The sequence below is a fragment of the Astyanax mexicanus genome, chromosome 1, assembly GCF_023375975.1.
Source record: "Astyanax mexicanus isolate ESR-SI-001 chromosome 1, AstMex3_surface, whole genome shotgun sequence".
Taxonomy (NCBI): domain Eukaryota; kingdom Metazoa; phylum Chordata; class Actinopteri; order Characiformes; family Acestrorhamphidae; genus Astyanax; species Astyanax mexicanus.
The window spans coordinates 63,974,871-64,262,981 of record NC_064408.1 but is presented as its reverse complement, the minus strand read 5'-3'; the positions used below and the strand labels follow the sequence as shown (position 1 = coordinate 64,262,981).

Genomic DNA, 288,111 nt, shown 5'->3' with positions numbered 1-288,111 from the left:
CACAGACTCTGTAATAAAACAAATAATGAAATATACCACTTTAAATAATACATTTTCCTGATTATTTTTATGTAAACACTTGACTTATTATCTTTATCTATCTTTGACAATGTTGTGTAAACTAAGATTTTTCAAATTGATGTTTCATTTCATGATGTCTCTTAATATTAAACTCCTTAACTACGGCAACTTTTAGACACTTTTGCCCTTTTTCTGCGCTACAACTGCGCACTCTCTCCGCTTTTAGACTCTTTGGCCTGTTTTTCTGCGCTAGAAATGCGCACACTCTAAGCTTTTAGACTCTTTGGCCCGTTTTTCTGCGCTAGAAATGCGCACCCTCTCCGCTTTTAGACTCTTTGGCCCGTTTTTCTGCGCTAGAAATGTGCACCCTCTCCGCTTTTAGACTCTTTGGCCCATTTTTCTGCGCTACAAATGCGCACCCTCTCCGCTTTTAGACTCTTTGGCCCGTTTTTCTGCGCTACAAATGCGCACCCTCTCCGCTTTTAGACTCTTTGGCCCGTTTTTCTGCGCTAGAAATGCGCACCCTCTCCGCTTTTAGACTCTTTGGCCCGTTTTTCTGCGCTAGAAATGCACACCCTCTCTGCTTTTAGACTCTTTGGCCCGTTTTTCTGCGCTAGAAATGCACACCCTCTCTGCTTTTAGACTCTTTGGCCAGTTTTTCTGCGCTAGAAATGCGCACCCGCTCCGCTTTTACACTTTCTGACACCTAGTGTTCAAACTTTGAATCTCACATTATAAAAATCTGCTTAACAGCGGGCCAACTTTCATTCTATTTCTAAACTACCTCGCGGGCCGCTCCAAAAAAGGAAATGGGCCGCAAATGGCCCGCGGGCCGTAGTTTGGACACCCCTGTTCTATGTGGAACACATCTTTATAATATATGAGCTTTACATTTTGAACTGAATTACTGAAATAAAGTAATGTTCACTGATATTCTCATTTTTTTTGGATGCACAGATATGTTTATAGCTATTACCCAAAATCCGCGGACCTTCAGTTTTTCATGATATGAAGACTTGAAGACTTATATTTATGCTAAACTGTCTTTGGAAAACCCAAACTGCTATTCTGTGGTTCATAAACTGTTCCCAAGCTCTTTACCCATTCTCTTACAATAACACTGGAGTGTTATGTACCATATCACCACATTCATTCAGTATAATGTCTCAGATCTTATCCTCCACCTAATTTTATTGTGGATTGTTCTTAGACATATTGCTGCCCATCTGTGTCTCAGTGTTGAGCAGTTGGATGCCTGAAGCTTTGTTGCATCAGTGTATTCATTCAAATAAAGCATCCATCTGTGTATAAATGCTGGATTTATATTCTCCCTGCACCCAGTTGGTCATGTATGATACAGCCATATTTCCTGCATCATGGTTATTGGACCAAATCCAAGACAGGACATCTGCTCATAATGGGGCAAATATAAAGATGGGTTTTTGCCCATAGACACACTTTAATGCATGCATTTGCTTGGACAGTCCTCATGAACTCTAAGATAACAGAAAAAGAAGAGTTTTAGCAAAACAAAACAATCCTACCAAAACTTGTTGTGAACCTAGGCAGGCTTCTTGTATCTGAAGCTATGTATGTATCAGCCCGTCATCAAATTGTAGCTGTAATTGTGCATTAGGTAATAATTGTGACAATATGTGAATAACATGACACAGAAGTGTCGCTGAATAACATTAACTTAATTGGCCGACTTACTCTACTCACATGATACCCATCAGACAATGAGCTGTCAGCACTTGTGTTGAATGGACTTCTTTTTTTTTTTTTTTTGTTAAAACAGTCAACTTCACTGCTTTTTCAGCCTAGTCTTCAAACAACCAAACCACCAGTTGCTTTTTGTTTGTGCTGTCATTGCCAACTGGTAAATGAATCACGTGTATCGTTTGTATATCTAATGGGATGGACTACTGACAGACAGGTCTTCTGTTGGTGCATATGGATCATCTTTGTCAACTCATGAACTGTTTGTTTTCCATCTTTCTACAGCCACAGTCCTGAGATGCAGGTAGGGGAGACCAGGCACAGCTGTAACTTTTTATGATTTTTCCAGTTAATCAAAAAACATTTACACTAAATTTGCCAATTTGCTACTTTAAAAACGTCAATGTGTCAACTACCCAAACAATGTGTTTAAATTGTTTTATAAAATATGTACAGGCTGCAAAAGTGATTTAAATACAGTCACTCCACTTTTACAACCATCCCAGTGTTCATGGATGGTTGTAACACATGCCTGAGATGGTTATAACATCAAATCAAATGCCCAAAAGGTTCTCATTATTGTGACTTTCCCTCTTTTTTTTAAATATGTTACCTTACTTATTTCACACTTCATTAAAAACAAGAGAAAGCCATCAGATTATTATGCAAGGACATTTTAATGGGTAGAAATACACATTCTCCAAAATTATTTAAACATGAACTCAAGTTAACTTTCCCATGATGGGTGACTCGGTAATCTACTAGTCGACTAGTCCACTCGGTAGTCCAATTTCTTATGTAGGTATATGTAGGCCTAACACATAAGCTTATCATGCACTGTTTCATTTATCTAACACTGTCCTCACTCTTTGTTTTTTTTTTAATTATGAAGAAGAATTGACATGTGATTGTGCAGCACAGTCAGAAGAAATAAACTCCTGGGAAGATGTTGAGATGCAGTAGAAGTAATCAATGAGCTCTTAAAGCTAAGGAGTGATATTTGGTGTTCAAGCAATGTAACTGAACAGTGAGCATTCTATTAACCAATACATTTCCATACAAATGTATTGATTTATGTTGATGATGATGATGATCTTTGATTTTAAAATATAAGTGAAAATCACTAAGTACTTGGTACTCTCTGGACTACTTTACCCAGAACGCACTTAACCATGACAACACACACTCATACAATGACATGACTCTGCACACGGCACTTCCAGGAAGTCAATCGCCACTATTCTAATCACCTGTTCTACTCATTATAAAAGACTGTTCAACATCCACACTCAGTGCTGAGTATTGTTTTGGTTCATCCTGCTTTACAAAACTTTTTTCCTTGTTCTTATTGGTTATCGTTTTTTGGCCTTTTTTCAGTGTACCTCGACTCGGCCGTTTTGCCTGTTCTTCATTGCTGATTGCCTGAGTCTTGACCCTGGACTGTTTCTCACATTTGATATGTTATTCCTTGTTGGCTCCTGTTTACCGTTATTGACCCTGCATATCCTGACTGCTCTTTTTATCACCCCTTATTGTAATAAAGTCTTTTATACGTATCTGCATTTGTCTGAGTACTGTCATTACTATTTTAAGCTTCGGAAACAGTGATTCTAATAACACTTGTTTGGATTTCTAGACATTTGATTTCAAGAGAGTATCCAAAAAAAAAACATCTGATAAAAAAAGTTACCTCAATTTTTACCTCAAAAATATATATATTTTTGGTGATAACTTTCTCTGATAGATTCAAATGTGGCTCATTTTTTGTGAGAAGGAATACAGTCTATCTGAGCATGTGCACAGTGAGTACAATCACTGTAGCTTGTTTTTAATTGGAGGAATTCAAGGTTTTAAAACTGTTCCAAGTTATAACTGCTCCAATGATGCATGCAATGTACAAACTGTAACACATTACCAGACATAATATTATACTGCAGTTAGTTCCAGCCCTGCAATGTGATTGGCTGAGAGGTGTTCTATGAGTGCCATTATCAGCCGGTAATACATATAGGTACAGGTATACATACAGGTAACCTAGCAACGATGCAGCTCTTACCAGCAAAACAGCGCAGCACATATGTTTTCTAACCAAACAAATCGTATTTTCTCATCCTCTTTAACACAAAATCTTTTAATAAACAGTGATAATGGAACTTTGGTATAATCACAATAATAAACTCAAGGTTTGTGCTATAATGTGTCACATTGGCAGCCTGCAGTTAAAATTACATGCTATAACACTCCCTCTCGTGTATTACTGCTTAATTATATAATACTATGAATTTGAAACAGCAGAACAAAACCATGGGTCCATGGGTTGTTACTAATAGCTTTGCACAGACTGTTAGTGATAGTGCAGGCAGCACTGATCTATGGTCAGAATCATGTATTAGAGTACATGCATCTCAGAAATGTGGCTTAGAAAAGTTGACAACAAACAAAGATGATCCATATGTACCAGCAGAAGACCTGTCTGTCAGTAGTCCATCCCATTAGATATACACACTGTACACGTGATTCATTTATCAGTTGTCAACGACTGCACACACAAAAAGCAACTGGTGGTTACAATTAGATGATGTAACACTGATGTAACATTCTTTATGAGGTGACAAAAACAATTAGAACAGCCCAATTAAATGCACCCTTCTTCCTCTGAGCCCAAGCCCAGCAAGATCCCATCGCGCACCAGTAGTGTTTGTTTTGAGCTCGGCCTTGAGCAGGCCTTGTGCGGGCCTTGTGCTTTCCCTGGCTTTTGTACGCGGTGAGTGGTATCCTCTGGCAAAAGAAACGGTTGCTGAAAAGTCCCATCTCTGCTGCTCCATATCCGGTCCTTCTGAGACTCCCAGCTCAGTTAAAGCTCATTGTTTGCTCATCCATCTGATAACACCAGAAGGATTTCCCACTATTGAAAGCGGCTGAAAACACACAGTGAGTAAGCAGCACCTGAGCATTCTGCCTAACTCAACAACCAGCTGAGAGAGGCAGAATTCAGCAGCACCAGCACCTCATGCTTTGTTGTGTAGGAAACCTCTGCATAAAGAGCTGGGTAATTTAATTTCATTTTATGTATTTATTCAATTCATTTTTGGTAGACTGAATGACTGCTTTACAGCTAGTGTTTTCTATCATCAAAAATCTGCTTTAAAAAAAAGATTTTCAAAACTGAAAACAAAAAAAGTTAATTTATCTAAGAACCTTTTTCCCGGAAAGGGCAGGAACCCGGACATATGCAAATTTAAAACAAAGAAACACAGGTTCACAAACACTCTTTAAAAAAGACATGGTTTTACTTCCTCTTATGCCTGGCCCTACAGTCATACATCAAAAACACATGAAAGGCACACTTTAACCACCATATAACAGAGTTCCTCTTCTTACACTGAGGCTCATGACTAACAGGTCAGACCTGACTGAGCTACTGTACAAGACATGGTTACGTGAATGACTTTTAAATCCTTTGAAGTGCAGATTTGTTATTTAGTAAACTATGCGGTTGTAGTTAAAAGCTAAAATGTTAGTTATGTAATCATTAGTAATCGTCACAAGAACTGAAAAAGATATGTCCACATGCAGACACATTCAATGCTGCCGACACTGTGAACATATCCGTTCTTTTCTGGTGTCTTGTAGCAAAATTACATTATCCCATCTCCCAAGGTAAAACTAATCTTATATGAATAGGGTTATACTTTTGCATGAATGCTCTGTTCTAAAAATAAAAATGACTGTGCTGTTTATGGACTAATCTTCGATCATAATGTTTCCTGGCATTTTCAGCCAACTGTTAACAAACTGCAAAAAATAATTATTGCGACTATTATTAAATCATGATTTTTCCATTTTTCATGATTCTTTGTTTTTTTTTTCACTGACATGTAAACAATGGCTTTGTAGGAAGCTATGACTGCAGAAGAAAGCTTTTATTATTATATTAATTCAGATTTCTTTGTAGTGATGACAGAACCCACGTTTTGCTTATTTTATTTGCTATTCCAAGACAGTAAATCTAATGTTTTCCTCTACGATGATAAAAGTAATACTGAAAAGAGTAAAATAGGTGTAGAAATTAGTGATATTTTGCATTATAGCACATTGTGTGTACAGTGGCATTTTTGTCATACTATCAGACAAATATAACCTGAGTAAACATAAAAAGGACTTTTTTTAAATGAAAAAGGGAAAACACCTAAATCTACATCTAAACCAATCCAGCCCATTGTGAAAAAGATATTATAAAATTGATCAAAAACCTATGTCAAAACAACTGTAACAGAAATGTCTTAGATGTCAGGCAGTCAGGCAGTGAAAATAAAGATATATTTAAATTATGCTCACTATTGCTCACTATTAATAACTTTTTTATAAGACAATGTTTTAATGGCACTGATCGATTCGTATGTCTGATTTTTATCAACACCTCTGGTATTCAGTGGACCGCTGAAACATTCACTACAGCAGTAAGCTGTGGAACTGTCTGATCCATGCTGAAGAGTAACTCCAGCAGAGGGCTAAGGAACTTCAGTCCTAATGCAGGAAAATATAGGCAGCAAATTTCAGAATGATGTGGAAACAGTGTTTAAACTAATATTTGCTGGTCCTTGTTGTTAAAACCTGGGCTAAGCATGGCAGACGCTCTTGAAAAAGCTGGTTGATTAGCCAGCCATACGTCTAGTCTGGTCATGCTAATCATGCCAGCTGATCATCAAGCTTTTCAAGATCAAGATCTATTTTTTTATTACTATTTTTTTAGCTGCCCAATGTTTAGTGGCAGTTAATTTTATATCAGAAACTGCAGGTCTACAGTAAATCAGTGTTAATCTAGCTGACTTAAATTAGACATAGCGCATGGCTTTTAGCTGCGATTAGTTTCATAACTCACAATATTTATATGCGTGTCCCTAAACCTGTTTTGCTTCTTATCTGTAAAATCTCTTTAACACACAGCCTTAAGTGTCGTACTGCATTAAGCTGTACTTTTATTATTCTCAACCTATATTATGCATGTCAGTTCCTCTTGAGTTAAAACACACACACACACACACACTAAATTATTCTTCTAGAAATTTGTTAGGAATGACTGGAAGTCAGCCGATTCTGCTGGCTACAATAGTTTCATTTGTAGTTGTACTGCTGATGCAGGCTGCAGGCTGGAAAAGGTGCAGGAGCACAAATGTTACTTGTGTACTCCCCAGCAAGTGACACTGTACTGGGGGGCAGTTTAACTGCATGTGATGGCCTGCAAAGCATGACCGCCTCAACACTAGCCCTCACAGTTCTGAGTCTGTGTGCGTGTGTGTACTTAAGTGTGTTTAGGTCACCCCTTGTGAAAATAAAGATATACTTAAATTATGCTAAAATAGGTCTGTACTTAAGTTATGTTATTTTGGAACCATTAATTTGTCCTTAATTACTACTTGTTTGTAATTAAAATGATAGAGCTTTTTACTAAATTTGTACTGAGAATATCAGATAATATTTTTTTAACACTATTTAATAAAATGTAAGTATATTCGTGTGAGCTGTCCAAATAAACATTAAAAACATATTAAAAGTGTGAATAAATTCTGGATTTAACATCACATTCATTTTTAAGGAGTGTACATAAACTGGTTCAAACCAAAGCAAGATATTTAATTTTATACAACAATTATTTCAAACATCACAATCTGAAGTGTTCTAACCATGGTGATATGTGTGATAATAGCACGGAATTCTCACACTAAATCTGTATCACTTCGCAGACGTGTTGCAGAGTAACGGCATATACACACAAAGACATTTTAGTATCATTACCTCAAGCAGCACCAGCAGTAGCATTAGCTTAGCACAGGCTAGCACCCAGCCAAGCCACACTTACCCACAGCCCGCAGCGTTGGCTTGTCTATTGTGGAAAAAAGGGAAGTCACCTTGGCCACAGTCTGACAGCCGAACCAGTAACCAGCCAGGCTAGGCTAAGCTAAGCTAAGCTAATGCTAAGCTAAAGCAAGCTACATTAACCGAACCACAGTCCTGCAGCACAGCTAGCCTGCCAGCTAGCTAACCAACAACACCCAGCAAACTATGGAGGACCAAATTTGGCAAAATTAAAAATAAATAAATAAATAAAAACATAAGTAAAAGTAAAAGAAATATGATGATACATCGGGAAATAAACGAATATAGAAATAAATACATTGGGAAATAAATAAATGCAGAAATAAATAGCTATGTAAATTATGGAAGCCCATTCCCGCCACCTAAAAAATAAAAATACTCCAGCAATTTTTTTATTATTATTATTAAGTAAATTGCTATCTCAATATTTTGAGATACTAAGTCAATATTTTGAGATACTATCTCAATATTTTGATATATTAAGTCAATATTTTGAGATACTAAGTCAATATTTTGAGATACTATCTCAATATTTTGAGATACTAAGTCAATATTTTGAGATACTATCTCAATATTTTGAGATACTAATCAATATTTTGAGATACCTTAAATGCTGGCTGAATATACATGCGGCCACCTGTAGATAATGACCTGGGAATTAGGCCAAAAGTGAGAGCAATAACGTTTTAATTCATATTTAATTTTATTTACATTATATTTCACTCAGAGTTAAACTCTGTCCCTCGCATTGTGTTCTCCCCTTTATTCAGAGCGTTTTCACAGCACTTTGCTTACATGCTGTTTTTTACTGTTAAAATGCGACATCTACAGGCGGCCGCATGAATGTTCAGCCAGCATTTAAGGTGGAACGGAAATCTGAATAAGACACTGGCGAATAAGAAGCTAACTTCAGCCTCGTCCAAGATCCGGAGGCTTATTTTGATATTGTGTGATTCCTCTAAAAGTTCCAATATTTCATGATTTGTGAATCCACGTCTGAAGTAGTCCTCAATGATGGTATCCATTTTGCATCTTTGTCTCACCTGCTTCTGTCTCTGTACAGCCTACTAGTATCTCAAAATATTGAGATAGTATCTCAAAATATTGACTTAGTATCTCAAAATATTGACTTAGTATCTCAAAATATTGACTTAGTATCTCAAAATATTGAGATAGTATCTCAAAATATTGAGATAGTATCTCAAAATATTGACTTAGTATCTCAAAATATTGACTTAGTATCTCAAAATATTGAGATAGCAGTTTACTTAATAATAATAAAAAAACATTTTGCTGGATTATTTATTTTTTTTAGGTGGTGGGAATGGGCTTCCATAGTAAATAAATAAACAGATGAATCAAAAGAAAAATTAAACAATGTTTATAAAGAAACCCATAAATAAGAAATTATTAAGATATTTATTTATATGTATATGTATTTATTTTTCATATTAATTATAATTATTATTAACTGGTTTAATCATCATATTAGTTTTACTGGGTGATTTACTTACGTTTTTATTTATTTATTTATTTTTCAATTTTGTTTTTGTCCTCCATACCAAACAGGCAAAAGTGCTCGCAAATGCATAGCTTTCACATGAAGACGACTCTGCAGAGCAGGAGAGGAGAGTTAAGCAAGCATTTGCTGTTAAATTTATTTTACCTACACACAGCTAAAGAAAACTTTTACAGTATAGTTTTAACACATTAAATTAAGTTCATCAGCACTGTTTTATTATGTATGAGCAACACAAAAAATTATGTTTTTTTCTAGCAAATTTTCCTGAAGTACAGTTTCTTTGCAGAAATATAGGCTCCTAGAACTCATTCAGTAAAAGTATAGTTTTATTATTTTAAAAAAGCAGTTTTATTTTTGTTATTCTTAGTAAATATTTTTAATAGATCGTCACCAGTACAAACTTAGAACAGTCAAAAATCTATATATTTTTTAAGTATACTGAAATACAGATTACTAAGTAGGAAAAAAATAATATATAAAAAGAAAAAGCATACTTAAATTATTTCGCATACAGTTCAAGTACACTCTTTTTTACATAGAGTGTACATTGCGCTTTTTAACAAGGGCAGAGAGACTGAGACGGTAGATGATACAGTGGTGGTTGAGGCAAAGTAGATGCAGTGTGTGTGTGTGTGTGTGTGTGTCCACATGGTGGTGGTCTCCCTTAATGAGTGTGTCACCTTCCCGTGGTTTCTGTGGCTTTGCTGACAGTTTGACCTCCGAAGTTGTGTACAGAGCAGAGGAGGGGAAAGAGAACAGCCGTGAAGCAAGATGGAATGATGAGATTAAGAAAGAAGAGGTGGAGGAGTGCACACCAATTGGGAGAGTTTCACAAGAACATCGCAAGCTATTCTAGCTTTGCATAAGCTGCATGAACTGTGTTTATGTAACAGTCCGATCTTTTCCACTTAATTGTGTTCATACAAGTCTTAACACTGACCTGCTTCCAGTTAAAACACAGATAACAACATGCCAGCCAGCACGGCATGACCGTCTTACGCATTTGATGCATTATAAACGCTCCACCCCATACCGCAGAGATGTGCTGAAATAATTTAACTGTATGGAATGAGTTATTGCAGGACATCTTTAGGAACCTCCACAATGCATGTGGAACTTTTGCAGATGCATGTAGACCAGTGATGGAGTGCCGCCTATAGAAGGAAATGCTGATTGATTAAGCGTATACTTATCTACATATCTACACACACCCATCTACTTACACATACTGACCATTTTGCATGGCTATGTGTGAATTTATTTAAATGGTGGGGAAACAGACATCAGGAGAACTAAACTTAGTGGGTCAGTTTCCTAGACAGCTTAATCCCTGTCCCCTGCATCTATTAAATATAGGATAGAGACTAGACAGAGGCCCCATCCACAGCAAGTCTGCGCATGTCAGCTTTTTTATTAGCTTAGCCTATTCAGATGAGCCTAAAACATGAACAGTGCCTGGATTGATTCTGTTCTCTCTGCAATATGTGGATTAATAACACTCCCTCATTATCTAACACAGCAGAGGCACCAAAATGCGCTGCATGCAGTTTTTTCTGATCCTCCTGTTCAGAGATACAAACCTTACCGTGAACAGAGATTCTGGACCAGGCCTGGACAAACAAGCATCAGGTGGGACAATTTAGAGAATGAAGTACTAGTTGCTAAGGAATGGTGAGAAAACTTCTGAATGTCTAGAGAATTACTGTTCATTTCGCCATTTTTTTTTTCAAGGAGAGAGTGTATGGTGAGTAATTTTGGGCATAAGTTTTCATTTTTGGCGAGTTTTCTGAAATCAATTTAGGGTTAAAATTATACATAGAGGGTCAGAAATATACCTTACATATTTTTCACACTATAAGGCGCACCAAATTATAAGGTTTACTATGCAACACTAGCAAGGAACAGTGTTCTAATTTAGCATGTCTTGCTGCTGGGTGCTGGTAGGTATAACTAAATTAAGTAAAGCTATATTAATTGTACGTCCTTATGAGCGTTATTTTATTTTCAAAAGTATAGATAATAAGTAAAAGGTGTCTGTGCATATCGTCACTGTCCAATGAAAAACACTTATCTCTGAAACAGCAACTTTACAGGAGAGAAAAAAAAATTGTAAACTTTCACTGGAAGTCAATGTAAAAAGAGTTTATTTCAGGTCATTTTGAAGAGTTTCTATTGAGCCGTTCATTAAAAAAAATTGAAACAGTGTAAGGGACAGTTTGTCTGTTCAAATTATGTAGTAAACTAAAAATCAAAGAGAAGGAGATAAGTGTTTTTCATTGGACAGAGACGATATAAAGAAACAAGGTGAGACGGCAGGGCACAGCAGGTAGTGCAGCAGATGCAAGTGAGACAATGGGATGAGGTATTTGAGTCTATGTGTAACTGAGGACCAACAGGCAGATCTGTTTAGCAGTCTGACTGCCTGGGGGAAGAAAGTGTTTACTACGAGTCCGGTGAACTTGCTCTGAGCCTGAATGCTCTGTAGCCAGTGTCCAGATGAATGCAGTGTGAAATGTGTGTGTGAAAGGTAAGAGAGATCCTTCCTGACGCTGCAGGCACTTCTTATACAGTTCATCGCTCAGTGTGGATATTTTTGATTTCAGGAAAAAATAGATAGCTCCTGTATATCTAAAAGCACAGTGCTTTCCTGTCAGAGATGGAACAGTTTCCATACTAGACAGTGAAGCTTGAGGCCTGAATGCTGGTCAGAATGTTGATTCTGTAGAAGCAGTAGAGGATGGGTGAGCGTATGCATACCTGTTCTCATCAGCCTTTTCAGGAAGTGCTGCTGATAAGCCTTCTGTACACAGGCAATTTGCTAGTGTTAAATCAATACTGATAACGTTAAATTGGCACTATGAATGTCAAAATATTATACAGTGCTAATTTAACATGGGCAAGTCTACCGTGGACATGAAAACCCACACAAATGATGTAAGTGGGCCTTTGGACCATCAGTACAACCCAAAAAAATGCAGTTGTGGTCAAAAGTTTACATGGATTTGAACTGTTCCTTTTCTGAAGAATTTTGGGCGTATGTTTTTATTTGTGGGGAGTTTTCTGAAATCAATCCAGGGTTAATGTTATACATAGAGGATATATAAAAAAAAAAACCCTCAACAGAAACATACCTAAACACACTAACTCTTAATATATAATAATATTTTTTAACTCACAAAGGTCTCTTAACTCTTAACATGTTAGTAATCATGACTGGCTTTCACTGCTAGTTTTCTGTGCACATATAAAAAGGGTTTGACAGATGCATGGATCATAAGGGGCTCAAAGAGCCATCAAAGAGCCCGCACCTTCGCCATGAAATCTCGTTCCAGGTCTTCTGGTTTCTTCCATCCCCTTTCTTCACCATTGTTCTTCATGTTCCAAGAGATCTGCCTCTGCTCTGCTTACCATGTGGTTACCAGGTCATGGGTTGATGGGATAAACAGTCCTTCTTCATGTGCAAGACATGGCCTAGCCAAGTCCAGCGCCTTGTTTTGACATGATATTTTAGGATGATATGGTTCAAACCTGATCGTTCCCAGACCTAGTGGTTGGTGACCTTCTGCTCCATGATGAATATGATGAATCCTCCTTAGGCAGGTACCCTCAAACACTCTCAACCTGCTTTTTGCATTTTATTATGTGTTCAATTTTGCTTATATTATATAAGTTTCTGCTGCATGCAGCAAAACAGACCAGATATTAGAGCACTAGATCTTCGGTTTTATTTTGGTATGAAGAGGTGGACTTCACACTCTACTGAGTTTCTCGAATGCTTGTGCTACCTGCCCTATTCTGGAGAAAGCCTCCTTCTCGATGTTACTGTGTGCAGAGATGTAGCTGCCCAGGTACTTAAAGTCTTTAACTACTTCCAGTTGTTTTCCTCCTACAGTGACTGGTTGTTTGTACTTGGTTTTTCTTCATCAGCTTAAGCTATATCCGGACTGGATTCGCTTTATAAGGGGGTCCTGGGATAATGTTCTCTTTTATGGGGGTCCTCTGTGATTTTATTCCCGTCCGGAACGACCATGTATGTGTTTTTTCTCAGACATCCTCTGAGAAAATTACAGGCTGAATTACTGAACTTCGTGGTCCTCTGGTATTTTAAGTTCCGTCCAGATGCACATCTTTGAGTTTCGTCACCTCGTCTTTAATAAAAAAGCTATTTGTCCACTGCCACACACCGTAATTACACATTAGGCGTGCATTTCCATGGAGATCCACATAAACACAACAGCAAGTGGAAATGGAGAAGCTCAATTCCTTACATGACAACGAAATAGGATGTGACCGAGAAAGCCAAAAAAACTCACTGGTCCTCCTGTTTTTTCAGTTGCAGTCCAAATGCAAGAGTTTTATCACTGAGTAGAAGTGTAAAATATTTTTCACAGACGTCTCCCTAAGAAACTGATCCCATCCGGATAGGAATTTAATCTTGGCAGAAATGATCCTCAGGCTGACCGTGTGCGAGCTGTTCTGTCCTCTCTGTTTGTCTTCTCCTGGATGTCTTTATGTCTTTACGTTTGACAGTACAGAGATATTATCGGTGAGACACTTTGACAGGTCTGTTGGAAGAACTAAATTAACACCCTTAGCTGAGAGGAAATTGGTTCAGATGGTCAGAAACAACTCAGGAACCACTAAAACATATGGCTGCTGTTCACTGGAAGCTGCTAGAACAAGTGTCACTGTCTACACTACAGTCACATCACCATGCCATTGTACAAGAAAAAAATCTCTTACTCTAACTATTAACACCTTCAAACTTAATTAAAGTGTGCAGTTAATCGCATGACTAAAAAAAAAAACAGTGGTAATGTAAATTTCAGACAGAGGTGTGTGCACTTTTGCACTTGTGTTTATGTGGCTTTATAACAAAGCGGGTAACATTTCAACTGCCATGTTTTGCAACAGATAGTGATGCTTTTAAGCAACAGTTGATGAAATGGTTAGGAATACCTGGTGCCTGAGACATCAGTTTTCAACTATTCATGGTAGACAGGGTAAATTTAGAAGTAAGAGAAATAAGGAGAATAACGGAATAACGGAAAAAAGCATGTTTAAAAGAGTTACTACAAATTAAAGTCATATTCATGTGACATTGCTTACTCTGGTCCTTATTACCATCATTGTATCATAATATAACTTATTATGTTTCTCTATAATGAACTACATCACATCAGACAATTTATATAATTTCGTTTACATGATCTAGATTTAATTATGCAGATATTTGCAAACAGAATTGATGGAAATTCCATATCAGCACATTTTTAAGGCCTTTCTAAGTAGTCAGACTCCAGACCGCCGTCGCCAGATTGATTGGAGACTGAAGGATCAGTGGTAGCAAACAAAACAGAAAAGAGACGTGGACTAAATCATGCTGTAAAACATATGATAGACTAATTGATTTATTTATTTTTTATTTTATCGTCATTCTGACGTCTCTGAAACTCTACTAATGATGCTCATGCTCTGAATGAGCTGTGAATACAGTGCAGTTGTGCTCAGCTGCGGGTGCATGGTTGCCGGCCAGTCTGGAGAATGACTGCAGCAGAACTAGCCTGCGGTGAACACAGTGGGTCACCATGTGATGTGGAGTTATTAGGGGCCACTATTGTCCTCCGGAGCCTCGAGCTGTTTTTCGAGAACATTTAACAGTGATGGGAACTTGGGCTGTGTGTGTGTGTGTGTGTGTGTGTGTGTGTGTGTCTGTTTGAAAGAGTACTGTGGTGGTAGTGTCAGTGTAAGTGAGTGGTTTTTGGTGAGAGAGAGAGAGAGAATGATTGACATCTGTGTGTGCCAACATGTGTGCGTTTTTGTGTGTTTCAAACTGGTGAGTGGTAATGGGGCTTCTACTACCACCACTTCCGGCCTTCTCCCAGCTGCTAAGGAAATGTATTAGAATGTGTTCAGGGTGCAGTGTGTGTGTGTGTTCCTGTCGTGTGTGTAGATGGTTGTGGGGTGGTTGCGGGTGTCATGGGGTGCACCACAAGGTCAGTGTAGGTTGGCATTACATATCACATCTCTCTCTCTCTTTCTCTCTCTCTCTCTCTCTCTCTCTATCTCTCTCTCTGGGCAGTGCAGAGATGTGTGTGCTGAAACCACAGAGGAGAGGTATGGAGGATAGAGGGATGAGAGGGAGGAGGAGTGGGGAAACAAGTGCTTCGTTTATCTCAAACAACCTGCACTTCCTCTGGCACTGCCACAGGACTTTTGCAAGAACAGAAACACATACACACAAATACACATGTCCACATGCGCATTCATGACAAACATACACACACAGATACACACACAGATACACACACAGATACACACACTCAACAAAACACGTGCTTTAACATAGTGTGCTGTAACACTGCAGGACCAGGTGAACAGCTTTGACTTGCAAAGAATGCCTCTAGAATGTTTTCACATTCTCCAAGTGGTTTTATTTCACATGCTGAAGTTCAGCTCTCCTCATTATCAGTGGCCTGTTCCAGTATATACAGCACATTTCCCTCAAAACATGTTTTCTATATTTAAAGGTGCCAAAGAACACACATACCAAAAATCTTACGTTGTTCTTTCATGGGTCAACTTCAATATTGCGTATTCGTAGCGCACTTGTTCAAGGTTCATACAAATCACTGTGTAACAATAGATTTTTCAAGATTTACTCTGACTGAACACATTATTACATATATTTAAACTTTTAATATGTGTGAAAATCCCCTGTCCTCCCTGTCAACTCTATTAATGCCCCTTTAAGAAAATAAACTTTAACATAACTAACATCACAACCTTCATACTGTTTTAGTTTCAAGGGACTGATCCAATAATCTAATAATATTAATCTAGTAATATTTGTCATATTGTCTACTTACTAAGCTGAGGCTAAGCTTATTTACTCTGTCATGGTAAAATATCAAAATAATTAAAATATTTGTAGGAAATGTATTATCAAAATGTAGTTAACACAATACAGCTCTCGTTTAAGAGGGTAACATAATACATAATACAGCACGCTCCCTGTTGTTTCTGAGTACTTACTGAGTAAATACTGTGTACTTAGATAGTAAGAACAGAAAAAATCAGGCGAGGTGTGTATTTATTAACCATTAATATAAAACCTTGTGGTTTCTGTGTATTAATGAATATATTTTCTTTACAATCTCAGCATTCCTGATTGTGTTATTTAAAATATATAAATATTATTGTACTTTACATTACAAACCATACATTTTCTTTCTACTCCACCCTGACTGTTTTAGCTGTTCCACCCTTAACAGATTTAAAAGCATAGATTAAATTATCTTAAATCTTCTTTTTCAAACGCATAAAATTATTAGAATAATAATTCCCTGGAGTGTGACTGGAATGAAGCCGTTATAACTGCCATGAACAAAGGGCAACATGATTCTATATTATTTTATATGAAAATTTCACCACAGGTTTAGGTAAATTGCAGGTTTTCTTGTGCTTTATTTGTACCTATTTTTAAGTATGAGTAGGACCACATTAGTATTTGGTATATAGTAATTTTTAAAGAACAGTTACACCATAAGTGTTGGGAAAGTACAAGGTAAGTTTCAGAAAGTTACCTAGTTGTTACAGTCTTGTTCCTGGTCGTTCTTTATTTACAGTTAAAGTGCCTGTAGGACCCGGTTAGAAGTTACAGCGTCAGTAAAGGGAACTTACCCTCTTAAACTAAAACTCTAAAATGTATTTTTGAAACAGAACAAGGTCATCATGAACAATTGAATGTCCACAGCTCTAGGACAACAACTCAATTTTCATTGAGTTTAAATCATAATTACCCACCTAGTCTTGCAGATTGGATGATATGAAGGTGGAAAAATGCATGAGAGAAAATAAAATGTAAAAATCTAAAATTATTAAGCTGGGAAAATATGATTTCTTTGTACCATGAAGTCTTGATATGATGAATAGTCCAAAAAGTAAACAAAAAAAAACAGGTATTTGTTTTTTTTATTTGAGGGCCAGAAAGCACAGTATTCATATAATAACCTTTATTTATAAAAAAATCAAAGTGTGCAAAGCATGCAGAACCTAAAAAAACACAGCGTAGTTCTCTTGTTACTCATTGTGTCCAGAGTGTGATGTGCTGTTAGCAACCTAAAGACACTGTAGCTGATGGGATTGTAGTCTTGGCACCACCTGTGCCCCCAGCTTTGGCTTTCTTAACTCTTACTGGAAAATGATAAGGATGTACTTTCCCTTCTGATGTGTGTTTAGTTTGATTTTTGTAATCAGCTCAGATTGTGCAATTTGTTTTCAGCGGAGCCTTTGGAGAAAAGAGATGCTAAAATTTTGCATTGCTGACATTAGCTTTAAACTTAGCACAGATCCTCTGAGTCAAAGGCCAAATTTATACTGGCCTTCTGTGAAAGCTGGTACAAAAAAGCCACAGTTATAAAGTATAACAACATGCATTCACATAGGTAGCATAACTATGTCTGGAGGTGATCTTCTGAATTCTAGGATCAACATCTGTCAGGTGGGGTGTGGGAAGGACGAGGAGGCGGACGCAAACGCAAACTATACACAAATTTACTAACGTAAACAAACACAAAATAAACATAAACTTAACAAAGAAACCAGAACTGAGTATACACATGAAAAACACAAGGACCACTAACAGACGTAAAAACGTACAGGGATCGGCACTAAAGAAGGGAACACGGACTATAAATAGAGGAGCACACACGGGAAACAGGAAACACCTGGGACTAAGGGGCGGAGCTACAAATGAACACAGGTAAGTGGAAAACTACTGAGACAGGAGACACAGAGGAGCACAGGTCACGTGGGGATATAACACAGACATGAGACAGGGCCAGAAAAGGTAAATAAACACAGAAACACTGAAGTTACTGTTGTATTTTACCTTTTGACAGCTTTAACAACAGCTTTCACTCGTGAGACGAGTATACAGTACAATATTTGGACACACCTCTTTTCATTCAATGTGTTTTATTTCTTTTCATGATTTTTTACACTGCAAATTTAATATTGAAGACATTAAAGCTATACAGGAAGAAAAATAAAACATACTAATACAAATAATAAAAAACATTTAACAATATTTATATTTTTGATTCTTCTAAGTACGACATTTATCTTTGAGGACAGATCTGCACACTCTTGGTATTTTAATCTCAGTGTCTTCATGAGGGAGAGTCACCTAAAATAGTTTTCTCAGCGAACTGAAGGAGTTTCTGGAGGTGCTGAACAATAGTTGCTGCTTTTCCTTCATGCTGTGAAGCTTCAGCTCATCCTAAATCACCCTAAATCACCATATCAGTTGGATTAAGGTCAGGGGATTGTGCAGGACAAACACTTTTTTACTATATAATAAAAAAAAACATTGAAAGAGAAGGTGTGTCCAAACTTTGACTAGTACTTTATGTACATTTTGTTGGTGTATTACAGTTTTATATTCATACAAAACCTTTAAACAGATAGGAGAGATATTAGGGTTAACTTTAATTAATACAGACACTGCCTGACAAATAGGCCATTTCAACTTTTGAACTCACACACAAGCACACACACAGACACAGAAAAAAATAACTGATTTGAATCTCAAACAAAGCTTTTCTTAAATTCCTCAACATATCTATTACAAGCTCATATTACATCTGATCTGTGCTTGTTGATGTTAATCTAGAAGAATTTATAATGGGTTAAACAAAGAAATATTAATGTTTAGAATGTATAAAGCAAATATTCCCTTGTTAGGATGATGCCAAACTACCCAGGTTTAAAAAAATAGTACTGTCTGAGAAACATGAATGCATGTCAGATACTGTATGTTTACTTGACCTGTATGTTAAAAAACATAAGTACCTTTTAGCTCAAAATACTGGGAGTTTTGGGATCAATAAACATTTTTATACATACAATACCATCATAATTTACTAATACTAATACATAATAATATACAAGGAATTACTTTGTATACAATATATACTGTAATACCTTATGCAATGTGAGTATACATATTGCATTTTGGACATCGCAAGATTTTATCCCCACTTTTAAATGGATCGATTATGTATATTAGTCTTATTTTAACTTAATTCTCAAAAAGGCCAGAGAATTAAGCTTTTTGGACATTTCTAAAATATCTACAATCAGAATGCGTAATATTATAAGTTTTAAGCTTTTGAACAGTAGTGTTGTTTTATTCATCCAAATCCAGTGTAGCATCCCAGATTGTAAGTGGTTCCACTTCAACAGCTTATAAAAACTATTTCAGATTTGACTCTCTCTGAGACCACTTGCCTGGCAAACAATGCCAACACTGAAGTCTGGAAACAGAAATAAATTGGCTTCATGACTTTTTGCATTCTATGATCTTAATTCCACATATCACCACTCGAGTTTGTCACTGTATTGTTTCTATATTTGCTATATAACCTGAAGGTATGTGACACAGTTTATCCCCATACACATACTTGATTTTGGCATTCTGACTATTTTTCTACATGTCTGGCAAAGCTGAGGCCCACTTCTGCCTAGCATGAACAAGCTCCTCTTTCTCTCTCTCTCTGTCTCACTGTCCATCTGTAGATGTAAGGAGGTCCAGATGGGACAAATGATCTGAATGCTACAATCGCTTCATTGCACTAGTTATGTCCATAGAACTGAACAAAAAGATATTATTGCATTCTGTTTTTGAACTGTGTCTGTTATTTAAAAAGAATTCAATTATTCAGATTTAATTTGGTATATCTTTCTGTTATTATAAAAACAGTACACTATGAGTCAGTTTCCTGTAATGGGGGTTAAGTCTAGTTGTAGAATATGTTTTCCTTTCAATTGAAAATCTCCATTTAACATGCTGTGTAGTCAACAAAGAGATACAAATATCCAAACACTTATTCTAATAAATGCATACTTTAGAGTACTAAAACAGGCATTAAAATATATTAAAACTATTATTAAAAATACTATCAACAGAATGGGGTATTCCAAAGTAGCAGGACATACAGGGGTTAGACAATGAAACTGAAACACCTGTTTTTAGACCACAATAATTTATTTTGGCGACGGACAGTTCTGATGGAAACAGGAGAGTTGAGGTGCACGTTGAATTCTGTCGTGATTTGTTCAGCCGTGGTTTTATGTTTTTTGGATACAATCCGGGTTATCACCTAAACATCCCTTTCAGTCCGCTTCCTTTTGCATCCACAGTTAATCCTGTTGGATGTGGTTGGTCCTTCTTGTTGGTATGCTGACATTACCCTGGATACTGTGGATCTTGATACATCACAAAGACTTGCTGACTTGGTCACAGATGCACCAACAAGTTGTCCTCTTTTGAACTCTGGTATGTCACCCATAATGTTGTGTGCATTGCAATATTTTGAGCAAAACTGTGCTCTTACTCTGCTAATTGAACCTTCACACTCTGCTCTTACTGGTGCAATAATGTGCAATTAATGAACATTGGCCACCAGGCTGCTCCAATTTAGCCATGAAACCTCCCACACTAAAATGACAGACGTTTCAGTTTCATTGTCCAACCCCTGTAAGTCACATTACCTGATGCTGAAAGACGAAGTTTTGGATGTGAATAGCAAAGGGTGTTGTCTGTGTTCTCTTGCAGTCGCAGGTATGTCCCATGTGGAATGGGATTTTTGGAATTCTTCACCTCCCTGAACCACCTTTACCTTTAGTGGGCCACCGACCCGTTCGTAATTCTGGCTTGGGGCACTTTCCACATCCATGTCAACACATTCTTCACACATGGGTTATAAGGTTACATCTAAGTGAAGTTCATTCAGGCTAAAAAGGCTGTTTTAAAAAAAATGATATTAATATAGAGCTCTGGAAAAAATTAAGAGACTTCATTTTTTGAATCAGTGTCTCTGATTTTGCTATTTATATGTAAAATGAACATTATTTTTTTATTCTATAAACTACAGACAGCATTTCTCCCAAATTCCAAATAAAAATATTGTCATTTAGAGCATTTATTTGCAGAAAATACAGACCTAGAATAATGCAAAGAAAACAAGTTTTTTATGAAGTTTTAAGAGTTCAGAAATCAATATTTGGTGGAATAACCCTGTTTTTTAATCACAGTTTTTATGCATCTTGGCATGTTCTCCTCCACCAGTCTTACACACTGCTTTTGAACTTTATGCCACTCCTGGTGCAAAAATTCAAGCAGCTCAGTTTGGTTGGTTGGTTTTCCTCTTGCTTATATTTCAGAGGTTTTCAATTTGGAAACATCTAAGAAACTCATTATTTTTAAGTGGTCTTTTTTTTTTTTTTTTCAGAGCTGTATTTATATTTCAGTTAAAAGGTCCTTTAGTGTTAGAAGTGGGTGTGTAGTCATATACTTAATTGCACAGATCAGCAATCTCAATAAAACCACCTGTCTTACATTAAATCTGTTGAAGCCTAGACTTCACAAGACCTCTTAAGGCATTCTGGGATATCTGGCATCCAGACGTTAGCAGCAGATCCTTTAAGTCCTGTAGGATTTGAAGTGGGGCCTTGTGGATCATGAGCCTTGGGTACTCATGACCTGGTTGCCAGTTCACTTTTGGTAGCTACTGAACTCTACATACCAGAAACACCTCATATGACCTGTTGTTTAGAAGATGCTTTGATACAGTTATCAAGCCATCACAATCTGGTTTGTGACAAAGTCACTGAGGTCATTATGCTTGTGCTTTTTCCCTGCTTCCAACACGCCAACAACAAAAACGGACACTTGCTACTTAATTTATTTACAAGTCTACTTCCAAATAAATTGTGTGAAATATAAATAAAAGCAGACCCATATACATCATTATTTTATTCACAATAGAACACATCAGATGTTGAAGGTGAGATATTTTAATATTTTATGAAAAATATTAACTCATTTAGAACCTGATGGTGGCAACACATCTTAAAAAGGCAACAAAAGACTAGAAAAGTGATTAATAAAAAAACAATATATAAGAAAAGTGAGTTTTTTAAAAAGCACATTCTCTCAGAAACAAAAATGGACAAAGGTTATCCAGATTCCCTGAGTCTTTTGACAATGTGATGTTCTTTAAATAATATTTTATTTAAATTGGTGTTATATATTGGGGTTGTGACTGTTGGTGTTGTGTATCTTACAGCTTGGGAGATGCAGCTGTAACCAGATAATCAGTGTCATTTAAGCCATCTGTCAATGGTTTTAATGTAATGTCTAATTGCTGTACATCCACATAACCACAGGTCACAAGTGATAAAAGCTCTGTGAGAGCCTTATAGTACGTCTAGACACTCCTAGAATTCCTAAAGCTTTAGGTAAAGCTATAAAGGGACTGTAAAAATACGCATGTCATAAATGCTCTGTCAACAGTTACTGTAACCTTTACAAAATATCTCATGCATGACCGAGAATAGACTGTCTGGAAAAAAAAAAAACTCCCGTTCATCACTGCCAGAAGACTGTAAATGGAGTTAGAACATGCCACTAAAGCTGAATGAAGTACAGAATATTAAAGCAGTACAGCCATGTAGCCGTCACATGAAAGTTTAACGGAGAGCGGTCAAACACTGGACACCCCAGCGGAGGAAACCAACAATGACAAACAAAAATGATACCTGAAACCCTGCCCTTTGTGACCCTCCACTCATGTTGCTGCATCTTTAATGAGGAGACAGCCAATAGTTCCGCGCTCGGAATGTTCCGAGGACAAACTCACGTCCATTACTCCAGCACTCCACTGCTGACCTTATACAGACCATTCATGCTTTTGTTTTGAATGGTGAATAATTCAGCTTTGAAGAGACGGTGAATAGTGAAAGAAGGTCAATACAGTGTGGAGTAGAGAGTGAAATAAATTATAATGTGGTGAGTGACGTTTATGAGTGTCAAAAATAGAGCATTGAGTGGTGAGGCCTGTGGCTGGGTGATAATGCCAATGAGGTAAGCCTCTAGAGCTTTCCGCTGCTGGGGTGCAAGTTCAAGATGAGTAGTAGTGTCTGGACACTAATCTGAGTCTAATCTGAGTATGAATTATAGGTGAGCCAGTCTATACAAGCCCAAATCCAGTATGGAGTCTCTAGAGTACAAGGCCAAGTCAAGTATTGAGTCTCTAGAATACAAACTCCAGTCCAGTCTTGAGTCTATTGAGTACAAGGCCAAATCAAGTATTAACTCTCTAGAGCACAAGACCAAGTCTAGTCTTGAGTCTATTGAGTACAAGGCCAAGTCAAGTATTGAGTCTCCAGAGTACAAGCTCAGGTCCAGTATTAAATATTTAGAATACAAACCCAAGTCCAGTATTGAGTCTCTAGAATACAAACCCAAATCTAGTCTTGAGTCTACTGAGTACACATCAAGTATTGACTCTCTAGAGAACAACACCAGTATTGAGTCTCTAGAGCAAAGCCCAAGTCCAGTATTAAGTCTCTAGAGTGCAAACTCAAGTCCAGTATTGAGTATCTAGAGCAAAGCCCAAGTCCAGTATTAAGTCTCTAGAGTGCAAACTCAAGTCCAGTATTGAGTATCTAGAGCACAAGCCCAAGTCCAGTATTGAATTTCTAGAATACAAGCTCAAGTCCAGTATTGAATTTCTAGAATACAAGCCCAAGTCCATTTGGAATTTCTAGAATACAAAACCAAGTCCAGTCTTGAGTCTCTTGAGTACAAGGTCAAATCAATTATTGGGTCTCTAGAATACAAACCCAAGTCCAGTCTTGAGTCTATTGAGTACAAGGCCAAATCAAGTATTGAGTCTCTAGAATACAAACCCAAGTCTAGTCTTGAGTCTACTGAGTACAAGGTCAAATCAATTATTGGGTCTCTAGAATACAACACCAAGTCCAGTCTTAGTCTCTAAAGCACAAGCACAAGTCAAGTATTGAGTCTCTAGAGCACAAGCCCAAGTCCAGTCTTGAGTCTCTAGAGTACAAACTCAAGTCCATTCTTGAGTCTCTAGAGTACAAGCCCAAGTCCAGTATTGAGTCTCTAGAATACAAACCCAAGTCTAGTCTTGAGTCTACTGAGTACAAGGTCAAATCAATTATTGGGTCTCTAGAATACAAACCCAAGTCCAGTCTTAGTCTCTAAAGCACAAGCACAAGTCAAGTATTGAGTCTCTAAAGCACAAGCCCAAGTCCAGTCTTGAGTCTCTTGAGTACAAGCCCAAGTCAAGTATTGAGTCTCTAGAGCACAAGTCCAAGTCCAGTATTGAGTCTCTAGAGCACAAGTCCAAATCCAGTATTGAGTCTCTAGAATACAAACCCAAGTCCAGTCTTGAGTCTACTGAGTACAAGGCCAAATCAAGTATTGACTCTCTAGAGAACAACACCAAGTCCAGTCTTAGTCTCTAAAGCACAAGCACAAGTCAAGTATTGAGTCTCTAGAGCACAAGGCCAAGTCAAGTATTGAGTCTCTAGAGTATAAACTCAAGTCCAGTCTTGAGTCTCTAGAGTACAAGCCCAAGTCCAGTATTGAGTCTCTAGAATACAAACCCAAGTCTAGTCTTGAGTCTACTGAGTACAAGGCCACATCAAGTATTGACTCTCTAGAGCACAAGCCCAAGTCCAGTCTTAGTCTCTAAAGCACAAGCCCAAGTCCAGTCTTGAGTCTCTAGAGCACAAGTCCAAGTCCAGTATTGAGTCTCTAGAGCACAAGCCCAAGTCCAGTCTTGAGTCTCTTGAGTATAAGGCCAAGTCAAATATTGAGTCTCTTGAGTACAAATCCAAGTCCAGTCTTGAGTCTCTTGAGTACAAGACCAAATCAAGTATTGAGTCTCTAGAATACAAACCCAAATTCGAAACCTTCAAAATCAAGGGTAATAAAAAGTGATTATTCAGTTTTGTTTAATTAACTGTCTCTTCTGCCTAGGAAAGACTTTCTACTAGATTTTAGAGCAAAACAGTGAGGATTTTATTGCATTCAGCAAGAGTGTTAGTAAAGTCAGGGTGTTATATGATCGCCACTCCACCTCATACCCAACTTCACCAGTTCCTCCCAAAACTATTGGATGGAGCACCATCATTCCAGTAAAGACAGTTCCACTGTTCCACAGATCAATAGTGTGGGCTTCTTAAACCTTCTTAAAAGATAGTTACAACAGTTCATGTTTATCTGCTCTAGAGGGTCGTATTCTATTGGAAGTTCATCTCTGTAAGGACTAGACAAGCTGTAGGTGTGCATTACATACATATGTGACAGCAATGGGTGTGACCTAAAGTTACTGAATGCATTAATTTGAAGAGATGCTCACAAACATTAGGACTTGTAAGTAAATAGAAAGTTTCTATCTCAACACGTATTTGAGATTTTACTTGGGTCCTCACTTGGGTATTTTATGCTCTGGAGAAATAGAGAACAGTGTGCAGTTCATTTATTACTTTTTCATGTGCTGCTGTTTAGGATTATTATTAGTTATGAGCTCAAGTTTAGCTCAACTACAGATCCAGTTTATTTTGCTGTATCAGTTTATCGGTACTTTGTGATTAGTGCTAAACCCCTAACATTTGATGTGTTTGTAGAGCTGATTTATGCTGTGGCTGTTTGATGCTAAGTGTTTAATGTTTCTGTGCTGGATGGGATCTGAGGACACTGAGCCAGATTCATAAAATGCACAAAATTTACCGTGACATGAAGAACAAATAGCCCTGCATCACATTCATAAACGAGGATTACCAGCTGTTTTACCAGAGCTTTTACAGTGCTCTTTGTTTATTTGGATGGATCACAAGCTATTTACAAGCCACACCGAGGAATAAATCATTTTAAATGGCTGAAGCAACAGTGGCAAAGAAAAACTCCCTCAGGGCTGAAGGAAGAAACTAATTTAAGGAACCAAGAATCAGAGGAAAGTTATTATTCTCTGCTTTACTTTGCTTATAAATTGTTAATAAAAAAACTAAATACAGCAACATAGGTCTATTGTGTTCATGTACTTGTAGTAGTAATGGTAAGAAATAATTAAAGCGATCATGCTGATAAATGGTGATCAAGTATTCATAATAAGAAGAATAATAAAAATAAAATTAGTAACAGAAGCAATCGATGTAATTTAGAAAAATGCATGTTGGAGTCCATGTAAAGTACAATGTACACTCATCAGCCACTTTATTAGGTACACCTTACTAGTATCGGCAGGGCCGCTGCTAAGGTTTTGGAGGCCCTAAGCATAACTGGTCAGGGAGGCCCCCTATTTGTTTATTTTATTTTAAGTTTTTAACTTACACAAATATTGCACTGGACAAGTTTTTGTATAGAATGGCCACATACACTTTAAAAATGGTTAAACATGCGCAAGATTTAGCGCCTCCATGCATTTTTTGATTATTTATTTGACTGGAAAATGTCACATCTGGCAACAACCAACAGAGCAAACCGAGCCGTGCCATTTCAGGCAATAGGGGTGGGGGCATTATATTATGCACAAAAATAATAACGTGCCGCTTTTAAGTAGTGGAGTAGGTGCCCCATGCAATGTTTAAAGACAAAAAAGATGAGCGTATCATAAATAATTCACATTGGGTTTTAAATTTAATAATGACATAATTTCAACACATTTCATTCTCAGTCAATTTGGCTCCCTGCAACTGCAAAATGGTTGAGGCCTAACGCTGGCTGCGTTGTCTGCGTATGCAGAGCGGCGGCCCTGAGTATCGGGTTGGACCAACCTTTGCCTTGAGAACTGCCTTAATCCTTTGCGGCATAGATTCAACAAGCTACTGGAAACATTCCTCAGAGTATCTGGTCCATATTGGCACGGTAGCATCACGCAGTTGCTGCAGATTTATCTGCTGCACATCCATGATGAGAATCTCCCATTCCACCACATTCCAAAGCTGCTCTATTGGATTGAGGATGTTTAAGAAACCAGTCTGAGATGATTCTCGCTATATGACATGGAGCATTATCCTGCTGGAAGTAGCATCAGAAGATGGTACACTGTGATCATAAAAGGATGAACATGGTCAGCAACAATACTCAGATGTGGTGTTCAGGCTGTGGTGTTGACCCGATGCTCAGTTGGTACTTGTGTGCATTTTAGCCTCAGTTTCAGGTGAGTAGGTCTGGTGAGAAAATTGAACTTTTCTATAAGTATTTTAAATTGTTTAATGTCAAATTTCAGTCCTGATATTAAAAACCTGTTTTTAATGATTTGATCACATTTGGGTTTCACTGGATCACATTAAAATCCAGGCGTAAACCCACCCATGACTCATTGTGATCAGATTACAATCATTGATTGCTCAAATCACATGTGGAGTTTGACCACACTGAATACCAGGGAAAACATTTAGGCACATAGGTACATTAAAAACTCTAATATGAGTAATAATTAATGTATGTATTGGCTTCTGTCTCTCTTCTGCACTTCTATATCCCTTGCTCTCTTTCTATCTCTGTATGTGCATGTGTGTGTTTTTGTGTGTGAATGCTTATTTACCAGTAGATGATGGTATCGGTACTACAGAGTGAGTTCCCTTATCATGTAAATAGTTCTTCACATTATCTAAAAGAGCTGTTACAGGAAAGTATGATCCATCTATTGTTCTACGGTTCCTCTAAACTGTTTACGTTTCACACCACCTTGATAAGAAATTCCTATTTACAGGAAGTAAAACACGTATGTATACACAACACAAGTATGTGTTGATTATTTTTTTTACACAGGAAAGTGAAATTGGATCTATTCTAGCTGCACATTTTAGTGTAAAATGACACATTTTAGTGTAAAATTATGTGTAAAATTACATATTTTAGTGTAGAGTATGAATATGATTGCAAGAAACATTCCTAACTGAAGTCTACAATCATCCATCTCTACTTTGCACTGAACTTATTGGACTTTAACACTGTAAAATATTTTGTTCAATTCATAAGTAGAGACTTTTCTGAAGTTTCTGGAATTGGGTGTTTCTGCACATTATCTTTTGCATTCTCGCTTCTACTTCTACCCTAGCATTACAACGGACAGAATTTTCACCAGTGACCTTGTTTCTATGTGTGACATAATTTTGGGTGTCATAACCCTTAGGTTAGAGCCCATGCTGTAAGTGGATGTGTGTTTATATATTTGCTTTTTGAAGCCCCTTTAACACTTGTGGACCACATTCTTGCTTTTATTATGTTAAAGACACAAACAAGAACAAGGTGAACACTTGCCAAATTGACAAAACTTTTATTTACTTTTGTAAAGTTAGGTTTTTAAGGCTCTATTGTAAGAGAGCAGTAAGCTTTTCTAGCCATTGGTAACTGTGATTTCAGCAAATGCCACGTAATCACTTGACCGGTTGGTTCTGAGACAGCTTCTTTCCCCAAGCCATCAGGCTGTTAAACAACCAGTAGGACAGTGTCTTCCCAACCAATCAAAGACCACCTCACCTGTCTAAAGATACCATCCTCACAGTTACACTGCACCTACTAACTGTCCTATACTCACATGTAAATAGCAATGTAACATCTAGATATTCAGATTTATATATTATATCTGTATATTCAACAGTTCAGTATTGTATGTTCATAATGTAAGTTAATGGGTATAGTCTAAGTTTGGTGTATATATTTTAAATTTTAAATTTTACTTTATGGTAGTATGTTAGTATATATTTTTGTCTTTCTGCATAAAAAGTGGGATCATGCACCCAAGTTTTTCAGTCACCTGTAATTGTACTTATGTGATGTTAAAATTAACCTAATTTGATTTGATTTTGATTTGAACTCCAAAAATTGCAAGCTCGAAGCTGCGACCCCAAAAGCCCTTTCAGATTGGAAATTCAGGAAGGGAAACCCAGTATTCTAAGCTCCAGACAGTTCAACAAACTAGGAAGAAACCAGTCCAAAACACTATGGGACTTAGAATTCTGTGAGCTGCTCCTTCATTATTTGTGGATAGTGAGCTCTCCATACATTGACAGGCATCAGCACATGGACTGTCTTCCAAGTAGACAGAACGTAAACATTCATCTCATTAAATCCTGCTGCTGTCTCATTGCTGCAGGTCAAAGTCTTCACACACAGGCACATCGCTGTTGACTTCAGGCCATCAATCTAACCTCATTCCAGCACAAGTCTTCTGGAAATTATTGTAGGCAAATCTGATTTCTCTAGGATTGCCTATGAATAATATTAAATAAATAGATAAAGTAGCTGAAGCCAAAGATGGTCAGCAGTGATTTGACACTGGCACTGCAATTTATTCCAAAGCTAGGATTAATCAGGGAACAGACTCTATAATGTCAATTTGGTTACGTTCTGAATAAAACCTCTATCTTCTATAGTGTTTCAGGTGTTTTAGACAGATCTAAAAACAAAAACAAAAAATCAGCCTTTTAGGACAGTTTAACCAAGTATCATCGGTTTAAATCCTGGATCCTAAATCTGAAATAGCATGCTTTTCACACATCACTCCTAGTGTGATGTAGGTCACAGGCGTCAGAGTGTCAGAGCTGAAGTTTCAGGCACATTGGTAGCACATTGATGCTGCATTGGGGGCAGATTGAAAAGACTTGACGTGTGTCTGAGGAGGCATTTTCTTAGGTCGGGCCATTATTAGTAATAAATTGACCTTCCAAACTGTGGAAATAATCGGTTAACGTTAATTTAATTATATTAAAAAATGCCATTAAATGCTGTCCAAAATGTATCCGTAGGCAAAAAATCTTTATCTTATAATACAATTATAATAATAATAAAATCGTATAATATCTTATAATAAAATTATTTATTCCCATTCATTTTATTTAAGAACATACTTCTATTTAAGTAATTATAACAAGATATTTATCTTAAAGTAAGATTTGTGATGTTTTTAGATTCCTTCCAGTTACTGTTCTAGGATAAATGCCATTCTGAACACAAAGCTCCCTCAGTAGTAGCTGATACTGTTTTAATTGTTTTTAAACTTATGTAATAACTAAATTACTGATGATGTTTTTAATATAATTTAATTTATATGAAATGCTAATTCAGGTTATAACCCAGCCAACATACTCATGTGGGTTTCAGATGTGTGGAATGTGCACTGTAAAAGGTTTCTTGTATAATTTACAGTAAGTTAACAGCAAAAAAAATATGGTAAAGGATTTTAAAATTACAGTAATTCACTATGAATAAAATATATGCATTTACTGTAAAATACACATTCACTGTAATTTACTATAAACAAGTTGTTGCCATTAATAAATACATTATAAAACTGTAATTTTACCAAGGAACCAAGGAAAGCTGGGTAAGACTCCACACTGATGGTGAGACAGGGTTGGGGGGCCATGCCCATTATGCAAATAAATTATGTCAGACAGCGGTCAATTGTAAAGATGTAATTTTTATGTAACAAACGGACTTTTTAATGTGTCCTAGTTGTTCAATTAAAGCAAAATTTACTCAAAAATAATATGGGATGAACTCTAACCCTAACCAAAACAAAGTGAACGCAAAGTGTTACTTAAAATTTATTCAGTAGATTCTCTATCTATTGCTTTTTACAATCTATAATTGGTTCAAATATAGTTTTTGGGGCAGATTTGTGTTTTGCCTGCATGTAGTGTGAATTCTTGGGAAACTTCAATCTAACCACCTGTTTTTTTTTTATATTACAGTTAAATATACAGGTGGCAGCTGTTTTTATTGAGCATCCCAAGATGCAATTATATACTGAACATATATATTACTTGTTACTATACAGTAAGTGAAGGAGAAGTAAGAGCAGAGCATGACTGCTCTGCTGAGTGAGACACTGTTTTCACATTATATATGTTAAACAAATATCATTTGTAGATTGAATGCAATCTCTAAAAACAATGTATGTACTTTAGTTTTAAAGTTGCATTTGTAAAAAAATATATAAGGCACCTTTCCAATTTACAGATTTAGTCTTAGCTGTTAGCTGATAGGTGTTGTTGTGACTTGAAGTTCAGGCTTGACATTTATATTTAGTGTACACTTCCTGAAGGCCTAATGATGTAATGCAATACTACATTTCAGTTCTTACTTGTTGTAGGATGTGGTGTAAGTTTCTGCATTAATAAAGAATTAGTTTACTGTTCTCTAACTGGACTATATATGGCTTTCAGCATACAAAATCAACACCAATGAGTTTTCCTTCAGAGTGGAAAGCAAATGACAGGACTTAATTATGTCTTTGTATTTTTTTCAGGCCAGTGTCATTATTTTTAAATTATTCTGTTGAATAATTATTTTTTTTATATTTTAATGTATTATCTTTATCAGTTTCAGTCACCACTCTGGGTTTGTTTAACAGAAGGGAACAAGCAGTTTTGTGAACGTGTGTACTACTCGTGACCGGATGAATGTGAGATCAAATGACAAAACAAGCTGTAAATCACAGACATGTATGTCTTTCTGTTTTTTGGTGAGCACAAAGTAAGTCAGTCTCCTCAGAGGCAGATATATGAGGCAGTTATATGCCCCACTACACCTGTGATGGCGAGGATGAGTAGTTCTGTCAGAGACTCTCTGTCACGGTTATGTCCCAGCCTGCCTTCAGTTTCCAGGGCGTTTGGAATGCAGCTTGTGTCTTTGTCAGGTCTTGTTTGATTCGTGGTTCTTTGTCTGTTTTCTCATAGTTGTCTTTTTAAATCCAATAGAATAGGGAAGAGTATTTTTAGTTTAGTGGATATTTTTAGTTTAGTTATGTTCTAAAGTGTTGCTATCATGCAGAATACATGTTTTCAGTTTTGCATGAAAGATTTTTGCAAAGTAAAGCTGTTTTCTTTGTATTCTTTGTCAAATTTCATAATGAAAGGACCTGTAGCAGTGCTCCAAAATGCCAATATTGAAATACAATTTTTTTTACACTGAATTACATCCAATGGTAAACTTAACTATAAACTGGCAACTCCTTGTTTTTTTGTCCAACAGTGACAAAATTCTCCCATCACTCCCAGTTCAAATAATAAAATACCAAAAAATAGCCATTCACTTAAATAAGAAAAACCTTAATAAGAACAGAGGTAACCTGTGGCAACACTAGGACTTTTATTTAACCTTCTGTTATGTTCCGGATCAATTTTAACCATTTTAACGTTTGGAGATCTAGGAAAAATAGTTAAAAGTATTTTTTTCTGTATGACACTTCTTCAGATTTGCCTTAATTAGTGCAATCAACATAAAATATGAAAATGGTTCATCTCACATATTTCCAACCACCCCCTACAGCAAAAACAAAAACTAAAACAAAATCGCAATGTTATGTTTCAATGTTATGTAAAACTATTGTTTTATAAGTTGATCTTTTAAAAGTAATAAAGTAAAGAAACATTACAAAAAGTTTGAACATATATTTTTTTATGAAAACTGAGATTTTCCTAATTGAACCACTACCTGTTAGAGGTAAGGAACACCACTGCACTAAATATTAATAGAATAATTAGAAATTTAGTTAGTAAACAAAATATTTACACTGCTTGCAAGGATTTTTGGGGGGTTTCGGACATCTTTTGGACCATTGCTGTTCCTGACAAATTAACATAATTGGAGGGTTAAGTTTGTCTTTTGTGATTTTCATATAAATATAAGAAAGAAATGTGGAACTGGTACTCCAGAACCAAGATTTAGAAGCACTGAGGTCTAAGCATACGCTAAGCTTAACAAACATTCATTTAATATTGCGTATCATTCCTAAAATTCTCTGGAACAGAGTTTAGCAGCTACATAAGAAAGGGATCTTCTTAGTAGGAGTTTGCAGTAAAGCCTTGTTGAATGAAGTGGTCTGGAGAGTGTTTGAAAAGATCAGTGAAATATGCTGGACCGACGCCATTTTTATCCTGTGAGCTCATGTGCTGCCTTATCTTAATTAGAGCCTATTGAGACAAATAACAGGACAGCCTGTGATAAAACACAGTCTAATGTACTGTACTGTATTACTAGTTATAAAGCATCAGTCTCTGCATGCATGTCTGTTGAATTTGAATGTTGTTAATCTAAAGACATATTATTCACTATACCACAGTTAGTTCCTACCCTGGAAGCCATTCTGTGAGTGACATTATCAGCCGGTAAAGGCACTGTAACTTAAGCTCTCATACAGAAAACATACAGGTAACCTAGCAACAATGCAGCACTTACAAACCAAACAGCGCAGCTACAAACAGAGCAGCAATTGAACTATTTTAACCCGCAGAGTTTTTATAACCAAACAGATCATATTTTGTCATCCTTATTAACTCTTAAAAATCTTTTTAAAAACGTGATAATGGAACTGTGGTATAATTGCAATAATACACTCAAGGTTTGTGCTTTAACATGTAACACTGGCACTGCTGCGCTGATCTACAGTACTTGGCCACAGCCTAGCAGTGTTAATATTACACATTAAAGCACGAACCGCGAGTGTATTATTGCTTAAGTAACTAGGAGAAGTGATTGTGCCTTTACTAGGTAACTGATATGTAATGTAAGGTATGTGGATATGTAATGATGAAGTATGAAGTATAAAGTATGAAGCCACATACAGGCCCTTCAAATTTAAGCCAGTAGCCACTTTGACCAGTAACTATGGACAAAATGGCCAAAAATATAACAGAAACATGTTTATACTGTGTGTAGATTGTATTTAACATTAACAAGTACATTGAAGAGTTGCTGTGACATAGAAAACGTTTCTTTACATTTTATATTCAGTTTAAACACCAGTACTGGAACTATGATGTGACCCAATTTGCTGTTATGGATACTGACATCACTAAACTTATATCACAATATTAGCACCTTTCTGCCACTCAAGGTCTTTGCAGTAACAATTTGCAGTAACACTTACAATTACATTCTACAAACAATCAACACACACCAGCAAGAAGCGGCAGCCAATCACACACAGCGTACTCTCAACCGGAACGACCGTCCACCTGGAGGACTGCATGGGGCACTGAGGGGTTTACCCAGCACAGAGTGCCAATCCATATCTGGGCACACAGTCACATACACATTCACACAGCAGGGTAATTTCTATGATATCCTCTTTTCTGGGCAATTTAGTATATCTGATTTGTTTGTTTTTTTGGACTGTGGAAGGAAAGGAGTCCCCAGAGGAAACCCATGCAGATTACATGTATCTCCTGTTTTACATGGTTAAAGATGTTTGATAAAGTAGAGCTGTTCTTTAGTCTGTGTCAAATTTCATAATGAATGGACCTATAGTAATGCTCAAAATTGGCAATATCAAAATACAGTACTTTTCCTCTGAATTCCATTCATTTCCAATGGTAAACTTAACAACTGTAAAGTTGCAACTCCTTGTTTTTTGTCCAACAGAGAATATTCTCCCATCTACATTCACATGCATAGGTTCACAACTTAACACTAATAAAACCATAAAAATTCCCACACAGACAACACGGAGAGAACACGGTGAATGTGGTAAACACACTAAGACACCATGATGCCTGCTTAACAAACAAAATACAGTAAAAAAAATAGCTTTTATAATGCCAGGTAGACCACAATGGCCAACACACCATCAGATAATGAAGAGCTAAATCTGTTTTTTTTAATGCAATTAATGTAATGTAATTAAATTCGACCCAAACTGAAGAACTGGAGAAGAATGCCAAAATCTTAGATTCAAAATCTCACTCAGCAACAGGTTAAAAATCATAGGAAGGAAATAAAATGGTTCTGTCTTTCTTTCTTTCTCTCTCTCTCTCTCTCTCTCTCTCTCTCTCTCTGAAACTGTGGTTGGGTGTGGCATTTTTTTCATGAGTCTGATTAGTTGTCAAATGACAGCATAAATGCATGTCTGCATACCTGTGTCACATCAATTAAGGCAGAACTTGCAGCAGGAAGCTTTAGCTTATTTGTAGACTTAGGAATGGACTGTAATGATCCTCCTCAGGCATAACCAGCACTACCACCACCACACCACCCCCCCTCCCTCCCCTTCTCCCACTGGCAGCTAACGCTTCATTTCTAAGGAATAAACACAAGGACCTTTTCATTTGCTTTCTGTTCAGTCAACAGGATCTTACCATTCTGACAACATCTGTGGAGATCCTAAGATCAGGTAGTTTTGTTACCTTTCACCCAGTTTCCAATAATGAAGGATCGCTATATCTTCACTTTGGCCACCCCATGTATTGGGACTGCGTTTTAGGCAATAGCACACAGCAAAAGCAACCTTTGTCTTTTATTTTCTCTTATTTTTCAGCTGCTGCACTGACCCACATAATCCTCCTTTCTTTGGCGTTTTCTCAAATCCTTGTGATCAGCGTCTTTATTTGTGTTAGCCCAAGGGCATGTACCCTTCCTCTCCTTCCAATAAATAGGCATGTTTGGGTAGAGGGCTGTGGGTAAGAGAAAGATATCTTATTAAAATAGGATTTTGCAGAGGTCAGGAATGGTTTCCGGAATTCTGCCGGGCATCTGGAAGAAACACAAACACAAATGCGGCCCTGTTTCTTTTGAGTGACTTCAGACATCCGAAACCTCTCATTCAAGTTTGTCAACAACTGTTAATAAGATTCCTTTTCTTTCTTTTAATGATAGAAACCAGCAAGTAAGAGTTCAGGCCGTTTACCTCAAAACCTCAGATCCATGATTCTGCCAATGAAATGCATTCTCACATTACAGAGAAACCGCAAGGGTTTTTTCTAATATTAGACACAGAACAACACTTATATCTAATAACATTACATTTCACAGCAGATTATACACATCCGTATCCTGCCAAGGTGTTGGAAGTATGAGGCATGTTCCAACAGAGGCTCGGGTTAGCTAATATAGTGTACACAACCACACACACAAAAAAAACTTGATATTTTTTTTTCCTCATGTTTTTGTTCACTCCCTTGCCATTTAAACCCACAGCCCAGAGGTAACTTTGGTGATAAGCATCTAGAGGGCTAATGTTAAAGAGAAAACATAAATATAGCAATCACATCTAGCAAATGCTTGTTTCAACTGTCAACACAGTCAACATAATTTGGTATTTTGATGGATGCTTAATTTAATTGAGGACAAATGCTTATACTTGAGTATATTTGTAAGATGTTTTTTTTAGAAGATGTACATTTACATTTCATTTGCTTACCTTACAATTTATTAAGTAGCTAACTAACTCATTTTTAGCAGGCTGAGGATTCTCCATGAGATGACTTTCTAAGTACTGCATATATGCATATATGTAGCTTTTAGCACTTATATGTTATATCAATGACATAATGTATCATTGTTTAACTCAGACATGATGCACTGTTTTCAGAGAACAGAGTGGTCATTGGTTGACTCTGCAGAAATAGACTAATATTAGAGGTAAATTAATAATTTGGCAAATAATCAAATCCAGCCAGTTTGCTACAGAGCATGTTTGATATCTGATGTGTCATCCTTAATTTACAACATCAGTTGCTAAGGAAATTTGCTAATAAACACTGAACTTGTTGTTTTAAAATATATCAGAAAGTTTTAAACCATTTTAAACAAATTTATCCTATTTTAACATTTAAAATAAAATCGGAATGGCTACTCAAAAGGTCTGCTCTACTTTCAGCCCCATATAGTTTAGTTGTGTTTGTATTTATGGAGATGAGGCTAGTTACCGTATATTGTCCACTACTATGAATAAAACAAAATCAAACCAAGAAATTTGATCAAATGTAAAATAAAACAATAGCGCTAAATATTCTGCGCTACTGCTTTTAATATTCACATTTAGGCAAATCTGTAGCATTGGCCATAATAAAGATAGATAAAGACGTTTCAACTGTGAGTCTTTTTCTTTTCACAAGTTCTGATGATTGGTATATTCAACCTACTCTAGGTTTGTGCAGGCACAATTTAATTCATGTCAATGGTAGCATGACAAATACATTTCCGATCTAATTTAAAATTTTCACATTTTGTCATTTGTAGCAAAACTTTGGAATACAAATATTTTTTTATTATTTAGATTATGGACATCACTGTTTGTTTTCCATGTAAATTAAGTCAACATTCACATCAATGTTCACATTAGGAATTTCCCAGAAGACCTTAGTTCTCTCTAAAGACTGTAAAATACTTTTAAAAACAAATAAAAAATAGCGTGTGAAGTTTGGAGGATCATGAATACATATATCTATTACAAAACCTTTGGTTCTGCCTGTTCTGTCTCTGCTACAACAAGACACACATGTTTCTTATTGAACAAAAGTCAAAGATGGAGGATATTAAGCATAAAATTGAGGTGCACTGGGGCCTAATTTAAGGCAAGAATGCATTAGCTAAACTCAGGAACTGTTTCCCCTCTAACAATAACTCACATTTGATGTGAAAGAACTTAGCATGGAATCCAAAAAAAAAAAAAGTCACATTTGCAGCCTAATCTGTAGCTGCCATATCTTGCCAGATGTTTATTACCACAGATCATAATTTTGTAATAAGAAAAAAAAAAAAAGAAAAGCCATCCTTTCGCAATGTGTTTAATATCCGCTAATGAGCTGGTGTTGAAGGACAAGCCAACAAGCTTCAGTTTTTTTTTTAAGCTAATTGTTTTAGGAACCACTGTATGTGGTAATTAACTTTAAAAAAAATAGTAAAATCTGGTACTAAATGCACTCGCCTAAATGTTCCAGTAACATCTTCAGTAAAATGCAATTTTTTTTATTTAACATGATAATTCAACAAAGAAGAATTAACAAAAGAAATAATGTATCTTCACAACCATATAAGTGTTATACTTTACTTTAAAACAGTGTCCCACCTAATATATTCAACAAAAGCACTTCATTAAACAACCTTGGAACCACCCAGGTGCTAGTTTAGTCTCTAGTCTTCCTATGTGTATATTTCAGGCCCGTGCACCTGATCCAGAATTCAGAATTTAGAAGCTTGACTCATCTTCAATCTTCCAGTGGTTAGCCTTCGTTGGTTTCCTGTAGCAGTCCACATCCAATACAAAACCCTGATTTTGCCTGATTTTGATTATATATATATATATATATATATTTTTTTTTTTTTCACCATCTTTTTTTTCTTTAGTAACAAAGTATTATTGGTGATCAAAAACAAGATTTAAAGAGAAATTGGAACATTCAGTCATCAAATAAATTGATATCAAAAGTTAGAACAATGAAAATGTCAGCCAGCATAAAATAAAATGGGAAATGAATGCCGATTATTCTTGACCCGTGTTGCAATGTATTTTGATTTTTCATTGGAATGAAGAGGCAAATGTGTTTAAGGTTTTATGGCCAATCTCATTTACCAAACTCCTGTTAATATACTATGCATTTTTTAACACTCCTAAAAGCACAAAAACACACATGCACACCAACGCTCCTTGAAATACAGCTCTCTCAACATCACCACTGGGACAATGAAAGGAAAGTCACAGGCACTCTTCAGATTTGATGGATGATTTTGGTTTCATTCACACTGATAAACAGTATGAAATGTAAAACACACACACGCTCAAACACACACACACACAACACACAAACATCCTGCTGTGCATCCTGTCAGCATACAGTAACACGTAGATGCTTCAAACTCATACACAAAGTGACTATGTGATCTATTACCATATCTCTGCTTCATCCTGTAGACAGCATACCAACATCCTGTTCCTCCAGGCTACATCTGCACAAGGACAGGGAAATCAACCTTCCTTCCTCCACAGTCTATGCGAAAGTTCTCCCTATATACACTGAAGCGTGCCACACACACAAAAACACAACCACGTGCACACACACTCACGCCGAGGTGTGTGCTGGCACTGGCTGCCTCCTTTACACGTCTCATCTTACAGCTGCATGATAATATTGCAAAAACAACCACTGCTTTGTTTCTGAAGCGCTGCTTTATGTGTCAGTCAAGTCTAATCCGTGCCGTGTTAAGCCTATTTATAGCAAATTATAACTGTAGACACAAGCTTTAACAAAGAACTGCCTTTTCCTAATTCGTCGGCATGTAATTTAATCAGAAAGCTTTTCTGCCTGTTTGAACTTGCAATGATGGACAACCTCCAAATCAGATCTGGTGTTTTATGGATGTAAATTTACAGTCAAAGCTCTCTTTTGTTTTCATTCATTAAATAAATGAAGAATATGTTTTGACGTTAATGCATTGCGGTAAGTCACTGCACTGCGCTCTAATTTATAGTCACTGTTATGGCATCACATCAATGTCAAAAGTTGAAGCGGCGCAAAAATACCAGGTGAAAAAAAAAATTACCAGCGTGTTTTAACATTTTAAGTGTGTGAACTTAACTGTGTTAACTTATCGCGATCACAAATGTGAAACTAGTGAGCAAAAAAAGGGAATCGTGCTCTCGAGCTTCATTTTTCTCCTCTCGGGTGTTTTTTTCTCTAATTCACAGTTCTCCTTGTGCGCTGTGTGAATTACCTGCTTAAGTGAGTTTTTTGCTTGTGAGTGTTGAAAGACGTGGTTTTGACAGCTTGGGGATGGAGTCAGGGTCGCCTCCCTCAATAGCGAATGCTATTGGCCGATATCTCCAGGGTTTGTGACGGACTGCCTACTACAAACAGCCGGAGGAGGGCAGAGAAATAAGAATAGCAGGAGAGTTAGCTTACCCGGGTTCAGAGCCTGGAGTGACAAACTCTCCAGAGGCTAGTTGCATGGCGCTGAACCGGGGAAATAGTGCTGTAAAGCAGATTGCAAAATTTTGTTGATATTGGAAACATTTGAAAACGCATTGTTCTTTTTTTCAGCGACATATATATCGCAATAATAAACAATGCAGGACCCATGACAGAACCAGCCCCGCCCCCACCCGCGCACTGTATCACAACAGAGATCTAGACAAACCGAGAGCTGAGTCAGCACTTTAGAGTCACTCAAAAACCGAGGAAAACAGCAAATAAGAGCGTTGTTCTGGTATTAAAATTGTGATTCCGGCTGTAACTGGAAATATCTGCGCAAAATATTGCAACATGATGTGTTTGATTTAATTGCCTTAAGTGACATTGCACGTCCTGCGATGTGACTATTGCACACGCGCACATCACGATGATGATTCTTATACAATATATCATGCATCTCTGTTTAGCGTTCACATGATTCCTGTTTTTTTTTACCCCCGAGTTTCACATTTGCACTCGCAAGAAGTAAATTTACACACGCAAAATGTTAAAACACGCAGATTCATTTTTTTTCACCTGGTATTTTTGCGCCCCCAGCTTTTGACATTGATGTGACGCCATACACTGTCACACAAAACATCTTATAGCTAGAAATTAAACATCATTTTAATAGAAGTCTTTCATTTTAATAGAAATCTTTTTTAATACATTAAATTCAGTTTTAAAATAAACAAATAATGTAGCTTTTATAAAAATTGCTTTTCGCTCTCAAGGTCATTGCTTTTGTCTTTGTAGGTTTCTCTGGTTTAGACGTTTGTGTCCATAAAAAAGTTGCTCAAACTGAAACATGTCTGGCAAACATGGAAAGCAAAAATTGAAAGTCTTGAAAAGTCCTGAAAATCTTTTAACTTCATTGAAACTGAAAAAAGGTGTCCTCTGCATCTGCATCATAAGCTTTTGAGGTGCGTGTGTGTGTGTGTGCTTTAAGGCCATTGTCTGGAATTAGGTTTGTTTGTGTTTCCTGTCTGCGGGTGTTTTTCTCTTGTCCAGCTGTGTGTGAGAGGAGAGACTGACGCTGGAGATTTACACTGAGAGAGCTGATAACCTGAACACTACAGCTTCCTCTACAGCTGGACCTCACCGCTGGCCTCAAGCACTCACACACACACACTCACACACACACACACACACAATGAAGGAGACTTGGGTGCTTTGTGTTTCGTGAGTTTCCAGGAGAGTGCATGCAGGTGTGTGCTATTATTTTGTATGAGACGTTATAATTTTAAAATGTGTATAACCCACAAACATACATATATGTATGACATGTCTTATAATAAATGTGTTACATTTACTATTCTATTACTATTCATTTTATGCAATGTCTGCTTAATAACATTAGTTTTGTCTGGGTTATTAATAACACTTTAATTAATTAAAATGACTGATCCTAAATATTAAATCATTTAGTAATATTGGTATTCTGTAGAAATATATTTACACAGATGGAAGATATTGTTTGAGAAGATATTATTGATTCCATTGATTCTATGATTTTGAGTAAATCTGAACAAATAAAGACCAGATACAGGAGAAACTCTTAATACTCTTTATTACAGAGGAAACAATGAATTAGTAGTCTGAATACTTTTGTCCACACATTTGAAACACTACATTTAGGAGTTTTATTGAGTCATTTTTACATCTTACTGCTTTGCTTTGTTCTGCATTTGTTTTCTGAATGCACAATTTAGTTTCCAATTTGAGATCTGTGGGTGGGTTTTAAACACTTTCCAAATCAAAAAGCAAAACTGGAATCTGATTGCTTTTGGAATTTATTTTATTTTACTACAGTGTGTCGTGGACCATTTTGGATGTACTAAATGGAGCGTGATCATCTGACCATGTGATGCCATCTGGGTACTAAACTCTTCTGTCTTGTGGTTCGTTCATTGCCATCTGAATGAGACAGGATTATTATTGGGAAGATGTGTAAAATGTTTATAGTCTGATAAACTGATAGACTGCGAATAGGGCTTAAAAGTCAACTGATTAACATATAATTAAAACCTAAATACTGACTGTATAAATGAATCCTGGCCTGAACTGAACTCATGAATAAGCCTATTCAAAACTCTGAAACTCCTCAAATCATGATATAATGACTGAGCATCTTCTCAATGCTGTTTTTCAACATGATCAGCCTTAACCACAAAAGATCTGTTGTGCTCATGGTCTTGTAGCGATCAGCGGCTTGTTGATCCCTGTGTGTGTGTGTGTGTGTGTGTGTGTATAAGTGTGCGTGTGTGCATTTAAGAGGAACATTATGGCTATATTTCAATGGACATTAACATGTTTATTTGATTTTCATATTTGGGAGTAGTCAGCAGAGTTTGGAAAGTTGAATTGAGTGGCATGTTGACAGACATAACTAACTCGAAACTCGTGGTCTGTCTTAAAGCACACACTAGTAGTTTTGGGTGCTTGTGTAAGTGTGCATTAAAGTATTTCTCAGAAAGCTTGTGCAAGGTCACAGTACATAAACACACCCAAATATGAAATCAAAGCAGAGTTGGGATAAATACTGTGCCACAATTTAAAACACTGTGATGGTCTCATGTGCGAAGCATGTTTTTATATTAGAAAAAAGACTGCTTATGTCACACCTTTAACACTTTATATCTTGTATTTGTGTTTGTTGCTGTTTTCTTTTTCTGTTTTTTTTTTTGTTTGTTTGTTTCTTACCCCATGTGCTCTGCCCTGTCTCCGCCCTAGCTCTAGCCATTAGTGTTGTCACCTTGGGTCTTGTTTGTAACCCCGGACCCTCGTTACTGGTCCCAGGTGTTCCTCACCCTCCTTGTGAAATAAAGCCCCTTTGTTTCTTTTGTGCATCTTACATGCTGTGGATCGTTTTTGTATTCTTTTGTGTTCTTTGTACCAAGTCAGGTTTGTGTGTTTTTATGCTCAGTCTGGCCTCAGTTCTTTTGTTTCTTATTTTCTAAGTACTGTCAGTACTTTCTTTAGTCTTGTCAGTTTAGTTTGCATAGTCTTGTTTTTTTGTTTTGCGTTTACTCAAGTTTGCTTCTTGTTTTATTTGCTGTGGTATTCAGTCTTATTTCATTAAAAGTTAAAACCTGCATTTACATCAATCCCTTCATCCATTTCTGCATGACAGCTTAAATGCATAAAACTGTAGAAATCAACCAAGGAATTTTTGCAATTAAATTACTTTTTAATTTTTTTCGATTAAATTACCTTCCTCTTCATTAAAGGGCACCATAAAGTTTGGGACATCTTGGGACTCTGAGTGTGTTTTATTGCTTAATTAATGAAGATACAAAGATATGCTTGTTGCACTTTTGGAGTTGGTTGTCATCGATCAAAATTATGACAAGAGCTGTGCCAGTGAAAGTCAAAGAATCTAATATGAAGCTAAAAAATACAAGGAAACGATCAGGAACACTGGTCACTCCAGCTCATTACTGAAGTCACTGTTCATTTGTGCATTTCCACCAGTTCGCCACGTTTCCACCAACAAAAGTAGGTTCTTGAACCAGGAACGTTCGTTCACAAGGGGAACTGAAGAATACTAGGTTCTTCAGCGCGAACCATAACGACATCTGTGGGCGTGTCTGTTTGTACAGGAGCACCTCCCTCAGTTGTTAAAGTATGATGTGACATTTTGATGATTCCAATAAAACTGGTGGAAACGGGCTGGTTTAATGAAAAGCACCACAGTTCTTAAAAGCCTGAACGGAACTGGTTCATGAACTCTAAGCTCTGTGCAGGTTCTACCGGGAAACTTAAAAGCACGTCACTCTTACCTCAGCCAATCACCTGCTTACACCTGTCCTTATAAGACATCCCTCATACCTGTTCTCCTCTGCTAGCAGACGCTGACATACATTTTCTCCCTCCTTCTTCCTAATTGGTCCCTCCGGTTGCACAGGGTTTCTGCAAGGATCCAGATGCTACGAACCTGGGCTTATGACGGGACCTTCGCCAAACACATTATTCTTGCTAATACTAATTCTTATACATTCTTATTCTTCTCTATTGAAATTTCTTATTGCACATTTGTCTCTAGAGACTTCCTGCTAGAACTAGAGTTCTTTTGGTGGAAAAGCATCATTAGTGATACTGTATATCATTTGAAATAAAAAACCCTGGTAGGCTAATGAAGACCTTCACTGTTGACAGAAGAAGAATTCTCACTAATCTTCTGAAAAATCCTCCATTACCTCACCAACACATCATAAACAGCCTTCAGAAAGCAAGAGATGTGTATTTGTCAGAGATGACTATCTACAGAAGACTGAATAGCAATACAGAGGCTTCACTGTTCCAGATGATAAAAGAGATTGGCCAGATTACAGTTTGCAAAAATAGTAGGCTACTTTAAAAAGCCTACAAAAGTCTTGTGAAGAGATAAGCTCAAGATAAACCTGTATCAGAGTGATGACAAGAGACAAACATGGAAATGTAATGGTGGTAATGTGTCATGGCGTGGGCATGTATGGCTGTTACAGGAACTGGTGTACTTACATCTATTGCTGTTGTAACTGCTGACAGTAGCTGCTCAAGTTCCAGTGAATTTCATATTACGGCCTGAAATTTCCTAAGCACACTGCTAAGGCAACACAGGTGTGTTTCTAAGTAAAAATGATACCTTCTTATCAGTCACCTAATTTAAATTCAACTGAGCATGTGTAGAAACAAGCAAGACCTAACAAGGGCAGATAAGATACTCAGCACCTGGTGATGCCCATGACTTATTTTGCATCTCTTACACAACAAGTTACTTAACATGAGTGCTTTAATGCATCTGTCATTGCTCTGTCCCAAATATTATGCAGGAAACTGTATTTAGAGACAAGCTTACAAGCTAATGGATCCACCTGGCAAGCTGCATCTGAGAAAAGATGTTTCAGTAAAGTATGGTGAGCCATTTGAAAAGTTTGCTCCAGTAACCAAACCAAAACACTGCCTTACTGAGCTCCAGAATTTCTGTACTGAAATTGACCCACTAATAATTTTACAAATATTTATTTGTATGTGTATATTTTTTGTTTATTTTTATTTGTTAGTTTGTTCATTTACTGCTTAAAACAGGTGAGCCTGTTTTTTTCTCGGTGACGCTGCTTCCCTGAACTCAGGTTCGGGAACACAAAGTCAGCGGGTAGGTAGTAACCAAGTGCTTCTCAAAGAAAAGAAGGCAGGGAAATCAAGCAGATTAGTTTGAAAGTTAGTTTTATTTATAGTTTTTGCAAAAAACATTTTAAAAATTAATTAAAAATATTCCTGACTCTCAGCAGACTGCATGGCCATAGTCAGAGGCCATAGGTCATAGTCACATTGCCAGCTTGACTCCAAACCGTGTCCCCTCTTAGCATCAGGTGGCCCCTACCTGAGCCAGACTTTTTCACCAATGCTTTCCTTAAAGAGCCACTAAACCATAAACCATATATTTTACAGTAATAGCTGAAATGTGTTCATTTAAAATAATGAAACATATAAGTCTTGCTTAAAATTGATAAAAACGTAAAAAAAAATTATTGTGGTAATATCTGCCACTGCAGCGCCCTCTCAGGTTTAACTGTGCTATAGGAGTAGCTGATGTGTTTGAGTACTTTGGTATGCAGACACATCTCAATATGCAGATCAGTCAATCAACAATCTCACAGCTATCAGAGACACACTGCTGCTGCTCAGCCAATCAGCTCTCCTTCCTGCCCTGCCTTTAAACCCATACATCACCTAGTGCTCCTTCCAAAATACCCCTCCCATTTATTTTTTTTTTTTTGCCTTTTTCAAATTTAAGCTCAGGGGGTTTAGTGCTCCTATACATTAAACGTTAAACCATTTTCCCTTCTACAGGAGGAAGTGGCTAGCTTAGAGACAAACAGGTGAGTAACTAACCAATAAAGACTGTGACGATTTATAGTAACGTATTTAATTAAGGCCTTAAGTAATGAATGACGACAATGAACAATAAATGACTACATTATTTTATCTTTCGGGATTTATCTTGCCCCAGAGACTCCACCTGTCACCCATAGTTGGTACATGTTTAATTGCTAAGTATCACAGGTAAGTATCTCAATTTCATTGGCGATGAAGACTGCAAATTGCAAAGAGTACCAATATACCAAATACATTCTGTAATTCTCATATTTTATATGTACTACAGATAACATCATACATTAATATGATAATACTGATTTATTACACTTTATTTCTTCTTTTTTCCCATTTTCTTCCCAATTTACATGGCCAATGACATAACCCACTCATTATGACTCCCCCTATCACTAGTGATGCCCCAACAGCAGGAGGGTAAAAACTAGCACATGCCTCCTCCGATACACGTGAATCAGCCACCACTTCTATTCTGCTGATGCTCGGAGGAAAGCGCAGTGACTATATCGGTATATCAGCTTACAGATGCATTGTGTTGATCAACATCACCCTTTGGAGTGATGTGGGGAGAGAGCGCCACCCAGAGAGAGCAAGTCCAATTGTAGCCGATGGAAAGCTACATAAACAGGATTCGAACAGGCGATCTCCTGATCATAGATACTGTAGATAGTTAGTAAAACTCTTTAAATATATACTAATCTAACATAACATTTTAACTACCTTATAATGTCCCATAATGTGGCATAATGTTATGCTTGGTTGGTATATTCTTCTTAAAATGCTTGCAGGAACTAAATATTGTCTTTTCAAAGTCTTTCACCAAATACAGACACGTACTTTCTGTTTTCTAAAATAGGTATTCCCTTCCCAAAAGGTGTATTCCCAGCTCTGCGCCCTCCTCAGTTATTTACTCTAAAAGTCACTCTTCTCGACTCTGCGGAAGGAAAAGATTTACTGCAATGATGATCGGAGGGGACAAAAAACATCCTGAGATTTCACAAACACCCCCCAACCACACACACACACACACACGCACACAACCTAATGAGATCATATTTATGAATGGGGACGGCAGCCAGACTTTATCACTAAAAGCAGACTTCACATCCCGTCTAACTCATAACAGTAGAGCGGTGGGACTGATTACCATTTGAGGAGCATAATAGCTCTGACCTAATTGTGGACTCTCCCTAACCACAGCTGCAGACGGAACAGAGCTAAACCACACATGCAGTTCAATTCTCAATTAATTACACGAGCTACACAATTAGCTTGTATCAGATAAGCTGTATCTGGTATTTCAAGTTCAGATCATGCCCTGAGTATATCAAATGTGGGAGGAGACTGTAACTTCTGTTTTGTGCTAGAAGGCCAGACCCCCCACTGATAAGTGGATCTAAGACTAGAGGGAAATAGAGGGGGAAGTCTGAGTGGTGGTGGGGTACAACAAATTTGTCATGGTTTGCTTCAGGCATGTTCTTCTTCCCAAGAAACAATGAATTAGCTCTAACAACAAAGCACCCTCATAGTAGCTGTTGCCAGGTTTTTGCTACAAATAACTTTGTTTAACCTTAATTTTCTGTAGCACCCCTAATAATTTTCATGATTTTTCTTTATAAATCATCGGTTATTTGGATCAGCAATTTCAGTTAAAATATCTTATACAGCAGACAAACACAGTGATATTTGAGAAGTGAAATGAAGTTTATAGGATTTACAGAAAGTGTGCAATAATTAAATTAGGCAGGTGTAAAAATTTGGCCATCCTTGTTGTTTGAGTGATTTTAATACCTTTAGCACTAATTGGAAATGGAATAGGCTAATGAGTCTGCCTGGTGACTCCATTAGTGAAGTTACGTGGTGACTTTGTGATACACAACTTGTGTTTTTTTTTTCTTTTCTTGACCATTAATCAAACATTGTTGTGCTGTATTTCTGTTTTAAACCAATTTGGATAGCTTTTTTCATATAGACTTAGTTGTGTGCTTTATTAGGGTCTGAAAGGAAATATCAGTTGAGTTTTTAAAATCACCCTAAACGCCAACTGAAAAAAATATCATTTTGGAATAACCTTCTCTGAGATTATGTTTGAGAAATAAAGCCCACATCAGTTTGCATCCTGAGAACATATTAGAGTCAAATCAGTCACTTGTTTTCAGCAAGTTGGTTTTATGTAGCACTAAAAAGTATTATGCCAACATTATTAGACCAGGATTTCCTCTGTCTAGCATGCTTTCTCTATTTCTAAGAATTTGTAGGAACACAGAAAAGTGCAGACTGAGTATCCTGTTTAAAATCTTCATCCTCTCATTTGTCTGTAGCATAATTTCTCATCCTCTGCAATGTTTTTGCTTTTTGTGGGCTGGGATTTCGGCCATTATCGAATTATTCCTCGATTCGTGCAGCCCTCTTTTCAGTGTAATCAAACAGCAATCCATCCTCTTCTCCCACATGTCTTTGAATTACATTGTCATGCAATTAAGAGATTTGTTTCCCATCCGAGCCCCCTCTCCTCCCCCCTAAAACATTTTTACTGCACAAAATGAAATTTTGTCAATTAGCACACTATTGAGTCATTACACAAAGCCTGATTCTTGGTATGATTCAGCTCCTTCCATTTCTATTGATCTGTTTGAAGGCTTGTAATGTTGCAGTAACAAAAAGTCAGTAAAGAGAAAGCGGCAGGTGCACTTTGACACCTGTCAACATGCAGAGCGATGAGATGTTAAGCTGTTCTAAGCTATCTTTAATCCCCCTTTTTACACTCAGTGTGATGTACTGACATTTGACCACTTCTGTGCTATTGTAAACATTGGCCTGCTCTTGCTACAGTTTGTTTCCAGGACATTCTGATCAGTGAAATACTGAATACCTGTGTATCATTACTGTAGGGATAAAAAAAACCTGTACTGACAAAAACAAGTTGTTGGGTACTTAAAGGAGAACTCCAGTGTAAAATGGACTTGTAGCTAGCGTTATAGGATGTAAACAGTGGTTTTTAATAAGCTTCTTGTGCACTTTTTAAGTTATTAATGCCTCGTTTTAAATGTCAGGCCTCTCCGGATTCTAGAAAGGAGGTGTAGAGCTACTTTGAGCCTGAATAACGGTGGAAAAGGCGATCTATCGGGGCAAATTATGCCCAGTGCCACCCAGTCTGAAGGGTGTTTGGACAAACTGTTAAAATTTCTGGATCTTAGAACGCTGTGGGAGAACGGAGGTGTGTTGTTCATCAAAGGTATATACTTTTTATCATGTTTTACCACACCAAAAGTCCATTTTACACCAGAGTTCTGCTTTAAGTTAATTTAGTTATCGTTTTGCTTTGAATCAGTTCATTGTAAAGACATGTTTATTTGATTTAAATAAGTTTTGTTCGCACAAAAAGCTTTTCATTTATTGTCTGCTGGTTATTTCAAATAGGTTTAGTACATTTACAGAATTTAGTTTGACAACTTAAACTTAGTAGAGTTCACTTAACATGGTTTGTTTTCTCAACTTACTTAGACTTAATGACAGAAACAGTTATTTTTCATATTATTAACAATCTGCCAACACGCTCACCCTCAGCAACACAGTGTAAAGATAACCTGCTCTTACAGCCTACAACAGTCAGAGGCGTGCAGACATAGACATCAGGTGCTAAAGCATCACCAACTCTGCCCTTTATCAACCAAAGTGCCCTTTTGAAACTTTTTTTTTTTTTTTTTTTTTAAGATTTTACTGAGGCCGGTTTCAAATGATCTTTTGAAAACCTGAGCGATTAAAAACGGGTGAAAACAGAATGCCCTGAAATCAGCTCACACACACCCGACCTCTCTCTTACTCTGTCACGTGACCCCGCGTGGTCACGCGCAAGGCACACTAGATGCGCTGCAGCAGCAGTTCAGTTCAGCGAGTCTTCAGCACAGCACACACGGCAACAGATAGGCTTCTTCTCCCCCGTGTCCCACCAGCCAGGTAACATAAACATCAAGTAAAATCCTACCCTTTGCCCTCTAAGCCCAACGTGAAATCATTTTGTTGTGCAGTAAAATGTCTCATACAGCAAAGGACTTAACAATGACTGTAAATAGTTAATATTGTATATGTATTTTATCAGTTGGTGGTGTGACATTTTTCCATTGAAAACAGAGAATATTACATATAAAAGTCAAATTTCATTCAACATGTGCATGTAATCTGTTTTATAATGAAGTGTTCCACTTGCGCTAAAAAGTGCCCTTTTCCCCCCTGAGCATTTGCCCCCCAAAATGTCTGTGCACGCCACAGTGATATATATATATGATATATAATACAAATACACACCCAAAAGAAGATAAGTTGAGGGGAAAGACAACATACTGAAAGTAAGTATTGTGGCACGTCCGATACACAAACGCACCACACAGCTTTATTTAGGGTGTGTCAGTGTGTCTTTGGTATAATAACAAAGGGAAAAGTACTGTACCCTGCGCAACCATGGAAAAAATAATCAGTGTGTCACTTACCATTCCCTTTAAGACGCAGGTGTGCTCTGACTTTGGCAGATTGGTATTTTAAAGGTGCAGTGCTTCCTGTGTGAAGGTGCTCGAGCAGGTCATTTATAGTGTAAGGCGTGGGAGTACCAAAGGATGTATCTAACAAAAATTTACACTAGAGCAACTGAACTGGACTATCAACTTTTTAATCCATCTTACAAAACAGGAGCAATCCACCCAACACACACAGGGAGAGAGCTGCAATGGCGTCCCCCACACACTCAAAAAACCCACCGTGTCAAAATAAAAGACCCCCAGTATAAAGGATTCTTTAACACACAACACAAAATTACAACTAAACTTGCTGTCTCACAATTGGAACAGCAATGCTGTGTGTGTGTGTGTGTGTGTGTGTGTGTGTGTGTGTGTGTGTGTGTGTGTGTGTAACAAGCTGGGGTGTATACACGTTGACTTTACTCGATCACACTTTACTTCTAGACCACCACGTCCATTAAAATAGATATATTCGTAAGCTCTGACGCTATTTAAATGGCGTAAATGAACGGCATGAAAATAGACTGTCTGCGGGGTGTAAGATAGCAATGAGCATCACAACGCCCCTTGCACAGGATGTAAGATCGGGTCTATGATGTCACGGGCCAAGTAGAAAGATCTATGTTTAAAAAGCCAATATTGATAAAAAAGAAAGCATGAAAAAAATAATATACTAAAGGTAGATCTCTTTTTTTAGCTCAACAAACCTTCCTGCAAGTTTTTTTTTACTGAATTTATTGATTTACTTTTGTATTGGCCCTTCACTTAACATGACAATACTAGTACATCTTACTAAAACACAAAACAGAATGTAAATTTGTAACAACCAAAAAAAAGCTGTAACAGAATAGCAGTATTTTTTGTCATTTTTGACTGTTTCGTCAAGTTTCGGGCGTTTTATAAAAGGTAAAACAACACTGCTTTTAGGACTTGGTCACAGCATTGCAAAAGAAAAAAAAACATCAATAAATAAAGGTTTAAGTGTAAGTTTGAGTATCAGCTGCAGTAGACTATTCAAAAGGTGCGGCACCAACTTGAGCTACAGGTGCTGACTGATCTCACATTAGCAACCAGTTTCTCAAGCACAAATTAAGTCTAGTCTTAGAATAATCACCATTGTCAGTGATGAACTACACATGTATAAAGAATCCCTTTATGTCTAGGCCTAGGGTTTAGCAAGGTGTAGAAATATGCTCATGAAGAACTAAGGAATGATTGTTAAATGGACAGCAAAGGTAAAACTCTGTAAAGCCATGATTTATTACATGCTTCTGGAGCTTAACCTTTTGGAATTATTGCACATCTGTTGAAAACCCAATATAATAACTGATTTATGGGTGCACTCTTTTTCCTTTAGGGTTCTATTTGTAGAAGATTTGTGTCTGTGATTGGTGTAAAGAACCTCTTTAAGGTTTTGGTATTTATTGGTCAAATACAAATATGGAAAACGTTTAAAGTGAATCACAAAGAACAAAGTGGCAGCTGCTGCTCTGAATTCACTATTGAAGATGAAGATGAAGAGAAGGGCTCCTCAGGGTAAAGTCCAGCAGTAGACCCTCTTTTTAGACACTGCCTGAGAGAAGCTCCTCTATACTTTAGTCTTGTCATGTTTCTTTCTGGGTCTGAACTGCTTTTGAACCCTTTTATTAAAGCACTGCAGAGGTTAACGCTGAGACAAATTGCCAGTTTGCTTTGATGCTGACAGATGTTTGTCTTTTACCTAAAATGTAGCAGTTTCAAGAAACAGAATGTATTTTAATTGCTGTGCTCTTTGCAGGGTTTAGTCAATAAATCCTTCTTTAAAACCTAATACAGACATCAACACTCAAAAGCAAAGTGGTTCAAGCCTGTGAATTTCTTCTTCTTTACTTTACAGTTGAAATGCTTATTTGAACTAGACTTACAGGATCTAAGGATCTCTGCTGTGGACTGAAGCACCTCCTTGTGGCCACCTACCTCATTTCAGTTCTCTGTTAGTTTTTCATTAAATGGAGTGTTTGTGTTATTTAGTGTGTTTGCAAAGCTGAAGGATTCATATAGTTTTAAAACTATATCAGCAAAGCCAGAGCAAAATACAAAGGTTTTATTATGAATGACTACAGTTGCCTGCTGTTAAGGAAGGTTAGTTGAATATGATAGGTAGCAACACTAGATCATATATAGGCATTTGATAGCTAATAGTAATTAGGGATTTATTGAGGATTTAAGTGCTTTTAAACATGTTTCAAGTGTAATTGTTGTTTAAAATCTTTTATCTTTATTCTTATAGACAGATTTTTAGTCTAGTCCCTGCTCCCTAAAAAAAAACACTCATTTCCATTTTTGTCGATTTTTCACTTTACTACATAATTTAAACAGACAAAACGGACCAATAGAAACTCTCCAAAATTACCTGAAAGAAACTCTTTTTATATTGACTTCCATTGAAAGTTTACAAGTTTTTTCTTTCTCTTGTAAAGTTGCTGTTTTGGAGATAAGTGTTTTTCATTGGACAGCGACGAGATACACATGAACCTATCGGCCTTAATTCCAGGCATGGGCTAGTGGGGTATAAAACACCACAGCATTGAGCAATTAAGCAACTGTGAAACTGGTAAGATGGTTTTCTGGTAAGATGGAGCTCCATATAGTATTTTATTTTAGGATAAGGTATGGTGGTGATCACCCAGTATCCTGAACTCACTAATGATCAAATCCCTGAATGGAATGAAACTCTCACAGCAATGCTTCTAAATCGAATTTCAAGTTAAAAGCATTTTCTGAACAGTAGAAGACTTGGGCCCAATCAGTTTCACCCCTTGAATCTACCATTTAGCCCTACCCCTTATGCACTACTCCTATGGGTAGGGTGTCCTGATTCTTATTAGGCTGGAGGGGGTGAAGGAGCTTACTTTCTTGTTCCACCTTAAAGGGTGTTTGCAACAGATGGCAGAGGCTGCGGCATTTAGTATAGAATGAAAAATACAGTAAAAGAATAGCTAATAAAAAGTAATTTAATCTCTCCATTACAGAGGAATTAAGGAATTGACAATAATAATGAATTGCTGCACCACCTGCCCCTTTACTAAAAATATACGATGCCCTAAATTTAGCTAGTTAAGCAGCAGCTAGGTTGCTGAGCTTTAGCGCATCACTGCTATACCTATATCTGTATTGGTTGCACGAACGGCTGTCCCAAATCTTTAGAGGAAGGATTTCACCCCTTTCTCTTTGTAAGTAGACAGGTAACACTCGAAAAGATGCGATAGGGTCTTGCTTTCAGAGGAAATAATAAATGAGCAGATGTAAGTCTATTGAGTGTAGGTTGACAATATACTTAAAAACTTTACTGTGAGACATGAATCACAGTTTTTTTTTTTCAGGCTTGCTGGTATGTAGACAGGTATGCTGACTGAGGTTAGTGCACACAGGTATGTCTGTTTGTGTATGTGTGTGTGTGTGTGTGTGTGTGTGTGTGTGAGTGAGTGTGGTTCTAAACATTCCCCTCCATCTCTTTCAATAAGTGCTGTCTGTCATGAATCAACGTCTCTATCTGAGAAAGCACTGCCGGTTACATTAGACTGTCACTGAAGGCAGATTTAGGAATTTGGGGAAGGCAGATTTTGCGGGGTGTTGCTGGTTGATTCACCTCAATCTGCCAGCAGCAAACATCATTCTTTACTGCCTCTAGATGACTGTAGATGTGCAACATTTTCTTTCTGTAAATGTTTGCATTACTGGAGTCATCAGTCTTAGAGTCTTATATATCCAATCAAAACCAATCAAACTCTGGATACTGTGCACTTACACAAAAGTATGGGCACTGATAACCTTCTAATGAGAAGGGTTGGCTATTTTTTTAGAGGTGCATAAATCAGGCATACAGTCATGCAGTATCCATAGACAAACATTAGCCTTAGAATGGCTTGTACTGAATATCTCACTGACAAGAGGCCTGTAAAAGGAGGCCACCAAGAAGTCAATTCATTTAAAGTCTTTCCTGCTAGAGCTGCCCCACCCAACTGTAAACACTTGTATGACAAGTAACTGATATTGGAAATGCCTATGAGCAACAACAGCTCGGTCATATAGAGAAGCATCATGCAAGCATCAAAGGAACGTAACAAATTAAATAGCTTGCATTCAGTTACTACACACCCTAACAAGTTTCAAACTCTGGAAGGAATGTCAGCACAACAATTTATTGGACGCTTCATGGTTTGGGCTTTCTTTACCAAGCAAGGGTGCGTTTCACAACATGTTCTCAAGGCTAAGAACTTTGTAACCTCGTACTCAAGAACACTCAGGCATTTCCCAGAAATCTTCATAAATAACGTGGTTCTTTAATTTGTTAGTAACCTAACAGAATTCTGACCCACTCATAAGTAGTTAAGTACAGTACTTGTTTTTAGAAGCAGTTCCACTTAAAAAAACGACAGGTGTAGCCAAAGTTCCTTTAAAAGTTGCACATAATTGTATATAATGTGATATGCACATGTAATACTTGACTCAAAAAAGTGTCCCAGTCTTGGTTTTGACTCAGACTCAATGTGACCCAGTCTTGGTCTTGACTCGGACTTAATATGTCTCGGTTTTGGTCTTGACTCTGACATGATGTGTTCCAATCTTGGTCTTGACTCAGACTCAATGTGTCCTGATCTTGGTCTTGACTCAGACTCAGTATGTCCCCATCTTGATCTTATCTACGACTCAGTGCGTCTTGGTATTGGTCTTGACTCTGACATTATGTATTCCAATATTGGTCTTAATGTGTCCTAGACTTGGTCTTGACTCGGACTCAATATGTCTAGGTTTTGGTCTTGACTCTGACATGATGTGTTCCAATCTTCAAAGCTGCCCCAAACTCCTGTCCAATCATCTGAGTTCTCTTTTCCCTTCTCTTTTCCTTCTCTTTCAGTCCAGGGCGTGGGTAAATACTAGAAAATGTATTGTTACAAGTGGGTCAGGATTCTTTGAGCATAAGAAGTAAATAACTTACAAAGGTTTTCAGGTGAGGCTGGTAATTTTAAGAATGTTCTTAAGTACAAAGTTACAAAGTTCTAAGGTCTAAGACCGTTTTGGGAAATGCATCTCTAATCTCCATAATTAGCTTACAGGCAGGGAGGCACAGAGAACACCTTGTGCTTACCTCATATAATTGTCTACAATTTAAGGCATAATTAAATAAATAGGTGATGAAGTTTGCCATACATTTATAGAAGTAATATTTCTGTCAACCAAACCTGCAGGAAACTTCCAGCTAAATTTCCAACCAATGTTCCCCTCTGGGCACAGTAAATATTTACAGTCATGTTTAGCTCAGCATTACTACAGTGTTTCATGTTTACGTTCAGGTACTTGAATGTGGAGGTTGTTGTGATTAAATGAAAACATGAAGAACTATCCTCAGGTGTGCAAGATGCAGAGATCACATCACAGTTACTCAGAGCCTGCATAAGAAACCTGGAACGCCTGAGGCGATGTTGTGACCGTTTAACTGACAACCTTCTGAAAAGCCCCACTTCCAGTTGCTAAGCAGGAGGTGTAAACATACAGAGAAACTGCATTCAGGGAAAAAGAGCAGTATGTCAGAATATTATTATGGAGTATGGAGCCATAAATATACATGGGTAACACTGAAAATCATGTTAAAGGACATAAAATATAAAAGTGTAGTGACATGCAAATGTTTAACAGATACTTAAAATAGGGCTTTTGTTTCAATATTTTGATAAAAAGGAAAAACATGAAAGGTTTGGGCAGAGATTACCCCTGGATTCTGGAGTGGAGCTGCACTGTTCTACGGTGTTCTACCAAAAAATTGATACTTATAAGTCCCATTTTCAGTAACAAGTTCTGCACCTTTCGGCTGCAATGACCAAAGGTATGTTAAGCTAAAAAGAATTTCATGAAATTCATGAAAAAAACACCTTTCCAACTTGTGCTGCAGTCATTGGCATAATCAACAATTTAGTAGTGGAAGGTACAATAGATTCAGTTAAATATCATTGCTTCTGTTTAAACAAAATACACAACAGACTATTCAGAATATTTAGAAAGCTGAGTTGAGTAACAGGAACAAAAAACCAAAACATACCTCTTCCTCTGGGTGACCATGCAAAGTGCTATTCTATATATATATATATATATATATATATATATATATATATATATATATATATATATATATATATATATATATATATATAAGCCTGAAAAATATGTGAGTCTGTAAAAATCAAAAATACATTTATTATTTTTATTATTTTTATTTTTACAGACAGAAAATGTATTTGAAAAAAAAATTCTGACAGCACAAATGGTTACCAACGTTGTGTTAGTTGGCGTTGGATGCAGCTTGATGATTTTTGTTTTCTAATAAAAATAGACGTTTTTTTAGCTTTTTATTTTCGAGTCCAGTTCCAGCCATCTAGCCAACCTGCTGTTTTTTTTAGATGGAACTGCGCAAAAGGAAGTTCTTAACCGTAAACAATTTGCAAACACATGAAAAATAGCTAAATGGCAGCTGTGCTAATAGAATGAGGGCACATTCTAGTGATTTTCCATTCCATAGTAAAGTTTATAGTTAAAGAGTGGGGACAGGTAACAAATGCTATTTTTCAGTGTTCTAAGTAGTTTTTAATATATTTTTTTAATTACATATCATAATTTTGCAATTAAGTTAGTATACAGGATACTATGCTTAATAATAAAATGTATTTTAAAGTTATTTTGTGTGCACATTTATACAAGTAATTTCCTGGGGACAGAAATTGCACCCATTCGGTGGAATAGCTCAGGTCCTATTTTATTAAATAAGACTTTTGAGACCTTTTTTCACAGTTGATTTTGTAAAAAGAAAATAATAAAAAAACGTTATATCTATTACATATTAAATATAAAAAAAAACAAAGTGTATTCTTGCTTGTTTGTACAGCTTGTGAAATAACATGTTTTATACAGTGCAGTGACCAGTATTAAACCCAATAAAATTCTAATAGTATGTACCCTAAAAAGTCGATCATAGTCTGGATATAAAGTATTTTCTTAGTGGTTTGATTATTTTCTACACCGTTTATTACATCATATTACTCCACACGTTCATGCGGAAATCGTGTAACTACATGTGGAAGCCTCTAGATGGTGCTGTCCATCACCGAATAACTCCAGATATCAACTCTGCACTCAGTCCCGGGCAGGAAGACATGAACACTGCGATCTATAAAATCATAGTGGCAACACAGTGGAAACGTGATACATAGACAGTCATGTAAAAGTTAGAACATTCCTTGAACATCCTTTTTGAATATTTTCAAACATATGAAAATGTGATCTTTACTTAAACAATATAGATAAATAAACTGAAGTAACTCAATCAATAAAACTGAAGAAATATCTTTAAATGCATTTGCCAAATATAATTAACTGAAATACAATATTCTCAACGGGAGTTATAAGTTAGAACATTCATGTATTATTATTTAAAATGTGTAAACTTAGAATCAGGTGCAGCAGATCTAGGACTGAACCAACTAGGAGAGGATAATAAAGAAGTTCTCTTTAGTTTGGCTTGAAATAAGGAGTGGAAAAAATTACATGTTTTGGTAGGTGAATTTTACATATGATATTTATTGTTTTTTTTTTATATTTCCAACATCTTTAAATATTGTTTAAGCGAAGAATAAAGAATCTTCACTTAAACACTGTTTATCCTGTTTGGTATCTTTTTCCATGTTCTGCAGTAAGAAGAAGTCACTTATTTTATATGGTTTATACCAATTACAGGGAGTTGAGGTGGAATATCCATCCATCATCCATTCAGCAAGAGAAGATGAAAAAGAACCAGTGCTGTGCTGAAATCTGACTCCGCCTCTCATGCATGTGTGTCCTGCAGCAGTATGGACTGTTAAGTTTTGCTAAGTGCGGACCACGCCTTATAGAAGTAGAAAAGGAGGAAGAAAAAAGGGGAGGGAACTCGGGGAAATTTGGGCTGGAGTTCTGAACTGCGTGCTGAAGAAGCGTGCAGTTATATCCCCCCCTTTTTATTTAATGAGAAGTGGAAGAGTAGAAAAAAGGGGGTTGTTGGGGAGGAGGTGGGTTGCGAAGTTTTCGTCACGAGAGGTAGTTAGTTAGGGGAGGTATTTATAGGACGGTTGATTGATACGGGGTGGAGTTAGAACGTAGAGTTCGGGCGTGGTCCTTCTCCCAAACTTTTGTTATTACATAACATCATTTATTGCTACTGTATCTTCTGTAACTGTAAGTTGATCCTTATTAATGAACAGAAATAAATGAAATCAACGTGCAATCTGTTACGCTCATTCTGCTGCCTCGTGCACATGCACATGAAAGGAGGAGGAATTTGGCAGACGACAGAAGCCATCATACTGAGAATATTCTACAACACAAATCAGTGTGAAGAGTAGTGAGACAGCCTGCGTATAGCTGATTACAACATGATGCAGGAACATTTTTTAGTCTGCTCAGTAAACTGCAGTGTGAAACACATGAACCCTGGATTGAACATTTAGGTTTAACAACACCCTTAGATTATCAGTGGTTCTAAAAGTGTCAAATTTAATTTTTCAAAGGTCTCCAAACTTTCTGTTAGTGATCTTGCTAGAATACAATTCTCTGTGCCCACATAAGAAGGGATTGACCAGCACACATTACAATGGGACATTCCAAGTGCAGATCTGAGAAGGATGATCATACATTTATTTAGACCAAAAATAGACATTCCGGGCTATTTACATACAGTCTAACAGGATACACCTGGCCATCCAGGACCAGCTATCAGCCACATGTTCTGTTATTTTTGTTCATATTAAAAATAATTGAGTTTCAACAATCTATTCAAATCAAGTTGCTTAACACAACTAGATGTCTCATTTTGACAACAAAACAAACAACAGTATTTGGTTTTATCCTGTGTTTTGAGAAGCTTAAAAACACTATTTGTGTGCTATGTAGAATGCATGCCCATGTTTATTTAAGAGAAAGAACACGGTGAGACATTCTTTGAGGTAGTCTCAGCTCCTTTGATGTGAAATGGTCTTCAGTGAGGGTCATAAACAGTAGCATAAGTAAATGTAAGCATAGCTTCCTGGCTCAGTGGGTAGCAGAGCCACAGAGCAGCTAGGGGCAGCTAAAGCATTAATAAAATAAACAGCCTGGCAAAATGTTTGCGACATGGGCTCTCTTTAACAATAGCTGCTCAATGCCCTCCGTGGCACACAGAGTGCTTAACCCAGTGGGGAACCCTCAGGGTCTTTTGGGGGAATCATTTCTGGGAATTAAGACATGCTGTAATGCTATATATCTATAAATGAAACGTATTTGCATTCAGAAGACTGATGACAGTTTTTAAAGTGTTATAGTTTTTGGGAAAAATGAAAAAGGTTACAACTTTCTCCCTGTGGTTTATTGGTAAACACAGCAAGTTTGGTTCTTCTATTGGATGGAGCAGAGCAGTTCAGATTGGTTGAAAGCATAATTAGGAACTGACAGAGAAATCAGCCAGTAATGTGGTGATTTTTGTTATTGGTTAAGACCCTGAAAAACATTTGAAAACTTTCAATTTAGAATATGCCTCAATTTAAACAAATGCCTTATGATTATTTTGTGTTACTTATTTTGTTATTTTGCTGTTTTAGGCGCAGTGGCAGCATATCATTCATAATAGTATCTTTGAACCTAAATCTTAGGTATGTAATAGCAAAAGGATAAATCAGAGTATCGCAATATTTTTAAAATCTATCAATTATTAATTCTTTGTTTACATGTCTAGATTCATATCAGAAAGCAGTTAATTTAGTATTGTGCTTAACTCCTCAAAACTAGATAGCGTATTGTACTCTTCAGTCAGATCCCACTGTTCTAGCTGGATAAAAAGTAAACTTTTCTATTATTGTGATTTTGTAAATAAAAGTACATTTTTCATACCTTCACAGTTTTCCTAAAAATTTATTTAAGCAATCTCAATATAATGCCTTCCCTTACAGCATCATATCGTTACATTCTTGCAAATACACAAATATTTTTTAAACCCTTTTTTAATCTCAGAATTATAAAGAAGGTTTTATGTGACTGTGTGTATAAGTCTGATCTTAGAAAATAGCTTAGAAAACAGACAGTGTAATCAGTTTTTATTTTAATGATAGAAATTCATTTTACACTGGATTGTTTTCACAGCTTAGTTTCTTTATATAGACTGAATGGACAAGGAGAGAACCATTAGCATTGTTTTAACAGTAAATCAGACTCTTTTATATAAGTGGAATATTTTTCACCAAGTTATATGAGCCCTTTAATAAAAAGATTTGTTGATTTGGGAATTGGAAGAACAACAAATATTTTCCAGTTAGTGAGGGCATTTTATGAAGATAATGCTTATCTTGGGCTATCTTTTGAATTAAGGATGTTTGGACATATGTTGCCATAAGTGAAATAAAGTGGAAAATAAATAAGTGGACTTAAAGGTTGATTCAGAACTAAACTACATTCATTTACCATCAAAACAATCAAATAATGAGCTCCCATACAGCGCTGCAGCCTTGGCTATTCTGGGTGGCCTTTTTGAGCCCAGCTCTCCTAAGAAAATAGTCAAGGATGGAAGAGCATTGTTTCATTCCAACGCACACACACACACACACACACACACACACACACACACACACACACAAAACAATGAGACACACAAACCACTGGTCTTGCTCTCTCACACCCACTCAAAAACACACACATCCAGAGATAAATTAATTCTGTTTTTGACTGGTTCACACACACACACACACACACGTATCCACAGTGGAAAATAACTTTGAAAGTGCATTGTCTGCTCAGGGTCACTGAGAAACAGATACAGGAAGAGAAAGGTCTCACAACACACACACACATACGCACACTGCATAATTTTCCCCAGCATATATGCGCCAGATGAACAGTGTTTTAAGGCACACACACTCAGACAACCAGTAATAATATTAATTTTGCTGAATGTTTATTTTATAAAACTAGTTACATTTAGGACAAGTTTAGTAAATAACTGACGGACTTTATTAAGTCCTCACTTTATAAACTGTACAATCGAGACACGGCCGTCACAGAGCCCTTTCTGCTGCTTGGAATTGAAAGAGTCTGGCTGAACTTCAGTTTAAGACAATACAAAAGATAAAAACAGAAAAAAACACTACATTCGCTCACTTGATTGTCTCGCACTGCAGTTGCTATTTCCTGTCTGGAAGAAAGTGGGTGTGGTCCTACTCAGGAAGTGGGAGTGGTCTCGCTATAAGGCTAGATTTGTTCTGTGGTCTGTGTAAACAGTGATTACATTTCCAAAGCTTTCTTAAAAGGAATGAAAACTAACACATACAGCTTATCGGCACCAACACAATAAATTACCTGTATTTCTTAAAATGGGGAGGAATGGATCAACGAATAAAGACAAATAAGGCACAATGGTGAACTGGTCTATACTGATGTGGAGCTGATACTGTACTGTATGTGCAATACACAGTGATCTGAGGGTGAAATATGTTACTGTAAGTGTTGATCAGAGGAAGCCTTACAGATTGTAATGCATGTACCTGATTAAATAATATTAAATAAATGCACAGTGCTGCTGACTGACAGTATGAGAAGGGTAGGGCCTGCAAAGGAAATGATCTCAGAGGAAGAACGCAAGATAAGAAATGTTTAGTCACCTCTTGTTGCCGGCACCAGTTTTTGGGTCCGCTCATATAACCTTAAGAAGACATTTCTGAAATCATGGCTATATGCCAACCTATCATAAGCAGAACATTATAGATAACACCCACATAATGCCCCTGCCCTACACTGAGGACAGTGACGCAGTTCATTTTCTAGTTAGAATTGTGTACAAGTATAGTGTACATTTAATCAATACAATTATATGTATCTGTTTACTTCAGAACTGTGTCGGCATCACATATTATTTGATCAATGTGTGAAAATTATCCATATTTTATTGTATTAAATTCAGTGAATTATTTCTTCTCCAAATGAAAAGGCTAAATCTGCTATTCCAGGTCAAATGTCCAAACTTTATGGTCACAATAAAGACAGGCTTGGCTTTAAAGTCCCAGGGTCCCATGTGGTCTCTGTTAGACAGGGGGAGTGCTGTAACGGACCTCGGCGCTGTACTTGTCATCTCTCTTGGGGAGCGGAGGCTTCTTTAGAATGTCCCTCTTCAGGATCATCTCTTCGTTGGCATACACAGGTGCCTCAGCGTCGTCTGAGTGGTAACCTGACTGGTAGCCACTCGTCTGATTGGACGATTCGGAGGCTAGAGATTCCTTACTCTTACATCGCAGGAGAGGGCTGAGGGAAAAGGCCAAAAAAACAAGAATATGATTGATAGCAAAACTCTCTTTTAACCTTGGTAATGTTAACAACTGCAATACCATGTTGCATGAATGGGGCTTATGTTTCCTAAATGTTAGGTCTTTCAATTCAGAATGCTCTGAAACCAAGGGTAATAAGTTGAAGAACAAGCTCACAATGATTATTGATGGTTTAAAGGATTAAAAGCAATAGTTTAGGAAAAAATTACATACACAAACAGCGGTTGGACAATGAAACTGAAACACCTGGTTTTAGACCGCAATAATTTATTGTCTCGACGGACAGTTCTGGTGTAAACAGGAGAGTTGAGGTGCACATTGAATTCTGCCGTGATTTGTTCAGCCGTGGTTTTATGTTTTTTGGATACAATCCGGGTTAGCACCCGAACATCCCTTTCAAACAGCTTCCTCTTGCATCCACAGTTAATCCTGTTGGATGTGGTTTGTCCTTCTTGGTGGTTTGCTGACATTACCCTGGATACCGTGGCTCTTGATGTATCACAAAGACTTGCTGTCTTGGTCACAGATGCGCCAGCAAGACGTGCAGCAACAATTTGTCCTCTTTTGAACTCTGGTATGTCACCCATAATGTTGTGTGCATTTCAATATTTTGAGCAGAACTGTGCTCTTACCCTGCTAATTAAACCTTCACACTCTGCTCTTACTGGTGCAATAATGTGCAATTAATGAACATTGGCCACCAGGCTGCTCCAATTTAGCCATGAAACCTCCCACACTAAAATGACAGACGTTTCAGTTTCATTGTCCAACCCCTGTACTTCCACTTTCCTCACATGTACTAAATCAGTCATGTCTTGTCCGATGCCCAAAGCTTGATTATTTATTTTTTATTCTTAAACTATAGGGCTAATTATGCTAACAAGTAGTGAAAGTCACTAAGCATTGTGCAAACCTCATGTCTAAAGGCGAAATGATGCAACTGCATTGAGTCTATGCTACTACCTATACATACCCCCCACATAGCCGCATACCCTATGCCTATAGCTTATACCAGGGGTTGTCAATTAAGTTTGGCCACAGGCCAGATATTTTCCAAGCCATTATGTGGCGGGCCACAAAAAAATTCTGTTTTGGAAAAGTGTTGAAGTGTTGTGGGATGGAGTGCTACAGAGTAGTAGCTCTCCAGCCCAGAAGGTTGTTGAACCCGATTGCAGAACAGTTGATCTCTCACCTGAATGTTGCTGTTCTGTGAACTTGATGGTTCATCTGCTCACGTGATAAACCCACGCCACAGTCCATCTGACCATCCTGTAGATAAGCAAGGAGTAATTATCATTATTATCATAATTATTAAATGTCATTGAAATCCCTTACATGATTTAAAGCCTTTCACACTGCACAAAATCCAATGGCAAAAACTAGACAAAATATATGCAAATTAAGACAAATATATGTATATTAAGGCAAAAAATCTGCCAATGTGGTAAGCAAAATTCTCTTAGTAAGATTTTTTACAAAAAGCAATGGCAAAGTCTCAAAATGAGTGAAGTAACACCTAAATCAAGCAAAAAAGTCACTGTTTTTAGACACAAGAATCAGAATAACTTGATTGCTGCTTGATTGTGCTTATTTTGAGTTCATATTACTTAAAATAAGGTACAAATTCTAGGACAAAATGATTAAGATAATTATCCCTAAAATAAGCAAAATAATCTAACACTTACAATGCTTAGTAAGACAAAAAGTCTTATCAGAGAAAAAAAAGAAGATTTATTGCCTTAAATTTAGGAAAATCACTTGCTAAGATGTAATAAATAGATTAGTACACTTTACCATCACAGCACTTCGTTCCAGAGGAATGTCCTCAAATATCTGATGACTGCATATCTCCAGCTGCTGACCATATCTGTAATGAGACACAGTTACATTTGAATCTGTAAAAAATCTAGAGAAATCTAGACAAAATTTATAGATTTATAAACGTATCTATAGTACAGTTAGATGACACGTGTATACTACTAACCCCAGTGGTGGAGCATTATCATAGTTGAGCTGGTTCCCTGAGCTGTCAGCTCGAGGTCCTTGTTTATATGATGTCAGTCTGAGATGTCCGATACCTGACTCCGCCTCTCCCACCGTCAGCGGGATGTAATCTTTACCATCCTACAGCACAAAATCACACTTGGAACACATACTGCACACACTATTCTTATTAAACACATAAAGCATCAGGTTAATAAACTCTCCAGCATCTGCACAAAATATGCTGCATGTATGTTATGTATATGTAAGTGCATACATACATTAAATGGACTGTTTGTCAGAATGCCTCTATCTGTATTTTTACATGTAACCTCAGTAACATATTCAGTCATGCATGTTAGTGCTGTATTTTTCGCACTATAAGGCACACTATCACACTATTACAGTAAGCTTAGGTTTAAAATAGCACTTGTAACTGCCGTCCGACAGTGCTACACTGAGGAACCCTGAGTGTTCCGGTAACCCAGAGCAATATTAGCTAGCATCCCATGTAGCTTGTTTTAACATGGTAAACACGCAGTCTGATATACTCATCTCTGAACGGCAAAAGAGCTAGCGCTTAGCACGGTTAGCAGCTAATGCTAATGCCACTTTAGCCCAGGTGCTGGAGACCTAAACTGAAACTCCTGTATAACGAGGTACTTCAGCGTTCATACATAAGGTGCACTGAATTATAAGGCACACTGTCGATTTTTGTGAAGATTAAAGGATTTTAAGTATACCTTATAGTGCGAAAAATAAAATAGGTTTATTAATGTGTTAATGTACAGTCTTTTTGGAGGCAAAAATGTACTAAAAATCTCACAATCAGAGGTACAGACTGTACTAAGTGGAGCAGTGGTGTTAAAATAGAGCAAAACAACATTCAAAAATATAAATGAAAACAGTGCTATTCGATATAACAGACAATTGAAAATGTGTTAAAACTCTCTCACAAACACACACATGCAGAATATCCCACCTGTTGGGCGCTGGCCTGCAGTAGATTACCCAGATGTTCCACTAGCTCTGTGAAAGTGGGTCTGTCTGTGGGCCGATCCAGCCAGCAGTCCAGCATTGTCTGATAGCTGAAACAACATAAGCCCAAGAGCTCAGTTAAAAAACGTAAAATGTTTTTTTTTCAGTGTATAAAGGTTAATTTATAATTTATTCATATATTTCATTGATATATGAACATTTTTAAGAGAACCCGTGTTTCTATGAATGGATTTTTAATGAATAAGCCATGTTCAGGTACACAGAGTAAATCAGCATTACAAACAAGACCAAAGAGTTCTTAAATGTTCTTACAACATATTGCTTTCTAGTGTACCTGCATATATTATACAGATTTATTTAAAATGTTATATATATATATATATATATATTTATATTTTGTACTTGCTCCGGCATTAAAAGGGGTATCAATACAAATCCAGTAAAGGCGTAGTTACATCTCAGGGGTAGCGTAGTCTGGTGGTCTCATCCTAGTGCCCTCCTTCAGCCTCCTGCAGAACGATTCATCAATGTTCACTCCAGGATAAGGAGACGCACCTACACCCAAACACAGATACAATCAAAAACATAAATATGTTACTCATAAGCAGCAAAATTGAGATAAGGAATGTGTGGTGGCTGATGTACTAATACTGAAACTATACTGACATGCCAAATGTCATGGGAAGAGATTGGTATAGTGTCCCTGACTGTCACAATAATTAACACCCACTGCACTGTAAGACTCTCAAACAGAACGGCAACTTAACCCACACTGAGACACTTTAACATGTTACTGTCCTTTTACTCATCCATGCTGCTATAGGAAAAGTGTCTTATTCACTTGCACAATGCTGCTGCTACTTTTTCACTTTCCTACTTACCTTTATATATATATAAATTGCCCTTTTGGGTGGAACTGGAGGTTACAATTTCGTTCCACCTTATGTACCATATGTGATGCAAATGACAAAGTCTCTTCATTATATATATATATATATATATATATATATATATATATATATATATATATATGACACTGTCAAATAATGTTTAATGCATGCACAACTTCAAATGGTGAAATGCCCTATCCATCTGAATCCCATTATCAGACCTTCATTCAAACTCCTGCAATTCACATCTCCCTGCAATCAGCTTCACTCACAAGATAGCACCTCACAACTTATACAGGTGTGGGCCTTACCATGTCACTCCGTTAGGTAACAACTGTTTTATGTGATATGATCACTTGTTATACATTAATAAAAAAAAACTATTTTCTCAGCACAATTGCTATTTTTCTGTTCATTCTTTTTAGGTAACTTGGACTGATTGCAATGCAATTAATAAAATAATAAAAAAGACAGCTCTCTCACCCAGAGAGAATATCTCCCAGAGCAGCACTCCGAAGGACCACACATCACTTTGGGTGGTGTACACACGGTCAAAAATGGTCTCTGGAGCCATCCACTTCAGAGGAAGACGAGCCTGAAATAAAGCAGGGTCAAGTTTTAGTGTTCTAAAATCAGTTCCACCCTAGAAACAAACTAAGTTATTTCTAAAGTGCTGTGAGTGCATGATGTACTTACATCTCCTTTGCGGACGTAGTCTGGATCTTTGTACACGTCTCTAGCCAGGCCAAAGTCACAGATCTTCACAATGTTGTTCTCAGAAAGCAGAATGTTCCTGGCTGCCAGATCACGATGAATACACTGCCAAAGACCAAGCACAGTATTAGTGATCGTCTCAAACACTTTGAATTCTCCTTTTTTGAGATGAAATAACTTAAAATAACTTTTCTTCAGTCTGTTACTCTGTGTTTGAGAATTACCTTTCGTGAGGAAAGGAATTCCATGCCCTTGGCCACCTGGAAGCTGTAGCTGATGAGGTCCTCCATGGTCAGATGATCCCAGTCTGAACTCTCTGTGCAACACAGATTCATTAAAGACTTCGTGTACAGTTCAGGTCACTTTATGTTAATCAATATCTGGTACCTAGTTTTATTCTTTAAAGGGTTTAAGGTTTTTCATTATATTTTAGGGTCTATTAACAAAAAAACTACCTTGCTCATCCTGTGAGGGGGTTAAGAGGCAATCCCCTCTCAGCCCAGAGCACACAGCTGTTCCAGTGCAGATGTCCAGTCGGGTGGTGGTACCCAAACCCAGATCCCCTTCATTCAGATCCTCCTCTAGTCCTGCATTGTCCTGCACCAGCCGTGGCCTGCTCCTCTAAAACAGCACAGGACCAAAGTGTGTGAAACAAATTATGAAAGACCATCAACACATTTTAAGGTTTATTTTCATTTTAAAGGGTTTAGACAAAAAAAATGAAAAATTATTCAGCCACATAGCTCAAACATTGATAGCACACCTGCCAAATTACCAAACATTGCCAGAATCAGTGTGATTCACTGGTGAAAGAGCAAAACCATGTAATATTACAAAATGGGATTCTTTCTGTTTAACCAAGCCCATTGGAAACAAAGACTGAACTTAACAAGTCAAAATATTATAAGCATTAAAAAAAATCTAAATATTAAAGAAAAAAAGTTTAAAGTTAAAATGATTGCCTTAATTTGTTTAATCAACATATAATATAAAAAAATATATGGTTACAAATATAAAAATAAAAATATTTGTAACCACCCCCTGCAAAAACTTCAAATTTTGTTTTGGTTTTTATGTAAAACTATTGTGTTTTATATGTGTTTTTTTTTTCAAAAGTAATAAAGTAAAGTAGTGAAAAGTCGTGAAAGTTTTAACATGTTTTTTTTTTTTTTAATGAGTGAATTATCCCAATTGAATACCATTGCACTAAATATTGATAAAAATAATCAGCAATGGAGTTAGTTATGAAATATTCACACTGCTTGTTAGGATTTTTTTGGGTAATTAAACATGCTCCAGGTCAAACTGACCTGGGAACATCATTGCTGTTAATGACAAAATAAACATAACAGGAGAATTAGAGATGTGTGTGTGTGCTCCTTATTTGCATTGCAGTCTAAAAATGTACAAGGCTTCCCTCATGAAATAATGTTTTTTATTATTATTTTGATATATGGCTCATATTCAAACACACTATTCTATATCAACTGCACACAGGCTACAGGCCTTTACTGTGAATCCCTAAGTGGTATGTACAGGTACTGCAGTGTTTTGGCAGAAGCCCCAGATCTTACATAAGCTTGAGATCAGTCTTAACCACATCAGAGCTACTCAGAGTGTGGTTAAGCATTAAGCTGAGATCAATGGGACCACATCACAGACCAAATGTTCTTCTACAGGCCTGTGAAAAGCTACAATTTGTTAACCTTATAGGGGCTGTACTCGCCACGCTTGCTCTTCAGATAGCTGGAGAGGTTACCGTGCTTACAGTACTCTACTACCACCATCAATGGACCTGAGAGGGGGAGGCAGAAAAAGAGAAAAAAAAAAAAAAATATTAATAGAGATTAATAGAGAATGGCAATAACAGTTTAAAAGGATGGTGTTGTCAAGTAAAATTGCGCATTTTCTGAAGTATAAATGCTGCATACTGATGCTTTATATTAAAAGCCATTTTAATACAATTTTACTATCTAAAAGTTGACCCACCTCCTGGCTTGGTGCAGGCACCGAGCAGGTTGACCACATTGAGATGGTGGCCAATATGGATGAGAATCTTCAGTTCAGACATCAAGGCACGGTACTCACTGGTGGTAGCACCCTCTAAATGAAAAGAAAAATGAGAGAATATGCAAATGTTATGGTATAAATTAAAATACAAATGACTGACATGATCTTAATAATCCAACAAATTTAGAGTTGTACATACAGACATTCTCACATTGTGTAGTTTGTCCATAACAACAAACGGAATGAGTAAAAGTTTAGTTTCATCTATTATTTTATTATATCAGAAATGTTAATGCTGCACATTTTAAGTAGAATATTTTGTATTTTATATTTTAAGTAGAATATATTATATTTTTTATATTTAGGTGAATTGTAGCTTTATGAAAGTAAAATGTTTTCAAAGTGGTTCTCACTCATTTTCTATCACTCATGCAGTCATGCAGTGTTTCTTTACAACATAAAAGAGTGAAAGACAGATCCGTACCCTTAAGCATCTTCACTGCTACTGTAGTGCAGGTGGTAGCTTTCTCAATACCAAACGCTGCCGCCTCCACAACCTGACCAAACGCTCCTCTACCCAGAGGCTCCCCTGCACACAAAGATGTTTCAGGTTTCAGTGTTACATGTTATAAAGGACTAAATGCTGGAAGATCCATAAACTGGGGAATTATTTTCAGTTACTAATATTAATATACTCAAAAATAACGTGATAAATGTTTTAATTTTTAAGAACTCTGCAACATTTCTCTGTGTGATAAATAAAGATTTAATTACATAAAAAAATAAATAATATATAAACAACACAATAATAAATAATTAACATATAAATAACACAATAATAAATAAATTGCATATAAATAACAATAATAAACAATACATAAAACAATAAAAAATATTTTTTTATAACTAATAAAATGCAGATATATATATATGCAGATATAAATAATTTCTGATTTCTGTTTGACTTTCCATGCTCTGCTTTTTTTTTGGAAAATTCTATTTGAATAGTATAAGATAATATAATAGTTATTTAAGTCTATGCTTAAGTCTAAGTCTAAGCTATAGCTACAGTTACGAAGCTGAAACTCACCTAGTTTGAGTCGTTCTCGGGGGAACTCCCACTTGCTGGCGTCATAGGTGAGTCTCTCACAGTGCTCATCCATAGGCATGTCTTCAGAGTCCAGGATGATTGACAGGTAGCCTGTTTTCATTTCTCCATCAGCAGGCTGAGTGAGAAGAGGGAGAGACAAAAGGAAAGATACAAAGAGAAAGAGATTCTTAAGTCAATAAACAGCTGATGTACTAGAATCATAGACATTAAATACAATTTCATGCATTGATATGCCAAAGAGTCATGGGACAGAAGTATGTTTCTTGATCATGAGGAAAGGGAAGAACTTGGAAACACCAACACTTGTATTAGTTGTCTAGTATTAGTTATCTTGTGAGTGAGACTATGCACTGGCCAAAGTAACCATGGCAAGGTGACATGAATTATATTGTATATTACATGAATAGGACATTCCCTGATCCACAGTCTTACAAAAGTACTAGGGATACCTCATAGAAGGACATTACCACCCACATTGGACAGTGAGTGATAATGATTGTGTGTCTGGCTAGAATTGTCAGTGAAAACAGACAACAATCATATCTATTTTCAATGCAGGAGCCCCACACACACATAGCAAAAGTCTTGGGACACAGTTCTAGTTTTGTCCCATGACATCTGACATGTCCAATGTACAATGTGAGAATATAATGAATAGGACTGATACGGAGGGTGTAGATGATTGGATGACTGTGGGCACATTTTCTGTCTTTAGTGAGACGCCCTCAGTCCATAACTAATGAACCAACAGCTAACAAACCCAACACCACCCAGGCTTCACACACACACACACACATAATCTGCAGTTCTGTTGGGGCACAAGGTGGGGGCTACGTGACCCAGAGAGGCAGAATGAGGGTGACGCTTCCAAGAACATACAAAAGACAAAGAGAACGCAGGCCTGAGCAGTCACTTTAGATCAGATCAGTCTGAACAGGGCAAAGAGAGCCTATGTGTGTGTGTGTGTGTGTGTGTGTGTGTGTGTGAGGCAGAGGAGAGGGAAAGAGAAAGAATGTTACCCGTTTCCTGTTGCGTATGACAAAGACAATGAGAAGCCAGAAGAACATGGCAATGACCACAGCACCAATCGGCACAATGAGCTCCACATTCATCTTCTCCTCTGCACCTGATTTACACACAAACCACAACAACACACATATATGAAATGTTTTCACGTTTTCCACATTAAAGCAACAGTCTGTAAATTGTGGGGTGTTTAGAGACCTCTGTGGTGAAAATATGTAATTGCACAGAGAATGCAAAAAAATACTTTTTTTGCCAGCAACCACTCCTCCTCTTCAGAGAACTAATTAAGCTTTACAAATGTTTATACAGAGTTATAGTTTCTGTGGTCACTGTGCATATAATAGAGAGGTAATAATATAAACAAAATAACAGGCAAAAAAGGGGAGAGTGAAAAAAAAACCCTTAGATAACAAAAAAGGGGGAGAGAGAAAAAAGAAGATAAAATAGAGCAAACAAAGAAAGCTATAAAAATAATAGATAAATAAATAAGCATTTGTTTTGTGTGTGGATATAAACAGATAGAAAAACAAAATGTGTAAAGAAAGACAGCAATAAAGGAATATAGATTAGCACCTGCCCAATCTGTGTGTGTAGATAGGAACATTTGGGTACAGTTGCTAGATATATAGGATGGTTACCAGGTTCTGTTCATTCACTTTTTTTTTTCATTTTAAAATGAATATATTATACATTGCAGGGATGGTTGTATAAGAACTCTGAGACCATAAACCTAAAATGTCCCCTCTCAGTTTAGGAATACTACTTCTTAGGGACTGCTGCTTTAATAAAATAAATAACATAAACATAGAAGCTGCTACAAGTAAGTAAACTAAAATACACAACTGCATCCAAATAAGGCTCATATTTAATTAATATGAAAATAATAAGCATATTTCAATTCAGTGCATCACATTAGGGTAGCATACTGACATTTTATCCTACAGAATTAATTCACCCATAATCGAATGATTAATGATAACTGGAGGAGATCTCATGTTTAAAATAAACGATATCCAGCCTTCACCAGTAATAACAACACATTTAGCTTTCAATAAATATTATGCATGTATCAGTAACCCACACAGCAAGATAAATGTGCTTTTAATTTACTCTTACAAATATTTCTACTGGACTGAAATTTGAGGAATGTGCGTCTTTGGGTTGTTTTGGCAAACACAGGCACGGCCTGCCAGGAGGAACCAAGTTTACAGGAAAAACTTGTTGCTGGTGGGGATTTATAGCGGCTGCAGCTCAGTGAGGAATTCAAGTTGTGTGCTGACCTGATATTTTATCTAATCACAATAAGCAGTCACAGTCTCAGCACAGCCAGCCAAAGACAACCTGTGGTAACTGACTCACCCACTCCGAACAGTAGGTGAAAAGTAGGCCTATTATTTCATCTCATCCTGGCCTTGATTATGGTCAGAAAATATCAAGGAGCCAAACACATTACTCTACATTTTGGACTGGATTTTGGGGTTTTTCTACTTTTGATCTCAATATTTTTATGTTCTGGCTCAAATATCTTTTCTAATTTTAGCTGTATTTGAATTCTGTAAATAAACTTTCCGTAACTTTCCGTCATCCCCACAGCCTTGATCTGCTCACAGTCTGTCTATCTGTGTGGAAATTTTGTGCTGAAATGTTTTTTAAAAAAACTTTTCAGTAGGTCTGGTTTGTTTTGTTATCTCTATCTTTTTAAAAAGTGCTTTTCTATTGATTTAAGCTTGCAAATATTTGACATGATTTTATTATTGTAGTCATTCTTTATATTGTGTAATTCTAACACAGTAAAACAATACGACCATCTTACAAGTCATTAATTTAGCTTAATATTGAAATGAAAATTTTGGCAACTTTAAATATATGTATGAATATTCCAAAAAATAAAGATACCAGCTTAATCTGTTGCTTTTACTTTGGTTTGACAGTTTAAAAAATTATTTATTTTTAAGTTTGTAGTGTTTTTATATTAATAATATAAAATTACAGTGCATCACTACAGTTAACAGTAGTGTCTTGATTGTAGCATTTTAAGTAGCATAGGTCATATTTCAAATTTGTCATTCCAGGTGACCGAAAGACAACTACATTTTCATACACAATTAAGGGTCATTCAGATTTGTAACTACTATGCTCAAAAATATTTTAATTTAATTTATTTGTTTATATTTGCTTTTGGCTCAACCCCTGTTAGCTAGGTAGTTGTAGAATGCCTAAGCCATAGTCCTGAAATTGGTGATTTATTGGATTTTTTTATCCATTTATGACGCTTTTAACATACTTTTAGACGTGGTCTAAACAGCAACTGGTCATATAGAATAATATGAAATAAATAGGCTTACATTGGTTTATTTAAAATGTAGCATTTCACATCTAACTACTCTAAATGACTTCATTTACATCATTGATTAAATCCAGTATACCTTCAAATAACAAAGGAATTCTAGCTTTAATATATGAATATTAAGCCTAAAGGGGTTAAATTATGTCATTACAGTTTTACTTGCACTCTCTCGGTCTCTCTCTTTCTGTGTGAGAACAAGTGCCCTTGTTAGCAGGCCTCGTTAGCGAGTCCAACTGGCGCCCGAGAGTCACCTCGGCTGTGACGAAGACAAACGACAGTGATGAGAGACAAGTCACGTACACTCGGCCTGTGCCTCTGTTAGCACCTCCGCTAATCCTGTTTATTTGTGCATCTCCTTGTGCTCTCTCTCTCTCCAGAGAGGGGGTGGGTGCCTCTGTTCCTTCTCACCGCCCTGGGACTGTACTGTTTTTTCTCTCCGTTCCCAGAAGGATGTGCGTTAACACAGCCCCCTTCCTGGCTGACTAAAAAGAAAGCTATTTTTACCACAGGACTTTAATTAAAACAACCCCCTCCACCTACAGACAGGGGGAAGAGTCTCAAAGAGCTGCTCTACACTTCTGAGCATCATTACTTTAAGATCAAGCATCTATTAATCTAGAGAGTAAAGTTATGATGTGAGGTTATGCTGAATGTCCAGCCTACAGAAAACAAGTGTAACTGTTGCTCACACACTCATTCACGCTCAGTCAACTCCTCAGTCAATAGTAGCATTTCCTGTCCGTCATACGATGGCATTTCCTACCACTGTCAGGTGCTGCTTCATATGCAGAAAGTCTAAAAGCAGGAAATGTCTGTTCACCTTCTGAAGAGCAATTATAACAAAGCTTAATGTTTTAACACGTTCTTAGGGTTCTTACTGCTGTGAGAACATGAGGAATTTTCATTGAAAGTTAAGGTTCTGTATTTTCCAGTAAAGTTACCATTTTATGTGATGAGACTCAAAAGCATCACCTTTCAGCATGATCACAATCAGAGAAAACAATGCTAATTTTCATTTATAGGTAACCATTTGTATGGTGTAATTTGAGAAATCACATGACTATAGTCGATATTGGCCATTATGCTTTTCTAATCAAGGATATAGTTAAAACATTGACGGAAATGAAACAGATGTTTTATTTTATTGGTTTAATTTATTCAAAGTATTATGTTTATTCGAACAATTATGTTCCAATTTCAATGTCTTAGAAATTATCCTAATGATTAAAAGTGGAATTGAATTTTTGTGTTATTATGTTTTTTAACATATCAGTGTCATAAAAAGGCAATAATATATTTTATCCCAATCATTTCTGGGACAAAATATCTTTCAAATAAAAATAGTTATCGTAATAGGCCTATATTCATCATTGTGAGCTTAATGCTAAAGTTCATAGTACTCTATTAGTGAGGTAACTGTAAAACTATTGCTAGATACAATTTTAGTTTTCACTGTTTACTTCTGTTTGTGCACTGCTTACTTGGTTACTGTGAAGTTGGTTGAACCTATATTTAGGCTTATTGTTTTTCAACTGGCTATACTAAAAAAACACGTTCTTCCTCCATTAATTTTAAGTAAAGTTTAATCTCTACTGAGATAATAGCTGTGACATCTAAAAGTTAGAGTAAAGCTCTGTACAGAATCTCTGTGAGCGATGTTTTACAACATGTTCCAATACAGGACAAACAATACGGATGTACCTGTTGCCAAAGGGCTCTTCAAAATCCTAGCATCAATTTCCTGGAGACAGTGTTGAAAGGCAGTCCCACACCCACAACAAACACTCCATGTCATGAATCCATGTCATTCAGTCATTTACTGCTTGTATTTGGTTTTGCATGAACAAATATAATGTATTTGCCTGAATCACTATATCTCAGAGAAGGAATATCTGAAAGTCCTCACCCTCCACTGTAAGCTTGGCCTGGGCAAAGTCACAGCCCTGTTTGTTGCAGGCTGTGCATGTGTACAGACCACTGTCCTCTTTCTTCACCCTCTGGATGGTCAAAACACGGTTTGAGTTGGTCAGAATGACTCCTGCCAAAACACAGCAAATGTAGGAAAGTGTTAACAACACACCACAATTCTGGAAACTTAATAACAAATCCCATTGAGCTTCTGCAGCAAGACATTTTGAAAATTGCTGTTTACAGACGCTCTTCATCCAACCTGGCTGAGCTTGAGCTGTTTTGTAAAGAAGAATGAGCAAAAATCTCAGTCTAGATGCACAAAGCTGGTAGAGATATTACCCAAAATACTTGCAGCTGTAATTGCAGTGAAAGGTGGCTCTACGAAGTATTGATATAAGGGGTCTGAAAACCTTTACACATCACACTTTTCAGATTTTTTTTTTATTTTTATTTTTTAAATCTATGCATCATTTTCATTCAACGTCATAATTATGTGCTATTTTGTGTTGTCCCTTAAAATAAAAAATAAAAAAAAATAAAAAAATAAAAAATATATATATATATATTAAAGTTTGTAGTTGTAATGTTACAACTATCTATAGATTAATTAGATTTTCCATAAAGATTTGGCCAAAATAAAACTTTTACCTGATCCCTTAGTGACCGTCTGGTTGTCTTTGGTCCAGATAACGGTGGGGTTTGGAGTTCCTTTGACTTCACACATCAGTATAGCAGAGTCGCTCACATTAACCCGCTGATTTGTTAGGTTGCTCACAATCCATGGCAACTCCAGAGCTAAGAAACAAAGCAGGTGTCAAAACGAGAAACATGGTTAACCAACATCCACCCCACCAAAACAAAAACAGCAAAACCAACAGGGAAATAAGAGTACAACAAATTGTTTTAAACTGAAATGTAATACAGTACATTGAATTGAGGCATATTTTACTGTGATGTACATTGTGGTGACTTCATATCTCCATTCTACTGTCCATTATTTTATATAATGGACAGTAGAATGGAGATATGAAGTCACCACAATGTACATCACAGTAAAATATGCCTCAATTCAATTAAAAAAGTGTGTATGTCCAAATACTATATATATATATATATATCTGTTTTTTTATGGTTTTCCTCTAAATCAAGAGTTGATACTGCTTTTGTTGGAATAACTGTTCCTGTTGTTTCTACAGAGAAGTTGTTCTACTTCTTGGAGGATTGCTTTCTGGATTTTATTGCAACAAGAGTAACAAGATATCAGGGTCATTATATCTTTTTCATTGTCTTGCACACATCCATGTGTACTAACTGATTCTGTCACTTTTTTAATTGTGCAATTTTTTGTCACTCCTGACAGTTACTATTACTCTCCCTGTTCTATTACAAGACTGCTCTACAACCTACCCAAGATTTGTGTAGAATTGAGCAAAAGGCTTCTGGCATTAAGCATGGTGTCCATAGATTCATGTTGTTTTGTTAGATAGAGTCCTATTCTAGCGGCAGTAATTGTCTATGAAGACTAGACAAGATCTGTCTCAGCAAAGGGTGGAACTTAAAGTAGCTGACTACATTCATTAATAGGTGTGTCCACAAACATTTGGACCTATAGTGTAGAGTTATATTCAGTTTCTAAAACATTTTAAACACTTAATAAGTCTTATCACACTTATTCAATTGACCAACGTAACCATCCATCCAGCTATGTGTTAGAATAGCTTAGAAAATAGTTAGAAAAGCCTTTTCAATATTAACATGTACAGTCCAAAATCAGGCATTGATTTCTAAAGGAAATTCCACACTGATTGCTGAATTTAATTCTAGATGAGATGCTGCTCTTCAAAAGCTCTTAGTAACCTTCACCTCTGAGCTTCAGGTAGTGTAGCAGGCAGGTTCTCTCACTGCTGTCAGCGTTCTCCACCCGACAGGCATACAGGCCCTGATCCTTTCGGGAAGCTCTGGGCAGCGACAGGTCCAGAGTGGCGTTGTTCCCATGCAGGGCCATGATGGTGGCGTTGGGCTGTGTGAGAGGGCTCAGGGCAAGAGTGCCGCAGGGTACAGTGGCGGGTAAGCTGTCTGGATTGGACACATTAAGCACCCGGTACCAACTCAAACTGGAGTAGAGCATGCGGTCGACCACACAGCGCAGCAGCACATCCTCCTGCTCTATAGGTTTGCTGGATGGGAACACACAGAGATTGAGGAAACCTGGAAAGGAGAGATAAATGGAGAGATTGATGCATTAATAGTGACAGCATCAATCACTACAAACTGAGTGGAAATACAGTATATAGTAAATTTGGACACACATTCTCATTAATATGTATTGTTTATTTGCATCATTTACTAAATAATTCACACCACAAACTATGAAGGAACAGAAAATAATGCAGATAGAATAATGCAGAGAGAATAATGCAGAAAGTAGGCAAAGTTGGAATCAGAGCAAAAGGTGCTACTTTAAGGAATCTAAAGTATAAAACATATTCTGGTATATTTGTTTCTTCAAAGTTTGAATGTCTTCAATATTAATTTATGTAATAAATCAATGTAGAAAATAATAAAAATAAAGAAAACATTAAATGATAAGGGGTGTGTCTGAAACCAACATAACAAATAAACATAAAAATGTTAAAGATAGGGGCACCGTTTAAAATGTAAATGAATGTAAACAAAAATGATAATAAAACACAGAGCACAAAACACATGTTAAACGTAAGACATTTTACCATTTAATAAAAAAATCTTATTTAGAACTTGATCTCAAATAAGTTGGAACAGAAAAACAAAAGGTTGGAAAAATAAGGGCTACTAATAAAAAACAAATCAATAGTAGCAATTTATGCAAATAACTTTCCACAGCATCCCAACTTTTTTTTGGAATTAAGATTGTATAATCAGTGTTTTACCGTTTACCAATACCATTCATTTTAGATGTATGTGTATAAAATATATATAATATGATGCTGGTACTGTGTGCACTTTACATTAAAAAACTGGCGATCGAAAACATTTCAGAACAGATCCCTAATAAAAAATATTAGAGAAAGTAATACGTCCCAATGTTAATGATTAATGCTACTTAAACAACTAAACTTGTATAAGCCTTCTGTGTTATAATCTACAAATTCCTGCACACAACCGTTCTTATCCTTAATAATCAATTACATAATTAAAACTCTACTAATGAACTACTAATGAGGAACACTGGAAACCAAAATTACTTACGTGTCACTTGAAAAACAATGATTCTTTCCTCCACTCCTACTTTATTGGCAGCAACACACCTGTACAGGGCATGAGCCACAGCCTTCTGGATCTTCAGTGTGCTGATTGTCTGCAAAATTTCGAGATATATATTTTTTTTAAATCACTACATTATATTACATCTTCACATTACAATTGAATCACCATAACATATCAACACATTCCCATATGATCATTCTGTCTTACTACATTACTATTATATCAAATCCATATTTCACCAACACATAACCATCACGCAACCCACTACTACCCTAACACTTTTTCATCTCATTACACTATAATGTTACACTATCACATATTATCATTATATTATCCCCACATCACACAATTACATTATGAATTACAGCATTCATATCTCATCAATGAACCAAAGATCATTCCACTGAAAACGTTTCACACATAGTTTACATATTACAATGAAATATTGAAAATCACATTATCATCTAATTATCATCATCACATACTACCAACATACTACTTTTGCATGACCCCACATGGCATCATCTTATTACATTATCATCACATTATCTTTAAATTACCAATACACTGCACTTTCACAGGTAGACGCATAGAGCTTTAGATGTAGATGGAGTTGATAAGAGTTACCTTGAGTGAGCTGTCAGTGAAAGTGATCAGCTGGCCAATGCGATTCTTTCCTGTGTTGTTGGAAATTTCTCTCCACTTCCCCTCACACACTGCACTCTGGTCTGACCTGGGCCTGTGAAAAGACATACATTGCATAAATAAAGCACACATATTCTTTTAGTGTAGAAGCATATACAGACCTCCAGAATTACTGGCATCTGTTTTGAATATAAAACTAAGATTTATGTATTTTTAGTATAGTCCTGTAGAATGTATTGATGGGAAACAACTTAATTTTTATATATATATATCAGATTTTCTGTTTTCCTCTTAATGCTGTAGCTTCATGCTGTATGTTTTAACAGCAAATTTAATCGTTTAAAATTAAGCACCAATAGATACAGCTCTGGAAAAAATTAAGAGACCACTTCAGTTTCTGAATCAGTTTCTCTGATTTTGTTATTAATAGGTATATGTTTGAGTAAAATGAACATTGTTGTTTATTCTATAAACTATGGACAACATTTCTCCCAAATTCCAAATAAACAAATTGTCATTTAAAGCATTTATTTGCAGAAAATAAGAAATGGCTGAAATAACAAAAAAATGCAGATCTTTCAGACCTAAAATAATGCAAAGAAATAAGGTTTTAGGAGTTTAGAAATCAATGTTCTCCTCCACCAGTCTTACACACTGCTTTTGGATAACTTTATGCCACTCCTGGTGCAAAGATTCAAGCAGTTGGTTTGATGGCTTGTGATCATCCATCTTCCTCTTGATTATATTCCAGAGGTTTTTAATTTAGTGAAATTAAAGAAACTCATTATTTTTAAGTGGTCTCATTTTTTTCCAGAGCTGTACATATATCAACCCGAAACAACATATAGAGACACACCAGAGTCAGACTCTGCATCACCCGTTAGACAGACACAGATTTCAGAAAAACAACAATTTATAAATAAAGTAAACAAGCAGTGACTCTATTTATATCCTTGTTTAAATTTAGAGTCTAAATCCCGCCCACCAACAGCTGGACCTGTTACACAATGCATTTACAGCATAGAGCACAATAGGAAATGTCAACAATCAGTCATTAGGGCTCATCAGGGTCAGCTGGAGGAGATAAGAGAGAGGAAGGAGAAATGACAAACAAACAACAGCAAAAGACTGAAAAAGGAACATCTGAAATAATCCTACATATCTGAACATTTAAGGCAGATCACTATACTGTATAGAACTGCGATCTATTTGAGATTCAGGTCCTGCAGTGGTGCTGCTGCTTGATAAAGGACACAGGGATGCAGCAGGAATAGGAGAATCTGAATGAGTCTCGTTGTTTTCAGAACAACAGGAAGTTGTGATGGGGAGAGAGGAAGCAGGCAAAGGTGAAGTCTGAAGATAAGGCTTGCGTGATGGCTAACCAAAACGGCTTTATCTCAGTCACGACATCGCAGGAGAGGGACTTTTCCTGTCTTGACCTGTCAGTCAAAGTTCTGACTCATTCAAATTTTTGTCATGGCACATCACTGTGAGTTGCGATGGCTGCTCCCTGGTTAGTACAAAGCTTAAGTTGGTTTCTTATTTGCCAGTTGAATTAAACAAGATGTAAGGTAGTGCCACAGTTGTTTTATATTTTGTGTTGAAAATGTTACTGTAAAACACATGCATATAACAGTCAGTCCCACTGAATACAAAGTAACAGGTTACCACTTTTATAAATGGTGATACAAAAAAAAAAATACCACAGGTTGCATGATACTATATAGCAGTGGTGTGCATTAACACCCTTCTAACCCTTCAGAGAAGGGGTGACAATAGGTGCATGTAAATTATTACATAATATTTAATTGGGAAACATATATTAGAGTTATTGTAAATATAAGCATGTATTTCATAAATTAACTAAAACAAAAACAGCAACTAATTCAACAGCACTAGTCTGCGTTTTTTGCTATAGGACGCATATATGACTGACTGAGTTACTAACCAATCAAAACTGCTTTTTAAAATGGCTTCTGCCCCCTTGTGCCTGTGTGCCCCTTCTACTGATTTTGAGATAGGTGTAGTAATGAGCCTATTAGCAAAGTCATAGGACAATCTAATCAATCAGATTCATGATTTTCACTGTGGGGGCGGGGCCATGGCTGTTTAACCCTTTCTCAGCGTTCTGATAAAGGTGCTACACATTGGTTTGTCCTAAAACGGCCATTGTTAATATGTTACTGTAAAACACTACATATAACAGTCAGGTAACAGGTTACCACTTTAGTAAATGGTGAGATAAAAAATCCACAGATTACATGATACTATATAGACTGCAAGTAATGCGCTGTCCAATGAACATCAAAAATCTCAGTTTTTGTTCATTTTTAGTTTATTACATTATTTAAACTGCCAAACTGTCCCTTACACTGTGACAAGAATTCTTGATGAACAAACCAATACAAATACTTAAAAATTACCTGAAATCAAGTCTTTTTACATTGACTTCCATTTAAAGTTTAGAAGGTATTTTCTCTCTACTGTAAAGTTGCTGTTTTGGAGACACCTGTTTTTTTATTAGACAGTGATGATATACTATTTATTCTCTACATTGCTCTGCAGAAGACAGATAAAGCTTTTTAATGATCACACGCTTTAATTCTTTAATCGCGGCTGAACAAGTGTTAAAAAAAATTATCTTGGTGCAGACTGTTACTGTCAAACAGAAATGATGGAAAGAAATTGAGAAATGGTTATGGTACTTCTTTTAATACAGTTAACTCAGTATTTTAATAAGCATTTAAACTTTCATTTCTAATCAAATAATTTACTTCAGTATTTTAAACATGATATGATCAAATTGTTGCAAGTACATATAAAGCTCTGGATTCATTTTCTGAATCAGTTTCTCTGATTTTGCTATTTATAGGTATATGTTTGAGTAAAATAAACATTGCTAGTTTTATTCTATAAACCACAGGCAACATTTCTCCCAAATTCCAAATAAAAATATTGTCATTTAGAGCATTTATTTGCAGAAAATGAGAAATGGCTGAAATAACAAAAAAGATGCAGAGCTTCTAGACCTCAAAGAATGCAAAGAAAACAAGTTCATATTCATAAATCAATATTGTTTCAGAAATCAATATTTAGTGGAATAACCCTGGTTTTTATTCACAGTTTTCATGCATATTGGCATGTTCTCCTCCACCAGTCTAACACACTGTTTTTGGATAACTCATATTTCAGTTTTCCATTTGGTAAAATAAAAGAAACTCATAATTTTTAAGTGGTCTATTATTTTTTCCAGAGCTGTTGTCTCAACCTCTAAAGTGAGAGAATCGTGTTGGAGTAATATTACAAGATTTTACACAAATATGACTCAGGTCATGCAGTGCTTACAGTTCTTGCTAGTGTTCTTGTGCTACAGATTCACAAAAGTGGACGTTAGAGAAGAAGAACTTCAGACTAATTGGAACAATAGAGATGCTATTCTTCTCATTACAAGTCAGAAAAGCATCAAAATCATTTTAAAGCTGTTATTTTGAGGTGAAATTGCTTTAGCCATAGGTTTTTTTAATACTCTTTCACTTCTAATAAGATGTGAATTCTAACTAAAGCAAGTCATGAAAATGAAAACAGACAATAATGTAAGTATTTGCATGACCTAAATTATAAAAAACGAGCAGTTTTTCTCACACCTCCATCACGTCCATGATGTCACCTAGCATGTGTGGAACCGGAGTATTAACCCATGTTGTTTTGAACCACAGCACGGATTTCATTGTGTAAAGTCTGAATCACATCCTCTTATCAGTTAGAGGTTGGAGTTCACTCTCATTGTCTCAAAGTCTGTTTTTCACCAGAACTCTGTGTGCCTTAGCCTAACACTCAGCAGCTTTTAACCTCCAAACAATCACCCTACACTGTGGGACCATCAACAACACACACACGCACACGTGCATGCCTGCACAAGAGAAATGCAAACCAAAACATAAAAAGATATCTGTAACAAGTAATGGATTTACTTATGTGTGTGTAAATAAGGTGCACATCGGAAGTGTTTTAAGTGCAAAAAAATGTTCACATTATTTACAAATATATAAAATATATTACATCAACACAAGCTCTATGTAAAGGAAACGACGGAAACGAAAGACAAAATAGTGCTGATGTCATATATTGCGCAGATGAATTGAGTAAATTCAATGCATTATGAACAATTGTAGCGTGACTCCGTCAGCTAAAATAAACCTGGAGACAATACAAGTCACTGGGTGTAACTAGAAGTTGTGTAAATAATAGAATTTCAGTTACATTGGACATCAATCACCAATGCTGTTCTAAGATTTGTTATATTTGTTTTTGAGAAAAGTCCAAACAAAAGCATTACATCAGATTAATATTGTGTTTATAAACTGCAGAATTATTCACTGTTCACATCATTTGAATAAATGCGAAGAGAAAAAATGCTGGCCAATGACAGACTTTTTCTCATTTTACATAGTTTTACTTCTAACTGCGTAAGTGGTTTTACATTTTTGTTTCGTAAGAGAGGTTGGTGAAAGGCCCATTTTCTCAAATTCCAGAAATCAAATGACATAATATTATGTTGTTCTTGCTTTAACATAGCAGATTATTTAGATGCATTATAACTTCAAAGTTAAAGCTTTACGTCTAAGTACTATTACACATTTATTGTAAGATCTCTAGTTCTAATGAATCACCTCCATATAGAATCAACAGATGCTTACAGTTAGGTTGTAGTGTTTAACTTATTTATTATTAACTCCACTAAAACTACTCTACTTAAGCAATAATACACTTTAGCTATAACGTGTAATATTGGCATGGAAGAATGCCGTAGATCAGCACAGCAGTAGCAATATTACATGTTATAGCTTGAGTGTGTTATTGTGATTATACCGCAGTTTCATTATCGCTGTTTATTGAAATATTTTGAGTTAAAGAGGATGAGAAAATATGATCTGTTTGGTTATAAAAGCTATGCAAGTTAAAATAGCTCCATTACTGCTCTGTTTGTAGCTGCGCTGTTTGGCTTGTAAGCGCTGCATCATTGCTAGGTTACCTGTATGTAGTGGAGTAATACATGAAGAACTTTGGTTACAGTGCATTACCAGCTGATGGCAGCACTCATAGAACCCCTCTCAGCCAATCACATTGCAGGGTCGCAACTAACTGTGGTATAATTAATTTAAAACATTATTTCAAAATGGTGTTGTGACATGCAGACTTACTGAAATCGTGACGGACAGTCCTCGCTGGGCATCCACTGCCACTGGATAGTGACAGGGCTGGAGCCGCCGGACGCAGTGCAGGTGAGGGTGGGGCTGCTGCCAAACATGTGAATGTTACGATCCAACGGCACCTCCTTCTCAAAGATCTTAGGGTGAGCTGCACACAAACACATTTACACAGAATATGAAAGAAGAGAAGAGACGAGACGAGACGAGAAGAGACGAGACGAGACGAGACGAGACGAGAAGAGAAGAGAAGAGAAGAGACGAGAAGAGAAGAGAAGAGAAGAGACGAGAAGAGAAGAGAAGAGAAGCAGAACAGTACCGTTCACCAGTAGCTGAAATGTCTGCTTCTGTGTTTCTTTAGTGATCTTATTGGTCATGACCACGGTGTAATTCCCAGCATCTCTTTCTGTGACCTCAAATATAGTGAGAGAGTCTTTGGCTGGCTTCATCCTGTACTCTTCATTAGAAATGGCAAGGCCATTCTTCAACCTTAAAGAACAAGAAAGAGAAGACACTCTTACAAATTGAAACTATTAAGACTCTCAATAATTGAAATTTAGCTAATTTGCTTTCTAAATTTAAATACATTTGGGTCATGAATCCCATTCGTAAACTCTCGGTACTCACCACTTCACATTAGGTTCTGGATAAGCATCATATTTCACAGGGATCTTTGTTTCCCGCTGGCCTGTGTTTGTGTCCACAACACGAACCCACTGTTCATTCAGTGATATGAAGGGCTTCTCTGCAATGCCAAGTAAAAAAACAGCTTGAACACCCAATATGGACAAAACATCAACTTAACTTTAACTTTTTAAAAAAGCATTTTCTGTAAAAAAAAAAAAAAAAAAAAGAGGCTGCCATTAAAGAGGAGCATGAAATCTGTTAAACAGTAGCCAAAGACATTATTCACATACCGTACACTATAAGAGCTGCCTGAGCAGTTCTGACCATCTGACCACTGGAAGCTGTGCAAATATACTCCCCCATGTTATCATTCGTCACATTCTCCATAATCAGTAAGTTGGACAGTTCCAGAGAGTTCCACAGCTTCTTCTTGTAGGACTTGGTCTCATAATTTGTTGGTGTAGAACGGTTGGTATTTCTCTAATTAGACGGAAAAAAAAGGAAGATCTGAATTAAATTGAGTTACTGAAACTGTATTAAACTAAAATGAACTAAAAACTGACTTATGTAACTGAAATATACTGAACTGTATAGAATTGATGTCACCACTTTAAAATAAGGCTCCCTTATAAATAGTTTATAAAGGGTTTTATTAATGGCTAATAACTAGGTTGTAAAAAGGTTACAACACATCAATAGAAAGGGCACCAGGCAACAGTGGCCTGGATGCTTATCTTACTTTGTCTTTTTCATCAGCCAGCATTAACATATCTAATAAAATAATATAGAAAGTCAGTTTGATAGAATTAAACTACTATTTAATATGTTAGTATACACCAAACTATGATTACTGGATAAATCATGAATCTGGGTAGTTAAATTAATAAAGTCAGTAACATATACGTTAAAGCTGACTGATGAAAAAGACAAAGAATAACAGTATAAACAATTGAGGAATCACTACTTGGCAAATGACAGGCCACTGATATCCTTTTTTATACTTATTTGTTGTAACTGCTTATAGGTGGTTGTAAAGTATTTACAAAGTAATTAATAATCGTTTATAGACTCATTTATAAACCATTTATAACCCCTTTATAAAGGAACCTTTTTTAACTAAAATAAAAAGTTTCAAGTAATATTTAAATTTAATAAAATTAAGATTTTCTTTTCCTTAATATTAACAATATATAACAAATAATACAATCTAGAAGTAATGAATAGGAGACCAAGTGAAATAAATGTGCATTAAATTAGTCTGAAATTATTTTTTGTGCATTTATGGAATCCTTCTAAAGTCCACAATTAGCTGATTAGGATTGTTTGTTCATTATTAACACATTTGTAACGTAATTCAATCAGCTCAGACTGACCCTGTCCTGAGGTAAGGACCACTGGAAGTCAATAGCCACGTTGAGCTCAGTGCGAGCGGTACAGTTGAGCACCAGTCTCTCCCCGACGGCCAGCTTCTCGTGAGCAGGACTCACAGTGAGGTCATAGATCTTATATCCTGAGGAAGAGAAGGGAGGGGTGTATTGTTCTCCTCACAACCGAACAGCCAGTCTCAAACCGTAACTTCTAAACCCAACAGGAATTCTACACTCACAAATTCCCACACATTTTAGAGATTACTCAATGTATCACTGCTCACACACTGAGGGTATGAAAACAGAGCACAGAATGTAGCGTAACACACAAATAGATCAAAATGTTGTACATTGATTGATTGAATTTTTTTTGCTATGGACTGCTTGTGTCAGTGTGCCCATCCTTACCCACAACAGCCACAATGTAGAGTGAAGACTGAAAGGTTTCGTTCTGGATTCGCGTTTGACAGAAGACCACGCCAGCATAGCTGATCACATGACTAGGAAGGATAAAGCCTCTCCTGCTGTCCCAGAGCACATCTTTTCCATCAGTGGCCAGTTCCTTTACTGGATACTTCTGTAAAAGTCATTAACAGTGATTTAGTGCGATCACAGTGGCTATTACATAAGCAGTTCACTATAACTCAGATTATGACATCAATCTTTTAAAAAATCTGAGATAAAGACGCTCTCCTTCTATTGCACTGGCAGTGTGCACTCATTGTGTTAAATGTGATAAAATGTCTTATAGAGAATGTTAAATGCACTATACATAGGGGTGGAATTCATGATATGATGCTATCATATGATTTTTAAAAAACCTGTCACAAAAAACAAGATTCTTTCTGGCTTCCTAAAACACATTTAAAGTGGAAGCCTCATTAGACAATGCTTAATTAATAAGGTGTGTGTGAAGAACCTTTTTAAGATTTTGAGGATTTTTTAAATAATTATTATTAGAATCATTTTTTATTTCTAATTTTATCCCATTTTCATCTCAACCCACCCATTAGGACTGCCTATCAATAGTAAAGCCCCAACACCATGAGGGTCAAGACTAAGACATGCCTCCTCCACCATGCTGATGCAGCATTACCAAGTAGAGGAAAGCACAGCAACTCAGCTTTGCTATGACAGCTAACAGACGCCTGTGTTGACCAACATCACCTTGGGAGTGATGTGAGGAAGGAGCGCCATTTACCCACCCAGAGAGAGCATGGCTAATTGTGCTCTCTCTCAGACTTTGGCTGCTGATGGCAAGCAGTATCTGGGTTTCGACCTAGTGATCCTCATAACCTTTTCAAAGTAAAAAAAAAAAAAACTTTTTTTATTGATGTAGAAAATGCACGGTATGTGATAGGTTTTAAGACTTTTTTGAGATTTTTTTTTTTTTTTGGTTTTGTAAATATGTTGTGTAATAAACAAAAACCTCAACATAAAGTATATATATGTTCTATGAATAAACTATAAAATAAAATATAATAAAATATAGAAGATTTACTTTACATTGTTAAATGTTTAGCATAAAATCAAGCACCCACCAACCATGAAGTCTGCTTTTATAAACACTCGTAAAAGAATGGGTGATTCTTTAAGAGTTTACTGAAGTTCGGCATGATACTATAATAGGATGCCACTGTTACAAGTCAGTTTATTAATTACATTTCTCATAGATGTTCTACTATCAGCTTTGAGAGTAATCAGAAAATTGTCTAGTGCTCTGCTGATTCAATAACTGTTCCAGTCATTTCCACATCTGATGTTAGAGCTGCAAAGGGAAGAAAGGATGTAGGATGCCATAAGAGGTCCTGAAGGTGTAATGAGTTGTTGATCCTTTTTGCCCATATAGTCCTTGGTATATTCTTTAGGGAATGGAAGTGATGCGCTTATATAACCTGTTGTTGAACTCTAATGTATTTCCTGTCCTGACATTTTTTGTTTTCCTACTCTAACAAAACTCAGAAATGTCTTGTTAATCAGCTGATTGTTTGGATCAGATGTGTCTAAAGAAGGGAAAATACAAAAATATGTGAAGATCGTACTCTCTATGAGCAAGTGTGGGAACTATTGTTCTATGGCATTACTCAAAACATACCGTGTACAGAGTGACGTTAAGGTCTTCTACGGAACCAAGGCAGGGGATGACCACCTGTTCACCTTCCCGAAGAAAGACCACGTCATATTCCTGAGCCGAGCGGACAAACGGCACACGATAGTCTGAAAGCATAGAAACAAGTTGTACATTTAGTTAATAAATAACACAGCATTTCTACATTTCAATTTGCCTCAGAATTTAATGTCATTTTCAAAAAAAAGTGTTTTTGAGATTCTTCTTCTTAAAACATTTTAAGGGCAACAGGATGTAGGATCATGGACTGGTACGGCTCTAACAGGAAGCAGAATAAAGAGGTGACATGTGGGGAGGTCACATTGGAGGATCAGACAGGAAGTGTGCTAATGCTAGATAGTTCTCTCTCGCTTTTGCTTATTTTGTATCAGTCCTTAAAGAGTTCAGGCATCCAGAGTTTAGAGCCCTCTTAGAGGCTTAGACACCAAGTTCCTAAATTTAAAATGATATTGAAAGAAAATTCCAATCTAATGGTTTCATAGCAACACTTTAATCATTGTCAAAGGAGGTAAAACACCTTTACAAAAATTAGTACTAAAGAAAAAAAAATCTGAAGATTTTGATCAGATTGATCAGAATATCTGTGTTTAAATCAAACCATCCAAAAGGTTTAGTATTTGAGTGGCATCATTATATTGGGGATGTTTATCTGTGGATTGGGCACTGTGTTAAAATGGGGACAAATAGAGGAAATACTAGGAGATACTGCAAGACAACTTGCTTTAGTCCGCTAAAAAAAAATAGGAGAAAAACTTCTCCTTTTAGCAGGACAATTCCATTCCAAACACAAGACCAATTAACATAGAAGTGATTTAACAGCAAAGAGCAGAATGTTCCACAATGGATGAGCCAAAGTCCAGATCTCAATGCAATCAGAAATCTGTTGACACTATTTAAATGTTTTGATCCACAAACAAATCTACCTAAAGAAATGGTAGCAATTCTCTCACAAGTAAGCAAAATTGGCAGAAACGCACCCCAACAGATTTAAAGATGTTTTAACAGCAACATATTAGTTTACCAAATACTACATATACATATCTACATATACAGCTCTGGAAAAAAACAAGAGACCACTTAAAAATGATGAATTTCTTTGATTTTACCAAATTAAAAATCTCTGGAATATAATCAAGAGGAAGATGGATGATCACAAGCCATCAAACTAAACTGAACTGCTTGAATTTTTGCACCAGGAGTGACATAAAGTTATCCAAAAGCAGTATTATATTGATTTCTGAACTCTTAAAACTTTATGAATATGAACTTGTTTTCTTTGCATTTTTTGAGGTCTGAAAGCTCTGCATCTTTTTTGTTATCTTAGCCATTTCTCATTTTCTGCAAATAGATGCTCTAAATGACAATATTTTTATTTGTAACTTGGGAGACAATTTGTCAGTAGTTTATAGAATAAAACAATAATGTTAGTTTTACTCAAACATAAACCCATAAACAGCAAAATCGGAGAAACTAATTCAGAAACTGAAGTGGTCTCTTAATTTTTTTTCAGAACTGTGTGCTACAAAGAAAAAATATCCTGAATACCCAGAAATCTTCAGGTCTTTCTTTTAAAACATAGAAGACACTGTTAGTTCCCCATTGCAGTTTAAAATGCTCTCAGAGGTAATCTCAGAAATGCTAACTGATCTACTTGCAGAGTACTACTTAATCACCTTATGAAGTTTACAGTAAACTCCTATTTTTTTTTTACAGTAAACTGAAATATTTGCCTGTCTAATAAACTGTTTATTGAGTTACTGGTCAGACAACATGGTCTTTGCATACCTTTTAGAAGATATTTATTCAAGTTATAATGCTCTTTGTTGTTATTAAAGCTGTTTTGTTTGAGTAATATCTCTTGTGATGCTAAGCTATTTCTATCTATGTATTCACACTTAAATCTAGAGTACACAGACTGTACAAATACCAGCAAACACGAACTGTCTAATGGTTGTAGAAACTAAAAATCTCCAAATTAATCAGGGTAAATGACAATGAATCTTCCAGATTCTCACAACAACCAAATACATGTATATCATCCAACATTTACATTTCTGTTTGTTCATCTTTTTCCAGTGTGTTTAAACTGACCGTTACAAGTTTTTACTTTTACATAGCATAACAAACTATACACAATGCATGCTCATGTTTTGCTCCCCAACTTTCCAAACGCTCCTCAACTTTTCAAACATTGGCCCTTAACAGATTTGCTACAATATTTTACAATACATTTTACGTGAGCATCTTTCTGTAGAACTTGATCTTGTATTCTTAAGTTCCAGAGTTCTGTACTAGGCCTACTGTTATTTTCATTGTAAGTGCACACAATGTACGTACAGATGATAACAAATCTCTACAAACAGAAAGACAACAGAGAGAGCAACATATACCTTTTGGTTTTTGTATAAGTTGAAAGCACAAGTTACAGCTGTTTTACACCATGTGATGCTAATAAGGTGTGCTTTTAATAAATGTACTCTTTCAGTCTTTTCCCAGCTACTGATAATGTGGCTAAATGGTTCTTAAACAGCTTTAAACATTTATATATTGCAGAATGCATGACAGATTATGTTTCAGATCAGGTTTGAGACTATTAACTACTGATTTTTTTAATATTTCAGTAAAGTAAAATGTGACTGGTCTCCTGCTAACAAAAAAGTGCAGCAATATCCTTTTCCTTATATCATTTTTATACATTTAAATAACTTTCTTTTTTTCGCTGTTAAAATTGTATCATATTTTTAACTTATTTAATGGTTGGTAATGTTTTAGTATTAACGCTTTTAGGATTACTGGATTTAAAATCAACTACTTTGCTGAACAAATTTTTAATGGATATATAAATAAATTACAAATAAATGTATAAATCAACAGGGATTACTTTAGCAATTTGACATAGCATATAACATATATTGTGTATTGTGTTTTACAAAATTTACTGTCACAATAAATGATTAATTATTTAAGTAACTGTATAATTGTCACGTCTATTACTGACTGTGTAGTCCAAAACCGGGACTCCTCTGTATCCGTCAATGGACAATCTCTGCCTCAGGACTCCAACCCCCAGAATGCACCTGTGTCTGACACGTGTCCGGACTCCACCAATCAGCGCACCTTCTCTCTCTCGTCATCACCGGAATTCTGAGATTGCTTTCAGCTGTTTGTTATTAACTTACTGTATATAAGTCAGTCTATTTTCACTTGTTTTCCGCGAAGTATTGCCACTGTTATCCAGCGACATACCGAGCGTTCTCTATCTTTTTGTATTACCGTGTATGACCCGTTTTTTGTCTCGCCCGTTCTGCTTTGTTTACTCTGTGATCCTCCGGTTTTTTGACTCTGTATTTTGGCTCAGGTTTACTCTTTGTCTAACGTTTCAGCTCTAATGCATTGGTTTATTGTCTCTCTGGTTCTGACCCTCGCCTGTATTACTACTACGCTCTCTGTTTTTGCCCCATTTATTAAAGCCTCATCTAGTTTTTACCGCGTGCGTCTGACTCCGCTCTGTAACGTTACAGAAATTGATGATGACAGTCCTAATTATATGTATTATCATTGAGAAAAACGTACCTTGCACAAAGACGTACACCCCCAGCGAGGTCTTCCTATCCTCCACGGCCAGGTTTCTGTAGGAGCAGCGATACTCTCCTGTCTCATTAGCCATGGCTGCGGTCAGTGTAAGTTTACTACAGAAAAGTCCATCTCCGCTGCAGTCGGATACATTGAGTCTGCTTTCAGACCCAGTGCGGTTATGAGGTGTGTACCACTCCAGGATCTGGCGGCCCCTATAGGACAGGTAGACAATAACACATTTGATATTAGGCTAAAACAGTGGAATATTCTTTACATTACATAATACATTTTAACATTTACTTTCACATTTTAACTACTGTTACATTTATCTTTTTTTGTAGTGTGTTTAGCCTTACCTGCAGGTTATCTCCAGCGTGTCAGAAGCATTGATTTTGAGTGTTTTATTTGAGATGCTTAAGATTGGAGGGTCAGGCACAAACCTGAGCTCCATAGCTGTAAACAGAAGAGATTAACGGTTTTATACATTAAATAAACATGGCATATATTTTTTCATTAGAAGGCATCTTACAACTCCATTATATTGATGTTTTCAGCTCTTCTCAAGTTCCTCAAGTCACCCTGCACTGACAAATAAGGATATGGATAACATATGGATACTATAATACTATTTTATTATTAAATATTAGTTAACATGCTCTGCAATATATGTTTCTAACACTTTTGTGCATATCATCTGTCTGTAAAAAAAGAGCGTAATTAGTAATTAGGTCTGTTTAATCAGATAAAATGCCTAAAATATTTCATAAAATTCACTCGACATATGACAATCGAGGAGAGCATTTGAATAGTATCATCCAGACCTAATTCAATGTTCTAAGCCACAACATTCAGGAATTTATTAGTGTACAGAGTAAACAGTAAATTTGCCAGTCTTGAATCAACACTGATTTTGTTAAACAAACATTGTGAGTGTTGAAATGTAATTAAACACTGGCAAAGTTAATGTGTAGCGCCAATCTGGGTAATAGTTTGAAGGATATTTACTTAATGTGCTTCATGTCATCTTTTCTCATTACCATAGTAACATCATCTTTTAATTTGAACATCCATTGTACCGACATTTCTCATAACACATAGAACAATGTGACACAATCCAGAAGCTTCTCTGCACCAAATTTAAATTTTCTTATTTTGATTCATCTGACCACAGAACAGTTTTCGGGTTTGCCAATTTTAATGAGCTTTGACCCAGAAAAGACAGCAGTGCTTTTGTCAGAGGTCAGTGGCTTCTTCTTTGTATCAAACAGTTTCCACCTGCATTTGTATATTGCATGCTGAACCGTGTTTCTGGAGGTGTTCCTGAGCCCATGCAGTGATTTTCAGAAGAGAATCATGCCAGTTTTAATGCTGTTTTACCTGAGGACCTTAGGATCACCAGCATCCAATACTGATCCCTCTCCCTTGTCCCTTACACACAGATTCTCAGATTTTTCAATTATGATATGTACTGTACATGTTGGGATAATCAGGAATATCTTTAATTTTACATTGTGGAACTTTTTCATTAAAATTGTTTCACAAATTGTTGATGCATCTTTTTGCAGGTTGGTGAACCTCTCCCCATCCTTGCTTCTAAGAGTCTTTAACTCTCTAAAATGCTCTTTTTGTACCCATTCATGGGAGTTAGTCATGAATTGCTCCTATTGCAGCTGTTTTTATTAGGACCAGCTTTTTGTTGCCCTGTCCCAACTTTTTGGAGATGTGTTGCTCCCACACATTTTACGACAATTGGGAACTATACTATTTTCTGTTCTTTTTTACATGTATTTATATCATGAGGAATTCGATTTGGGGTTTGTATATTTTTATATTAATTAAATATACAAAGTATTGTAAGCAGAGCTGAACCCAAAACCTTACTATTTTCAGTACTCTTGCTTTGTATAATTCTCATTAATGCACATTTCTCCTTGTATCAGCAGCATAAATACACCATAAACTATACAGACTATAGCTGATAACAGCAGTAGTGAATCCGACTGCTTGAACTGGCCTGGTTCAGAATTCTGGGCCCATACAACTGAAATATTTCAAAGCACAAGTACTGATCTAAGACCAGCTTCCATCCATGTATTCTTCTAGAGACCTGAAGTCCACCTGATCCAGGACCAGCACTCTTGGAGAATTCTGGAGTGTGCAGTCTAAGCTCTGGGGCTATTTTTCCACTGGAGCAACAGCAGCAGTGCAGAGAACTGACTGTGTCAAAACAGGAAGCTGGGGCAGATGGGCCGGGGCCGGCCTAAATGGCCCCACGCTCCAAGCCCTGAGGTGGGGTTCCTGCTCCAGAGGAACCAGGGCAAGGGACAGCACACACACGCACACAAACATCGGCCCACAGCTACAATGAGCACACCCCACAGGGCCCCACTAATTCAAACATTTGATTTAAGAAGTGCTGAGATCTGATCTCAGAATTGTTGCTCACTGAGGTCATTTCAAACAACAATGCCAGTGTGGGAATGGCACCAGGTTCTGGGCAAAATGGTCACAAGTTTTAAAAAAAAAAAAAAAAGAAAGAAAAAAAGATGAAGGGCAAACGTTTAATATGAGCAGTCTGTCAGAACTAGCATTTGATCTTTATTATTTCTTTGATGACTTGTCATAAGAAATTATGTTTTCTACAATTAAATATTTTTATATTAACCTACAAATGTAATGTTAATGTATATATATATATTTATATATATAATATTTTGTATGTTTTTATACATAATTTTGATGTTCTCAAGCATTTTAAGACACTAGTCTGATACCCCTCCCTTCCTGAGCTGATTACAATTAAGCAGGAAAGAGTGGGTGCGATATATTTAGAGCTACTAAACACTTATTTATTTCTGAAAAAAAAATTGATGCACTAAATGTATTCGAACATAATAAAAAAATTAACATTTAACCAGAGAAAGGATATCGAACAAAATTTAATTAAGGTTTCATTAGTTTTGCCACTTTTCTCACCATAAAATACATAGACTATGTGTTTTTTTCCTTGCTTTTCAAATAAAACTTTATTGTTTGGTAATTATATATATAATTTTTATATATTATATTTATAATTCTATCTATTTAAACACACATCAAACACATATGAGTTTTTTTTTAAACTCTGTTGTTGTTTTTTTATTTATTTATATCTAGATATGTTGTTGCTTTTGTTTTTTTATTTTGTTTAAATCTAGATATTAGTGTTGTTTTTTTTATTAATTTAAATCTAGATATATTTTTTATTTAGATTTTTTACATCTATTCACTTACTGGTTTTGCTGTGTATTTTACTTTGAGTAAAATATTTATAATGAGTGGAACAATTATTAAAAATTACTTTTTGGATCTTTTTATATGGACTTTTACTTAAGAAGGGTTTTTACGTCTTTTCCAATGACAACAACATAAAAGACATAATAAACAAATCCGGGTCACTGCTTCATAATAAAACAATATGCAGTTATATTTATTAGATTTTAGGCTTTTGGTGGGTAAATAAATTATTATTATTATTTTTTAATATAAATCTGTATTGGTCTTACCTGTCACCCAGCTGACTGCAGAAATAATGCCCACCAGAGAGAGAAGTGAAAATGGCTTTGCCATGGTGCGACCACCCTGCCGGACTGTCCCCGCATCAAACCCCTCTTAGAAGTTCCCACAGGACGGCTATTCTCAGCTGCGCATCAGGACCCACAGCTCCACACTCACACACACACTCTCTCACACACACTGCTGTCCACACTCTCTCACACAGTCCTGTAGCGGAACCCGGAGATAATCCACTCAGCGATGCCCCGCGCACTGCAGGAGACCCGCGCGCTCCACACACACACTGAGGGAGCAGCACAGAGCGCGTGAGGAGGGAGATGATGGGGGGAGAGGGAGGGGCCGGTGACCCAGCCTCAGTCTCGAGCCTGGAAACGTGTGATAAACTGGACTGTGGGGAGTTTAGATCAGGTCTAGGAGTCAGGATGCGTCTTATCAAACACTAATTACCCCAGCACCTAAACCTATCAAGCAGTGAGTGATATCAGACCTGAACTGACCTGCACTCATAACAGTGATACTAGTGACTCTCACTACCAATAACAACAGACTCCTGTTCACAAAGCACAAATACACTGCCTGGCTAAAACAAGCAGGTGATCTGGTATTGTTGCAGTTGTTCAGGTCTGGGTTCAGTAACAGTATGTGCTGAAAGAATGAGGTCAGCTGACTACCTGGATATACTGAATATAGACCAGGTTATTCCATCAATGGATTTGTTCTTCCCTGATGACGAGGATATATTCCAAGATTACAATAACAGAATTCATGGGGCTGGAATTGTAGAAGAGTGGTTCAGGGAGCATGAGATCATCATTTTCACACATGGATTGTTCACCACAAGAAAAAGTGCAAAAGAAGCTTAATAAAAAACTCTGTTTACATCCCATAACACTAGCTTCAGCTCCGAGCGCCACCATCACTGAACTAAAAAATTACATAGACATAAATATACATAGACTTCGCATAGCCTGCCTCTTGGCGCCAGATGCTACGCTATGCGGAGCTGAAGCTAGCATTATAGGATGTAAACAGTAGTTTTTTAATAAGCTTCTTGTGCACTTTTTAAGTTATTAATGCATCATTTTAAATGTCAAGGTTCTCTGAATTCTGTCAAGGAGGTGTGGAGCTACTTTGAGGCTGGATAACAGTGGAAAAAGCGATTCATCGGGTCACCCGAGTCACCCAGTCTGAAGGGTGTTTGGACTGTGTATAGCTGGACAGAGCATCGTCTCTCAAAAGTGAAGCCACCACAGGTCGGGCGCCCCCTGCTGTTCGGTTTCAGAAAGCTGTGTAACCCCACCCATCCCCATAGGTTTCAATGGCAAAACAGACAACTTTCAATCACGTTTTTTTCTAATATACTGTATGTAACCCCTCCTACATCCCAGGCCAAAGGGACAGGGCCCCAAGTTCATTAATTAGACCTCTCCTGTAAATTTAGCTACCAACTGTAAATATGTCTTGAAGAAGTAAAAGACCTAGTCACAGGTAATTAAAGATATGTGGCTGCAATGAGTACTCCCAGTGAAGTTTATTGATGCACAAAAACAAAATGTATAAATGGGGATAAATAAAACTATACACACTAATGTGTAATTAGATCTGAAAATACCAATATAGGGAAAGAACTGATGTATTTCTTTTAAACCTTCTATAACCTAAATAACTTCAACTTAGGTAGACAATGCAGTGGACTCAATTAACATATTTAGTAATACTTGTTTAACAAAAAGAGGGGGAAAAAAAAAATACATTTATAAATAAATACAAAGAGCCGGCAGTAAATAAGAAATAAAATAAAAAAAACGTTGCAGGCCTGATACTGTTTCTGAACGGAGATGTTTACTCACAGTCACTCTTGACGAATTGACTCAGATTCATGACTCAGATTCTTGACTCAAATTCTTGACTCAGATTCTTGACTCAGAGCGGGTAGTTGGCCACTCTCCTCTACCTGAACAGGACTGAACTGAAGAATTCCCACGTTGCCGGAGGAACCACAGGTGCTTCCTGGCTGACCTGTGGCGCTATCCGGGGTAAAAGTGCTCCCACGAGGCACCCAGAGGAACCACGAGCGTTATCCTGGTAGCTCGTGGCGCTATCTGAGCGGCGAAAACACGCAGCTCCGCGTGGCTCGTCACTAAAGTTAAATCTCGTTACGGTTAGCCGGCTAGGCTAACTTACAAGCTATAAACAGAGTTAAAACTCATCTAATAGTGTTCAACAGCGAACTCTCTCAAAGAAAAACACTTCAGAAATACATACTCACTTAACTCATGGGTCACTCTGGACCCAAACTTTAACAAAACACCAAAAACGCCATAAAACATCCAGAGCTCCTGTATTTTTTCCCTCGTCCCTCTCTCTCTCCCTCTCTCTCCCTACACACACACACCGCTACTCCATTTCCCCGCCCCTTCAACCAATCAATGGAAAAGGAGGTAAGATTGGCAGGTAGATGACCCAATAAATGGACTCCCTAACCCTCTAAGGTGCTTGGGATGTAAGAACACTTTTCAAAATACTGTATAATTCAACGTAGAAAAAATATATATATTCTTATTACATTAAAAATCTTACACAAACTGCTACAATATTTCAGTACCATTCAACAACACCTATAAAACATTTTTTTTTCAGTAGTTAGATACATAGAAGCATGGAACTAAATATAGAACTGAATTATATTTGGGCTACACCCTCCCCCTTCTAAACGTCTGATGTCCTCATCTGACTTTTAAATTTTACTAGGCAGTTTCATTCGAGAGTCAACCGAACAGAAAAACAGGGGACAACTGAGGGTTCTACTGGGGGCGTGATATATATTCTCATCCCTCGGTGTACAATAACTAGAGGCTGGTCAGATGAACTCCCAAGCTCATCATAGCTCAGACGAATGACAGGTTTAACAGCTCTTTTACCCAAAGAGGGGTCACTGGGCATCATGTCTGGTTCGGTCTCCTGTTCCTCCAACAACTGTTGGTCACTGGTTGAGACCTCCATTGTATCAGAAACATCACAAAATTGCGATTCGGGTGCATTTTCCTCCCCTACAGACATAGGTATGTCTGGCTCCCCAGGGGGTTCTTCCTGTTCTGCAACTTCTGCATCGACAGGCTCACTTGCAAGATCGTGGCTCGGCCCCTCTGGCTGTAAGGATGGACTAGGAAAATGTTCAGAGAACTCAATAGGTCTGACATAAGGCATGTCCTCTTCCAAATCAGACTGCTCATTTTCTGTTTCAAAATGGCTCTCCGTGACTCTCGTTTGCTGCTGGCGACGTGTCCGAGCTTGTTGGTCCCCAAGGCTTGAATGTGAGTCTGCTATATCTGAAACATTTGGTAAACGCATCAGACAGCCAATGGGTAAAAGGTGGTCTCTGTGAAGTGTTCGGGGCACCCCTACTCCTCTCTCAGGTTTGACTCTGTACACAGGTATGTTAGGCATTTTTTCTACCACTGTATAAGGCACAGAATTCCACTTATCTTTCAACTTTTGTTTCCCAGTACTCCCTAAAGCACGGACCAGAACCCTGTCCCCCACCTCTATAGGAAGGTTGTGTACTTTGGCATCATAAGCCTTTTTGTTTTTGTCATGGCTCTTGTTAGAACACTCAACAGCCAGTTGGTATGCTCGACGCAGCTCTTCACGCAGCTTTTTCACGTACATCTCATGCTTGGCTTCCTCTTGCCCTCCCAAAGCAGTGCCAAAGCATACATCTATAGGTAAACGTGCTTCCCTACCAAACATTAAATAATAGGGAGAGTACCCCGTAGCATCATTACGGGTGGAATTATAAGCATGCACCATAAGTGCAACATGTTGACTCCATCTGTGCTTCAATTTTGGATCCAGGGTGCCCAGCATGGACAGCAGTGTGCGGTTGAAACGCTCTGGCTGGGGATCCCCTTGAGGGTGATAGGGAGATGTCCGGGATTTTTTTATACCCAGCAGGTCAAGTAGCTGCTTGATCAGGCGACTTTCAAAGTCACGCCCTTGGTCGGAATGGATACGGGCCGGCAGTCCATAGTGGACAAAGAACTTTTCTAACAGTACTTTGGCTACGGTAGGGGCCTTCTGATCCCGAGTAGGATAAGCCTGTGAGTATCTGGTGAAATGGTCTGTCACTATAAGGACATTAGCAATACCTTTAGAATCTGGCTCAACAGATAAAAAATCTATGCATACCAAATCAAGCGGGCCTTTACTAGAGAGCTGACCTAATGGTGCTGTTCTGCGGGGCAGAGTCTTTTGAGCTACACACCTGCCGCATGTTTTAATGTAGTTAACTATGTCCGATGCCATTCTGGGCCAATAAAACCGGTCTCTGACTAATTCAGTAGTCCTTTCAACTCCTAAATGGCCAAAGTCATCATGTAGAGAGCGTAGAACTGTATCCCTGTAAACTTTGGGAAGTACTAACTGGAAAATGTCATGCCCTCCTCTGTTGGTTCGCCGGTACAGGAGTCTATTTTTTAGCACAAGCTTCTGGAACTCACGTTTGAATAAGGGCATGTCTGGCATGTCACTCTGGAAACCCAGGGGCCACAGACCTCCATCTACAGCATTCCGGACCCTACTGATGACTGCATCAGCCTCTTGTGCTCTCCTCAAGTCCTCTCCACTCAGTTGCTCCAGTGAACTAACACCCAGTCTAGTGGGATAGGCATATAATTCTGGAATAGCATTAGGTGAGGCTCCTAACTGCTCTACATACCTGCTAGGCATGTCAACAGAAACATTCACCTTCTTACAGGAAGCTTTTACTGCGGCTGGGGAGATCCACCCCACATCATCGGTGGCATTTCGAGACAAAAGATCTGCATCAATATTCTCCCGTCCAGGCCTATACTGGATGCCAAAATCATATGTGGAGAGGGCAGCAAGCCATCGTTGCCCAGTGGCATTCAACTTAGCCGTAGTTAAAACATATGTGAGTGGATTGTTGTCAGTTCTCACAGTAAAGTGTACCCCATATAGATAATCATGGAATTTGTCAACTATGGCCCACTTCAGAGCTAGGAACTCAAGCTGATGAACCGGATATTTTTTTTCAGAACAGCTAAGCTTGCGACTGGCAAAAGCTACTGGGCGCAAACCTTCGGGATATTCCTGATTCAGTACAGCACCTAAACCATCCAAGCTTGCATCCACATGGAGAATATAGGGCTTTGTGGGGTCGGCAAAGGCCAGGACAGGGGCATTTGTGAGGGAGTGTAGTATGTTTTGGAAAGCTTCAGTACAGTTTGGAGTCCACCTATTCCCAAATGGCTCTGACTTTCGAAAGTACTCTGATTTGTCCCTACTGGTAGCTCTACCTTTCTGAGTAGGTAAGTAACCTCGGGTGAGGTCAGTCAAAGGGCGGACAATAGACGAATAGTTGGCTATAAAACGTCTATAATACCCGCAAAAACCTAAAAAAGACTGAAGGGACTTAAGGTCTGTTGGCTGTTTCCACTGGGCCACGGCCCGAATCTTTTCAGGGTCAGTAGCTATGCCGGCCTCGGATACAATGTGACCCACATATTTCACTTGAGCCTGGCAAAACTGGCACTTGTCAATGGAAACCTTAAGTCCGTACTCTTCTAAACGATCCAACACTTTGAGCAAGCGCTCCTCATGCTCCTCCAAAGTCCGCCCAAACACAATCAGATCATCCAAATAAACTAGACACTGCAGAAGATTCATGTCTCCTACTGCTCTCTCCATTAGCCTTTGGAATGTAGCAGGGGCTCCAGTGATCCCCTGCGGCATCCTCTCGAACTGGAAGAACCCAAGGGGGCATATGAAGGCTGTTTTCTCTTTGTCTAAATCGGCCATGGCAATCTGATAGTAGCCACTCCTCAAGTCCAGTACTGAAAACCACTTACTGCCTGTTAAGCAATCCAAAGCATCATCAATGCGGGGCACTGTGTATTGATCTGGGATGGTGCGGGCGTTTAAGGTGCGGTAGTCGATACACATCCGTATTTTCCCGTTTCTTTTCCTTGCCACCACAATAGGGGATGCATAGGGGCTACGAGATTCTTTTATAATTCCTGCTGCAAGCAGTTCTTGTAGATGTCGCCGGACCTCATCAATATCAGCAGGAGCAATCCTTCGAGACCTTTCCCGGAAAGGACGGGAATCAGTGAGTCGAATACCGTGCTCCACCCCCTTAGCCAGACCCACATCCCATTCTTCCACAGAGAAGACCGGTGTCCGTTTTGATAGTTTCTGAGTGAGCCTTTCTCTCCATTCTGCCGGGATAGGAGAATTGCCAAAATCAAACAGTGCTGGATCAATTTTATCCTGGAGGGAAAGTTCCGACTTTACTTCTGTGACCACATCAGCCTCATGAATTTGAGCAATAACAGTGCCCTTGGAAATGTTTTTTTTCTTTCAATGACTCATTTTTCAGGAGTACTGAGAAGCGATTAACATCCAAGTCTGAGGGGAGCAAGACGCAAGGAGACAATGCCACTCCAGCAGGAAGTGAATCCGGGCCCTCTATGACTAGGATACCTGGTTTTCTTGGTTGCTTCAACACAGCTTTTCCCACAGCCAGGCAGGTCTTTCCCGGGGGCAGCTTAAGTGGGCCAGGCCCTTCCCACTTTACATTTCCCACACTATCGTCCGTGTCCACCTGACAGACACTTTGCAACACCCTGTCTGGTGAACTGGTGCACACCCTCCATGACTGAGCAGTCTCTGAGACACTCCCATTTGACCCTGTGTTGGGCTTATGGCAGAAAGCCCTGGCGTTGGTACCAATTATTATGGGTACTTGATCAGGGCCTTGTGGATCTGGGCACACTAAAGCCAAAATGGGGGTGGCTTCTCCACCGTCGTCAGGGAACTCTACACTAACTCCGACATAGCCTTTGTAGGGATAACTTGTATCGCTCAAACCCCAAATAGCAAGACTGGAAATAGGCTGAATGGGTACATGGGACAAGTATTGGTTGTACCAATTTTCAAATATGATAGATACAGTGGAGCCACTATCTAGCAGAGCTGTACATGGCTGCCTCCCAATGATTACTCGACTTAAAGAAGGTTTCCCCACTAGACCATCAGGGACACCTTGGACCCCATAGTTGTACACAGCACTCTTCTTTACACTACAGTTTTCTGTTGGCTTGGCCTCCTCTGAAACAGGGGGCCGACTTTCCTCCTTTTTCTTCCTCAGAGAACGGATCAACCGTGTAATGACCCTAGCAGAGTCCTCCGGCTCTTGACAACGAGTAGCCAAATGACCATCCTGACCACATCGAAAACAGAAAAAATCATCAGCATTACTGGTTTCTTTTGACTTGTTTTGACTGAAAGCTTGATTTCGGGTAGAATATGTTCCTTGAGTCTCTCTATTTCTCCAGTTTTGTGCTTTTGCGGGCGGAACATCGACATGTTTCACAGCCATAGAATGAAGCTGATGCTGCAGATCTGAGACTTGCATTTGTAGTGTCCGGACCACTCTGTCAGTACACATTTTTACCTCTTGTTCTTTAGCGTCATTCAGGGTTTCGGAGCAGGCGGGTGTGGTCGCTACACTTTTAGCAGCCAGTTCAGACACTTTGAACTTTAGCTTCTCCAGTTCGGCTTTTAACTTGTGAGTTTCGGTTGCAATTGTCTCAGCTTCACCTGTGGTCCTTACTTGGCGAACAGTGGGTTTGTTAACACTGGGGCTTTGCTTGTGGCGTGTTAATTGCCGATCTTCTTCTCCTCTTATCTCATTTAACAACTGCAAGAACGAGGGAGGCTGGTCTTTTCTCTCTCTCAAACGCAGCTGCAGAAGCATCAAATCGGATTCAACAGCACCGCGTAATAGCTGCTCTATTCTGGCACGGTCGCGAGACTGTGGCTCTAGACCCCCTCTCTGCACAGTTTTAGTCAAATTTCTCTCCATCCTTCTTAAAAAATCTGACAGCCTTTCTCCTGGCACTTGCCGTAAAGCTCTAAAGGCAAAGTACAAATCCTCACCAGACTCTGAAATCCCAAAAGCAGTCTCCAAAGCTTCAATATACGCTTCAGGGTGGGCATTAGGTTCATTGAACCGAACGGCTTGAGCTATCTCCAATGCGGGCCCCTTTAGGCTCTCCACAATTCTTTTACGCTTCTCACGGTCAGAGCAGTCACACTCATCCATCATTAATCGGGCCTGTTCCAGCCAAGTATCCAAATTTTCTTCTCCAGCTGGAGTGGGTATTATCCCAGAAAATGCTCTCAAACGCCGGAAGGCATTGCTTTCATTAATAGGTCTGGTTGTTTTTTCAAAGAACTCACCCATAGCTTTGAAGATGCTTTCAGCTGTTGTAGTTGGCTGTGACTCACAGGTATTCTGCTTTGCCCCTTTTCTACCATGGTTGGGAGAAACTGTGTCAGAAGAACTTCTTGGTTCTTGGGTTGGAGATTCGCCCCCAGAGTGACCGTATAGAGCCCACGGCTCACCCCCTTTAAGGGGAGGGACATCCAAAGGAATAACTTTGGAATTGACCTTCTCACTACATTCACACAATACTGCTAAACGTTGTGTTTGGGAGTCAAACATTCGCCCCCGCACACGTACTCTCCCAAGAGCTTTAATGGTATGCATCGTGTCTTCTATTTCATACACCTCTGCATCCTCTGGTACTTCCTTAATTAATATAGCATGCTCAGGGTCTATGCCCTCCCCCTTGCACCAGTTTCTGAGTAGGGACATGTCTAAGGTGAATTTGTTTCAGTGCTTTATTAGAACTGGCTTTTAATAATATTTTATATGGTATTATCTCTAGTTAGGTTATCTTCACTGGGTGCAACCACATGAGCAATACTTTACATCCGCTCAGTTTAGGCTGCCTAAACTATAACACTGGTATTTGGTTGGCTACAGGAAAGATCCCAGCGGTGCCTCCATTTTATGTAACCCCTCCTACATCCCAGGCCAAAGGGACAGGGCCCCAAGTTCATTAATTAGACCTCTCCTGTAAATTTAGCTACCAACTGTAAATATGTCTTGAAGAAGTAAAAGACCTAGTCACAGGTAATTAAAGATATGTGGCTGCAATGAGTACTCCCAGTGAAGTTTATTGATGCACAAAAACAAAATGTATAAATGGGGATAAATAAAACTATACACACTAATGTGTAATTAGATCTGAAAATACCAATATAGGGAAAGAACTGATGTATTTCTTTTAAACCTTCTATAACCTAAATAACTTCAACTTAGGTAGACAATGCAGTGGACTCAATTAACATATTTAGTAATACTTGTTTAACAAAAAGAGGGGGAAAAAAAAAATACATTTATAAATAAATACAAAGAGCCGGCAGTAAATAAGAAATAAAATAAAAAAAACGTTGCAGGCCTGATACTGTTTCTGAACGGAGATGTTTACTCACAGTCACTCTTGACGAATTGACTCAGATTCATGACTCAGATTCTTGACTCAAATTCTTGACTCAGATTCTTGACTCAGAGCGGGTAGTTGGCCACTCTCCTCTACCTGAACAGGACTGAACTGAAGAATTCCCACGTTGCCGGAGGAACCACAGGTGCTTCCTGGCTGACCTGTGGCGCTATCCGGGGTAAAAGTGCTCCCACGAGGCACCCAGAGGAACCACGAGCGTTATCCTGGTAGCTCGTGGCGCTATCTGAGCGGCGAAAACACGCAGCTCCGCGTGGCTCGTCACTAAAGTTAAATCTCGTTACGGTTAGCCGGCTAGGCTAACTTACAAGCTATAAACAGAGTTAAAACTCATCTAATAGTGTTCAACAGCGAACTCTCTCAAAGAAAAACACTTCAGAAATACATACTCACTTAACTCATGGGTCACTCTGGACCCAAACTTTAACAAAACACCAAAAACGCCATAAAACATCCAGAGCTCCTGTATTTTTTCCCTCGTCCCTCTCTCTCTCCCTCTCTCTCCCTACACACACACACCGCTACTCCATTTCCCCGCCCCTTCAACCAATCAATGGAAAAGGAGGTAAGATTGGCAGGTAGATGACCCAATAAATGGACTCCCTAACCCTCTAAGGTGCTTGGGATGTAAGAACACTTTTCAAAATACTGTATAATTCAACGTAGAAAAAATATATATATTCTTATTACATTAAAAATCTTACACAAACTGCTACAATATTTCAGTACCATTCAACAACACCTATAAAACATTTTTTTTTCAGTAGTTAGATACATAGAAGCATGGAACTAAATATAGAACTGAATTATATTTGGGCTACATGTAATTCTACCTCCATTATTTAAATGTAACAGCTAGTGTAACCTCTGCTTATATTGATAAACTTTAAATCCACACAGAATTCATTTTTTAAAACGTTATTCAGCTCTATTCAAAAAAGGTGTGGTTATTTAAAAAGGGCTGGTTATGGGCGGGACCAATAACAGACCGTCAGCTCCGCTCCGCCCCGCTCTGCAGCCTGTGACCGCGAGGCAGCCCTCAGGGGCGGGGTTATTTAAATGAGTAGGCAGTCTCAACACAGTCTTTCTCCCTCCTCTGGTCTCTACTGCGCAGAATCGGGTATCAGGATCACCAACATGGTGGAAGATTTTGGCTTCATTTTTATTGAATGAATGGGAACAGCGACACGGCGTCCATCTTTTTTTACAGTCTATGGGACAAACTGCTAAAATTTTTGGATCTCGGAACGCTGTGGGAGAATGTAGGTGTGCTATTTATCAAAGATAAGTATTTTTATTATGTTTTACTACAACAAAATGCATTTTACACCAGAGTTCTCCTTTAAGTATAGTGTATGATGGAGCCTATATTATTTATATTCTATATTATATATTATATCATGTAGTTGGAGGTTCCTGCAAGGCCTTGATTAGTAAAAGATCCACCAGTAACTCTGTTAATTAAGTTATTTGAGTACCATAGTGGCTATTCAATATATGTTAGGTCTTATAGTGCATGTCATACATATACAATCACCAAGACAATTTCCTCATGTGTCTACGTGGTTATGTTACTGAACGCCACCAGAAAAAAATTTGAGCGTTTAAACATTAGCTGTGCTGTACTGATGTGCTCAGTTGTTCTGCACTTGTTTACTGTGTTGCAGGTTGTGAAACAGCACTGTCCACTCAGAAAGGGGTTGAGGGGAAATCTCTGCACAGTCTTTTCCTGCTCCTCCCTACAGTGTTCAGCAGGGAGGTCTCTGAATTCCAGAGTACCTCTTCTACGCAACTTCCAGCTTCAGCACCAACATCCCCAGCCCCCTGCTCATTCCCCCCCCTCCCCCGCCCCCTTAAATTTGCTCCTGCATCCTGATTCCTGATCCACCCATGTACTTTTGACTGGGACAGTCTCTGAACCTGAATAGCTTTATGGAAAAAACAAGGGAGGCCACCAACACTAGTCCCCCTGCCCCCAACCAGCACCCTACGCTTCACAGTTAAAGAATGTGGGGTGCTGGTCTGATTGTTGCTAAGATTTTTAAATTTTACATCATCCAAATGATAGGCAAGAAAAATGGTCAAAAGTTAAACCAGCACAACCAGCACATCATACTCATAATCTTCCAATTACAGGTACATTGCATGGACAAAAGTATTGGGACACCTGCTCATTTATTTCTTTAGAAAGTAAGGGTGTAGAAGGTATCCTGATTTTGTTGGAGTAACTGTCTATACTGTACAGGGAAGCATTTTTTTAGATTTTGCTCCATTGCTGGGAGGATTTGATTGAATTTAATGACAAGAGTGTTACTGAGGTCAGAATGTTGAATTATCACCACCCCAACTCATCCCCAACTCGCCAACTAACCCCATTACTATTAAATGCAGCAGAGACTAGACACGTCGTGCAGGTCTTTGCTCATCTGTGTCAGCAGTGGGTGCAATTTAAACTAGCTAAATGCCTTCATTGGAAAGATTGTCCACAAAAAATCTTTAACTGCTAGAATTTTTTTGGAAGAGGGATGATTACATGATTCATGTAAGTAAATAATTAAGATATTATCTCAGTTGCAACTGCTGACATGTTTTCTCCCGTGATATTACATATAAACAAGACAATACATTTTAGAAGTATATTAATAATTAGCCCTTTAAAGATGACTGTTCTGTTTCCTAGACTGGAAATTATTTTTTTGCAATAAACGAAATGTCGTTTGGGATTAATCTTAATGGCTTTCTGGGGCACTGGCCAAGATGTACAAAATATGGTAGAGGGTATCATTTGTTTTCTTTACTTTAATTCTTAGACATTTAATGCAAACTGGCTAGATATAAATGGCCAGACGTTCAAAATTATACTACCAACACTGATGTTACCAGGTTTTTAATGTTAACGTTTTGTGAATTTTGTCATAACCCACTGCAGTAGACAGCATGATCTCTCATTAAATTTCTGAACAGTGAGGAGTAACAGTTGTTATTTATAGGAATCTGTTTGGATATCTAAGTAATATCTAAGCAATGTAGGCATTCAAATGCATCAAAACATTTAGAATTTGAATTTGTTGAATCTGGACTTCAGATGTCCAGAGCAAGGAATGAGTATGCAGAATAAAAATCATAGAAAAGTCAGAGAAATCTACATTGCAATCCCCAGTCTATAAGTGGAAACTAAGCAGCAAAAACAGCTTGTTAATAATTTGTTTCATTCCAAACAATAAAAAGAGGGTGTGTCCTGCCCTGAAAGAGCCATGTCCTGTCCAAGATTTCAACAGAAGATCATTTAAAGCAGCATTGATACAGTTGATACTTTACTGATCTTTAACAGGGAAAATACCTATTGTTGCTTCCCCCAGACTCAATACACCAGAAACTGTACTTTGTAACTCGGGTGAAGTTAACAGGACACAGTGAGAACTGTGAAATGCTGTATGAATCTAGTCATATTTGTGTTAAATCCTGTATTATTACTATTTCCTTAGTCCACATGCAGATGATGGTTCCATATCTCTCTCTATATATATGTCCTGTAACCATGGCTCAGAACACAAGATATAATCCTGTATCAGTAACCTTGTTAAGTTTTATATTCTTTACCTACAGAGTGCTCCGACTTTGTCATTCTTCACTCTGGGCTCAGGGAAACTGAGTTCTTGTGGTTTTTGATCAGACAAAAAACTACTTTATTTTTAGAAATAAAGAATAGTTAAAAAAAAACCTTCAAAACAATATTCTTTGTTTTATGAAGGCAAGGTTTTGATATATTAGTACAAACTCAAATTGTGGTGATACTATAACCAAGAAATTGACTTATCATTGAAACATTGCCGCCAATATATAATGTGCTATACAATAAATCCAATAGCTGTAGTTTAGATTTTCTTCTTCAAAAACAATCACTGTACACAACATAGTATCCTGCTGCACCGTGTAAGCTTCTGAACTACTCTCTCCTCTCAAGGTGTAAGAGCATATGTGTGTGTGTGTGTGTGAGTGTGTGTGTAATAGTTGGGTGGGTGTTGGAGTTATGAGCATGCTACCTCCACATGTTTCCTGTCCTGGTCACTTCTACTGGGAGCAATAGCACCTGCATCTCCTCCCTTACTCGACAGAAGAGGAGGGGAAAAAAAGAGCGTGCTTCCTATTGCTCCGCTCCGGTCCCAGCAGCAGGCATGGAAAAGCTCCCCACAGGAAAATTTTTCTTTTCTATCTGTTGTTTTCTTCTTTTGTTGCGTTATGCCATGCTGACGGGTTGGCAAGCTAGAAGATACATGGAGGGGTGGAGAGCATGAGAGAGACGCAAGCAGAAGATGATCAAAGGGAAGGGAAGGAACAGGAGAGAGAGAGGCACAGAGGAAAATACAGAAGACAAAGACAGAGAAAAAGTTAGGATATAAAGAGTTATGATACAGTATTGGCACAGCAGGCAGGGGATGTACACTATATGATTTCTGATGATACGGACTGGAGAAATATTCTTTGGCTTATGTCTTAAAAAGCATACAATTTTAAACAGAATACAGTGCCCCTATACAGTGTTGGGCACGTTACTTTGAAAAAGTAATTAGTTATAGTTACTCGTTACTTCTCCAAAAAAGTAACTGAGTTACTAACGGAGTTACTCCACTATAAAAGTAATTAGTTACCAGTAAAAGTAACTATCCCGTTACTTTTTATTATTCGCCCGTCAAAAAAAGGAAATCAATTATGCATTTACTATTATTATTAGAAAAATAACAAAAAATAACAAACGAAAATAAACCCAAAATGTTGACAAAAATATAATCTAACGAATTTCAAAAAAATAAAACGAAATTCTCCACACAACCAAAGAAAATTACTAAAACTTGTAATACTGAAAAAAGCGGAAAAACGCGTCTGGGGATGAAATTTAACAAACCAAGCCACACTCAAAAGAAATATGTATATATAAAACAAAATAATGGACAAAAACAACAATTTAATGCCCGTTAAATGGTATTAATATAACAGCTTCACCAAAAGAGAATAGAGCTTAGATCGTGCCCAAAAAATCCGACCCAGCCGGAGCCCGTGCACATTCTGCCCAAGCCCGAACCATAAACTGTCATTATGAGCCTGACCCGATCCGCCCCATAAACTGTCTGTTTTCGGGCTGATTGAATGAGCGAAATATAATCAGAATTATGTTAATTAACACTGTAACATAGAAGCATAGAACTATTATTTAATTTAAATGATTTTAAGAACAGCTACACACAATGCTGCAAGTCAAACGCGGAGGCGTTCACGTGCGCCCAGAGCTACGTGATTACAGTTTTCATTTTTATTATAGTTTAATTTTATTTTGTTTTTATTTTTTCTGTTCATTTTAGGGTGGGCTTGCTAGCGCGAGCGCTTTACACAAGAACTAACGGACCACGAGTGCCGCGCGCTCGGCACAACAACTCCCGCTGTACAACTCCGCTGTACAACAGCGCTTATAAATAAATTAAACACAAAAATGAGGGTATTCTATCAGTAATTTCAGTTCGTTTTAGTTAGTATTATAAACACAAAATACAGTTCGAGATAGTTATGTTTTTCCTTTTAATTACCGTTTTTATTAGATTCAGTTAACACAAATGTTTTTCACTTTCAATTTTCGCTATTTCGTTCGCTTTAGTGAACAATAATAATTGGTTACTTAGCAACATTGTGATTATCACACCAGAGCTTTATATAAAATAAAAATAGGAGCCTGATTTCGGGTCGGTCCTCAGGTCAGGTGGGATTCGGGCAGAGAATCTAAGCTCTAAAATAGAAAGCAGCAGCACCACAAAAACCGGAGCAGCTAAAAAGAGCTTAACGTCCTTAATTCGGAACTTGGCCTGTCCACGGCAATCACTGAATTAATTAGAGCACGCAAATCGTCACAATTGTGCCTCACTTCACCACGCCAAACCACAGGCACAGCGGCCAGAAGCTCAAGTTCACCGGACAGAGGAGGGGTTAACCAGGGCAAAGCAAAATAAAAAAAAAAAGTTCATAGAGCTGCTAAAGTAACGTGCAGTAACGGGGTGTCGGAAATGGTAACGGCGTTATAGTTACAGTCATAGTAATTAGTTAGATTACTCGTTACTGAAAAAAAGTAACGGCGTTAGTAACGCCATTAGTTTTAACGCCGTTACTCCCAACACTGCCCCTATATGGGAGGATGTTTAGGTAAATGTGTCATTTTTAAAATTGTGTATATCAGGAAACCTTTAACATTTATTACAACAATTCCACTGTATAGCAGTTTAAGGCAGTTGTGATAGCATTCAGTTCACTTATCCACCATTGTTTCTGTCTGGGTTTAATGTCCAGACGGTCCAGGCCAAGGTGTGCCAGTTCCTGTTCTGTCATCAGTAAAGGGCACTGGAAAAGAAAACACAAAAAGAGCAATGGAAACGCTTGCTTAGAGCCAGCCAGCACAATGGGGTAATAGACCCATGTGACTGACCCACATAGACACACACACACACACACACACACACACACACACACACAATTGCACACAAAAATTCAAAACACAATTGACCACTCCCATTTTAACCAACCTTTTTTTTCCCAAAGGGAGTTTTTTATTTAAACCAAAAACTTTTAAAAACTAAAATGTCTTCATTCATGACATAAACAACTTACAATAGAGAATATACATTAATATTTACAATACGGTATAGACAATACATACGTGGGTGCAGTTTATTAATCCATGGGTACAGTTTATAAACTGAAAGTACAAATTTTGCTCTTCAATCTTTTTTTTTTTTCACTAGTGACCCCTCCAGGGCTCTGTACAAATCAGACTTCTGTCTGACAAGGACTTCTGAAGGCAGTAATTATGAGGCAGATTAGAGTTAGATCCAAAGACCACAGATTTAAAGCCTATAAGCAGTAGGGATTGATAAACTGAAAGCATACTTGCACCCCTAGTGGTTTAGCATGACTCAGCAGTTTTACATTATCCCTTTCGGATTACAAAGTGTTTGTGAGTTAAATCAACTTCAATTTTGTTAAAAGTCTTACAAATTGCATTTTAATTTGAACTTTTAAAAATGAATAAATATTTAGGAAGACTGTAACTCTATTTGTTTACTGTTTATTACTACCAAGCCTGTTCATGAACTCAATATATATCGAGACAATCTGGGGAGTTAACAGAAATCTAATAAAAAAAAAAAAATACTGCACCTAAAATATAGTAGCTCTGTTTTTTTTTCTTTTGCAGGTTTATCATTCTTAAATGTTTTGGATCATCAAACAGAATCAACACAGGTAAACTCAAAATGCAGCATTTAAATGATGTTTTTTATTATTAAAGGAGAAAAAAATACAAACCTTCATGGCCCTGTGTGAAAATAACTTAACTGTGGTTTATCACACCTGAGTTAAATTTCTCAAGCCACACCCAGACCTGATTAATGCCACATGTGTTCTCAATTAGGAAGTCAATTAAATAGGACCTTTCAAATTTTTGTGACTCCAGCGAACCACAGTGAGACCAAACTAATCCCACGAGTGCAGCAACAACTCATCCAAGAGGTCAGTTAAGACCCCACAACAACATCCAATAATTGCAGGCCTCACTTGCCTCAGTTAAGGTCAGCATTGATGACTCCACCATAAAAAAGAGTCTGGGCAAAAATTAGTGCCAAGACAAAAACCTCTGCTGAGCAAAAAAAACATTAAGGCTTGTTTCAATTTTGCCAGAAAGCATCTTGATGATCCACAAGACTTTTAGAAAGATGTTCTGTGGACAGATGAGACAAAAGTTTTGGAAGGTGTGTGTCTGTTTCATCTAGTGTAAAAGTAACACCGCATTTCAGAAAAAGAACATCATACCTACTGTAAAACATGGTGTGCTGGTCTGGGGCTGTTTTGCAGCCTACATCCTACAATGTGGTGGAATTACAACAAATCTGTAAAAAAGAGTGGACCAGACTCCAGTTGTGATTACTTGTGTTGTCTTTGACTAATATTTAAATTAGTTTGATGATCTGAAACATTTAAGAGTGGGAGGGAAGAGAGGAAAACACTTTTTTTACACCACTGTATATGTGTAAATTACCCCCCTCAAAAAACAAAATGTTTATTAATTCTTTTTTTTATTTTATCTAAAGCCAGAAATCATGGTGGCATGATTATTATTATTATTATTATTATTATTATTATTATTATTATTAATTTAAGGGTGGCAGCTGCTGCCCTGTGTCTTTAATGTAGCAACTCCATTGAACCATGCTGTGTAATAGATTGCTCTACTAAAAGCTTCAGTTCTTATCTCTTGAGTGCTTCTTCTGCTTTTATGAGCACAATTTAGTAGGACAGTGTCTGCTTTTACATGCCAAGGTCTGACTTCTAGTACACATAAACAACACCAGCCTGTTCATACACTCCTGCCATGCATTAGCCACCGCATGTAGGAGAGCTGACCTCCTGACAGGCACCCCTGAAGCTTCAGAAATGTTACTGCCCCACAGTTAACAAGACACAGCATAACATGAGTCTTTACCTGCACTCTGAATGATAAGTACATTAGGATTGTCTGCTTCAATTAGCAAGAAGCCTTGCAGACGCACAGAACCATAAACACAGATCTGAAACTCTGCCTCTAAGATAAACCACCCACCCTGGAGCCCCCTGAACAAGCAGCCCCACAATCAAACTCCCCAAAGGAGAAGGGAACAGGCATTAAACGTGATGGTAGGAACGTGGAGTATGCATATACATGAAAAGGTTGTTCTTATAATGGATGGTTTTTAAACGTGTTGCTGAGAGGATCTGCTGTACCAGGCCTGGCCCCATTCTGTTTTCACTCCATCATAAAGATCCTTTACACTTCTCAGCATTCCTTTCTAAACAAGCACACAGGGGGTCTCGCACTCAGCTCAGTACAAACCTTCAGACTGCTGATCAAAGTTAAATCTCCTTCGTGATTTCAGTTAGATAAACTGCATTTGGGGAATTCGGCTAATGGTAGCAGCATGTGTGTGCTGCTGTATTGCGTTACACGGCTGAGAAAACAGAGCCGGGGGATGCTGAGGGTGGTCAGCATGTCATGGGGACAAAGGGTTTAGCCACTGTTGTTTCTGGAGAGAGAGAGAGAGAGAGAGAGAGAGAGAGAGAGAGAGAGAGAGAGAGAGAGAGAGAGCAAAAGAGAGAGAGAGATAGAGAAGCAGAGAAAGCAAGAGAGATATAGAAAGAGACAGAGAGAGAGAAAGTGTGAGACAGAGAGATAGAGTAAGAGCGAGCAAGAGAGGGAGAGAGAGAGTGAGAGAGAAACAGTGTAAGACAGAGAAAGATGAAAGAAAGGGGTAGAGAGAGAGAGAACAAGGGAGAAACAGAGAGAAAAAGAGCAAGACAGAAAGAAAGAGAAAGGAGGAAGAGGAAGAGACAGAAAGACAGAAGGCGCAAGACAGAGCGGGGGGGTAAAGAGAGAGAGACAGAGAGAGATAGAGGGAGACAGAGAGTATGAGAGAAGGGGTAGAGCAAGAGAGAGAACGAGGGAGAAAGAGAGAAAAAAGCAAGACAGAGAGAGAAAGAGAAAGGATGTAGAGGAAGAGACAGAAAGAAAGAGAAAGCGCAAGGGGATAAAGAGAGAGAGAGACAGAGAGAGATTTTCTAATATCTGTTTACTTGTATTATTAATTGCTTTGGCAATAGTTTAGGGAATTACATTCATGCCAATAAAGCACCTCTGAACTGAGAGAGAGAGCAGGAGAGAGCAATAGAAAGAGAGAGTGAGAGAGATGTAGAAAGAAAGAAAGTGAAAGACAAGAAATAGACAGAGCAAACGAGAAATATATAGAGAGATAGAGAGAGGCAGAGAGAAAAAGCAAGACCCAGAGAGAGACAGTGCAAGAAAGAGAGAGATGAAAGAAAGAGGGGGTAGAGAGAGAGAGCGAAAAAGAAAGTGCAAGAGAGAGAAAGAGAAAGGGGTAGAGGGAGAGACAGTGAGAGACAATATTTTTAAAACAATCATGCTAATAAAGCCAACTTGAATTGAGCAAACTTGAAAAGAGACAGAGAAAGAAAGAATGGCATATCTAGAAAATAAATATGTGGAAATTCTTTATCATCCATCCATCAACCATCCACTCTTAGACAACACCAAATCCTAGAACTGAAATACTTACCTGGTTCTCCCTTTTGTGTTTTGTGCCTGGCCTGGAATACATATAAATAATGAATTAATGCAATAAAAGAAACAGTAACTCAAGTCTATAGCCACAAAGAAGGGATCTGAAACTGGAGAAGCCAAAATAGCAAACTACCAATATAAGAATGCATGCTAATGCTCTGTTTGTTCAGCCACTAGATATAATAGATAATAGATTCCAACACAGAAGTCCATACATGTATAATACATCCCATCCAACTAAAACCCTATTATCGAGAAAAATTTCAGTAACTAAACTGGACAGCTGGTAACCACTTTAGGCTGTTGACCAGCATACCACTGGGTATTCTGAATAGACTCTGTATTTATATAGTAATAAAGAATGTTGTGTTTTGGACAAAAACGTTTACAAATGTCTGCATGACTAATGACTTTTGTTTCTTGTTTCTATCAGCCGGTAAATGTAGGTAAGCAGCCCATTGCTACTTCATATTATAATACCGTCCTGTGCGCTGTTAGAGCCAATCAAAATACACTGCACTGTGGACAGGCTCATTAGTCAGTGTCTTCAACAAGTACAGAGTACATTATATAAGGGAACCTAAATGAAAAAGGTATTGTACTACTGCAAACCACACTGACATATCAAGCAAGAAGTGCACTGGTCAGAGAAGCCACTAAAAGGCCCATGGTCACTCTGAAGGAACTGCAAAAATTCACAGTCCAGGTGGGAGAATGTGTTCACAGCAATAAGCTGTCCACTCCCAAGGACTAAATGCAATGTGCTATGTGTGGTGGAAAGGTAATACTGCACATAACCCTGAACACACCATCCCCACTGTGAAATATGGTGGTGGCAGCATCATTCTGTAGAGATGCTTTTCTTCAACAGGAACAGGGAGGCTGGTTAAAGTTGATGAAAAGCTGGATGGTTATAAATACAGGGCATTTCTGGAAGAAAATCTGTTAAAGGCTGCAAAAGACTTTAGACTGGGAATGAGATTTACCTTCCAGCCAGACAATGACCCTAAACATACAGCCAAAGCTACAATGGAATGGTTTAGATCAGAGAATATTTATGTGTTAGAATGGTCCAGTCAAAGTCCTGACCTAAATATCACTGAGCTTCTGTGGCAAGACATGAAAATTGCTGTTCACAGACGCTCTCCATCCAACCTGGCTGAGCTTGAGCTGTTCTGTAAAAAAGAATGGGTTTAGATTTTTATTTGATGCAAAATTTAAAAACTATGTATAATTTTCATTCCACTTCACAATGATGTGCTACTTTGTGTTGGTGGTTAGAACAAAATGTGGTGACAAAATGTCAGAAAGTTCAAGAAGTATGAATACTTTTGGAAGCCACTGTATTTAGTGTAATTGTAATTAACTATACCTCTCAACAAAATCTAAAAATCTGTTAAAAAAAAAAAAATATATATCAGAATAAAATATATATATATATATATATATATATATATATATATATATATATATATATATATATATATATATATATATATATTCTGTAGATTAGAAACCACTTCTTCTTCTGCAAATTCTGCATTTCTTTTTCTAATTTTTTGGATAATTCTCACTGACATGCACTCATAAATCCCCCTAGCCAGACCCATTAATTGTTGTGCTTTATCTCAAATACAACGGATACAACAAGGGATGCAACAAATATTTGGCAACTGGAAATGGAAAAATAGGCACTAGCTGAGACCAGCATACACTGTATGGGCCAATTTATAAATATTTTTAAATTATAGTTTTGTAATTGCTGTTTTTAGATTGGTAAATGTGTCTTCTCATTAAGGGATTCTATTATTAGTAGTAGTTCTATTGCAGTAGTCATTAAAAGTGTCATTTTGCATTGGATTGGTAAAAACATACTTGTTTAAATAAATTATTAGTTGTTGTTTGAATGTTTAACTGCAAGCAAGAGTTTTTAAATCTTGCTGTTAAACCTTTACTACTTTCATAGAACCATATTTTGAAGTGTATAATACCAAGCCACAAAACAGAAGATTAAAACAGATTCTATAAAACTGTGACAAAAAAGACTTAACATGTCAGAGAGAACATTAAAATAATTTATTTTCTAATGTCAAAAAGGCACTACTGTACTTTATAAAATGCAGGCAACATTAACTATCCACTGTGTTCAAATATTTATAGTTATCACCTAATTCAATTGCAGTGCCTGGAGTTAACCCAAACTGCAGTAATTTTCTGGGCTTACAGAAGTGTGAATTACACATGCTGGCGAATGCAATAGCATGCTTTTGTATAAATCAGAGATGTAGGAGAAGTCTAAGAGCATCAATGGAATGCATAATTTAATGACTTTCCTGCAATGGTTCAACTGTTTTAGCTCATAAAGGGTTTGTTGATTAGCCACTGAGTTGAATCAGATCTTGAAGCAGAAAAAAAAACATTAAATTACACATTGATGTGGCCCTGCAGGACTTAACTGTATGAAATATATGGGGATCTTGCATTCAAACATTTTATTATATCATATTACAATGACAAGGCCAAAGGTCCAAAGCACTCTGTTTTAGGAGCATTTTAATACTTTTAACACAGCATTGTATTTTAACTTATGTAATATATCAAAGACTGCTGAATTAGAGCTTCATCATTTTAGACACTTATCATAAGATATTCAAAATGCTGTATCAAAATACTGTAAAGCTGGGTCCACAAAAGATGCTTGCATTAACTGATAATACAGCGATAATACAGGACCCCTTGTTTAGTTTGTTAGCCTGTTAGTCTGTTCCTCATTGTTCTGTCATGGTTATATTTGTTCATTTACATACAATGCAGCACAGTATCTTAAAATAAACTATAGAAAGTATGTGAGTGGGCAGGCAGAACAATGGACAGCATGAATATTAATGTGACCCTCATAACATTTTTAGAACAGAATGTGTGCACTAGTAGGCCCAAGTACACTAAATGGGTGGGGGTGGTATTGAACAAAGCAGGATAACCAAATGTCCTGTGGGATTGTCCAATATGTCACTTTTTATCCCACTAGAAATGCCAGACATTGGGCCTAAGTTAACTGGTCATCTGAGAAATCCTGCTTATATCCCCTTGGAAGATTTTCCTCAAAGATCCTCTTAGGATATTTGTGCATTTTTATGAACAAAAAAATGTAATTCATTTAAAACAACCTGTCTAGGGGAGACCAGGGACGGTTGCAATACTTTTGTGATTTTTCCAATAAATCAAAAAACATTTACAGTAAAAAAGTTTTGCTAAATTTGCTAAATTATAAAATTCAATATGTCAACTACATAAACAATTTGTTTAAGTGGTATAATGAAACAAAGCTCTGGAAAAAAAGAGACCACTTTAGTTTCTGAATCAGTTTCTCAGATGTTTCTATTTATAGGTATATGTTTGAGTAAAATGAATATTATTCTATAAACTACGGACTACATTTCTTACAAATTCCAAATAAAAATATTGTCATTTAGAGCATTTATTTGCAAAAAATGAGAAATTGCTGAAATAAGAAGTTTATATTCATAAAGTTTTAAGAGTTCAGAAATCAATATTTGGTTTTATGCATCTTGGCAAGTTCTCCTCCACCACTGCTTTTGGATAACTTTTTGCCACAAAATTTCAAGCAGTTCAGCTTGGTTTGCTGGCTTGTGATCATCCACCTTCCTCTTGATTAAATTCCAGAGGTAAATAAAAAAAACTTGTAAAGTTTTAAGTGGTCTCTTATATTTTTCTAAAGCTGTATATTGCAAAATTGACTTAATTCAGTAAATTCACTGTTACAACCATCTCAGTGTACAGAGATGTTTGTAACACATGCCATACAAATGAACTGATTTATGTTGAAGACCTTTGTTTTTAAAATATAGATGAAAGTCTCTGTGTACTTGTTTCATAACCATAAATACAGTGTAAAAAATCTTTAAATTTACAGTGTTAAAACACATTAAATAAGAAGAGGTGTATCCAAACGTTTTAATGGTACAGTATATTACTATTAAGTCTGTAGTTTTGTTATCACTGTGGCTGTAATCTACATTATTGGATCGGTTGTCACACCTGACTTTATTTTTTAAACAGAGTAAACAGAAGTACCCCTTCCTTGTCATCATGCAGAATAAGGTGGATAAGATAATGATGAAATCACATTTCTTGCTTTTTACAAACATTCCAAGTCACCAGCAGAGGTCAGAGATCAGTTCAGTGTCACATGCCAAGCCTGAGTCACTCACAGCTGCTGAAGATTCACTGATACTCAGATAATGACAGCACAAGCAGCAGCTTGATAATGCTGTGAAGATGAGCGTTAAACGGATGAAGAGTTATAATGAATGGATAGATTTGAGGATAGTGAGATGGAAAGTGGGATGAAGTGAGAGAAAGAAGGTCATGAGGGTTCACTAGTGGGCACAAAGGAAGCGCCAGGGGGGCAGGAAACTGAGTACACATCCTCAGACAGGAAAGTAGCCTTCTCTAGGAGGCATCCTGGAATCAACGCATTGGAAGATCCTTTCTCTATCTCTCTCTCTCTCTGTCTCTAACTAACACACACTCTCTCACACACACAAACCATAGGTAATGGCTCACGTGGGGCATTGCAAAGACTTCAACACCCCAGAGCTGTGCATATATCACTACATTTTCCTGTTGTAAATCAGGAGCTCATTAAGATCCACTACACATAAGGATGTGGAACCAGGTAAAGGCAGCGCTGAAATAACAAGCTAAATTTACAGCCCTGTAACGAGCTCCACAGGATGAGATATCGGCTAACTGCAACAGTCTGCATTAAATCAGGGTAAAGAAGAGCTTTCTCCTGCAGTCAGTGTTAATTGTCTGTGCAAGGCTTCATTGTCAGCATAATTTCTGGTGGATGGAAACATCAAAGGTTAATACAGGGAAAAACACAATCTCATCTCATCTGATGAGGCTAAAATTCCATAGGAAGCACTGGAGAAGCTGACGTGAGGCTGTAAAGCTACATTCTGTACAGTCTGTGTTCTGGTCTCATAACAGGGGTGAGATAAAATATTGATATTGCAATATATTGTATTGTTTTCATTTGCTATATATTATCAATACATTGTGTCAAATTGATTTAATTATTAAAATATAGGAGCTGTAAACTCCTTAAGACTCAGCCCCTAAGCCTTTATTTACTAAAAGAAACAAAAACTATCCAAACCAATCTAGCCCTGTGTGAAAAAGAGTTTGCTCCCTAAACCTAATAACAGTTCTGCCACCCCAGTCAGACATTGACTGAGCCGCTCCAAAACCTTCATTTTGTTTTTTGAAACCATTCAAAGGTGGACTTGTTTTTATATGTATAACATGATACACATAGGGTAATAAATATAGTTTTACTGAGCATACAGTTTATCTAAACTATAAATTATATTACTGCTTTACTGGCTGTTTAATTAGATAAGGAACCTAGTTAATTAATATGTTTATGACGTATATTTGGGCGTTGCCTTCCCCATTTTCGCGTGCTCTGTGGGCGTGGATGCAGTGATGTCATTGGAAAATCCTTAAAAGTCTTCCGGAGTAGGATACACTGATGTAACCTCCGTTGGAAGCCTACTACAGGTGGATTTTAAGCGGCTTCTTTCGTCTCCTACGGTATTCGGACAGGCGGCAAGATGGCGTCACGAAATCAGTTTCCGGGTCGCGGAGGAGAGGAGGAGGATCGGTAGGAAAAAGGAGACACTTTTGGGGTTTCTGGACGCAGCCATGGTCAAGCATTCTCCTTCAGAATTCCTGGCTTCATCTATTAAAGCACCTTGTCCAAGTTTTGCCATTTTTGACTAGTCCCTATCTTATTATTAAATCATTAACACTGACCTTAACTGAGGCAGCTGAGACCTGCAGTCTTTAAATGTTGTTCTGGGTTCTTTTGTGACCTCCTGGATGAGTTGTTCATGCCCTTTTGGAGTCATTTCAGTTGGCCGGCTACTCTTAAGTAGGTTCACCAGCCTTCCATGTTTTCTCTATTTGTGAAAAATAGCTCTCATTGTGGTCTGCTGGATTCCCAAAACCTTAGAAATGATTATAATCAATGATTTTGTTTTCTCACCTGTTTTTGAATTTCTTCATAATGTTATGCTTTTTTTTAGGTATTTTAGCTGCTTCATGTTGTCAGACAGGTTCTATTTAAGTGATTTTATGATTCTACAGGTCTGGCTATAATCAGGCGTGGTTGTGTTAAAAAGTGTGATTAATCACAGTTAAGTTATAGGAGTGCAAACATTTTTTCACAAAGGGTCAGGTTGGTTTCGATATTTTTCCCATTAATAAATCAAATCATTATTCATGCCACTGTATCATATAACATTGTATTGTGAGATGCCCTTTTATTCCCAACCCTATCTCATAAGATCTTAATAATGTCCAGTGGATTCCATGTTGAGTGTTAGAGTAGCTGCAGAGGGTTATATTTCAACTAATAATGTCCAATACTGACTGTGATCAAGGTTATATTATGAATCAAATATGGATCTATGAGATTAAAAAACCATTGCATTCTGTTTTATGTTAATTTACATTGTAGAATATTGGCTTATAAACACACATCTTAGAATGTATGGTTGAACATTTGCAAAAAATAGTCATTTTAGCACAGGACAACATCTGCTCTGTTACACACAGGTCATGGGCATCTATTTTCATTATTCTTTTCTGCTGTGAGAGTCCATGTTTCTTTGTGGTGAGAAACACACATCTGTATCAAAGCAGCGCCACTCAGTCTCAGGGTTCCTGTCTGGACCATCAGAAGACAAGCCCAATATAAAAAATACCCTGTGCTGCCTTTGATGTCCATAGGTCATGCACAACAGAGGAATCCAGAGGACAGGAAGAGGGACTTCCCCCTGGACTATACACAAAGAAAAACACGTTACAAACACCACGTCCTACACCTAGATGCATCATACTGTTAAGCATTGAAAACATCCGTCAGGCTGGTACAGACTCATTAACATTATATTAACATATATTTTATTAAAAATGCATTTTACAAAATGGCTGCATTTGACCAGCAAATCATGTGTTGTCGGTCATGATATATCTGCTTAAAATAATATTATTTATTCAAGTTGCATTCAAATTTTTTAGTTATTGCCATTGGTGTGATTTCCATTTGAAAAAAAAAAATTGCTATGTGGTTAGGCCTGTCGCAATAAGTCTCGCTGTGCGGCTCTCTCGCCGGCTCTCGATGAATCTGTCAGACAGCGACATCTGTCAGTTAGGAAATGAGTGTAGTGCACGCAGAGTTTATGCACCAGTGACAGTTCCCTTACACACACACACACACACACACACACACAGCAGAGACTTATATGTGTGGAGATGTGTTAGCTTGCGAACATATTCAAGGCAAATATGACTTTCTCAAAACTAAACAGCTTTAGAGAAGGTTTAGAAGGTTTAGAGTAGTCCAGTCCAGATTAACTTTGTTTTAAAGTTTCACAGCTACGGTGTGGGAGTATTTTTGCTTTGAGTAAAATGAGCGAGGAGGACCAATCAACGTGAATCAGCCGGAATGCTGACTGTGTTTCAAAACAGTGGAAACAAAAGCTCGCAATATTACTAACCTAAGATCCCATTTAAAGAACAACGAACAACAAACAACAAAGCTTCTTTGTGTCTACAGCATGTAATACATTTAATAATAAAACACTGAGTAACAATACATTTAAATTAGAGTTAATGATGATGAATGAATAAATACATTATTACACATATAGAGGAATATTAACCTTTACTTTGAAGAACTTTCTGTACATTTTATGCGTTTAAGACCCTGGTTGTGTGTGCATTGTTTCTGAATGACCTGCATTTGCTTTCCTTCAAGTCTTGCACATAGATTAAGTTGCCTATGCATTTATTTCATTACCTTCTGTAGGTATTAATTTTACTGACTGTCCTACACTTTTAAAGCTTTTTCCATCTGCACTAAGTTAAAGACAACTCTGGAAAAAAATAAGAGACCACTTAAAAATTATGAGTTTGATTTTATCAAATTGAAACTCTCTGGAATATAATCAAGAGTAAGATGGATGACCACAACCATCAAAACAAAGTTGAACTGCTTGAGCGGCATAAATTTATCCAAAAGCAGTGTGTAAGACTGGTGGAGGAGAACATGCCAGGATGCCAGAAAACTGAAAAAATAGGAATATCAACTTGTTTTCTTTGCATTGAGGTTTGAAAGCTCTGCATCTTTTTTTGTTATTTCAGCAATTTCTTATTTTCTGCAGATAAATGCTCTAATTTTACAGTATTTGTATTTGGAATTTGGGAGAAATGCATACCTGTCAAGTCTCCCGTTTTGGCCGGTATTTTACTCCTCTTTCCCGCCGTCCTCCCGTATTAGTATTTTCCCGTAAATTTCCCGTATTATACTAAATAAAAAAATATATAGGCCACAAAAGACTCTTCTCTGAATCAAAACATAAATTAAACCCATTGTGTGTTTAATAAAATCCAGCTTGTGACTCAGCTTAACTTTAGAATTAGCTAGATAGATATTCAGGGTTTGAGAAAAATCTACATACATATAATGCCCTGCCCTGATGTGCCTGATCGGCCAAAACCTATAATTTCCAAACTCTATTAGTTCAGGGCTAGTTTTAGGGTTTGTTAGAATTTGTTTAAATCTCAAGTATTGTGGTGTAATGTATTATTTAGAAGGGGTAGAAGAGATGGTTGAGCTGGAGAGAGAGAAAATGTGGAGAGGGCTGAAATTAACTGAACTGATCAGGAGTGGACTGAACGATAGAAAGAAGTATTAATGAAAGATTATTAATTGTGTAGGCCCCTTAGGACTATTATTTACTTATGGAATATATCTGATCCATGTCCTTTTTGTAAATTTGTGCACCCTTCCATTTAAATTTTAAATCTATTAAACATATTAATTTTTAGCCCTCGGTTGGGCTGTTGGGGCGGCGGAAAAAATCCCTTATTTTTAAGTCCAAAACTTGACAGGTATGGAAATGTTGTCTTTAGTTTATAGAATAAAACAACAATGTTCATTTTACTCAAACATATAACTATAAATAGCAAAATCAGAGAAACTGATTTAGCAACTGAGGTGGTCTCTTAATTTTTCCAGAGCTGTACATGTCCACATATTCTAACGGGCATCATCACGCTGCTCATGCTGCCCCCTGGTGTACACTGGGGTATTTTCTTAACATCCGTATAAATCTACTTTTTAAATACAAATAAATCGACTGTTTCTTCCTTTTTTTTTTTCTTTTTTTTTACAAAATTAGCACAGTCATTTAGACCTTAGACTGAGAAAGGTATTTGATAAGGTATTATATTTTCTATCATCAGTCATGTCAGATGGTAAAAATTCTTTTAACAATTCATCTGATATTGTTAATAAAATTATTTTCTCCTCCTACAGCTCACACAGAAAATATAAACGCTGACATAATAATCTTCATGCTCTTTCTCTCCCGCATGTCCTGAGCTGCTGCCTCCAAGTGTCCCTCCCACTCCAGCTGAGTTTTGTACAACCATTCTAACCTATTTTTCTTTCCTCCCCTCTCTGTTCTCTCTCTCTCCCTCTCTCTCTCTCTCTCTCTCTCTCTCTCTCTCTCTCTCTCTCTCTCACATGTGCCGAGATGCCCGGTCGGCCGGTCTGCCTGGATGTGTTCATTTGTGGTTCCAGTTTTCTAACTCCCACTTTTTTCTCTTTTCTTTCTGTTTTCTCTATCTATTTTACATGTATCAAGATGCCTTGTTTCTTATGTTCCCAGTCTGACTCTATTGTCTGCTGTTTTACACTCCTGCTCTACAACCCTGCACTGATCACGAAGCTGATTTCCCTAAAACTGTTCGGCAAAAAAGAAAATAACTGGTTCTACCAAGGCAGTTTAAGAAAGAGGTGACATTGCATACCTGAGATACAACAAGCTCATTGTCCATCCACCTACTTAAAATTAGCTCACCGATTCTTCATAAGATATGGACAGTCCTCTTACTTATCTTACTTACATATTTAAACTGTAATAATAATTTATGAACTGTATATGTGACCTTGAAAATCAGATCTTTAAACCCTATGATCATGCTACAACTGATTCTTTACATTTGGATATTGATACAGAGTTTTTTTCTTCAACTGATGTTTCTAACCTCTGCAGTTTTTGTAATGAAATCCAGTTTAATATTTTATGTTTTTCTATGCCCTCTAATGTATTTTCTACAATTTATTTGAATATAAGGAGTATTTCCAGTAACTATAATAAATTTATTCATTACCTTTATTCTCTTAAACACATTTTCTGTTATTGCTTTATCAGAAACATGACTCGGGATCTTAAGGATATTTTTAAACTTCCTAGTTATAATTCTGTTCATTATATAAGAGACAATAGGTCTGGAGGTGGAGTATCATTGTTTATTCATTAAAATTATGAATTTAAAATTGATAATGATCTTACTTTAATGACATATGGGACTGAGGAGGAATCAGATTTTTTTTTAGATTTTTTGATCTTCCAGGTGCTCTTAAAATGTAAATATTAGTGCTCTATAAAGACCACCTATACAGACAGCTATCAAAGATTTTAATGAAAGTTTGTCGAGATTACTTGACTTGATAAATGTAGAAGGTAAATTTTGTTATATATTAGATTATTTTAATATAAATATTTCATACATAAATTAGATACTCTAATAAGTAGAGGATTTTCTTAATGTTCTCTATTTATAAGTTATTTTTTCCTTTTATTTATAAATTTACCCGAGTTAAAAGATTATGAATTAGTGAAAATTAAAAAAAAAAAAAAAGTTAAAAATTATGAGTTAGTCAAATATTTGTAAATTTAGGGACATGCTTTTTATATTATGAAAACAATAATGAATTTGCATATCAAAAGTTTATGAATGTGTTTTAGTTTTAATAAAAACTAAATAAATGTTTTCCAGTTTGCACTTCTACTGAGAAAACAGTAGGGATTTTAACAAGCCTTAGATTACCAAAGACTTGCTGAGGATGTTGAGGCAAAAATGATTTGTATAAAAAACATGCTGTAAATTCTACGCCTTTAACATATTGTACTTATGTGAATAAATATACTCATTCTATTAGATCTGTAAATAAGACATATTTAGTGAAAAATTTATGACCCATTCATAAGATACTAAAACTAAATGGAACATACAAATTAGTTGTTACAAAGAGAACAAACTTAAACATACAATCTGTGTTTGGAATGGTTTACTCGGTAACTCAGTAACTAATTATATAGCATTTATTACACTGTATTTTGTGATGCATTATGGGTGTTTTGGGTGTTGAGTAAAGTAACCTGTGGTCCCCTATTATCGCCCCTGCTGTAGATGAACACTTTTTTTTTGTTGTACACTAGGGTTCCTAAAAACACCAGGAAATGAAAAAAATGATAAAGAGGAAAGAAGAAAGTTCAGAAGGGGCAATAACAGAAATAGTATAGTATAAATATTTGTAAGTAAAAGTATTTTTTTTTTGCTTATGTTACTATTAAATGTTCTTGACTGTGGTAAAAGACTATAACACACTAATGTTACAATATTATTAATGACTTTAAGACAAATAGAAATACTGATAAAAAGAAATCCCTTACAAAATACTTACACTTGAGTTGTTTTGATATATGCTTCAAAGGTGTAACAGACCTTTGTAACAGATATTTTGGGCTAGTTTAAACTTCTGAAGGGCTGGTTTTAGAAAGACTTCGGTCTGTATTATTTGGTTGGATCTGGCAACCCTGCTTGGAGGCACAGTGCAGAAACGCATTTATTACACACATTATCAGCCACCAATATTATGTTAAAAGTTGTTATCATTAAAATAAAAGCATATGTATACACATTTTTCAGTTAATTTGGGTATTTTAAGCAGAAAAGTAAAGTGGTCGATAATAGAGGGCCCTTGTAATTCTGCAGGTCTTGCCGCTGGGGGGCGCCTAAATTACCAAAACTTTAACTATTTAAAAGAAAAATATTTCAAAGTCAAACGAGTGCTGGATGTTAATCTACACACAGCTTTCTATCCTGCAAACTATTTATGTGGGTGAGTAAAGCGCTTCTGTTAATTTACAGTAAACTTAGATTTACAGTGTGATTGAAATGACCGATTATAGACGTCACCACGCTATACTGGGAATAAAATGTACTGCAGAGATTTTAAACAGCACTACCAAATAGCTTACACTTCATATAGTGCACTATTTCTGTAACAGGGAGCGAACCAGAATGCATACCTGTCAAGTTTTAGATTTAAAAATAAGGGATATTTTCCTCTGTCCGCTTAAAGCCGTCCCACCAGCCCAACGAAGGTTCAGTATCCCTTACATTTTAAAACAGGTTTACAAAAAATCTAAAATAACCACATGTGAACCACTTACACACTACAATTAGATTATCAGAATCTGAAATGTTGTGGACATTCCTACATATGTCATTCTTTTAATACAGCCAAATTAAAAACCCTTTTCTATATCTTTTTTTTTTATTTAAGATTTCATGTCTTTTTTGTAATAAATGCACTCTTTTATATGATATATTTTTTATTTATTTAATAGATTTAAAATTGAACAAAGAGTGCACAAATTCTGCAAAATGACTGTTGGTGACCTAAAAATGGTATTATGAGCCTTTACTAAAAGGACATGGACCAGATATATTCCATCAGTAAAAATTTGTCCTAAGGGGCCTACACAATAATTTTTAATTAATACTTCTTCCTTTTTATCACTCCACCCCTGATCAGTTCAGTTAATGTCGGTTCTCTCCACATTTCTAGTTAAACTGAGTCACAAGCTGTAATTTTTTTATTTTAAGAGGTTTAATCTGTGTGTTTTATTTCGGAGTATTTTTAAGCAGCTATCAGAAAAATCTCATCACAGTTTCCATGATTAGACTACCGTTACCTTTCTTTTAGAAAAATCTCTGCATGTATGTTTTAACATCAGCAGCTCCGACTAGCTGCCTGAACTCACAGCGAGGAGGGCGGGGCTTCCCCACACTGACCCTCCTTGCAAGCTGATTGGCTGTTTCTCCTGAAAGGCGGGACTTTCTCCTTGAACCGGCTGCACGATTGGTTAAGAGACACAGAGGGGTCAGTGCCCTGGATCCTCAATAATATATAATTTTGTATTTTAATAAAATACGGGAAATTTACGGGAAAATACTAATACGGGAGGACGGCGGGAAAGAGGAGTAAAATACGGTAGTTTCCCGGCCAAAACGGGAGACTTGACAGGTATGCCAGAATGCAGGTAATCATCACTGTGTAAAGGGAACCAGAGCTGACTAGTGGTTTCCTGTCGGGAGGGTTTCAGTGGGGCACACGGTGTTGCTAGGGGATGATGGTTGTGAGTGTTGGGTTAGTGGAGATCTGCTGGTTAGTGCTGGCTCTGGGGTTCCTCACAGCGCTCTGCCTCCACAGACTCACCCTCACACTCCCGGGACACGCAGAGCGAGTCCTGCAGGATCTGATTCGATACGGGAAAACCAAGCAGCGGCTGAAGCGCCCCGGAGTCCTGCGGCTCTTCGACCTGCCCAAAAGGTGCTGCTGCTGCAGATACACCTCCACCTCCTTCTCACTGAACTGACTCAACACACTCTCTCCTTATATCCAGAGCGCTCAGAGTCCTCACTAATCACACCTCTCTCTCTCTCTCTCTCTCTCTCTCTCTCTCTCTCTCTCTCTCTCTCTCTCTCTCTCTCTCACACACACACACACACACACACACTGTACATGTAGGTTTGATACAAATCTTTACGTGGATTACCGTGGCTGTGTAAATGAATACTAAATGTATGTGAAAAATATATATTAAATTAAACTACTTTGCTAATAGTTTATCATGCAGTCAAGCAGTAGAATCAACCAGAAACTATTCTAATTCAAAATGTTCAAAATATTGATTGAAAAGACTGAAAACAGTTAACCTTTCAATATTTTAAAAGCCACAAACTCTGAACAATTTGGAGATAACTTTATAGACTTAGATATTTTAATAGACTAAAAACGGAGCCTTTATTACTTTAAATGATAGTAAAATTATCTTTACTTAGTGATTGGAAACACAATTAGTCCAGTGAAGGTAGCCCAGTCTTGGAAAGCTATTAAATTGCTTTTCCATTTTATTTTGACTTAATCATAATAAATTAGCTTAAATAACACTCTTGACAAAGGCTATTATCCTTAAGGGGTAGAATCAAATGATCTTATCAGTGTAGAAGATGATTTAGGCAAAAAAATAAAGTTTAGTGTGAATAGAATATTTATACTAATCTAACGATACCCCATATAGCAAAAGGAAATCCACATTTTTATAGTTAAATAATTTCCAATGCATTGAAATAACGTTGATCTCAAATCAACAGGATTTAACAAACAATTGATTTATTTGTGCACCTTGATTTTAGATCTTTCGTTTTTTTTCTGTTTTTTTAACACTTGTTCAAAGTTTTTTTGCCAATCAGGGACCCCTAAACTTAGATAACTTACTGTTAAAGGCAAAATATGCACAATGCATTTCACAGTATGTCATTACTGCAATCATAGGTCTGAAATAACTCCAGACCTAGTGCTTCTGAAGGACATGGGTCATCAGGAGACATTGAAAGACAGCAATTCTCTCTGCTTGGTCCACCACTATGGCACCAGAACAAGGGAGAAAGACAGTTTTAGATCCTATTCCCCTGTACAAAAACAGATTTTGAGGCACTGCCATCTGGTAAATGGGGGTGGTCCATTGGATGGAGTTGTTGGTGGATTTATGGATTTGTGGGTGACATGGCTGTATGCAGACAAATTATTGATTCAAGATTTTCTCTCACCTCCTATAGATGGTTCTCACACTTCTATGCAGTGTCAGTCCTATGGAATGGACTTCTCATCATCCTCTCTGTCCGTAATGTGATGTTTGGTGAGGCACTTCCTGACTTCTTGACAGACGCACTCTGTCTCTTGACCGGACGTCCAAAGTCTGTGTGGAACGGTATGTATTTTATGGAGATCATCACAAAAGAAAAAAAAATGTTTCTCCATTTTTTTTTCCTTACACAGTGCAAACAATTACTGACAGTTTAATTAGTATAAATGCTCTTAGATTGAGTTAAATCTTTTATTTTCCTCTATTCCTCTATTACTTTTTTTATTTGGGCAGGCACGATTTTGTTACAACAACATACTGGCAGCATTAATGTCTTTTCATATTAAGGCAAAGCCCTTAGGAACAGCTTTAAAATCATATTTTGTAATAGAGAAAATAGTGTCTCTTATTATTGCCAATCTGAGCTCAGTATGCTGCTTAACTGCATATCAGTGTAAAATCCTGTATTGTTTCTCTGCCTTGGACCCACTTTTCTTTTTTTTTCTCTTTAGTAACGGTTAAGTATCTTGCAGCTTGTCCAGAAAGGTAAAAGTGTTTCTGTTAGGGATTGTTAAGTGCGAATTAGGCTTAATAAGAAAAAATATAATTTAAGAAAATTAATATTTTTCTCTTTTATTTCAGAACTTCAGGTGAATATTCTAGTATTGCTTCTTCTTCTGTGGGTTCATTCTCTCAGACGCCTGCTGGAGTGCCTGTTTGTCAGTGTTTTCTCTGATGGTGTGATCCATGTAGTCCAGTATGCCTTTGGCTTGAGTTATTACATTCTATTGGGGTTGACCGTCCTGTGTGTGGAGTTCCCGCAGCCTACAAATGGTGAGCATCAGTTCCTGATGTCCGCAACATTTTCTTTTTTTCATTTGCAGCATGATGATGGTCTGCAAGAAAGTAGATGGATATGGTTCTGAAATTGATACATAAGCATAGATGCTTTTACAGGCCTGGGCTTATGCTCATAAATCTTCTTAAGGTATGCTGATGTGACTATCATATTACCAGCAAGAGCAGAACTTAGATCAGCTCTACTACTCTGAGAAGCTTTTAAGAATACTGCACAAAGCAGGATTTCTCTGGTAAGCCATAAAGGGATGGTAGAAATTTTGTTTTGTGCAATACTACAAAACTGATTATTCAGTGAACATACAAATTTTGCAGGTTTCCCAACTTGCTTAATGATATTCTTTAGTGCCAAAAAAGTGTGATATTTACATTTCATAAATCTTTCAGGTTCCTCTACTAGTTCATTTTCGTCCCTGCTCACATGGTACAATGCAGCCGGAGTCCAGCTGTTTATCTGGGCATCTCTGCTACAGCATCGCTCACTGACACTGTTGGCCAGTCTGCGCACCAGCAGCTCAGGTAAGGATTTTTTACTCATGGTATTAACAAAAGGTGGAAAAAACTTGAGTAATTGAACTTTCTCAGTCTCTCGCTTTCTCTGTCTGCAGGTAAGGTGGAGACGTTGGCTCACAGGATCCCACGTGGGGGCTGGTTTGAGCTAGTGTCCTGTCCACATTATTTAGCTGAGCTGCTGATCTACGCTTCCCTGGGCGTGTTCTGCGGCTGTTTCTCTCTCACTTGGTGGCTAGTGGTGTTTTATGTTCTCTGCAATCAAGCTCTGGCTGCCAAGCTATGCCATGAGTACTACCAAAGCACATTTAAGGGATATCCACACCAGCGCAAGGCCTTCCTTCCTTTTTTGTTCTGATATGCTGTATGATAATGTTAATATTCAACAAACAATGTATAGGGATTTTATTAAATTACGTTAAACATTGTTTAACAAAACTATGATTTTATATAAGGTCCATTTTGCTGTTATTTTATAAAGAAAATTAAACAAAGCTGTTGAATCCAACCAGGGTTTGTAAGATATTTTTTTGTGCACAACAGGGAGATTATTTTTTATTAATATTAATTTACAGTTTGGTTACCCCTGGTCACAATGTCTATTAATAATTAAGACAATTAAAGATGGTATGATCTCCAAAAGGCTTGGGGTAAAAACAAAACATATTTCTGAAACAAGAAAAAACATCAGAATTCTATTAGTGTGTTGCTTCATAAAGTTTCTTTAAAAACTTCTCTCTAGAGAGAAAATGGAAAGGACCACTAATGTTTGGACACACCAAGAGAAACAATTAATAAACACTGGCTTCTCAACATATGAGTAATTGTTGGTAATTATTAATTGGTAATTAGTAATGAGCAGCTGCCTAGCATGCTTTCTCATTTGTTTCTTTTACTTTTTTGTCGTTCCAAACAAAAGGAAATAAACATTTAACTACCAAAACATTTGTAATTTCTGGAAGCAGTGATTCAGGGGTTCTGAAAATTAATCTTGGTCAGGGATTAAGCCAAATCATATAGACTATACTATATTCTCCTTCTAATTCAAAATCTCCAATCAAAATGCTGTGTACTTCAATAGTAGGCTTAATCATGATGCTGTCTGGGAAATTGCCCCTTAATGTTACAAAATTGTTTTTTACATTTACTTACATTGTAATTTAAGACTTGTATATAATATAATATAATATAATGTAATATATTTTGGGATTTATATTTATATTGTCATTACATTCTTTTATTTGCATTGAATTAACCATTATTACATGCTCATATATTAAAAAGCAAGTATGATTAATCATGTTATCAATATATCATGCAACTTGTGACAAATATCAATTTTAATGACCTTAATCCTTTAGTTAGTTACCTAAAAAAATTGACAAAAAAATGATGAAACACAGATAAACGCTCATATCTAACAGTGAACGTTCTGGAACGTGAGGACTAGTTTTTCCTAATCATTTAGATACAGAGATCTTTATGTGGGCAGCGAGGCATCTAGGCAGCGTTTCGCGCGTTTCACACAGAAAGAGTTGTCGACTCAGCAGCAGCAAGAACACATCCGGGTACTTTACCCGCACTTGTGTTGTTGAAAATTAGAACGCAGCCTGACCTGTTTGGCGTCAAGCCAAATGACGAGACCAGAGACTCTCTTATAGAGAGGAGAAAATACCCACTTAAGAAATCTTCTCCCGGTTTATGTGACCACCGCTCTCGATTGAGTCCAACATAAATGGGATCTTACGGCTCAATTGAGCAAAAAAGAGTTTATAAAACATTTGATAATTTTTATACTAAAACATTTACTACTTTTATCAACACTGGCATGATTTTAACATGTTTCAGTACCATAGACATTTTTTTTACTTTTAAACTCAGTTCTGAATTTAACTCCAGCATCTGATCCCAGACTTAATTAAAAGTAGAGGAGCTGTATTAGTGTCAAGTGCCTTGAGTAGAAGTTTAGGTGTTCTTTAAGTATTTAACATTTTTGTACTTAAGCATTGCAAGAAGTGTATTCTAAACTGTACTACTCATGCACTAAAGTAAACTTGATCTTTTGATTCACTCAGCGATAAGACAGCTTCATCAATCCAGGTGACAGTAAAAGTATTAAACTCATAGAAAATATGTAGTGAAGTAAAAAGAGCAGTAGAAGATGCCTAAAATCCGTTTAAGCAAAATACTTTACTCTACTTTCCGAAATTAAATGAATATCTTGGTCAAGTTGGTAGTTACTATTTTCAAGTTTTTTTATTTTTTTTTATTTTGCCGTTTTGCTCTATTCACCCCTATTCATTCTGAACTCACTCACGGGTTCCTTCAAGCGGTTCGCAGTCATTTTCCTTCACTGGTAGGACCGCATAATGGGACACAGCCTGTGTGTGTGATACTTCCTAATTTATTGCAGCGCGACCTAACCCTTTTCTGTGCAGTTGACTGACAGCTTTGACAACCAATCAGAGAAATGCCGTCTGATTACGTGTGTGTGTGAGGTACACGTTTCCCTCCAGGCTGACCAATCGGATCACTCAGAGTGCTAACAAGTTAGTTCCTGCTACAGCAGCGGCTGATTGTTAGCATGAAGCGGGCTAGCGGGTTGATTAGCTAGTTATCGGAGCCGCCGCTGTTTCTCTGAGATGAGCAGGAGTTAGATGGTGGTTCGGGCTCTGCTTAGCGCTTAGCTGTGTTTCTGCGCGGTGGACAGACTGTGAACATGGCTCTCCGGGGCGGCTCTCGGCGGAGCGGGGCGGGCCGGCTCTGCGGGCTGCTGGCCCTGGTCCTGCTGATCTCCGCCGGAGCCTCAGCGATTCAGGAGGAGAAGAGAGTGAACGAGGATCCGCAGCAGCATGTGGAGGTAAATAACTAATGTTTACCGAGGACCACAGACCTCTTCTCTATTATTAGTGAACACCAGAAAGCTCTCTCAGCTCACCGGCCAGGTAGTTAGTTTAGCTAGCTAGCTAGGGTAGCTATCGAGCTAAGCGAACTTCCAGGCGAATCGAATCCAGAGTTAGAAAAAAAACAGACTCCCCCTAGAAACCGACACCGGGAAACCTAGCTAGCCTAGCTTTAGCCTTGACTGTGAAGGAGCAGAATTACTGTTAGGTTAGCTAGCTACCCTAAACTTAACTAACTACCCTAAACTAAACGAACGCAAGTTAGTTAATTAGTTAAACTAAACTAACCCATGTTAGCTAGCTATCTAAACTAAACTAACTCATGTTAGCTAGCTAACTTCCCTAAACTAAACTAACCCATGTTAGCTAGCTATCTAAACTAAACTAACTCATGTTAGCTAGCTAACTTCCCTAAACTAAACTAACCCATGTTAGCTAGCTAACTTCCCTAAACTAAACTAACCCATGTTAGCTAGCTAACTTCCCTAAACTAAACTAACCCATGTTAGCTAGCTAACTTCCCTAAACTAAACTAACCCACGTTAGCTAGCTATCTAAACTAAACTAACCCAGGTTACTTGGCTAACTACCCTAAACTAAACTAACCCATGTTAGTTAATTAGCTAAACTAACCCATGTTAGCTAGCTATCTAAACTAACTCGTGTCAGCTAGCTGACCACCTTAAACTAAACGAACCCATGTTAGCTAGCTAACTTCCCTAAACTAAACTAACCCACGTTAGCTAGCTATCTAAACTAAACTAATCCAGGTTACTTGGCTAACTACCCTAAACTAAACTAACCCATGTTAGTTAATTATCTAAACTAACCCATGTTAGCTAGCTATCTAAACTAACTCGTGTCAGCTAGCTGACCACCTTAAACTAAACGAACCCATGTTAGCTAGCTAACCACCCTAAACTAAATGAACCCAGGTTAGTTAGTTAGCTAAAGTAAACTAACCCAGGTTAGCTAGCTAACTTTCCTAAACTAAACAAACCTAGGTTAGCTAGCTATCTAAACTAAACTAACCCAGGTTAGCTAGCTAACTACCCTAAACTAAACTAACCCACGTTGGCTAGCTAACCACCCTAAACTAAACAAACCCAGGTTAACCCAGGTTATCTAGCTAACTTTCCTAAACTAAACGAACCCAGGTTAACCCAGGTTATCTAGCTAACTTTCCTAAACTAAACAAACCTATGTTAGTTACTTAGCTAAACTAAACTAACCCAGGTTAGCTAGCTGTCTTAACTAAACTAACCCAGGTTAGATAGTTAGCTAAACTAAACTAATCCAGGTTAGTTAGCTAACGATTACATGATTAGCTGTTTGTCGGAACTTAACACTAACTTGCTTTAGCTAGTCAGGCTAGTTAGTTAGTTAGTTAGTTAACCTGCCTCCCCTAATAGCAAAGAACACTGACTAAACGTAGGTTAACTAACTAAATTGCTTGATGCATTTGTTACCTAGTTAACCCTCCATCTTTTAATGTGGGTGATGCTTAAACCACCTTAAAACAACCCTTATTTAACAGTGCCTTATAGGCGTCAATGAACCCCCCAAAAATCCTATGGTGATGTAGGTTATGTATCACAAGCAGTGTTGGGCACATTACTTTGAAAAAGTAATTAGTTATAGTTACTCCTTACTTCTCCAAAAAAGTAACTGAGTTACTAACGGAGTTACTCCACTATAAAAGTAACTCGTTACCAGTAAAAGTAACTAGCGTTACTTTTTATTATTCGCCCGTCAAAAAAAAATGGAAATCAATTATGTATTTACTATTATTATTAGAAAAATAACAAACGAAAATAAACCCAAAATGTTGACAAAAATATAATCTAACGAATTACAAAAATAAAAACGAAATTCTTCACAGAACCAAAGAAAATTACTAAAACATATAATACTGGAAAAAACGCCACAGACCACGAGGTGATGCGCGCTCGGCAACACCGCCCGCTGTACAACTCCGCTGTACAACAGCGCTTATAAATAAATTAAACACGAAAATTCAGTAATTTTAGTTTGTTTTAGTTAGTTTTATAAACACAAAATACAGTTCGAGATAGTTGTTTTTTCCTTTTAATTACCGTTTTTATTAGATTCAGTTAACACAAATGTTTTTTCACTTTCAGTTTTCGCTATTTCGTTCCTTTAGTGAACAATAATAATTTGTTACTTAGCAACATTGTGATTATCACACCAGAGCTTTATATAAAATAAAAATAGGAGCCCGATTTTGGGACGGTCTTTGGGTCAGGTCGGGTTCGGGCAGAGAATCTAAGCTCTAAAAGAGAAAGAGGCAGCACCACAAAAACCGGAGCAGCTAAAAAAAGCTTAACGTCCATAAATCGGAACTTGGCCTGTCCACGGCAATCACTGAATTAATTAGAGCACGCAAATAGTCACAATTGTGCCTCACTTCACCACGCCAAACCACAGGCACAGCGGCCAGAAGCTCAAGTTCACCGGAAAGAAGAGGGGTTAACCAGGGCAAAGCAAAGTTACAACAAAAAAAAAGTTCATAGAGTGGCTAAAGTAACGTGCAGTAACGGGGTGTCGGAAATGGTAACGGCGTTATAGTTACAGTCAGAGTAATTAGTTAGATTACTCGTTACTGAAAAAAGTAACGGCATTAATAACGCCGTTAGTTTTAACGCCGTTACTCCCAACACTGATCACAAGTCCCTTTAAAAGACCAGCAAAGTTCCTTACAGCACTCTGACCTTCCCTTTAACTTGTGAAGTTCCAGAATGAGATACACTGAATGTCCTGAGAGCATCACTACAGGACAGTGTGTTCATTCATCTGACCTCATTTACAGCATGTAGAAAAGCTGGGTTAGAGCTGCATACATAACCAGCTCATTTTAAAAGTGTATTATTTAGCTTCAACAGTTCTGCTCCAACCATTTCAACCATTCAAATTTTTAATGAAATGTTTTACTCCCCTTATAACTAGTTCCGACCTGATTTCTAGAACATAAATAACTACTCATTTTTTCTTTTACAGAAAGCTGCTACTGGCCAGCCTGCAGGTCCAGCAGTCAGTCAAGATGAGACCAGTAAAGCCAACCTGGGCTTTATCCATGCCTTTGTGGCAGCCATTTCAGTCATTATTGTTTCTGAGCTGGGAGACAAAACTTTCTTTATCGCAGCAATCATGGCCATGCGCTACAACCGGCTCACTGTCTTGGCTGGAGCTATGCTGGCTCTGGGTCTCATGACGTGCCTGTCAGGTGAGTGGAGTAACATTTTCTGGTGAGTTTTTTTTTGGGTGTGGGTGTGTTTGTGAATGTGAATAATGACTTAAGCAGCTTGTCTTAAACAAAGCTTAATTAAGTTAAGTTCAATATGCAAACAAAAGATGAAGCTTTATCGTATTTATACTTTAATTTTATACCAACTAAGAGAACCTTGTGCAGATTTGTTGAAAATAAATCCGGTGGTCAATATTTAATTTAAAGATAAGAATTACACTCTTCTCCTCTGAACAGATAGTGTATTTTGCGTGATACGTCATTGAGGTATTTCCTGTTGAGTGCAAGGACGAAGGTCAGACTGCTCTGTGTTGTGGATTTTATAACTAGGCATGATATACCACACTTGCCTATCTATTAAAAATATCAGTTGTTCTTTTTCATGCAAGTTGAACATCTAAAAGTCTGTTATCAAATGCTGTGTCACCATACAGGAAAAAACAGCCAACCTCACATCACACTGTGAGTGTGATGATTTGAGCTAGATTAAATTGCATATATTTGTACATATTGCATATATAACCGAAGACCTGATTTTGGTTATTTTTACTATTATTTTTTTACCAAAAGGATTACACCCTAAAACAGCATTCTAAATGACTTTGATCAACACTGGTTTATCAAGGAATATGCTATTCCCTGTTACTTTCATTTGCAGGTAAGAAATGTATTTTAAAAGTGTGTTTATGAAGCATTTTACACAAATCAATTTGTCAAAAGGTAAAAATAAAACGAAATGCTATACTGTCTTCGCATAAAGAGTAAACTGTGCAGGTAAGTGGTGAAAGGAGAACAGTCAATCATTACAACAATCTTGTAATTAAAACAGCCAGTAAAAATAAATAAAATAATTCAAAACTAATTTCACAGTTGATTCAGTCCTCCTAAACACAATTTGTATGCTTGGTATTGTTTCCAGAATTTTTTGAAATCTTACATTTTAGTGAGTAATTTAAAGGAAAAAAAAATCTCAACATTTACATCTAGTTTATTTGTAAGTGACGCTATATTCAAGTGTAACGTGTTGACTTACACCAAACTTATAATTCAATAAAGTAAGGACCATTTGGCTTTGTTTGTGTTACTGCACAGCCATAGTATGCTATGCTGATGTGGTCTCTTGTTAATTTTCTCTCTTTTTATTTATTTACTTTTCTATTAGTGCTGTTTGGTTATGCCACCACTATTATCCCACGGATTTATACCTACTACATCTCTACGGCACTGTTTGCCATCTTCGGAGTGAGGATGCTGAGAGAAGGATTGAGAATGAGTGCTGATGAAGGTCAAGAGGAGCTTGAAGAAGTGCAGGCTGAGATTAAGAAGAAAGATGAGGAGGTGAGTGTTGTGGAAACAGTCACGCATGCTGTTTAACGCTGCTATTTCAAATGTGTAGTGGGCTGAACCACAGACTCTTAACAAAGAGGAAATCCAAATGTTGAAATGTGTTGATGACTTAGATTTGCATTCATTTGTTTTTCCCATGACCAGGAATGTAATGGTTTGTTTAGACTTCACTGTAGGCTGCTCATACCTGTCCCACATGACTTTGAGTCTCAAAACCTTGTGGGAGTTTATGAACTGTTTAATGAGAGGAGCAGGGAGTTTTTCGTGAGCTAGAGCTGTGCCTGAAACTATTCCTTGATACACTTATACGCTTTGCGTGAAAATCACTAGATAGTATAATTGTACAAAATGCAGAACTGAATTAAGAATGTGCCCTAAATTCCAATTATTTTTTTTATTTTGTATTTGAATTGAGGTTGCAAACAAGATGCAGAATTGCAATTTAAATTTGAATAATTTGTGCAAAATAATAGGACACTACTTAATTTCCTAGAACACACTTTTTTCCCCTAAGTCTTCAGAATGATTTAAAATTGTACTGCAGCCATCATTGGATAAGTGAGTGCATACATTTTTTTTATCATTATTATTTTATATATATATTTTTTTTTATTAAAAATATCAATTATAAAATATTAATTATTAATATTACAAATACAGGCTATGCACTTGAAAAATGCACCACAAAAACACTCAAATATTGTGATCCGTTTTGTTACCATAAGGAAATACACAATGTATAGAAAAAAAATTGGGACACCTGATTATTCATTTTTTCCTCTAAAATCACGGATAATAGAGTTTTTCCTGCTTTTGTTAAGAGTAGTAAGGTAGTCTCTACTGTCCAGGAAAGGCATTCAACTAGATTTTGCTGTGAGAATTTGATGGCATTCAGCAACAAGAGCATTTGTGAGTTGTCTGTACAGTGATTAGTGTGTGTAGAGGTGGCATTGGGGTATTAAAGTCAGGAAAGTCAGCAATATCGTCTTTCCAACTGAAACACAGTACTAGGGAAGGACTCTGAGCTAGCTTGATGAAAGGTGGGGAAACATGATATTATTGGTTAATCTTTTATGCACATCCTGTTGGTGCATGGTCAGGTGATCAGTGTTTTGGAGGCAAGAAATTCATTACTTTTTATTGGAAGATTACAGGAAAAATATTGAAATGATCTTATATAAATGAGCCAATTAATTTGACGTATCAGTTTTGTATTTAGGCTTAAAATGCATACAAACTGATTGATTGTCTCATGTTTTTAAATTTTAGAAAGGGGGGGGGGTTGTCCTGTCTGAGGATTCCGGCCTCTCCCCCAAATACAGCACAGCAGCAACTAACATTATTACTAGCAAATAAAATATACAGTTTATTTTTTTTTTTGTAGACCAATTTGAACTAATCAATTGCAGTCATGAGGTCCAGGCACAAATGATTTAGTTTCAATTAAAACAGAAACAATAAGTGTTTTAAGTCTCATTTTTGTCGTTGCTTATTATATTTGTAAAATCTCAAAAGGAGAAGTTGTTGCACAACCCTAAGACGTGTGTTCTTATTTTATGCAGCTCCAACGCTATAAGCTGGCTAATGGGGCTCCGGATGTGGAGACAGGAGCAGCAGTGACCATGTTGCCTCAGAGAAAGTGGCACAGTGTGATCTCGCCCATCTTCATCCAAGCACTCACACTCACCTTCCTCGCGGAGTGGGGGGACCGCTCTCAGCTCGCTACTATTGTTCTCGCTGCACGGGAGGTCAGATTATGTTGACACACATGGTATTATTTAGTGTAAGGCTCATGTTTTGAGTGTGAGCAAATGATCTCATAGCTGTCTGTATAAACAGGCATCTATAATCTGCATAGTTAAGCTGTTTCTTTTCTAATGCCCATCTATTAAAAATATCAGATGAGTGTTTGTTTTTTTTTGTTTGTTTGTTTTTTTTCCATTGAATAATTTCATTCAAGTTGAACTGTTATCATGTTGTCTGTCACCATACAGGAAAAAACAGCCAATCTCACATTACACACAGAGTTTGATGAGCTTGATTAAATTGCATATATTTGTACATATTGCATACAGAGTGGGTTGGACTGCTCTCAGCTCGCTACTGTTGTTCTCGCTGCACGGGAGGTCAGATTATGTTGACACACAGTATTATTTAGTGTAAGGCTCATGTTTTTGTTCATGTTTCTTCTAGTGTGTCAAATCATTGGACATGTGGGTTTAGGCCCCAGTTGTGCTGCATCCTTACCATGGCCAGTAGCCACTGTAAGATTTTATGGACTGTGACTATGAGAGGCATGCAGAACACAAGCAGCAGATGTTATGTCTGAATAACAAAGCCATACACAGGCAGCCTATTTGACTATTTGAAAGTCAAATTAATGTGCAGCAGCACTGGAGGATAAGCAAGATATATTTTTATATTTAAAAACGTTTCACCAGAAATCATGAGAATTTTACAATAAAATGGTTATTAACTGGTTATTAACTAGATATTACTTGCTATAGATGTATACGCAATGCAGAATAAGAACAGCACACATCCTTTTGTGTAAAGTTTTAGCTTGATTGACTAAATTTGCCTTGTGACATTCCCAGTCCTGTTATGTGACTATTGCACAAATTCACATTTTGAGGGTGATGCTAAATTTTATATCATGCAGCCTTTATGTTGTGTTATTTTGTGTAAAATGTAGTTAGCATTTCAAGTTACATATTGTTAAGCTCACATGCATCTGAATTTTCCTTACAAGCAAGATAATTTGTCTAAATTGATGTTTAAAATCACTGTGTGTACACTAAGTAAAGTTAGAATAATTGCAGCAATAGCGTTAAAAAAACAAAGCTCAAGGCTGATGCTGAATAAAGATTGTGCCTTTTTGCAGGATCCATTTGGAGTGGCAGTGGGTGGAACTCTGGGACATTGCCTATGCACAGGTCTGGCTGTGGTTGGTGGGAGGATGGTAGCTCAGAAGATATCAGTCAGGACAGGTACTAATCGGATCTTAAATAACATGGGCATTGCAAGTGAACAGTATGCGCTAAATTACAATAACTAACACCTCTGTGTTTTTCCTCCACAGTTACCATCATTGGTGGGATCGTATTCCTTGCCTTTGCTTTTTCTGCCCTATTCATCAAGCCAGACGCTGGATTCTAACTGAGGAAGAGACTTTCTGGTGTTGTTCTGTAAATACCAGCTCAACCGTGCTCTATTCACGAAGAGGGACTGTATACAGAGGATGTATGTGAATGATGAGTGTGTGAGAATGTTTGTGTGAATGCAGTGTTATTGCTCATGTCTTAAAGACCCTGTCACGGAAGCTGCATTGCTTTTATATGAATCTTTTTGTTTGTATTTTTTTTTTTTTTTTTTTTTAAAGATCATTTATTGACCTCTAGGGAACCAGTGTGTTCAGCTGTATGTTTTCAGCGACTGCAGGTTGACCTTTTGTCAACTTCCGTGACAGGTGACCTTTAATGATCATCTTTTTGTTTGTTTGTTTGTTTTTTTCCTCTTTCCCTACGGTGACTCTGCTTTGTAGGTCGCTCAAATTTCCAATCAGTGTACTTGAACTTGAGCTGGGTAGTTACTGAGAACAGTGCATTGTAGATGCATTTAGTTATCAAATGTAGTTTACTTGCTGTGATGCTGCCTAGTTCTGAATATCTGATCGTGTAATGCATTTGCCCTCACTGGTGGTGTTCTACACTCATGGGACACAGTGATTTACTGAACTGCCATGTGTTTTACTGTCAGTTCATCACACAGGGCTTAGTTCAGTGTTCTTTGGTCATTGCACAACTACACATCTAGAAAGAGCAGCCAAGACCACCTCCATCTCAACCCCCACTCTGACCTGGGACCGCATTCATTCAGCAGCCAGGAGTGAAATTTAATAAACCCAATTTTACATTTAATCAAAAATGAGCTGATCTTCTAAAAGACCTAAACTGCCATGAACGTCAGCAGTTGGCCCAGGGAAGGTAATTTCACTGCAAGTCAACCCTGAGAACTGTTTCTATTTATTATTCTTTTTTTGTGCACTTTTTCTGTTTGATCGTTTTTCTTTCTCTTTTTTTTTTTTTCTTTTTTTCTTTTAAGTAGTGCTGTAGTCCTGTCAGGGAAGACACTGACTGCTGGTTTTTGTTCTTTTTCAAGGTGACTTGACTTCATTGTCAATATTTGACAGGACTTGTCCAGGACAAGTGAATTCACTATTTAGTGGTGTGGCTGATTGTGATTATACAAGAGCAGAATCCTGTAAATACTGAATTAAAACCTGTCAGTCAAGCCTTTTGTCTCTGTGCTTGTGTTAGCAGTAAACGCTGTGTATAAGAACATTTTGGTAAATGGCCTTGGCTTAAGGACTTTTGAGGCAGCTGTTTTAATTACTTAATGTAGTAGACATTAACAATGGGCTGACGTTTGTATTTTCTTGAGAAACACTTTTTTTCTAGTTTGTGACTCCTTAAACAAGAAGTATTATTAGCAGAAAGTATAGTGTGTGATTGTCTAAATACATATTATATGTATATTGTCTTATACATATAATATTTCCTATGAAATGTATTGAAGAAAAACTTTATTATGAGATTTTTTAAACAGTATATTAAATTTTCCATTTTAAAGTTGAAATATATGATTGAAAATATATTATTTGAGGCTACACTTCTACACACAAAAAAAATAATGTTATTTATTTATTAATGAAGTCAATCACAAAGTATTTGTTTATAATTGTATTAATCACAACAATAGTGATTAATTATAATTTAAATCATGGTTTATTTAGTTTTGAAGATTTTTAAATTTTAATATTTTAACAGCTGAGAGATTCTAAGAGTTCTCAGCAAAAAGTAAAAACTACATATTATACAGGGCTCTAAACCTTTACAAACCCAGGCAATGCCCTCTGTGGGCCCCATAAAGGTAGCCTATATTAGTTTCTCTTTGTTAAAGGGCACAATACAAAGTATTTCAGCATGAAAGCACGTATTTGTAATGTGTGACATCTAGAGTCTTGTTGCTATTTGTGTGTCTTTTATGAATTCTATAACTGCTTTGACTGTAGGCTCAATACTTTTTTTAAAGTAACAGTTTTTTGTTACCTTCTCAAGACGTTCTCTCGCTTTAGAGTGGCAGTCTAGGCCATGTCTATGTTTCAGACCAACAGTAAGAGACATCAGCTGCTCAGCTCGCCAGCCAATCAGCGCCTCTGTGGCGTGACGTCATCATAGTTCGGGGAGCGGTTCAAACGGACACGTCACAGCAGGTGAAGAAGCTGAGTGTTCTGAGCGCCGCGTCAGAGTGAAGTGTTCTACTGAAGGAGAAGCACTGAGGTGAGAGTCAGTCTGCATTCATTAACATTAATTATACTAACTGATCTAAACTGGAGGTGTAGAATACGGAAATAATATTCACCAAAATAATACAACCAAATATACTCATATGCCTATATATATCTCCCGCTGAGTGTCGGTGAAATTAACAACAGCTTAATAAAATGAAGCGCTAAATGTGCAGAAAGAATCATTTAATGATAGAGATGCACGATGATATCAGAATTATATGGGATGATAAAAAAAAAAGCTTTTTTCGATTTCTAACCAGAAAGCAATAGTTTTGTTCCGGCACAAAAGTGAGCCAGGACAAATGTTGCATTGGCTTAAACATAGTATGAGGGGACCTAATCTCTAGCTCTGTGTAACTGCTTCAGCACCAGCATTGAATGTGACACTGATTGAGTGTTTATGTGAATTGTAAATCTAATAACGTATATATTTAACTATTCAAAACATGTACTGATCAATCTCAGGCAGCTTCACTTCATTTCTTACAAGGTTTCTATGCCGAAAGATGGTTATTTTTTCTCAATTCTGCTGCCAAAAATCATGTGACATTTAAAAAGCCTGTTTAAAAGCAAGTCCACCAATTCCTTTGATTTTCTCTTATGAAAAGTCTTTATTTTAAAGAAATGGTTGACTGCATGTTCAAGTTTTTTTTTATGACCAAAAAAATCACTTTATATGCAATGCACATTGAATTTTTCTAAAATATGCAAAGCCATTTTTATCTTTTTAAGAAGACTTAACCCTGAAATTGATCAAATTTTGATAAAAAAAATTTACCAAGCAATTTCTTAAACAAATAAATGATTAACCAAACAGAATTGGAAAAAGTGGTTTACAGTAACAAATATTCACATTAATTAATTAATTAACCTGTAGACTCTATTCACTTATGTTACCAGCGCACGTTCCTGTTACTGAAACTTACCCCTTTTACTGTTACATATCTTACTTTTGCAATTAGGTCAGTGTACAAGACACTAGGCTTAATGATAAAATGTATTTTAAAGTTATTTTTGTCTGCACATTTACGCTGTAAAAACAACCGTGACGGTGCCCTGTCGTACACAATGCAAAGAGCCCAAAAAAACGCAGATCATTTCAAATGTCCACACACAACCGCTGTGTGGAAATCTCTCCGGTCTCTCTCTTGCTCCCTCGTTCTCATTCTTGCTATCTTTCTCTCTATCCTGAGATATTAGAATACTTTAAAAGAGGTCTGTGAGACTTAAACCACACTACACTATTATTACTGTCCCCTCACAATAATCCAGGGAAATAATCTAATCTAATCTAATAAATCTAATGCTGATATTTCTTAAAAAGAACTTGTTTTTGTTCTTAATAAAGCACCACAAAAATGCTCATTGTTTGTTCCAACAAGATCCAAAAGTAGTAGCCTCTCATGATAGTATGAGAAGGAGATTTGTTAAAATCGTCTGTTAATAAATATGTTGTGTGAGTAAAGGTATCGATCGCTCTTTGTATTTTTTGGTTGCAGTTTAGAAAGAGGTATCGAAAAAAAGTTGTGTTTGGGTACCGGTATCGAAAAAGGCAATGCTAATTCCCATGGGCGTGGTAGTGGGGGGAAAAGTGGACCTGACCACCCAGGGCCCAAGTAGAGAGAGGGGCCCATGAAAATTTTTGCTCACGTTCCTTGTGTACTGGCATGGATAGGGGCCCACTGTCACTGAGAGTGTACAGGGCCCCGAATTTGCTGCTACGCCCCTGCTAATTCCTGCTACTTAGTACCAGTAGCTGTTAACTGGTCTGTAGAACACGGGATTTACTAACTTCTGTTTTTCCTTTTCAACACTGAAGGAATGTGAGAACAGCACTTAAATAGAAATGGATATGAAACAGCAAAGCGAGCAGGAGTGCTCCCCCAGTCCCACAAGCTGTGGGTGCTGCAACTTTCACTTTCTCAGGTGGGCCCTCTTTCATAGGAGGATTGGCGTCCAGGACAGTCAGAGCGAGGACGACAAAACAAAGAGGCCCACAAAGATGGTAAGAAACATGACCTTGGTCATCGCACTGTTACTGGTTAGTTAGACGGGCTATTTAATAAAGCTTTAGAATGACTGGAACTGTTTTTTTAACGAGCTTGATAAATAATCTTTATAGTTAATTACCCTAAATTATTAAAGAGATGCATGTCTGCATTACCCAACTGGTGCTAGACTTCTTAACAACACGACACACGATTGTGTTTGAAGACACTGCAATTTCCAAAAAACAGTCTCTGGGTTTTTACATTTTACTTTGAAAGATTTTCTAAGTAATGCTGTTTTTGTGTGTTGGGACAGAGTGTACGGAGACTTATTAAAAGACTCCAAAAAACAGGGCAGACTCCAGTAGTCGAGGTCAGGAAAGATGTGAGAGGTGTGAGCTCTGAGTTGGAGAGCCTGCAGGAGGTGAGCTTCAGAAGAATACAGGTGCAAAAAGTGGTCTGGGTTGGAAATGTGTTTATCCTCTTTGAGCTTGTTTATGACTCCACTGATACGTATGTTCTTAAGCTTAATTTTGATCTCTGTTCTGCAGTCTACTGAATGCAGCTCCTCGTCTCAGCCTGGTCCGGAGGTGCAGGAGAAGAAGACAGTACCATTAGTGCCACTCGGAGAGCCGGTTTGTCCCATTAACTTTGAAAAGCAATAAATGACTTTAAATAGTTCTTCCTTTCAGCATTCCACACTTAGCCATGGAGGAATGGTTCATATTGTAACGTTATCTATCTCTGATTTTTGTTAAGAAAACACTCAGTGTTAGCTTTTTGTCTTTTGACAGGTGGGGGTGCTGTCAGTGACCATCAAGAGCTGCAAAGATTTGACTACATTTAGTATCCTTGAAGTGTACAACAGACTCCCTGCTGCTAGTAGCTTCTAGTGTGTCAGTTTGTGTTTGTATTGATTTCAGTTGGTTTTGCTTGCACAGATCAATAGTGCTGGTTCTGGTTTGTCTGTTTTCCTGAGCCCTGCTCTAGCTTATGTAAAGTCAGGAACACTGGGAGCTGTGAGGGTCACTTTTGGAAAACTGCAGAGAAGCACAAAACTGCAGCTCTACAAGGACCCCATGATCTTCAATGAAAAGATGCACATCTCCGTTCAGGTACAGTAGCGCACAGCATGGTTGCAGATGAAGGACAAATGTATATCATCAAATGCCAAGGTAAATAAAATGCTGCTTGCCCTTCTTGTCTTGTTATGTTTGCAGATCAGCAAGGAAGATGTTTTTGGGGACAACGACTCCAGTGTTCTGATGGTGGATTTGCTTTGTGTTGATGCTCATACACGCGTCTTCAGAATCATGGGCAACGACACCATTAGTCTAATGGAAATTTTAAATGTGAGACACACCTCCTTCACATAGTTGCTTATGTGTTTTTTTTTAAATCCCTTATTGTTCCTAATCACCAGTACTGAGAATTTGATCATTTTTCTTTCTTTACAGAATCCATCACCAATTTACTTGTTTGATCTGAGGCTCCAAGATCAAGTAAGACTAACAGTTGTAACCGTGTATTTTTTATTGTTTGCCTGAGTGAAAAAGAGAAAGAGATGTATGACTGCTTTTTTTTTTTTTTTTTTTTTTATACAATTTTAGAAAGTTGGCACGGTGGACGCAGAGTTGGGGTTCACTTACGGCTTTATGGGCTATGGATATTCTCACCAGGTTGGTGTTCGTATTAAGATCATAAATTGATACTGATGTCTAGAGAAATGTGATGATGATGAATTCTGTTGTTTTTGGGTGATGTTTTCTCTACAGATAACACACAGTGAAAAAACTGTAAAAAGTCTGGTGCAGAAATCCTGCTTTCTCCGCTGCCCTCCTCCTGAGGATCAAAGTGATACACACGAGTAAGACATACACTTATTCTGTAAAACAATCATTCAAATTATGCTGTTTTTCCTGTTTGTCTTATAATTTGAAATCAAACATCTTTACCTCCATCTCCACTGCCCTCTTTCTCTTTTAGTAATGATGTGAGCCCTTCTACACTGCCCCCAGTGGACCTCGACTCACTGATACAGTCAGACTCAGTGAGTAGTTCTGAACCTGCAGGCCTAGTGGAACAAGCTATAAGGAGGAGAGCCAGGTAAGTGTCGCACTTCTTGAGGGTTTAAGCTGAGACTGGCATGGATAATCCTCACTGAACTTGATCTGGGCTTGAGGGAACTATAAATGGTGATACTGCACATCCATTAATACAGCATTTTAATCACATGCAGTTTAAACATCCTTAGTTTTGATGTAACTTTCATTATTATTGTGTTTGTGTGTTTGACAGGCTTTCACGTCTACAAACTAAATGGAAGACGTTGGAGAGCAGTGAGGACAGGCTGACATTTCTGGAGAATTTGATCATGAAGAAGGTGTGTGGGAGTGATGATGTACAAGCTTACTGCTTTTGCAATGTCTGGTGCTCATGTGGTGCTGTATTGTATGTGACAGGGCCCATCTAAGTAGGAGGAAGGGAGGAGGAGATAGAAAGCCAAGGAGGATAAAGAAACATCCTGGCCATGTTCGCACCATCTAACCGCCCCACCAAACACTGGTGAAGTCACTGTGCGGAAGTGATCGGAGTGTTGGATGCAGAACTGGCGGCCCCTTATGGATTCCTGGGCTATGGATTCTCACCTGGTTGGTATTCAGATGAAGATCATCACTGATATCTATAGATGTGTTGTGTTGAAGATGATGATGCTGAGTTTATTGTGTTTCATCTCCCTTCAGATAAAACATGCAGGAAGAACTATGACGAATCTGGTGCAGAAATCCTGCTTCCTCCGCTGCCCTCCTCTTGTGGATCAAAGTGATACACACGGGTAAGACATACACTTATTCTGTAAAACAATCATTCAAATTATGCTGTTTCTTCTGTTTGTCTTATAATTTGAAATCAAACATCTTTACCTCCATCTCCACTGCCCTCTTTCTCTTTTAGTGAAGATGTGAGCCTAAAGTTGTGAGATGTGAGTTCTGAACCTGCAGGCCTAGTGGAACAAGCCATAAGGAGGAGAACCAGGTAAGTGTCGCACTTCTTCAGGGTTTATAGATGTGTTGTGATAAAGATGATGATGTTGAGTGTATTGTGTTTTATCTCTCTTCAGATAAAACACACAGGAACAACTATGAAGAATCTGATTGACAAATAAATCCAAACCACTGAGACATACCCACATTCAGCTCCACAATAATTAGAATAATTCATCTCTCCATGTTTGATCTATAATTTCAAATTTATCGCTGTTTCTGTCTCTCTGTTTCTGCTTGAGTGGGTGAGACAGCGAGGAGCAGTGAGTGCAGGACATCCGCTGGGCTGTTAGACTGCATAGAGAAGAGATCAGCTTGGCTGAACTTGGTGTAGGCCGGGGTGAACAGTATGTAATTTCTATTCATTCATTAATACCATATAAAGACATGTACAGTTGTAATTCTGACTGGCTGTGACTGAAATGGCTCTCTGTTTAAGGGGAATACTGAGTTTTTTTTCTGAGTGTCTGTATTGTAAATGTAATTTGAAAATGATTTTAAATTACAATATACCCTTAATTTGTTTTTACGACCATATTATAAATTCTAGAAAGTTTAGCACTCCTTCATTTGAAGAGTAGGGCAGCTCTTTATGGCTGTTCTTGTGCATTTCAGTAGGTTGTTGCGGCAACTGAGGAACCATTGGAGGACTGCAAGACAAAATATAAAAAAGAGAACAGGAAAGATGGAAAAACAGGAAAGAGTGAAAAAAGAACAGCATTCAAGATGAAGATGTAACCAACCCAGCCTGGTTGCCATCACTACCATCACAACCTGTCTCCACTAAATAGAGATTTTATTTAAATAAAACCAAAGCAACATTTTCTGTGTTTCTTTAAGGAATCTGATCTAGATCTCACATGGGCATATTATCTGGGTCCAGTTAATATCAAGATTACCCCAGTGTGAGGCACTTACAGTGTCATGAAAAATTATTTGTCCCCTTACAGATTTATTTTGTTTTTGCATTTTTTTCAGACTGACATTTTTCAGATTGTCAAACAAAGTTTAATATCATACAAATATACCTGAGAAAATATAAATAGCACAATGACAATTTCATTTATTAAGGGAAAAAAAACCTATCCAAAAAAATCTAGCCCTTTTTGAAAAAGTGTTTCAACCACAGTATCAACCAAAATCTGACCTGGCCCAAAATGGCACTGCCCCCACAGACCAGCTTAAGAACTCTTGAGATACACTTTGAAATGGTCAAGTGCTAAAATTAATGCAAAGGCCTCCTTTTCCACAGTAAACACTCTGAGGGGGATTTAACTTTTTACAATAGTAACAAACGAGATAAACAATCCCAATCTGAACCACATTGCAGAAGAACTACTCCTACGCCCACATCACTAGCAAGGACATGTGAGCAGAGCCTTAACATTTTGAAAGGACTGTTGACACTTGTTGTAACGACTGTTGTGTCGTTAGCGATCGATTCGTTCGAATAAACGATTCATTTGAGTGAACAAACTGAATCAAATCACTTCCTCAGCTGATTCGTTCCTTTCTCAGTTCAGTCGTTGAGCTCAGCAGCGACCGTGCAGGCCGGCAGGGGAACTGCTGTGTGGTCTGTGAATCACTGAATCACCCGCAAATCTGGTGGTGAAGATAGCAAGGGAACTGTGCTTGCACTGAACGTACTGCCGCTTAGGGCTGAGAGCTCTCGTGAACTAAACTGAAACATGAACCGTTCAGCCGTATATCAGTTAGGTGGGCCGAAGTCGCAGGCTCCTCCTGCCAAGCACTGAACGTTTCGGTGAACGAATCTTGTAAGTGAACTGATTCTAATGATTCAGTAGAGGGAACCCAGTGGCTGGTCAGATCAAGTAAAGCCAACGTATCTCTACAGATACTATATTAGCTCACACCAAACTCACACAGGTCTGCCCATCTTAAACCCTACTCAACAGATGCATCTGGTTTAGACTAGTGCCACCAACATTAACACATTTAATGCAAACTTATCTTGTGAGCAGGTTAACAGAGGCTGTTCATATTTAAACGGTTTCATTTAGTAATATAACCATACAGTACATGATGTTATGTTATAACAAAAGATTAGGCTTGTTCGAGATGCGGCTGCGCCTCGCCTTGCTGGTCAGCGAGAGCAGCCGCGTGCAGGTGGGCGGGGTGGAGGAGCGGAGAAGTCAGGTCGGACAGTCTCCACCTGCAGCCCACGTGAACAACACAGGATCTCACGATGAATGCGCTGTTTGTTTACTTCTGGTGTGAATAAAATCGCAAAAGTGAAACAGAGATAACATGAGTGTTATTAAATTGAGATAAAAACTTGTTATAAATATTCACAAAACATACTGTCATGTTACAGATGTATTGTGTAGCACTAAATTAATAATGGGATTAAATTTTTATTTGCAGACCAGCTTTTCTGTCCTTTGTTCTTGGAAATAAATACATCATGCTCATTTACACAGCTTTAATTGTTTAGCGCATTTCACAACACAAAAACAATAGAAGAAAAGAAAAGTAGATCTCAGTATAATAGTTATGTAGGTTTAAAAATAATTAATAAGAGCAGTTCAGGGCGCTTTATAAAACAGTAAAAATGATAGCAGTTGAGCTTTAATATGATATAAAATGCAGATTATGAACAAATAAATATTTTTGAATACTGCATGAAAATGAACTGTCTTGCTACTAGATATGACAGTGTAAATACTGTGTTTTTAAGGGGTTTTAGAGGAGATATATATTTTAAAATAAAAAGATTCACACGTGATAGGTGTCGATGGATCTTCTAACCAATGGGGATTAAGCTCTGTCGTCATCAGGGCGGCTCTAGGCTCCCGCAGTTGGTGGGAAGCAACTGCAGCGCCTGGGTCAGACGGCTGCAGGCAGATTTCACTCGCGGGACTATAACGCCGGAAGTCACCGTCACGTGATGAAGGCGCAGACGCAAGTCGGACAAAAAAACTAACCAGCATGCACCATACCGAGCCAGGCGGCGATCGGACTGCGCAGCGCCGGGTTAAGTCGAACAAGCCTATTGAGAAGGACCACGCCCGAACTCTACATTCTAACTCCACCCTGTATCAATCAACCGCCCTATAAATACCAGCCCTAACTAACTACCTCTCGTGACGAAAAGTTCGCAACCCACCTCCTCCCCAACAACCCCCTTCATCTACTCTTCCACTTCCTATAAAATAAAAGACTGCGGTCAAGCCAGCCCCCACTTCAAAACGCTTGGTCAAACTAGCCCCCACGCTGTTTCTTAGAGCGCGCATACACTGAACATTGCGGCAAGCGTGAGAAGGAACACATTTCAAAATAAAAGTCCCCCCCTTAATATCACGACATTATGCTGTGGAGTGGTATTAAAAGGAATCCACATGATATCACATGTTATGTCTGATATCACATGTCAATTTCATGTAGTCCTGGTAGTACACAAAATAAAAGCCCTGTAAATTATAACAATGATGTTAATTAAATAATAATAATACTAATAATAATAATACTAACAATACTACTACTACTAATAATAATACTTGTATGTGTCACTCACTTAATAGCAGGGCATTATAATGTGTCATTTCAAAATAAATGCCCTTTAAATTGTAACATTTATGTAATTTTACACAATGTTAGGCTGTTATTAAAAGAAATCTGTCTGATATCACAGTTCAATTTCAGATAGTCCTGATAGTACACTACTTGTATGTGTCACTCACTTAAAATCAGAACATTTTGATGCGTCATTTCAAAATAAAGGCCCTTTAAATTATAACAATATTTTATTTCAACAATGTTTAGACTGTTATTAAAAGGAATCTGTCTGATATCACAGCTCAATTTTATATAGCCCTGATAGTACACCACTTGTATGTTTCACTCACTTAAAATCAGAACATTTTGATGTGTCATTTCAAAATAAAGGCCCTTTTAAATTATAACAATATTTTATTTCAACACAATGTTTAGACTGTTATTAAAATGAATCTGTCTGATATCACAGGTCAATTTCATATAGTCCTGATAGTACACTACTTGTATGTTTCACTCACTTAAAATCAGAACATTTTGATGTGTCATTTCAAAATAAAGGCCCTTTAAATTGTAACATTTATGTAATTTTACACAATGTTTAGACTGTTATTAAAAGAAATCTGTCTGATATCACAGTTCAATTTCATATAGTCCTGATAGTACACTACTTGTATGTTTCACTCAATTACTATCAGAACATTTTGATGTGTCATTTTAAAATAAAAGCCCTTTAAATTGTAACATTTATGTAATTTTACACAATGTTTAGACTGTTATTAAAAGAAATCTGTCTGATATCACAGGTCAATTTCATATAGTCCTGATAGTACACTACTTGTATGTTTCACTCACTTAAAATCAGAACATTTTGATGTGTCATTTCAAAATAAAGGCCCTTTAAATTGTAACATTTATGTAATTTTACACAATGTTTAGACTGTTATTAAAAGAAATCTGTCTGATATCACAGGTCAATTTCATATAGTCCTGATAGTACACTACTTGTATGTTTCACTCACTTAAAATCAGAACATTTTGATGTGTCATTTCAAAATAAAGGCCCTTTAAATTGTAACATTTATGTAATTTTACACAATGTTTAGACTGTTATTAAAAGAAATCTGTCTGATATCACAGTTCAATTTCATATAGTCCTGATAGTACACCACTTGTATGTTTCACTCAATAGGCTTGTTCGAGAAGCGGCTGCGCCTCGCCTTGCTGGTCAGCGAGAGCAGCCGCGTGCAGGTGGGCGGGGTGGAGGAGCGGAGAAGTCAGGTCGGACAGTCTCCACCTGCAGCCCACGTGAACAACACAGGATCTCGCGATGAATGCGCTGTTTGTTTACTTCTGGTGTGAATAAAATCGCAAAAGTGAAACAGAGATAACATGAGTGTTATTAAATTGAGATAAAAACTTGTTATAAATGTTCACAAAACATACTGTCATGTTACAGATGTATTGTGTAGTACTAAATAAATAATGGGATTACATTTTTATTTGCAGACCAGCTTTTCTGTCCTTTGTTTTTGGAAATAAATACATCATGCTCATTTACACAGCTTTAATTGTTTAGCGCATTTCACAACACAAAAACAATAGAAGAAAAGAAAAGTAGATCTCAGTATAATAGTTATGTAGGTTTAAAGATAATTAATAAGAGCAGTTCAGGGCGCTTTATAAAACAGTAAAAATGATAGCAGTTGAGCTTTATTATGATATAAAATGCAGATTATGAACAAATAAATATTTTTGAATACTGCATGAAAATGAACTGTCTTGCTACTAGATATGACAGTGTAAATACTGTGTTTTTTAAGGGGTTTTAGAGGAGATATATATTTTAAAATAAAAAGATTCACACGTGATAGGTGTCGGTGGATCTTCTAACCAATGGGGATTAAGCTCTGTCGTCATCAGGGCGGCTCTAGGCTCCCGCAGTTGGTGGAAAGCAACTGCAGCGCCTGGGTCAGACGGCTGCAGGCAGATTTCACTCGCGGGACTATAACGCCGGAAGTCATCGTCACGTGATGAAGGCGCAGACGCAAGTCGGACAAAAAAACTAACCAGCATGCACCATACCGAGCCAGGCGGCGATCGGACTGCGCAGCGCCGGGTTAAGTCGAACAAGCCTAATTACTATCAGAACATTTTGATGTGTCATTTCAAAATAAAGGCCCTTTAAATTATAACAATATTTTATTTCAACACAATGTTTAGACTGTTATTAAAATGAATCTGTCTGATATCACAGGTCAATTTCATATAGTCCTGATAGTACACTACTTGTATGTTTCACTCACTTAATATCAAAACTTTTTATGTGTTATTTCAAAATAAGGGCCATTTAAATTATAACAATATTTTATTTCAACACAATGTTTAGACTGTTATTAAAAGGAATCTGTCTGATATCACAGGTCAATTTCATATAGTCCTGATAGTACACTACTTGTATGTTTCACTCACTTAATATCAGAATATTTTGATGTGTCATTTCAAAATAAAGGCCCTTTAAATTATGAAATGAAATATGAAATTGACCTGTGATATCACACAGATTCATTTTAATAACAGTCAAAACTTGTGTTAAAATAAAAATATTGTTATAATTTAAAAGGCCTTTATATTGAAATGACACATCATAATGTTCTGTTATTAAGTGAGTGACACATACAAGTAGTGTACTATAAGGACTATATGAAATTGACCTGTGATATCAGACAGATTTATTTTAAGAACAGTCTAAACATTGTGTAAAATTACATAAATGTTACAATTTAAAGGGCTTTTATTTTGAAATGACACATTATAATGCCCTGCTATTAAGTGAGTGACACATACAAGTATTATTATTAATAGTAGTATTATTATTATTATTATTATTTAATTAACATAATTGTTATAATTTACAGGGCTTTTATTTTGTGTACTACCAGGACTACATGAAATTGACATGTGATATCAAACATAACATGTGATATCATGTGGATTCCTTTTAATACCACTCCATAGCATAATGTCGTGATATTAAGGGGGGGACTTTTATTTTGAAATGTGTTCCTTCTCACGCTTGCCGAAATGTTCAGTGTATGCGCACTCTAAGAAACAGCGTGGGGGCTAGTTTGACCAAGCGTTTTGAAGTGGGGGCTGGCTTGACCGCAGTAATAAAAGGGGGGATATAACTGCACACTTCTTCAAGCACGCAGTTCAGAATTCCCGCCCAATTTTCCCTGAGTTCCCTCCCCTTTTTCCTTCTTCTTCTCTACTTCTTTAGGCGTGGTCCACACTTAGCAATTTTTTATTTATGCTGAAGTATCTTAGTCACCCTCTCATCTTCGTCTAAAGCTTAGAGTTTTACTTTTACAACTACCCTGGGAGTTAGAAGTCGGTTTGCCATGCATAACACACTACACAATTCTTTCTCCTAGAAATCCAGGAAGGTACCAGCATTTTAACTTTAATTTAGCATTTTAATCATGAATAATCACAGAATATTGTTGCAATACAATTCAGTGATTTGTTAAGGACTAATATTAAAAACTCTATTGTCCCAATTCTATGTTGAATTGTTTAATTACACAAATATCCACTAATAATCATCTTAAGAAGAATAAGTGCAATTAATATTGTTGTAATTAATCTTCTTTTTTTATATCAATTAACACCCTTAGTTAAGACAAGGTCGAGCATTACTTTCCAAATGTACAGACTGACACATTCACAGAAAACAGCCATGACACTTTTTTTTAATGTTTATTTTCAAAATTGAGTAGGGGGAGCAAACGGCACCATTCGCTTAAAAAGCTTCCATAATGTCTTTGTTAATGTAAGAATAGCCTGGCTCATCAAATGAACCCAATGCAGCACACTCTCTCTGATATTAACAGCACCTTTACAAAAACCCACAGCTTATTTATTTAAAGTCTACGGGGAAACGGCGTTATTCAGCAACTCACTGGATTTCAAGTTATGTTGTGAACCCTAAAATTTTTAAAAGTTAAAACCTAATCACAGGTGCTTTGAAGTAATTTGATAATCATGATGCTTTAAAATGTTCTCTCCTTTGTGCACTGACCAGATCAATTTCATGAGCCAAACAAGTGTTCTGCAAAGAACGTCACACATACGAAGGTTAAATGATAGCAAGAGAGAACACTGATAGACATTCAGAACTTCTAGTGCATACATCTGAACTACAGAACATTAAACATGAGTAACCAGCTCCTTTTCCATTGGGCTTTTTCAATAGGACTACTAAAATGTATTTTTAAGGGAAATAAAAAAAAGAAATTCAACAGGATTTTCGGCAAGTATTCTGATCATTCCTCCCAGCTCTTTGGATACATTATATAAAAAAAAAATTACTTCACACCATCCGACAATGTTGAAATTATGCTGAATGCCAGAGACCAGTTACATAAATGTTAAGGGACATCTATTTTTATATATATTTATATATATTAAAAAAAAGAGAACGTGGCTGGCTGAATAGCTCATTGAGACCATGATAAAAGCATGTTTTTAAAGTGGTCACTTAATAGAGAGACAGAAATAGAGAGATAGAGAGTAAAGGTGACTGATGTGGGTTTGAGCATCCTGAACCGGCCTGAGGGACACAACCTCTGGGACCCTAACTATAGACAGACACGTTGCCTTGCTCATACCTTGCTGTCCTAATCCTAAATAAATTAAAGAATTTTGGAGAAAGAGGGCTGTTCTTTTATAGAATGGAAATTTTATAGAATATGGAATTCATTGTGACATGTTTATCTGTACGCACTTCTGTCAGTTGCTATTCTGATACAGTTTAGGCATCAGTATAATCACACTTTTTAGTCCCGGTGAGTAATTTGTTTCCTCTTAAAACAAACTGAGGCACTTTCCTCATCCTTTAATTCTGTCAGAAAAATGCCATACTTTTTGTGTGTGGATATAGAACTTGAACAAATTACTATTTTATGTTAAAGCAGGAGTGCATAATCTTATTTACAAATGGCTGGTGTGGCTGCAGGTTTTTTATTCCAGCCAAAGAAAGCATGTATTGGCTGCGTACCAAATGTAAAGCCTACAGTCAGGCTGGGCTGCATTTGTCAGCCACTACGTGATAGAAGACTGCTCCACACTGAAGGATCCTTAGTAAGTATACAGCCAGAAAAATGGAGACAAAATTCGAAGCAATTTGAGGGACGCAACTGATGTATCATTCATGGTCCTCGGTTACCCACAATTCACTGCTCATATACCCACCAAAGATAAAAGAAGCAATGTTGGTTTCAGATCACCATGAACTGAACTACAGCCTACATATTAGAAGGCAGCCAAGATCAGTTGTTCGAAGACGGACCAACTGATTAAACGAGTGGAATTAAGTGCGTCGTTTGTTGTTTACAAAGAAAACCTGCGGCCACACCGGCCATTTGCAGATAAAGTTTCACACGCCTGCTTTGAAGGTTACCCTCCTGAGCCCGTGGATGAGGAGGTTGACCTTACTTTCTTCCCATTATATAATTAAACCAGTTATATGCTGAAGCAGATACCCGAGCAAGTGCATACTAAATACAAATGAATGCGCTTTATTGTAATTAATATTAAATAAATCGTGAATTTCAGATATCTGATCCATGAATAAAATGAAATTCAGTTTATAAACGTACAATTTTTGAGAGGTGGATAGCTTTTTTTTCTGAAACTGTAGCAGGTATTTAGGTAGCCCTTATAAAATGTTAGCTGTAAAATTTGGCTAGTATATGTTTAAATCAATCAAATTTATTTGCTACATTAATGTTGCTGAAACTGAAATATCCAGGAGCGTCACTAGTCTGAATGCAAAAGTGTTTTATACCATTGAGAGAAAAAAAATAATATTAAGTACTATAACCCTAGTACTTCTAGCAATTTACTTCTAGGAATCAAATCAGAAATCACTTATCTCCTCTAGACATTGAATGATATACACTTATAGATATGTATTTAGAGTGCAATATTCACACTCATGAAGGAAACAACTGACTTGCCCCACTATATGCCTTTCAGCACATTGTTTAATATGTAAAAAACAAATAGTATTTTTTTTTTTATCCTACATTTAAGTCATATGAGACTTGGACTATGAATTACTCAAAAGCTGGAGGGTCAACCTTCATTAAAACGGTTTAGGACAGCAAGGATATGTAAACTATAACCATCTGACTAGATCAAAATCAACAGCAATGTAAAAGCCATTCTTAAACAGCCTTCCCAGGAGTGAGACTCCGTCTCTGAGAGATTCGGTCTCAGGCTTTTTTCTGTAGTTTTATTATTTAAGGTTATTATTATTATTTTTTATTATTAAACATATGAGCAGGAGCCTGCAGCCCACATAAATGACCTCTCTCACTGACAGCACACCTTCAAACAGCCACTGCCTGCATCCAACTGCATTGTGAGAAAACAAGTTCAACCTGGTTCTCTAGTGTGTCACAGTTTGTTCAAGTCTTTAAATCTGAGGTTATCCTGTAATCCTAAGTCTGCTTTACTTCACTGTTCCCTTTGCATTGTTACACTTAGCGGCAGGTAATATATCTACTATATGCTCTGTTCTCTACAATAGCTCTCCAGAGGTCTGATCTGGCCATAGAAAAATAGTTTAGTTTAAGACAGGCTTCGTGCTCCATCTAAAACAGTCTTTATTTATTAGATTTTTAAACAATTAAACACAAGCTCAAGCATACCAGTTCCTACAAAGCCGAGTGACGCTGGTTTACATTCATTTAGTAAGCTACTGCCATTTCATCTAGTCCTGACTCCAAGTCACCTTGTTACTTAGGAAAAAAATAATTAACATAGTGAGGGATGTGGGATACAGTATTGCGCACCGACACAAAAAGTCAGCAACAGTCTGAAGTCTTTCTAAACTGCTGTACAGTGGACACTGACAAATTATCGAAGGCTAAATTTGGCCCTTTGGGTATATATATACTATACCATTTGGTAGTGTTAGTGTCATCAAGCATTGTATTGTTTAGTAGTAATTAGGGATGCACTGATATGGGAATTCTGGGTTGCACTAGTGACACTACGTGGATTAGCATCACACAGAAATATAACATTTCTTACAATGGTGTACACCAAAGTAAACTGAAAGATACCAAACTGCAGATATTGTTAAGCATTCAACTAAACCATCCTGATCTCTTTTAATTTGGGATTAAAGAGATCTCACCAGCTTTGTACTTGCCAGTTTCAGTCCTATTCGAAACGAGCCGTTTAAGGGCTCTGCCACTTTTATGCAAATATTCCCTTTGCCTATAGCAATAGCACTTGCCGTCTCTTGATTGGTCCTCGTAAAACCAGCAGACCAAAATGGTGGGGTTTGAAAATTTCCTTATACTGATGTCATAATAAGGGAGCCGTCCAAAGGGATGTTTTTTTTGTCATGCTGAAATTGTTTATAACGGATGTCGAGACCAAAGTGAACATAGAAAAACATACAAAAAGTGACTTTTGTATAACATGTCACCTTAAAGTTACATCTACACAAAAGTACTACCTCTATGATTCGAGGGTTGCCAGATATTGGATCATTCTGCTTGGTCTTGCCCTCTCTGTGTGAGTAGATGGCGCTCTATACCCACATCACTCCCAGTGTGATGTTGGTCAGCGCAGGTGTCTGTTAGCTGATGTATCAGAGTTGAGATGCTGCGCTTTCCTCCGAGCGCACTGACTACCCAGTAAAAAGAGGCAGTAGTTGACTCAGAAGACATGTGCAGGTCTTCGCCCTCCTAGTGTTGGAGGAATCCACTAAAATAAAATGTAACAACTGTCTGACACCAATATTGTCGAGCAATTTCTTCCTTATTCCAATATGATTCCCATATCATTATGCATCCCTAGTAATGACTAACATACTAGTCTGTCTTGGCAAGGCCACAGTATCCCAAGGGACTGCTTCGGATTACCTGTACTACCATCACCATACTTCCTATATACGTTTATCTTTGTGCACAACTACTGGGGTAGCTCTGCTACTGGATGGATACTGCAATGTGAACTGTGATTGGACCAGCGCTGTAAACGTCTGGAGGCATTTTCATCCTGAGAAAGCGGAACATTCGGACCGGTTCTGTGCTGCGATGCTGAGGTCTGATATGAATTACACACAAATTATTGCAACCCGTTTCTGCTCAAACTAACCTGACTAGAAGCATCCTTAGTCTATGGTCTATGCCGACTTCAAAAAGGTCTAATCAATCAATGATTATAATATAGTTTATTTTACACAAAAGGCCATCTTATCAAGAAGATCATCAAAAAAAAAAATCTATAGAATAAAAGTATAAAAAATAAAAGTAAAAGATTAATCAAACATCTATAAGTGCTATTGTTGATTAAACGAAAATAAACTTGGGTTAAATAACAAAAAAATAAAATTTCTTGTTCTTAAAAATGGTAAAAAATAGTTCCTAGTTTGGCTAACACTGAAATTTGTGATTGTCCATACTTTCAAATTATAAACCAAGGATGGCATCACAACCTCCTTGCAAACTAGACCTTTCCCCTTTCCCCCTGACATTCATAACAGCTAAAGTGCAAGCAGCAGGAGGGAAGAGAGTCATCATTTTTGTACGCCATTAAATCTCACCTACTGCAACAGGAAAACTATTCTAACTTCATGCTGCATCTCCACTAAGTGAAGCACTAAAAAACTGATCTGACCACAGCACCTGCTCTGGTCATTAGGTAAGGTGTTGTTGGAACAGAACAGTAAGAACAGAAATGTAACTTAGTGTTGTCACCATGTGTTTGTGTTTGGGCATTAGGTAAATAAACCTAAATGTAAAGTGCTATATAGATATTTAAGTGCTATTTGTTTTGTTTGGGAGCTTTTTAACTTTGTATTTGATTTTTTAACCTCTAGGGGTCAATTTTAACGTCTATTCCAAAAGACGGCTTCTCCTGTGGGTCAGATCAGGGATGCCCACAGAAGTGCGATGACTACTCTACAGTGTACATTCCTGGCAAAACTGTTTACACAGGACAGCCCAAGTCCTTAAAGTTGTAGTTTTATGTTAGGTTGTAGCATTCTGATTCTACATCTAAGTGAAAAAATAAAGACTATACTGTATATAATGTATTAAAGCTGTGCAAATGCATGTTTTGCATGCTAAACTCACTAGCAACAATGAGGTTTGGTTTGGTAAGACTAAAGTTGTTTAAAATCTGTATCTAAAATATCACTGTCAAACTGGTGGAAACCCTAATTATGGCTTGGCACCATGTAATTATTTCATCTCTATTATTAAACATTATACATAGTATGTGGCCATTCTCCACTTCACCATAATAAGGCTGCACACATAAACAATAATCTACTTATGAAACCATTAAACCATTATGAGGTACTATAATCTACACTCAGTTTCCCTTTCCTGTAATGAATTACAACGCTGCTGAAAACAGAAAAAAAAGGTTTAAAAACTCCACTTAATCCATATTATTCTACTCTACATCTCCATCTAAACCACAGCCTGCTCACTCCGATATTTACAAAAAACATCTGTACATTTCAGAGATGAATAAATGTACATTTCTATTAAACCGTAAAATGTAAAAATTCTAAAATTACTGTTATTTCTTTTGCAGCTTTACTAAAACATGAAGGTGCTGTTTAAACAAACTGTGACACACTATGCAGAACCAGCACTGCCTGCTTTGCAGGCACACTTACACACACAGATACACACAAACATACACACACACAACCTCCACGGCAAAAAGGAAGTCCGTGAAGGTATCAGCCATTAAGTGCGTTTTCTTTTTTTTCCTTTGAATACTAGAAAAAAAAGTATATTCAAAGCTACAAATAACAGACTACGCTTTTTCTTCTCATGCATCAATATAAAATATTAGTTTCTCTTTCCTTTTGTCCATATATTTACATATTATTTTACAGATGTACTGTACAATAAAAGTTGAATCCACTTGACATTCTTAAAAATATTTTCTGACCCATAATTACTTTGACATGAAAAAAAGCAAGCTGTGTGGAGAAACAAAGGAACAAGAGAGAGAGAGAGAGAGGAAAGAAGCTATAAGAAGATGAACAAATGACCATGGTGTCATCCGTCGTGTAGGACTTCTCTGAAGTCTAGAATCGTCGTCTCCAGCCTGTGAACCAGAGCTTTCTGCATAAATTAATAGTGAGGGGCAGGGGTGATTACGACAGCACACACCGTGCATACAAAACAAAGGGAGAAAGGGCTTGGGGCGGGAGGGGCCGGGGGGGCAGGAGAAGCTTGACCCAACCTTGCCCCATCTCACCCCTTTACTCCAGTGGAGCTTGACCGGATGACGGAAATAGTGGGTGCTGTTTCCTTGCTTGCCAGCTGAATGGCTCAGCACACGAGGACTACGCTTCCCAGGATTCAGTGCAAGCAGCCAGAGATCAGAGAGGAAAGGCAGGTAGGGCATGGGGTGAAAAGAACACCCCTTCTAGGTCTTGCCCTTCACCATAGAACAGGTATGGTTCAAATACTGCTATTCTTCTATCGTGCACTGACGCTGACCTCTTCCCCTCACCACCCCCACGCAATGGAGATACAGTGCGGTCCTTGCCGCCTGATTGGCCACTGCTGGGTTACTGAGGAGGTGCGTTGGAGCGGTCTGACATGCTGTCCAGCCTGTGAGATGCCAGTTGTTGCTGCTGCTGCTGATGTTGCTGCTGCTGCTGCTGATGTTGCTGCTGCTGCTGATGTTGCTGCTGCTGATGTTGCTGCTGTTGCTGTTGTTGTTGTTGTTGCTGCTGCTGCTGCTGCTGAAGCTGCTGCTGCTGCGCCTGTTGCTGCTGCTGCGCCTGTTGTGTTGTTGTGGCAAAGGTGCCCTGCTGCTGTAAAGGAAACGCTGCCTGGAGGATCAGCTGGGCTGACTGGTTGCCATGAAGAAGACGAGGAGCCTAAGATGAATAAGTACACATATTAGGTGTCATACCATTAGAGGAATTTAACTGCTGACATAAACAGGTTTTTTTTTTTTTTTTTTTTTTTCTACCAGTGTTCCAGTGCTGCTTATAGTCACCTGGAGGAACTGCGCCTGTTGCTGAGTGAGCTGGGCCTGGGCTTGGCCCTGCTGCTGGGCGGCGGCTACCTGCGACTGAGCCTGCTGCTCCTGAGACGACAAAGGCGGCTGCTGGGCAATACTGATGGTCTGGGTCTGGCCCTGCTGAGGTGCAAACGCTGTCACCACCTGGCCCATGAACATGGTGGTGGGCACCATGACTGCTCCACAAGCCATAGGACCCGTCACCAGTTTGGTGAGGAGCTGAGGGGCTGCTGGAAATCTGAGAGGCAAAAGAGTGAGTGAGTGGGAGAGTTAAAGACAAACTGAGACAGTGTGTACAAATGTAAAGGCAAAATGTAATGTCAATAAGTTTTTTAAAGTAGCACTTTAAGTTGGCTATATCAGAAAGTGCTTTTCTTAACCATTACCGTATCTGACGGTCCTGAGAGAAGGTTGCAACTGCGGCTCCACTGGGGCTGCTCTGGGCCAGACTAGTAGAGATCTGCACCACGTTGGCCTGGCCTGGCTGGGAAATCATCATGGTGTTATAGAGAGAAGCTGGCAGAGCCCCCTGAGGAGACTGCAACGTATGAGACGACCTCTGGGGCTGCAGACAAAGGTAAAGAATCACAGCACAGTAAGATGAAGTGTGGAATTTTCCCCATACATAGTATACAGTCACAATAAGAACACAGTTTTTAAGAAACCATTAGATCCACGCAGTAAAGTCTATGAGGGGAAGCACTTACAGTTATTACAGATTTTCAAGTTTATTAGGTAAAACATCATCAAGCGACACCAGCATATTTGATAGGATTATTGGGTTCAAAATTTTGATTTCATCGTTAAAATAATTGGTATTATTTTGTGCTGGCCAGTTTACTGGTTCATTCGGTATAGCGGAGGTATATTTTTTACATACCACCATACCACTACAGGCGCTGCAGAGCGCTGTGTAGAACAGCGCCCCCAAAAAAGCACAATAGCAGAGCTCGCTAGATAACGCTACCAAGTTAGCATAACAAGCTAACACAGTTCTTTAGAGCCTCACACTGTCCTGCCTGAAGAAACATGAGAATAAAACTCCTGCAGCTTCTGCAGCCATTTTAAATATATTAATACCGTAGCTTGAATAAAAAATATTAAAGCACACTGAACTAAATATATTTGTTAATTGGAGAACAAAGGTAAACAGCTGCTTAAATACTGTAATGCCTCTAATGATATCTCTTTTGAATGAACACTGAGTATTCCATTAATAGTGTTTATGGAATTAAACACTATGGTTTTAAAAAGGAAATCGTGTTAAAGTTGTTGGCATATCTCTTTTTAAGGACTATTGTTTATATTCTTCTGCTGTTTTTCTACTAATAAAGTCTGATGTCTTCATATATTTTGTACAATTTGCGGAACAAAGTAAACCCAATATTAATCAAAGCCTTAATGTTTTATATATTATATCTACTCCTAACAGTACAGTAACTCACAAACCTATATTTAAACCCAGTCATACCAAAAACATATTAATAAATAATAATAATAATAAAAAAATAAAGTAATATACAGTGAAACCATCAGAATCTTGCAAAATACTGTGATATGCATTTTTGGTTTATACCACTCAGCACTAGTATTAATTAATGAACTAATTTTCAGCCTAATATATTATTAAAATGCATTTCTGCTTTTATCCACAAGATGGTGGTATTTCCTTCTAGTGCAACTAAGTCTTAATAAACACGTACTAAGTACAGCACAAAAAAATTGGACCTAAAGTTCTACATAAGCAAAAAAAATGTGCATCAAGACTGGGAATCCATAGGTATATATAACATTAGACTTTTTACCATTGTTAATTGCTCAGGATGAAATATAAATATGAGAAATATATAAAAAATAATTTGTTAAACATGTAAGGATAAAGCATAATTTCAGAACTGTATATGAAAAAATGTCTATAAATATATATTTTTTTGAAGAATGTGCAATAAAAGAATAAAAAAGAATATCAAGATAACTAAGATAAAACATTTTCAGCATACATGTGTGTGTAAGTTACCTGTGTGAGTGTGGCGTTCTGCTCTCTGAGAAGGTTCTGTTGCTGAGGTGGAGCTTGCTGGGTCTGTTGAGTGACAACATGCTGTGTGCCCGCATGTGTGGACGTCAAGCCACCTTGTAAGCTGCCCGCTTGCACCACCTGACCCTGCATGGTCAGAGCAGTCCCTGGCTGTACCGAGGAACCTTGCGTCAAATGAACCGAGCCAAGGTTCAGACTCCCGCCACTGGGCTGCAGAAACATCTACACACATGCACAACAAATATGGTTCAGGACTGTTTAGTATAAAAAAAATACACACAGTAAAACAACAAACAAGTTTAAACAAGCTTCAAATGCAAGAGGGCTCCAGTAAAAATCAGCATCAGACAAAAAAAATACGAGCATTCCTGAGGCCATGACACTGAGCACGCTGAAGGTGTTACTACTTGCATTTGAACCCGTTCTTAGAAGCCAGAGAAAACCTTCTAGGAAAAAGATTAACATTTTCATGCCAGCTCCACCTAGTGTGTAATCATGTGTTAAGTTAGTTCACCACTGAAAACAGCAGGGGGTGCTCTCACCTGTAAGCCCTGGCCCTGCACCCTCTGCAGCTCCTCCTGGATCTGCCGCAGCTCCTCCTGCTGCCTCTGGATGTTGGCCTCAATCATGCGTGTGCGCTGTTCAAGCTGGTCCTTTAGGTGCTGCATGGCGTCCAGCTGCGTGGAGAACTGCAGCACCGGCTGCAGAAACGAGGGTGCAGTGTTGCAGTCAGTCACATCGGAGGCACGTGCAACATATTACCTTCAGTAACGGCTTACAAGTGGTTAGTGTCAGGGATCACATGACTTAAAAGTTCAACAAGGCAAGAGCAAATTAAGGCCACAGTCCTGTCAACAGGAAGCACTCAGAGACAGAGCAGAGAAACACAAGCCAAACTAATTATTTTATTTAAAAAGCATTAAAACCTAATAGTATCAGAACAGGGAATCTGACATGCTTTTAAGTACTGAGTGCTGAGTGGCCAAAGTACAAAAAAATATGCAGCTTTCTTTATATATATATGTTTTAACAGCATTATTAGTAACAGGAACATTCAGCAATGACAACAGAATGAATATGATATTTGTTTCTCCACCAGCAATATAACTGGCTAGCCAATGAGGACAAAAGCTGCGTATGTCTGTTTTGAGTCTGTATTAGATTAGTTACACCCTGCACTCCTCATGCAGGAGGCTGTGGTTCAACTACCCTTTAAGGAAGCTTAGCTGGAGCACTGCTGTAAAATTAAGCACAGCTCCAAACACTACAATCTTGCCAATCTAATTTCTAGAATCCTATCTGTTTAATGTAATTCAATTTGTTCGGCCATCACAGATCTTAGTGATGTGCTTGTGATTCTGAACACGAGATTAATTCAAGTGTCTAGCCTGCTATATATGGCCTACGTCCAAAAGCAGTGTGTGTCTGTGTGTGTGTATATGTGTGTGTGTGTTACCTGTACAGTTGGCTGCAGCTGCTGGGGCTGTTGAGGCTGTTGGGGCTGAGATACTAGACATGCTGCCATTGTCTGGCTTGTGTTCTGGGAGCTCATTGACTGGAGGGGCACAGACATACATTGATGTCATACTGACAGTATAATATTAAAGACTTTTTGACAAAACGTGTGTGCCAAAATTAGTTTCAGTTTAATCAGTCTTTCTTAAAACAAGCATATTTTTTAAATTACAATATGCCATTTGTAATGCAATATCTAGTTGTCCTGATGCTCTTAAAATATTCATGACATCCACAAAATGAAAAGATCCCAATAGTAATATTTGCTGAGCTCAAAATTGAGATAAATAGACTGATATAGTGGACTGATACTATTACGTACTATAGTTACTATTGTGTAATATAAATAAAATCTAATAATCAACCAATAAATACACTAAAAGTAGCACAATCAGAAAGCTTTTAAACATAGAGCTCTAAACAAGGACAAATGACTAAAAGGTCTTACTAATACACTGCACTTGCATGTGCGCACACACTAACCTGGCTGCTGATGGAGGACCGTCGCTGAGAGGTCATCTCAATGGTGGAGACAGACTGACGAGGCGGCGTGCTGCGCTCTGTCTGTAGCTTAGTCTGGGTGGCTATACAAACACATGCAAACACAGTCAGTACTTACCATAAATCATCACAAATATGCATCTGTTACAGGGAACACGTCTATAAAACTGCTACACAGATTCCGGCCCAGAGGCATTTTTCTGTCTGCACTGTATAGTGTAGATTTTCATGTTTTAACACACGATTCAACCATTTCTAGACCATCAGCCTTTTTTTGGCAATAATCTTAATTTAATTCCTTACAGATGTACAGCCTTTTCACTTTTCATACTAGTTTTAATAATTTAATTTGTTTTAATATTATTGTCTTCTCTAATATAGGCCAAATACCACCAATACTGAGTGATCATAGTGCAGCAGGTGAAGTGGTGCTTACATGTAGGGTCTGACACAGCAGTGTGAGAGGAGGACTTGCGCGAGCTCCGGGAGGAGGCGGATGGGGTGCGGCTGTGATCAAATCGCTCCAGTGCCTCCTTCAGGCTGGAGGTGTTCAATTCTGATTCAGAATCCTGAGACTGTGAATTACAGGAAGAGACACAATGAAGATTATTAGCTATAATACAGAACCAATTTCTGTCAGTAATAGTAACCTCAGTAACAAAAATGAAAACAATTAGTAGGGCTCCAGAGTGACGATTTGCACTAGTTGCACCGGTGTGTCTAACTTTTTTTCTTAGGTGCACCATCACAAATGTTAGGTGCACTGCCTTTAACATCGCAGTTTTACAGGTTGACTTTTTTTTTTTTTTTTTAGCATTGCCCATCTAGAAGAAAGGTAATATAAAGGGTATATACAGTAATGTATGGTAATATAATACGGAAAATGTGTTAGTGTTTAAAGTGCTTTACTGATCTTAAATTTAAGCTTAAATCTATCAAATAAAATAAAATAAAAATAAAATGTAAAAGTGCAAGTGTTTTAAGGGCTTCAAATCCAACATCTAATGAGTTCAATATCTTATAGATTATCCTCCATGACCCAAGACCAATTTTATATATTTGATGCACCTTTATTCACTTAAATTACAAAGAATTTTTAGGAAAAAGTCACACATGCCAGCAGTTACTTCCTGCACTCACTGCAGTAATAATCTATACCAGCCCTGCTTAAAACACTTACAGTTAGACACAAATATTAAGATATTTTAGATATTTGACCATATTTTGATCAAAAATGTACTTAGTAAAGTTAAAATAAAATAACATTTATTTTCTTTACTGTTCTTGGATTACAAGTGTAAGTCTACAAGATGATCTGATGATTTTTATTATGACACATAGAGGATAGTGGATTAGCTAACCGGCTAGCTGTATTTATGTATTGTTGTTTTTAACAGCAGATGTATGTGTTTGTGCTGGTTATTGTTTGTAGATCCTGTGGTTTTATAGGATATGTGGATTATGACTATAGTTTACTCAAGTCTGTAGTTAACCTAATACCTTTACAACACCAGAATGCAGCTGTCAGTCTAGTGCTAGCTAGGCTAACAGACCGCTGGTGTTAATGAAGATGGCTAGCGGCTAATGGCTAACTGGCCATGCTAACTGTATTTCCGAGCTAAATTATTTACTGTTTTCTTAATTAATTATGTAAAAACAGCCTTGGTCGGATTCTGAGTGATGTTGAAATATAATTATATCCCAGTGGGGTTCCGCCGTTTACTCGCTCTGATTGGTTTAGACAGGGATATGAGCCTTGAATCACACATAGACGGCTGGTCGCGCTGGTGCGACCGAAAAAAAAACAAAGATCCCTCTACTGAGAAATTAGGTCGCACGTGTGACCAAATTGGTCGCACTCTAGAGCCCTGATGAGACATATGCCCGTCTTAAAAAAGAAAAAGCCATCCACAACAGTTTAACCTTCTTCATCTTCTTGTATTAAAAAAAACATCTGTAAGAATAAATAAATACATTTGCAAACACACACGAGCACGATTACCTTATCTGCTGTAATCTCAGGGGGCGACTCCTCAATACCCAGCTCTCTGCGCTGCTCAGCCCGAACCTCAGCATAGCTACAGAAGAACAGAGCACACACAAATTAAAATTGTCCAAAATAACTTATGATTTTCTCTGCCCACACACTTTGCCTATTCTAGTTTTGATCAGTGATCACGTGTGCAAAATTCTCACCTTACTACGGTGTGTGTGCAGACGATAAACTCCGGCCGCGAGTTCCACTGATGGTAGGTGATGTAGTAGTGTGTCTGAAGCCAAATCCACTGCTGGCCTTTTGTCAGGAACCGGTAATAACATGACTTCCCTTTCCCATACTGCATCACTGCACCACACAAACAAATCCTCATTACAGGAGAATATAACATTCCAGGGGACATAGTGTAATCTTTGCAGGGTTTCCGCCACGTTCATTTCAGTGCGGCGGTCCGCCACGCCTTCGTTCTTCCCCGCCACCCTTCGTGAAAATTCGGAGCCCGGCGTTTTTCCCGCGCTTGATCAGCGTTGCCCCGCCCTCTCTCGTTTCTGACACTGGAATTTGATCATCTCGACAGGACACCGGCTGTCAAACTGGACAACTGAATCCGAGGTATGTGGCGCTGAAATGATGTTTTTTTATATTTGTGAACAAGTTGTTGAACATTGTTCAAGGGTTATATCGGTAATATGTTGTAGACGTAGCCTACACAACACGGCTGGTTTCGCATGTTGCATCTATTTCGGGAGGCTACAGGTGAGGGCTTCTCTAGCCGTAATTCCTAAACGCACAGCTGTGTTCCAGTCCTGCACATGTAGCAGGGTGGCCGCGGGTCCTTAAAAAGTCTTAAATGGTATTAAATTTCATTTTTGTCAAATAAGGCCTTGAAAAGTCTTATTTTGTCTTAAAATTTCAACCAAAATGTCTTAAATTTGCCGGAGCTAAATTTAGGGGGGAATAATTCCGTCAGCCATGTGTTGAACTTCGGGGGTGGAAATCGGTAGTTAGTCATGCAGTGCCAACATAACGCGCGCGCGCGAGAGAGAGTGTGAGTATAGGACACAGCGAGAGAGAGAGAGACTGAAACATAACGCGAGAGAGAGAGAGAGAGAGCGAGAGCGCGCCTGTAAATAGCGAGAGAGAGAGACTGAAACATAATGCGAGAGAGAGAGAGAGAGAGCGAGAGCGCGCCTGTAAATAGCGAGAGAGAGAGACTGAAACATAATGCGAGAGAGAGAGAGAGAGAGAGAGAGAGAGACTGAAACATAATGCGCGCGCGAGAGAGAGAGATGAATTAAACAGTGATTAAACAGCTTCAATTTACGCAGGTGTCCACTCAGGCTCACTCACCTGGTGGAGTGAAAATCACGCTATGTTTCTGTTTCTGGAGCTGTCATAAAGCAAGGATGTAGGGCCCTAGAATAGAGGCACCCTAGAACAGCTCTGTGATGCATTTGTTTTCACGGTCCAGTAAACATTTTATTGTAATTAAATTAAAGATTAAAGATATTATTTGTCTGTTTTAATAAGCACAATTTTTAATTAAATTCAATAATATTTTTTATTTTATTTACTCATTCTCACATTTAAAATACCTAATACAGATAAGAGCGAATAAATAATACATATATATTAAATATATTAAATTGAATTTGGTTTTGTATAAAGTTTAATTGTGTATACTGTACAGTGAGAAAATTGTAATGTTTGTGTCTCGTATTGTGTCTTGTGCATTCACATTTGAAGTATACTGTATAGATAACATGTCTGTTGTGCGCTTTCTCCTCTGTTATGTATAATTTAACATTTTGTGTTGCACACTTTTACGTTTACCGTATCTGAAAAAAGAACAATAAGGATTTATTTTAAAGAAACCTACTTTTTGCAACTTTTTGTTTTAAGTGGGCATTTTTCAGTGACAGTTGGAAATAAAGAAAATAACTGGAAACATGTGTAATTGTGTTATATCGTGATATCATTAACGTGATATAAATTATCGGTTCCCAACCGGGGGGTCCTGCCACCGCACCTTCAAGGAAATCCTGGGGGAAACCCTGCTTTGTAAATACATGCGTTTTATTAAATATTTAAAAAAAAGTTTAGATTAAAATCAATGAATTGGGGAAAAATGCAATTTACATCTGATAAAAAAGCAGCAAATAAGGGAAAATAAGTGAAACTGTGAATCAGGCTTTTTGCATATGTAAGTGGTGCCTTAGACCCTATGTATTCATTTATTCAGAATAATTAAATACATTAAATACTGTGAGTCACAGTAAAACCTTTAACTTGCACCTCTTGAGGTTGACTACTGCTTGATAATAATTTTAAATACACAATAATGTCATTTCTTTTTTCATGTTCACCTTTTCCATAGACAGTTTATAGACAAGTAGAAGTATTTTGTAGCCAAACAAGAGTTTTGAACTGTCAACCCCACAAGCAGTTTTCCTGGCCTTCCAGAACTTAACCTGACCTCAAACGCTACTTTTTACTGCCATTTCTTAATGTCATTACAAACTGAGGAATCAGATACCTGTTTTCTGTTTTTCCTCTAGAATTGTACAAAACATACATTTTACTAAAATACTGCAATGACCAGGGGCACTAAAGCTTTTACATTTATATGTTAAATATATGTTCAAATATATTTAACTCACAGTGTTCATGGCACTTGGCTAGGGTTTCCAGGTCATCTACGTGATAGTAGTCATAGCCTGACGTGCCCAGTACCTCAAAAGGTAGGTAACCGATAATAGGTGGAGCCCTGAGAAGAGAAACAAATATTGAAAAATGTAAAAAGCTTGCTAATGTTTCTTTTGTTTTCAATCATTTGAAAATAATTATTTATGCTTACATAAATAATTATTAGCTTTTTAAAAAAGCGAAAGAAAATCATGACAATAAGTTACAAATTAAACAAATTTACAAACAACGAGAAACAATACCAGAAAGCAGAGCAGAACACAGGTTTTTAAAATAAAGCAAACTAAAATACAAAAATTAACATATTCTTCATCAAGAGAAAGACACATTATATATGTCTTAATTTTATACACCTGTGCTAACTGGACTAAATATATTATCTGACTAAGAGGTGAGTTCGAAAACGTGTCCATATAGCATATAAAAGTACTAATTTATTGTTCAATTTAATGCTGCCATGTGCATTTTAATGTTAAAGGTACCAATTTGAAAAAGTCTTGTTTGCCTAATAATTGTGTCCATTTGAAAGCCGTTGTAAAATATTTTGCTCTTAATGAAGCAAAATATCATACATATGAGATTCAGCATTATGCAACTGTATTTTTTTTTTTAACTCTGCATAGCTGATTACAAATAAAAATCGAGTGAGTTAAGCTTAGAGAAGCCTATTATTCTCTTTAAAAAGCTCAACAGCTGTGCTCTACATTTATCAGAGTCCGATATAGGTTATTAACAAACAAGGTCTTCCCCTGCCCCAAATCCTTCCCTGTTCTGCCTGGAATCAGTGGGGGAAAACTAAAAAGGGGAAAAAGGAATGCAAGAATTTTGGATGAAGAACAAAGGGGATCCCAGAGTTATAAATAGTCCCCACGGCCTGCATGCTCATTAGCATCAGTGTATAAGTTCAGCTTTGGCTGTGTATTTTATTCAGAGTTTTGCCGAGGCCTGTGTGAGAGCTCACTATTCACAGGGCTGCTCTCATGGGGAACTGACTCATACTCATAAGGAGCCACCAAACCAACTGAACTGAGAACAGCCTCAAAGGGAGTTAGATGGGAGAGTCACAAGCCAGGAGGGATAATACCCCACCACAAAGCTTCCCATAGCACACAACAGAAGAGGGAGAAGGCAAAGACCAGAAGCCAGTAACAAACAATATTAATGCATCTTGCTTGAAATGTTTAAAGTAAAAAGAATGACAATAATGGTTAAGTTTGTTTCAGGTAAAGGATTTGTTCATAAAACCAACAACATGCATCATTTAACTAGGGGTACCCAAATCTTATGCATGGGACTGTATATACATTATATACAGCTCTGGAAAAAAATCAAGAGAGACCACTTCATTTTTCGAATCAGTTGCTCTGATTTTGCTATTTATAGGTTTATGTTTCAGTAAAATCAACGTTGTTGTTTTATTTTATAAACTACGGACAACATTTCTCCCAAATTCCTAATAAAAATATTGCCATTTAGAGCATTTATTTGCAGAAAATGAGAAATTTCTGAAATAAAAAAAAGAGAAACAGAGCTTTCAGTCCTCAAATAATGCAAAGAAAACAAGTTCTTATTGATGAACTTTTAAGATTTCAGAAATCAATATTTGGTGGAATAACTCTGGTTTTTAATCACAGTTTTCATGCATCTTGGCATGTTCTCCTCCACCAGTCTTACACACTGCTTTTGAATACATTTACACCACTCCTGGTACAAAAATTCAAGCAGTTCAGTTTGGTTTGATGGCTTCTGGTCATCCATCTTCCTCTTGATTATATTCCAGAGGTTTTCAATTTGATAAAATCAAAGAAAATATTTTTTAAGTGGTCTCTTTTTTCTTTTTCAGAGCTGTATATACTTTGGTATGTGGAACATTGTACCCCTGGTACAATTAATTCTTTAGAAAAGGTAAATCTGAAAAAAAGTAAAAAGGTAAAACTGAAAAATCCTATATACTTCTGAAATATTTAATAGACTATTATTGTGTATGTATACTTAAAAAATGTTAAATGTGTTTTATTTTCCTTCATGACTATACATGATGCTGGAAACCATATTAGTTGTTATTTGTTTTATGTTATTTTCATTTAGAAAAGCAATAAAATATATGTACTGGTGTGTTCGAATGTTTGTATGCAGCATACAGTCATTTTCAATTCAATTCAATTCAAATAAAAAATGCTAAATAAGTCAACAGCACCAGATAAGATGACTTAAAACAAGGACAATTAGTAGATAATCTTTCTTATTCTTTTAAGAGATGTTTTTGGCCAAAAATATATATATATTTGCTGAATGTGATGATTAGATTTATCTTAATATAACTATTGCATTATAATGGTTTCCTTTGTTCCTCTGCCCTTTTGGCCTCCCAACCACACCCAACTAGCTTGTGGACACACTGGCTGTATGCCCGTGGTCAGTGCTGTTTTTCCTGTGTTGATCTTTAAGAAATGTGGAAAAAAGCTTTCTATGAAAGCAATACAATGGGTCTGCTGCTATGCCCATGTTAAAAAAAAAATTCACTGATCAGAAGAGAAAGAATTGTTACTGTTTACAGTGTTACACGGCTGATTGATAAACTGAAGTTTGGGCAGGGAGTTTTATCTTAAAACAATACTTTCAACATTCTTAACATACACACACACACACACACACACACACAAACACACCTGTGGTCGAGAAAGAGGAATTTCCACTCTAAACTGTGTCTGGAGGTGAACTCTTCATTGGGTTCCTCCACAGTGCACATCTCCTACAAAACAGAGCGAATGTTAACATGTTTTAAAGATATGGAAAAATGAAAAAAAACTAACAAACAAAAAAACATATAATCAAAATACATTTGTTCAGCTTGAATGAATAAAATAGTAATTTATTTGGTTATGTAGTTGTAATGTAGTTGGTCAGTGGATTATTCTTTATCTTATATTATTGCCTTTAGAACATTGAAAATACACTGATTATTAGAATTTGATTTAAATAATGATAAAAATGATTATTGTATTGCCCATCACCCTTCGAAACTTTAAGTACTGAATCAGCTTACCTTAATAAACTGAGGCTTGGCTAACCTCACAGTTGCTATGAAACACACACGATCTTCAAACGAGGGTCTGAGCGAGCGCTGGATTACACCTTCGAACCCGTTCCGTGTAGAGTTAGGCACTGTGAGAAAATGAAAGACCAAATTAATATCTGGGTGGGTTCAATCTAATCACTAGATGGCAGCACCAAACACAAAATGAACTTTATGAAAGATTATTTAAGGACACCAAAATTTAGGTCATTTCTAGAGTTATCACAGCACCGTGATCTGCAGTAGCGAATGCATTAGAGTGCATCAAGGGTCATCAGCATGTACTGTTAGTGCGAGATTTAAAGTGGTACAGCAATGCAACCAAAGAGGATTCAGGATCTGATTCATTCTGTGCTACAGAAGTGCTGCATTCAGATTATTCATTCAGATCACTGGCAGGTTTCACCTGTAAAACCTTCTGCCCTCGGGAATCTGTCCTCAGTGTTAAAAAATACATAGAGCACCTTATGCCTTATATCAAACAAAGATTTCACACTTATTTTTTCCATGATCAAACTACAGAGCTGTGCACTGCTAGGAAACTCTAAATGGAGCTGTGTGAGGGGAATGACTCAGCATTAGTGCCACAGGCAGCAGCTCACGCTCTTACCAGTGTTGAGGGACTTGAAGTTTCCAATGAACTTGACATACTCATAGACGGGAGGCTCTTTGGGGTCGATGGTGCCCCGGAGCATATGGCAGCAGAACTCTAACTGGTTTTTCGCTGGAGAGGCAGGAAAAACAACAACAAGGAGAAATAAACAAGACTGAATAATGAATACGTTCCACTGCTACCTGAACCCCCCCCCCCTTAGCCTGGAAGGCCAGTATCTCTGACCATCAATAAAACACATGACAGAAAGGAAAAATATATGGAAACATATAAAGATTAGGGGTTATGGAGAAAATAAAATATACAGCTCTGAAAAAAATAAGAGACCACTTTACCAAATTGAAAACCTCTGGAATTTTTGCATCAGGAGTGGCATAAAGTTATCCAAAAGCAGTGTGTAAGACTGGTGGAGGAGAACATGCCAAGATGCATGAAAACTCAGGGATGCAATAAAAAAAACAGGGTTATTCCACCAAATATTGATTGCTGAACTCTTAAAACTTTATGAATATGAACTTGTTTTCTTTGCATTATTTGAGGTCTGAAAGCTCTGCATCTTTTTGGTTATTTCAGCCATTTCTCACCTTCTGCAAATAAATGCTCTAAATGACAATATTTTTATTTGGGATTTGGGAGAAATGTTGTCCGTAATTTATAGAATAAAACAACAATGTTCATTTACCTATAAATAGCAAAATCAGAGAAACCGATCCAGAAACTGAAGTGTTCTCTTATTTTTTTCCAGAGCTGAATATGGTTATGAGAAGAATTACAGTCTCTAGTAAAAATAGCCTCTAGAGCTCCAAAGCTTAAAACTTTCCGTAGCAAGTAGCAAAACTGCAAGGTCACCTGCGTAATCCGGTTCTGTGTGTCAGCAGTGACATATCTCACTATGAGAAATATCCCCTGTGTGACTGACAATTACATGGGGAGCGTTTTCCATAGTGAGATACCAACTGAAAGAGCTGCCTTTTATCATACTATCTTCATTATAAAGACAGAAGATTATTCACTATAGACAGAGCAGTCTTTAGCACTGCTTGCAGCTTTAGCTGGAATTTCTTTTATTTTTAAGCTTGGTATCAGTTTGTTGCTATAGGAGTTTTGCAGTTATTCAGACTTAAAGCCACATACATTTGTTCTGTTCTCTGGACTAATCTTTAACACTTTTTAGTTAATACTCATTATATTGAACAATATTATATACTGTATTATTGCTTAGCTTATTCTTAAGCTGTAAGAATAAGACCAAAAGCTGTCATTAAAGGGTTTTAAAGAGGTATTATTAAACATTAATTTTTGGCAACTGCATTTCTTTTCATTTTAAAACTCTATTTAAATGTGATTTGTTGTAGCTTCTTATAGTTAGCATAATGATTAAGTCAAACTGACAAAGGTAATTAATATGATTTTAAATGAGACAATTTAGTGTTGTCTGTCACAGCAGTCATGTTGATATAATTACACATTAATAATATGATAATGTAAAAACTGTAAAAATATGATAATGTGAGCACAATTTCCATCTAGGCCTTTTGTATGGTTTATGCATGATCTTTCCTTCATTTAAATGTGCATCATCACTATCATCATGGAGGTTAGGATTATATAAAAGAAATGTATTATACAAAGCTAATATGAGGCAATAAGCAACAGAATTGTCTAAAATGATAGAAGCTATTAATCTCAGCAATTGCAAATATTTATTTTTACATTTGCAATTACAAAGATGAGATATCCATAATCACTGAAAGTGAAAAAAAGCATGTGGACTGAGGTAAGCAGGGTAATGTAATGTTTAAAGGATTTTACACAAATATAACTCTGTTTATGCAGTATTACACAGGTGTCACAAGTGTTGTCCTGTGTGCCAAGTCTAGAGTGGCATTGATAGAGATGCTATTTTCTCCATTATAGACAAAAAAATTAACAATGCTTTTGATTTTCTTTTCTCTAAAAAGCTGAATATAATACTCAGTTGCGGCCTTTTCAGGTTCAAGTCAGGTACAAAGTGTCTCAGAGGGAGAGTAAGAGAATGGAGGAAAGAATCAGGAAAAAATTGAGTGCTAAAGGACAGGATAAATACAAGCTGATTCTTAAAGATGTATGTGTGTGCCTTACTTTTTAGGTAGTCTGGTGTGTGACTCTCTCCCTCCAGTATGTGTGTTGAGAGGGCTTTGTACACTTCAGAGTGCTCACCCAGCGGAAGGAAATTCAACAGGTTCTGGTCCACCAAATCAGACTAAAGAGCAAACACACACAGGCTTTTAGTATCATTAAATTCTCTCCCTCTTTTTCACATGCAGACAGAAACACACAATACCTACCGGTAAATGCTCTAATAAGGAGGTCACACTCTCCGAGACGTAGATTATGTTGCCGTCAGTCATGATGGCTAAAAAGAATCCATCTAGTGCCTGAGGCCAAACAGTACAACACATTAAGTGGAATTAAAATAAGATACAACAAGATAAAAATAAGGCAAGCAACTGTCTAAGGAACAATTTAAAAAAAGGGGGGGGGGGCTGCCAGTGTGAGTATTTGTTCTCTTACCTCCAGCATCAGCTGTGTAAACTCCTCATTACTGAGGAAAGGAGGCTTCCAGTCCTGACGGATTTCACTGGACTCTGACTGCGCAGCAATTTCTGAAAGGGGAAAAAGTGGGTGAGAATAAGAGCAGGGTAAAAAAAATAAATAAATATATACATAAATACATATAGAGTATTCTTTCATACAGTAAAATGTAGTGTAGTATAAATATCAGTCAGTTACTTCAGAGGAAAAATAAGTCAATGAAACGTTTGATTCAATTCACCTTTGATTTTAATGTCACAACCCTGTTTCTGTTTTTCTCCTTTGCATTCTTAATATTTATTTAATAACATATTGAACGCAATATTGAACCATGACGCAAACTCTTTAGTTTCTCTTTGAGAGTCTCAAAGTTTTAGTATTAGCTCTAAACTGAAAGTAGGAGGCTCTAAATAATAAAGGTGCTCCACCATCAGTCTGTAGATAAAGTTATGAAGGTTAATTTACTTTCAAGATTCATGTGACCATATCATAGACCATGTCATCTTAAAAATAAACAATTAAATTGAACAAAACACAGAGGTTTAAAAAAAAAAAAAAAGAAAAGAAAGAGTGAGATTGGGGCTACCTTTGTGCTTGCGCAGGAAGTCAATGCTCTTCTGCAGGATCGTTGATTTGTCCATCTTGCGGGTATTACCCGGCAACATGGTGCCCAGTTCCTTGATGAGCACATTGAACTGGTCTCGCCTCTTCTTCTCTGACTTGTTCCTGGAAACTCTGCAAGAGTGGGCACCACACACATACTAATGAAATAACACTCTGCCATACAAAGACAATTAATGACTCATTGTCAGAATACAGGAAATAGCCAGAAAGTTGGCTTTCCATGCTTGTCCAACTTGTCTGATTTTGTGCCTCCTTCTTTTCCTGTTATAAAAACCATGCTGATGTAATTCTGAAAGTGAAAACAGCATGGCTGCAAAATTCACTGACAGTGAATCCTTAAACCAACACTCAGGCATATAACAGAAGGGATTTGGCCCTTTTATGTTTATGATAAAATTACTTGTTTCTCTGCTTGTTCTCACCGTTTTGCTTTGTCCTTCTCATCTTCTTCCATCAACCCATCAAAGATACTGCTGTCATCCCTAAAAAAAAATCAATAAAAGGTGAATTTAGTAATTTACTTACTAATCCAACTTCTAAAATAATCCAAATACCCAAATGAACTCTCCTTCTTTAGCTCTTCTTAGAAATCAAGGTTGCTGAGAACTCAGCTGAAGTGACCTTCACTCAAGTCTATTCTAAGTGTGAAGTGATGATGTAAGGCTGGTCTAACCATCTTTTAGAACTTGGGTGGCGTAAACAAAGAGCAGGGCTGCATCTTCGCAGCTGGGCCGCAGAGGAGCGCTGTTAAATTTCAGGCTATATTTAGCAGCAGGCTTTTTTGTTCTCGGACTCAGCTGGTAACAGAGCAGAAAGAAACAGAGCAAGAGTTCAGCCACCGGGTCTCAGCTGATGGTCAGAGAACAGCCTGGTGATCAGTCTAAATAGTTTAACACTCAGAAATGTGTTCAGCCAAATTAACTGAAGATTTATTCCTTTTTGTTTTTGAACAGAATTAAATTAAACTTTATTTGTTTCTAAGGGCCAATTACTATTAGATATACACAGCAACAGAAAAATATATTACCAAAAAATATACATGGATAAAAACAAATAAATCACTGCCCAAATGGCTCAGCCACATTAGCCAATAACAATCAATCAAATGTTATTGCACCTAAAATATCTATTTTTTTAGGCACACAAATATAATATAATAGCATATAATGGATGCATCTGTACAATGGCTTGTTAAGGGATGGAACAGCATAGGATTTCTAAATCAATTATGAGGAAATTTATTAAATCTGTTCATGAAATTAAATCACCTTATCGTGATGAAAATCAAATCATTCTTAAAATACATGTGGGTATATGTGCATACGCAAGGCTAAAATACTAATTGTAAACATCAACAATTCCAGCATGAGAATAACAATAATTAGCTTCTTATTTACTGGAGAAGAAAATAATCTTATAATAACAATATTACAATAATAGAATACTATAATATAAATAGTATTTCTGGGGGTATTTCTCCCCAATTTTCCCCTCAATTACCCAACCCACTCATTAGGACTCCCCCTTATCACTAGTGATGCCCCAACACACCAGGAGGGTGAATACTCTTTTCTTATGCAGCATTACCGAGTAGCATCACAGCGCACCCAGAGGAAAGCAACTCGGTTCCGACGCATCAGCTCACAGACACCTTGTGCTGATCGACATCACCCTTTGGAGTGATGTTGGGAGAGAGAGCACCATCTACCCACCCAGAGAGAGCAAGGCCAATTGTGCTCTCTCAGGGCTCCGGTAGCTGAAGGCAAGCTGCATTGTTTTTTAATAACAGTCTTCAGTACTAACGTGTAGCTAACCAGGAGGAAGTGTACACGATGAATGCATGATGTATTTAAGCCAGTATCAAGGCAGCACCTAATGTATTTTTATGCTGTGATCTTCTTGCATTGTAAAATTGAGGGATAAAATACTTAAAACGTATCAGTTCTGAAGTAAGTTCTTTAGTCATTTTAGCTGTACACAACTACAAATAGGTGTCTCAACATCAACAAACTGTCACAACAGCGACTCTTCCAAAAGTTTCTTCCAGCAAGGCGAGCTCCATTCTCTCCATTCTTTGCCCTCTACTGCATTGTTCCCAAATAGCTCTACAGAAACCACAACAGCAGGAATGCACAGGAGTGCAGTGCCAAGGTGCCCTCACTTCACCTGTGCTTGTCTGACAAGCCATCGGTTCGCCTCGAGGTCATTTAAGGGCAATGCAGCATGAATTCCATAACTGCGCAGCCCTTCCAGATAACTGGCCTCGGTGTGCATGCACGTCCGTGAGCCAAGGAAGCGTGAGTCATAGCGTGTGTGTGTGTGCTCACGCGACTGTGTGAAAGCACGCACCGGTGAGAAAGCATTTTATACTGCCACTGAGAGCTCAGGTTTGCATGCAACTCTTTTACAGAAATCGGTTAGTGTTTGTCCAAGCGGGTTTGCGTCAAAGCCCTGGGGAGGTAGAGCGAGTGAGTGAGTGAGCAAAAGTGTGGGCTTGCTCTCTCTCTTTTATCTCTCTCTCTCTCTCTTTCGAGTGTGTGGGCATAAAATTGGCAGCAGGTCTCTGAACACTACTAATGAGACCATAGAAGAAGACCTATTGACAGATATACTGAACTAACTGTCAAACAATATGTGTTATTTTAAACCACAGAACCTGTTTTATTTAAAATGAGGAAATACTGAATACTGTAATATTGAAGCCTTTTTACAAGCCAGTAATAATGACAGTAGTGACCAGTCTTGCATGTCTATTAGAGCATGTTTGAATTTAGTGACAGCCACACTGACGTCAACAGTCCTGGAGAGTACACAAGAAAAGATATTTATATCTGCAGTCTGAAACCAGAACCCGTCTGGTCAGGAGGGTTGAAAGGGTAAGAGTGGGCAGCATGTCTATCAGAGTGCAATTTAAAAAGATGACGACGTCCTGAATTAACAGCAAATAAATAAATAAATCCCTGACATTATAAAATAAGATACGTTGCAGAGACGACAACATAATTAGAGGATGCTCAGAAAGTGTAAGTGCAAATTAGCATTCTCCGTTAAAACGCACAGAGAAGGAAAGACAACCAAGCTAAAATCTGTCAAACAATATAAATATTGAGAACAGACTGCTCAATCCACGGTAAGCGAGAGCACTAAAATTAGCCAAGTATTTACGGACGATCTGTGATGAGATGACCATATTTAGATGCATAAGGTGTGTGTGTGTATGCTTTCACAGTAAAGAGCTTTACTGGCACAAAACATGATGAACCACTTTACAGTTCAGTCCACTTCTAATAGTAAAACATTAATCAGATATAGGGAGAGTGTGAGAGAATGAGAGAGAGAGGAGGAAAAAAAGGGAGAAATCCCTGTGGATCAGTTAAACATATAGTCTGTATTGTGTGCTGTTTGCAGGTACTAGGTACTGGATTGTTACTATTATTATTAATCTTTAAAAAATATGAAATCACATTATATGAAGTAAATGCCACAAAGCAAGATGTCAAGTAGATGTTTAGTGCTGTGTTATGAAATTAAACAAAGGAAAAAAAAAAAAAAACGTTCTGTTGCTAACAATGCTATAATGCTAGTCTTATGCTAGTCAATGCTAGGTACAAGGTGCAGTCTATTCCACAGGAAGCAGTGCTCATTAATTCTGTGCACTCATATCTCCCAATATGGGCTAATGGAGCTTCAATTTATTAAATTCCTTCATTTGGAATGACTTGCGATATCATTACATAACCCTTGACCACTCTTCTGCTTTTTTAACATAACTAGTAAATGAATTATCAGCAGTCAAGGATCTTATAATGTAAGATATGTAATATAGTTACAAACATAATTTCATTGACTTGCAACAGGTTTGAGTTGATTTGTCCATGATGCATTATCTCAGATCATTTAAAAGCTGTTTTTAACCCTGATTGGTACACTTGCTATCAAATAACACTGTAGTAGTGATCCATTACTTACTACTACCAAGTCAATTTTGAGTTTTCTTTACACCAAGCCCTCTACTACCTATAGTTTGGAATCCTAAATAAAAATATCCCAATTCCCTGTGTTATCCATATTATAGGAGGCACTGTGATCTAATAGAGGGACTGGAACGCACCTAGAGTGATGCTAATTTTTGCTAGCACAAAGCTACCAATGCTGTGCAGGTAATGTTGCAGTGTTTCTGATCAAAATCCCAAATACTAGGCTGACATTTTCTTTCAAAAATTTGTTCCCAACCATTCTAAACAAAAAGTGACAAGTACACTGATGAGTAACTGGAGGTGACATGCTTTTAGTACAATACTAACAACTAGATGCACGATGCACTACATGCACTTAAATCTAACTAATAAGAAACTGTGAGTAAAATGGGACTGGATCATTTGTTCTTTTTAGATTAAGCACAAATTCAATTTAATTTAAACGCTTCCATTGCTTAGAAACCTCTAATCACAAAGTATGCACTATATTCTAATGCTAATTTTCCATAATAAGGGGTAACCTTACATTATAATCGACACTTTTATGTTGACACAAGTACCGTCACCATATTCTAATCAATTATGTTTCATCAGTGCAAATTTATAAATGAGTGAGAAAGCTTAGGTTGCCCGTTATGGACATTAATCTTTAATCACATGATTCGTATTTGATGTAAGTGCAACTGTTTGCACATGTGACTGTTTAAAGAAATTTCAAATATATTCAGGTATGTATATGTAGTGTTTTTTTCCCCATATCACAGGCCACAATAAAAGAGATAATGTGATTAGATAATAACATCCACTTTTTTAAGTTAATCCAATATCAACATACAAATAATTAAGAATTGAAATTATCATTTTTTTCTACAATATATCTTTGAGTTAAGTTTCTTTTTAAAAGGTTAACTGTCTTCCAAAATTTCAAAAATTTTAGACATGCATTTGAATTTAACTTTCCTATTAACTATCATCTATCAGAGAACAATTTCCAACCACCTGCTAAACATTCAGAAGGCAACAACATTCACAAACATGATATTGCACTGGATTTATTACCAGATTTACAACATGATGTTTCTCTTATTGTGTCAAATAATTATCATTCACTTCCTCTTTATCAGGAACTGGTAGCGTGCTGATCTGTTCCCTTTTGATAACATTCAGCACTATAAAGAGTTGTTGTCCTTTACTACAAGCCCAAGTCTTGCCCTCCAATAACCTCACTTACCGTAAACAGTAAACGTACACAGTAATTTCATTAGCTGCCTCCATTATCGCTCACACACAAACAAAAACACGACGTGAAGGCTGAGGAAGGCTAATTATTAACCCTAATGGTGTTTGTGCTGCTGTGAGGGTTAGGGAGGAACACAAAGACAACAGAAGGATAATAAAAGACTGTATTTGTTTCAATCACGTTTCCTGCAGCCCCACCAAAATATCACAGTCCAGCAATAATACGATAATAAACAGCTCACGTGAGCCTTCACTCAGTCTTCCATCGAGACAAACAGGAGAAGCGCAGAAGGGCCACGCCCCTTTTAAACAGCTATTCAGTCTCGGAAGGGAACTTGTGAGTGAGGATTTTGAGTGATTGACAATGTCTTGTGGCTGCTATAAACAGCACTGAGGTCTAGAGAGGGCTTGTCCAGTTACTAGGGGTGCACCTCTCACACCCAAGGTCAGTGGTGATAAGAAGTCATTTATTAACAGAACACACAGGAGTACTGATGTGAGCAATTAAAAAAAAAAAAAAAAAAAGAGTCTACTGTACACAGCGTATATAGAGAGATGGCCATATTTAAACATATTTATCACTAACTAACTAACCAACCAACCAACCAACCAACCAACCAACAAGCCAACCAACCAACCAACCAACTAGCCAACCAACTAGCCAACTAACCAACCAACCAACCAACTAGCCAACTAGCTAACCAACTAACCAACTAACTAAACACAATAGGGGTGCAATGGTACAGACAATTACAGTTAACACTGTGGTTTGGATCACCAGACTTTCACCAGTTTTGTGTGGAACATCTGAAATTTAGTTGCACAAAACATATACAATTGTACTCCTAATAAATGTATAGCTAAGTGAACAGGAGATTTATTGATTTCCAAAAGAAATAGGGTTCAAGATGAAACATTCTTAAGCAAAGACGTACCATGAAAAGTTTTTGGGCACCCAAAAATAGAGATTATCTGCCCGAACCAGACCCGACCCGACACAAACTCCAGAAAACCCAAACACTGAGCTCCAGAAAATAGTCTAAGATGTAGGTATCTGTTTTTAATGCTATTTTTAGTTAATATAAAGCTCTGGCGTGATAAATCACAATATAGCTAAGTAACCAAGATTATTAACGTTAACAAAAATAAACGAAATAATGAAAACTAAAAGTGAAAAAACATTTTCGTTTACTGAAACTAATAGAAACTGCAATTAAAAGAAAAAAGGTAACTAACTGATATAACAGAGACACAGTATGTGGAATAAACACCATACAGCTATAAGTCCATCTGAAAAAGCAGCTGTGAGAACCTTTACCTGTGAGTAGCTCATACCCCTGAACACCCCAAGTGGGAGGATGAACTGATAAATCTCTACAAATAAAGCTCTCTGATGTAATGCGTGTTTCATGTTCATGTGTGTTCTATTGGCTATTTTAAACAGCAGTGTTACAGGCTGCTAGCTTGTGGACTGTAACAGTTTTTTGTGGACAGTTGGTTGTTTGACAGTAACTGAAAATTTTCAAGTAAGTATGAAAAAAACCTAAAACTAATACTAGAATTAATAATAACTAACTAAAACTAAGCACTAATACAAACAAAAAAGTCCACATTTGACTTGCAGCACTGTGTGTAGCTGTTCCTTAACTTTTTTCTTAAATAACAGGTCTGTGCTTCTTTAGTGTTGCAATGTTAGTTAACATCATTCTGAACAGATTTAATTTAGATTTCGCCCAAAAACAACCAGTTTATGGGGAGGATCGGGTCGGGTCATTTTTTTTTTAGGGCCTGATCTAAACTCTACCCAAAAATATATAGAATGGACAAAAATTCCTAAACAAAAATTAAAGACTATTATCTGCTATTTACATAATAAAAATAGACATTCATACATATAGACAGAGACCCACATCAGGCATGCTATTATTAGTGTTAAATGGGTTTCAGTGTTTTCTTTCTATTGCTCTTTTTCTACTACAGCAGGTCTGACCAGTCCTATTATCTTGTCTTGCAAATAAACCCACACACAAAGGGTTAAAAAAAGCAATACACAACAGAGCTATTGTAAGAGAAAGCACGTCTCACACCATCAAAAACAACCTATTATCTGCCCTCCCCTGGTGTGTAAATATTATGTGGCATCATAGGTGAACAGCATTATGAATGGAACACACAGCGCTAATATGTTTTGCACCTGTGAGTTTTACCAGGCAGTAGTGGCAGTATGTTACTGTATTCAATATTTGTAGAGCAGCTGATAAGAAAAACAAGCACAGTCACCAAGAGTAACTCTGGCATGTTTGTGCCAAGCTGCTATCAGAAAAGTTACACTACACCTGAACTGAACCGCAACAGAAGTGCAATGAAATATAAACAACAACTACTGACAGTAAAAGAGAAGTTCAATTTTTTGCACACCACTTTTTGTGCCTCACCTTCACACTTTTGACAAGATAATGAGATAATGAGTGTAAAAAACAGCAGAAATTTACCAAAAAAATCAATAGAAGAAGAAAAATAGTGGCACAGAAATTTCCATTATGATATTAACATGTAGGGCTGTCACACTTGCTCAATTATACTTGATTACAAATAACTGATTAAAATGAATGAACTCAATCAGAAATAATTTGTGCGTAATTTGCATGATAAAGCATATTTGATGTTTTCCGATAGGTCTCTTGCACAGTAAGAAACACAGCCTCAAAAGAAAACTAATTTTCACCTTCTCTATTTTGCCCTGTAACGGCAACGGATGACCTTCATTTACAAAAGTGAATTGTGACAAGAAATCCCAATTAATGATAATTAATGATTTTTTTTTTTCGTGTTAACATGCAGTTTTATATATTCATACATTTTTTTAGCACTTATGATGTACAATAATAGAAAACCCTTTTTATTGATGCATATTTGTGAATTACGCTGGTTAAAGTTAATATAAATATAAGCAAAATTAACCTTTGTTTTCTGCACTTAAACAAATGTTGGATTGTTATTGTAGGTAGTTTGTTTCATATCCTTTTCCAACCTTACATGATGTCCCTGGTCATATGCAATTTTAAAACATTTTTACCCTGATATTTTATGATTAGGTTTATATTTCTCCTGTTGTAAACAAGCAAGTTTCGTAAGTTTTAATCAAGCAAGACTAAAATTAAGCAGGTTTAAACAAATAAAAAAACAAATACCCAGAAAAACAGCAACAGACTTATTTAATTTACCAAATGCTATCAGAGACTCAAATCATGCCGTCTCCTCTAAAGTACTTTAAATTAATATTGGATTTTTAAATTGTATGCTGAAGATTACAGTAGCCCTGTGTTGAACTTTAAAAATTAAGAAAGGCAATTCATGCCTTGTTTTCTGCACACTCTAAATAGGTACGCTTTTCTTTTGCCAGGTTCTGTTATTACATTACTGCAAGACCAGTTCAAACTGGACTACCACCAGACTGGGAACTCTGAGTTCAGAGAACTATTGAAAATATTTCCAGGAACTACAGAAATCTCTAGGCTAATCATTTGATCTACACCCCCAGTTAAACCTTCCCAGCACCAGAAGAGTTTCACTTACTGGTCAGGAATCCACTTAAAAAATCCAGTTAAAAAATTCTCTGTGTGTTGAGATTTTTATTGACTGGTTTATTTTGGGAAACGCTGTGGGCCAGATTCCCAAACAAGGATTCAGCCTAGTCCTGGACTACATTTACATTTTAAATCTATTTAGAACCCTTTTTAATCCAGAACAAGTCGGAGTCTCTTTTTACTACTTTATCTACTTGAACAACCAAACTAATACAAATTAATAGCGGACACGAGGCCCATGATGATAACTCTTTGTTTTAATAATACCTTATATTGTTCCAGAAACAAAATTATTATTTAAAAGACCATGTTGACATATATAGAAGATGTGATAGCATAATAATAATAATAATAATAATAATAATAATAATAATAATGCAATCACACAACCTTTAAAAGTGAAGTGAACGTTTAAAAAAAAAAAAAAAAAAAAAAAAAAAAAAAAGTAGACTAAAAATTAAGTTAAACTGCTTTTGACATGCATGTTTATTCATTTAAAATTAAAATAGTAATAGGGGATATAGGGGTCTGTAGGTATGACTGAGTTTAATGTTCATATATTGTATGATAATTGCATTATTGACTTTGCACCATCACTTTAGACCTAGATGACACCCTACTAATATCAGCCTGCTCCTGAAGGTGCAGTCTCCAGCTTTACCTGCAGTGAAAACCTGCAGTAAAAGGAAACTGAGCAAAGTGGGGCACTGCTGTGCTAGACGCTAATCCTGGGATTAGCCATGGAAATTCCATACAGCAGACACACAAAGGCTCGTCCAAATGTCACTCAGCAGGATTGACCAGTTAGACAGTTCGTGTCCCGCAGAGCCCGCCCAGGACGGGCACGTGTCGAGCCGGTTCAATGGTTGTCATGGTAAAGGAGTTGAGGCGTAGGTTAAAGGGAAGGACAGTTGTTGAGATTGCAGGCGCAAAGATTAAGGTTTAAATGTGGCCACTCTCACTCTCGAGTGGAGTGCTGTGAAGGTGCAGGACTCACCGGTCTATACTGGAGGTCATTTTGTAGTATGTTCAGGGCTGGAGTGGGAGAGAGAGGAGCTTTAGGCGTGAGGTAGACATTTGTACATAAACCTGCACAAAAGAAAAAGAAGAAAAAAAATTACTTATAGGTTATAGTGCTGTAACATCATCACACACCACAACAACGACAATTCATACATTCTGATCTACACCAGACCAACCTCCAGCGCTGCCTGCCCAAAGAGAGGATCAGAAGCTTGCCAATGGACGAAGGTCCTCAAGATCAGCTTTGAGAGGGGAGGACGTGTCCGTGTGTTTCTGGAGTTGAGTGAAGAGGTTTCAGTGGAGGTCTTTAGGTTAAAGGTCAAAAGTGGATTGTGGGTCCTTGTAGCAGGCGCATTCTGGAAACGCTTTTCGAAGAGTGTAAGCATGCGACACGCATGTCAGCAACATCCCCCTTCTAGGATTCAAACAGAACACACAATTTAGTTTCCACTTTTTTTATATTTCTATACAATTCATTAGTTAATTCAGAGTGGTTTGATGTGATTTTTTTTTTCCATTTTATTTTTTTTTTTATACTTATATTTATATATCTATTTCTCCCCCACACTACTGCACCTTGTTTTTGTCTCATGTACGTCTATTTTTGTCCCTGCTGTATTGTACCCATAGTGTCTCCCATTCTCTTTTATTATATCTATTATCTGTACTTGCTGTAAAATTGGGAAGGAGAGTAACGTAATTTAAATTCTCTGTATGTCCTGCACATATGCAGTATTGACAATAAAACTTGACTTGACTTGAATACACAGCCTCAAACTGGTGCTAAAACAAAACCAAGAGTCACAAAACTTGTAATGTGGTAATGGTAAAATGCTGGAAAACTTAAGACACTATGGGTCCTATTTTAGAGATCTATACAGCACTGGTCAATTGCACATTGCACATCTTGATTTAGGGCGTGTCGGTGTGTCTTTGGTATCGCAAGGTCACAAAAAGCATGCTGTGCGCGGCTCAAAACACACAAAAGGCATTAACTAATTCTCCTAATTAATCAGCGGTGTTTTTTCTGCGTAATGTGAAATAAACCAGTGTGCCAGTTGTCATTCCCTTTAGGAGCCAGGTGCGCTCTGAACTTTGGCACGTTGGTATCTTAACAGCACTGCTTTTGTGCTTCTCAGCAGAGGATACTGACCTGCATGTTCAAGGGAACAGCATTGTTATTTTATTCTTTATACTGTTTATTGTTAAGGTAAAAGTCGGTATTGGGTTGCAGCACTTCTGTACTGTGTGTTGTCATAGTTTTAATAAGTCAGTGACGCACCTGCATTTTCCGACGCCAGTATAGAAACACGTCAGACATTTTATTTAGCACACCTCACTAACAGACCACCACACCTATCAATAAATATATTCCTAAACTCTGACGCTATTTCAACAGCGTGTGCAAGGCATGAAAATAGACTGTTGATGGGTGTTAGATTGCAAAGAGCATTGCAACGTGCTTTGCGTAGGGTGTACGATAGGGCTCTGAGAGTTCATTTAGGATTATTTTTCTTATAACACCACCATATTTATTTCTATGTTAAAAAAATCATCAAACCAAAAATAATCAAACCATCATAAAACGCACAAGACATTAGGCCGTTTATTTGTTACATGTATTACATTTTTGTGTGAGAAGTTTTAGAAGCATTACATACATTTGAACTTACTTAACCTAATTTAAATTAAACTTTGTTTGGGTCCCATCACCACTACTAAAAAATTCAAACTTCTAACCATTTTTTCTAGATCAAAGCATTTGACATCAAAGCTTCATGTGTATGTAGCAAACACTCACTTATGTCATGATTTTTTGAAATGTTGCTCTTTTTCATCGATCATCAAATCAGCATCTTCAACCTGCATAAAAAAAGAGAAAACATTGACATGAGTACAAGCGAACATTTATACTACTACAGTTAAGTGAGCGTACTATCCTACCTTGTCCCACAGTATCACAGTAGCCCGCTGTGATATACACAATGTACCCTAAACAGCCTAAATAAACGGAGTAAAAAAAAAAAAAACACACAAAGAATCTATTGAAAACTGCAAATATCTGCCTCTAATCATGTGTGTCTAAAGAAACTGTTCCTACAAAGTAGAACATTCTCAAATTAAAGTCTCACTCTGTGGCCTAATAACCTCTCTGTGACACTGCACTCAACCTTTTGAACACAAGATCAGGCACTTCTCTGACCCAGGCCAATTTGAGGAATAATGGTCAATCATGTGACCAGTAAGTAAAATGTGACTTTCTAGGCTAAGTGCGGGTCTGACAAATGCAAGAATGAGTTTATCAGTAATATTATTGGGTGACCATAAGGTAGACAGCCATTTAGATATAGCTAGGTAGCCAGTAAGGGTGTAACGGTGCAGAAAATTCACGGTTCGGTTCACACGTTGGTATAAATCCCAGGGTTCGGTACATTTTCTGTATGTTTTCGATATGGTTGGTGGAAAAAATAAAGAGACTGGGCATTCTGTATAGTCTCACCTTTATTAACTTCATAATAACAATGGGTCTTCAGTATAATCATGTTTTGTTTTTTGGGGATGGAATGTTGTAACGGGGCTCAAGCACTTTTATTAAACGCTTGAAACCAGGGCTCTCTCCTACTGTCATCATGAGAGGCTCCATCTTTTAGATCTTGTTGGAACAAACAAACAATGAGCCTGATTGTGGTGCTTTATTAAGAACAAAAACAACAGCATTAATTTAACTGCTTAAACTACAAATAGTTTTTTCTTCAGCATATTGAGAGAGAGAGAGAGAGAGAGAGAGAGAGAGAGAGAGACAGAAGGAGAGAGTGATAGAGACTCTCCTATAGGCTGTACTGTGTATTCTGCGTGCGTTTACGCATACCGAACCGTGACCCCGTAGTACCGTGAGAGTTCGCAAAGTATACACATACTGTAACACCCCTAGCAGCCACATAGCTTGACGGTCAGAAGGACAGCTAGAGAGCCAGCTATAAAGCCAGACACAACTAGATCGACCGATAGATAGCTAGCCAGCCATATAAATAGCTATTTACCCACATATGTAGCTAGATAGACAGATAAATAGCTAGAGAGCCAGATAAGAAATCCAGATACATAGATAGTCAAAGAGACAGAATATACTTGTTTTTTTTCAACACTGTACAATTCTAATATGAATATAACCAGCGTAAAAGCCACCACCCTTGACGTACATAATAACACACTAATCGGACCGGGTGATATAATATTTTTACCATATCACAATATTATACTTAAATAAGACATTTTCACAATATAAAGTATTTATCATATTTTGACATGCAGACAAAATGCATCAGCAGTGGAAAAGTCTGCTATTTAACTGAACTTTTAACGAGTAATACAGCAATTCATAGTACATAGTATAAAACCACCATCATATTTATATAATCTGAAAAATAGAACTTTACGTTTTATGCAATAAAAACAGTGGAATCTACAGAGTACAACAAAAACTGAGTTTAAACACAAAATTAAATGAACCTGACAGCAATCTTTCTACGTAAACTAATAATTACAAATCAATACTGTGTTTTTTTTAAATAATACAGTATTGTAAAAAAAAATGCAATACAATACTGATATTTTACCACTCGAGAGTGATCATTTCAAGGGTGATATTTACACCCTTAACAGTTAGATTTATAGGAAAGTAAGATAGCCAGACAAACAGTCAGACAGGCAGAGGGATGGATAGAACACACAAACAGACAGTTAGATATACCACTAAATAGCTACTTTGCCAGATTTCCAGATAGACAGAGATCAAACAAATATAAAAAAAAATCTATTCAATTAAATTCAAGGCACCACTTAAACTCCATCCACAGTGATGTATGCAGGCTGAGTGTCTATATCTCATCAGACTGCATTTGTTTGCACACCTGTCACACCTACACATCTTGCAGTGGGAGAGTCAAGGTAGAAATCTCAGAATGAAGTCAATTATGCCTTCAACATCTCAGACGCAATGTTTGGACATTGGATTTTTACTAATGGCATGATTAAAAAAAGAAGGCAGCTGAAAGACATTTCTCAGTACGATTTAGGTGTGCTGAAGTGAAAAACCTGTTTCAATGACTGCTGAATTCACAAAAGTGACAGCGGTGTACAGAAATGACTCTCATTCATGCAGGTCTCTTCAAAACATTTAAAAAGGGCCGTCTTAAAAGCAGGTAGGTTTAAGTGCATAACGCACTTGGCAAGCTTTCTACACAGCAACCAATTTGTTTTAATTGACTATCAGATGATTTGTGAGCTGTTTGTCCAAAAACTTCATAGCATGAGCTCTTTAGCTTTTCAAATCAGGCAATGCATGGACTGTAACATAGGGACAAGAAGAAGAAGGAAATCTTAAAATGAAGCACAGCTGTTGGTTTCTTTATCACAAACCTTCCACAGAATGCAAAGGACAGCTGCTGTATTCAAATGAAGGAAAATAAAACAAAAATAATAGCATGCCCACCAGTATAGCAGCAGTCTATTGCATAAAAAAGTATGTAGTTTCAAGTTGTCAAACTTCTGAAGTGAAGCTTTAAGCTCATTTCCGATAGACTGGAAGTAAACTTGTTTTTTTTATTTTTTTATTTTTAACATCAAACTTAAAAGTGAAATGATGCTTTTCGTTATATGGCGTAACTGATATCTGTAAACTGCTTAGAAATATGGTATCTACAAAGAGCAGGGGGGAAGCATTGTTTTTTTTTTTGCTTTTCATGATCCTGCAGGCTGAATTTAAATAATATTAAAGAAAAGCGGTCTATACAGCTACACTGCCAGGCTAAAAAAAGTAAATGCCACCAAAAAAAAAAAAAAAAGGTTCTCACACTAATATTCCATTGGACTGCCTTTAGTTTTGATTGCAGCACACATTCACTGTGGCATTGTTTTGATAAGCTTCTGCAATGTTACAAAATTTATTTCAATCATGTGTCGCATTCATTTTTCACCAAGATCTTGCATTGATGATGGTAGAGACTGACCGCTGCACAAAGTCTTCTCCAGCACATCCCCCATGGGTCCCCACTATTCTTCCAGTTTTTAATACTGCGTTGTACAGCTCCTTACACGATTTAAGTCGTTTCTGCACTCTTCTTAGATGTTTTTTCTGGTTGATGCGTGCCATTAATTTGACCCTTCACAAACAGACTGACATCTTTTCCACGACCACAGTCTTTCCAAATGGCTGTTTATGAGAGCAATGAGAAGTAACTCATTGCACCAGTTGGGGTTAAATAATGCTGCCAGCTGAAAGATAATCACCAATACAATAATTATAAAATAGGAGGCTCGTTCCTATTTGTTTAGATAAATCCAGGTGGCAACATCTTTTTTGGCCAGACAGTTGGAAGTAGAGAAGTTACAACATTGCCTTCTTTACACTGCTCCGTTTCCAACACTACCCTAAATAAAAGTTTAAACAAAACATTTAATTGATTCAAATGTAAGATGTTCTAAATAAAATGCTGCTGGGCAAGAATCGACTTATGCTCACTCCACGCACACCTCTACAAGGTCACATATGTTAAAAATTAATGGAACTTTGTAGATGCCTGGTCTCCAATTATTTCTTATTTTTCTGCCATTACTGGTATAACAAAGTGTAATGATTCAGAAGACTCTTTTTCCAAGACGTCTTAACCTTGATTTGTACGTAGATAACTGTACACAATAAATTTATATATGTAGATCTATACAGTGATAAGGATGGTGGAATATTACAATTTGCTTTTAAATTGGCTATTACTGTTCAGTTTTTTTTTGTTATAAAAATAAACACTTGTGGAATCCACCATGGAGGAGTGGGAGGGTATTTTTTACAAAAAATGAATGGAACTGCCATTGTGACAGTTTTTGTCAAAAAAAACTGCAAGGACATGTAAATGGAGGCATGTTCAAACCAGTATTAAATCAGTTGTTATGTGACAGTTAGTCATTAGCACTGGCAGTTTGCATTAGCCTATCATTTATTAATGTTTACACAACATTAACACCAACATATGACCTATATTTTACTTTTCCAGGAAGCAGAATCACTTTGTCACATTAACAGGCACCAATATTTCCCAGCAGAAACTCTGACTACGTTGTCATACACACACTGGTAAATACTCCAAGTAGCACCTTAAAGCCTAACCTGACCAAAATTATGCTAAATGATTTGATAATGCTATAATATAATAGCATTATCAAATCATTTTCAATATCTTGAAAAGCTTATGTGCACATCACTTTACTCATATCCCTATACTGTATACTTATGCCTCTATTTATGCAGCCCAGATTACTGGCGTTCTTAATCCTGAATTAAGCTAAAGGTAGCAGAACCATCATACTGAAGGTTGCACTTTCAGATACAATTAAACTTTCAGTAAAAATATACTGCACTTTCTAGTCCATAGTCTGCTAGTATTTGTCTCTTGCCTGTATTTTCTCTCTGTTTTCCCTCTTTTGTTACATTTAGCTCTTAGCTTAGCTCTAGACTTCTAGTTCTTTGTTTACCTTACTCAGTCTCTGTTGTGTTTCTTGTTTACACATAGCCTTTAACCATTAGTCCTAGAATAACCATGGCTTATCCTCATAGCTTATCCGTGTTCTTTATCATTAATTTTTATTAGCCATACTACTGTGACCCATAGAGGTTAGCCTACACTCAGAGCTTTGTTTTTAGCCTTAGCGTCACAGTAAATGCGTCAGTGCTAAATTTACACATTTACTGATCAGTTACACTGAGAGTGGGACATATAACACTCACAGTGTTAATTCAACACTACCAACAACACTTTCATGATACTAAACACAGCAAATGTACTGTGTTTAGCTTAATTCAGTTCTTTTATATTTTTTTATATTTTTTTAAGCTTTGAAATCTTTAAAGGGCACATTAAAGGGCACTACCTATTTTTATTTTGTATTTTTATTTAGCAGAACTGTAAATGCTTTTGTTATTTATTTAATGGAGAGATTAAATTATTATAATTAAAATTATGCATGTCTGACAATGAAATACTTCTCGTGTTGCATGACGTCCATTACCTTAACCTTTAATGGCCATTTCCTTATCATATCCTGCTCAATTGCAGGCCGTACTTCAGTTCTACTAGAATACCCTATTTATCCACTGAGTAATTCTATTGTAGCAAATCAATTCTCCATTACACCTCACTGAAAATTGGTGCTCATTCAAGAAGCCTATTCTCTGTGCACACGCACACACACACTAAGGCAACCATGTTTTTAAAGGGAAAAAAAAGAGGACACTGGGAACACACAGGTGTCTGTCGTAGTTACATGTGGTTAAGTTTAAATGGAGTACCTTTAACACTGTTCTAATGTCAATTAAAAAAAATATATACAAAAACAAAATAAGAACAGATTTACAATCAAGTTTAGGCAATTTAGATAGTCTGTGGTCAATAGGTTATCATAAAAAGCAGGTTGACCAATAGTGGATGCAGATGCAGCTACATACATAATAAATGCATCAACCATAAAAATAAAAAATAAACCAATATAAAAAATAAAGTTTAATTTAGCTATTTTTATATAACAGGAAGCAACATCCTTGAACCTTACAAGCAGTTTTTATATTGAACGAGCTGCAAACATAACCTCCTTATATTTCAGTTTAGTGCTAAATAAATATCAGAATCACATACAAAAGTTTTTTAGAGGTTTCTTGACAGAAGTACAAGCTTATCTACCCTAAGGTTCTATATGTACAATTTGCATATCAAATTGATTTACTTAACCTTCCAGCACTAGCTGAAAAACAGCTTGTAAATACTGTGCTCTGCACATTGGTGGGAATCTGCACCCAAGTTTTTCACTTACATGTACACCTGTACTCTGTGACGTGACAATAAAAATCTTAAATCTTGAATCTTGAAAGTGCAGTTGGGCTATGCAGCAGGACAATGATTCAAAGGACACAAGATAATTCACCTCTGAATGGCCTGACGTGAATCTGGCTGAGATGCTGTGACTGAAAAGCTTTAAAGATTACTATCGACAATGTTCATTTCCCCTCCTCTAATGCTAAGAGCACAATGTTGACCCGTTCCCAGCTTACAGTGAATAAATAATTTAATCTCCAATGTACAGAAAGTTGGAGAACTGAACTGAGAGCTAAGCTCCAAATTGTTTGGTGCTGAATACTATTAAATGCTTTTTGAAAAACAAATGAAAGGTGGCTGTTTCAGAATGGGGGTGGGTTAAGTCAGGTGACTAGCAGAGATACAGAGTGTCATATATTCACAGCTATAGTAAGCAACAGTACTCTTTCTCTCTGCTTCACACAAACACACCCCACTGATCATGCTCTACTTCATCCCTGCTATGCCCCTGCATATGATTTATGTATACTTTATATGTATGACACGCGCAAACATATAACTCACAAACAACCCACTTACAGCCAGTCCAGGTAAATCACTAGACTAAGATCACTACAGCAGAACGGCAATCTGTAAATCAACATATTACAACTGGTTTTGCGAGCACCCTCAGCAGAGATAAAACCCTAAAATATCTAAACAATTCTTAGGAAACACAGATGTAGTCAAGGAAAAAATATATATATATACAGTGCCTTCCATAATTATTGGCACCCCTGGTTAAGATGTGTTCTTTAGCTTCTCATAAATTGAGTTTTGTTCAAAATAATATAGGACCACGATGGGGAAAAAAAAGTAAAGTCCAACCTTTAACTCAAGTAAATTTTAAGGGGGAAATAAAATCCCTGACTAAGAAATAATTATTCTTCATAAAATCACCTGTTCCACAATTATTGGCACCCCTAACAATTCTTAGGAAATAAATGTAATAAAAGTATTTCTGTCACTTCTACAGTAGTTTACGAAGTTGATCAGAGTATGTAGGAACATTTAATTAGTAATTCACAACTTCCTGTTTCCCTGGGGTATAAATATGACGTGACACAGAGGCCATTTATCTTCAACATGGGAAAGACAAAGGAACATACCATTCAAGTGAGGCAGATGTGTGTTGACCTTCACAAGTCAGGCAGTGGCTACAAGAAAATCGCTACTCGCCTACACCTGTCCATATCTACTGTCAGAGGAATTATTAAGAAGTTTAAAACAACTGGAACAGTGGTAAACAAGCCTGGACGAGGACGCAAGTTTATTTTGCCACCACGCACAGTGAGGAGGATGATAAGAGAAATAAAAAGTTCTCCAAAGCTCACTGTTACAGAATTGCAACAAATGGTAGCTTCTTGGGTTCACAAAGTCTCCAAAACAACCATCAGGCGCTATCTACATGCCAACAAGCTGTTTGGGAGGCATGCACGGAAGAAACCATTTCTCACTCACAATCATAAACGCAAACGTTTGGAGTTTGCTAAGCGGTACTATGACTTCAACTGGGACCGTGTGCTTTGGTCAGATGAAACAAAGATAGAGCTTTTTGGCAACAAATGCTCTAAGTGGGTCTGGCGTAACACAAGAGCTGAGTATGCAGAAAAGCACCTCATGCCCACTGTGAAATACGGCGGGGGATCAGTGACGCTGTGGGCCTGTTTCTCTTCTAAAGGCCCTGGGAACCTTGTTAGGGTGCATGGCATCATGAATGCTCTAAAATACCAGGACATTTTAAAACAAAATCTGGTGGCTTCTGCCCGAAAGCTGAAGATGGGTCGTCACTGGGTCTTTCAGCAAGATAATGACCCTAAACATGTGGCCAAATCTACACAGAAATGGTTCACCGCACACAGAATCAAGCTCCTCCCATGGCCATCTCAGTCCCCAGACCTCAACCCCATTGAAAACCTGTGGGGTGAGCTGAAGAGGAGAGTGCAGAGGAGAGGACCCAGGTCGTTGGATGATTTAGAGAGTGTGCAAAGAGGAATGGTCAAAGATCCCTCTTTCTGTATTCTCCCATCTTGTGAAACATTACAGGAGAAGATTAGGTGCTGTTTTGTTGGCAAAAGGGGGTTGTACAAAGTATTAACATCAGGGGTGCTTATAATTGTGGCACACATGATTTGATGTTAAATAATTATTTCTTAATGTGGGATTTTTTTCCTACTGAATAAATTCACTTGAGTTAAAGGTTGTATTTTACTCATTTTTTCCATCGTGGTCCTATATTATTTTGAACAAAACTCAATTTATGAGAAGCTAAAGAACACATCTTAACCAGGGGTGCCAATAATTATGGAGGGCACTGTATATAAAAATATATATATTACATTTGGGTAGAAAAAATATGACAGGGCTGCCACAATTTACATACCTAAACAAATATATCAATAACACCTACATTCATTTCTCATACACCAGCTAACTGGCTAATTTACGATTTGAATAATAAACAGGAACTCTAAAGCTAATTAAATCAGTGTGAACATTCTTTACCCACGCTTAGTATTGGAATATGTATGGATTAATCTAATTCTGTAAAGAATTGCATTTAAATGCACCAAATATTTTTGTCACTCAACAACAAATCTCAATACGCACAGAATTTAAACTGTTAGTAAACCAATAATCAATACACACTTCTGTGTCTGGAAGGTCTCACAGCAACATGCAGTGAATCAGCCATTCACTAAAACATGGTAAACAAAGCCACAGATTGACGAAGAGAAACAAATGTCTTACAATTATTGTAAAGAAAACAAGTAAATAATTGTTAAGCATCTGGTTTGTCACACCCATGTGTTGCACTGTGGGACATGTGGTACATGCTCTGCTCCGTTTCATCAACACCCTACACCAAGCTGACATTTTATGTGCAATTATTCTCACTGTGTCTTCCTGCTGAGGGTCATAACAACCCTCAACTCCCACACACACAATTGTATGTGCGTGCCCATGTTAAACAAGCATCTGAACAGTTCCGCTGCTGCCAGCCTAAAGTAAAACAGGAAGAAGGGAATCCTTTCATCCCCTTTCATCTCTCTGCCTGTTATTAAGAGCTCGGTGATGAACAGTTATGATTTATTGACAAATTATGCCAAAATAGACCTGTAGACAAAATATCATAAATTAGGTGCAATTTTATTGTAAATTAAATAATGGATACATTTTGTGTTTTGCAGTAATGTAAAAGCATTACTCCACATTTCCACGTAAAACTAATACTGTCCAGATGCTCAGAAAAATTTTACTGATGTTTAATACATGAAGTTAAATTAGAATTACTTAAATCAAAAAAAAGATTCAAACATACCCCTCCCCCCAAAATAACAAAAATGGTCTAAAGCAAAAGTTTGAGAACCCTGCGTGATCAGTACTCAGACCCCTCTGCTAGTTATATTCTCACTGGGCTAGCCTGATGTTTTTTCTGCAAATTGTAAGAATAAGGGAATTGTGGGTAATTGTTTTAGAGGGTCTGGTCGATATTCTGTGGCCTTCAGCTTATTGGTTTACTATTTGACTGGCGAGTCACTATTAATTTTACTTATGTATAGATTAGAAGGGCTGAGCATATAAAAATGTGAAATGAATGTAGCAAATGATCTGTAATCACATGAAAAAAATTAAAAGAATTACAGAAGCAAAACAAGAAAAGAGAACGAGAAATAAAAATACGGAAACTAAAGAAAGGAAAGCAAAGAAGAAAGGGGAAAAAAGAATGGGCATGAGAGAGGAAGAGAGGGAAAGAGCATAAAAGATAGAACATATGAAAAAAAAACAAAATTATACTTAGAGAAAGGCATAAAGAAGTGAAGAAAGAAAGGCAAAAAATAAAGATAAATTGATTAAGGCGTAAATTAAGTAAAAGAAAGGAAGAGATGGTAAAATATATCATTTACAAGAGAAAAAGAGGACAAAAGAAAAAAAATAAGAATAAAGTGGGGCTGGAGGAAAAAAAATAGAAAGAGAAAGAAATAGGAAATAAAGAATAAAAGAAAGGAGAGCAAAAGAGAGGGTTAGAGAAAACAAGAAATAGAAAAATAACTTGAGAAAAGAAAGAAAGAAATAGAAACTGAGAAAAGGAAATAGATAAAAATAAATAAAGTGAAAAACAAAAGAGAGAGCAAAAGATAAAGAACAAAAATCCAGACATAAATAAAGATGTTAAGACACACGGAAGAGACCGGGAAAAAAATAGAAAGAGAAAACGAAATAGAAACACGTAAAGAATGAAAGGGAGGGTTGAGAGAGAGAGAGAGAGAGAGAGCGAGAGAGAAAGAGCGAGAAGGGGAAGCGAGGCCGCCATTGTGTTTCCTGTAGAGCAGCAGTTGCAGTGGTTTTGTAACTGTGATGTCACTAGATGCTTCACTGACCTGCTGACCCATTGACCTACTTTCCTTCCTCTGCCTCTCCCTCCCTCTCCTGCTCGCTCACTCGCTCGCTCACTGCGACTTAATCACCGCTCAACAGGCTGCAGCAGCCACAGCCAATAGCACTGCAGTCTGATTCAGCGCACATTCTCCGCAGCCAGGAGGCACAGCCGCTCTCCAGAAGTGACAAACGACACATTAGAGGAGCAGGAGAGAAGTGGCGTAGAGAGCAGCCTCTCAGCCAATCAAGGTCTGATCTCAGACACTCTCACCAGCTCAGAGACAGTGGGAGGAAAAGAACATTCACAGAGGAGGGGAAAAGGAGAGCGAAAGAGAGAACAGGAGTCTGTGCAGAGAAAGAAAACCACAGAACCGGGATAACATTGACTATAGAGTACAAACGATTTTACCTGAAGTAAACTGGCCAGACACAGCAGGATGACCTCACGACCACACCAAAGAAATCCCTCTCTTACCACATCTGAGTTTTTACTCATACCACCCCACCCCTGCTACTGCCATTTAACACTTGCTAATAACACAAACACACACACACACACACACACACAATTCTCTAACCTGTAACAGCAGCATATGAATTCCTATCTCAAGCTAAAAAATAAGATAATAATAAAGAACTAACTACAAAATGCATGTTATTTTTGTAAGGACTCTAAACCACAGCACTCAAGACCAGCAGCACAAATGTTTCACAGAACTAATATATCCCGTTAATTTACACACACACACAGACACATACACACAAAAATCAATCATTCATTCAGGCACTGTATTAAACCGTCTCAGCTGTTAATGGAAAACCTGTTCTTTAACCTTATCTTTACGGCTGAATACAATGCATACTAAAGCAGACTAATTTCTACTTAAATAATTCAAATTTAGGAGAGGATAGCATAATTAACACAATATACTTCAGTTTCTGAATCAGTTTCTTGGATTTTTCTATGTATAGGTTTATGTTTGAGTAAAATGAAGACAAAAGGAGGGACTAGCTTTTAGCTTATAGCCAAAATATTATGAAGTAATTGTGTGTAAAGCTGTGAAGTGCTTTTAAATACAAGAAAAATAACCCATTCCAATAAATATGATTAGTGAAAAGACAAGAGGAAATTTTATTTTTTAAAATCCAAGTAGAGCAAATATTCAATGAGCCAAACACTGAGACATCTGTGAGTCACCAAAACAGCTCACTCTATAAGACAGACACGTACCTATTGTAGGTATTTTTGATGGTGGACGGTGGTTAGCATTTACACAGGAGATGCTTTCCACTGTGTGCTGTAATTAACATTTTTTAGACTTAAGCCACTCTTGTAGCTTTTCTGTTGGTTCAGACAAAAAGGGATAAATAAGCCTTTGCTGGTCTCACATGCTGATCAGCAAAGAGTGTCCAACATTCTGCCACCAGAGAAGCACTGCTGACCAGGAGCAACGCACAAGCCTGACCCAGTCATCTGACCATAACAATTTGGCCCTTGACCAAGTTGCTCTGGTATTAACTCCTTACCACTTCTTCTGCATCAAACATGTTGACCATAAGACCTGATTTTTCATTCACTATCTAACAATACGTGCACTCTTTAAAGTGGCAGTCCGTATTATTTCGTTTCTAAACTGAAAGCAGAAGCATTTCTGAGTATTGTGTTTATATTGGTACCAGTGTGCTGAAACGACCATCCCTGCTGAGCCTAATATATTCATTCTGAAAACTGGGGTGTCGGTCGCTTTCCGTGGGATTTCTTCTGGCCAGGTCACGTGTCTTTACGCACTTACGTCACACGTACAGCCTTTAAAAAAGGATCAGGCTCAGTTTTACTGAATGCGAGCAGCTGGTGGAGCAATGGAGACTTCAGACGAGGGAAACTCAGACCTCAGTAGCTCATTCACTCTCTCTCTGACTGAACATAAAATGGAAAAGAATTCATTGCTCTGAATGGAGACCGCATCACACTCGCACAGTTTAAAATGATTCTTCCGCATGCTCGGTGCAATTACCCATTCTCACCAGAGAGGAACCTAAATCCCAAAACTGAAAGAATCATATTTTACTTACAGTATGCTTCTCAATAATCAAGTCATAAGAAATAAACCAGCAAATTACTGACATTTCTGAGTGTATAAGGAGATGTGAACTTCTTCAGTTCCACTCAGTAAGAATGTAGAAATAAATGAAAAGAAAGAAAGAATAATCTTTGAAAATCTGTCTGAAGAAGGTCATAATGTTCAGACATATACAAGATGACACAAGCAATTCTCTACCACATGCTACTTTGTGGCCTGTTCTCTCCTTTTTGCCTGTTCTTGGTAAGAGAACAGAAAACCTATTCACAAAACGCACTGACGACAGCAGTCAATGGGCAGGGGCTGAAGGTGTATTTTGAGTCAGTAGGTTTTCTAAGTCTTTTCAGTTTTTACCTCAAAATGGTCCTTGACAGGGGAAAAAAAATATTTCTAAAGCACTTTTAAACCTTTATAGCTCTGTTTCCCTCTCACCCTCTCTCTGCTCACACTTTAGGCAGCTTTCTGTTTCTAATGAATTCATGCAAAGTGCCCACACATTCAGCATATCTCTTTTTTTTCCTCTGCCACGCAGATCCAGTCTCTACAGGCAATCTACAGGGTGTGTGTGTGTGTGTGTGTTTGTGTGTGCATTATCAGATGTAGGTCAGTGAAGCTCTGAGGATGTGAGTCACTCCAGCGTGGATCCTTGGTGTTGCTCCGCACGCACAGAGAAGCCAGCATGTCAGCAGTGCCCATTGGCAATGCCATAGCAACCGCTCTCACCATTCAGAGTAAAAATAGATATTGGATTCCTCCACTGCAGAGATTCCCTTTCGCTCACTCCCTCATTCTCTCTCTCCCTCCCTCCCTCTCTCTCTCTCTTCATTTCCCTCTGTCTCTCATACATTCAGGTGCTGCTCCTAATACTCTCTCGCTCCTTTAAATATGTCAGGGTTTCCTCCAGAGAGCCAAGTCCACAAATGACCCCCACAGGAAGCGCCACATGAGTAAACTTTACTCCCTGACAATGGTTCAGTATTACAGGTTATTAACCCACTGCTCTTTTCACACATCTTTATCACAACTAAACATCAGCATGAACCAGAAGCAAAAATGCTCTTTCTTTCAGGGATATTGTGAATTCAGAACATAATCAAGTACAATGTGAACACAAAACTGTAGAACGGTAGAAAAACTGTGTTTAAAGCTGATGTCTGTTAGTTTTGGGATTTAGGGCCCTCTCTGGTGAGAGTGGGTAATTGCACCGAGCATGCAGAAGAATCATTTTAAACTGGGCAAGTGTGATGCGTCTCCTTTCAGAGCAGATAAATCCGATTCCAGGTTATGTTCAGTCAGAGAGAGAGAGAGAGAGAGAGAGAGAGACAGCGCACTCAGTCAGAAACTTTACTCCTTCGTTTCTTTGCTTTTACTATGGTTGTATGACCGGCTGAGCTCTGAGTTTCCCCTTCTAAAGTCTCCATTGCTCCACCAGCCACTTGAGTTCAGTAAAACTGAGCCGGATCCTCTTTTAGAGGCTGTACGTGTGACGTAAGTACTTTTAGTTTAGAAACAAATTAATATGCAAACTGATCACGAAGAGTGACCCCAGGGGGGGCGGGAATTCGAATGGGAATTAGGAATGCCCACACCTGTATAAGGAGCTATCTTCTGAGTGAGGTTGAACTCCACCCATATTCTACTAGTCCCATGACATTTCCAATGTCAGTGTATTCCTAGGCTCAAGCTTTGTTTTTGTGCCCATCAGAAATGTATTATCCTAAAAACACAATCAAAAATGATTGGATACAGGATTAGATTAGATTATGTATATATCATTTCAGGTTGTGTTCAAGGCTGATCTAAAATCAAAGACATGCCTGTTCTTCCCAACCAGATAACGGAGCTTTTACATGACAGTTTTGTTTGTAACCACCATAATTCAAAGGAAAGGATGTGGTGGGAATACGTTTCCACACACACCTATATAATAAAACAGGACAGAACATCTTGGCCATTGGACTAATGCAATCTAAGTGGGTTGGTTAGGTGGGACGACCAACAGAAAGCAGATGGACATGAAATATATTGCATTAAGTTCTCATGTCCCACTAGATGCCAGATGGTGCTCTGCATGAATACAGCGGTAAAAGCAAAAGATCAGAACATTGCCTGTATAGGACTAAATTATCCCTCTTAAATGATGCATTATTAAATGGTATTCTGCAGCTTTTCATACAATTGCTATAGAAATCCTAACAGTATACAGTTCTATACCACTGCACTGAATGTTGCACTTGGCCCTCTGACTAATTCTGTTTCAGTTACAATCATGTTAATGATGAAGTCATTCCTGATTCAGAAGGAAGTAGAAGGAGCTGGTGTGAAGTGAAAGAGATGAAACTACACGCAACGCAACGCACGAGGTCAGGAGGTTGGGTGGCTGTATGGGAGAGTCTGAGGTGTGTCAGTAAGAGTGAAATACGCAGAATAGGAAAGCACTGGTTTCTCCTGCATGCCATCACGACCTGTTATACCAAGCATGTTCATTTCATCCCTCATAAAAGCCTTTATGCGACTTAATTATCTGACCTAGCAAACAATAGGACAATGTGTCAGCGGTAGCAGGTTCTGCAATTTCTACACCCACAGTTACTGCAATGCACAAAAGCATACACATACTTTTCATGTGATAAATTTGTCATGACATACATTTTGTGATGTGACTATTACATATTGAATACAATGCATTATGAGGTCCAATTTCGGCAATCAATATTCGCAATTTGCTCTATTAATCACTCTGCACATATGTAGCATTTTTGAAGGTGCCTTCTAGGGCTGCAATGATTAGTTAATATAATCGACAATGTTGTTTATTAAAATTTGTCAACAACAAATGTCATTGTCGACTAATAGTTATTTGTAACTAGGGCTGGGGCGACGCATCGACATAATCGACGTCATCGATTACAAAAATACATCGATTTGCATAACGTGCGTCGGCGCGTCGTAAACATGGCGGCGCCTGTGGAGAGCATTAGAGGTTAGATCGGGCCCAAAAATTCCAACTGGCTGTTTTCGGGCTGTTTTAATGAGCGAAATATGATCAGAATTATGTTAATTAACACGGTAACATAGAAGCATAGAACTATTATTTAATTAAAATGATTTTTAAGAACAGCTAAACACAGTTCTGCAAGTCAAACGCGGAGGGGTTCACGTGCGAGAGAGAGAGAGAGAGAGAGAGAGAGAGAGATTTGCTTGTTCTACTCACAGGTGAAGGTTCTCTTTGATCTCCTCGTGCTCATATTCTAGTCCCATTCATAATTCTGCAGCTCCCTCAGTGTTTTCTGCCGTATTTTGCGGCTAGCGCGAGCGCTTACAACTGACACCGCGGACCGCGAGGTGCCGCCGCGTTTGTGCCGAATCCGACTCTCTGCTGAATCTGACTCCCGCTTCGCGGACAGAATCGGCACAACACCCCCGCTGTAGAACTGCGGTAGTGAAAACAGCGCTTATAAATAAATTAGTTTAGTTTCACTTTCAGTTTTCGTTATTTTTTTTTAAATTAAAATATAATTAAAAAACAGACGCCTACATCTCGGACTATTTTCTGGAGCCCGGGTCGGATTTACGGGCGGGCCTCGGGTCATGTCGGGTTCGGGCAGAGAATCTAAGCTCTAGAGAGCTTGGACTCCGGAGAGCAATCTCCAGCTACAAAAAAACGCCAGCGGGCATCTAAAGTTTGGGAGCATTTCACGCAAAAGGGCAACAATGTGGTCCTCTGCCATACGTGCAAAAGGAGCACTTGAAGCGCAAACATCCAGGAGCACTATGTCAACAGGGTCACACAGTAAGTTACCGTTTACATCAGGGTCTCCGCGGGTGTCCTTAAAAAGACTTAAGGCTGTCTACCAAAGGTTTTAAACCTGCCACAGGCAGAAATTATACATTTTTGGTTTATATTTGTGCATGGCATTTCGCAGTTTCCAGAAACAGTAGCATTATTCATAAGTTCAGGTGTTTAGCTAAGCTAGCTGCCTTAAGTTATTTTAGCTAGCGCCGTCGGCGCTGCGGTGTTACACCATTTTCTGTCACCGTCGGAATTTTGTGACCAGTGCTCACGGTTATGAGCGTTCATTGGCAAAACGGAAGCTTTCTATACCTACACCTTACCCTCAGCCCTAAACTGAACCGTTTTGGCCAGTCGGGGTAAACATTAGAAACGAACACGTTTCGAATCGGCCAGTGCACCGGTCTGCTGAGAACTACTTGCCAGTGGTCACAAAATCTAGCGGTCACAGAAAACAGTGCAACACACGGTTGTGGTGTATGGGAGCTTATCCATTTTTAGCGTTATAGATCTAAACAACGTGCTGTACATGTAAGTGATTATAAGTGTGGGGTTTGGTTTAGTAGGCTTGTGTTGTTGTTGTTGTTATTATATATAAATATAGTAATTTATCGTTTGCTTTAAAACGTAAAATAATTATTTAAATATGTTTCTCAATGAATAGATTAGTCGACTAATCGAAAAAAATAATCGTTAGAATAATCGTTTAAAAAATAATCGTTAGGGACAGCCCTATTTGTAACAGTACCACACAAAGTGCTTTCCACATTTAAACAATATGCAGACATTTAAATGCCTTTTAAATCTCACGTTCAACTGTTTCTAACATTTTTAGTGATGGAAAACAGCTGAAATAATCGTTGACTAAAAAATATTCATTAGATAAGTCAACTACCAAATTAATCATTGGTTGCAGCCCTAGTGCTTTCACAACTACCTTGCTTGGTGTGGACCCATAGACTGCTCAGTTTGGTCTAAACTCAAAAATCAACTGAATCATTATCTGGTTTATTTGCAGTGTAAAATTAATTACACAAACGTAAGGCAGTATATAAAGCACTTAAACAATAGAAGAAGAAAAAGAACTGGTGTTCTGCTGAAATCGGCTAAAACTCCCCTTTATATGCACTTGAGCCATGCAAAAATATGTGGTAGACAAAGCCTACCTAGGATTCAGCAAAGTACTTTAGTTTTGCTCATAAATCTGCAGTGGGAAACCCAGACTAACCAATGTAACAAACATATAAGCCCTTGTTCAGACTCGGGTATGAAACTTCCCTTCGTTTGAAATTTATTTTTAGGTTCCTACTGCATTAATGAAATTAAGTTATTAAAATGATTAGCACATTTTTCATCATTAATGCACTGTCCTTGTTTGACCCTTGAATCCATTAGTTTTTTCCAGACTGAAGCAGCTGTTGATGTGCTGTATGTTGCTATGATACAGTCAGTGAGTGCTCCTACAAAAAAAATATATTAAAAAATCACTTATCGCTGTCCCCTTCTCCCCTTTTGCTTTTAGCTGCAACTTGTATAACTTCCGAGTGGAGAGTTAAAGCAGCGAGGCGATGTTAAAAACAGCTTAAATTTGAGCATTTCACCTGCAGGCTGTATGAATGAGAAGTGAGAAAATGCAGTTGCAGAGGAGCTGGAATTTTTGGATAGGAATATGATATACATGATCTGTGCCAGTGTGGGGAACTCCTTCACATTTGGTGATTTCCAAGGTTTAGGTGGTGCAAACAGTAACGAACTCTGGTCTGCAGTTCCGCAAGAGTGATCTACACAGATACTGCACAGAACATACTGCAACTGATGCATTCCCTAGACATTGGTGGTGATAAACGGCATTCTCCCAGTGGAAAACAGGTGATCTTCATGCTAAGGTTTACATTTTGTCTGCATTAACAAATTGTGATAAATGTAAATTTAAAAACCTATTTATTCTAATTATTATGTACACTTATAACCTATAGCTAGGGCTGGGCGATATGGAAAACACCTTATCACGATATAGTTTTCCATATCATCCGATATCGATATGTATTACAATATAAATCAAATCACTGCCCTCAGGGGAGGGGAGGGGTTGTTCTGGGCTAAGCAGCAGTCCAGCGCGCTGCCTGATTGCGTTACTTAAACGGGAAATAAAAAATAAAGTTTATCGAATTCTATCGTCCGGCTTATCATAGTTATTGCAATATATATTTTCCTCGATAACTATCCATATCGTTTTATCGCCCAGCACTACCTATAGCTTTCTAAAATGTCCTCCTAAAAAGTGTAGAGATGTAAGGAAAAGCTTCACCTTAACATGCTCAATATAAAAAAAACATCAATTATGGCACTCTCACTTCAAGTTTTCATTCTGTGGCAAATCATTAATTAACACATCATGCTAATTAACAGACCTATAGTTATTTTTCAGTTATTTTTATGTCTGCATTAGCGTAATTAAAATGTATAATCCTGAATCAGCATACCATACATTCTGATTATTCTGTCAACTCCTAATAACTTATCACAGTTAGAAGGTTTTTTTTCTGAAAAAGTATAAAGAAGGTAATAAAGTACATCCAGTTAAAGGAAGTGGATGGAGGTGAAGCAGACTGAGGAAAAATGTTCTCCCTCAGAATAATGACTAGTACTGCATGAGGGTCAGGTGGCTTGGTTATGCTGCTTTCAGAACTGATTTTGCCTGAAGACACTATTTACTTGTAGTTTACGTAGTTTAAGGTATTTAGTTGATTTTGCTTATTAACAGCTTTGCAAAAACAACTGTGCTTTTTTTAAACCATTTTTACCTAATTAAATCAATTTTCTAATTCAAGAAATGTGTCAGCACCCAAGTAGAACAGATCAGTGCTTCTACTTCAGCACATTTTTTTCCACTGCTGGTGAGGCGAAAAAATTACTTGACCACTTGGCTCGTCTAATGCTGCACAGGACTAGCCTATCAGACATATTTAATACATGTATCAGCCAGTGTACTGCTTTTATACTGCTAAAAAAAATGACTCCAAACCAGGACTTGATGAGTCATTGACTGAAGCAGATATATGTTAGGAATGACCTTTGCCACGCAAATCGTCAGAGGTTAAGTAAATACTGATATGAATGTTTTATTGCAGCATAGGTGCAGCAACACTGGAAATATAAGTATTACAGTAGTACAAAGATTTAACTGATCTAAAGGTGGTTGCAGGCTCTTGTAGCCCCTTAAAAAACATTTTTTACTGATTAATACTTTTTTATTTTGAGAATAGTGCAGAATAAATAATAAGAATATAACAATACAACACCTCTCTCTATACACATAGGTATGTGTAAATAAAATAACAGAACTCTTCAATGATGGGATCAGTGTGGACCAGTGTGGTTGTTTTTCTGCGGTGGAATCAGGAAATTGTTCAATTCTTCAGCAAGATGTAGTTGCCATTCAGTGTTTTTTTCTTTATGATATAAAATGAAACCAAAGGACAACATATGAAGTGATTTAATGTTAAGATGAGGCCCAATAATTTCGGTATTTTTAAAGAAACATTTCACTTATCCTGAAGTATCCTGGTTCTAGACAGCCTTTTATTGTCATCATGTTTCTTAAATCTCATAAGAAACATCCTTGTGGGTGTCTAATTTCTTCACAATAATGGTCATACATGTTGAGACAATACAAAAATACATATTGTAATAATAGTGCTATTCTGTCTTGAAACTGACAATGAAATTTTGACTTTTGAACTTTTTATAGCCGATGTTGTCGATTATGTCGACTAATCATTGCAGCCCTATTGAATGAGGAGGCTACTTACAACTTCTACATTAAACAATGCTGTGTAATAAGTCTGGTAGTCACACAGAGCAGCAGTGTAACAGTCATGACGGTGTCTAGTCATCAGTGCTAGCCTGATCTGATTAATCTGCTAATTAACAGACCTATTCTGAGCTGAGCTGTGTATGTGTGTGTTAGAACAGTGCTAGGCAGCGGTTTTGGGAACCGCCGCACAAAAGAAACACTGGAGCTCATGCCGGTTGGACGAGCACCACACGGCACAGCCTGACTGAACCGCCGTTACCATGACGACCAGTCCGACGGCTGCCACGGTCGACATTTAAAACCTGAAGCCGTCGAGACTGCTGCCACACAAACACACAGAAACACACACCTTACCGCTGCCACAGCCCACAAGTTATCAACACAGGAAGCACAAACATACACACTTCAATGGCATTTATGAACACTGCGATATCCTGCAACACATGTAAATCAACGACAGATAAGCAACATGCCAACAAAAGAACGGGCATTTTCATTCCCAGAGCGGAAAACACACTGCTGCTCTCTCTCAGCTGCCCTCATGCAGGGACACACACATTTAATCCCGGAGCGAGACTGCAGAACACTGAGCTCACCCGGCTGAGATGCAAATAGTAAACAACTCTAATGAGCGATAATATCCCTCTCTTTTACACACAGTGAGAGTTTTTGCTTTACAAATAGTAAATAGCGATACAAACAACTGAACATTAATAATATATTAAAGAATAATACTACTTCTTTGTTTAATTATTATTATTTCCTATGGCATTTCATATCAAACTGCATTATGTTTATGTTGTGTAAAAAAATATTGGTACATCAAAAGTTCTCAATGTTACCATTATCCAAAAAATATCATATGTTTTAGAATACTATATTGATTTCCACAGTTTTTTCAGTAAAAGTTTACAAGTAGAGATTAAAACGTTTTCTTGGTGTATTTAAATATACAACCAAAAAGCAGTGCTGTATTCCGGATCTTTCAGCTCACCATTTGGTGTGTGGCAAGATTTTGAATTCAAATAAAGCAACAGAAGTAGGCAATCATAAGTTTAAGATTTTTAAACTTTAAATTAACATAGTTGGAATCTAAAGTTCTATAAACCTATATTCTGCCATTTTCAGCTTCTCTTCTCTGGTTAAAAGGCACCTGTACTGTGTGCGTGGTGCTTGTGTGTGACGTAGCAGCCTACTCTTCCCCGGTTGGCTGAACGCAGTGCAGCAGCCAGATTCATATGAATTAAGTTGTGCTTAGCTGAACTTTTTCGCCAGATGGCGAGGCTGCATTTGACGCGACGCAACGCAACCCAGCATGCACCGTAGCATGCAGTGGCTCTCACAATATCTCTATATTTATCCCAAAACATTTACTCATTCAACGTGTATTGTGATATGTATCATATTGGCAGATTCTCGTCAATACACAGCCCTAGAATCAGACTAGAGTCCCTATCCTACATTTCTAAACATGCAACACTGGATCTCTTGTTATTCAGATCAAACAAGCTAATCAGAAACCCTGGCTGATGCTTTTTCAAGATACTGCAATAAAAACCTGTTAAAACACCACATGTGCTAATTCTCAATCACTGAGCGTCATTTACAAAGTCAGCCATTCTCTTTGAGTCCAACACTGAAGCTTCATGTCAAACATTTTTGCTCTAGAGCAACTGTATTAACAACACACTTATCAGCCTGCCCATCACCTGACCAGCAGGCAGCAATCTCTCAAAGCATCACATATTGTTCTCTAACGGACTCAACCTGACTCTGTGCCATCCAATCATCCCTCCACCAGACTTTCTCTGAATTGGAGCCCCTCAGTGGCTGCACGCCTCCGTTCCTGGAGCTCACAAAAGCGCTCTTTGTTCGACGCGTGCTTCCAGCGGCCAGCAGACAGGAAAACGTCTGAGCGGCTCTGCTTTCCACTGGCAGGCCCTCACGGCACAGCTGGCAGGACCCCGCACTGAAGCTACTGCAGCCTCTGGCCCCCGGCTCTAGGAGGAGCCGGCTCACGGCCAAGCGCCGGCACCTCGGCCAAGTGGGTCAGCCGGGATCTGCTCCAGAGGGGTAGCGAGCAAGAGGCGGGAGAGATGCTGGGGAAGAAAACAGGGCCAGAGGCAGCAAATTATTTATTTATCTACCCGATATTTATTACACTTATCAGTATCCCCTTCTTTAAAATCTGAGCCAAACACAAACCACATGCACTGTAAAAGTGACGTACGTTCTTGAAGATTTCAGGGAGTGCCGAAACATAGAGCTGGACCAAAATAAACACCAGAAAATAGGGAATAAATTGGACCACCCTCTGAGAAGACTTTAAACATTCAGTGCATGGCCAAAACGATGAGATAAATGAGTTTAAAAACAGAGATAGGACTGGTTGAAATCTGGTCCAGTATTTTCTACTGGTATCAACCCAATCAAATCTTCAACATATTCAATTAGACAAATAAACAAACAAAAAGCTTAGAAAAAAAAGAAAATGCTTTACAATAAGCACAGAACACATCCAGCCTCTCCAGATCACAAAACTCTACAGGAAGCAGTGGGGTCAGATGGGGTTACACAGATAGGGGAATCTTGGACCAAAGCCAAGGTCCTATAGTCTTATAATATATTTCCAGCTACTGCCCTTCTGTGAATTTGTTTATGACCAAAGTACACTGTGCCTGAAGTATCATTTACAAACACACCGCTGATTCCCACGAAACCAGTCATATCAGTAGAGATAGGACCAAGAATGTAACATATAGATATATTTGTAAGTGTAAAAAAGCTCACTGTAGAAAACAGAAAACTGGGGAGACATTAGGTTTAAATATGAAAAGTATGATGAGGCAACAAAATTAATGAAAATAAGGTTAATGGCAGTAAAAAAAAAGTGAAAGATCTAGTCTCAGAAAACTACTTTTCTATGTGTTTAATTGATTTAAGGGGTTACATCATGAGGGTAAGATCTATTTATAGAAAGAAACTAATTAAATGTGCTATTTACTGTTCTGCAGAAGGGTTTTAAATGGCAGTGCTATTTCTCAGACCTTCCTGATTAAGTGATTTGCAAACACAATGCAGCAGCCCTTTGATCACTTAAAAAAAGGAATGACCTTTTGCTATTTAAAGCAGTTTTCTAATTAAAAGAATAAGCCTGCACTTGAGTAGAACTGAAGCACTGTCCTGTCAGCATGCTAGAAGCTGCCCTTGGCAAACTTTACTTATTTACGTGCCTTTTTATTTTTGTAAATCATTTTATTTATATATATATATATAAAAAAAAAGAAAAAACTAAGGAACCAGACTGAACTATCCTCAAGACTAGTGAACAATAGTAAATATTTAAAATCGTTTGCCTCTTGACATTCACAGATCAGTGCCTCTACTTTAGCATACTGTTCACACAGCCTCGGAGGGAGGAATCTGACTTGGCTCAGAAGACCAGAAGAAACCACAAGGTGATTAATAAGGTGAGACACCTGGGAGGCAAGTTGTCATCAGTTGTTTGACTGCTCAAAAATGAAGTGCCAGCACTAACTATAGGGTGCATTCATCATGGAGCACTTGTTTATGTGAGTTAGGGCAGTAAATGTGTGGTTTGTGCTGTAGCATGTGTTTGACAGTAACAAATTCTATTGCATTTAAGTTTCCTATAATTAAGACAGATTTTTTATTATTTGCAACAGATATTAATCAAAATATTCACAGCGGTGCTAAAGAACTTTTTTCAATCATTTTTATTACATGGTATAAATATCTTTATATCCTTTGCATTACTGGAGAACAAAATGCATATGAAAACAAATACAGTGACTGATTACAGTAAAGGCGTGTGTGTGTGTGTGTCTCTTCCAAGTGAGCCACTCCCAGTCTTAAAGGTGACTGAGTATGTACACAGGTCAAACAAACAAGACATTTCCTCTGCTTTACACCTCTGAACCAACACCAACGGCTGAATGCATACATTCGCCCACGCGCGCACACGCTAACCCTTTACATACAGCACTAAAGTCCAGAAACCACAGTCCTGATCAACACAACCAGTCCTGAGTCTCTTACCCAGAGGAATCCTGCTAAGCAACATCTGCCCCACAGAGACACAAGAGAAACACACAAAAACAACCATAAAATACTAAATGACTATTATTGTTCTCCATCCTGCTCCAGCTGTAGCTGCCCAGTAAAATATTCCACCAATCCAGATCAAACTTCCCTGAAACTTGTGTCCTATTTTCCCAGCAGAAACTACTTGCACATCAAAGGAGGTGCAAATAAATAAAGAACAAGTCAGAGAATTTCTGATAACTTGGAGCGAGATCTCCACAGCAATTAAACATCTCCGTCGCTTGCAGACATAGAGAGAGAAGAGAAAGAGAGAGAGACAGAGAGAGAGAGAAAGAGAGAGAATGAAAATCACATAATAACTAGGAATCCCACAGTCAAAACAGATTTTAACAGGACTTCATGAGCATATTTGATACTATTTTTAGCTCGATCGAGGACATCTGCTCAAGGTTTAAGTAAATGCGGATTTACAATCTGACAAACCTGGAAGGAACAGTTTGGATCTAGGAAAGCACATCTGCAGGTTCCAAGACTGGAAAGTGTTTACTGTACAAGCGCAGAAGACACAGAAAGCATGCAGCTGTTACTAATACAACTACTATCAAGAACAAATTCTTTTTACAGTAATAACTGTGAACATATCAAATACAACGATGCACATTTTGAGTTTATTTAAAGTTATTGTGCAACATCATTATTGAATTTTCGTTTTTTTAGATTAATTTACAGCATTTATGTGGCTACTGTACTAAAACCTGATAGACATAAGTGATTGTATAAATGACTTATGAATGACAAGTGACCACCAGCAACAAGCGACCAGTCTTCAACAAGAAAAGCAGCAGTTAAGATTTTCCTCAACTTCATGCAAATGAATTATGATGCAGTGAACTGATATGGTAAACTATTGGTTTCAAAAAGATTACCAGTATTTAAACTAATCACAAAGCTGCAATCTGAGGTCACCAGATTCTGCTCTCTTACCATCACAAATACATACATTTACATTTTATTTACTGCACAAGCAGTCTCATACACACCCACCAGAGACAAACTTGGGACAATGTAAGCGATTACCTTCTTTACTCAGATCCAAGTTTATGCTAATTTCCATTCTACTTGACAGGTTAAAGCAATTAACTCAATTTACATTTATTTATTATTAAAAACAACCAACAACTCCACATACAGCTCTGGAATCAAATTCTTTGATTTCTCTGATTTTGCTATTTATAGGTATATGTTTGATTAAAATGAACATTGTTGTTTTATTCTATAAACTACGGACAACATTTCTCCCAAATACCAAATACAAATATTGTCATTTAGTGCTTTTATATGCACTTTTTATATTATTTGCAGAAAATAAGAAATGGCTGAAATAACAAAATGAAGCAGAGCTTTCAGACCTTAAATAAGGTAAAGAAAACAAGTTCATATTCATTAAGTCTTAAAAGTTCAGAAACTAATATTTGTTGGAATAACCCTGGTTTTTAATCACAGTTTTATGCATCTTGGCTTGTTCTCCTCCACCAGTCTTACACACTGCTTTTGGATAAGGTTAAACCACTCCTGGTGCAAAAAATTCAAGCAGTTTAGTTTGGTTGATGGCTTGTGATCATTCATCTTCCTCTTCATTATATTGCAGAGGTTTTCAATTTGGTTAAATATAAGAAGCTCATCATTTTTAAGTGTTCTCTTATTCTTTTCCAGAACTGTATGTCCTCTGGAGATTGAAGCAATTCATAACCTTTTTTTATATAACTATGACAGTGCATTCAAAGGCATTGAACTCATTGGTTGTTGCTCATTAACACTGTATCAGCAGCTGAGGATATACGCATGGCAAAGGCCAGATAACTAATAGAGAGTTATAAAATCACAGCTTGCAGTCTACACTGTCCTCGACTGTTCTGTCAGGACCTCATAAATATACAGGGTGAGTCAAAAGTAGCAGGACACTATTTTATTTTAGAATGGAATGGAAAACAAAACAAAAGTTGAAATTACTGTTACTGAAACTGGTTTGGGTAATGGGTGAGGGGGGTTATCCTTTAGGCTGTGTCCTGAACGTTGCCTCCATCCTGCGATTTTTAAGTTACCCTGTAGTTTTGTGTTTCTGATATCTGGTTCTATCTCTACTGCTGTCAAAACTTCTTAATTATAAAAAAGTTGGAACTTTACCTACATATTAATAATAAAGTAATCGTCACATGTTCCCCCTTTAAAGGGAAGTAAAATGGGCCACTTATGCACTTATGTCATCTTGACTTCATTCACTAGAAGGTCATCTTTCGTATTCCTCCCTCTCGGAGGAAAAGAGCAGATCTGTGGTGGTGCAAATGCAGACAGTGAGATCACTGGAAACAGCAGTCTGGGAGAGCAGTACAATAACGGTAGATGTGTGTGAGAACGCTCTCCAGGGAAGTCCAGACTGCGGTTAGTCACAGTTCTGAAGCTCAAATCAGTTCAGTAGGCTTCTGCCACATCCATCTACATTTACATTTCACTTGAAGAATTTTAAAGACAGAGAAAGGAGGAAAAAAGAAGAAAAAAAAAAACACACCAGACCTCACACTCTGAAAGGACACAAGCCAACAAACGTAGACTGAAGAAATTCAGACTGGAGCAAATAGAATCCAGTTGGTACAAAGCAGTTGTGGGAAAAAGCTACTGCAGACAATACCAAAGCAACGTCAGAAAATCAAAGCAAGCCTTAAATTTTAAAAACACCAAAGCATGAAGTCAGCTGTTGACTACATTTCCAAACACAGGAAGACACAAAAGCAATCCTGAACACAAAATAACATGAGAATGCTTGTGGAATACAATTGTGGAGTCAACTTTTTGGGGTCAAATTTAAAGTAATACTTGCACTGCACAAAAAAATAGGCCCATTACCACATAATGAAAATGTTAGTTTTATTCCTCCCACAAACACTCCTGCACTCTCCACTCAAGCACACACAAATCATTTCCTTAAAAAAAAGGTAAGAAACAGACTGTAATGTGAGAAATCCACACACAAAGCTAATTAGAACATATAATTGTACAATTTGTGTAAATTATAATGTGCTACATGTAGGGAAAATGGAGGGAAAAAACACACATCTTCTATTCTCCATACGGAACATTTGCTCCTACCTTGTTCAAAGTGAGAAAGCTGAAAAATGACTGCCCCAGATTTTCATTAAATTGCACTCCAAATCAGGGACACCGGCTCCAGTATTCAGTCTGTAGAGGTTGAGAGAGAAAAATAAATGTTAAAAAATTAACCAAGAACCCCAACGTTCCAAATAAGTACACTTTATAATGATTCAAACTAATTATTAGTGGTGTAACGGTACGTGTATTCTTGGCGAACTGTCACGGTACGGGTGTCACGGTTTGGTTTGCGTAAACACACGCAGAATACACCGTACAGCCAGTCTATAGGAGACTTGTGGAAACAATAAACATAACCCAGAAAGTGTAGCTATAGCACTGTTGCTATTGGCGCTCGCAGAAACGCAGATAATTCACTCGTACTGTCTCTCTCTCGCTCACGCCGCTTGTCTCTCTCTTGCTCACGTCATGTGTCTCTCGCTCACTTGCTCACACAGTGTCTCTCGCTCTTTCTCTCTCCCTATGATATATTATAATACAGCACAAAATGATCTAGTCTGCCAGACCTAAACCACACAACACTGTTCCAGCATAAAAAAAAAATTGAACATGAATTTAATTATTTTTTAAGTGATTGACAACTAATATATTTTAATTTTAACAGTCTAATGCTGATATTTCTTAACAAGAACTCAAACACTGAAATGCATCCAGTAATATGCTTAGGGAAATATATTTGTAGTTTAATCAGGTAAAGTAATGCTATTGCTTTTGTTCTTAATAAAGCACCACAATCAGGCTCATTGTTTGTTTGTTCCAACAAGATCTAAAAGATGGAGCCTCTCAGAATGACAGTAGGAGAGAGCCCTGGTCTCAAGCATTTAATAAAAGTGCTTGAGCCCCGTTACAACATTCCATCCCAAAAAACTAAACATGATAATAATGAAGATCCATTGTTATTATGAAGTTAATAAAGGTGAGTAATAAAGGTGAGGCTATACAGAATGCCCAGCCTTTTTTATTTTTTTCCACCAAACATACCAAAAATTTACCGAACCGTGGGGTTTATACCAAAGTGTGAACCGAACCGTGATTTTTTTTTTGTACTGTTACACCCCTAGTAATTATTATTATTTCAATATATTTATTAAATTCAGATTTAGGGAAGAAAAAAAAAACATTCGTAGCCACTGAACATGTAATTCTTCAAAACTCTCAAATATACATGAGCAGTGAATATTTTTAAATCACATTCTCAATATATGTGCCTTAACTGCAAAACAGTTCTGGATACTACCATCAATCACAGACAGCAAGAGAGTCACAAGCCTAATCTCAAACTAGTCTTGTGACTTGTTTCCACAGTGAGTGGCAGACCAGCACGCAGTTTGTACAATGTTTGTACAAGAGTTGTAGCAATAAGCTTGCATAACACTAGCCTTCTATCTCCACTGCAAAAATCACACATGTATATGCTGGAGTACTGCTAGGCTAACAACACACAGAACAAGAACACCACAAACTCTCAGCTTTCTGTACTTTTCAGCTGACAGAAGCCTGATGTGTTCCTTTGTTCCTTTGTTACTCAATCCAAGTGTTACGGGTTGTGTCAAACACTGAAGGCTTTTTCACACCGGATAATTCTGAGAGTTTATTGTCTACATTTGGGTCAGTTTTGCAGTTTAGGAAGCGCAGTAAATAAGTTGGGTATATCCTGAAATCACCTACATGGGCTGCATCTCTCAGTACTTCACACTGCTTTGTTTGCAGAAGGACTTTTTGGCAAGTTGCCTCTTACTTAAGGTGTGGTGTTAAATTTACGTCATGCGGTACAATTAATGAAAGAGATTCACTGCAGATTTATTTATTTCTGTTGCTAAAGGAACCACCAACACTGTACTGCTGCATGTAGTGTGTGCACACAAAGGGAAGTTGGATTCTGATTCTTTTTCTTCTGTGTTGTTTAAAAGCTGATAAATTTTCGTTAATTGGTTAAAAAATCTGAAACATCTAAAAAATGTTTTCACACTGCAGACAAATTGAGACCATAGGGTAGCAGATCTGGAGCAAGGCCACTTCTTTTGGGCAGAACAATTTCTGGTCCGTTGGTCTGGACCTTGGTTCACGGCACCTTTCAAAACCTGCCATTTTAGTTTGTACCAAACATATAGCACACAATTGAAGAAAGTTGTTATCAAAGGCTATGTTCACATTACCAGGCTGAAGTGACTCATGGCAGCGTGAACGTGCCAAATCAGATTTTTTCAAAACAGATTTAAGTCCATTTTTATATGTGGTGAGTCGTCTCTCGAATATGACGTTTTTTGTTGTTGGTGAAGAAGGTGAACACATGTATCAATGTGCGCATGTGAGGCGTTTCAGGGACAGACTTGTTCACATTAAACTCAGATACAGCTCTCACTTACATTTGTGAATGTGAAACCGCCAAGAGAGCAAAATCCAGTCTGAGCCAAAAATCAGATATGAGCAATGTGGCTTATAATGTAAACGTAGCCTTAATTACTGTCGCCTTTCTGTCACCCCAAACCAGTCCACTGCAATCAAAATGTATTCTACATAAAGTCTACACACAGAGGTTTTGAAACTTCCAGGAGCCCTTTTGATACAAACAAGGTCACATTTATCTTCTTATTCTGATAGATTACATTAACATTACAAAAAAAAACACAACATATATTACCATAGATAGTCTCTAATGTGCTTAGGGAAATTTACACATAGAATCAGTTTCATCAAACAAGATATTTGATGTAAAAGATATAGATATACAAGATTTACAAGCTATTTAAATCACAACCTGCAAAACATAAAAGAAAAAAAAAACATATATACAAACTGCTAAAGCTACAGATTTTCGTGCTGAAGAGCGAAAAAAAAGAAAGAAACCATAATTTCCACTATTCTTCCTGCACTAAAACATGTCAACAAATCAGGGCACAAATGATGCATTTCATTCTGTGCATCAGCTTGTTTTTGAGGTGAGTTCTAAGAAGTGTTCTGGTTCCGCCCTCTAGCTTCTCCCAGAGGGTCTGATTAGAGATGAAATCAGAACTAAAACATCTGGGTCATCCTCAGCACTGGGGCACACACCAGGGCTGTAAAGAATAGTCAATGTCATCAAGTTTACATTTTTACAATCAAAACAAAGACATACTGTCCTTTAGCCAGAATGACTGTTTTGAGAGGAAAGACTTGCATCTTTTATAACAAAAAAAAAACACACGACTGTCAAATGGGGAGCCACACAAACCCAAACTCATTTAAAGCTACTTCTGCAGCTGCTTCTAGCATGATTTAGCCCAGTATGTCAAACATGATGAGTCAAACACAGAGAAGTGCGTGCAACAGCTGATCAAAAATGAGGAAAACAACAACAATCCATTTGAATCCAGCCTTAATTAGGTATTTAAATGTACAGGAATATATTCATGCATCTGACAGTTCTATTGCAGATCAGCCACTCTGAGTGAAGCAGTCTGTTTAATGGTATCAATGTGTCTATTTCTGACAGGAGACATTGTCTTCTCACAGACCAACACTCTAAAATGCACTGATCTGTCAAACAGCAAACTGTACAAATCGCAATGTTCTACTCATATAAAGCTTTTTGTTTAGTCATTTGAGGAAAGCCTGTTCTAGTTATTGAAGCTGTGTGGCTAAGCTGCCCTACAGACCGCAGTCACCCACACAAGTTAGATGAGGTTATTGGCTAAATGATTTTTTTATGCAGTTACTCTCTTCCTCTTGCATGGAGCATACGATCACTGCTATAGGGCATTTTATAGATTCTCAAAAACCTGCAAAAATAAGTGTGTGCATTAGGGGTGTCCCATATCATATTGTACGCAATAATATCGCCAACACGTTTGAATATTGTAATTGATATTATAACATGGAATATTGTGCCATATCACCCACACCTAATTATCACATCAGGGTACTACTTTTTACTGTTTTTAGAAAATTATATTTTCTAAAATCCATTATATATCTACTAGAAACAGATTAAATCTGTCCAGTATCATTTATTTTTACTTTAATCCTGGATATATTGAGATATTTAGAGTGCATTATTAGTATCATGACATTCTGGGTCATTGACTTCTGTTACAAATCTGATAAAATTCCTGTATTTTTTTTAATATCTCAGTTAGGGATGTGCCGTATCATATCATATGCAATAATAAAAAAAAAACACTTAAACACTGAATGAAACTAATAAGAAAAAAAGCACCTACAATATATGAGCATTAAATCACTAAAATTCTAGGGTTGGTTAATGTGGTGTTATTATACTACATTTAGTGCAGTTTTAGCCTACAAATCCTGCCCAAGGGCACCTGAAACATTGCTAATCTGCCTCCATATAACACCTTCACAAACAAGACCTACACACTGTAGCTGTCTGTCCTAATACACTTAAAACTATGACTATTTGTGGAAATGAACCATTTTATTAAAGATTTTCAATATCTTTTCTATGCAGTTGGAAGAGCAATTTAGCTTTCACTTTACTATATCAGAGCAGTAGCTTCAGAATGAGGCCTGAGCTTCAGTGCTGCTCATCTGAAATCTTAATTTCTGATAAAAAAAAAGAAAAGAAATAAGAGCTACAGCAACCTTCATAAGTAAATAAGCATAATAGAGTTTCCAGTTCTTCTTCACAAAGTACCACATTCAAATTACTGTCTGTCGCAATCGACTGCATGACACAAACTAAAAATGGCACCAGTCTGATTCTAGGTATTAGTACTGTGCTAGGATTAGCAGAAAACACTGCATCAAATATCAAAGAGCAGGGAAAAAAATGAGTCCTGTGACAAATCTAGCCTGAAACAGCACACACTAACACTGCCCATTTCAGTCTGTGGGGGAGCAGCTAGAATGTATAAGTTGTCAGAGGCTTACTGTTATATGCTCTTATGAACAAAAGTGCTATAGCCTAAAATACCTCATTTTAAAACGTATATATTTCCTTCTAGTTTGTCATCACCAGGTGCTTTTAGAACTGCCAAAAACACAAAGACATCATACAGCTGACCACGCTTTAAGGAGAACACAAACAGCCAATTCTGTGACAATTCTGTGACAAGACAATCAGCTGTGGCATCACCAGAGATTAAAATTGCAATGTCCTGGGGACAAGGCTGATGCCATACTGTTACTGACTAGGGCTGCCACAAACGATTATTTTTATAGTCGACTAATCACCGATTATTTTTTATGATTAGTCGACTAATCGGATCATACGTTAATTGAATATAAAACAGTTTATCACAATAGAATGCAGCAGCTATTAACAACCAACATTAGATTTCAGCTATATGCTAACTAAAAATAAAAACAATTAAAATCATAGTTCATTAAACCTTTAATGAAATATGCAGCTTGTTGTAACAGACAATTATTTTACTGTTTAGCATAAAGTGTAAACAACTGTGTAAAATAAGGATAAGGCACTGGCATTTATGAAACATCTCAACTGTGAGGTTGTTTGAACTATTATGAAAAAAAAGTATATTAATAAAAAATGCCTCTCTGTCCAGATATTGTGTACATTACCGTACACAGGGCAGCGGTCTGCACAGATCTGATTGGCAGAGGAGAGCGTTTGGTGATTTTACACCACACATGAGTGATCTGTGAGTTTACTGCACCGAAAAGCACTGAAAACAGAAGCCACTGTCAGAATGAAATCCTTCTCTGTAGTTTATCGGTTTGGGACGGCATTTGTGACAACGTCTGGGTCCGGATCCGGATCGCGGTCCGCCTATTAGTGACCTCTGTTTTAAAGCTATCAAGATGAGTAAGTTAAGTACTAAGTTAACGCTCTGTTTACGCTAATTTTAGCAGCTAAATAGCAATTTAGCTTCTTCGTCATTTAATCAGCCACAACATGCCTCCTTTTCAGGTGCTCGTGCATCGCGGTTGTGCTGCCGAGGAAGGCAAGTTCTTCATTGCAGATATTGCATTGCACGCGTTTCACTTTTATTTTCTTGGTGATCCCACACTTTTGAGTTCTGTAGCGGGGTAGCCATGAAACCAGAGCCTGTCTGTATAATGTCCTGAGATGTCGTCCACTACCTACCCCGGTTTCCACTACTGCGCATGTGCGTCCAGGACAGAAAGGCAGTCGCAGCAGTTTGGAGAGAAAAACAAAGAAAAAAAAAAAAAAAAACGACTAATCGACTATTAAATTAGTCGTCGACTATTTTAATAGTCGACATAATCGTGACTAGTCGACTAATCGTGGCAGTCCTATTACTGACAAATAAAAAAATTCTTATTAGACAATTACAGGACTGGAAAACACCATCTCTGCTATAAACACAGAGGCCGAAACTAAACACCTCTCATAACTAAGCTAACAAATTAATTATGCTTTATTAACAAATAAAATCCAGGTTACTAGCAGGTAACAAAGTGACAAGTGACCATTGCCATCATTTTCTATGAGCATACACAATTTGTAACCCCGATTTGGCATAACACTACATAGCATCACATCAACAAATCAAGTTAAGGTTTTCTCAACTTCCTGCTAATCAATTATGACTCAGTGAAGTAATATCCTATATGACTGACCCAACTAATTCTTCTGACCAATGGAGGTGCGAGATCCTCAGCTTCTGCTCTCTAAACTTCTGATTTCCACTACACTCATTCCTGTTCTCAACAGTGTGGTCCAGAACACGGAAAAGGATCATAGTCCCTGTTTCTTCTTCTCATGTTTTATATGATAAATGTTTGCAAATGTACAGGGACAATTTGAAAAAACAGAATAAATTCCATAAATTTTTCCTTGAGGCTAGGAAATGATGTGTATTTAAGTGTTGGGAAAAAAGCCGGTGCATCGGACGGCCATTCCTTGCAACTAGGGATGTCCCCGATACCGGTCCATTGAAAAATATGTAATGGGTCCAGATTTCCGATCACATTTTTTTAATGGACCAGATTAGGGATTTATCAAATATGTAGCATAACACTGTTACCCCGTGCAGCCCATGCTGCGTTCACACTGGCAGCCCCTCAATTTTCCTACAAAATGTGGACATAGCGGCACTGTGCAGAAGACTCGCAGGCACTCTCTTTTGAAAAGCATTAAAACTTCATAAGATTATAACACAGATATTACAATACCATAAAAAAATTCTAGTCTAAATCTAGTCTGCCAGGACTTAACCACACAACACTTTTATTAATTTCTCCCTCCTAAAAACACAGAACTACCAGAGCCAGAAACAGAAAAGAATCATGCTCTTAATAATGATTAATTACTGTTGTTGTGTGACACCATAATTAAAAATAATAATATATAAAAAAAGCAAACTTAAGAGGGGGCCCGAGTGGTCCAGCGGTCCAAAGCGCTGCCACTATGAGCAGGAGGTTGCAGGTTCGAACCCCAGCTCATGCAGCATTGCCATCAAGCTTCCGGCGCTCAGAGGTAGCACAATTGCCTCTGCTCCCTCCAGGTGGGTAGATTAGTGGGTAGGCATTACTAGTGATGGGGGAGTCCTAATGAGTGGGTTGGGTAATTGGCCGTGTAAATTGGGGAGAAAATGGGAAAAATTTGAAATAAAAAAAAAAAACCTTAAGGCATAACTTTGATGTGTTCTTTCCTCCTGTTTTACTGCACTGAAAAGTATTCGATTGGGACTCAAAATCTAATGACTCCGCCTCAGGGGCAAAAAAAACGTAACTGGGACATCCCTTCTTGTCACACAGGTGTGTTTATGCTCACTTGAGATGAGTTTAATGATGCAACAATATTCTCCTATCTGCTAAGTGCCCCTGTGTGAAACATACTGGTAATTACTGGTAAATTCCTGGCATCTGTGTGTAAGCATCACCATTTACATACAAATACAGTATATTCGGTGTGTGGAGATTTTGCATGGGGGAGTGTCTGTTTTGCAATGCATTAAGTATAAACCAAGTTTTTGTTCCTGTCATCTCTGCATTAGGTGTAAAGCTGTGATGCACTTCTGCAGTAATAAAAAGAGCCTCAACACGGTGGCACGATGGAAGCAGGCGGGTAAGGGTGGAGTGGGCGGATGGAGCTTTGGGCCTGCAGAAGGACGCGTCATAGTGACCCACACACCCACAGAGAAGTCACGAGTCCCTCTGGGCCCAGGGCCGCTGGCCTCCCTCCAGTTTGGCTCCGGTGTCCCTTTGAGAGTGCCAAACATTTGCCTGGGAATAAGACTGCCACTGACTCCAGCTTATTCCCCATATGGAGGCAGGAAATTTGAAAAGATGCAAAAACTTTAATGGAAAAGAACACATCCTTGCCAGAGCAGATCTGCGGAGGCCAGCCTTAATTATTAAACACGGTGGTTTATGTGAAGAAATCGGCATTCTGAGAACAAATAGAGGCAGCAGCTGTATGAGAACAGAGAGAAGACTGAGAAGCACGGTCTGTGAATATTACAACATTATTGTCTGAATCAAAATCTAAACAGGAAGGATGCATGACGACATCGCACTCATATCAGTATCGGCAGATACTGAAAAACTGCGTAACAAATTAACAGCAAATATTAAGATATTATCCATCACGTTCAAACCAAGCATGATTTGCTACAGAACTGGATTAGACTCACAATAGGTTCACAATAACTAACAGCAACACATTTTCTGGTTTCAGGAAGCAAAGCTTCTTATACCAATAAACCTAAACACCGCAAGAGAGTTCAGCAATAACAACCACTGGCACAGAATAATGCAGCTTTTTACTAAATCAAGCAGCTTTACCATTACAACATTTATAGAATCACATCAGAAGTGGCTTTCGTCACTCAGCTAACCAATATACTCTTCTAGCAACATCTCCACACAGTTCTGGTTTAAAGAGTTTATGGCTTGTTTCTCCAAATGACAACTATACAGGATAAGAAACAAAATGTTTTAACTGTCAACTAAATCAGTGTTAAAAGTAGGGATGTGTAATGGCCAACAGTTTTAAACAAAAAGTACAAAAAACTAAACTTTTGTCTATTTTTTTTACTTTTATCATTTTTTTTTATAATTTTGTATAAAATAATGTAACAAATACTGAAGAAATCATTTAATACAGCAAGAACTTCTACCACAAAATCTACCACATCTTACCCCATAATTTGTGGCATACCTATAAACAGCAAATACAAACAATTTGACCAAAAATACATTTTGTTCAAGACAGGAAACTGCTATTATCACAATATAGATTTTTTTCATCAATTCTGATTCAATCATTTCAGAGTATTTCTATTTATCCAATTATTATTGAATTGCTTATAATTGATGCTGTGTAAACAACTGGCATATTTAAATAAGGGTTTTCCACAGCAGTATTTAAGGCAAGGCGCCTTAGCAATGATTGGCCGCACCACAACCACCCCAACCCCCCGCCTTGACAACATGCTTCTCTCCCGCTCTGTTATGTGCTGCAAGTCCCACATTATCCCAAAAAGTGGAAAACAACAAAAATAGATAAAGGTTTTTTGTCTGACAGTGATGACGTAACTATCCTTCATAGCATTAACAAACTATCCTCCTATAGCCTTGAATACAACTGTGCTGTCTTTGTACTTGATTGCGAGGGATTGAACATGTAAAAACATGGTCAAGCCCACTCTACACATACTCAATGCTATTTTCAGCATTTATTCACTTTCTCATTGTGGACTAGTCCTTCCGGTGTATCACAAAGAACACCAAGAGTACAGAGGTGAAACAAAACTATTAAGTATTGTAGATAAAAGTAAACACTGTAGGATAATACTTTTATACAACAATTAAAGCAAGAAATCCTTTTTACATGATATTCAACTGCTGTTGTAAAAGAGTCCAATCATTCAATAATTTTAAGATATTATTAATGAATCAACATTATAATTTTCCACTCAGATCAGATCTGGCTATTGTCAACACATCTGTCCTGTAACAATCACCTACACATGTGCACACCAACACATTTATTCACATCAGCTCATAGGGACTCAGGCATCTGTCACCAACAGCACTAAGCGCATTCGTCTAGGAATACATAAAATCCGATGCGGCCCTTTTTAATTAGCAGGTATGTATCTGATCTAGGACCACATATAAAAGCCTCTGTTCTCATTACCAAGCTAAAAGTGAACTCAAATCAAAATTTTTGCCTTTATGTGACAGATTTTTAGGTCTGTGTGGACAGGTCAAATTCAATATTTTCCATTCCGATTTGAGTCAGTTTTATATGTGGTCACGAGCATCATGAATATAAATGGTTAGATTGTATTTTATGCATCTTTTAGCCTGTATCCATGTACTTAGTGGACAAAATGGCTCTTTTCATTAACACATCAATGTGTGCAGTTTCAGGGGCAGATTTATTAACATTATAGACAGATAAAGGTCACTAACATTTACAAATGAATACAGTATACAGATGGCCAAATACAACCTGACAAAAATATGATTGACTTCAGGCTGGCAATCTTTAAGTGAACTTAAAACAAGTTAGATCAATGCTGTTAAACAATAATACTAAAATAATGTAGTCAAAGACAACACAAATGGCTTTAATCATTTTATTAAAATAAAACGAATCAGGATTTACAAAATGTTTAAAGTGAGTGTTAAAATAAACCTTCATCAAGGAATACTGAAACAAAGACCAAAGTTTTTAAAATCTTGACCAAGAACACAAAGGCTATTCAGTTTCTCCAGAGTAAGCATCTCCTCTGTGGCTCAGTAGCCAAACAGTACATTATCTGACCCTGTTGTTTCATTTGTCAGTTAAATACAACATTTAACAGGGCAGTTCAACAGCAGGCAGATGACTGCACCGCTGAAAATCTACGAATACATATTCTTGTTTATTTTTGATGGTTTAAAATCTGTTTCTGGTTGGGCTCCTCAGACAGAAGCCCACATTCAGAAGTTCAGTTGAGGTGATGAGTAATCTGTGTTTGGGAAACCTACGCCAGGCTTATTCAGCTCATCCAAATACACAGCCAAACATTCAAAGTATATCCAAACACAAGAAAGTTAAACAGAAACCAACACCTTGGTTGCCAAGTATTTCAATGCAGCTGATTTTGGAGTCAAGGTAGTAAAATGCATATTTTTATTACACAAAGTCGGACAAAAGAACTATCAGGGGAAAGTTACTATGGAGTTTCTAAAGAACAAGAAATGAAAGCTTCCAAATTCAATTTTCTGCATAATCAGAGCATTAAATATTCATTAATTGCTTGTTTTCCACCAAAAAGGAAATCTATTAAATTACCAGTTTCTGTAAAACAACAAAAAGCAATTCACATAGAATTCTTATCAAGGGAGATTTTATCCATAGCATTAAAACCATACAATTTTATCCACATATTTAGCATCAGCCTTCAGCTCACAGCGTAACCCTTTTTCCACTCTGTGGTTAGATTACTGGCTATTAGTGAAGGACTGTTCAAAAGGCTCCTGGTGAGAAACTCTTCAGACTGGTGTCATAGAGGAATAAATTAGCCAGAACTACTTTCTCAAGTATCGTCAAGATGAGATCTAATCTCAATATACCATGAAATTGACATACTGTGAATTATACACTGGGTAAGGCCTCTCTTTGTTTGCAAACAGCCTTAGTTCTTTGTGTCATGGATTCCACACGATGTTAGATACATTCCTTTGAGACTTTTGACATGACTGCATCATGTAATTCCTGCAGATTTTTACAGGAGGATTTTCATACTGTAAATTTCTTGTTCTACCACATCCCACTACTGCACTATTGGATTCAGATCGGGTGACTGGGAAGGCCACTGACGAGCACTGAACTCACTCACCTCATTCACGAATACGTTCCGAAGAATTCTTTTAAATTAATTATTGAGGAAAGTCTCAGATTCATACTGTGTCATAAAACTAAATTAAGATGTCCTTTGCTTTGTGACATGATGAATTATCATACTGAACAGCCCTATGCTAACCATACACTAGACGACTTCGAAAAGACTCTGAAAAGACTTTTAATAGACTAAGGCCTGACACCCTCTCACATCTAAAGACAGGACACAGACTTTTTAGTCACAGAATAAACACAGGCTAAAATTTTGCAAAGACTGGGGATCTTGCAGGGTCACTATGTGCAAGACTGCAACTAGTGTCTTTCTGAGATTATTTTATTTCTTTTACTATTGTTTTAAATGGGAAGACACGTCAAAGAGACATTTTTGCTCACTCCACAGCTCCACCAGTTTCTCCTCCTTTTGTAGACTCCAGGAACTGTGGTTTTAGAGCCATCGCCTGAGTCTCATCTATGTCCAGTTCCACAAAAGTTCCCACGCTTGCCTTGTGGTTTCCCGCAGCTCTCCTACTCCTACATTCTTCAGGTCACTATTTGTGTGAGCTACGTCTCAAGACTTATAATATTAAACACAATTGATTTCATCTGAATGCCAGGACGAGAAAAAGTCAACACTAACCACCTTACACTGAACAATCGAGATGACGCGACCACAACTCGACTCTAGCAAGACTCATGATTTTATCCCGAGACTGGAAATTTGTGTGCAACAGTGAAATCGCTTGAAAATCGCTTGGTGTAAGGTCGGCAATAAGAAGAGGAGTAAATAGTGGTCATAAAAGCATGGAGTTCTTCAGTGACAGCACTCAAACAGGCTGTGAACATGACTGATATAAGCAGTTCCAAAGTGTGCCAGGAGAACATCACCCACAGCATTAAACTACCTCCATCAGCCTGAACTGTAGACACAAGGAAGTTTGGGCCCGGTTTAGGCAAAATTTCAATTCAACTGCATCAGAGCTACAAAAGACAGATACACTCAATATGTAAAGGACTGGTCTTATTGTACTAGTCCAGGTCTAAGGGACTTGCAGACATGGAAACTCTGGCAATAGAACACCATTTCCCTGGTTTCACTGATATATAACACATTCAATGCAAGTCTGAAAGGGTTTGTTAAGGAGCTGATCAGTTGTACCCCATGTGTTCAGAGAAGGGAAAGCAATACATGTGCAGGTCATTCTGGCTTTAAGACCAGGATTGAAATACAACAATCTAAACTACAGCCCTCCTATTCTCTTAGTATAGGTCTCACAACATGCTGGAGCTTTTTGATTCAGTAGTTGTAGGGCTCATATGCCAACCCTGCTCTACAGTAAGGCTGCAAAAAAATCAGCATTGTTAATGCTGCACAATCAGTGCTCAATACAAAATAGTAAATCACAATATTCTCATAAAAGAAAAACAAACGATTGCAATATATTTTATTTCAATATAATGTAGCCCTACTCCAGAGCATCTCATTCTACTGACAATGCTTTTCTGCAGAGAGTGTTATAGCTAAATGCCAGTGTCAGCTGGTTGCACCTTTAATAGCTGGACTCAATAATCGAAAAGTTTATATTTATAGAGAGTTTTAACCCATAGAGGAAATAACAGAATCTGGACAGACTGAAATATGAATTCTGAAATCATGCACTCTGAAATGTTGCTGCTAATCGCACTGTCTGAATCACATGCATGCAAAAGAATGCTCACATCCTGGATGTACAGCATTCACTGTCCATCAATAACCTGCTTCTCCCCCTTATCTTAAACTGGAAGTGGCCACCTGACTACAACCTGCATTCAAGGATCATTTTTAATGTTCACAGAGGTCAACAAGATGCACGTGAGGAAGCTGGCGGTTTAACGATAAGCTTGATGCTTCGCTCCATAAACATTCAAACTCGCCTCCACACTGTAAATTACTTCCACTGATCTTGAACTTAGAACCAGGAACCATAAATATCTGACCACAGCTCATATTAATTATATCTGCACAACTATAAATTAAGCAAACAACTGGTCCTGGTTCTATCCTCTGCTGTTGGATGATTAGTTCTGACAAACAAACATCACTCCAAGCTACTGAATGGAGCTCCGTGACTCCAGTGAGCACAGATCCATTGCTTTCCAGCCTAATACTACTAAGGGGGCATTATTTTCTTATACAAATACAGTAGGTTTTCTCATTTAAACATTCCTTTATCCGTTTTTGTAAATGAACTCTTAATATACTGTCCCATTCACCTGACTGTGCTTTTGAAAATAAAGTTAACAGAATTCACCAATTAGAATAATAGTTTGTAACTATTCCCAGCCTGATGTGCAACAACCCTGCTCTTTAAATAAAATATCCCATTAATTGAAAACACCCGACTCTAAGGCTACATTCACTGTACAAGCCACATTGCCCAAATCAAATTTTTGCTCAGATCTTGACGGTTCACTTTCACAAATGTCTCTGTGTGTAATGTGAACTAATCTGTCGTTGAAACATCTTACATGCAAAATTGATACGTTTATAAACATTGCCTTCTTCACCAACAACAAAAAATGCCATATTTGAGAGAAGACTCGTAGCTTTTCAAACGAAAATGGATGAGTTAACAGCTCATATGTGGAGCATCTTTTGCAGGAGTGGAGAGCAAGTTTGCTTTTGCTGTTTTTGCATGACATGCACATGACACATTCCGATTTGACCGTTTATGTGACGCATGTCTATGGATTGGATACATGATTTAGGACCACATATGGAAGTGGCTGAGCCACATCACTTCAGGCTGGTAATGTGAACGTGGTAATGTGAAGTCAATTTTATGCAGCAATGACCTTTAAGTACTATTCTGGATGGTGTTTACTGGGATGTTTACAGGCTGCTGTTGGAGAAAATATTTTTTTAAAAACAGTAATCAATTTTGTAGGCTCCGATGGTGTGGTCATTATTACTTAGCTAAAGACATGTCTCCAAATGTCCAAATACATCAGAATTCATATTTACTACCTAAATATCAGTACTTTTCACATTTAAAACATCTTCAGGGCAGTTGTATGACATTTAAACCCCACAGTCAGCTGTTTCCTTCATTTTAAAGTGATGGAGGGCACGGCAGGAATAATCGTTAACTAACTGACTAACAGAAAAATAATTATTCATCAGATTAGTCGACTACCATAAGTCATTAGTTATTCGCAGCCCTAAACTGATGTCCTCTCAGACCTCCCCAGGTGCTTAAGGCTTCAGGCTGCTCAGAGCTAGAGAAGATTCGTCTGAGGAGAAGCAGCTGAGCTAACTCCACTATAGAGCGAGCGGGAATCGGGGGGTATGTTCCGGGAGCCAGAGCGGCGCCGCAACACCGCAGCGCACGCACCCTCCCCCGGCACCTCCACCGTCCACAGGCGGGGAGCTCAACTGTGAACCAACCGGCGTTTCGACGAGCTGTATTCCCCTCGATATGTGCTTTTTACCGGCAGTGCGCATGCGCTGACCCGCATTATTTAACGTTTTTAGTGTGTTTTTCCATGTTTATTCTGTTTTTATTATTATTATTATTATTATTATTATTATTATTATTATTGGGTGCATTAAACAATAAAAATAGGAATATTACTTAAATTAAGAATAATAAACAATTAGACATTATAAGAAACGGGCTATTTAATAACATTTATTACCTTAACTTTACCCTGTTAGCTAACTATATTGCCAGTGCTTTAATCAAAATATCCTAACTCGCTAACGTTACACTTCTACAGGGGCATGATTACTTACAGTGCTTTATTTTATTTGTTAATTTTTGCCTATAAACATTATGCACAGGGGTAGAGGCACGGTTTGACAGGGTAGCTAGCATTAGACTGGACACAACACCGGACTAGCCTAATAACGTTACAGCCGCGGTCAGATAGCCAGAGAGCGGGGCTCCGCCGCTGGCCGTGCCGCCCCTCTAACAGGTTGCTGCGAGCGGAGCCCTGCGGTGACCGGGGCGCTGGACCTGGGTCTGTCTGCAGGTTAGCCAGGCTAGCTGTGATCCCCCGGCTCGGATATAGATGATATAGAGAATACAGCGCCGCTGGTGTGGGCAGAGAGCCTTACAGCCGCACACGACACACAGCTACAGCGCTTAAGTGTGACCTAGAAGCGCTCTGGTCTGATAACAGCCCGGGTCACTGCGAGCCCCAGTCACCGCGGTAAACTTCACAGTCCGCCGGGTCAACCAGCTCCACACCAACCCGCCGAACAGCGCGGCAGCCTCGGATCAGCCCCCTAGCCGGGGCTCCGTTAGCGGGCTGCGGAGCGCCACTGTAAGCCTGGCCGTGTAGTCTCACTGAGCGAGACCGAAATGTGGGTCAGCAGGCCTTCAGCTCCTTCCCCAGCGAGCATCAGAAAAACACTCACACTCACGCACACACTCTCTCTCACACACACCGCGCTGTTCTCCTGCTCTATCCACCGCCTTTACTACAGCCAGCCCCGCGCCGCCCGACCCGCCTCCCCGCGTTACCGCCGTATAACAAGCGCAGCCCGGCGGTGCAGGTCCGCCGCTCCTTACCTCGCTCGCTCGCCGCTGCGGGGGATTTCTCTCTCCGTGTTTTGGTTTAGATGGCCGCGTTGGATTGACTGGAGTTAGAAAAACAGCAGGGCCTACCTCGGGCTCCCCCCGCGCATGCGCACCGCGCACCGAGCGACAGCCTACACAAGCCCAGCGCCGCCGCACAGGCGGTATAGAGCAGAGCAGCAGCACCCCGGAGGATGGATGCTTCAGTACACAGAACATACCAACCCAGCTAACTAGCGATAGCACAGCGCCTTTAAATCTTTAAATACCCGATAACTAAGCACAAAAACATTACAAGAAAAAAAAACTCATACAAATATATACTAGGGCTGGGCGATAATATTGCACAAAAAACCCTAATATTCTTCAAATACTTAAACAATTCTCAATTACGAGTTTTTGTTTCCACATAACAACCGAAAAAGGCAGTTTTATTTGTTTTTATAAAGTAATCTATAAAATGTAGATTTTTTTTGTTTTTGTTTATACAGAAAGAATCGGAAGCAGCTCCCTTCAGCCTTACAGCAGCTTTTAACCTGTAGTGTAAAATCAGAAAAAAAAATCTGACTGAAGCATACATTTTATGAATATATAAATTAATTATTATTATTATTATTATTATTATTATTATTATTATTATTAGTAGTAGTAGTAGTAGTAGTAGTAGTAGTAGTATAAGTAGTAATAGTAATAGTAAAAGTAATATACTATTGGTAAATACTATATATAGTATTTATTAATTATATACATAAAAAACAATCACCTCAGATGATCGCTGCCTTCATGTTTAAGAAGCTATAAAACTGGTTATGTACTCAGAATAAGCGTTTGTGCTGAAACCTCGGCGCTGTTGTTCTTTGTATCAGCCGGTCGGCTGCCTGTGTAATAAACAGTGTTAAATGTGGTCACAAGGCCACTTTTCTACTTTCTTTTTCTACTTTTCTGCCCGGTTCGTGTTACACAAACGCTCCCAATCTTTGGCCCTCATCTGTCGCTCTGCGCTTTTTGGGCGAGAGCCAATTAGGTCAAACGCGCGAGCCAACCGAACATGACTACGAGCAGAGAGCGCGCGAAAATATTAAGGGCGGAGCCACATGAGTGACGCGTCCAGTGACCAATCAGCTCGCGGTGCGTGTGTGGAGCTCGTCTTACAAAAGTGTTTTGTAATCGTTACAGTGGAAGACAAACTTCTGACATAAAGTCGCACTTACTATAGTGAGATTACAAGCGATTTCCTACAGTTTTAGAATACAGTTATCAGCGGTTTTATTTTTATTAGTAAAAACACAACACAGATAAATGACCAATTACATGTTTATTAAATATTTAGCATCACCACATGATTAACTACTGCTAATGCTAATGCTAATGTTTTTACTCTCATCCACAGATGAACAAAATAAAAGAAATGTTCATACTTCATGTTCTGATGCATACTTTTTTGTTTCCAACCAAAACAACGTTGAATCAGGTGTATAATTAAACGTCATATACTGTAAAATATAAATAATAAACAATATAGTGTGTGAAAACCAGGGTTAAATATAAAAATGTATCTGAGTTGATGCACTTAGCATATATCCTAAAAATAAATAGACTAAGACTGGACCCCAGAGTTACACAGACACAACAAAAAAGGTTTATTATAATGCGTTTTAATTTTAATAAATATAGTCTGTTTCACATATGTGAAAGGCAAAGACGACACAGTCTTATCGCGGTGACTTAGCGACATCTAGTGGCCACACGTTTTAAGGACGTGGTGCCGTTCAACGTTTTTTCCTGTCATCGTGCTCAAGACAAATGCCAAACCACTCATAAAGCATGTTTTTCTACTTGACTAAATTGTTCTAACTTTTATTTATGTTTTACCACTAACCCCTCTTTTAGTTACAATTAATCCCACAATAGTATGACCAATGATGGTTTGTAATGTATGGATGTCCTCAAGAAGGCACAACAAACCCTGACACCACATTAATATAGTATGTTGTATGGTGTAAGCTGATAAAGTATGTTATATTTAGGAAAAAGTACATGCAAGGTTGTTTTTTCAGTTTGTTTTATTAGACGTCTGATAACACTAAGGTAATTGTCTTGTATTTCATTTATTAATATTATTATTATTATTATTAGTAGTAGTAGTAGTAGTAGTAGTTCTGGTGGTGGTGGTCGTAGTAATATTTGTATTTTTCCTGTATCCTTTCTGTCTTGTCTATAATTCTAATTGCATTAAACAGGCTGTTTGTTTGTACTGTGTATTTAAGTAGATGTATATATGAATAATCTCTGTTCTGGTTGTTTATCTTGCTGTCTTGTACTAAATCATTCATAAAGCAGTCCTGGCCAAAACACCTACTTCGTATAAATGCTTGGAGATAAACTGTTGTAGTTGGAACAGGTGACGGCTAATGTTTACCTGTTTAATGAAATGTGTATTGATGACATACATACTCTCATTTTTAACAGCAGAGTAATACAGTTTTTACAGTGAGTAATATAATTTTAATGTTTGTCTGTCACACAGCAGCATTTGCAATGACCACTAGATGGCACTCTATGAAAACAATACCTGCACCTCTGGCGTTTGCTTCACCACAGACTGAACATTTATTCTGTTTCAGTCTGAGGTTTGGACACACCTCTTCTCATTCAATGTGTTTTCGTTCTTTTTATATATATATTTTTAATGTAAGTTTATATAATTTGTCTCCATAGGTTTTTAATGAGATTTAGATCTGGCCTCATTGCTGGCCACTTCAGAACTCTACAAAGCTTTCTTTCCATCCATCTCTGGGTGCTTTTTAATGTATCATTGTCCTGCTAGAAGACCCATGACCTAGGATACAAACCCAGCGTTCTGACACTGGGCCCTACATCGAGACCCAAATTCCTTTGGAGTCAAGGAATCCAGTGTCAAAGTCCGCAAAATAACCCCAAAACACATTTGAATCTTCACCATATTTGACTGTAGGTACTGTGTTTTTAGTAAACAGAAGGATGATGTGATTTACCAAAAAGCTTAATCTTGGTCTTGTCTGTCCACAATACATTATCCCAGACGAATTTTGCCATAACATCTAATTTTATTCAAATGTTGATGGATAGTTTGCGCTGACACTGATGCACCCTGAGCCTGCAGGACAGCTTGAATTTCTTTTATTCTCTTCCGTCCACGTCCAGGAAGACAAGCTACAGTGCTATGTGTTGTAAATGTCTTGATTATGTTGTGCATCACGGACAAATAAACATTAAGATCTCTGGAGATGGTCTTGTAACCTTAATATTAAGATTGTGGAAATTTGTCCACAATGTTGGTTCTCAGATCCCCAGACAGTTCTCTCTTCTCCCTTTTCTGGTGTCCATGCTTAGTGTTGCACAAACAGACACAGAAAAGCCCATTACATGCTTGACGCAAAGTTTTTTACCCACAATTAAAAGGTATTAAAAAGGTAGTAATAAGCCCTTTTTTGTTTTAATACACACAAAGGAAATAAACATGTAAAACAAAACATGTGTAATTGATTAAAATTTGTGTATTTAGACCAATCATTAAAACAACTGACAGGTGAAGTGAATAACACTAATTATCTCATTACAATGGTACCTGCCAAGTGGTAGAATGTATGAGGCAGCAAGTGAACTTGAAGTTGATGTGTTAAAGCTGGAAAAATTGACAAGTCTATGAACTTGAGTGACTTTGACATTCGACTGTGATGACTATATAAGCAACCAGAGCATCTACAAAACAGTAGGTTTTAATGAAGGACTTCACTAGGCAGTGTACATATTGTTGAAAACTCTCTCTCTCTCTCTCTCTCTGCTTGTTAAACTCACAGTGAGTTTTTTTTTTTATTCCCAGCAGTAATTAATATTCCTGTTGAAAAATTCAGCTTCATATCAGCATTTTTGCTGGTAGCTGGTTTTAGATGGTCTAAGCTGGTTTTTGATGGTCATGGTAATTTAAATTGTGGTAAACTGGCTGGTAAACCAGCTCATCACCAGCATCGGGCATGTTGCATTTGATTTTGCTCATGTTTGGTCATTCTGGTTATGCAGGTTCACGATGCTGGTCATGCTGATCAAACAGTTTAGTTATGTTCATCATGCCTTTTTTTTGCCATTGTGGTCATGTTGGTTAACCAGCTTGGTCATAGTGGTCAACAAGCTTGGTCATTTGGATGCCTATAAACCAGCTAATCAACCAAACCTAAACAAAGCATACCCTGTACTGGACAATAGTTAAGCTGATCAACCAGCTTGCTTAACCAGCTTTAGATAGATGGGCTGTTTTTTAGCAATGTTGTATAAAAGCATGAATGTGAATGTCCAGAAAGTCTGACCAAACTGTAAAAAGGTTATGTGTATTTGAAAATAACTGCATTTTTATTGAAATTAGATTCCTGCCTAATTTAAATAAACCATTAAATGATTTCAGATTAACTCAGATGGTAAACTAAATCAATGCAAACCGATTAAATTAAGTGCAACAACAATTTAGACACAGCTCAGGGCTCTATACTCCTTTTTAACTTCAGGCTAACTGATGTTTTACCAGCACACTAGGTGTTAGTAAAAAAACCTTAAGAATTAGCAGAAGTTGCTGGAAGTTCCCTCTATTGAATGTTGCTTGTGCCTCCAGCCAGTTAGATTTTCTTTTTCCTCCAAACATACTGTTGCTCAATGTGGTCAAATAGTTACATTCTATTGTAATTTTAATAAAGTTAGTTCACAACTTTTTTCTAAATGAACCAGGCTTGTTAATTTGTTCCTTTGAAAACCTCTAATGCCGAAATTTGTAGTAAGCATGCAGAAAAGCTTTTCTTATTAAGCACATTGTGATCTGCAGACAATGTTGCTTTAAATGCTTATGGACATCAATCATTAAAGTTTCATCAAGTCATCTTGTGTCTTTTTCACAGCTTTTCTATTCTAAAACTGTATGATATTTGGATTTCAGTTTATGTTCTACTCAATCAGCAATCAGCTCTTTACAGCAATATGAACTGTAACCAGAATGTTAAACATTTGCATGATGTTGCATAAAGTTGTGTCTAAAGCACTATTTAATGATGCACTGTGTGTCAGTAGTGACCATGGGCTAATCACAGTGGGATATGCAAACATCTCCCTCATAGAGCAAGTCTAATAGGGAGGATTGTTACCAGAGCTGAACTGAATAAACTGAAGATAAATGCATTATTCACAATATAACCCCTATAATACGTGTGTGAATGTCACGGCTGGTGCCACAGCATATGTCTCACGCTCTGCTACTTTTTCACACTCCAGGGTTAATTGAAATCTCCATCTCTTCACACTCTCTTAGAGGTCCCTGTTTCACGTCATACACACACATCCACACCAGCTAACACTACTGCTACTACGCTAATGCCTTGTGAGTTCTGCAAGGCCTTCTGGGCCTTTCTTACAACTCCGGACCCAGTGAAGAGTAAAAAGCCTGTGTTCATGCTGCACAAACACTCGGCTGTCTCTGACCCGTATACTGTGTGCCACATTTCCCAGAGTTTTAAAAAAGAAGTGTTTAAACTGTTGTGACATTTTTATATTTAGCTCGTCTCCCTGCGCATTTCAAAATAAATCCATATACATATACATTAAGAGACCACTTCAGTTTCTGAATCAGTTTCTCTGATTTTGCTATTTATAGGTATATGTTTGAGTAAAATAAACATTGAGGTTTTATTCTATAAACTACAGACAACATTTCTCCCAAATCCCAAATAAAAATATTGTATTTTAGAGCATTTACTAGCAGAAAATGAGAAATGACTGCAAAAATAAAAAGATGCAGAGCTTTCAGACCTCAAACAATGCAAAGAAAACAAGTTCATATTCATAAAGTTCTAAAAGTTCAGAAATCAATATTTGCTGGAATAACCCTGGCTTTTAATCACAGTTTTCGTGCATCTTGGCATGTTCTCCTCCACCAGTCTTACACACTGCTTTTGGATAACTTCATGCCACTCCTGGTGCAAAAATTCAAGCAGTTCAGCTTGGCTTGATGGCTTGTGATCATCCATTTTCCTCTTGATTATATTCCAAAGGTTTTCATTTTGGCAAAATTAAAGAAACTCATCATTTTTAAGTGGTCTCATATTTTTTTTCCAGAGCTGTATTTTTATGTATGTATAAAACAGGCCTCCACATGAAAGAAAGCTAGAGCGTGAAGAGCAAAAGAAAGAGAAAGACAAAGTTACCAGTCTTAACCAATTCAGAATCATCAGTAAAAACCCTGCAAGCATCCATGATAAAGATACATAGACACTCTATAGTCACTCAGAATCACACCACAACAATGAGAGAACATTTGAGAATGCTTTTAATTCAAAAGACACAACATGGTTACACGATTAGGACCTCTGGGTCAAAAAAAGACTTTATTTGGATTTTCTATTTACATTCAACATCACTATACACCATAGACGGACAGTAAGCAGGTGCTCCAGATGAGTAGGTGTGGTGTTCAGGGTTCGTCTGGCTTTCAGTTGGGTTAAAACAGCAGCTGCACAGGACAATGACTGTGTAAAGAGACAGAAACAAAAAACAGTGAGAGGGACTGACTCAATCTAACCGAAAAAACAAACAATCTTCTTTTTACAATTTCTAATTTGATAAACTTTTTCTCCCTAATTTAGAAGGGAAATGACCCCACCCAATTATTATGACTCCCTTCCGTCACTAGTAACGCCCCCCAGCACTAAGAGGGTGACGATTAGCACATGCCATCTCCGACACATGTAAAGCCAGATAACTGCCTCTCGTACAGCATCACTTTGAATGCAAAATGACTTTGTCAAAGAATTCAAAGTCAAAGATCCAGATTTATCTGGCTGTTATTTACATTTGATAAAATGTAGATAGCTTAATAACATTTTGTAGAATTGTAGAACTTTTATAGAGTAATTTTAAATAAATTGGACCTTGAATTGTCAAGTTATTTAAACATTTAGTTAATTTGAACACCTTTCTTTAGTAAAATTAATAAATTGTATATATATATATATATACCTATTTTTTATGTTACAATTCCACTTAAAAAAACAGCCCAGCACATTTGAAAGCGCAGCATCCCAGCTTGTACACAACAGCCAGCACATGTCTTTGTTTGCCATTTTTCTGAGGACAAAACAGATCTAGGGATCAGTTACCTGTTATGTTTATTCTCTCTACACATACTCCGTTGACCTTCTTCCATTTCGTGGCTATACAAAAGGAAAAAGATTATTCTATTATTCCATAATATAAAGAATATATAAAACATAGAAAAATATATAGCTCTTAATTTAAAAAAATCTTCCAACAATCTAAATACATTACAACATAACAACTGTGAAAAGTACTGTTAAAACAGAGTTTAAATGTTATTCCCCACCCGATATAAGAAGTATCCTCTACTCTGGATGGCACCCGGGCCCTGCATGTCCTCCTGAACAGAAAGAAGAACACTTTCTCATTAGACACACAACAACCTGCACATTTTTAAATGACTTATATGACAGTTAGGGCAGTAAAATAATAATTTAAAATACGCAGACAACTGAACACCCATGATCCACACATACATTCTTAATTCTCATGCATACATAAACTTGTATGCAAAAGTTTGGGAGCCCCAGTAAAATTAGATTTTTAGTTTATGTGAAAGTGAAAGCACATAATTTTTTCTATAATTTTTTTTTTTATAAAATTGGTATATTTCCCTTTTTCAAGAGGATTTGTTATACTATTTTTTGATCATTTTTATTTAAAAAATCACAAAAATGTCATTTAAATATTTTTGTCCAAACATTTGTATGTAACAGTTAACCTACGCAAAGTTAGTAAATATTTCATAGTAATTAAATCATTATGATTTCTATCTAGGTGGCCACGCAGCCCAACTTAAACAAACACTGTTCTTTTGACCTGTATAACAGAGATTCCTTCAACAACACACTACTGCTTGTGCAGCCAAATAAGTTCAAGGCTTGCAATATGCAAAGTAATATTAGCAATCATAACATTTAACAAAGATATGAAGAGTTCATTTAAAAAAACAAACAGATAGCACTTATCTGTTTTTGCAGTTGAACTCTTTGTACATATCTTTGACCAGAATAATGCCATATCATTTTGCCATATCATAGCTTTCATTGCAAGGTTGGACCTTGCCATACAGAACAAGAAAATCCTATTACTTCCCTGTTGTATTTCTATTCCTGTAAAACAGCAATTTTTCGTAACTAGAATTTAGGGCTGAATGGGATTTTTCACAAAATTCTGTAAAGCTTGTCCAACCTGGCAACAGGTGTCACAATACAACAAGCAGAGCATGAAAAGGTCAACAGTGAAAGCATGAACAAAGGGCATCTTATTATTTACAGAAGAAAGTCTTCAACATTTTTACAAGAGCTCTTTTCAGTGTAAAGTTTTTTTTTTTTTTGAAATATTATATGCCAGTTATTTTTTCCTCTAAATTTAAAATATTGTTCTATTTATGCAAAAACAAATGTGTCATTTGTACATACCATGTTACAATATATATTTCGCAATAAATTAAATAAAGTAAATAGGCTACATTAAAGGATCAATACTTAAGATTTTCCCTTTCAAATTGATAGCAGTTGTGTTTTTGAGGGGGGAAAGGGCAAAATATTATAATAAAAGGCATCAATGTGCTTCTGATACCATCCAGTCAAGGCCAGACATACTCATTCTAAAATCAGATTGTCTGGTATTAATTCCCCAGGATATATTTATTTTGGCTCTAACAGCTTTTACTGTAGATGCTTTTAATGGTGCTGATACAAGAGGTACAGTGAATATAGAGATATCAAAAAATAATAAAATGAAAAATGCAAATCAAACTGAAGAGAGAAAATTAAGTCATTTCTAATATCACCACTCTGAACAGATTTAAAAGTACTTTATAACTTGCATAGTGCAATAACACCGTCTTACCAACAGTGTTGGTTACTAACGCCGTTACTTTTTTCAGTAAGGAGTAATCTAACTAATTACTCTGACTGTAACTATAACGCCGTTACCATTTCCGACACCCTGTTACTGCACGTTACTTTAGCAGCTCTATGAACTTTTTTTTTTTACTACGCTTTGCCCTGGTTAACCCCTCCTCTTTCCGGTGAACTTGAGCTTCTGGCCGCTGTGCCTGTGGTTTGGCGTGGTGAAGTGAGGCACAATTGTGACGATTTGCGTGCTCTAATCAATTCAGTGATTGCCGTGGACAGGCCAAGTTCCGATTTAAGGACGTTAAACTCTTTTTAGCTGCTCCGGTTTTTGTGGTGCTGCTGCTTTCTCTTTTAGAGTTTAAATTTTCTGCCCGAACCCGAGCTGAGCCGAGGACCGACCCGAAATCGGGCTCCTATTTTTATTTTATATAAAGCTCTGGTGTGATAATCGCAATGTTACTAAGTAACCAATTATTATTGTTCACTAAAGCGAACGAAAAAGGTGTTGTGCCGAGCGCGCGGCACCTCGTGGTCCGTTAGTTCTTGTGTAAAGCGCTCGCGCTAGCCGCAAAATACGACAGAAAACACTGAGAAACTGCAGAACTATGTATGGGATTACAATATGAGCACGAGGCAGATGAAAGAGAAACAGGAGATTCAGTGTGTGAGAACATTTACCTGTGAGTAACTCATACCAGAACACAAATCTCTCTCTCTTTCTCTCTCTCTCTTTCTCTTTCTCTCTCTCTCTCTCTCTCTCTCTCTCTCTCTCTCTCTCACGTTTATTAGATTGATCTCTCTGATGAGATGTGTGAATAATAAAAACTAGCAAGCCCACCCTAAAAACTTACTGAACAGAAAAAAGTAAAACAAAATAAAATTAACCTATAATAAAAATGAAAAATGTAATCACGTAGCTCTGGGCGCACGTGAACGCCTCCGCGTTTGACTTGCAGCGCTCTGTGTAGCTGTTCTTAAAAATCATGTTAATTAAATAATAGTTCTATGCTTCTATGTTAGTGTTAATAAACATAATTCTCATTATATTTCTCTCATTCAATCAGCCCGAAAACAGACAGTTTATGGTTCGGGTTTGGTCGGGCTCGGGCAGAACGTGCACGGGCTCCGGCTGGGTCGGGTCGGATTTTTTGGGCACGATCTAAGCTCTATTCTCTTTTGGTGAAGCTGTTATATTAATACCATTTTAACGGTCATTAGATTGTTGTTTTTGTCCATTCTTTTGTTTTGTTTATATATACATATTTCCTTTGAGTGTGGCTTGGTTTGTTTAATTTCATCCCCAGATGCGTTTTTCCGTTTTTTCCGTTTTTTTCAGTATTACAAGTTTTAGTAATTTTCTTTGCTTGTGTGGAGAATTTCGTGTTTTTTTTTTTAATTCGTTAGATATTATTTATTATTATATTTTTGTCAACATTTTGAGTTTATTTTCGTTTGTTATTTTTCTAATAATAATAGTTATTACATAATTGATTTCCTTTTTTTTTAGGGCGAATAATAAAAGTAACGCAATAGTTACTTTTACTGGTAACTAGTTACTTTTATAGTGGAGTAACTCCGTTAGTAACTCCACGTAACGTAAGTTACTTTTTTGGAGAAGTAACGAGTAACTATAACTAATTACTTTTTCAAAGTAACGTGCCCAACACTGCTTACCAAAAACATACAGACAGGTACTTTAAATCTGGAATCAAACTGCATGTGCAAAAGTGTTCTCTGTAACATATTTTCACAAAAGCTTTCACCAGATTTCACCAGGCATTCCACTAGGAATTCATTTCTAGTACTTCACATTCAAAGTGACTGAATTTGCAATATACACAGGAAAATACTTAATCACTTTTAAAAAGAAATGGCAACACTGTTTTGCTTTTAATCTCTTAATGTCTGCAGAACCGATGGTGGTTCCTTTCTTTTTTATTTACTGGAAAACCTAAGATCAACTAAGCCTATTTGCACTGCTTTGCATATAGACACAGTATAGTAATCATTAGGGTGTAATAAAAGTCATGGAGCATAAGGGGTTAAGGTTGTTGCATCCACAAAGTTCTGCATTATTGTAGCGGCCTGAGTTTCAACTTGTGCTTTTCCAGTTGTACGTCGTTGACAATGAGGTAGTAACTAAGCAGTGCAGGTCAGTGCAGATAATTTTAGTCGATAATTACTGGCCAAATGGAAAAGAACAGATAATGCAGCTAATTTCGAGAAGCGTGCCTTTGGGAAGGGATGCACTCAGGAAGGAAGAAACACAAGCGCCCTCCCACTACTCCCACTCCCCGTGCACACTCACACACAGATGCAGGCATTCACAAGAACTATACAAAACGCATCTGAACTGATTTGTTTATGCAAAAAGAAAAGGGATACAAATTTTAAGAAAAAGTAATCTGCTGATGTGCATCAGGACATACTATACATACACAACATCACTCCCCCAATAATTACCTACGTCATACGCAGGCTGAATTAGAGCTCTACCTAACGAGCGGAAGAAGAGCCTCAGAGGTGAGATGTGATTGAATCAATTGTAATGGCATTATAGCGAGTTGAATCACAAGATATTAAAGAAGGATGCAATTTCTTTCTACAGTCAAATCCCTCCAGCACTGCATAACTGGTTGGTCACTGGTTATATGTGGCATCACTAGTTTCCCAACAGAGAGACTCAAACAAACATCACAGCATTACAATATGTGGAAGCTTGGAATCATGATTTCAAACCAATTACTGCTTATAAAAATCTTGCTTAAAATCTGTTTGCAAAAGAGTATAACTGCTTTAGATTCCATAAATAATCAAATATGGCATGTCTTATCATTTCTATGTTGTGGTATTTTTTAGAACAGTAACATGCCAACCTCCGATGCAACAGCACTGTTTGAACAACAAAGTCTGGGAACAACCAGAATTATCATTCAGCACTCAAAAACCATGTCAAACATTATACTTCAACCACCTCACTGCTCTAGATTCATTAGTTTAATCAACAGTCACCCCTAAAAAGCCCTTTAACACCGAAAATGAAGACATTATTACATTTCTTCTCGTTTCTAGGTTGTGCTAAAGGCAAGAACTGCTTAATAACCTGTATTTTTAGAACAGCAACATGCCAACCTCTAATGCAAAAGCACTGTTTGAACAATAAAGTCTGGGAACAACCAGGAGCATTACACTTCAACCACCTCACTGCTTTAGACTGATTAGTTTAATTAACAACAACCCGAATAGTATTACGTCTACTTTACTCTTGTTGTGCTTAAAGTATCATGACAATATTGAATTATAAACCCAGATTCATTCAATCATGGACTGAGTGTACTGATACACCCCTAAAATGCATTATACCACCAATAATAAAGACTGCATACATATTTGCAGAAAATGATATATATATTTTATATATATAATATCGAAATATTAATGTAGTTCTTTCTAATGTTTAAATGGTAATTCGTAACTGATTTAACAGATGATATCACTGCACCAGATGCTATGGAAGCAGAAACTCAATCACCATCACCACAAACAATAATAATTAATCCTTAATGTAACATCAGAGCATCAGTTGGAGTAACATAATTACACAAGTCTATCTCTCAGGCGTAATTGTGTGGAACGGAGAATGCGGAAAGATGGGTGGTCTTTTCAACGGCAATAGACTGACAGGCTCATCATGACAGCAAAGACTGTTAAAGCCTTTAAGAACATGTATACTTGCTGATTCAGTTTGAAATTTCTGCAACATGTCCATGTCCGCTTCAAAATAACATCTGGAAAACCCCTGGTAATATATTTCCAGGTCAGAAGCTTATAATGAGACATCCTATCTTTAAAAATTAGGTGTATACAGTAGGATGTAGTGGTATGTGTATCTATACCAAAATTGATGTTTCAGAACCTACAGTCACAAAGGGAATACACACTAATAAGGTGCATAAGTTAATTTCACCTGCACATGTATATTGTGGGAACTGTAGTAGCTCAGAAGAATGGCTGTAGTCTTGTTACTGTAGTCTTGTTTGTCCTCTTTCGTCTTTTCTCATCTCTGTCCTTGTCACTAATAAACTTGTTTTTTTTATCCTCTTTAATCTTTATCTCTTACTGTTTCTCACCTTTACATAGGAAATGACTGAAAATTTACAAGTATAAATGTCCAAATGTTTGTAGAAACTTATTTAATAAAATTTCCTTCTGAAATCAATTATACTTTTCTTCCCTTTGCTGCACTAACAGCTTAAACTGTTCTGGGCTTGATTTTAACTAGATGTTGGAACATTGCTGTAAATGTCTTACTGCTATTAATTAACAAGAGCATTTGTGAGAACAGGAACCATTGATAAATGCTTGGTTCTAGTTCAAAATGCCACACACAATCCCACAATCCCAGAGGTACTGCAACATAGTTCCACTGATCCACAGTCCAGTGTAGATATGCTTTTAACTAATGCTTGGTACTCAGCATGGTGATCTAAGGCCCAGGCTTATCTGCAATTATCTGATCAATTGTCATCTTCATGTTGCATCCTGCATAAAAGACTAGAGACCTGCGGCCTAAGATCACAATGCTTCGTGTCAAACATCAGCCAGAGATGTGTTAAAGCAGAACTCTTGTGTAAAATGGACTTTTGGTGTAGTATAACATGATAAAAGTATATCATACGATAAATTGCTTTTTCCACCGTTATTCAGGCTCAAAGTATCTCCACACCTTCCATGCTAGAATACAAAGAGTCCTGAGATTTAAAACAAGGCATTAAAAACTTGCACAAAAAAAGTGCACAAGAAGCTGTTCAGCAAGTCTGAAGGGTGTTTGGACAAACTGTTAAAATTTCAGGATCTCAGAACGCTGTGGGAGAACAGAGGTGTGCTTTTCATCAAAGGTAAGTACTTTTTATCATGTTTTACTAAAACAAAAGTCCATTTTTCTCCTTTAAGATCCTATCTCATTCTATTGACAATGCTTTTCTAAAAAGATTCTATAAATATAAAATTATCACCTCAGTTTACAATTCATAGAAGCATCTAGATACTTCTGAACATATACTGCATGTGCATGAAGGTTTTAAACCATTGAGAGCCATAGAGGGTGAGTTGGCAGGTAACATCAGCATCAGTCTTGAGTCATGCGATGTCACACTGAAGCATCAGTAGAAACAACACAATTACATCTATCTCAGAGATGTAATTGTGCGGAGTGATGAATGAAGAGAGATCGCTGATCTCATTCACAGGAAGAAGAGATGTTGCTCTCTGTGTTATCTTCAGCACAGGCTATATGAGGAGGAAGCACGCAGAGGATACATACATGTGACTCCACTCGTCTGCGTCGTCTACTATGGAGCTGGGGTATGAGCTGCAGGAGAGGGTGGAACACAGAGGACTGACGAATAGACGCACATACATACACAGAGGGACACAGAGAAAGATGAAAACCATGAACAACTGCCCTGAAAATCAGAGGGCAAAGGTCGCAGAGAGGACATCACACAGGCTGGCCACCAGTCACGCTCTCAACTACACTCACTTTCATGCACATACACACCTACACACACAAACGTGTCCTCAGTGCGGCTCAGTGTTCATTTTGCACACGTGGTGCAGCAATGTTCAATACAAACACAGAAGTAGTGAAGCAGGCTGTCATGCAGAAATGCTGAATCTCTGGGCTAGCACTGAAAACAATGGAGTGTGTCCCTCTAAGGCAGTGTTTCTCAATCCTGGTCCTGGTGCTGCAAATTTAGTGCTTCTCCTGCTCCCAACCAGGACCAGAATTGAGAAAGACTGCTCTCAGGCATGAGAATATAACATGCATGCACACAAAGACCTAGACAGAGCAGATCACTTGTACTACTGGCACCAATGGTTTTTGGGGTGCTTTATGTTTCCAGTGATTTGTAATATACAAAACTATAGTGTATGAGACAGATGTGTTGTGTTGTGCATTGTCTTTAACCATCCAATAGCTAGGACAAACTCTGTTGCTACATGAATCCAACAAACTGCTTCTTTCTGAACACAGGCTAATGCACAGTTAAACATGCTTGGAGGGAAAAAAACGAATGGCCAATTTATTTACATTGGCTAGCATCACACTGATTGATAGGAGGAAATGGATGTCCATCCTACCAACCTATACAGATAAACCCCTTCATCCAAATTGTTATTGTGTAAATTGAATAATGGCAGTAGTATCATTGTTTATCAAACCTCTCAATTGGTAGGGACAATGCTTCAAAGGCTGCACCATTATGCACTAAAGTAAACAGAATCAGGTATTATTGGAAAACATATAGCAGATTTACATTATCAGCTTATTATCATACTAACAACTATCAACTTGAGTTGGGCAGTATGACAAATAAAGCTCTGAAAAATGTAAGAGACCTTTTAAAAATGATGAGTTTCTTTGATTTTACCAAAGTAAATATATAATCAAGAGGAAGATGGGTGATCACAAGCCATCAAACCAAGCTGAACACACAAGTAATTACTGTATCTATTTGAACTTTCAGTTCCCCTAAAACTATGCCTCACAAAAGTGAAAAGCAAGTTCTTTTCTAAATCAAGGCCATGCTGTTTTTTTTTATCTTTCCTAGTGATTCATAATTGAGTTCTATAAAAAAATTACCAAATTACCAAAATTGTTTAAGAAGAGAGTGTTTTACAAAATGACAGCACTTAGGAAAGACTACAATGAATAATTAAATGAATAATAGGTATTTTCACAAAGTGGACCAATTGTAGTTTTTAAATGCTTAATTTCTACATTTGTGTTCTGACACATCTTGGCAGGCCAGGTGATGAGCAACAAGATACGTGAATGAACTCACACGCCCCATGCAAGTAGTGAAAAACACAGCGAACACAGCCACACAAACTGAAAGTCACAAGCCGTACAAAGAGGAGAAGGAGGAGAAAAGCCATGTTCATTGTTGTGTGTAGGTGTGTATTGTGTTCACTGCTCTCTACATCCTTCAAATAACAATGTGCAGCTGAAATGTGTGAGCCAACACTGTGCCACTTTGCAGAACAGTGACAGAATGAGGTAAGCAGCAGGTGCTACAGTAGAGCAAAGAGAATGAGAACCTAAAACGACCTACCGTCCCGTCAGTCAGTCCTGCACCATTTGGCTTTGTGTAATGAAATAAAAACTACATACAAAAACCCAATAACATAGAAACATACAAGCGTGTTCACAGCACACAAACGGAAACAAAGACACATAAAGCAAGGACAGACAGCCATAAAAATACAGGAAGGGAAAATTAAAGTTGACAAGTACAATTACAGAGACACGTGATTACAGGAGCACACAGAAATAGAAAAAAAGGGTTGATGTTATGATGCTGTTGAACTCTAACTGGACTATAATTTGATCACAGTGTGTGCAGATGTGTACTCACTCTTTTCCTGGGCTCATGAGCTGAGAACTCCTGTGTTTAAAAAGATACATTCAAACATGTACCTTCAGAACATACACACACCGGCCACTTTATTGGAAACACCTACTTTGTAACTTCAAATTGCTGATGGACAGTTAGAGACTGTAGCTAATCTGTCTGTATTCATCATTTGCAATTCCATATTTTTCGCACTATAAGGCGCACTTAAAATCCTTTCATTTTTCCAAAAATCGCCAGTGCGCCTTTTAATCCACTGAATTTTACCAGTCAGGTTGTAAAGAGCAGTAAAGTCACTCTGATAAAGTACAGAGTAATACAGGAGTAGCAATTTAGTTCTCCAGCAGCATTAGCATTAGCTGCTAACAGTGCTAAGCACTAGCTCTTTTGCTGTTCAGCCTTGAGTTTTATCAGCCTGTAGTCTGCTGCTAACCCCGGCTAGCATTCCTGGAGCAGCATTAGCATTAGCCGTTAACCACAGTGCCAGCCCTTTTGCTGTTCAGAGGCGAGTATATCAGACTGTAGCCTGCGCGTTCACAGTGTTAAAACAAGCTACGTGGCATGAACCGCTAGCTTATATCACCCTGGGTTACTGGAACACTCGGGTTCCTCAGTGTAGTGCTGTAGCTCATTTTGTTAATGTTTCAGCTTTAGTGAAAATCTGGAAATCTAAGCCTACTGTAAATAAACGGAAGTGCTTTACTCACCCAAATAGACAGTTCTCAGTAGAGAAATTTAACTTGTCTGACTCGTCTGAATTTTTTTTTTTTTTTTAATTTTATTACAGTTTTGTTTACTTAGTTTAAGCTTTACAAGTCTCGTCACCCAGTGGAGAGACCTGCTAAATTTTGAAGGAAACATGGCAACACCCCTGTTCCTACTACAAGTTACTAGTTACATTTAGTAGTTAGTTAGACCAGAAAATGTGTGCCTTATAGCGCCTTATAGTGCGAAAAATACGATATGTTGACATTCTCTAGCCTTTCTAGCCCTTTTAGGTGGTTGCCTACTTTTAACATACATACAAGTCCCCCTATCCCCCCACACGCTACCATAACACAACCATGTGAGTGTCAATGCTGTGCTGAGAATGGGGAGACCACCATTCATTATTAACTGACTAACTAACTAGCTCTGCTTTTTTATATTGAAAGTATATAGAGGAAATAAATTGATCAGTGAGTAGAAGCGCAAGGTAGATGTTTCCACAAAATGATCAATGAATGTTTTAAATATGTTAGGCTATAGCTAACCAATTGTTTTAACAGGTATCTTAAGGAGCTAATATCTTTATATAAACACACAGTTTTAGCCTTAACCATTTACCTGAGAATTTCGCAGCACCTCCAGCATCAGGCCACAGAAGTCCTGCAGTATGTCAGATGTCTAAAAGGGAAATGTAAGACAGGTTACAGACAGTTTAATTGGATGCTTTTCAGCTAAATGGCTTGAGCCCAGAGTAAATGCAATGGAAAAGTACAAAGATGTTTTCCAAAGCCCAGAGATGACCCTGGAATTGCGTGGTTCTGACTTTTTCTGCAGCATTAAGGGACAGTTCTTTGCATAAAGACGGCCTTACTCACCCTGAAGGGTCGTTCTGCAGAGAGGTAGGATGTGCACGCATTATCTATCTGCGGGAGAGGGCACAGGAGAGACATGGGTGAACTGACTACAAAGTTCTGTCAAAGTGTCCAACTGGAATATTAAAATCTGTGCTGTTTTTAGACGCCTGTGATATGGAAATGCTCTGACTATGTTTGAAAGGCATTTGACCGAGCTCCATTAACTTAAACGAAATAAAACCCCAAGGGCTATAAACACTGAACTGTGTTCACAATGAATATAAAAACAGGTCTGAGCAATTCCACACAGTCACAGAACTCCTACATTCTGAAGCTCAAAGAGTAAAAGGATTTAGTTTTATTGGTTAAATGACTCATTTAATGCAGCATCTCTGATTTTGGCAGCTAAGGATGGTTGAGACCATGGTTCAAAAATGAAAAACCTGTAAAATTTAGATTTAGGTTAGAGAACGTATTAAAGAAATAATAAGGCTGTATGAGTTTGTCACATAATAACAATATTGACATATTGTACAATATATTATACAATATATGGACATAACCTTAATACTTTTTGCTGACCTTAATATTGCCCATTTTTAGTTTTTTTCTGTTTTATTAATTAAGAATATTTAAACATCTTTAATCCAGCATTTAAATATTCAAAATAGTCCATTGACCTAATTATGCTGTATTTGCATTATTATGTTGTCATATTATTATCTTATCAGTGGCATATAATAATACAAATAATAACAACAATAATAATAATAATAAATCATGACAGTTGTATGCATGTATTGTTCCCATCCTCTTTTGTGTGTGTGTGTGTGTGTGTGTGTGTGTGTGTTTTGAGTGGATGATACCTACCTGGTTTAGAAGCTGGTCATGCTGTATTGTGGATGGATTCAGGAACATTGGAGCACCTTTGAAACACACACATGCATACAGACACACAATTATTCAAAAATGTAAACACGAGCTTCTGATATTTACATGTATACAGTACCAGTCAAAAGGTTGATGTTTTTTAATTATTTAAAAATGTTCGCCATTTTAGATTAATACTGAAGTTATCCAAACTATGAAGAAAAACTCTGATATATTAGATTTATAGCACTTCCTGTTTGTGACAGCTTTCCACATCTTGGCTGAATTTTCTCAGTCAGAGGTGGTCACCTGAATGGCTTTCAGTTAACAGCTGTGCTCAACTTAGTAAAGTAAAAGAGTACATTTATTTATTTACTTAAATTTCTTGCCTCTTAATGTGTTTGAGAGCATCAGTTGTAAAGTTGTGAAGAGGTAGAGTTGGTATACAGTGAATAATCCTATTTGAGTAATATTCTAATCCATATTATGGAAAGAACTACTCAACTAACTAAAGAAAAGAAGAATATCAAGAACTGTGAAAGTATCCTAAAGTGCAGTGACAAAGACTACCAAAAAAGTTATAATGAAACTAGCTCTCATCAGGACCGCCCCAGGAAAGGAAGACCAAGAGTTCCCTCTTGTGCAATTAATCAGACAATTGTCAGGCAGTACATAAGATCATGCAGATACAAGTAATTTTCATCAGCTTTAGGCAATTTTTAATTTTTCTGATGAAGCTGAATTTTTGCTGAAGCACACAGGTGTTAAAGGCAGAATTTGGCACCAAGAGAATGTGAAAAGTTTGGGCTGGTATAGGCATGTTTTGGTCCCGTTATAACAACTCAACCATTGCTTAAATACCATAGCCTATTAGAGTTTTGTTACTGACTCCTCAGTCATAGAGCAAATGCCAAGCAAATGCCAAATTTCAACCTGTTTTTTTGTGATATCGAGATAATGTAGATGCAACTAAGCAAGTTCTATTATTAGCCTTCAGGAGCTGAAAAAGAAAGGAGTCGCACTGTTGATTTCTCTCTTTCTGTGCATATTTGTGTTTTTACTGTGGTAGTCATTGTTTGTTAAGTGTTTGGTCAACTGTTTTTTATGAATGTGGTCAGTTGCTGGAGAGCTAAGTGGCTAGTGGGGATGTTTGTTTAGATTAGTTAGTTAGTTAGTTAGTTAGTTATTAGTTAGTTAGTTAGTTAGTTAGTTAGTTAGTTAGTTAGTTAGTTAGCTCGCTCACTGGCTATACATTGTTCTTTCGGTAATAGTTAGCGCTAGATAACTGCCTTTCCATAGCTTGCTATGTGGCAAACTTACATCATAAGTGAAATAAGTTTGGATTAGATTTGGTTTTAAGTGAGATTTACAATGAGTTGCATAAATCACAAACAGGTAAAGATCTAGTCACATTTGCTAGTTATCAAACTCACAAAACTAGTGTCTGCCTAGACTAGCATTTACTAGAATGGATTATTTTTTTCTGATTGTATTTTTTTTTTAACCCTGCAATGCACAAACACTTTTTTCTCCACTTCTGTTATTCTCAAAACTATCCCACATGACTGGGGAAGGAACCTTGAGAAATAGCAGCAACAGTGAATGTTTACTCTCTGCCTGTAGGAGGAGACAAAACCCAAGGGTTGCATAGTGTGCCTTTAACACTCAGATCAATTGTGATGTTTTGTTTAATGGGTAAAATTAGCACAAGCATGAGCAGCAGGTTGAAGAGCCTCAAACATCAGAATAAAACAGGAGAGCTAGCTTTCAGCAGACTTTAACTCCACCCACTAATCAATCCCACCTGATTCGTCTTATTACTGCCTCCAGGGAAGCTTAATGAGTTAAATTGAGCATGTTAGATGTACAGCTTTTAGATTTTTTTTTTTAAACATCTATTTGTGTTTTTAAAATATAATGTATTGTAGTACAAATCAATTAATGTTTAAAGCTCTTAAAATATCCTGAGAAATGATGATTTAGTTAACAGATACCCATAAACACTTTTTGGACCCCATCTAATCAATACACCTCTAATCAATGCAAGTCAAGTAATGAACAAATGAATCAATGAAACAAACAAAGGTACAGAGATGTGACGGGATTTGAAAGTGAACTGCAGTGAATGTAGAGTTTAGGTTTGTACTTGTTGAGTTAATCTGAACCAGATTAAACTATTCAAGCAACTGCAGAAACAGTTACAGTAGTCTAACGTTCAGACATTTAATTAATGATGTCATAATGACAATATTTTATACATATTTGGTACATTTTACTATAATACACATACACAATTCATGGTAAAGGTCGGTGCTTAAAGATCAGTAACCAACTGCACACTTCATTATACATGGTGTATTATGTCCTGTTTATTTGGATGAAATTAATAAAGTTATCCAAAAGCAGTGTGTAAGACTGGTGGAGGAGAACACGCCAAGATGCATGAAAATTGTGATTAAAAACCAGGGTTATTCCACCAAATATTGATTTCTGAACTTCAAAAACTTTATGAATATGAACTTGTTTTCTTTCCAATATTTGAGGTCTGAAAGATCTGCATCTTTTTTGTTATTTTGATCATTTGGAAGAAATGTTGTCTGTAATTTTAGAATAAAACAACAATGTTAATTTTACTCAAACGTACACATCAGATAAACTAATTCAGAAACTTACATGGCCTCTTAATTTTTTCCAGAGTTGTATATATATACATTAGGTTACATTACATTGTATTAAGCATATGCTTTTATACATAGATCTGTACTATATGGAACATTTATTTAAATAGTAGTTTGTATGAATCTGCAGCTACTAATTCATCCATTTTTTCTTATGTATAAACATTAATATAAACATTAATATAACTATATTAATATCATGTATCTGTCTTCAGACACTCCTACATTCAGTGCTTTAAAGACAAGGTTTTTCCGTTTTTAAATGATGCAGGTGCTGGTGAGATCTTTAACACAGCTACTTATAAGTGCATCAGAGCTGTGGATAGTGTACCATAGTAATAATACAACAAAATAAAATAAAAAAATATTTTCTAAGCACAATTTCAATTACAAAAAAAATCTATATTTAAAAAATAAACTGTCTAGTAACAAAAACAAAAATCAAAATCGCTACATAATCTCAGCTTTCCGGATGATCTAGAGATGGGGCACAGTGTTAATGCGGGTGTGGTAAATTACAGGATTAAGCTGACAATGACAAAGAGACTGTACTGCAAAATTGGTAGATCTGAAACAATTAGAGACGATAAGCTGCTGTAATAGTGAATGATGCCCTAAAGTACAAAACCATCTGGAACGCTCTGTTCCGTTCTACACATTCAGTTCAGTGCTGCTGATGCGTCAGCCTGTTTCTACGCTCTGCTCAGTAAACGAGCGGATCAGTCTTCCTCACTGTCATTCTGAATCATCATGTGTATTGTTGAATGAACCTCCTAGAGTTTCTGTAATTTTGTAGTGGTGTAAATTAATATTAGCACAATTTGTTATCACAACATCCCTTTCAGACCTGAATTATCTTCAGTGATGGAAATAAAAATGTAAGAATGCTGTTTGTCTGTGATGCACAGAAAAAAAGACTCTAATATTCTACTATAAAATCTATATAAGCAAATAAATTCAATTAAGTAAAATAGTTTTGCATTGAAAGCCCGTTTGTAATTTTTTTTTTAATAAACCATACCTAAACAGCAAAAAAACATGATAAAAAATTGTTCTAAATCACATTAAATTAGTAAAAATTAGATGTTAATTAGATGAGTAAAAATTGGGGACTAGTTACTGTTTTATTAGTTTATAAACTTGTTCATTGGCTGGTTAATGCTCTATTCTGATAAATAACTGCACTCAAACAGTGTTATGTGCAACAAAACATTTAAAAATACAGAGAATACATGATGCAGAATGAGAATATTGGATGCAGGGTCTAAAAGGGGTATTCTGTTTTACAAAACTGTATTGGTTATCAGAAACATAGTATTTATTTTTACTTATAACAGTTTATATGTAAAGACTCATTACAGGCTGTGGTTCACTTTGTGTTGTGTTTAAACAGCGACCTCAGATGCCACTTCTCTAATTGTATGAAAAGTAAAGTTTTCTTTTATTTAGCTTTAATGTGTATATCAGGTAAATGTAAAAATAAGAATATACTTTGCAGAATCATAGCAGTTCTATTGTGGTACATATCACATCTGCATGTTCATCCATCCACACAGGACTAATTGCACTCTTTGTAAAAAAATAAATGTGCTCTTTAAACACTGATGATTCACACAATGCTTTAGACACAGCATAATGTTTCCCCACAAAACAATATTACAGCACTGTTAGAGTTAGTTCAACATAATAAACATAAATTAAACCTTTACCATAGGGGTTAAAATTCAGCACTAAGATCGTTGCTGTGCTATGGGTGCTAAAGTGCAGCTTATCATGCTGATGTTCCTGATGGCAAGTGTCATGCAGTTTTGAGCAAAAGCAGGATGTTTCTACACTAAGACACACATTATTCAGAAAAGCATGAGCATTTTCACAAGCAAGCTCACCCCTAATTTCAGCTTCCCCTTTAATTAAACACATGCATTAATTTCTCCCAGTGCAAATCTGAAGTGTGCTCAGCATGAATTATGTGTTACAAACATGACTTCATTCAACATGAATCATTTTAACTCACTTTAACAACTACACTCTTAAAATTAAAGGTGCTATAAAGCGTCTTTTGGACACAGAAAAATTATTTTTGGTCCATAATATCCATGTATTTAAATTGGAAAGGAACATTTATATCTTCAAAGGGACTGGCTGTGTAATTAACTTCTCAATGGGACCTCGTTCAGAATGAATCCCTATTTGAAGATTACTTTATGTTGAAATATCTTGTATCTCTGGATAAATCTAAAGAAGAGAGTAGAGTGCTCTAAAACAGAGGCACTACATACAGCTGGACATAGTGAACAACACCCAACTGATTCACTACATTACAGTATAAACTATATTTTTCTGTAATTATTATACACTATTATACTGGTCCATTTATCGAAAAAGTTCAACACAGAATAAGGGACAATTTGTGTGTTTAAGTATGATAGTAAGCTAAAAATAGCTAAAAATAGAAATACTTATTTTCATTGGACAGTGACGATATGACGAGCTTTAAATGTAATCGAATGCTTGGTTCTATTCTGTAATATTCCAAGGGTTTTCTACTTAACTCTTTTTTTCCAGAGGCAATTGGATATGTTCACAACAGTGCAATATTGATTAAATTGTTAATTTTTTAAAATATTTCTTTAGTTTATATTCTTCATACACCTTTTTCAGGTTTTTGGTGGCAACCCACACTGTAAATAATCTTTTGTGCTTACAGCATTATTAGCATTTACATATATATTTTTTTATGTTTCCCCTTGGTTTGCCCACGCTTATCTATATTATATAATTTCAGTGGAGGTTTACACTTTGAGTTTTAAACTGTAATATTATTGGACTTTAATAAATATGTTTTTATTTTACTTTTCTAGGTTTAATGTGATCCCCTCCTCTTTGATTGAATTTAGTCAGATGTTGGTCAAGTGCAGAACTATTTTAAATAATTATTAAAATAATGTGATCTCCCTGTGTAATTTGGACTTGTTTAGATGTTTAAAGCACACAATTATTTGGATTATTAAATGAATGTTCTTTTAATTTTACATTTCCAGGTTTAATGTGATGTTCCTTTAATGTAATGCTCTTGTCTATTTTTAGTTTTTATTATTATTATTATTTTACTTCTTCACTTCTTATTTAATCTTCTTTCAGGGTAGGCTGGACTTGTTCTGATGTTTCAAGAGCAGTAAGGTTTACTGTTATAAAATGTTATTTTAATTTCACTTTTTTTCAGGTTTCCTGTGATCTCCATGTGAAGTGCAGTGTTACTTTTTCCCATGGCTTGTCCTGCATGTATAACAAAGGTTTATAATTTGAGTTTAGTCTAAATTGGTTTTAAAGTTCATATTTACACTAATCACTAATAAACTAATAAACTAATACACAATCTAAGAGATTGGTTATAAATTGTCAGTATCGGTTGTAAAAAAAAACAAACATTCTTAATGTTTCACATGTTTCCAAAGACATTCTAAGCTTATGTAGACAATGTTTCAGGGTTTTTGCATTTAGAGTCAAGCAGCCAAATTAGGACTTAAGTTTTTTTTTTTTTTTTTTTTTGGATTTCACCTGCTACATTGTTTAGAGTAACTTTTTCAAAAATAATTCTACATGGCACTGAATAAGAGCTGACTGAGGAGGGTGTATTTTTTTCTGATGTTTTAAAAGCAGCAACATTTAAATAATTGTTATAAAATGTTATTAATATTTGTACTTGTTCGGGATTTCTGTGATCTCCCTGTGTAATTAGGACTTGTTTTAATGTTTTAAAGTGCAGTATTACTTTTTCCATGGCTTGTCCTGCTTTTACAGCTTTTACATTTACAGTTTGAGTTTAGCCTAAATTGGTTTTAAAGGTCGTATTTTCGAACTTACTAAACTTTTAAGGTTTCCTGTGATGTTCCTCCAATGTAATTTGGCTTTATTTAGATCTTTAGATCTTTAAGTGCATTACTGCTTTAATTATTATCAAATATACTTTTAACTTCACTTTTCCATGTTTTTATTAGATTAGGTTTTAGATTTCATTATTAGACTGAAGAAATGTTTTGATAGATTAACTTTTAAAAGTTTTAAAGTGCTGTATACCCTGTATAGACACTGCTGGAGAAGAGGAAGAGAGGACTGTGGGATGGAGGATGGTGAACTCACCTGTGCAGAGCGGCAGGGCTGAGATCAGCAGCACGGCGAGTGTGAGGCTCGCGCTGTGGAGCGGGGAGAGCGCGCTCCCGCTGTGGGCGCTCGTGCTCGCGCCGCTGTTGCAGTTGAGTCTGTAGCTCGCGCTGCTGTTGGCTCGCTCTGGGAATCTGCTGCTCGTCATGTCGCTGAGTGTCGCGCGCGCACGCTCCGCTCTGTAGCTCGCTCTGCTGTCGGACGCTGCTGGCGCGCGGCGGCTGAGGGGATTTGAAGGCGCGCGCGCGGTCACGAGACGCGCGTCACGGGCATCAGCGGCGCCCCTCAGCAGCGCGAGCAGGTGTGATGTCACGCTGGGGTTATTTCCTACAGGGCCATTCACCCACTACTACCCTCATAGCATCACTGTTACTCTACCCCGCGCGCAACAGGGATTATACACGTCTTACAGTTTAATCTAATATTAGAGAACCCCACGCTGAATACATCCTGACATTAAACTGAAGCAGCCCGCCATTTACAAGCAGAAACAAAATGTTGCGCATAAAGCTCTGCTTATATACTATAAACCTGCACTAACTAACTTTCAAACTATTGTTTATGCATTTCTGTGTATGGGTTATGCACAAAACAAATAGGTAGGATAGGGGAACAGATTGCAAAAGTAATTCTGTGCAAAATGATGAAAATATCTCTATAATATATATTGACCTTGAGCTTGTTTATGGTATAAAAATAACAATTTCTTCGATGTGCAACATTATGCCCCTATAGCATCATACGCCTGTTGAGAATATTGGCTCCCGTTCATCTAGCTCTGCCATCAGCTGCCGGCGCCCAGAGGGAGCACAATTGGCCTTTCTAACTCCGGGTGGGTAGATGGCTCTCTCTCCCCATCACGCTCAAAGATGGCGCCAGGTGGCACGAGGCATCTGTGAGTGGATGTATCGCAACTGAGTCGCTGCGCTTTCCTCCGAGTGCGCTAGCCGCTCAGGCATTGCTCCAAAAAAGAGGTGACTGACTAAACATGTGTCGGAGAAGGCATGTGCTCTTCCGCACCCTCCTAAAGTCGCAGACGCAACTGGTGATGGGGATGCACAAAGGGGTAGGACAATTGGATAGCCAAATTGGGAGAAAAAATGGGAAAACTCAGAAATAAATTTTATACAAAAAAAAAGGCGCTGCATTTCAGAATGCTGGAGGAGAATGGAGTTGGGCTATTCAAAAAAGGTTCGTACTTATTATCATGTTTCACTACAACCCCATTTCAAGTCCCATTTCACACCAGATTTGTTGGCACCAAAGCTGGAGACAGGTGCAGGCCCTTCACATCAGTAATAGTACTAATCATACTGTAAATGTACTCATTTGTATTTCAAGTTAAGGTCCTTGTATTTCAAGTTAAGGTCCTTCATTAAAAAGTTCAGTAAATGAATGTAAGCATCACCATAAAAAAGTGCTCAAAGCATCAAAAGCTAAGCACTCAGTGAAGACAAATATTCATATTCTTAGCAATACTCTTAAGGTGGATTTTAAATGGTAGCCCAAGCACTACATACAACAAACTCTCTCTTATTTAAGATTATCTTTTTTAATCATACTGTGTGAATCTATTTCACTGGAGTTTTTTGGAGTATTATGAAATAAACATACTGCACAGAGACTAACATCGTGTTTACAGCTCAGGGGTTGTTTAGGGTCGCAGTGCTGCTGCCTTGGCTGTTCCTGTGTTTGAATGGGGCGTTAGTTAATAAGGGGGAAATGCGCAGTGCACATGCGCAGTGCACATACTCCAATTATTTGCCTTTTTCACCCATACCAGCAATAAACAAAGCATAACTTTGCATTTTCATACCATTGTGTACCAAGAAACCAGTTACCACTGCAGCCCTACTCAGTGCTAAGATGCTTTTGGGAAACTGGACTTCCTCATCAAGAGCTTTGGAAATGGTTAAATAACCAAACTTAAATCACAATGTATTGTTTATTTATTCTTGTCAAAAATTGTTACAGTGAACAGCTAAGTGAATGCAAGCTGACCCAATTTCCAAAAGGCATGAATGTAAAGATGATAGATGAATTATTGTTATAAAGCAATATTCTATTTTTTAAAGCTACAGAAAGTGAACAGGCCTTGAAGCCAAAGGTCAGTACTTCCAGTAACATCCCCTTTGGCAACATACATAGCTCTCAATTAAATGCTTTTTGCAGCAGCTAAGAATATTTCAATTCTTTCTGGGGGATTTGTGGCCATTTTTCATCCAGAAAGCTCTAGTCTTGTAAGATTCTTGGGTCATTTTGCATGCACTGCTCTTGTAAGGTCCGTGGGGGGGGGGGGGGGGGGGGGGGTGGTGCAAAACCTTCAACTTGCACCTCTAAAAGTAGTTCATTGTGGATTTTGATTATTATTCTGCTGTCATCCTCTTGTGATCTTCAATTTTTTTTTTTACAGATAATGTAATGTTTGGTTTTAAATTAAATTCATTATTCCTTCTCTCCTGTACCACTGGCTACAACACAAGCCCAAAACCACCTCCATGCTGAAGTTTTTTTTTTTCAAGTTCTACACCTTGTCAAGTGCAGCAAGGGAGATGCATAAACAGACGTAAATGCAAGTAGTTTAATAACAGAAATAAACACAAAATTGAATACATAAACAGACAGAGAAACCAGAATAAACACAGAAAGCACTCAAACTGAAAACAAAGAAAGACCTACAACCTAACAGACCTAAAACACACAAAAACCAACAGAGAAAGTGAAAGGAAACACGTGGGGACAAGTAACGAGGGGGCGGGGTTAAAAATGAGCACAGGTGGGAACACTGAAGACAGGGGCAGAGACAAGGATAAAAAAGGCACATGGTAGGAAAATAGACAGGCATGACACACAGAGATTGACCAGGAAAGACACGGAACAGGACGACAATGTGACACACCTGTTATATTCCAAACATACTTTTGCTCATTTCTGACAAAAACATTCAAGTTAAATTTTGCCAGTCTACACTACTTTTTTTCTCAAAATCCACCAATCATCTTTACATGTTCTTTTTAAAACTTTGCTATGATCCCAATGATGCAACAAAGGTTTTCAGAAATGTTTTTTTTCCTGCAGATAATAGCTATTGACTGCTGAGAGACAAGGATTGACAAATTTGTATAAAGGTTTGAAGTTTGTGGTATCCTGGTGTCAGTGGGGTTACTCTTTTTATTAACATACATATGAGGTCAGGTATCAGCCTTGGTACTCTTTTATGGAGCTAGGAACAGGCCAATTAGCCATCATGTCTCTCTAATGGTCAACTGTGACTTTACCTTCAGAACTGATAATGCATCCCAAAATGCACATAGAAGATATGAAGATGAAAAAATGTCTAATAATTTATACAGGAACTGGTGAACATGCTGAATATAAGTTTCCAAATCAGACAAGTAATTCACTAAAACAGCAAAGTGACCTAGGATCATGTGGGACACCATTGTTTCAGGCTCAGAACTCTATAGGGGCATTCTATAGGACAAAAGGCGTGACCAGATACTTTTTATGCACTCTCGTAGTGAAGAATATAGGGGGACAATATATCGATACCACAATATAAGATTTTTATTGAAACACTACGCCACAAAAATTGACTTATGTGGCAGCACTAATTAAATGAATAAGGTAAACCTGTGGTAAAGAGTATTGTTTGTCAAATATTTAGGAGTATTTTATCACAGAAGCTGTGAAGTATCGTAGAGAATTGTTTTGAGTATCACAGAATCAGAGTTTTGAGATCTCATTATTATTGTGGGCAATGTATCATGATAATATCGTATCGTGAGATGCCATGCGATGCCATACCTAGTGAGGAATTCCATTTTCCATTCTTAACCAGGTTATAAGCACTTTGTAAGTCTAATTTAGTGAAGACAATGACTCTCCAGAGTTTTTCCAAAGTAATTGGGACTAGAAGTAAGTGGTAAGAGTAAATTTAAGCAATCATATTGAAACCTCCACATCTAATTGATAAAAACGGTCTCAGCCTATTATCTTTTTATTGTCAAGGAAGCAAGAAACCCTTATACTTCCTCTGATTCAGTATGTGAGTAAATTCTTGAATAAAGCAGAATTTAAATATTCCAACACCTCAATGGCACAATCATATTCTCTATGAGGCAGTAGGTTGGTGGCGTTGGATTTACTAAAGACTTTAATAAAGTTAAAATACACAGGGGAATAATGCACAGATAATTGCACTTCAGAACTCACAATGGTTGTAAAACCTAAAACTACAGATGATATAGAGACTGTGATCGTGACATGAGGGGGACCAAGGAAGAATCTCTCTCTTGTAGACCAGCAGATTAAAGGAATCAGTCTATAACCATGGGAGACATAGGTTAATGACAGTCAAAAATCTCTTCTGAATGCTAGGCACTAATTGTCATTTTAGCTTGTTGTATGATGTGTGAGATGACTCCCTTTCCCATTTGATTTCCGTTCATGGCAAACAGTCTCAGCAGCATTTTCAGGGCATCCATGAACATTTGCAGTTGACTGACAAGTTTGGCTAGAATGAAGTTTCCCTCAGCTCTGGAATCAATCAGGATTGAAAACACAGAAGCACAAACTTAGCAGTACAAAGCAGACACTTTAAATCCAGGCCTCCAGTAGGGAATACTCACCACATTAATATGTTGAAAAGAAGGGCAGGGCTTGGATGCTGATGGTAGAATCCCCTGGATGCACTTATTGCACTAGGTAAGAGGACAGACAGGGAGTTATGTTTTAGATGATCCATAGGAATAAAGAAAATCTATTCTTTTTTTCAAGTTAGTTTAGTAAGTATGTCCGTATCCAGTGGATTGTGAAATATAACAGAGCAGGTTCATTCCAGCCACTTCACAAATCACACCTTCAGCTACTGAATGATGACCTTCATGACACATACCAATTAAAAGATCTCCCTGAGAGTGATCCTGATGTCGCTGATCAAACATGACTTCAAACTAAGTGACAAAATCCCTTAACAGTAGACCAAACAGCTGTATCCCAGTCTAAAGCATTAGCAGTTAGGTAGGTGAGATGAATTAATGATTAGGAGATGATGAATGTGAAAACAGTTTGTAATTGAGTAGTTGAGATAGATAGATAGATAGATAGATAGATAGATAGATAGATAGATAGATAGATAGATAGATAGATAGATAGATAGATAGATAGATAGATAGATAGATAGATAGATAGATAGATAGATAGATAGATAGATTACCTAACCAATCAGCTGCTCGCTTCTGCCTTTAAATAACGAACATTAACTCAGTATCTTTGCTGCCTTTCAGACACTGACGTCTCGTTCTCCCCCGCATCCATCCCCACCGCCTCCAGGTTGGTCCAGTTCGGATGTCCAGGGGGTTGGCTCCTCCCTGTATTCCATGTATGACAGGATCTGCTGAGTCGAGACATATCATATCCGGAGTCACTATTCCAGATGACTCTCCCTCATGAAGACACTGAGATTAAATACCAAGAGTGTGCAGATCTGTCCTCAAAGATAAATGTGATACTTAGAACAATCTAAAATATAAAAGATATTCTGGTTTGTTAATTCTGCATGTATTTCTGTATAGCTTTAATGACTTCAGCATTACATTTACAATGTAAAAAAAATCAAAAAGAAATATAACAATATAACATGATCATGTATTTGCTATATTACTATGTTTAAAACAAGTCGATACCCTTGAGACATGCCACTTTACCCACTAGCATTTTACATTAAATCCCAAACCCAAATGGAGTGTGTGTAGTGTAGTTTTGTGTGAGCTGCTAAGGAAAGATTGTTGTTACCAAACAGGATCTTTCTGTCAATAATGTTTAATAACTATTAAGTATCTATACCGGGATCCTAATACACAGATTAATATGCTGCATAAAGGCTTATTGTGGAGTTGACTGGACAGTGTGGTGGATTATTCTTAGTGAAAACATGATGCAAGAGAATCCAACAAGTTAAATCAAGCATCTAAAGCATCTAAGTTTTCTGGTTTCTTTTTCATGATTTTATCAGATTTTTGTTTGTTTCCAACATTAATGCCTGTGTGCTGTGGCTCTTAAGCTTAAATAAACTGAGCAAACATTCCGGTTCCCTTTTCACATACTGGCCTGTTGTTTCAGCAACATGTGAGTAAAGAAATTGCACATATTAGTAAAAGAAGTACTCCTTTAAACAATGAAGCAAAAAAAGCTTAATCTAATTAGAGGAGGGCATTTGATTGAGCCCAAATTTTAGCAAGTGGTACTGAATCATGTAGAAATCAGAAATCATTGAAGGTATCGCTGTGAACAGCCTAGAGTTTTCCTTAAATTCATTACCCAGCCCCACTGGCTGTCAGACGTCTTTATGAGATCCTGTGGGGATAAAGCTGTAGACCAGAGGTCAGTAAGAGACAGACTGTGGTCAAGCACCTCTACAAGACAAGCAATTAAGATGCAAACATTTTTAAATAGCTTCCTGTTTTTTTTTTTTATTTTTTTTTTTTTACCATTTTAGTATGTTATTTTTCATTCATACAATTCAGTGTGAAAACTGAAAATAAATATTTTGAACTGTAATTGTAATTCAAGATATGGCACTAAATATGGGGTTTTGATGTTTTGGATCTTACATAAAAATACATAAAATGTCTATTATTGATACTTTTTCTATTAGAAATATCACATAATTGCAATTATTTGTAGGATATGTTGTGTATGTATGTAAGTTTATTACATGATTCCTTACATATTCCTTCATAGTTCAGATGACTTCAGTATTAATTTACAATTACAATTAATTTACAGGAAAAAGAATCCCACCCACCAAGCACACTCACTTTTTGTCCCACTCCTCTCAGGCAGAAGGCTGCGGAGCATCAAGTGCAAAAACCAGACTGATAAACAGTTTTTAGGATTTAGAGAAAGTGTGCAATAATTTAACATTTTGAAACTTTAAACTAAATTAGGCAGGTGCATAAATTTGGGCACTCTTGTCGTTTTATTGATTTGAATAACTTTAGCACTAATTACTGAAACACAAAATGCGCTTGGTAAGCTCATTGACCCTTGACCTACATACACAGGTGAAACCAATTATGAGAAAGGGTTTAGGTGACCAACTGCAACTTTGCATCTTTTCTAAAGAGTGGCAACATGGGAACCTCAAAACAACTCTCAAATGACCTGAAAACGAAGATTTTATGCAAATGTATGCACCTGCCTAATTTTCTTTAAAGAATTATTGCACACTTTTTATAAATCCTATGAACTTCATTTTACTTTTCAAATATCACTGTGATCATCTGCTATATTATATATTGAACTGAAATTGCTGATCCAAACAACCAATTATTTATGAAGGAAATTCATGAAAATTATGGCTCATTTGAAAGTTCTGAGTGAATGACTAATCACTCTTTGTAAGTGGCTCTGAACAAGAGTGTCTGCTATATGCTGTAAATGTAAATGCTGAACCAATAGAATCTACTATAAATCTAAGTGTCAGCCCTCTCTGTGGTCCTCACACGTCATGAACACACCCCCATTTCCAGCTGTATGGCTTCTGGTGGTTTGCTTAAGCAGGGTCATCTATCTTTCTTAATGGGTCAGTACCAGAAGACTGCTGAGAGAAGATGCGAACAAATACGCTCAGCGAATCAAAATAAATTACATTTAACAACAGTAGAAATGTATTAGGAATCCCCACGTAGCATTTCATTCTTTTTAATTGTTGCTGGGGGTTTCTTGGAACAGTGTTTCAGATTTAGCCTGCATCTTATAACATTTCATGATAATAGGAAGTCATCAATTTTGAGCCAGCTCTCAGTGATAACGTGGTTCAATAGACCAACAAATGAAGAGATAAACGGAAACAAACAAGGAAATCGATGTCAGAGATTCATTTGTGCACAATGAAAACATGTTACACACATAGACAATTTAATCAGGTTTACAGTGGCATATACAGTCAAGTTCATAAGAATTTGGACAGGAAAAACATTTTTGAACATGAATGGATTTAAAACTAAGCAATCACAATGTAAATGAAGTGCAGAGAGTAAAATGAAATGGGACAATTAACTGGCCTGTTCCCCTGTTATCTAATGACAAAGGGTTTCCAAGTGCTTTCAAGGGCCATATCTTACACCCGGCACAAGGCATCTGGTAATGCTCTTTGCTATGTTACACCCCATCAACAGTCTATTTTCATGACTTGCACCTGCAGAGTTTAAATAGCTAATGTGCTTGTGAATATATCAATGCTGATGGGCATGATGGGTAATTTTCTATGGAAAACATATGGACAAGTGGAACACTGACTGAAAACAACCAAGGCAGGGATCAACAGTCAGTCATTTATTGCTATCTTGACTGTGAATTGTCAACACAGGCATGTGCCCAATACGTGTACACCCCAACTTGTTACACACACATGGACACGCAGCAGTGCACAAACCCATAGTGCACACCTGTTGGCAGCCACGCAACCTTTTACATCAACAATAAACCAATACAATAAAAAAATAACATTATTCTACATCATCACAAAATATAGATCATTGTCATTCCTATTGTTACTGTAAATGTTTCCTCTGCTGAAAAGCATTAGACACATCCATCTAAATGCCCCCTGAAATAGCAATGTGCCAAACTCAGAATGCACCTGGCTCTTAAAGGGAATGGTAACTGGCACGCTGATTGGTTTATTGCATGTTATGCCCAAAAGACACTCATGAATAATTCAAATTTTATTAGTACGTGCCTTTTGTGTGTTTTGAGACGCGCAAGACATACTTTTCCTATCATTGGGAAAGCAAGGACACACTGACGTGCCCTATATTAAACTGCATCATTGGCGGCTTGCCTAAAGATCGCTAAAATAGAGCCCCAAGTGTTTCATTTCCCTTCAGTAGCCATTCAGAACTCTCACTATATGGTCTAAGAAGGTGATGAAGTAAAGCACACCAGTGTTAGATTAAAAATAATACATGACTCTTACAAAACTGGCGCATTTTAAAAGACCAAACACCAAAAATCTTGAAGACATAAAACATAAGACAATTTGGTGAATTCAAATTCAGACATTTTACTTTCAAGATGCCAAATAATGGTCACAATAAGAAAAAAAAAAGAGTTTATAATCTTCTGTTATACATCATCTGTTAAACACGGAGGCAGTGTTTTGGTATTAAGATACACTGCCAGTGGAACAGGTTTAATGGAGTTTAATGATTTTCTTCAACTGCTGGTAGAAGAAGCAGGTGAATTATTATGTGTATAGAGCTAAGGAATCTGCCCATTTTAGCCACATACTACTAAATCTTAAGGTAAAAGGTCAGATTAACACTAAGCAGATTAATTTTCTGACTGTATCAAGCTAAATTTGAACTAAAGAAGAAATGGATTTTCATCCAATTATGTAATTATCCAGTTTTTCATTTGAGCCTTTCGCAAACAGAATTTCAAGAAAAATAAAAAGTTGAATCTTCTCTCGATTTTTAGATTTGTCTATTGTCTGTTTCTTGTAACACATATCTGATGGTATGATCCAAATTGCAAAATGCAAAAATTAAAAAAAAAGAGTATTTTTTTCCATTTTTCCTGAAATTACAATTGTGAGGGGCAGAGATAAAAAAAAACTAAAATTTTAAAAATAGATGAAAATGTAATGGGTTGGAGTGCTACAGATAGGTGGCACTCCAGCCCAGAGAGTTGTAGAACCCAGTGGCAGAACAGTAGATCTCAAAGCAGGTAAAATCAAGAAAAAAGGGAAATAATAATAATAATAATAATAATAATAATAATAATGATAATATATATATATATATAATAATATATAATCATTAATATATATATTAATAGGATATATAATATTATATAATAATATTGTGTGTGTTTATATATATATATATATATATATATAAGTCCTTATTAAACCCCGCTCCACGCGGGGATCAAACCCAGGCTGTCGCGGCCGCAACCCAATGCTCTAACCGCTGAACCAGCGAGCGGATTGGGACGCGGCCGCTTTAATCGCCTTATAAGGCTCGGCCAAAAGGGGCGGAGCAACGAAAACGGGTGGAGGAAAAAAAACCGGTGGAAAACAAACCTCGCACCGAGCGTGAGTGAGAGTGAGAGAGAGAGAAAACGTAAATAAAGATCGCCTAGGAAGTGCGGCTACCTCTTATAAAACGAGGTGAAAACAAAAGAGCTTCCAAACTAAACAAAGAAGTGAACTGGGGTTCTTATGGATTAAACGCTGCTCCACCAGAGAGGAGAGGAACAGCGAGGGGAGAGAAAAGGTGAGCACACCGCGTGCCTCGCGGGCTGCAACACACACACACACACACACACACACACACACACACACACACAAAGACTCCGAGAACAAGAGGAGAGCGGTGGAGCTCACAGCTCTACACAGCCACACCAAACTCGAGAGGGAAAAACGGCACCTGCCGTGGATAGGAAAGAAGGGAAATGAGAGCCGGAGCTCAGAGAAAAATCGGGCATAGATTCGCTCTCACGAGCTTCAAAGATCCAGCCCCGAGGACCTGAATCTCAGGGTTTATATAGGAGCAAACCCAGGTGGAGTGGATCAGGTCTGATTAGGGGCTCAAGACCTCCCCCTGGCGGCCGAAGAAGCACTCGGCCGGCCCCTAGCCATTACAGAAAACTTATTTATTGTACACTGCACTACATAAAAAAAATGGAATAATGAGTTTGTACATCCAATTTTCGATTTTTGCATTTAGCCTTAAAAGGTCAGAAAATTAAATTAATAAATGTTACACTGACTGTAAAGCCATTAACAGTCCAATTCTACAAGTGATTAGTATTATGAATTACATGCTTAGCCTAATGCTATCTTTTTTAGGGTATTGCTACACATTATTACTTTTGTGCTGTCAGTTCTGTCATTCAGGGTAATGTTATAAATGCTTAGTCAAATGCTATGTATATTTTAGGTATTAAATGCAATTATGCATTAAAACAGGGCATTGCAGGACAGATAACATACTTTCACATTCCCACCTAAAAATATCTTGCACAATTTCAATAATATAAGAAAGTGACTCTCTGAAATTGCCAGTGTAAAAAGAAACAACACCAAATGTTGAAGCCTAAAACGTAGTTACCCAAAACACATCTGTTCATCTGTGCTCAGTGTGTAATGACATTATTACATAATTAAATAACACACATAAGAGCTTGGTTCAGCAGCCCCGCGGACACACACTCCGACCAATCCAGCAGCAAATTAGAGCCTGTGTTCTCAAGACTGAACTTAAAACACACAATGGTAATACACCATGTTGCCGGGTCAGACAATGTTCACTAGCCTTTAGCAAAAAAAAAAAAAGAGAATCACTGGTGCTTCCTGCATTTGCAACGCACGCTTGCTGAATCTGAACATGCGTCATTTGCCATTCATAATGCAGAAATGGGTTCCTGATCGTGATCCACGGTAAATGTTCTGCAGTCGAACGTGGGCTTGAACGTATAACCAGAAATGCCTCCTGTAAAGCTGTGTTAAGTGCAGTATTCCTGTGATCCAATCATATGACTGTAGTGAGTCAAAACAATCTGACTTATTCATTATAAAACATGAACAACTGAACCATAAACAAAATCTGTCTCCAGCTACCAAATATAAAGTTTACCATGTCACTGAAGGTTGTGAAACAGATCATATTATTAAAATGAAGGTGCTTTAAAAGGTTCTTAGCCACAGAAGGACCACTTTGGTCTCCAAAAAGACTTTTTTTGAGAACCTTTGAAAGGTTCAAAGAACTTTTATTTGGTTATTAACTCTCACAATTAATTACACATTCATTACAAACATGTTTCTTTATAGCAAGAAGGGACATGGAGAGCGGACGCAAACGCGAGTCATATTTATTTACAGCAAGAAACTAAGAAACAATAAACCAAAAACAGGAACACTGGAACGGATAGGAACATAAACTCAAACGAAATAGACATAAACAACATACAAGAACCTACAAACTAATACTGAAGACACAGGGGCTTAAATACACAAACAAGGGGGAAAGGAAACAGGGAACACCTGGGGACTGGAAATGAGGGGGCGGAGCTACAAATGAACAAAGGTGAAAACCAGAGACTATAAAAAAGAGGGACGCTGTGTCGCTGTTCCCATTCATTTAATGAAAATGAAGCCAAAATATTCCACCATGTTGGCGATCCTGAAACCCGAGTCTGAGCAGTAGAGACCAGAGGAGGGAGAAACACTGTGGAGAGACAGCCTACTCATTTAAATAAACCCGCCCCGAGGGCTGCCCTTCACAGAGCTCACACAGTCTATGGTCCCACCCATACAGTCATTGCTCCGACCCGGCTAGGTGTAACCCAGCTCTTTTACAATAACCACACCTTTTTTGAATAGAGGTGAATAAAGTTTTAAAAAACGAATTCTGTGGGGATATAACATTTTGACAATATAAGCAGAGGTTACACTAGCTGTTACATTTAAATAATGGAGGTAAAATTACAGTATATTAGAAAAAACGTGATTGAAAGTTGTCTGTTTTGCCATTGAATCCTATGGGGATGGGTGGGGTTACACAGCTTTCTGAAACCGAACAGCAGGGGCGCCCGCTGAAAACAGTTAAGATGGAAACACGGAGGAACACAGGACCAGGTGGAAAATGGCAGGCAGGAGGAGGAAAGGTAAACAAACACAGTGAAAAACAAGCACAGAAGGAAAACAACAGGGAAACAGCGCAAGGATGTGACAATTATGCACACTAAAAACAGAGGTACTTTCTTGTACTCAAAGCTACACTTTTCATAATTGTACCCTCAAAGGTATAATATTGGTCTTTACAGGGTCAGATTTGTTCCCTCTGGAGTACAAAGTGTTTCCTAACAGCAGGAAGTACAGATTTGTACCATTTAACCAACAAAAAAGGTACATTCGGTATTCTTTATCACTGTACTAATAAACAATATATATTTTAATTATAGTTAAGTTCTTGACACATATTGAGTTGATGATAATGTTTATAATCTTTATAATCTTTACTGGTACAAAAAAAACATGGGTACAAAAAAAGACTTTCACTGAAAGGTACTCAATGTAAGGTACAGCCCCAGCAACAAGCTTAATACTCTTTTTGTTATGTCTTTATTAAGATAACATGTATAAAAACAGCGTGCAAAGTCTCTGTTCAGTAAAGTGACTCACACACACACAGAGGTGCATTCGAACTCTTGTTTCTTTTACTGGGTAACTCACATGAACTAACACATTGCTAATGCCACCTACAGGATGACTGATGTAACAACAGCTATAAGTTTAACAACTACATAACATTTCCTCCCACCTTACTGAAAAAGTACACATAAATGTTTCTTGATTAATTTACAGAACTAAACTAGAGGTCGGGAGTAGACTGTCCCTGGCCTCAAGCCAAATCAGGGGATTATTCTGCCCCTTTGCAGAAATGGCCCACTAGGATAACTACATACAGTCCATAGTTCTTTTCCTTTCAGTTTCTGTTCAGTTGTTCTATATGCAACACAAGTTAAAGTAAAAGTTCTACAGATTCAGGCGGTCAGGTGGTTTAGTAACTCGAACAGGGTAGCTCCTGGTTCTCTCTTTTGAAGAAATGGCATCCTGTGTATTCTGACCATTAGGTGGCATATCTCTGGACGTATGGTGGCTGTTTTCAGCTGCTGTAGACAAACTTGTCTCAGCAGACATGTGGACAGTTGAAGGTCCAGCGGACAGACTTGAAGATACAACTGTGTCTGATTCTGCAGATTGTCCTGGAGCAATCTGTCTCTGGTGAGGCAGAAGTTGATCAGCATGACGTCGCCAGGATTCTGTTGCACCTACATCCACTGTGTACGAAACTGGTCCACTTTGGGTTGTAACGACTCCTTTTGCCCATTTCTCTCCCCCTCTGTAATCCCGAGCCAACACAACATCACCAACTGCAAAATGTCTCAGTTTGGAACGAGAGGCTCTACGGAGGATCTGTGACTCCTGTGTGCGTCTCACAGCAGACTGAACACTTGGTTTCACAGCGTCCAGACGAGTGCGCAGTCGTCTGCCCAGAAAAAGCATGGCTGGAGACTCTTTAGTCGTTGAGTGTGGTGTGTTACGGTAGGTCAGGAGAAAGGCATCCAACCTCTGTTGGAGAGGGGTTGAGGAGTGCTTTGAGGACTTCAACGCCTGTTTGTACAAACCTCTCAGCTTGCCCATTAGTGGCTGGATGGTACGGAGCTGAGCGAATGTGCTTGACATGGTTAGCTTTTAGGAATGTGGCAAATTCCTGTGCCGTGAACTGAGGTCCATTATCGCTGACAAGGACTTCAGGAATTCCATAGCGGCTGAAAAGATTCCGCAAAACACGAATAGTCCTGTCTGTGGTTGTGGACTCCATAATCTGCACTTCTGGCCACTTCGAATGAGCATCAACCACAACCATGTACATGTGACCCTCAGTTGGTCCTGCAAAATCCACATGTATACGTTCCCATGGTTTGCTTGGCCAGACCCATGGGTGGAGAGGGGCTTGGCATGGCATTTTCAGGACCTGCTGACAAGATAGACAGCTCCTTGCTTGTTGTTCGATGTCGCTATCAAGACCAGGCCACCAAACATAGCTTCGAGCTATGGCTTTCATTCTCACCACACCAGGGTGGCCACTGTGCAGTTCTTCAAGGATCCTTTGTCTTAATGTAGCTGGAACAATGACTCTTATGCCCCACATTAGGCATCCTTGCTGCACTGACAACTCATTGCGCCTGGAAATGAATGGTGAAAACTCACTGGTACTGGCACTGCTCAATCCTCTAGTTCATTGAGTGACTATTGTCAAGACTGCAGATAAGATTGGGTCTGCCTGCGTTTCGCAACGGATTTCAGAAGCACTGACTGGTAATGTTTCCATTTGCTTCAGATAGAATACAACAGTGTCTTTTCTGTCTCTGCGTTCCACCTGCAAAGGTAATCTTGAGAGGCCATCAGCATTGGCATGATGAGCTGCTTTCTTGTACTCAATTGTGTAGTTGTGTGCAGACAAAAGTAGAGCCCACCTTTGCATGCGTGCTGCTGCCATGGAAGGCACGCCTTTCTGTGCTCCAAAGATGGTGGTCAAGGGGCGATGGTCTGTGAGAAGTGTAAACCTTCGCCCGTAGAGATATTGGTGGAATTTACGCACACCAAAAATGATCGCAAAGGCCTCGCGCTCAATTTGTGCGTAATTCTGTTCTGCTTTGCTAAGAGTCCGTGACGCAAATGCTACTGGCTTCTACTCTCCACTAGGTAGCACAAGGGAGATTACTGCCCCTACACCATAGGGTGAAGCGTCACATGCCAGTCGAATGCTGTTTTGGGGATCATAATGTGTCAATACATTGTGTGACACAAGAATGCACGGAGTTGCCCAGAATGGGCATGGAGTTGCCCATTCGCTATATTGTACAGGTGACAGGACTCCAATTTCAGTAAGACGGGTCAATTCAGCTTCAACCTTTGGGCGTAGAGCATATGGGACCACTCTCGGCTGGAAAAACTTGGGTTTGTGCTCAGGCTTTAGTGACACGTTTGCTTCAATGCCTTTCATCACTCCTATCTCTTTAGATAAAAACAGCGTGCAAAGTCTCTGTTCAGTAAAGTGACTCACACACACACAGAGGTGCATTCGAACTCTTGTTTCTTTTACTGGGTAACTCACATGAACTAACACATTGCTAATGCCACCTACAGGATGACTGATGTAACAACAGCTATAAGTTTAACAACTACATAACATTTCCTCCCACCTTACTGAAAAAGTACACATAAATGTTTCTTGATTAATTTACAGGACTAAACTAGAGGTCGGGAGTAGACTGTCCCTGGCCTCAAGCCAAATCAGGGGATTATTCTGCCCCTTTGCAGAAATGGCCCACTAGGATAACTACATACAGTCCATAGTTCTTTTCCTTTCAGTTTCTGTTCAGTTGTTCTATATGCAACACAAGTTAAAGTAAAAGTTCTACAGATTCAGGCGGTCAGGTGGTTTAGTAACTCGAACAGGGTAGCTCCTGGTTCTCTCTTTTGAAGAAATGGCATCCTGTGTATTCTGACCATTAGGTGGCATATCTCTGGACGTATGGTGGCTGTTTTCAGCTGCTGTAGACAAACTTGTCTCAGCAGACATGTGGACAGTTGAAGGTCCAGCGGACAGACTTGAAGATACAACTGTGTCTGATTCTGCAGATTGTCCTGGAGCAATCTGTCTCTGGTGAGGCAGAAGTTGATCAGCATGGCGCCATGGCTGTACTGACCAGGTGATCTGTATACAAACACGTCTGTTCTGACTCTTTCACTCCTTCTCCGCTAAAAGCTCATTATATATGTCTGTTTATAACTATTAATGCCGGGTCAATCAGTATAGCAGACTGTTACCATGTTAAGCACTCATTGTTTTTTTTTTTTTTTGTTATTGTTTTTTTTGTTTTTTTTTTTTTTTTGCACCCAACATGTTTACCACACGAGCACACAGTCATACAGGTTACATGCGAGAGCACACACACACACACACACACACCGTTAGTGAGCACACGTGACTTTCCCAGGTAACTCAAATATGAGCATGCTGAGGTTTGTCTCATGGAATGTACGTGGAGCTGGTTCGGGGGAAAAGAGGGTAAAAATTGCCCATCGGTTAAATGATTTAAAGGCTGACATTGTGTTTCTACAGGAGATACATGTATCTAAAACATCTGCACAAACATTCTCCTTTCCACAGTTTCCTCACACATACTCAGCCTGTTATAACTCCAAACAAAGAGGTGTAGCTATATTGATTAACAAAAAGTTAAACTTCACCATCAGAAACACTATATCAGACCCAGAAGGCAGATTTATAATACTTAATTTATCTATTCAAAATATTAATTTTTGCATTGCTAGTATATATGCGCCAAATGTTGATGACCCCTCCTTCTTTCATACCTTCTTCACTTCACTTTCTGATCACTCTGACACCACACTGGTGATAGGAGGAGACTTCAACTTGGTACTTAATGAAGAGATTGACAGGCTCAGTACAGCAGTGAGTCAAAGGAACTGGCAGTCTGCAGACATTCTTAAACAGTACATGAAGGATTTTGGTCTATGCGATGCTTGGCGTTCACATCACCCCACTCTGAGAGAGTATAGTTTTTTCTCACACGTACATAAATCTCACTCTCGCTTAGATTACTTTTTAGTTAGCAGCTCTATGTTGAGGGAAATCACAGACACTCAAATTCACCCTATCATTATTAGCGATCACGCACCGGTGTCTATGTCTTTGACAGGGAAAAGAGTTATACCACCAGCTAGGAACTGGAGATTTAATACATCATTACTTAATGAACAAGATTTCATTAATTACTTCAAAAAAGAGTGGGCTATATATTTAGAACATAATGACCTGCCTGGAATATCGCCATGTGTTCTTTGGGAAGCAGGGAAGGCAGTAATGCGGGGTAAAATAATATCTTACTGCGCACATAAGAAAATTAAAGAAAAAACTCGTGTGTCAGAATTGGAACAGAAAATAAAATCATTAGAAACAGCCTATGCTGCTTCACCACAAGAACATATAATTAACACCCTGCGGAAATTAAGATTGGAACTAAATGAAATCATTGATAAAAGGACACAATTTATGTTGCAGAGGCTGCGTTTGGAAAACTTCGAGCATGGAAATAAATCTGGAAAATTCCTGGCAAACCAATTAAAACTAAATAAAGAAAAAACAGCTATTTCTTCAATTAAAGACTCTGTTGGTAACATTACTCATGACCCACAGGAAATTAATAACAATTTTAAAGACTTTTATGAGGCATTATACTCATCACAGATTAATCCATCTGATGCTGACATTGAAGAATTTTTGAAAAATATAAATCTACCTAAACTAGATGAGGAACAGGTTATGACTCTTGATTCACCTTTTTCATCTTCCGAATTCTTTAAAGCAATACAGGATCTCCCAAATAATAAAGCTCCAGGTCCAGATGGCTTTCCTGCAGAGTTATATAAAGAATTCTGGTCTGTGTTAGAACCCATTTTTTTTAGAATGGTCACTCAAATCAAGAAGGACCGCATAATATCTCCAAACATGAACTCTGCCAACATTACCTTGCTTCTTAAACCAGGCAAAGATCCAACACTCCCATCCAGCTATCGCCCAATTTCGCTTATAAATGTAGACCTTAAAATAATTTGCAAAGTTCTTGCAAGGAGGTTAGAAAAAATCACTCCATCCATTATACATTCGGACCAAACAGGTTTTATCAAAGGCCGGCACTCAGCCGATAACACACGTCGACTAATAAATGTAATAGATTACTGTTCCATTAACAAATTAGAAACCATAGTTGTCTCTTTAGATGCAGAGAAAGCATTCGACCGGGTAAATTGGAAATTTCTGTTAGCAGTTCTAAATAAATTTGGATTTGGTCCATCCTTCATAAACTGGATTGAAACATTATATAGCTCTCCCAATGCACGGGTTAGGACAAATGATCTTATTTCACAAAGCTTTAGTCTGCAGAGAGGCACCAGACAGGGCTGCCCGCTCTCTCCCTCACTTTTTGTATTTTTTATTGAACCACTAGCAGCAAAAATACGACAAAGTGTAGATATTAAAGGAATTCAAACAGAAAATACAGACCATAAGATAAGCCTTTATGCTGATGATGTATTACTTTTCCTAAGGGACTCACAAACCTCTCTGCTAAAGACAATCACACTCATAGATAAGTTCTCATCTGTATCAGATTATTCCATTAACTGGAGTAAATCAACAGTTCTACCTCTGAATTGTACATTTCAGAGCACTACTTCACTACAGTCGGGCAACATTAAATATTTAGGTATACATTTTTCCCCCAAGCTATCAGACCTGATACGATTGAATCATACTCCTCTACTAAAAACAATAGAGGACGATCTCACACGATGGAATTCTCTACCTATATCTCTTATTGGGAGAGTTGCTACTGTAAAAATGCTGATTCTACCTAAAATCAATTATTTGTTTTCATTAATCCCTAATAAACCTCCTGCTGCTTGGTTTAAGTCATTAGACTCAAACATTTCAAAATTTTTATGGAAAAATAAAACATCGAGAATAAGTCTGAAGACTTTACAGAAGCTAAAATGCCATGGTGGTCTAGAACTACCAAACTTTTATCACTATTTTTTAGCCAATAGATTGCAATATGTTACAAGTTGGATTAAAACAAACCCTTTAGGCAGCCCTTGGCTGGACCTAGAACAAACACTCAGTGGAAAAGTGAAAATCTCTGACTTACCTTTCATTAGCTCCAGTATTAAACACTATAGCTGCTTTAAAAGCCTAAACATAAACACCACTCTGACAGCTTGGTGGGAGTTTTTAAAGATAGCTAAGTCTTCACTAATACCATGTAAAAGGACACCCATTTGGAACAACCCAGATATATGTCAGAAAAAAACAGTTATTAATTTTTCACAATGGCAAGAGAAAGGAATTAAGAATTTAGAACATGTTATACAGGAGGGGACCTTTATGTCATTTGAAGATCTTATTTCAAAATACGAAATTAGCAGTAGCAAATTTCTGGAGTATCTACAATTAAAGTCCATTATACAAGCAAGATTTAATTTAAATAATCTAACATTAGAAATCCCAGTATTGATAAAAGAGTTCATGAATCTCTATACTCCTAAATTGTTATCAAAAATATATAAGTTATTATCCAAAATTAATGATTCAATATCCCTCCCAATTACAAAATGGGATCGAGATCTCTCCATGAACCCAGATAAGAACTTTTGGACACAGATATGTTTAAACAATTTCAAAATGACGAAAAGTCCAAATTTACAACTCATACAATACAAAATTCTCCATAGAACACATTATACAGGGCATAGAATGTTCCAAATGGGCCTTAGAGAAACAAATATATGCACTAACTGTTCGGGCAATCATATTGAGAATTATATACATGCTATATGGTTTTGCATGCCTGTTCAGAGATTCTGGAAGATGATATGTGAAGACTTATCTACCTGGTTTAATTGCAATATCCCAGCTTCACCCAAACTATGCATTTTAGGTGATGTAAGTGAACTAAACATGGAAACAAATATATTGCACATAGTTCTCACTGTCTTATGCATCGCTAAGAAAACTATCCTCATGAAGTGGAAATCAAAAAATGATTTATGCATAAATCACTATAGAAATTTACTTTTAGACCACATTAGTCTGGAAAGAATGTCTGCAACCTCAAAAAACCAATTGGCTACATTTGAATCTCTCTGGTTCCCACTGATCAGCTCCATCACATGATGGGGGTGGGCGGCTGTAGTCGTGTCTCCTGGTGCGTCCGGCAGGTGGCTGGGGGGGAATCGGGGGATTCGGGTGTCTGATGGCCCTTGGACTGGGGACGGTGGCTGCCGCTTGGTGATTTCTGTGTGCGGGCCCTGGTTGTTGGTGGGGGGGGCTGGATGTATGCTCTTGTGGTCTTGGGGTGTGGGTCTGGGGGGCCCATGGTGGTGGGTGCTGGCCCTGTCCGGTTGGCTGGGTTCCCCTGTGGCGGTCGGGGTGCGGAGTCCGGGGCCCTGGTGCCCGTGGGCGTCTGTCGCCTGTTTGGGTCCCTCCCTGCGCTGGGGAGGGTCTATGCCTCTCTTGGGCGCGCCGTCGTGGGGGGTGGTGGTTTGGTCCGTGTTGGGGTGTCTGGTTGGCATTCCGGGATTCTGGGTGCCCTCCCTGTGGGGAGGTAGGGGCGCTCAGGTGGGGAAGCGGCAGTCTCCCACTTAAGACCAGTTGGTCCTGGGCTCAGGACCACTGTGTGTGTATGAGAAAGAGTGGGATGTTGAGTGTAAATGTGTCTGTGTGTGTGTCTGTGTGTGTGTGTGTGTGTGTGTGCGTGTGTGTGCGTGTGTGTAATATCTGTTGTCTTTTGTATGTGAGTGGGGTGTGTATTTATGTTGTATTGCAGTGTGGGGATGGGGGCGCTGTCTTGCAGAGCGGCGGTGTCCTGGGGCCGTAGCCGCTCTACACCCTGGACTTGCCTTCCCTGTACCGCGGTTGGGTGTATGGAACTGGGTGCCTAGTGAGCCAGCAGTAGTTGGCTCTCTTCCTCCGGGGGGTAGTCCTCTGCCCCTCGGTCCTTTCCTGGCCCTTCCCCGACTCCTACTCAGTCTAACATCGCATTACACATACAAACTCATCATACAGCTTACACACATCATATTACACATAGGGTTTTGGGGGGCAGGTGCTCCCTGCTCCTCAATTTTATTTTTGCATTTTAGACATTGAGGGCCTTTGGGGGGGCAGTGTGGTTGGGTGCTGTTATTCAGTTCTCATATTACAGCTGTCCCTCCAATTTTAATAGCACTGTAGCTTTCATTCATTCTTCTCATTATACACATTCATATCACTGCAACATGCTGGGTGGGGGAAGGAGGGGGGTCAGGTCTTCTCACACCCTGGTTTCGTGCACCCTGCCTGGGGTGTGGGTCGGGTGGTTGTTCGGGGCCGGGCTGGCTGCTTCCCTAGGTTGCCGCTGGCTCGGTACTGGTGCCCGCATGCCCGCATTAGGTGTCTATGTATGTTCTGTGTGTGTGACTGGTGTGTGTGACTGGTGTGTGTGACTGGTGTGCGTGACTGGTGTGTGTGACTGGTCTGTGAGTGAATGTGCACGTGTGCGACGGGTGTATGTGTGACGGATGTGTGTGTGACGGGTGTGTGAATGTGCATGTGTGCGTGAACAGTTGGTCCTGGGTTTGGGGCTGACTGAGCATGGACACCTGTGGGACATGGTTGCGTAGGGCGGGTTTTTGCCCTCCCTACCGCTCCACGCTGCTTTCCGCCGATCGTCACTGCCGTTCCTGGGGGGGTGGGCGTCCGTGGGTCCATGGGTGCGTGGCCGGATGCCCTAATATGGTCTCTGGCCCGCCCCCTAGGTGGCCGTGGCCTGGGGGTGGCTTGGGCCCCCTTGGCGTGGGAGGGGGGGCCTGCCGGGTGTCGGGCTGTTCCCGGGTGCTTGGGATCTCGGGGGCCGCATGCTCGGCTCGTGCAAGGGGTGCTGGCCTGCCGGAGGGGTGGGCTGCTCGCTTCCTTTGGCTCTCTGGACTCTTGCTCTTTGCCATGGGGGCTTCGTCTGGAGTCTCCCCCGTCCTCATCTGGGGTGTGCACATGGTTACCATCGGGATGTGTGGCCGCGGGTCTTCTGGGCTCCTAATGGGCTGTGGATGGTCTGGGTCCACTGGGTTCTTCCCTATCTGCCTCTGGATCGCAGGGGCATGGTGGCGGTTTCTTGCCTCCATTGTGGTAGGCATTTCATGACATAATCCGTAACACATGACATATTTTTGCAAAAAACAATAGAATAGAAGTAACTGTGCGTGTGTGTGTATGTATTTATGTGTATGTATTAATATGTATGTATATTTATGTATGTGTGTATATGTATAAGCATATGTATAGTTAGATATGTGAGTATGTGTATATATGTATGTTTGTTTATTTTCTGTTTATTTTATTTTATTATTATTTTTTTTGTTTGTTTGTTTGTTTGTTTTTTGTTTAGTTTTTTTTTTTTTTTTTTTTTTCTCTTTTCTTTTTCTTCTTCTTGTACCCCCTCCTGTACCTCACACTCCGATCCTTCCAACCCTGAACTCCCACAACTATATCCACACAAAATATATATATATATATATATATATATATATATAAAAAAAATAAATAAAAAAAATAATAATAATAATAATAATAATAAAAAATAAAATAAATAAATAAAAATAAAGTATTAATTGTCCTCCGAAGAGGGGGGGTGGTGGTTGGGCCAAAAAAAGAAAAAAAAAAAAAAAAAGAAGTTGATCAGCATGACGTCGCCAGGATTCTGCTGCACCTACATCCACTGTGTACGAAACTGGTCCACTTTGGGTTGTAACGACTCCTTTTGCCCATTTCTCTCCCCCTCTGTAATCCCGAGCCAACACAACATCACCAACTGCAAAATGTCTCAGTTTGGAACGAGAGGCTCTACGGAGGATCTGTGACTCCTGTGTGCGTCTCACAGCAGACTGAACAATTGGTTTCACAGCGTCCAGACGAGTGCGCAGTCGTCTGCCCAGAAAAAGCATGGCTGGAGACTCTTTAGTCGTTGAGTGTGGTGTGTTACGGTAGGTCAGGAGAAAGGCATCCAACCTCTGTTGGAGAGGGGTTGAGGAGTGCTTTGAGGACTTCAACGCCTGTTTGTACAAACCTCTCAGCTTGCCCGTTAGTGGCTGGATGGTACGGAGCTGAGCGAATGTGCTTGACATGGTTAGCTTTTAGGAATGTGGCAAATTCCTGTGCCGTGAACTGAGGTCCATTATCGCTGACAAGGACTTCAGGAATTCCATAGCGGCTGAAAAGATTCCGCAAAACACGAATAGTCCTGTCTGTGGTTGTGGACTCCATAATCTGCACTTCTGGCCACTTCGAATGAGCATCAACCACAACCATGTACATGTGACCCTCAGTTGGTCCTGCAAAATCCACATGTATACGTTCCCATGGTTTGCTTGGCCAGACCCATGGGTGGAGAGGGGCTTGGCATGGCATTTTCAGGATCTGCTGACAAGATAGACAGCTCCTTGCTTGTTGTTCGATGTCGCTATCAAGACCAGGCCACCAAACATAGCTTCGAGCTAAGGCTTTCATTCTCACCACACCAGGGTGGCCACTGTGCAGTTCTTCAAGGATCCTTTGTCTTAATGTAGCTGGAACAATGACTCTTATGCCCCACATTAGGCATCCTTGCTGCACTGACAACTCATTGCGCCTGGAAATGAATGGTGAAAACTCACTGGTACTGGCACTGCTCAATCCTCTAGTTCATTGAGTGACTATTGTCAAGACTGCAGATAAGATTGGGTCTGCCTGCGTTTCGCAACGGATTTCAGAAGCACTGACTGGTAATGTTTCCATTTGCTTCAGATAGAATACAACAGTGTCTTTTCTGTCTCTGCGTTCCACCTGCAAAGGTAATCTTGAGAGGCCATCAGCATTGGCATGATGAGCTGCTTTCTTGTACTCAATTGTGTAGTTGTGTGCAGACAAAAGTAGAGCCCACCTTTGCATGCGTGCTGCTGCCATGGAAGGCACGCCTTTCTGTGCTCCAAAGATGGTGGTCAAGGGGCGATGGTCTGTGAGAAGTGTAAACCTTCGCCCGTAGAGATATTGGTGGAATTTACGCACACCAAAAATGATCGCAAAGGCCTCGCGCTCAATTTGTGCGTAATTCTGTTCTGCTTTGCTAAGAGTCCGTGACGCAAATGCTACTGGCTTCTACTCTCCACTAGGTAGCACAAGGGAGATTACTGCCCCTACACCATAGGGTGAAGCGTCACATGCCAGTCGAATGCTGTTTTGGGGATCATAATGTGTCAATACATTGTGTGACACAAGCTGTTCCTTTGCCCACCTAAAAGCAGATTCACATTCCACAGACCAATGCCAACGTGTCTCCTTGCACAATAGGGCATTCAGAGGATTCAGAATGGTTGCAAGATTCGGTATGAAGCACCCATAATAATTTATCAGACCCAGGAATGATCTCAACTGGGTGAGATTGATGGAAGCCGGTGCTTCGACAATTGCTCGCACTTTCTCTGGAGATTTGTGCAATCCTGCAGAATCAATTATATGACCCAGGTACTCCAAAGAGTCTTTGAAAAATTCACATTTGTCCTTCTCAACTCGCAAGCCAAACTCCTCCAGACGTCCAAGCACTGCATCAAGATGTTGTAGGTGTTCGGCGTCAGTACAGCCAGTCACTAATATGTCATCCAGATAACAGTGTACGTTGGGTAGCCCTTGCAAGATCTGGTCCATGGCCCTTTGAAAAATGGCTGGAGCCGAGGCAATCCCAAAAGGAAGACGATTATAACAGAAGAGACCTTTCTGTGTGTTGATTGTGAGGAGTTTTCGCGAGCTCTCGTTGACTTGCATTTGCAGGTAGGCATTGGATAGATCCAATTTGCTAAAACGTTGTCCTCCTGCCAAGGATGCAAAAAGATCCTCAATACGTGGAATTGGATATTGCTCAACTTGGAGGAAAGGGTTTATTGTCACTTTGAAATCGCAGCAAATGCGCACTGCTCCATTCTTTTTTACCACTGGAACTATTGGAGTTGCCCATTCGCTATATTGTACAGGTGACAGGACTCCAATTTCAGTAAGACGGGTCAATTCAGCTTCAACCTTTGGGCGTAGAGCATATGGGACCACTCTCGGCTGGAAAAACTTGGGTTTGTGCTCAGGCTTTAGTGACACGTTTGCTTCAATGCCTTTCATCACTCCTATCTCTTTAGGGAACACTGCAGCATGTTTCCGCAACACATCATCCAGCGTACCCATTCGAACTGCCCGTATCTCTTTCCAGTTCAATTTGATTTGACGCAACCACTCTCTGCCAAACAATGGTGGATATTCGCCCTGGACAACATACAGAGGAAGCACAGCAGTTTGTTTGTTCATTTTCACTTGAACATTGACGACCCCTAGTGGACACAATGCTTCACCAGTGTATGTCCTCAACACTATGTCAGTTGGCTGTAGGGGTAAATGGTTCAGTTTCGCTTCATACGTGGATACTGACATCAGTGAGACTGCTGCCCCTGTGTCTAGCTCCATCTCACAAGAGATTCCCTCAATTTCAGGTTTTACTATGATGCGTGCATTTTCTCCTGCTTTAGAAAGTTTGTGCAGGGCTAGGTCAGAGTCTGTATCATCACTGGAAACCCTTCCTGCATCCACACGATGCACACGTTTTCTTTCGGCAGAACCCTTGTCTCTGGTTGGTCTGTTCTTCATTTTACTTTGTTTTATTGTCGTCTTATTAGATCTGCAAACACGACTTATGTGTCCCTTTTTTCCACACAAATTGCAATTCTTATCCTTGTACCAACAATCATCTTCATTATGATTTGTTTTCCCACATCTTTTGCATTTATTTTGGACTTTGCTTGATGAGAGAGAGAGGGCATGCACCTTTAGTGAACCACTGAGCTGCTGTGACTCTCGAGCTGCTGTCTCCATGGATGCTGCTATTTCGACCGCTTTTTGAAATGTGAGCGAAGCCTCTGTGAGCAGTCGTTTTTGCATAGCTTCACTCTGCAATCCACAAACAAATCTGTCTCGGAGCGCATCTTCCAACTGTTCCCCAAACTCACAATGCTCAGAAAGTTTTTTAAGCATTGCTACATACTGACAAACGGACTCACCCATCTCTTGATTCCGTTTGTGGAAGCGAAATCTTTCTGCGATGACCAGAGGCTTAGGAGAAAAATGCTGCTGTAATACTGTTTTTATTTCGTTGAAGCTCTTGTCTCCAGGCTTCTCCGGTGCGACAAGGCTACGAAGTAGGCCATATGTCTTACAACCAATTACACTCAGTAGAACAGGCACTTTCTTTCCACTCTCAATGCTATTTGCCTCCACAAAATGCTCAAATCTTGCCACCTACAGGATGACTGATGTAACAACAGCTATAAGTTTAACAACTACATAACACTTTTAAGTACAAATGTGTACTTATTGTTCTTAGTGTGCGCACCAAAAATCGATTCTTCTTTTACAACACTCAAGTTACCTCCTGAAGCACCTTTCCTTTTATGAAGGCAGGTTTTTTTTTCTTTTTTTCTTTTAGATCTTCAGCCTCTTTCGACTGTTTGTCTCATGATAAGTCTTGCTTAATTAATTTTGAATTCTGTATCTTAATCATCTCAATTACAGAAACAAAAGCCTGTTTATCAATAAACATCTGGACTGATCAAATTAATGTATGTATCAGGGTGAGCTGGAGTGATGAAGAGTCCGTATATGCAAGAGACTTACTATCCAGTTTCAGAGTCAGTTTTTACTTAATTAAACAAAATGAAAGATAGATAACCCTGTCTCCCTGACAGTCATCAACACTGTGATTTACCAAGAGCATTATGAGAACGATGTTAAAGTGTTATATTGGTATAAAAAGTATAAAAAATATGAGCATCTGTAATCATCTCAGGTTCGTTTTGGGAAGCGTTGGATTTGAAGCCGGTTCTCCTGAGTCATATGTAGATACAGATAATACTTTTGCGGCAGTGCAAATGTGATAGCTGCTCATTATGAAAATGTCAAGTGTTTGAAACCTCCTAGGAGTCCTGTGTGAATGCTCAGCTCTGGAAAAAAAGCATAAAGAAATGAGTAACACTCACAAATCAACAGATAATCCTCTATAATATGCATCATACACACCACAATGCCTTTCAATGAATTGTTTGATTCATCATTACCACTCATGCATAGTTTAGGTTATTATAAACTGTACAGTCATAAAGGCATTGTGATCACAGATGATGTGATGCGTGAATGAAT

General features: G+C 37.7%; 8 protein-coding genes across 14 annotated transcripts; 3 read left to right on the top strand and 5 right to left on the bottom strand.

The window, feature by feature from the left end:
* Positions 1 to 61,041: 61,041 nt before the first annotated feature.
* On the bottom strand, positions 61,042 to 96,079 carry kdr (kinase insert domain receptor (a type III receptor tyrosine kinase)). The gene is made up of 30 exons (XM_022664454.2): positions 95,759 to 96,079; positions 92,570 to 92,666; positions 92,211 to 92,425; positions 88,605 to 88,726; positions 86,918 to 87,086; positions 86,516 to 86,652; positions 85,433 to 85,622; positions 85,143 to 85,260; positions 84,835 to 85,004; positions 84,510 to 84,666; positions 79,291 to 79,402; positions 78,646 to 78,754; positions 77,281 to 77,625; positions 76,066 to 76,212; positions 75,413 to 75,544; positions 71,153 to 71,259; positions 70,113 to 70,248; positions 69,507 to 69,611; positions 69,002 to 69,115; positions 68,719 to 68,807; positions 67,468 to 67,633; positions 67,237 to 67,328; positions 66,995 to 67,117; positions 66,782 to 66,893; positions 65,864 to 65,963; positions 65,392 to 65,497; positions 64,411 to 64,550; positions 64,221 to 64,293; positions 63,619 to 63,695; positions 61,042 to 62,403 (listed from the first exon to the last, which is right to left on the bottom strand). Exons 1-30 carry the CDS (start codon positions 95,820 to 95,822, stop codon positions 62,187 to 62,189), a joined length of 4,041 nt encoding a protein of 1,346 aa, XP_022520175.2. The 5' UTR covers positions 95,823 to 96,079; the 3' UTR covers positions 61,042 to 62,186.
* Positions 96,080 to 128,625: 32,546 nt separating this feature from the next.
* srd5a3 (steroid 5 alpha-reductase 3) lies at positions 128,626 to 132,065 on the top strand. The gene is made up of 5 exons (XM_007257048.4): positions 128,626 to 128,874; positions 130,164 to 130,315; positions 130,832 to 131,023; positions 131,435 to 131,566; positions 131,656 to 132,065. Exons 1-5 carry the CDS (start codon positions 128,672 to 128,674, stop codon positions 131,913 to 131,915), a joined length of 939 nt encoding a protein of 312 aa, XP_007257110.3. The 5' UTR covers positions 128,626 to 128,671; the 3' UTR covers positions 131,916 to 132,065.
* Positions 132,066 to 134,095: 2,030 nt separating this feature from the next.
* tmem165 (transmembrane protein 165) lies at positions 134,096 to 143,365 on the top strand. Its single transcript, XM_007257047.4, has 6 exons — positions 134,096 to 134,417; positions 137,479 to 137,704; positions 138,888 to 139,063; positions 140,635 to 140,820; positions 141,957 to 142,062; positions 142,155 to 143,365. Exons 1-6 carry the CDS (start codon positions 134,277 to 134,279, stop codon positions 142,229 to 142,231), a joined length of 912 nt encoding a protein of 303 aa, XP_007257109.2. The 5' UTR covers positions 134,096 to 134,276; the 3' UTR covers positions 142,232 to 143,365.
* A 796-nt stretch (positions 143,366 to 144,161) lies between these two features.
* On the top strand, positions 144,162 to 150,278 carry LOC103022915 (C2 calcium-dependent domain-containing protein 6). Of its 3 annotated transcripts, none has more exons than XM_022664465.2 (17): positions 144,162 to 144,414; positions 146,245 to 146,430; positions 146,730 to 146,837; positions 146,965 to 147,048; positions 147,208 to 147,259; positions 147,404 to 147,528; positions 147,634 to 147,765; positions 147,871 to 147,915; positions 148,024 to 148,092; positions 148,189 to 148,280; positions 148,400 to 148,519; positions 148,712 to 148,796; positions 148,876 to 149,064; positions 149,158 to 149,249; positions 149,369 to 149,449; positions 149,700 to 149,804; positions 150,073 to 150,278. In XM_022664465.2, exons 2-13 carry the CDS (start codon positions 146,272 to 146,274, stop codon positions 148,888 to 148,890), a joined length of 1,086 nt encoding a protein of 361 aa, XP_022520186.2. In that variant the 5' UTR covers positions 144,162 to 144,414; positions 146,245 to 146,271; the 3' UTR covers positions 148,891 to 149,064; positions 149,158 to 149,249; positions 149,369 to 149,449; positions 149,700 to 149,804; positions 150,073 to 150,278. The 3 variants fall into 3 exon arrangements, with proteins under 3 accessions (XP_022520186.2, XP_022520183.2, XP_022520188.2); XM_022664462.2 differs by having other exon boundaries at positions 149,535 to 149,804; XM_022664467.2 differs by lacking the exon at positions 146,730 to 146,837 and having other exon boundaries at positions 144,166 to 144,414; positions 149,535 to 149,804.
* Positions 150,279 to 160,376: 10,098 nt separating this feature from the next.
* Positions 160,377 to 235,152, bottom strand: clocka (clock circadian regulator a). 2 transcript variants are annotated; one of them, XM_049481829.1, is made up of 25 exons: positions 235,041 to 235,152; positions 218,700 to 218,789; positions 213,258 to 213,589; positions 191,320 to 191,381; positions 189,695 to 189,933; positions 189,493 to 189,584; positions 180,115 to 180,174; positions 179,655 to 179,803; positions 179,048 to 179,139; positions 178,822 to 178,911; positions 178,616 to 178,736; positions 176,492 to 176,605; positions 175,852 to 175,970; positions 175,475 to 175,557; positions 172,760 to 172,866; positions 170,300 to 170,447; positions 170,106 to 170,181; positions 168,540 to 168,678; positions 168,086 to 168,186; positions 167,544 to 167,642; positions 166,630 to 166,788; positions 166,070 to 166,309; positions 164,439 to 164,617; positions 164,029 to 164,290; positions 160,377 to 163,906 (listed from the first exon to the last, which is right to left on the bottom strand). In XM_049481829.1, exons 6-25 carry the CDS (start codon positions 189,510 to 189,512, stop codon positions 163,592 to 163,594), a joined length of 2,673 nt encoding a protein of 890 aa, XP_049337786.1. In that variant the 5' UTR covers positions 189,513 to 189,584; positions 189,695 to 189,933; positions 191,320 to 191,381; positions 213,258 to 213,589; positions 218,700 to 218,789; positions 235,041 to 235,152; the 3' UTR covers positions 160,377 to 163,591. The 2 variants fall into 2 exon arrangements, with proteins under 2 accessions (XP_049337786.1, XP_007259584.3); XM_007259522.4 differs by lacking the exon at positions 213,258 to 213,589.
* Positions 235,153 to 241,372: 6,220 nt separating this feature from the next.
* nmu (neuromedin U) lies at positions 241,373 to 260,933 on the bottom strand. Of its 4 annotated transcripts, XM_022664483.2 has the most exons (10): positions 260,687 to 260,933; positions 253,869 to 253,924; positions 253,020 to 253,067; positions 252,763 to 252,822; positions 251,440 to 251,469; positions 251,137 to 251,187; positions 249,342 to 249,416; positions 242,443 to 242,496; positions 242,219 to 242,272; positions 241,373 to 241,588 (listed from the first exon to the last, which is right to left on the bottom strand). In XM_022664483.2, the coding sequence occupies exons 1-9, from the start codon at positions 260,853 to 260,855 to the stop codon at positions 242,237 to 242,239; spliced, it is 579 nt and encodes a 192-aa protein (XP_022520204.2). In that variant the 5' UTR covers positions 260,856 to 260,933; the 3' UTR covers positions 241,373 to 241,588; positions 242,219 to 242,236. The 4 variants fall into 4 exon arrangements, with proteins under 4 accessions (XP_022520204.2, XP_022520212.2, XP_022520207.2 ...); XM_022664491.2 differs by lacking the exon at positions 249,342 to 249,416; XM_022664486.2 differs by lacking the exon at positions 251,137 to 251,187 and having other exon boundaries at positions 260,687 to 260,932.
* A 13,888-nt stretch (positions 260,934 to 274,821) lies between these two features.
* On the bottom strand, positions 274,822 to 275,520 carry LOC125787651 (uncharacterized protein K02A2.6; the record flags this gene model as incomplete). The annotated part of the gene is made up of 1 exon (XM_049472396.1): positions 274,822 to 275,520. A coding segment is annotated over one exon (699 nt), but the record flags the coding sequence as incomplete, so codon positions are not given.
* Positions 275,521 to 283,884: 8,364 nt separating this feature from the next.
* LOC125787451 (uncharacterized protein K02A2.6-like) lies at positions 283,885 to 286,566 on the bottom strand. The gene is made up of 2 exons (XM_049471846.1): positions 285,297 to 286,566; positions 283,885 to 284,585 (listed from the first exon to the last, which is right to left on the bottom strand). Exons 1-2 carry the CDS (start codon positions 286,564 to 286,566, stop codon positions 283,885 to 283,887), a joined length of 1,971 nt encoding a protein of 656 aa, XP_049327803.1.
* Positions 286,567 to 288,111: the final 1,545 nt, after the last annotated feature.

What these genes read in the sequence shown, in the direction of transcription:
- srd5a3 (XM_007257048.4), top strand. Translation starts at nt 128,672, where the DNA reads ATGATGGTTGTGAGTGTTGGGTTAGTGGAGATCTGCTGGTTAGTGCTG. An exon ending in TCCAAAGTCTGTGTGGAACG is followed by an intron (nt 130,316 to 130,831) that starts GTATGTATTTTA and finishes CTTTTATTTCAG; the next exon opens with AACTTCAGGTGAATATTCTA. An exon ending in TCTGCGCACCAGCAGCTCAG is followed by an intron (nt 131,567 to 131,655) that starts GTAAGGATTTTT and finishes CTCTGTCTGCAG; the next exon opens with GTAAGGTGGAGACGTTGGCT.
- LOC103022915 (XM_022664465.2), top strand. Translation starts at nt 146,272, where the DNA reads ATGGATATGAAACAGCAAAGCGAGCAGGAGTGCTCCCCCAGTCCCACA. An exon ending in GTCTAATGGAAATTTTAAAT is followed by an intron (nt 147,766 to 147,870) that starts GTGAGACACACC and finishes CTTTCTTTACAG; the next exon opens with AATCCATCACCAATTTACTT. An exon ending in ATCTGAGGCTCCAAGATCAA is followed by an intron (nt 147,916 to 148,023) that starts GTAAGACTAACA and finishes ATACAATTTTAG; the next exon opens with AAAGTTGGCACGGTGGACGC.
- kdr (XM_022664454.2), bottom strand. Translation starts at nt 95,822, where the DNA reads ATGGCAAAGCCATTTTCACTTCTCTCTCTGGTGGGCATTATTTCTGCA. An exon ending in TCACTGACAGCTCACTCAAG is followed by an intron (nt 78,755 to 79,290) that starts GTAACTCTTATC and finishes GAAATTTTGCAG; the next exon opens with ACAATCAGCACACTGAAGAT. An exon ending in GATAATGCTCCACCACTGGG is followed by an intron (nt 64,294 to 64,410) that starts GTTAGTAGTATA and finishes GTCTCATTACAG; the next exon opens with ATATGGTCAGCAGCTGGAGA.
- clocka (XM_049481829.1), bottom strand. Translation starts at nt 189,512, where the DNA reads ATGACCTCCAGTATAGACCG. An exon ending in GAGAAGGACAAAGCAAAACG is followed by an intron (nt 179,804 to 180,114) that starts GTGAGAACAAGC and finishes CCACTCTTGCAG; the next exon opens with AGTTTCCAGGAACAAGTCAG. An exon ending in CCTTATTAGAGCATTTACCG is followed by an intron (nt 178,737 to 178,821) that starts GTAGGTATTGTG and finishes TTTGCTCTTTAG; the next exon opens with TCTGATTTGGTGGACCAGAA.
- nmu (XM_022664483.2), bottom strand. Translation starts at nt 260,855, where the DNA reads ATGACGAGCAGCAGATTCCCAGAGCGAGCCAACAGCAGCGCGAGCTAC. An exon ending in ATGACCAGCTTCTAAACCAG is followed by an intron (nt 253,068 to 253,868) that starts GTAGGTATCATC and finishes CCTCTCCCGCAG; the next exon opens with ATAGATAATGCGTGCACATC. An exon ending in AGGTGCTGCGAAATTCTCAG is followed by an intron (nt 251,470 to 252,762) that starts GTAAATGGTTAA and finishes TTTTAAACACAG; the next exon opens with GAGTTCTCAGCTCATGAGCC.
- tmem165 (XM_007257047.4), top strand. Translation starts at nt 134,277, where the DNA reads ATGGCTCTCCGGGGCGGCTCTCGGCGGAGCGGGGCGGGCCGGCTCTGC. An exon ending in TTAAGAAGAAAGATGAGGAG is followed by an intron (nt 139,064 to 140,634) that starts GTGAGTGTTGTG and finishes TATTTTATGCAG; the next exon opens with CTCCAACGCTATAAGCTGGC. An exon ending in TTGTTCTCGCTGCACGGGAG is followed by an intron (nt 140,821 to 141,956) that starts GTCAGATTATGT and finishes GCCTTTTTGCAG; the next exon opens with GATCCATTTGGAGTGGCAGT.
- LOC125787451 (XM_049471846.1), bottom strand. Translation starts at nt 286,566, where the DNA reads ATGAAGAACAGACCAACCAGAGACAAGGGTTCTGCCGAAAGAAAACGT. An exon ending in CCAGTTGAGATCATTCCTGG is followed by an intron (nt 284,586 to 285,296) that starts GTCTGATAAATT and finishes TCACTCAATGAA; the next exon opens with CTAGAGGATTGAGCAGTGCC.